This window comes from Pseudophryne corroboree, chromosome 11 (assembly GCF_028390025.1).
Source record: "Pseudophryne corroboree isolate aPseCor3 chromosome 11, aPseCor3.hap2, whole genome shotgun sequence".
In the NCBI taxonomy this organism is placed as follows: domain Eukaryota; kingdom Metazoa; phylum Chordata; class Amphibia; order Anura; family Myobatrachidae; genus Pseudophryne; species Pseudophryne corroboree.
In genome coordinates, this window is record NC_086454.1 from 336,607,259 (window position 1) to 336,895,616 (window position 288,358).

Here is a 288,358-nt window from a genome sequence, read left to right on the forward strand (position 1 = left end):
GCAGTCCTGGATTGGGTGCAGCCCACTAGTTTGAAGGCGCTTCAGCGTTTTCTGGACTTTGCGAATTTTTATAGACGATTTATCGCTGGATTTTCGTCTATAGTGGCGCCCTTGGTGGCACTCACTAAGAAAGGGGCGGATGTTGCTCACTGGTCTTGTGAGGCCAAAGCGGCTTTTGCCCGTCTCAAAAGGGCATTTATCTCGGCCAAGGTGCTGCGACACCCAGATCCAGAGCGTCCTTTTGTGGTGGAGGTGGATGCCTCTGAGATGGGTATTGGGGCAGTGCTCTCTCAGATGGGGGTGTCTGATAATCGCCTTCATCCCTGTGCTTACTTTTCCCGTAAATTTTCGCCTGCCGAGATGAATTATGACGTGGGTAACCGGGAATTGTTGGCTATTAAGGATGCACTCGAGGAGTGGAGACACTGGCTTGAGGGGGCTAAGTTTGTGGTCTCAATTCTCACCGACCATAAGAATTTGGCATATTTAGAGTCAGCGAAGCGCCTCAATGCCAGGCAGGCACGATGGGCTTTGTTTTTTGCTCGCTTTAATTTTTTGATAACATATCGCCCTGGGTCAAAAAACATCAAGGCTGATGCGCTCTCGCGGAGTTTTGCTCCAATCCAGGAGACCACCGAGGAGCCATTGCCCATTGTGTCCCCATCATGTATTAAAGTGGGCATTACCCAGGACCTCTTGTCATTAGTCCTTAGAGCACAGGAGCAGGCTCCTCCAGACCTTCCGGTAGGTCTTTTGTTTGTGCCTCCTAGGTTAAGACAGCGAGTGTTCCTGGAATTCCATGCCAAGAAGTCGGCAGGTCACCCGGGTATTGCCAGAACTCGGGAGTTGCTATCTAGGGCGGTGTGGTGGCCCTCGGTGGCTAGGGATGTGGATCAGTGGGTTCGGGCATGTGACATCTGTGCCCGAAATAAGACTCCTAGAGGGGTTCCTGTTGGCCCAGTACATCCACTCTCTATTCCATCTAAGCCATGGACCCACATTTCAATGGATTTTGTGGTGGACTTGCCCAAATCCTCGGGGATGACAGCCATCTGGGTTGTCGTTGACAGGTTTTCGAAGATGGCGCACTTCGTTCCATTGGTTGGGCTGCCATCGGCCAGACGCCTGTCTGAATTATTTATGCTGCATGTTGTGCGCCTCCACGGGTTGCCACTTGATGTGGTCTCTGACCGCGGATCCCAGTTTGTGGCCAAATTCTGGAGGGCATTTTGTTCCAATCTCCAGATTTCTGTCAGCTTGTCGTCAGGCTACCATCCGCAGTCTAATGGGCAGACTGAAAGGGTGAACCAGTCCTTGGAGCAGTTCCTCAGGTGTTATGTCTCCAAGTGTCAGACTGACTGGGTTGCTCATCTGTCCATGGCGGAGTTTGCCTATAACAACGCGGCTCACTCTGCTACAGGGATCTCTCCCTTCCTTTGTGTGTATGGGCATCATCCTAAGGCCAATTCTTTTGACCCCCTGGACTCCACGCCTGGTGGTTCCTCTGTGGTTTCGGTCCTTAGAGGTATTTGGAGGAAAGTGAAGAAAGCCCTTGTGTCTGTGTCATTAGTGACCAAAAGGGTTTTTGATAAGCGGAAGAGACCCTGCAGCTTCAAATTAGGAGACTTCGTCTGGTTGTCTACCAGGAATTTGAAGTTGAGACAGCCATCTCATAAGTTAGGCCCCCGGTTCATCGGTCCTTATAAGATCACTAGGGTTATCAATCCGGTGGCATTTCAGTTAGATCTACCCCGTTCTTTGGGTATCAATAAAACATTTTATTGTTCCCTTTTAAAACGGGCGATTAGTAATCATTCTTCCAGTGGAAGACCTTCCCCTCTTCTGATACGTGGCCAGAGGGAGTTTGTTGTTAAAAGGATTCTTGACTCCAAGATGGTTCGGGGTCGGCTGTCATTTTTGGTGCACTGGAATGGGTATGGCCCGGAGGAGCGGTCGTGGGTGCGCAGTTGTGATCTTCATGCCCCCAGACTGTTACGCTCTTTCTTCTCGCAGTTCCCCGTTAAACCCGGTGGTAGGGGTTCTTTGACCCCTCGTCAGAGGGGGGGTACTGTTAGGGTCTCCTGCTCTGTGCTGCCACGTCGTCATGGCAACCGGGAGACAAGTGCTAGCGGAGTAACCTGAGCGTAGTTGATACTCCGGTTCGGGTCTTTTGCTGTGCAGTGGTTACAGGCTCTGTGCACGGCAGGGGATCCGGTGCTGGTTTTTGTGCTCACAGTCTGTGAGGTCTGAGTGGGGCCTGGACAGCACCTGCTATATAAACCCTCTTCTCAGGTTAGGCAGATGCTGCTGAATCTTTGTTGGTTAGTCAGTTCCTGAAAGCTAGCTAGTACTGTGTAAACTTTGTATTTGTTTGTTGCTTACTGCAAATAGGCCTTGGGATTTGGTATTACACTCTGCCAATCCAGACCTAGCAGTAAGACTGGAGTCAGTCGTTTAACCTGCTGGGGTTCTTTTGCTACTCTGTGAACCTAGCAAGTTTGCGGCTGTATTCTCAGACCTGCCTGCCAAAATCCTTTCTCACTGTGCAAGGTGTTCTGGTGTCAGTTTAGTGGCAGTAAGCTGAACCAGTGCACTGCAAGTGAAGACTAGGATTGTGGAGACTCTCCTTGTGTCTATTATTCCATCTCTGACCAAGGAGTTTACTGCCACACCCGTTGGTAACCCTTTAGGGTTTTGCTGTTGCCCTTAGCAACAGCATTTCGGGTTCTCTACGTATTAAATCACAACATCTCGCTTCCATCTGAGCATTCCTAACACTAAGGAGACACCCAGTTTCTTAGCCTTTGGGCTTCTCTGTTCACTTTGTGTTTATTTTGTTACCCTATCACCTTCTGTGTATGTAATGTCATATTCCCCAGTCTGTCTGTGAGTTCATTTGTTTTGCATCCCTCTCCGTTCAGACACCAGTACATTCCTGCTGGCACTGGTGTGCATAACAGCATCGCAGTCCACCGTCATGCAGAAGGTTTTGAGGATGCAGAGCTTGAGCTCTGTTCCTGAGAACCGGCAGTTACTGGTTTGCATGGTTTACCTCTAGCACCTCTGGCGGTGGTAGAAGAACTTCTGGCCTTGCCCCTAAACTTGGCCGTCCGAAAGGACTGTAAATGGGACCTGCGTAAGCCTTCCTGGCTGGGGGAGCTGCAGAAGGAAGATATGTGGATTTACCCACAGTAGCTTTGGAGATCCATTTGTCTAGTTCACCTCCAAATAAGGCCACAGAGTCCTGTATATGTTGCAGGAGTAAAATAATCTCCCCTTGTGGCAAGGTACCTAACCCCTCAGTTAGGTTACCCGACCATTTGGCAATGGCTTTAGTAATCCACCCACATGCTATAGTGGGTCTCTGGGCCACCCCAGCAGCTGTATACAAGGATTTGAGTGTGGTCTCAATTTTACGATCAGCAGTGTCTTTTAGGGAGGCTGCACCCGGGACAGACAATACAATTTTTCGTGACAGCCTGGATACTGATGTATCCACTACCGGTGCATTTTCTCATTTTTTCCTATCCTCAGAAGGAAAAGGAAAAGATGATAGCAACCTTTTAGGGATTTGAAATTCTCTATAAGGATTAACCCACTGTTCTTCAAACAGGGTATTTAGTTCCTTTGACACAGGAAAAGTGGCTGAGGATTTCTTTTTTATATTAAAATAAGATTCCTCAGTCTCCTCTGTCACCTTATCAGGGATATGCAGAACATCTCTGATAGCCTCTATGAGAGCCTCTATTCCCTTTGACAGAGTAACCTCCCCCACCTCTGAGTCCACCTCCCCCTCCTCCACGTATGACCCCTAATCATCAGAGTCATACTGCAGGATATGTGCCAAAGTACGTTTTTGCGGACAAATGGCAGGGGACTGAGACGCTGGTTTGGGTACTGAGTCTTTTTTCATAAACTCAGTCATAGATTGTCTTAAGTATTGCGTCGCTTTCTCATTGCGGGACAATTTAGTAGAAATATTGGAAATCATTCCTCTAATGGAGTCCAGTCATGCTGGTTCTGCCCCGCTTGCCCGGGAAGGGACACTACACTGAGTACACACTAGTGAACCCCCTGGAGAAGAGGAACACTGTGCCTTACATGAAACAGTTCCGGTATGAATGGTCGACAGTCATTAGGTTGACCACTATTGGTCGACATTGGCATGGTCGACACATGAAAATGGTCGACACATGAAAAGGTCAACATGAGTTTTTAAACTTTTTTTTTGTGTCGTTTTTTGCGGAAAGTGACTGGGAACCCCAATTAGTGCACCGCTTCGCTCGCCATGCTTCGGGCAAGATTACCGTTCCAATCGTAGTCCACGTGGATCGTAAAGTATGGAAAAGTTCCCCAAAAGAGGAAAAAGTTAAAAAACTTGTGTCGACCTTTTCACGTGTCGAACATTTTCAGGTGTCGACCATATGTCCATGTCGACCATGTCAATGTCGACCAATAGTGGTCGACCTAATGACTGTCGACCATAACATGGTCGACCATCTGAATGGATACCCATTAAACACTCTTTGCCTGACATACTGTAACAGTGACAGCACACACACATAGGAAAAGGTTAAATGTACAATTAACCCACAAAGAGCCCTTCCAGGGAGACACAGAGAAAGTATGGAGCCAGCACACAGCAAGTTACTGCTAATGCCAAGTTTAGCCGGGTCGCAGACTAAGGGGGTAATTCCAAGTTGATCGCAGCAGGAATTTTTTTAGCAGGTGGGCAAAACCATGTGCACTGCAGGGGAGGCAGATATAACATGTGCAGAGATAGATAGATTTGGGTGTGGTGAGTTCAATCTGCAATCTAAATTGCAGTGTAAAAATAAAGCAGCCAGTATTTACCCTGCACAGAAACAATATAACCCACCCAAATCTAACTCTCTCTGCAAATGTTATATATGCCCCCCCCCCCTGCAGTGCACATGGTTTTGCCCAACTGCTAAAAAATTTCCTGCTGCGATCAACTTGGAATTACCCCCTAAGTACCTAGATTGAGGACTTAGTACACTAGAAAGCACTTTCCCCCTGCTATGACCCCCTGGTACCATTGAGGTAATCTGTCAGTCAGCATCTGTGTCAGCTGCAGAGGGAACATGGCTCTGGTGAGCTGCTGGATCCGCTCATAGTGAAGCCCCGCCCCTTCAATGGCACGCGGTCTTCCCGCTCTTCTTTATACTGGCTGAGAGGTAATTTAGTGCCTAAAATGGAGACAGCCCCTTTTTAAGTTTGCAATTCCAGTCTGGGTACTGTGTACACATATAGTGTACTGAGACTCAGTTCGCCCCCTCAGAAGCTGTGTGTCTGCACTGTGTACTGACTCTGGAGAACCAGCCGCCTCATGTAGAAGCCATGCGTCTCCATACCCTCATGCCGCCATAATGGCTAGCGACCCGCTAACCGGGACGCCGGCTTAGTACTCACCACTCTTCATTCTTCTGGCTCTGTTAGGGGTGGCGGCGTGCTGCGGGAATGTACGCTCGCCGTGGTGGGGCTTGTGAATAGTTCCCCCAGGAGCTCAGTGTCCTGTCAGCGGGAAACGGGACCATTAACCCTTCAAGAGGTTGGGCCGTCCCCCACTAAGTCCCACGAAGCAGGCAGGCTGGTGCCAATCAGCCCTTCATGAAAATAACAAACTCAGAAAATAAATGCAGAAAACTCTTCAGGAGCTTCCAGGGACGTGACCGGCTCCTCCGGGCACATTTTCTAAACTGAGTCTGGTAGGAGGGGCATAGAGGGAGGAGCCAGCCCACACTCTCAAACTCTTAAAGTGCCCATGGCTCCTATCATTTTCTCTGTACAGTGACCGGGATCCCAATTAGTGCACCGTTTTGGGCAAAGTACCTCGCTACGCTCGGCACAGGTTACTGTTCCCAATTGTAGTCCACGTGGATTGTAAAGTATGAAAAAGTTGGAAAAAAATTTGAAAAACTCATGTCGACCTACTCCATGTCTATCAATAGTGGTCGACCTAATGCCTGTCGACCTAACGACCGTATCCCTCTGGTATTACTGTGAATGCGGCCCTGCAATAAGCCCAAGCTCATACTATATCTTACCTGTATGTTCCATGGGCCTCTGTGCTACCTGTATGATCCAAGACCCTGAATTTACATGTATGTTCCCATGGACCGGCGTGTTACATGCATGTTCCATGGACCTGTGTGTTACATGTATGTTCTATGGCCACTGCATGTTACATGTATGTTCCATGGACCTGTGTGTTACATGTATGTTCCATGACACTGCATGTTACATGTATGTTCCATGGACCTATGTGTTACATGTATGTTCCATGCCACTGCATGTTACCTGTATGTTCCATGGACCTGTGTGTACAATCCCTACCTATGGGGGCTATGAGAGAGGGTTGAGGGATCACTTACCTCTTTGCAGCCTGCGAGGTCCCAGGTACTGTCAGGGTCCTGTGCTTGTATGGGGACAGAGGAGGCTTAACAGCGCCCTCATGTCCTGGGGCATCCGTGATGCTGCCAGAGTCCACGTCCTCGATGCTGACCGCAGGGTGAAGGTAGGACATCACATCTAGGGAGAGTGACAATTATACAAGGCTCCTATGTATATATAGATGGATGACACTGCAGACAGGGTGTAGAATAGCCCCAGGGGAACCCGAGCAGGAAAACATAACTAAGGCTACTGCACCATAACCTGGCCCCACAAATGCCACCAAAATTCAGTGCCACTAGGCCATGCCCCTTCATGGTGAATAAGAATGACAGGGGGAACTTGGAAGGTATTGTGGAGAAGAGAGTGCAAAGAATGGAACTGCACTGAATAGAGAATTACTAGCAATGCCATCATAGGTGGCCAAACAGTCTGCACCCCGGGGTGGGGGCCCTGCGGGAGAGAAAAAAGGGTGGGAAAAGTGATGGTATTTTCTCCCTCCATAGGACCCCCACCCCTGGGTGCAGCACGGCAGGTAAGTGACCCATACTAACATGACACACAGGAAGCGACCAGAATTATAGAAGGGGAGTAAAGCTTCTACCTAATGCTTGGGAGGGTGAGCCACTGTCGCCCTGGAAGGAGGGGTTCAGCACGCCGTCTGTGAGGCTCGGAGGGAGAGAAGGGACTCGGTAGTGGGGTACATTAGGAAGGTCATCTAAAGCTTCTGGAAAGGCAGCTTGTGAGCGGCGCCCATCTCCAGTCCTCGCAGGTGCCAGCCGCAACAGTTCTACGTCTGCATTTTGACGGGACATAATGGCAGGAGCTACAAGGCAAGCAGAGCGCTGGACCTGGAGCCTAAAGAGAAGGTGCATAGGGGAGAGGTTACACATTCCTCAGCCATCCATATGGTATTCACACCACCTCTGCCTCTCACTCCATCACTGGGCACCACCTCTGCCTCTCACTCCATCACTGGGCACCACGTGTCCCTCTAACTCCATCACTGGGCACCACCTCTGCCTCTCACTCCATCACTGGGCACCACGTGTCCCTCTAACTCCATCACTGGGCACCACCTCTGCCTCTCACTCCATCACTGGGCACCACGTCTGCCTCTCACTCCATCACTGGGCACCACGTCTGCCTCTCACTCCATCACTGGACACCACGTCTGCCTTTCACTCCATCACTGGGCACCACGTGTCCCTCTAACTCCATCACTGGGCACCACCTCTGCCTCTCACTCCATCACTGGGCACCACCTCTGCCTCTCACTCCATCACTGGACACCACCTCTGCCTCTCACTCCATCACTGGACACCACCTCTGCCTCTCACTCCATCACTGGGCACCACCTCTGCCTCTCACTCCATCACTGGGCACCACCTCTGCCTCTCACTCCATCACTGGGCACCACCTCTGCCTCTCACTCCATCACTGGGCACCACCTCTGCCTCTCACTCCATCACTGGGCACCACCTCTGCCTCTCACTCCATCACTGGGCACCACGTGTCCCTCTAACTCCATCACTGGGCACCACCTCTGCCTCTCACTCCATCACTGGGCACCACGTGTCCCTCTAACTCCATCACTGGGCACCACCTCTGTCTCTCACTCCATCACTGGGCACCACGTCTGCCTCTCACTCCATCACTGGGCACCACGTCTGCCTCTCACTCCATCACTGGACACCACGTCTGCCTTTCACTCCATCACTGGGCACCACGTGTCCCTCTAACTCCATCACTGGGCACCACCTCTGCCTCTCACTCCATCACTGGGCACCACCTCTGCCTCTCACTCCATCACTGGACACCACCTCTGCCTCTCACTCCATCACTGGGCACCACTTCTGCCTTTCACTCCATCACTGGGCACCACGTGTCCCTCTAACTCCATCACTGGGCACCACCTCTGCCTCTCACTCCATCACTGGGCACCACCTCTGCCTCTCACTCCATCACTGGGCACCACCTCTGCCTCTCACTCCATCACTGGGCACCACGTCTGCCTCTCACTCCATCACTGGACACCACCTCTGCCTCTCACTCCATCACTGGGCACCACTTCTGCCTTTCACTCCATCACTGGGCACCACGTGTCCCTCTAACTCCATCACTGGGCACCACCTCTGCCTCTAACTCCATCACTGGGCACCACCTCTGCCTCTCACTCCATCACTGGACACCACCTCTGCCTCTCACTCCATCACTGGGCACCACTTCTGCCTCTCACTCCATCACTGGGCACCACTTCTGCCTCTCACTCCATCACTGGGCACCACCTCTGCCTCTCACTCCATCACTGGGCACCACCTCTGCCTCTCACTCCATCACTGGGCACCACGACTGTCTCTCACTCCATCACTGGGCACCACGTCTCCCTCTAACTCCATTACTGGGCACCACGTCTCCCTCTAACTCCATCACTGGGCACCACGTCTGTCTCTCACTCCATCACTGGGCCCCACGTCTGCCTCTCACTCCATCACTGGGCACCACCTCTGCTCTCATTCCATCACTGGGCACTACCTCTGTCTCTCGCTCCATCACTGGGCACTACCTCTGTCTCTCGCTCCATCACTGGGCACCACCTCTGCCTCTCACTCCATCACTGGGCACCACGTGTCCCTCTAACTCCATCACTGGGCACCACCTCTGCCTCTCACTCCATTACTGGGCACCACGTCTGCCTCTCACTCCATCACTGGACACCACATCTGCCTCTCATTCCATCACTGGGCACCACGTCTCCCTCTAACTCCATCACTGGGCACCACCTCTGCCTCTCGCTCCATCACTGGGCACCACATCTCCCTCTAACTCCATCACTGGGCACCACGTCTGCCTTTCACTCCATCACAGGGCACCACCTCTGCCTCTAACTCCATCACTGGGCACCACCTCTGCCTCTCATTCCATCACTGGGCACCACCTCTGCCTCTCACTCCATCACTGGGCACCACCTCTGCCTCTCATTCCATCACAGGGCACAACGTCTGCCACTCACTACATCACTGGGCACCACCTCTGCTCTCTCTCCATCACTGGGCACCACCACTGCCTCTCACTCCATCACTGGGCACCACCTCTGCTTCTCGTTCCATCACTGGGCACCATGTCTGCCTCTCATTCCTTTACTGGGCACCACATCTGCCTCTCACTCCATCACTGGGCACCACCTCTGCCTCTCACTCAATCACTGGGCACCACCTCTGCCTCTCACTCCATCACAGGGCACCACCTCTGCCTCTCACTCCATCACTGGGCACCACGTCTGCCTCTCACTCCATCACTGGGCACCACCTCTGCCTCTCATTCCATCACTGGGCACCACCTCTGCAACTCACTCCATCACTGAGCACAACGTCTCTCTCTCACTCCATCACTGGGCACCATGTCTGCCTCTTATTCCATCACTGGGCACTACCTTTGCCTCTCGCTCCATCACTGGGCACCACCTCTGCCTCTCACTCCATCACTGGGCACCACGTGTCCCTCTAACTCCATCACTGGGCACCACCTCTGCCTCTCGCTCCATCACTGGGCACCATGTCTGCCTCTCATTCCTTTACTGGGCACCACATCTGCCTCTCACTCCATCACTGGGCACCACCTCTGCCTCTCACTCCATCACTGGGCACCACCTCTGACTCTCTCTCCATCACTGGGCACCACCTCTGCCTCTCACTCCATCACTGGGCACCACGTCTGCCTCTCACTCCATCACTGGGCACCATGTCTGCCTCTCATTCCTTTACTGGGCACCACATCTGCCTCTCACTCCATCACTGAGCACCACGTCTCCCTCTCACTCCATCACTGGGCACCACGTCTGCCTCTTATTCCATCACTGGGCACTACCTCTGCCTCTCGCTCCATCACTGGGCACCACCTCTGCCTCTCACTCCATCACTGGGCACCACCTCTGGCTCTCGCTTCATCACTGGGCATCCATGTCTGCCTCTCATTCCTTTACTGGGCACCACATCTGCCTCTCACTCCATCACTGGGCACCACCTCTGCCTCTCATTCCATCACTGGGCACCACCTCTGCAACTCACTCCATCACTGAGCACAACGTCTCCCTCTCACTCCATCACTGGGCACCATGTCTGCCTCTCGCTCCATCACTGGGCACCACCTCTGCCTCTCACTCCATCACTGGGCACCACGTCTGCCTCTTATTCCATCACTGGGCACTACCTCTGCCTCTCGCTCCATCACTGGGCACCACTTCTGCCTCTCACGTCATCACTGGGTACCACGTCTGCCTCTCCCTCCATCACTGGGCACCACGTCTGCCTCTAACTCCATCACTGGGCACAACGTCTGCCTCTCTCTCCATCACTGGGTACAACGTCTGCCTCTCTCTCCATCACTGGGCACAACGTCTGCCTCTCACTCCATCACTGGGCACCACGTCTGCCTCTCACTCCATCACTATGCACTACCTCTGCCTCTCATTCCATCACTGGGCACCACCTCTGGCTCTCGCTTCATCACTGGGCATCCATGTCTGCCTCTCATTCCTTTACTGGGCACCACATCTGCCTCTCACTCCATCACTGGGCACCACCTCTGCCTCTCACTCCATCACTGGACACCACCTCTGACTCTCTCTCCATCACTGGGCACCACCTCTGCCTCTCACTCCATCACTGGGCACCATGTCTGCCTCTCACTCCATCACTGGGCACCATGTCTGCCTCTCATTCCTTTACTGGGCACCACATCTGCCTCTCACTCCATCACTGGGCACCACCTCTGCCTCTCATTCCATCACTGGGCACCACGTCTGTCTCTCACTCCATCACTGGGCACCACCTCTGCCTCTCACTCCATCACTGGGCACCACCTCTACCTCTCACTCCATCACTGGGCACCACCTCTACCTCTCGCTCTATTAAAGGGCACCACGTCTGCCTCTCACTCCATCACTGGGCACCACGTCTGCCTCTCGCTCCATCACTGGGCACCACATCTGCCTCTCGCTCCATCACTGGGCACAACGTCTGCCTCTCACTCCACCACTGGGCACCACGTCTGCCTCTCACGTCATCACTGGGTACCACGTCTGCCTCTCCCTCCATCACTGGGCACCACGTCTGCCTCTAACTCCATCACTGGGCACAACGTCTGCCTCTCTCTCCATCACTGGGTACAACGTCTGCCTCTCTCTCCATCACTGGGCACAACGTCTGCCTCTCACTCCATCACTGGGCACCACGTCTGCCTCTCACTCCATCACTATGCACTACCTCTGCCTCTCACTCCATCACTGGGCACCACCTCTGCCTCTCACTCCATCACTGGGCACCACGTCTCCCTCTAACTCCATCACTGGGCACCACCTCTGCCTCTCACTCCATCACTGGGCACCACGTCTGCCTCTCACTCCATCACTGGACACCACCTCTGCCTCTCACTCCATCACTGGGCACCACTTCTGCCTTTCACTCCATCACTGGGCACCACGTGTCCCTCTAACTCCATCACTGGGCACCACCTCTGCCTCTCACTCCATCACTGGGCACCACCTCTGCCTCTCACTCCATCACTGGGCACCACCTCTGCCTCTCACTCCATCACTGGGCACCACCTCTGCCTCTCACGCCATCACTGGGCACCACCTCTGCCTCTCACTCCATCACTGGGCACCAGGTCTGCCTCTAACTCCATCACTGGGCACCACGTCTCCCTCTCACTCCATCACTGGGCACCACCTCTGCCTCTCACTCCATCACTGGGCACCACTTCTACCTTTCACTCCATCACTGGGCACCACATCTGCCTCTCACTCCATCACTGGGCACCACGTCTGTCTCTCACTCCATCACTGGGCACCACCACTGCCTCTCGCTCCATCACTGGGCACCACGTCTGTCTCTCACTCCATCACTGGGCACCACGTTTCCCTCTCACTCCATCACTGGGCACCACCACTGCCTCTCGCTCCATCACTGGGCACCACGTCTGCCTCTCACTCCATCACTGGGCACCACGTCTCCCTCTCACTCCATCACTGGGCACCAGCACTGCTTCTCACTCCATCACTGGGCACCACGTCTGCCTCTCACTCCATCACTGGGCACAACGTCTCTCTCTCACTCCATCACTGGGCACCACGTCTCCCTCTAAATCCATCACTGGGCACCACGTCTGCCTCTAACTCCATCACAGGGCACAACGTCTGCCTCTCTCTCCATCACTGGGCACAACGTCTGCCTCTCTCTCCATCACTGGGCACAACGTCTGCCTCTCACTCCATCACTGGGCACCACGTCTGCCTCTCACTCCATCACTATGCACTACCTCTGCCTCTCACTCCATCACTGGGCACCACCTCTGCCTCTCACTCCATCACTGGGCACCACGTCTCCCTCTAACTCCATCACTGGGCACCACCTCTGCCTCTCACTCCATCACTGGGCACCACGTCTGCCTCTCACTCCATCACTGGACACCACCTCTGCCTCTCACTCCATCACTGGGCACCACTTCTGCCTTTCACTCCATCACTGGGCACCACGTGTCCCTCTAACTCCATCACTGGGCACCACCTCTGCCTCTCACTCCATCACTGGGCACCACCTCTGCCTCTCACTCCATCACTGGGCACCACCTCTGCCTCTCACTCCATCACTGGGCACCACCTCTGCCTCTCACGCCATCACTGGGCACCACCTCTGCCTCTCACTCCATCACTGGGCACCAGGTCTGCCTCTAACTCCATCACTGGGCACCACGTCTCCCTCTCACTCCATCACTGGGCACCACCTCTGCCTCTCACTCCATCACTGGGCACCACTTCTACCTTTCACTCCATCACTGGGCACCACATCTGCCTCTCACTCCATCACTGGGCACCACGTCTGTCTCTCACTCCATCACTGGGCACCACCACTGCCTCTCGCTCCATCACTGGGCACCACGTCTGTCTCTCACTCCATCACTGGGCACCACGTTTCCCTCTCACTCCATCACTGGGCACCACCACTGCCTCTCGCTCCATCACTGGGCACCACGTCTGCCTCTCACTCCATCACTGGGCACCACGTCTCCCTCTCACTCCATCACTGGGCACCAGCACTGCTTCTCACTCCATCACTGGGCACCACGTCTGCCTCTCACTCCATCACTGGGCACAACGTCTCTCTCTCACTCCATCACTGGGCACCACGTCTCCCTCTAAATCCATCACTGGGCACCACGTCTGCCTCTAACTCCATCACAGGGCACAACGTCTGCCTCTCTCTCCATCACTGGGCACAACGTCTGCCTCTCTCTCCATCACTGGGCACAACGTCTGCCTCTCACTCCATCACTGGGCACCACGTCTGCCTCTCACTCCATCACTATGCACTACCTCTGCCTCTCACTCCATCACTGGGCACCACCTCTGCCTCTCACTCCATCACTGGGCACCACGTCTCCCTCTAACTCCATCACTGGGCACCACCTCTGCCTCTCACTCCAACACTGGGCACCACGTCTGCCTCTCACTCCATCACTGGACACCACCTCTGCCTCTCACTCCATCACTGGGCACCACTTCTGCCTTTCACTCCATCACTGGGCACCACGTGTCCCTCTAACTCCATCACTGGGCACCACCTCTGCCTCTCACTCCATCACTGGGCACCACCTCTGCCTCTCACTCCATCACTGGGCACCACCTCTGCCTCCCACTCCATCACTGGGCACCACCTCTGCCTCTCACTCCATCACTGGGCACCAGGTCTGCCTCTAACTCCATCACTGGGCACCACGTCTCCCTCTCACTCCATCACTGGGCACCACCTCTGCCTCTCACTCCATCACTGGGCACCACTTCTACCTCTCACTCCATCACTGGGCACCACATCTGCCTCTCACTCCATCACTGGGCACCACGTCTGTCTCTCACTCCATCACTGGGCACCACCACTGCCTCTCGCTCCATCACTGGGCACCACGTCTGTCTCTCACTCCATCACTGGGCACCACGTCTCCCTCTCACTCCATCACTGGGCACCAGCACTGCCTCTCACTCCATCACTGGGCACCACGTCTGCCTCTCACTCCATCACTGGGCACAACGTCTCTCTTTCACTCCATCACTGGGCACCACGTCTCCCTCTAAATCCATCACTGGGCACCACATCTGCCTCTCGCTCCATCACTGGGCACCACGTCTGCCTCTCACTCCATCACTGGGCACCACCTCTGCCTCTCACTCCATCACTGGGCACCACCTCTGCCTCTCACTCCATCACTGGGCACCACCTCTGCCTCCCACTCCATCACTGGGCACCACCTCTGCCTCTCACTCCATCACTGGGCACCAGGTCTGCCTCTAACTCCATCACTGGGCACCACGTCTCCCTCTCACTCCATCACTGGGCACCACCTCTGCCTCTCACTCCATCACTGGGCACCACTTCTACCTCTCACTCCATCACTGGGCACCACATCTGCCTCTCACTCCATCACTGGGCACCACGTCTGTCTCTCACTCCATCACTGGGCACCACCACTGCCTCTCGCTCCATCACTGGGCACCACGTCTGTCTCTCACTCCATCACTGGGCACCACGTCTCCCTCTCACTCCATCACTGGGCACCAGCACTGCCTCTCACTCCATCACTGGGCACCACGTCTGCCTCTCACTCCATCACTGGGCACAACGTCTCTCTTTCACTCCATCACTGGGCACCACGTCTCCCTCTAAATCCATCACTGGGCACCACATCTGCCTCTCGCTCCATCACTGGGCACCACGTCTGCCTCTCACTCCATCACTGGGCACCACCTCTGCCTCTCACTCCATCACTGGGCACCACGTCTCCCTCTCACTCCATCACTGGGCACCACGTCTGCCTCTCGCTCCATCACAGGGCACAACGTCTGCCTCTCACTACATCACTGGGCACCACCTCTGCCTTTCGCTCCATCACTGGGCACCACCTCTGCTTCTTGCTCCATCACTGGGCACCACGTCTGCCTCTCACTCCATCACTGGGCACCACGTGTCCCTCTAACTCCATCACTGGGCACCACCTCTGCCTCTCATTCCATCACTGGGCACCACCTCTGCCTCTCATTCCATCACTGGGCACCACCTCTGCCTCTCACTCCATCACGTCTCCCTCTCACTCCATCACTGGGCACCACGTCTGCCTCTCACTCCATCACTGGGCACCACGTCTGCCTCTCGCTCCATCACAGGGCACAACGTCTGCCACTCACTACATCACTGGGCACCACCTCTGCCTCTCGCTCCATCACTGGGCACCACCTCTGCCTCTCGCTCCATCACTGGGCACCACCTCTGCTTCTCGCTCCATCACTGGGCACCATGTCTGCCTCTCACTCCATCACTGGGTACCACCTCTGCCTCTCACTCAATCACTGGGCACCACCTCTGCCTCTCACTCCATCACTGGGCACCACCTCTGCCTCTCACTCCATCACTGGGCACCACGTCTGCCTCTCACTCCATCACTGGGCACCACCTCTGCCTCTCATTCCATCACTGGGCACCACCTCTGCCTCTCACTCCATCACTGAGCACAACTTCTCCCTCTCACTCCATCACTGGGCACCACGTCTGCCTCTTATTCCATCACTGGGCACCACGTCTGCCTCTTATTCCATCACTGGGCACCACGTCTGCCTCTCACTCCATCACTGGGCACCACGTCTGCCTCTTATTCCATCACTGGGCAACACGTCTGCCTCTTATTCCATCACTGGGCACCACGTCTGCTTCTCACTCCATCACTGGGCACTACCTCTGCCTCTCGCTCCATCACTGGGCACCACCTCTGCCTCTCACTCCATCACTGGGCACCACGTGTCCCTCTAACTCCATCACTGGGCACCACCTCTGCCTCTCGCTCCATCACTGGGCACCACGTCTGCCTCTAACTTCATCACTGGGCACCACCTCTGCCTCTCACTCCATCACTGGGCACCACCTCTGACTTTCTCTCCATCACTGGGCACCACCTCTGCCTCTCACTCCATCACTGGGCACCACCTCTGCCTCTCACTCCATCACTTGGCACCACCTCTGCCTCTCACTCTATCACTGGGCACCACGTCTGTATACCTTTATGTGTGTATAACTAAAGTGGGACCTGTTATATACATGCATACACATACATACATACATACATACATACACAGACGCCATCACTGAGCACAGACCTGTAGTTATAGTAAGGTCAGCCTAGCTACATACACATACATACATACATACGTACATACCCACACCGTGGTGTACGTACCAGTTTTTTCATATGAGAGAATGGCCGCTGCTTGCTCCAGCACCTGGGAATGACAATGTGCAGAGAGGAAGCGGAGTGTCAGTGTACTACTGCATACTGCTGGCCCAGCATTCCCCATACATGCAATTGTACACATTGCAGCATGGATGGTCCATAATACATCCAGTATCTGTGCACCTGCCAGCCCTGAGAACCTCCCATCAGAGGGGACCTGTAACTGATCACCGGGGGGGGTGAGACCTCTTATGATGAATTGTGGGTTAGTGCACCCACCCCCGAACACACACACACACACACACACACACACACACACACACACACACACACACACACACACACACACACTGCCCCATTCACCTGGAAGTGAGTGGAACACACATGTGTCTTACCCCTCGTGCAGTCCACAGGGTTTTATACATGTCCCTTGTATGCCATCAAACCCCTCCACAACATGCCCCAGATGTGCCACCAGCCCCCTCCACATGCCCCTTATGTGCCATCAGACCCCTTCTTTTGCCCCTTATGTGTCGTAAGACCTCTCCACATGCCCCTTATGTGCCGTCAGGCCCCTCCATATGTCCCTTATGTGCTGTCAGACACCTTCACATGCCCATGTTCCGTCAGACCCCTCCACATGCTCCTTATGTGCCATCATTGCCTTCCACATGCCCCTTATGCGCCGCCAGACCCTTCCACATGCCCCTTATGTGCCGTCAGACCCCTCCACATGCTCCTTATGTGCCATCATTGCCTTCCACATGCCCCTTATGCGCCGTCAGACCCTTCCACATGCCCCTTATGTGCCATCAGACCCCTCCACATGCCCATTATCTGCCATCAGACCCCTCCACATGCCCCTTATGTGCTGTCATTCCCCTTAATGCGCTACCAGACCGCTCCATATGCCACTTATGTGCCGTCAGATGCCTCCATATGCCCCTTATGTGCTGTCAGACCCCTCGACATTGCCCCTTATGTGCCGTCAGACCCTTCCACATGCCCCTTATGTGCCGTCAGACCCCTCCACATGCCCCTTGTCTGCCATCAGACCCCTCATGTGCCATCAGACCCCTCCACATGCCCCTTATGTGTTGTCATTACCCTCCACATGCCCCTTATGTGCCGCCAGCCTCCTCCACATGCCCCTTATGTGCTGTCATTCCCCTCAATGCTCTACTAGACTGCTCCACATGCCCCTTATGTGCCGTCAGACCCCTCCACATGCCCCTTATGTGCTGTCATTCCCCTCCATATGCCCCTTATGTGCTGTCATTCCCCTCAATGTGCCACCAAACCACTCCAAATGCCCCTTATGTGCCGTCAGATCCCTCCACGTGCCCCTTATGTGCCGTCAGACCTTTCCACGTGCCCCTTATGTGCCGTCAGATCCCTCCACATGCCCCTTATGTGCGGTCATTCCCCTTAATGTGCCACCAGACCACTCCATATGCCACTTATGTGCCATCAGATGCCTCCAATTGCCCCTTATGTGCTGTCAGACCCCTCCACATGCCCCTTATGTGCTGTCAGACCCCTCCACATGCCCCTTATGTGCCGTCAGACCCCTCCACATGCCCCTTATGTGCCGCCAGCCTCCTCCACATGCCCCTTATGTGCTGTCATTCCCCTTAATGTGCCACCAGACCACTCCATATGCCACGTATGTGCCATCAGATGCCTCCAATTGCCCCTTATGTGCCGTCAGACCCTCCACATGCCCCTTATGTGCCATCAGACCCCTCCACATGCCCCTTATGTGCCGTCATACCCCTCCATATGCCCTTTATGTGCCGTCAGACCCCTCCATATGCCCCTTTATAAGCAGGTTCCTATGAATGACATCCCCTGGCCTGTAATATTGCCCTGGTGTGGGTAACAGCAATCTGAGCATCCGCACAGTTTATAATAATTATTTTTTGCACACAGGGAGTAGTTATCCTTCTTGGCACCCCCACAGTGATCTGAGAGCAATGGCCAGGCCGCTCATTTGTCAGCTCACCATGAGGAATCGGAGGGCAAGTCAGATAACCATAGACAGGGGGTGCTGTATGTCTGACCACACATCATAACTTGTCTTATCACACAACCTTCAGATTCCTCTGGATTACTCTGTAACACCTGTACCCATATCCATGCAGAAGGGTGTTATCACTACCTCTATACACGGACTGCTTGCCTCCTCCACAGGTACTGCTGGTGCAAGAACTGAGGTGTCCAGAACATCAGGGGGGCACTCCAGGGTCACCTGGCTGAGATGGGAAAGAATATCCAAATTATTCATCTGCAAGTCTAATCAGCAGCACAACTGCGTCACTTCCACCGATAAGGTCCAATAGAACCAGACTCTATGGCAGCTATTATTACTTACCTACCAGGTGATCAGTAAATGAATCCTGTCTCACTACAAAATGAGGCACTAGTAACCTGTTACCTGTATGCCTCTGCCTCATCTGCTGGTGAGCTGTCATCTCTGTGCCTTAACCGTATCAACCAGTGATTTGTGTGCCTCTGCCTCATGTGCTAGGGACCCATCGTCTGTGTGCCTCTGCCTCATGTGCTGGTGACCCGTAATCTGTGTGCCTCTGCCTCATCTACTGGTGACCCGTCATCTGTGTGCCTCTGCCTCATCTATTGGTGACCCGTCATCTGTGTGCCTCTGCCTCATCTGCTGGTGACCCATCATCTGTGTGCCTTTGCCTCATCTGCTGGTGACCCATCATCTGTGTGCCTCTGCCTCACCTACCCATCATCTGTGTGCCTCTGCCTCATCTACCCATCATCTGTGTGCCTCTGCCTCATATACTGGTGATGACCCGTCATCTGTGTGCTTCTGCCTCACCTACTGGTTGTGATCCGTCATCTGTGTGCCTCTCTGCCTCATGTGCTGGTGACCCGTCATCTGTGTGCCTCTGCCTCATCTACCCGTCATCTGTGTGCCTCTGCCTCATCTACCCGTCATCTGTGTGCCTCTGCCTCATATACTGGTGATGACCCATCATCTGTGTGCCTCTGCCTCACCTACTGGTTGTGATCCGTCATCTGTGTGCCTCTCTGCCTCATGTGCTGGAGACCCGTCATCTGTGTGCCTCTGCCTCATCTACCCGTCATCTGTGTGCCTCTGCCTCATCTACCCGTCATCTGTGTGCCTCTGCCTCATATACTGGTGATGACCTGTCATCTGTGTGCCTCTGCCTCACCTACTGGTTGTGATCCGTCATCTGTGTGCCTCTCTGCCTCATGTGCTGGTGACCCGTCATCTGTGTGCCTCTGCCTCATCTACCCGTCATCTGTGTGTCTCTGCCTCATATACTGGTGATGACCCGTCATCTGTGTGTCTCTGCCTCACCTGCTGGTGATGACCCGTCATCTGTGTGTCTCTGCCTCACCTGCTGGTTGTGACCCGTCATCTGTGTGCCTCTGCCTCATGTGCTGGTGACCCGTTATCTGTGTGCCTCTGCCCCATATACTGATGACCAATAATCTGTGTGCCTCTGCCTCATCTGCTGGTGACCCATCATCCGTGTGCCTCTGCCTCATCTGCTGGTGACCCGTCATCTGTGTGCCTCTGCCTCATCTACTGGTGACCCGTCATCTGTGTGCCTCTGCCTCATCTACCCACCATCCTTGGGCCTCTGCCTCATCTACTGGTGACCCGTCATCTGTGTGCCTCTGCCTCATCTAACCATCATCTGTGTGCCTCTGCCTCATCTAGCCGTAATCCTTGGGCCTCTGCCTCATCTATTGGTGACCCATCATCTGTGTGCCTCTGCCTCACCTACTGGTTGTGACCCGTCAACTGTGTGCCTTTGCTTCATCTACTGGTGACCCATCATCTGTGTGCCTCTGTCTCATCTACTGGTGACCCATCATCTGTGTGCTTCTGCCTCATCTGCTGGTGACCCATGATCTGTGTGACCCTGCCTCATCTACCTGTCATCTGTAAGTCTCTGCCTCATCTACTGGTGACCCGTCATCTGTGTGCCTCTGCCTCATCTACTGGTTAGGTTACCCGTCATCTGTGTGCCTCTCCCTCATCTGTGTGCCTCTGCCTCATTTGCTGGTGACCCATGATCTGTGTGCCTCTGCCTCACCTACCCGTCATCTGTGTGCCTCTGCATCATTAACCCGTCATCTGTGTGCCTCTGCCTCAAATACTGGTGGTGACCCGTCATCTGTGTGCCTCTGCCTCATCTACCTGTCATCTGTGTGCCTCTGCCTCATGTGCTGGTGGCCCGTCATCTGTGTGCCTCTGCTTCATAAACTGGTGACCCGTCATCTGTGTGCCTCTGCCTCATCTACTGGTGACCTGTCATCTGTGTGCCTCTGCCTCATTTACTGGTGACCCGTCATCTGTGTGCCTCTGCCTCATCTACTGGTGAACCGTCATCTTGTGCCTCTGCCTCATCTACCCATAATCTGTGTGCCTCTGCCTCATCTACCCGTCATCTGTGTGCCTCTGCCTCATCTACTGGTGACCCGTCATCTGTGTGCCTCTGCCTCATCTACTGGTGGTGACCCGTCATCTGTGTGCCTCTGCCTCATCTACTGGTGACTCGTTATCTGTGTGCCTCTGCCCCATGTGCTGGTGGCCCATCATCTATGTACCTCTATCTCATCTACCCGTCATCTGTGTGCTTCTGCCTCATTTAACCTTCATCTGTGTGCCTCTGCCTCATCTGTCCATCATCTGTGTGCCTCTGCCTCATATACCCGTCATCTGTGTGCCTCTGCCTCATCTATTGGTGAACCGTCATCTCTGTGCCTCTGCCTCAAATACTGGTGACCCGTCATCTGTGTGCCTCTGCCTCATCTACCTGTCATCTGTGTGCCTCTGCCTCATCTACTGGTGACCCGTCATCTTTGTGCCTCTGCCTCATTTGCCTGTCATCTGTGTGCCTCTGCCTCACCTGCTGGGTCATGCCATGACATACAGGACACAATACATAACACTTACACTGTAATGATGGGAGATCAGCATAGTGAGTGCGTATGGCTGTCCCTCGTGGGTACACACTGCACATGTAGGAAGCTGTAGGCAGCGTGGTGCGGTGGGCACATTAGAGCCCCCAAGGTGGCACTTACCTGGCTTAGAGGGGACTGCACAGCACATGGTCCTGCCCGGGGCCTCCGGGGTCTCTCATGTCCGTCTGAGCGACTCCGGATTACTGCTAATCTCCAGGTAACATGTCACCAGGGATAGCTGAGCAGTTACTAGGGAAGTGGAGGGTTGCCAGGCAACCGTTACCAGGGACCTGAACGTCAGGAGATGCTGGGACTTACTGTGTGAGTTTGGTGTCGTCCTCGCTCTCGCTATGGTAACAGGACATCTGCAGCCTGATGGGGAGACAGACATTGTGTTATTATCCCAATTCCCTGCCAATCACATGTCTGCGCACTGATGAGAGCCCCTACCTGATTGGCTGCTGAGACTCAGAGGTGTCGCCCTACTCCACAGCTGTCCCTAAACTCCAGGGACAACTCCAGAGTCTGGGGGAAATGTATCAAAGCTTGGAGAGAGACTACCTATCGTCAGGTGCATTTCTAACTCTAGTACTTAATGTAAAATAAAGACATGACAGCTTAGTGACGACTCAGCAAATGGTCAGTCCTCTACAGAAACTTCATATTATATATATATATATATATATATATATATATATATATATACATAGGTGTAGTATGGTGTGCTGGCTGCCGGGCTCCCGGTGACCAGCATACCGGCGCCAGAATCCCGACCACTGGCATACCGACAGCTGGGCGAGCGCAAATGAGTCCCTTGCGGGCTCGCTGCTCTCGCCACGCTGCCGGCACGCTTTGCTATCTATTCTCCCTCCAGGGAAGTCGTGGACCCCCAAGAGGGAGAAAAGGCGTCGGTATGCCGGGTGTCGGGATTCCGGCGCCGGTATACTGTGCGCCGGGATCCCAACAGCCGGCAAACTGTAGTCTATATATATATATATATATATATATAGGCAGCAGCTGATCGGCATGAACCAGCTACTGACCTCAGTGCAACATTCGCCCTTCTCACACCCCTCATACCTCCCCACCGCACACTCCCTCCCCCCCCCCCCCATTCCCCGTCCCCTGGTGTCCTGGGTGTGTACACTCCCTCCTCCTCAACCTGAGCACTCTCTCCTCATGAAGTGCAGATAGATAAAGTAGCAGCCAAATCAGCTCCTGACTGCCATGTTACAGGCTGCTATGCACTGATTGGTTGGTGTTTTATCTCGCTCCAAGATTTGATAAATCTCCCCCTGTATTCCTGCTTTTTTTTTTAAATGACTGACTACAGGGAATGTATGTCTTGGTGCCTTTCCTTCAGTTATGAACACAATGGTGTCTGTAGGCCGGTATACCGTATATAGGACAACTGATATATAATACGGTCATTTGCTCCTGTTATAAGGTTATGTCCTCAGTACATGGAGGTGGGGATCCGGTCTATAGGTCAACAGTAACTAGGTCGACAGTAACTCGGTCGACAGGGTCTCTAAGTCGACAGGGTCCCTAGGTCGACATATTCCAGGTCGTCAGGTCAAAAGGTCAACAAGAGTTTTTTGCAATTTTTTTCTTTTTTTTGACCTTTTTCATACTTAACAATCCACGTGGACTACGATTGGGAGTAGAAACCTTGCCCAAAGCAGCGAGGGGACACGGTGCACTAATTGGGGTTCCCCGTCACTTTTACGAAGAATACGACATCAACATTTAAAAAAAAAACTCATGTTGACCTTTTGTATGTCGACCTGGAGTCCCTGTTGACCTAGTTACTGTCGACCTTCCATACCACACCCATGGATGTGTCCCTAGATATTAATTATAACCCACGTGTCCGGAATCTCCCCACACCCCGACATCTGTCACATTGCTACAGCTACACAGGGGATCAGTATGATTTACCTACAATCAAACGCCCGACAACAACTGACCGACGGTCAAAATACAGACAAGGTCAGAATACCGACATGGTCAAAATACCGACATTTAAAATGCCGACAGGTCAAAAAGTCGATACAAGGTTTTTTTTAAATTTGGTGTGTATGTCGACATAGTTCGACATGGACACCGTATAAGTGTGCCGCATCCCATCTAATGCAGCATCCGGCACACTATTATATTCCCCCTCCAGGTCCACTGGGATGGTAAAGTATGAACAAGTCGATTTCAATGAAAAAATCATGAAAAACTTGTCAATTTTTTTACCTGTCCACATTTTAAATGTCGGTATTTTGACTGTGTCAGTATTTTGACCATTGGTCAATGGTTGTCTGTATATTGACCGTCAGGATTTTGATTGTAGGTAAATTGACGGCATCCCCTACACAGAGGGTCTCATCTCTGCTACGTCTAAAGGGGTCTATGCGTCATACTCTGATTCATCTTCATCTTCATCTTCCTCCAGGATCCAGGAAAGTCGTCTGTGGAGAGAGTAACGGGTTGTAGTTAGTGGATATGTGACTTACACAGTTACATACAGACTCACTCTCCCTTTCTTGCTACGGGTACAGTACATAGTCACACTCTCTCTCTCTAGGGTACAGTACATAGAGTCACACTCTCTCTAGGGTACAGTGCATAGTCACACTCTCTCTAGGATACAGTACATAGAGTCACACTCTCTCTAGGGTACAGTACATAGAGTCACACTCTCTCTAGGGTACAGTACATAGAGTTACACTCTCTCGAGGATACAGCACATAGAGTCACACTCTCTCTAGGGTACAGTACATAGAGTCACACTCTCTCTCTAGGGTACAGCACATAGAGTCACACTCTCTCTAGGGTACAGTACATAGAGTCACACTCTCTGTAGGGTACAGTACATAGAGTTACACTCTCTCTAGGATACAGTACATAGAGTCACACTCTCTCTAGGGTACAGTACAAAGAGTCACACTCTCTAGGGTACAGCACATAGAGTCACACTCTCTCTAGGGTACAGTACATAGAGTCACAATCTCTCTAGGATACAGTACATAGAGTCACACTCTTTCTAGGGTACAGTACATAGAGTCACACTCTCTCTCTAGGATACAGTGCATAGAGTCACACTCTCTCTAGGGTACAGTACATAGAGTCACACTCTCTCTAGGGTACAGTACATAGAGTCACACTCTCTCTAGGGCACAGTACATATAGACGCATTCTCTCTCTCTATGAGTACAGTACATACAGACAATCTCTCTACTGGTACATTACATACAGACTCACTCTCTCTACTGGTACAGTGCATATATACTCTCTCTCTATGGGTACAGTACATACAGAGTCACGTTGTCTCTCTATACGGGTAGAGTACATACAGACTCTCTCTATGGGTACAGTATATACAGACTCACTCTCTCTATCTCTACAGGTACAATACATACAGAGTCTCTCCCTCTCTCTCTCTACAGGTACAGTACATACAGAGTCACACTGTCTCTCTCTCTCTACTGGTACAGTACATACAGAGTCACACTCTCTTTAGGGTACAGTAAATACAGACTCACTCTTTCTCTCTCTGGGGTACAGTACATAGAGTCACACACTCTCTCTCTCTCTGTGGTACAGTACATACAGACTCACACACACCGTCTCTCTCTATCTACGGGTACAGTACATACAGACTCTCTCTCTCTGGGGTACAGCACATAGAGTCACTCTCCCTCTCTCACTGGGGTACAGTACATAGAGTCACACAATCTCTCTCGCTTTGTGGTACAGTACACACAGAATCTCTCTGTATGGGTACAGTATATACAGACCCAGTCTCTCTCTGTGGTACAGTACATATAATCTCTCTCTCCCTCTCTTGGGTACAGTACATACAGAGCCAATCTCTCTCTCTCTCTCTCTCTCTCTGGGGTACAGTACATACAGAGTCAGGCAGTCTCTGGGTACAGTACATACATAGTCAGACACTCTCTGGGTACAGTACATACAGAGACACATACTCTCTGGGTACAGTACATACAAAGTCAGCCACTCTCTGTGTACAGTACATTCACAGACAGTCACGCAGTCACGCTACAGTACATATAATCTCTCTCTCCCTCTCTTGGGTACAGTACATACAGAGCCAATCTCTCTCTCTCTCTCTCTCTCTCTCTGGGGTACAGTAACTACAGAGTCAGACACTCTCTGGGTACAGTAAATACAGAGTCTGACACTCTCTGGGTACAATACAAACAGAGACAGACACTCTCTGGGTACAGTGCATGCAGAGTCAGTCAATCTCTGGGTACAGTAAATACAGAGTCAGACAGTCTCTGGGTACAGTACATACAGAGCCAGGCACACTCCGGGTACAGTACATAGTCAAACACTCTCTGGGTACAGTACATACACAGATAGACACTCTCTAGGTACAGTACATACAGAGATAGACACTCTCTGGGTACAGTGCATACAGAGTCAATCAATCCTGGGTACAGTAAATACAGAGTCAGACACTCTCTGGGTACAGTGCATACAGAGGCAGACACTCTCTGGGTACAGTAAATACAGGGTCAGACACTCTCTGGGTTGGTACAGTACAGATAGAGCCAGACACGCTCAGGGTACTGTACAGATAGAGTCAGAAACACTCCTGGGACAGTACAGATAGAGACAGACACACTCCAGGGACAGTACAGATAGAGTCAGACATGCTCCAGGGACAGTGCAGATAGAGACATCCAAGCTCTGGGGACAATACAAATAGAGTCAGACACTCTCTGGGTACAGTACATACAGAGGAAGGAACTCTCTGGGTACAGTATATACAGAGGCAGGCACTCTTGGGTACAGTACATACAAAGTCAGACACACTCTGGGGACAGTACAGATAGAGACAGACACGCTCCGGGGACAGTACAAACAGAGTCAGACACGCTCTGGGGACAGTACAGATAGAAATAGATATGCTCCAGGGACAGTAAAGATAGAGACAGACACACTCTAGGGACAGTACAGATAGAGTCAAACACGCTCCGGACACAGTACAGACACTCCCTGGGTACAGTATATACAGAGACACACACTCGCTGGGTACAGTACATACGGAGTCAGACACTCTCTAGGTACAGTACATTCACAGACAGTCTCGCTCTGGGGACAGTACAAACAGAGACAGACACACTCTGGGTACAGTGCATACAGAGTCAGTCAATCTCTGGGTACAGTAAATACAGAGTCAGACACTCTCTGGGTACAGTACATACAGAGTCAGACACACTCTGGGTACAGTACATACAGAGTCAGACACACTGGGTACAGTACATACAGAGTCAGACACTCTCTGGGTACAGTACATACACAGACAGACACTCTCTGGGTACAGTATATAGACAGACATGCTCTGGGGACAGTACAGATAGAGTGAGTCACTCTCATTGGACAGTAACTACGGAGTGAGACACTCTCTGGGTACAGTGAATACAGAGTCAGACACTCTCTGGGTACAGTAAAAACAGAGACAGACACTCTCTGGGTACAGTGCATACAGAGTCAGTCAATCTCTGGGTACAGTAAATACAGAGTCAGACAGTCTCTGGGTACAGAAAAAACTGAGTCAGACACTCTCTGGGTACAGTAAATACAGAGTCAGACACTCTCTGGGTACAGAAAAAACTGAGTCAGACACTCTCTGGGTACAGTAAATACAGAGTCAGACACTCTCTGGGTACAGTACATACAAAGTCAGACACGCTCCGGGGACAGTACAGAGTCAGACATGCTCAGGGGACTGTACAGATAGAGTCAGACATGCTTTGGGGACAGTATATATAGAGTCAGACACTCTCTGGGTACAGTAAATACAAAGTAAGACACACTCCGGGGACAGTACAGATAGAGTCAGACATGCTCCGGGGACAGTAAAAATAGAGTCAGACATGCTCCGGGGACAGTACAGATAGAGACACACACACTCCATTGACAGTACAGATAGAGTCAGACACGCTCCAGGGACAGTGCAGATAGAGACATCCACGCTGTGGAGACAGTACAGATAGAGTCAGACATGCTCAGGGACAGTACAGCTAGAGTCAGACACTCTCTGGGTACAGTACAGATAGAGTCAGACACTCTCTGTGTACAGTACATACAGAGGGAGGAACTCTCTGGGTACTGTACATACAGAGGCAGGCACTCTCTGGGTACAGTACATACAGAGTCAGACACACTCTGGGGACAGTACAGATAGAGACAGACACGCTCTGGGGACATTACAGATAGAGTCAGACATGCTCCGGGGACAGTACAAATAGACTCAGACACTCCCTGGGTACAATACCGATAGAGTCAGACACTCTCTGGGTACAGTACAGATAAAGTCAGAAACTCTCTGGGTAGAGTACATAAAGAGGCAGGCACTCTCTGGGTACAGTAAATACAAGGTCAGACACGCTCCGGGGACAGTACAAATAGAGTCAAACACGCTCCGAGGACAGCACAGATAGAGTCAGACATGCTCCAAGGACAGTACAAATAGAGTCAGACACGCTCGGGGGACAGCACAGAAAGAAAAAGACATGCTCCGGGGACAGTACAGATAGAGACAGACACACTCCGGGACAGTACTGATAGAGTCAGACATGCTCCGGGACAGTACAGCTAGAGTCAGACACACTCTGGGTACAGTACAGATAGAGTCAGACATGCACCGGCACAGTACAGAGAGAGTCAAACATGCTCCGGGGACAGTACAGATAGAGTCAGACACTCCCTGGGTACAGTACAGATAGACTCAGACACTCTCTGAGTACAGATTGAGTCAGAAACTCTCTGGGTAGAGTACATAAAGAGGCAGGCACTCTCTGGGTACAGTAAATACAAAGTCAGACACGTTCCGGGGACAGTACAGATAGAGTCAGACACTATCTGCGGACAGTACAGATAGAGTCAGATACTCTCTGGGTACAGTACATACAGAGTCATACACTCTCTGGGTACAGTACATACAGAGTCAGAGATGCTACGGGGACAGTACATACAGAGTCAGACACTCTACAGGAACAGTACAGATATAGTCAGACACTCTCAGGGAACAGTACAGATAGAGTCAGACACTCTCTGGGTACAGTACATATAGAGTCAGACACTCTCCAGGAACAGTACAGATATAGTCAGACACTCTCAGGGAACAGTACAGATAGAGTCAGACACTCTCTGGGTACAGTACATATAGAGTCAGACACTCTCCAGGAACAGTACAGATATAGTCAGACACTCTCAGGGAACAGTACAGATAGAGTCAGACACTCTCTGGGTACAGTACATACAGAGTCAGACACGCTCTGGGGACAGTACATACAGAGTCAGAAACTCTCAAGGGACAGTACATACAGAGTCAGACACTCTCTGGGTACAGTACATACAGACATATATAGTGGCAGATGCTCAATTAGTTTAGTGATATCATTCAGGTGCTTGAAAGGGAAGGGTTTTTTACTAAGCAGTAAAAAACACATTTTGTTTTCACCAGCACCCTGAATAATAGCAGTAACCAGATTTAAATCCCATACAATATCTTAGAATTCAGAGATCTTGGTTACATATATCTGCGCAAATGTATGTATAAGCCCCCAAGCCGCATCAAGGCCTCTCTGTATATATTGGGGGTCCCTAGCACTATATCTAGGTGCAGGGTGTTGCACCACAAAAATTAGCATAAGCTAGACAGCCCAGGGCAGCATACCAGTGAAAAACTATAATGTTAATAGATTAGTGTTAAGAAGCCAAAGCTATAGAAAAAGTGATACAAAAATGAGATGTAATTAAAATTAGAAATAGTGTTAAAGAAATTAGTATGTAATAAATGTCAATAAAGTGTAAGGGTATGCCACACGAAAGCCATCCAGCTCAGCCAATCCAGTGGCACCACATCCTACACCTCCACAACCCCAATCTGGGGCTATGATTAACCGGCTTGGGGGCTTCCATAGCTTCGGCTTCTTAACACTAATCTATTAACATTATAGTTTTTTCACTGGTATGCTGCCCTGGGCTGTCTGGCTTATGCTGATTTTTGGGGTGCCACGACCTGCACTCCCAATATATACAGAGAGGCTGTGATGCAGCTTGGGGACTTATACATACATTTGCGCAGATATATGTAACCAAGATCTCTGAATTCTAAGATATTGTATGGGATTTAAATCTGGTTACTGCTATTATTCAGGGTGCTGGGGAAAACAAGAATAGGACTTTAATTACCTACCAGTAAATCCTTTTCTCGTAGTCCATAGGGGATGCTGGGAATCCATTTAGTACCATGGGTTATAGACGGGTCCACTAGGAGCCTTGGGCACTATAGAAGTTTGATTGTGTGTGCTGGCTCCATCCTCTATGCCCCTCCTACCAGACTCAGTCTAGGAAACTGTGTCCGAGGAGATGGACATACTTTGAGAGAAGGAAATAGATAAGGAAAGTGGTGAGACTCCAAACCAGCACAACCAGAACAAGAGGAAAGCCATGCTAATCAAAACTTGCAAACAGGGACAGCAACAGCTGAACCAAACAACATTACTTAACCAAGTAACAGCGCAGGAAGAACGAAGCACCAGGCGGGCGCCCAGTATCCCCTATGGACTACGAGAAAAGGATTTACCGGTAGGTAATTAAAGTCCTAGGGGGTACTGGGAATCCATTTAGTACAATGGGGAAGTACCAAAGTTCCCAAACCGGGTGGGAGAGTTCTGAGGTTCTTGCAGAACTGATTGACCAAACTGAAGGTCCTCAGAGGCCAAAGTATCGAACTTGTAAAACTTAGCAAACGTGTTCGAACCTGACCAAGTAGCTGCTCGGCAGAGCTGTAAAGCCGAGACACCCCGGGCAGCTGCCCAAGAAGAACCCACCGACCTAGTAGAGTTGGTTTGAAAAGATTTCGGAATCGGCAGACCTGACGTGGAATACGCATGCTGGATAGTGAGCCTGATCCAGCGTGCATTGGACTGCTTCGAAGCAGGACACACAATTTTATTGGAATCATAAAGAACGAACAGCGAGTCCAATTTTCTGTGACGAGCTGTTCTCTTCACATAGACATTCAAAGCCCTTACGACAACCAAAGACTTTGAAGTAGCCGAGGCGCCCGTAATAGCCGGAACCACAATAGGTTGGTTGATGTGAAACGCAAACACCACCTTAGGAAGAAATTGCTGACGAGTCCTGAGTTCAGCTCTGTCCTCCTGGAAAATTAAGTAGGGGTTCTTGTGAGACAATGCCCCCAGCTCCAACACACGTCTTGCTGAAGCCAAGGCCAACAGTTTGACGGTCTTCCACGTAAGATACTTTGCGTTTACCTCCTGTAACGGTTCAAACCATTCCAATTGGAGGAACTGCAGCACCAAATTGAGATTCCAAGGTGCCGTGAGAGACAAAAAGGGAGGTTGGATGTGCAGAACACCTTTCAAGAACATCTGTTCCTCAGGGAGAGAAGCCAATTGTTTCTGAAAGAAAATAGACAAGGCCAAAATCTGTACTTTAATGGAGCCTAGGAGTAGCGCACATCCATTCCCGACTGCAGAAAAAGCAGGAAACGTCCCAGATGAAATTCCACCATAGAATATTGTCTGTTCTCAGACCAACAGACATATTTTTTCCAAATACAATGGTAATGTCTAGACGTTACCCCCTTTCTGGCTTGGATCTTAGTCGGAATGACCTTGTCAGGAATCCCTTTCCTGGCTAGAATCAGCCGTTCAACTTCCATGCCATTAAACGTAGCCATGGTAAGTCTTGATAGACGAACGGGCCCTGTTGCAGAAGATCCTCTCGAAGAGGCAGAGGCCACGGATCTTCGATCAGCATCTCGAGAAGATCCACATTCCAGGCCCTTCGTGGCCAGTCCGGAGCAATAAGGATTGCTTGAACCTTTTCTCTTTTTAGAATTCTTGGGATCAGAGGAATGGGAGGAAACAAGTACACCAGCTGGTAAACCCACGGAGTTGTCAGGGCGTCTACCGCCACTGCCTGTGGGTCCCTCGACCTGGAACAATACCACTTGAGCTTCTTGTTGAGTCGAGAGGCCATCATGTCGATTTGTGGATATCCCCACCGACGTGTCAACCACCGGAACACCTCAGGGTGGAGGCCCCATTCCCCTGGGTGCAGATCGTGTCTGCTGAGGAAGCCTGCTTCCCATTTGTCTACTCCCGGAATGAAGATCGCCGACAATGCCACGGCGTGTTTTTCCGCCCAGAGGAGAATTCTTGACACCTCTGACATTGCGGCCCTGCTTCTCGTACCGCCTTGTCAGTTTATGTACGTTACCGCCGTCACATTGTCTGACTGGACCTGAATGGCCTGATTCTGAAGAAGAGATGAGGCCTGCAGAAGGGCGTTGTATATAGCCCTGAGCTCCAGGATGTTTATTGGAAGGACGACTTCCTGACTTCACCATCTTCCTTGAAACTGCACCACCTGGGTGACTGCTCCCCAAACTTTGAGGCTTGCATCTGTGGTTAGGAGAATCCAATTTTGAATCCCGAACCTCTGACCCTCGACTACGTGAGAAGTCTGTAGCCACCACAGGAGGGAGATCCTGGCTTTTGGTGACAGACGAATCCTTCAGTGCATGTGTCCAGTATCATTCCCAGGAACTGAAGCCTCTCCATTGGTTCAAGGTGAGCTTTTGGCAGGTTCAGAATCCACCCATGATCCAGGAGTAGCCTGGTTGAGAGGGCAATGTTCTCCAACAGCCGTTTCCTGGACGGTGCCTTTATCAGAAAATTATCCAAGTACGGAACTATGTTCACTCCCTGTCTGTGTTGCAACCTCATCATCTCTGCCATCACTTTGGTGAACACCCTCGGTGCCATGGAGAGACCAAATGGCAGGGCCTGAAACTGGTAATGGCAATCCTGCAGTGCAAACCGTAGATAAGCCTGATGAGGTGGCCAGATAGGAATGTGAAGCTACGCATCCTTGACATCCAGAGATGCTAGGAATTCTCCCTCCTCCAGACATGAGATTACCACTCTCAGGGACTCCATCTTGAATTTGAACACTCGTAAGTACGGGTTCAAAAACTTAAGGTTCAGAATCGGTCTTACCGAACCATCTGGTTTCGGTACTACAAACAAGCTGGAATAGTATACCTTGTTTTGTAGATGAGGTGGAACTGGAACAATGACCTGGGTCTGTAACAGCTTTTGAATGGGGTCGTGTAAGTTTACGCTCACCTCTTGTGAAACTGGTAAGCCTGATTTGAAGAATGTGAGGTGGGAGCTTTTGAGACTCCAGCCTGTAGCCCTGGGATATAAGGTCTATGACCTAGGGATCCTGGCACGAACCTGTCCAGATGTGACTGAAGAATTTTAGCCGGGTTCCCACCTTCATGTCTTCCAGGCATCGCTGTCCACCGTCATGCGGAAGGTTTTGAGGAAGCAGAGCCTGAGCCATGTTCCTGTGAACCAGCAGTCGCCTGGGAATTTTAAATTTCCTATCAGGATTAACCCACGGTTCTTCAAACAGGGTCTTTAGTTCCTCTGACACAGGAAAAGTGTCTGAGGATTTTTTCTTAATATTAAAGTAAGATTCCTCACTCTCCTCTGTCACCGTATCAGGGATATTTAGAACTTCTCTGATAGCATCTATGAGAGTCTCTACACCCTGTGACAGAGTACCCTCCCCTACCTCTATGTCCACCTCACCTTCCTCCATTTCTGACCCATCATCATCAGAGTCAGAATGCAGAATATGGGCCAAGGTACGTTTTTTGAGGACAAATGGTAGAGGACTGAGACGCTGGTCTGAGTACTGAGTCCTTTTTTTTATAAACTCATCCATAGACTGCCTTAAGTATTGCGTCTCTTTCTCATTACGAGATAATTTTGAAGAAATGGTGGAAATCATTCCCCTAATGGAGTCCAGCCATGCTGGCTCCGTCCCACTAGCCTGAGAAGGGATACTACACTGAGTACACGCTAGTGAACCCCCTGGAGAAGAGGAACATTGTGCATTACATGAAACACACTATTTGCCTGACATACTGCAGTAGTGACAGCACACACACAGGAAAAGGTTAAATACACAATTAACCTACAAAGAGCCCTTCCAGAGAGACACAGTGAGAGTATGGAACCAGCACACTGAACCCCTTATAGCTAATACCAAGCTTAGCCGGGTCGCAGACTAAGTACCTAGATTAGGGACTTAGGCCCTGATTCCGAGTTGATCGCTCGCTAGCTGCTTTTAGCAGCAGTGCAAACGCTAAGCCGTCGCCCTCTGGGAGTGTATCTTAGCTTAGCAGAAGTGCGAACGAAAGATTAGCAGAACTGCACAGTAAAAATTTCATGCCGTTTCTGAGTAGCTCCAGACCTACTCCTATCATGCGATGACTGCAGTCTGTTTAGTTCCTGGTTTGACGTCACAAACACGCCCTGTGTTCGGCCAGCCACTCCTGCGTTTTTGCCTGGCACGCCTGCGTTTTTTAGCACACTCCCTGAAAACGCTGAGTTGCCGCCCAGAAACACCCACTTCCTGTCAATCATACTACGAACACTCGAGCGACTGAAAATCGTCGCTCGAGCTTCTGTAAAACTACAAACATTTGTGTGAAAGCACTTAGCGCATGCGCGCTGCGTACCATGCGCATGCGCATAAATGCCGTTTTTTCACCTGATCGCTGCGCTGTGAAAAATGTCAGCGAGCGATCAACTCAGAATGACCCCCTTAGTACACTAAAAATCCCCCCCCCCCTTCCCCACTGCTATGACCCCCTGGTACAGCTGAGGTAAACTGGAGGCTTTCCGGAGGAGCTGCGCGTCCCTGTCAGTCAGTGTCTGTGTCAGCTGCAGTAGGGAATATGGTGCTGGTGAGCTGCTGGCTCAGCTCATAGTGAAGCCCCGCCCCATCAATGGCGCATGGCCTTCCCGCTCTTCTTCTCTTCTTTATACTGGCTTGTGTGTCTGGGTGCATAAAATGGAGACAGACTCCTTTTATGGCTGTGTTGCAAGTCTGGGTACTGTGTACACAACAGTGCACTTAGTCAGGAGACTCAGTCCACCCCACGTAGAGGCCGTGCGTCTCCGTACCCTCATGCCGCCATAATGGCCATCGACCCGCTAACCGGGATGCTGGTTTAGTACTCCCCACTCTTCTTTCTTCTGGCTCTGTTAGGGGTGGCGGCGTGCTGCAGGAATGTACGCTTGCCGTGGTGGGGCTTGCGAATAGTTCCCTCAGGAGCTCAGTGTCCTGTCAGCGGGGAACGGGACCATTAACCCTTAGTGGGGTTGGGCCATTCTCCCACCCCACCCCCCCCTAAGTCCCACGAAGCAGGCAGGCTGGTGCCATCCAGTCCTGCCTGAAAATAACAAACTTACAAAATAAATGCAGAAAACTCTTCAGGAGCTACCAGCGACGTGACCGGCTCCTCCGCGCACATTTTCTTAACTGAGTCTGGTAGGAGGGGCATAGAGGGAGGATCCAGCACACACAATCAAACTTCTATAGTGCCCATGGCTCCTAGTGGACCTGTCTATACCCCATGGTACTAAATGGATTCCCAGTATCCCCTAGGACATAAGGGAAATGTGTCTTTTTCCTACAGTACATACAGAGTCAGACACGCTTCGGGGACAGTACCTACAGAGGCAGGCACTCACTGGGTACAGTACAGATAGAGTCAGACACGCTCTGGGGACAGTACATACAGAGGCAGGCACTCTCTGGGTACAGTACATACAGAGTCAGACATGCTCCGGGGACAGTACATACAGAGGCAGGCACTCTGGGTACAGTACATACAGAGGCAGGCACTCTCTGGGTACAGTACATACAGAGTCAGGCATGCTCCGGGGACAGTACATACAGAGGCAGGCACTCTCTGGGTACAGTACATACAGAGTCAGGCATGCTCCGGGGACAGTACATACAGAGGCAGGCACTCTCTGGGTACAGTACAGATGGAGTCAGACATGCTCTGGGGACAGTACATACAGAGGCAGGCACTCTCTGGGTACAGAACATACAGAGCCAGACACGCTCCGGGGACAGTACATACAGAGGCAGGCACTCTCTGGGTACAGTACATACAGAGCCAGACACGCTCCGGGGACAGTACATACAGAGGCAGGCACTCTCTGGGTACAATACAGATAGAGACATACACACTCCGGGGACAGTACAGATAGAGTCAGACATGCTCTGGGGACAGTACATACAGAGGCAGGCACTCTCTGGGTACAGTACAGATAGAGTCAGAAATGCTCTGGGGACAGTACCTACAGAGGCAGGCACTCTCTGGGTACAGTACATACAGAGCCAGACACGCTCACGGGGACAGTACATACAGAGGCAGGCACTCTCTGGGTACAGTACAGATAGAGTCAGACATGCTTCAGGGACAGTACATACAGAGGCAAGCACTCTCTGGGTACAGTACATACAGAGCCAGACATGCTCCGGGGACAGTACATACAGAGGCAGGCACTCTCTGGGTACAGTACAGATAGAGTCAGACATGCTCTGGGGACAGTACATACAGAGGCAGGCACTCTCTGGATACAGTACATACAGAGCCAGACACTCTCCGGGGACAGTACTACATACAGAGGCAGGCACTCTCTGGGTACAGTACATACAGAGCCAGACACGCTCCGGGGACAGTACATACAGAGGCAGGCACTCTCTGGGTACAGTACATACAGAGTCAGGCATGCTCCGGGGACAGTACTACATACAGAGGCAGGCACTCTCTGGGTACAGTACATACAGAGCCAGACATGCTCCGGGGACAGTACATACAGAGGCAGGCACTCTCTGGGTACAGTACAGATAGAGACAGACACGCTTCCGGGGACAGAACATACAGAGGCAGGCACTCTCTGGGGACAGTACAGATAGAGTCAGACACACTCCGGGGACAGTACAGATAGAGTCAGACACGCTCCGGGTACAGAACATACAGAGGCAGGCACTCTCTGGGGACAGTACAGATAGAGTCAGACACACTCCGGGGACAGTACAGATAGAGTCAGACACGCTCCGGGTACAGAACATAAAGAGGCAGGCACTCTCTGGGGACAGTACAGATAGAGTCAGATACACTCCGGGGACAGTACAGATAGAGTCAGACACGCTCCGGGTACAGAACATACAGAGGCAGGCACTCTCTGGGGACAGTACAGATAGAGTCAGACACACTCCGGGGACAGTACAGATAGAGTCAGACACGCTCCGGGTACAGAACATACAGAGGCAGGCACTCTCTGGGGACAGTACAGATAGAGTCAGACACACTCCGGGGACAGTACAGATAGAGTCAGACACGCTCCGGGTACAGAACATACAGAGGCAGGCACTCCCTGGGGACTGTATATACAATGACAGTCTATCTGCAGGGAGAGCCAGGACAAGCACAGGGATCCTAGTACTTACTCATTCTCGGATTCCAGAACTTCTTTCTCTGCACTGGAATAACAACACAGAGTGAATATGGAGGATCCTCGTGGTGTACGGAGATGAATTACAGCAAATAGAAGGTGCTGTAGTTTCTCAGTAAATAGAGACTGAGGGGCCCATTTATTATTAATTGCATTTGCAATGCGCGATATTAGCAGCACCCAAGATCACATTGCAGTATGCAATTAAATTGGCTGGATGTATAATTTTGCAGCCGCAGGGACAGTGACTCCGAAAGGACCCAGTTCCAGCTGTGTGCAGAGCATAGCGGCGGGGCTGTGACCGCCTTTTCAGCATTATAGTGTCTGGGGACTAGCGATATCTACATTCTTATCACAGAAACATCTTCAAAACTATATTAATGAAATGATAAGCAGTGAACCTATCAGTAGTGTCAGACAGTATAAGCAGCGCATCCATCATTAGTGTCAGACAGTATAAGCAACGCACCTATAAGTAGTGTCAGACAGTATAAGCAACGCACCTATCAGTAGTGTCAGACAGTATAAGCAACGCACCTATAAGTAGTGTCAGACAGTATAAGCAGTGCACCTATCAGTAGTGTCAGACAGTATAAGCAACGCACCTATCAGTAGTGTCAGACAGTATAAGCAACGCACCTATCAGTAGTGTCAGACAGTATAAGCAACGCACCTATAAGTAGTGTCAGACAGTATAAGCAACGCACCTATCAGTAGTGTCAGACAGTATAAGCAACGCACCTATAAGTAGTGTCAGACAGTATAAGCAACGCACCTATCAGTAGTGTCAGACAATATAAGGAGCTTGTCTATCAGTAGTGTCAAACAGTATAAGCAGTGCACCTATCAGTAGTGTCAGACAGTATAAGCAACGCACCTATAAGTAGTGTCAGACAGTAGAAGCAACGCACCTATCAGTAGTGTCAGACAGTAGAAGCAACGCACCTATCAGTAGTGTCAGACAGTATAAGCAGTGCACCTATCAGTAGTGTCAGACAATATAAGGAGCTTGTCTATCAGTAGCGTCAGACAGTATAAGCAGTGGTGCGCTATCAGTAGTGTCAGACAATATAAGGAGCTTGTCTATCAGTAGTGTCAGACAGTATAAGCAGTGGTGCGCTATCAGTAGTGTCAGACAGTAGAAGCAACACACCTATCAGTAGTGTCAGACAGTATAAGCAACGCACCTATCAGTAGTGTCAGACAATATAAGGAGCTTCTCTATCAGTAGTGTCAAACAGTATAAGCAGTGCACCTATCAGTAGTGTCAGACAGTATAAGCAACGCACCTATAAGTAGTGTCAGACAGTAGAAGCAACGCACCTATCAGTAGTGTCAGACAATATAAGGAGCTTGTCTATCAGTAGCGTCAGACAGTATAAGCAGTGGTGCGCTATCAGTAGTGTTAGACAATATAAGGAGCTTGTCTATCAGTAGTGTCAGACAGTATAAGCAGTGCACCTATCAGTAGTGTCAGACAGTATAAGCAACGCACCTATAAGTAGTGTCAGACAGTAGAAGCAACACACCTATCAGTAGTGTCAGACAGTATAAGCAACGCACCTATAAGTAGTGTCAGACAGTATAAGCAACGCACCTATCAGTAGTGTCAGACAATATAAGGAGCTTCTCTATCAGTAGTGTCAGACAGTATAAGCAGTGGTGCGCTATCAGTAGTGTCAGACAGTAGAAGCAACGCACCTATCAGTAGTGTCAGACAGTATAAGCAACGCACCTATCAGTAGTGTCAGACAGTAGAAGCAACGCACCTATCAGTAGTGTCAGACAGTATAAGCAACGCACCTATCAGTAGTGTCAGACAGTAGAAGCAACGCACCTATCAGTAGTGTCAGACAATATAAGCAGTGCCCAAAAAAAACAACAAGGCAAAACATTGCGCTCAGGTGGGGAGACCTGTACTGAAGAAATCTACCCGTGGGAGACCTGGAGGAGATCAGACTAACGGGGCCCCGTTTTTTCTGTATACCATCTATTTCTCTTTCAGCCTTCCTGGGTATAAATACCATTGTTTTTAATTGATGTCTTGTTTCATATTAAAAAAGTCTTTTTATACTCCAATATCTTCTCCGATATTTTTTTGGAGAAAAAGTGCGTGGCTGTAGATAAGGAGTGGATAAGAAAGACCTACCTTATACGTATGTGATACACCAACTAATTGTGAGTGCCATACGTAGGGGGCAACCCCGATACCTCTTCTTCACTTGGTGACGGAGTACCTTCCGCAGGGATTTTTGTTTCATATGCATATCATTCCTGTATCTGTGTAAGTGTTTGGGAAGGGGGAATCTCCCCGTTAAATTGAAATTACCCTATGGGATTTTGTGCAAAACGATATTTCAGCACTGGTTCATAAGATCATATGCTTGGTAATATATATTTGTGTAAGTTCACTGGAAAGGGGGATCTCCCCGATATATTACACACTTCCCTTTGGGGACTAACAACCAAAAAAAAAAAGGGATTATGGAAATTATCTGGAAGTAATACACGAGGATCTCGTTGTATTATTTGTTTTTTCTTGTATGTATGAGGATATCCTGTGAGAAATCGAAAAGAAAGAATTCCCAGACGCATCTCATTTAAGAAATTAAGGGAAGTGTATATTCATTTGTGAGCGCCTGAGCGCAATATTTTGTCTTGTTTTTTTGGGGCATATTGTTTGGTTCTGGGACTGTTTGTGATTCCATATTCAAAATATTTCTTAGGCTGCTTCATAGTAGCGCACAGAGGCACCTCAATACTATTGTTTTAGGCAATATAAGCAGTGCGTCTATCAGTAGTGTCAGACAGTATAAGCAGTGCACCTATCAGTAGTGTCAGACAGTATAAGCAGTGCACCTATCAGTAGTGTCAGACAGTATAAGCAGTGCACCTATCAGTAGTGTCAGACAGTATAAGTAGCGCATCTATCAGTAGTGTAAGACATTATAAGCAACGCACCTATCAGTAGTGTCAGACAGTATAAGCAACGCATCTATCAGTAGTGTCAGACAGTATAAGTAGCGCGTCTATCAGTAGTGTCAGATAGTATAAGCAACGTACCTATCAGTAGTGTCACATAGTATAAGTAGAGCGTCTATCAGTAGTGTCAGACAGTATAAGGTACTATCAGTAGTGTCACATAGTATAAGTAGAGCGTCTATCAGTAGTGTCAGACAGTATAAGGTACTATCAGTAGTGTCACATAGTATAAGTAGAGCGTCTATCAGTAGTGTCAGACAGTATAAGCAGCGCGTCTATCAGTAGTGTCAGACAGTATAAGCAGCACACCTATCAGTAGTGTCAGACAGTATAAGCAGCGCACCTGTCAGTAGTGTCAGACAGTATAAGTAGCGCGTCTATCAGTAGTGTAAGACATTATAAGCAACGCACCTATCAGTAGTGTCAGACAGTATAAGCAACGCATTTATCAGTAGTATCAGACAGTATAAGCAACGCACCTATCAGTAGTGTCAGACAGTATAAGCAACGCACCTATCAGTAGTGTCAGACAATATAAGGAGCTTGTCTATCAGTAGTGTCAGACAGTATAAGCAGTGGCGCGCTATCAGTAGTGTCAGACAGTAGAAGCAACGCACCTATCAGTAGTGTCAGACAATATAAGCAGTGCGTCTATCAGTAGTGTCAGACAGCATAAGCAGTGCACCTCTAGGTAGTGTTAGACAGTATAAGCAGTGCACCTATCAGTAGTGTTAGAGAGTATAAGAGGTGCACCTATGAGACAGTATAAGCAGCACACCTGTCAGCAGTGCCAAACAGTCTAAGCAGCACACCTATCAGCAGTGTCAGACAGTATAAGCAACGCACCTATCAGTAGTGTCAGACAGTATAAGCGGCGCGCCTATCAGTAGTGTCAGACAGTATAAGCAGTGTACCTATCAGTAGTGTCAGACAGTATAAGCAGCGCGTCTATCAGTAGTGTCAGACAGTATAAGCAGTGCGTCTATCAGCAGTGGCGTAAGTTTGTCCCAGTTGCCCGGAGGCGAGAAAAATATTGGTGCCCCTATATATATATTTCCTTTATAGGGGCAAATAGCTTCATCAGTAAGGTGTCTGCTTCCAGTGTATCTATAATAAAGAGGGTGTGATTTGTAAGGTGTAGTGACTAGTGGGGAAGTCGACTACGGAAGAGATACCGGCTGCTGTCATTTAACTTAATTGATTAATGTCGCTGAACACATGTAACAGGAGGAGAGGTGCCCCCCTTCAAAGCAAGAGCCCGACGGCAGCTGACTCCGTTGCCTCCCAGAGTTCTGCCTCTGTCTATCAGTAGTGTCAAACAGTATAAGCAGCGCACCTGTCAGTAGTGTCAGACAGTATAAGTAGCGCGTCTATCAGTAGTGTAAGACATTATAAGCAACGCACCTATCAGTAGTGTCAGACAGTATAAGCAACGCATTTATCAGTAGTATCAGACAGTATAAGCAACGCACCTATCAGTAGTGTCAGACAGTATAAGCAACACACCTATCAGTAGTGTCAGACAATATAAGGAGCTTCTCTATCAGTAGTGTCAGACAGTATAAGCAGTGGCGCGCTATCAGTAGTGTCAGACAGTAGAAGCAACGCACCTATCAGTAGTGTCAGACAGTATAAGTAGCGCGTCTATCAGTAGTGTAAGACATTATAAGCAACGCACCTATCAGTAGTGTCAGACAGTATAAGCAACGCATTTATCAGTAGTGTCAGACAGTATAAGCAGCGCGTCTATCAGTAGCGTCAGACAGTATAAGCAACGCACCTATCGGTAGTGTCAGACAGTATAAGCAACGCACCTATCAGTAGAGTCAGACAGTATAAGCAGTGCACGTATCAGACAGTAAAAGCAGCACAGCTATCAGCAGTGTCAGACGGCGTAAGTGGTGCACCTATCAGTAGTTTTAGACAGTATAAGCAGTGCACCTATGAGACAGTATAAACAGCACACCTGTCAGCAGTGTCAAACAGTCAAGCAGCACACCTATCAGTAGTGTCAGACAGTATAAGCAGTGCACCTATCAGCAGTGTCACACAGTATAAGCAGTGCACCTATCACTAGTGTTAGACAGTATAAACAGTGCACTTATCAGCAGTGACAGATGGCGTAAGTGGTGCACCTACCAGTGGTGTTAGACAGTATAAGTGGTGCACCTACCAGTGGTGTCAGACAGTATTAGCAGTGCACCTATCAGCGAAGTCAGAAGGTATAAGCGGTACACCTATAAGTAGTGTCAGATTGGATAAGTGATGCACCTATCAGCAGTGTCTGACAGTATAAGTGGTGCACTTATCAGTGGGGTCAGACTGTATAAGCGGTGCACCTATTAGTGGTGTCAGAAAGTATAATGTGGTGCACCTATCAGTGGTATCAGATGGTATAAATAGTGCAACTATCAGCGATATCAGACGGTATACATGGCGCATCTATCAGCGGTGTCAGACAGCATAAGTGATGCACCTATCAGCGGTGTCAGGCAGTATAAGCTGAGCACCTATCAGTAGAGTCAGACAGTATAAGCGGTGCACCTATCAGTAGTGTCATACGGGATAAGCAGTGTACCTATCAGTAGTGTCAGACAGTATAAGCAGCACACTTATCAAAAGTGTCAGACAGAAAAAGTGGCGCACCTATCAGCAGTTTCAGATAGTATAAGTGATGCACCTATCAGCAGTGTCAGGCAGTATAAGTGATGCACCTATCAGCGGTGTCAGGCAGTATAAGTGATGCACCTATCAGTAGAGTCAGACAGTATAAGCGGTGCACCTATAAGTAGTGTCATACGGGATAAGCGGTGCACCTATCAGTAGTGTCATATGGGATAAGCGGTGCACCTATCAGTAGTGTCATACAGTATAAGCAGCACACTTATCAAAAGTGTCAGACAGAAAAAGTGGCGCACCTATCAGCAGTATCAGATAGTATAAGTGATGCACCTATCAGCGGTGTCAGGCAGTATAAGTGATGCACCTATCAGCGGTGTCAGGCAGTATAAGCTGAGCACCTATCAGTAGAGTCAGACAGTATAAGCGGTGCACCTATAAGTAGTGTCATACGGGATAAGCGGTGCACCTATCAGTAGTGTCATATGGGATAAGCGGTGCACCTGTCAGTAGTGTCATACAGTATAAGCAGCACACTTATCAAAAATGTCAGACAGAAAAAGTGGCGCACCTATCAGCAGTATCAGATAGTATAAGTGATGCACCTATCAGCGGTGTCAGGCAGTATAAGTGATGCACCTATCAGCGGTGTCAGACGGTATAAGCAGCATACTTTTCAGTAGGTATACAGGAAGAAACATAAGTATATAGGTAGATATAAAGGTGGCAACAGGTAGGTATACAGGAATATATACAGGGTTTATACAGATAGATATACAGGAAGGTATATAGGAAAGGGAAAAAGGAAGATACAGAGATGGGTATAAAGGTAGGTATACAGGAAAAAATACAGGTGGGTATACAGGTAGGTATATAGGAAGGTACACAGGTGGGTATGCAGGTGTGCATACAGTAGGTATACAGCAGTGATGTGGGGTGAGGCAGAGCATTTGTTATCATACTAACGTATACACCACAGCTTTGACTATATAAAGTATATTAAAAAAAAAACCAAAGAATATATTCTAAATACTGTAATCATTATTGTAGTCAAACCTCTGGTGGAGAAAAAAGTCTATGACATGTGAGACACTGCCCCCCCTCCCCCCCGCCTACCTTCAGCGCACGCCTCTAATCAACCCTCACCACATTTCCAGCAGTATGTACTGCCGCCCCTGTGTATAATGCCCACATGTATATACTGCTGCACCTGTGTATAGTGCCCACATGTATATACTGCTGCACCTGTGTATAATGCCCACATGTATATACTGCTGCATCTGTGTATACTGCTGCACCTGTGTATAATGCCCACATGTATATACTGCTGCACATGTGTATAATGCCCACATGTATATAAAGCTGCACCTGTATACAATGCCCACATGTATATACTGCTGCACCTGTGTATAATGCCCACATGTTTATACTGCTGCACCTGTGTATAATGCCCATATGTATATACTGCTGCAACTGTGTCTAATGTCCACATGTAAATACCGCTGCACCTGTGTATAATGCCCACATGTATATACTGCTGCACCTGTGTATAATGCCCACATGTATATACTGCTGCACCTGTGTATAACGCCCACATGTATATACTGCTGCACCTGTGTATAACGCCCACATGTATATACTGCTGCACCTGTGTATAACACCCACATGTGTATATACTGCTGCCCCTGTGAATAATGCCCACATGTATATACCGCTGCACCTGTGTATAATGCCCACATATATATACCGCTGCACCTGTGTATAATGCCCACATGTATATACCGCTGCACCTGTGTATAAGACCCACATGTATATACCACTGCACCTGTGTATAATGCCCACATGTATATACTGCTGCATCTGTGTATAATGCTCACATGTATATACTGATGCGCTTGTGTATAATGCCCACATGTATATACTGCTGCACATGTGTATAATGCCCACATGTATATACTGCTGAATGTGTATAATGCCCACATGTATATACTGCTGCACCTGTGTATAATGCCCACATGTATATACCGCTGCACCTGTGTATAATGCCCACATGTATCTACTGCTGCACTTGTGTATAATGCCCACATGTATATATTGTTGCACCTGTGTATAATGCCTGCATGTATATACTACTGCACCTGTGTATAATGCCCACATGTACATACTGCTGCACCTGTGTATAATGCCCACAGATATATACACCGCTGCACCTGTGTATAATGCCCACATGTATATAATGCTCACATGAATATACAGCTGCACCTGTGTATAATGCCAACATGTATATACCGCTGCACCTGTGTATAATGTCCACATGTATATATCGCTGCACCTGTGTATAATGCCCACATGTATATACTGCTGCACCTGTGTATAATGCCCACATGTATATACTGCTGCACATGTGTATAATGCCCACATGTATATACTTCTGCACCTGTGTATAATGCCCACATGAATATACCACTTCACCTGTGTATAATGCCCATATGTATATACTGCTACACCTGTGTATAATGCTCACATGTATATACTGCTGCACCTGTGTATAATGCCCACATGTATATACCGCTGCATCTGTGTTTACTGCTGCACCTGTGTATAATGCCCACATGTATATACTGCTGCACCTGTGTATAATACCCACATGTATATAACGCTGCACCTGTATACAATGCCCATATGTATATACTGCTGCACATGTGTATAATGCCCACATGTATATACTGCTGAATGTGTATAATGCCCACATGTATATACTGCTGCACCTGTGTATAATGCCCACATGTATATACCGCTGCACCTGTGTATAACGCCCACATGTATATACTGCTGCACCTGTGTATAACACCCACATGTGTATATACTACTGCCCCTGTGAATAATGCCCACATGTATATACCGCTGCACCTGTGTATAATGCCCACATATATATACCGCTGCACCTGTGTATAATGCCCACATGTATATACCGCTGCACCTGTGTATAAGACCCACATGTATATACCACTGCACCTGTGTATAATGCCCACATGTATATACTGCTGCATCTGTGTATAATGCTCACATGTATATACTGATGCGCTTGTGTATAATGCCCACATGTATATACTGCTGCACATGTGTATAATGCCCACATGTATATACTGCTGAATGTGTATAATGCCCACATGTATATACTGCTGCACCTGTGTATAATGCCCACATGTATATACCGCTGCACCTGTGTATAATGCCCACATGTATCTACTGCTGCACTTGTGTATAATGCCCACATGTATATATTGTTGCACCTGTGTATAATGCCTGCATGTATATACTACTGCACCTGTGTATAATGCCCACATGTACATACTGCTGCACCTGTGTATAATGCCCACAGATATATACACCGCTGCACCTGTGTATAATGCCCACATGTATATAATGCTCACATGAATATACAGCTGCACCTGTGTATAATGCCAACATGTATATACCGCTGCACCTGTGTATAATGTCCACATGTATATATCGCTGCACCTGTGTATAATGCCCACATGTATATACTGCTGCACCTGTGTATAATGCCCACATGTATATACTGCTGCACATGTGTATAATGCCCACATGTATATACTTCTGCACCTGTGTATAATGCCCACATGAATATACCACTTCACCTGTGTATAATGCCCATATGTATATACTGCTGCACCTGTGTATAATGCTCACATGTATATACTGCTGCACCTGTGTATAATGCCCACATGTATATACCGCTGCATCTGTGTTTACTGCTGCACCTGTGTATAATGCCCACATGTATATACTGCTGCACCTGTGTATAATACCCACATGTATATAACGCTGCACCTGTATACAATGCCCATATGTATATACTGCTGCACATGTGTATAATGCCCACATGTATATACTGCTGAATGTGTATAATGCCCACATGTATATACTGCTGCACCTGTGTATAATGCCCACATGTATATACCGCTGCACCTGTGTATAATGCCCACATTTATATACCGCTGCACCTGTGTATAATGTCCACATGTATATACCGCTGCACATGTGTATAATGCCCACATGTATATACTGCTGAATGTGTATAATGCCCACATGTATATACTGCTGCACCTGTGTATAATGCCCACATGTATATACTGCTGCACCTGTGTATAATGCCCACATGTATATACTGCTGCACCTGTGTATAATGTCCACATGTATATACCGCTGCACCTGTGTATAATGCCCACATGTATATACTGCTGCACCTGTGTATAATACCCACATGTATATAATGCTGCACCTGTATACAATGCCCATATGTATATACTGCTGCATCTGTGTATAATGCTCACATGTATATACTGCTGCGCTTGTGTATAATGCCCACATGTATATACTGCTGCACATGTGTATAATGCCGACATGTATATACTGCTGAATGTGTATAATACCCACATGTATATACTGCTGCACCTGTGTATAATACCCACATGTATATACCGCTGCACCTGTGTATAATGCCCACATGTATATACAGCTGCACCTGTGTATAATGCCCACATGTATATACAGCTGCACCTGTGTATAAGACCCACGTGTATATACCGCTGCATCTGTGTATAATGCTCACATGTATATACTGCCGCGCTTGTGTATAATGCCCACATGTATATACTGCTGCACATGTGTATAATGCCCACATGTATATACTGCTGAATGTGTATAATGCCCACATGTATATACTGCTGCACCTGTGTATAATGCCCACATGTATATACTGCTGCACCTGTGTATAATGCCCACATGTATCTACTGTTGCACTTGTATATAATGTCCACATGTATATATTGCTGCATCTGTGTATAATGCCTGCATGTATATACTACTGCACCTGTGTATAATGCCCACATGTACATACTGCTGCACCTGTGTATAATGCCCACATGTATATAATGCTCACATGAATATACAGCTGCACCTGTGTATAATGCCCACATATATATACCGCTGCACCTGTGCATAATGTCCACATGTATATACCGCTGCACCTGTGTATAATGCCAACATGTATATACTGCTGGACCTGTGTATAATGCCCACATGTATATACTGCTGCACCTGTGTATAATGCCCACATGTATATACTTCTGCACCTGTGTATAATGCCCACATGTATATACCACTTCACCTGTGTATAATGCCCACATGTATATACCGCTTCACCTATGTATAATGCCCACATGTATATACTGCTGCACCTGTGTATAATGCCCACATGTATATACTGCTGCACCTGTGTATAATGCCCACATGTATATACTGCTGCACCTGTGTATAATGCCCACATGTATATATCGCTGCACCTGTGTATAATGCCCACATGTATATACCGTTGTCCCTGTGTATAATGCCCACATGTATATACCGCTGTCCCTGTGTATAATGTGCACATGAACCTTGGGCTCATATATTGTGTGTAACTCTGGTTCGAGCCAGTGCCTCCTGAGCCATGTACCTCACCGCACGTCGCTGGTATACAGGTAAATATACAGGTGGGTATACATACAGGTAGATTTACAGGTGGGTATAGAGGTAGATATACAGGTGGGTATACAGGTAAATATACAGATATAGAAGTAGATATAAAGGTAGGTATACAGGCTGAGCTAGGGATGGCCATTGGTGTGTTCACCATCCATGGTGAAACTGTGAGTGGTCATTGATGCAATGGGAGACCAACTATGCTATGGGAGAGAGACCATCGAAGGACTTACCCACCGATGGTCATCCTTGTTATTTCAGTGTCTGACCTGCGGGCCAATAATAGCCGTGAGGCGGGACTTCACGGGACTGCAGCATCTCTAGGAATCCTACATCTTATCTTATGTAGGAGTAACATCACTCTCCTCAGCCACACATACAGTGGCTGAAGCCTGCCCCCCTTACCAGGGCAATCTCACCAATAGCATTCCAAGGAGAAGATCTGTTTTTCATTTTTCTCCAATCAATATGAAGTTCTGATTGGTGAATATACAGTGTTTTAGAAAGTAGGAATAGAAGCAGAAAACAGAAGTCATCCCTCACCCTTTCCGTTCTTCGTGTCCTTCTAGGTTGAGGAAGGAGGATGGAATAGTCAGACATGTCCCATCCTCATCTGTGGTGGCTTCCATGAGTGCTTCTGCTTCCAGGTGAGTCTCCATCTCCTCAGTCACTAGGCTTTTATCTTCTAGCTCCTCCAGTGCTGCAATGAGACATAAGAGAGATGTAGTGGCCAAGCTGCTAGGATACAGAAGCTGCTGGGGCAGGAGAGCTGCTGGAATTGCGAAGATGCTGAGTTAGAGAAGCTGCTGGGAAACAGAAGCTGCTGGGGCAGGAGAGCTTCTGGGTTAGCGAAGATGCTGAGTTAAAGAAACTGCTGGGATACAGAAGCTGCTGGCATGGAGAAGATGCTGGGATAGGGGAGTTGCTGGGATGGGGAAGTTGCTGGGATGGGGTAGTTGCTGGGATGGGAAAGTTGCTGGGATAGGGGAGTTGCTGGGATAGGGGAGTTGCTGGGGTAGGGGAGTTGCTGGGGTAGGGGAGTTGCTGGGGTAGGGGAGTTGCTGAGATATGGTAGTTGCTGGAATATGGAAGTTGCTGGGATGGGGAAGTTGCTGGGATGGGGAAGTTGCTGGGATGGGGAAGTTGCTAGGATAGGGGAGTTGCTGGGATAGGGGAGTTGCTGGGATAGGAAATTTGCTGGGATGGGGAAGTTGCTGGGATAGGGGAGTTGCTGGAATGGGGAAGTTGCTGGGGTAGGGGGAGTTGCTGGGATAAGGGAGTTGCTGGGGTAGGGAAGTTGCTGGAATGGGGAAGCTGCTCGGATGGGGAAGCTGCTAAAATAGGGGAGTTGCTGGGATGGAAAAGCGGATATGTAGAGAAGTTGCTGGGATAGGGGAGTTGCTGGGATGGGAAAGCTGCTGGGATGGGGAAGCTGCTAAAATAGGGGAGTTGCTGGGATGGGAAAGCTGATGCTGTAGGGAAGTTGCTGGGATAGGGAAGTTGCTGGGATAGGTGAGTTTCTGGGATGGGGAAGCTGCTGGGATATGGGAATTGCTAGAATGGGGAAGCTGCTAAGATGCTGGGATAGGGGAGTTACTGAGATAGGGGTGTTGCTGTGATAGGGGAGTTGCTGGGATGGGGAAGTTGCTGAGATGGGGAAGCTGATGGGATAGGGGAAGTTGCTGGGATAGGGGAAGCTGCTGGGATAGGGTAGTTGCTGGGATGGGGAAGCTGCTGGGATGGGGAACTTGCTGAGATGGAGAAGCTGCTTGGATAGTGAAGTTGCTGGGATGGAGAAGTTGATGGGATAGGGGAGTTGCTGGGGTGGGGAAGTTGATAAGATGCTGGGATAGGGGAGTTGCTGGTATGGGGGAGTTGCTGGGATAGGAAAGTTGCTGGGAAGGGGAACGTTGCTGGGATGGGGAAGTTGCTGGGATAGGGGAGTTGCTGGGATAGGGGAAGTTGCTGGGATAGGGGAGTTGCTTTGGTAGGGGAGTTGTTAGGGTAGGGAAGTTGCTGCAATGGGGAAGCTGCTATGTAGGGAAGTTGCTGGGATAGTGGAGTTGCTAGGATGGAGAAGTTGCTCAGACAGGGAAGCTGCTGGGATATGGGAGTTGCTGGGATGGGGAAGCTGCTAAAATAGGGGAGTTGCTGGGATGGGAAAGCTGCTGATGTAGGGAAGTTGCTGGGATGGGGAAGCTGCTGGGATATAGGAGTTGCTGGGATGGGGAAGCTGCTAAGATGCTGGGATGGGGGAGTTGCTGGGATAGGGGAGTTGCTGGGACAGGAAAGTTGCTGGGATGGGGAAATTGCTGGGATGGGGAAGTTGCTGGGTTGGGGAAGTTGCTGGGATAGGGGAGTTGCTGGGATGGGGGAAGTTGCTGGGATAGGGAAGTTGCTGGGATGGGGAAGTTGCTGAGATGGGGATGTTGCTGGGATGGGGAAGCTGATGGGATAGGGGACTTGCTGGGATGGGTAAGTTGCTGGGATAGGGGAAGTTGCTGGGATAGGGGAAGCTGCTGGGATAGGGTAGCTGCTGGGATAGGGTAGTTGCTGGAACGGGGAAGTGGCTGGGATGGGGAAGCTGATGGGATAGGGTACTTGCTGGGATGGGAAGTTGCTGGGATGGGGAAGCTGATGGGATAGGGGAAGTTGCTGGGATAGGGGAAGTTGCTGGGATAGGGGAAGCTGCTGGGATAGGGTAGTTGCTGGGATGGGGAACTTGCTGGGATAGGGAACTTGCTGAGATGGAAAAGCTGCTGGGATAGGAAAGTGGTGGGATGCGGAAGTTGCTGGGATAGGGGAGTTGCTGGGATAGGGGCGTTTACTGGGATGGGGAACTTGCTGGGATTGGGGAAACTGCTGGGATGGGGAAATTGCTGGGATTGGGGAAACTGCTGGGATGGAAAGTTGCTGGGATTGGGGAAGCTGCTGAGATGGGGAGGTTGCTGGGATAGGGAAGCTGCTGGGATGTGGAAGTTGTTGGGATGGGGAAGTTGCTAGGATAGGGGAGTTGCTGGGATAGGGGAGTTGCTGGGATTGGGGAAGCTTCTGGGATGGAGAAGTCGCTGGGATGGGGAAGTTGCTGGGATGGGGTAGTTGCTGGGATAGGAGAGTTGCTGGGATGGGGAAGCTTCTTGGATGGGGAAGCTGCCTGGATGGGGGAGTTGCTGGGATGGGGAAGCTGCTTGGATGGAGGAGTTGCTAGGATATGAGAGCCCATCCCCACAATTACCTTGTAGCATACATACAGCCACAAATGAGAAACTGTTATCAGTGACATATTTAATTCAATGAGCTATAAGGGCTGGAAAACTGCACATTCATGGGGTTATTCGCAATTTAGTTTGGGGTTGCTGATCATTTCTGTCCACTTTGAGATTGTGAAAGTCAACGGTTAGCCAAGGCATCAGTAGAAAGCATTTTACAGCCCCCGGATAAGAAAACGAGTGAATGGATGAGACGGATGGCGGTCTTATAACCTATCCTGAGACTGTGTAAGTGGCATATCAGGGGGAATGGATGACACAGATGGCGGTCCTATATCCCATCCTGAGACTGTGTAAGCGGCATATCAGGGGGAGAATGGATGAGACAGATGGCGGTCCTATATCCCATCCTGAGACTGTGTAAGCGGCATATCAGGGGAGAATGGATGAGATAGATGGTGGTCCTATATCCCGTCCTGAGACTGTGTAAGCGGCTTATCAGGGGGAGAATGGATGAGACAGATGGCGGTCCTATATCCCATCCTGAGACTGTGTAAGTGGCATATCAGGGGAGAATGGATGAGATAGATGGTGGTCCTATATCCCGTCCTGAGACTGTGTAAGCGGCTTATCAGGGGGAGAATGGATGAGACGGATGGCGGTCTTATAACCTATCCTGAGACTGTGTAAGTGGCATATCAGGGGAGAATAGATGAGATAGATGGCAGTCCTATAGCCCATCCTGAGACTGTGTAAGCAGCATATCAGGGGGAGAATGGATGAGATAGATGGTGGTCCTATAGCCCATCCTGAGACTGTGTAAGCGGCATATGAGGGGAGAATGGATGAGATAGATGGCAGTCTTATAGCCCATACTGAGACTGTGTAAGCGGAATATCAGGGGGAGAATGGATGAGATAGATGGCGGTCCTATAGCCCATACTGAGACTGTGTAAGCGGAATATCAGGAGGAGAATGGATGAGATAGATGGCGGTCCTATAGCCCATCCTGAGACTGTGTAAGCAGCATATCAGGGGAGAATGGATGAGATAGATGGTGGTCCTATAGCCCATCCTGAGACTGTGTAAGTGGCATATCAGGGGGAGAATGGATGAAATAGATGGCGGTCCTATAGCCCATCCTGAGACTATGTAAGCGGCATATCAGGGGAGAGTGGATGAGATAGATGGTGGTCCTATAGCCCATCCTGAGACTGTGTAAGCAGCATATCAGGGAGAGAATGGATGAGATAGATGGCGGTCCTATAGCCCATCCTGAGACTGTGTAACTGGCATATCAGGGGAGAATGGATGAGATAGATGGCGGTCCTATAGCCCATCCTGAGACTGTGTAAGTGGCATATCAGGGGAGAATGGATGAGATAGATGGCGGTCCTATAGCCCATCCTGAGACTGTGTAAGCGGCATATCAGGGGGAAAATGGATGAGATAGATGGTGGTCCTACAGCCCATCCTGAGACTGTGTAAGCGGCATATCAGGGGGAAAATGGATGAGATAGATGGTGGTCCTATAGCCCATCCTGAGACTGTGTAAGCGGCATATCAGGGGGAAAATGGATGAGATAGATGGTGGTCCTATAGCCCATCCTGAGACTGTGTAAGTGGCATATCAGGGGGAGAATGGATGAGATAGATGGCGGTCCTATAGCCCATCCTGAGACTGTGTAAGCGGCATATCAGGGGAGAGTGGATGAGATAGATGGTGGTCCTATAGCCCATCCTGAGACTGTGTAAGCGGCATATCAGGGGGAAAATGGATGAGATAGATGGTGGTCCTATAGCCCATCCTGAGACTGTGTAAGCGGCATATCAGGGGGAGAATGGATGAGATAGATGGCGGTCCTATAGCCCATCCTGAGACTGTGTAAGCGGCATATCAGGGGAGAATGGATGAGATAGAGGCGGTCCTATAGCCCATCCTGAGACTGTGTAAGCAGCATATCAGGGGGAGAATGGATGAGATAGATGGTGGTCCTATAGCCCATCCTGAGACTGTGTAAGCGGCATATGAGGGGAGAATGGATGAGATAGATGGCAGTCTTATAGCCCATACTGAGACTGTGTAAGCGGAATATCAGGGGGAGAATGGATGAGATAGATGGCGGTCCTATAGCCCATACTGAGACTGTGTAAGCGGAATATCAGGGGGAGAATGGATGAGATAGATGGCGGTCCTATAGCCCATCCTGAGACTGTGTAAGCAGCATATCAGGGGAGAATGGATGAGATAGATAGCGGTCCTATAGCCCATCCTGAGACTGTGTAAGCGGCATATCAGGGGGAAAATGGATGAGATAGATGGTGGTCCTATAGCCCATCCTGAGACTGTGTAAGTGGCATATCAGGGGGAGAATGGATGAGATAGATGGCGGTCCTATAGCCCATCCTGAGACTGTGTAAGCGGCATATCAGGGGAGAGTGGATGAGATAGATGGTGGTCCTATAGCCCATCCTGAGACTGTGTAAGCGGCATATCAGGGGGAAAATGGATGAGATAGATGGCGGTCCTATAGCCCATCCTGAGACTGTGTAAGCGGCATATCAGGGGGAGAATGGATGAGATAGATGGCGATCCTATAGCCCATCCTGAGACTGTGTAAGCGGGTATCAGGGGGAGAATGGATGAGATAGATGGCGGTCCTATAGCCCATCCTGAGACTGTGTATGTGGCATATCAGGGGAGAATGGATGAGATAGATGGCAGTCCTATAGCCCATACTGAGACTGTGTAAGCGGAATATCAGGGGGAGAATGGATGAGATAGATGGCGGTCCTATAGCCCATCCTGAGACTGTGTAAGCAGCATATCAGGGGGAAAATGGATGAGATAGATGGTGGTCCTATAGCCCATCCTGAGACTGTGTAAGCGGCATATCAGGGGGAAAATGGATGAGATAGATGGTGGTCCTATAGCCCATCCTGAGACTGTGTAAGCGGCATATCAGGGGGAAAATGGATGAGATAGATGGTGGTCCTATAGCCCATCCTGAGACTGTGTAAGCGGCATATCAGGGGGAAAATGGATGAGATAGATGGCGGTCCTATAGCCCTTCCTGAGACTGTGTAAGCGGCATATCAGGGGGAAAATGGATGAGATAGATGGTGGTCCTATAGCCCATCCTGAGACTGTGTAAGCGGGTATCAGGGGGAGAATGGATGAGATAGATGGTGGTCCTATAGCCCTTCCTGAGACTGTGTAAGCGGCATATCAGGGGAGAATGGATGAGATAGATGGCGGTCCTATAGCCCATCCTGAGACTGTGTAAGCGGCATATCAGGGGGAAAATGGATGAGATAGATGGCGGTCCTATAGCCCATCCTGAGACTGTGTAAGCGGCATATCAGGGGGAAAATGGATGAGATAGATGGTGGTCCTATAGCCCATCCTGAGACTGTGTAAGCGGCATATCAGGGGAGAGTGGATGAGATAGATGGCGGTCCTATAGCCCATCCTGAGACTGTGTAAGGGGCATATCAGGGGGAGAATGGATGAGATAGATGGTGGTCCTATAGCCCATCCTGAGACTGTGTAAGCGGCATATCAGGGGGAGAATGGATGAGATAGATGGCGGTCCTATAGCCCATCCTGAGACTGTGTAAGCGGGTATCAGGGGGAGAATGGATGAGATAGATGGCGGTCCTATAGCCCATCCTGAGACTGTGTAAGCAGCATATCAGGGGGAAAATGAATGAGATAGATGGCGGTCCTATACACCACACTGAGAATGTGTAAGCGGCATATCAGGGGGAAAATGGATGAGATAGATGGTGGTCCTATAGCCCATCCTGAGACTGTGTAAGCGGCATATCAGGGGGAAAATGGATGAGATAGATGGCGGTCCTATAGCCCTTCCTGAGACTGTGTAAGCGGCATATCAGGGGGAAAATGGATGAGATAGATGGTGGTCCTATAGCCCATCCTGAGACTGTGTAAGCGGGTATCAGGGGGAGAATGGATGAGATAGATGGTGGTCCTATAGCCCTTCCTGAGACTGTGTAAGCGGCATATCAGGGGAGAATGGATGAGATAGATGGCGGTCCTATAGCCCATCCTGAGACTGTGTAAGCGGCATATCAGGGGGAAAATGGATGAGATAGATGGCGGTCCTATAGCCCATCCTGAGACTGTGTAAGCGGCATATCAGGGGGAAAATGGATGAGATAGATGGTGGTCCTATAGCCCATCCTGAGACTGTGTAAGCGGCATATCAGGGGAGAGTGGATGAGATAGATGGCGGTCCTATAGCCCATCCTGAGACTGTGTAAGCGGCATATCAGGGGGAGAATGGATGAGATAGATGGTGGTCCTATAGCCCATCCTGAGACTGTGTAAGCGGCATATCAGGGGGAGAATGGATGAAATAGATGGCGGTCCTATAGCCCATCCTGAGACTGTGTAAGCGGGTATCAGGGGGAGAATGGATGAGATAGATGGCGGTCCTATAGCCCATCCTGAGACTGTGCAAGCAGCATATCAGGGGGAAAATGAATGAGATAGATGGCGGTCCTATACACCACACTGAGAATGTGTAAGCGGCATATCAGGGGGATAATGGATGAGATAGATGGCGGTCCTATAGCCCACACTGAGACTGTGTAAGCGGCATATCAGGGGAGAATGGATGAGATAGATGGCGGTCCTATAGCCCACACTGAGACTGTGTAAGCGGCATATGAGGGGAGAATGGATGAGATAGATGGCGGTCCTATAGCCCATCCTCAGATTGTGTAAGCGGCATATCAGGGGGAGAATGGATGAGATAGATGGTGGTCCTATAGCCCATCCTGAGACTGTGTAAGCGTTATATTAGGGGGAGAATTGATGAGATAGATGGTGATCCTATAGCCCATCCTGAGACTGTGTAAGCGGCATATCAGGGGGAGAATGGATGAGATAGATGGCGGTCCTATAGCCCATCCTGAGACTGTGTAAGTGGCATATCAGGGGAGAATGGATGAGATAGATGGTGGTCCTATAGCCCATCCTGAGACTGTGTAAGTGGCATATCAGGGGAGAATGGATGAGATAGATGGCGGTCCTATAGCCCATCCTGAGACTGTGTAAGTGGCATATCAGGGGAGAATGGATGAGATAGATGGTGGTCCTATAGCCCATCCTGAGACTGTGTAAGTGGCATATCAGGGGAGAATGGATGAGATAGATGGCGGTCCTATAGCCCATCCTGAGACTGTGTAAGTGGCATATCAGGGGAGAATGGATGAGATAGATGGCGGTCCTATAGCCCATCCTGAGACTGTGTAAGTGGCATATCAGGGGAGAATGGATGAGATAGATGGCGATCCTATAGCCCATCCTGAGACTGTGTAAGCGGGTATCAGGGGGAGAATGGATGAGATAGATGGCGGTCCTATAGCCTATACTGAGACTGTGTAAGCGGCATATCAGGGGAGAATCGATGAGATAGATGGCGATCCTATAGCCCATCCTGAGACTGTGTAAGCGGCATATCAGGGGGAGAATGGAGGAGATAGATGGCGGTCCTATAGCCCATCCTGAGACTGTGTAAGCGGCATATCAGGGGGAAAATGGACGAGATAGATGGCGGTCCTATAGCCCATCCTGAGACTGTGTAAGCGGCATATCAGGGGGAAAATGGACGAGATAGATGGCGGTCCTATAGCCCATCCTGAGACTGTGTAAGCGGCATATCAGGGGAGAATGGATGAGATAGATGGCGGTCCTATATCCCATCCTAAGACTGTGTAAGCGGCATATCAGGGGGAATGGATGAGATAGATGGCAGTCCTACAGCCCATCCAGAGACTGTGTAAGCGGGTGTCAGGGGGAGAATGGATGAGATAGATGGCGGTCCTATAGCCCATCCTGAGACTGTGTACGCGGCATATCAGGGGGAATGGATGAGATAGATGGCAGTCCTACAGCCCATCCAGAGACTGTGTAAGCGGGTGTCAGGGGGAGAATGGATGAGATAGATGGCGGTCCTATAGCCCATCCTGAGACTGTGTAAGTGGCATATCAGGGGGAGAATGGCTGAGATAGATGGCGGTCCGATAGCCCATCCTGAGACTGTGTAAGCGGCATATCGGGAGAATGGATGAGATAGATGGCGGTCCTATAGCCCATCCAGATACTGTGTAAGCGGGTATCAGGGGGAGAATGGGTGAGATAGATGGCGGTCCTATAGCCCTTCCTGAGACTGTGTAAGTGGCATATCAGGGGAGAATGGATGAAATAGATGGCAGTCCTATAGCCTATACTGAGACTGTGTAAGCGGCATATCAGGGGAGAATCGATGAGATAGATGGCGGTCCTATAGCCCATCCTGAGACTGTGTAAGCGGCATATCAGGGGGAGAATGGAGGAGATAGATGGCAGTCTTATAACCTATCCTGAGACTGTGTAAGCGGCATATCAGGGGAGAATGGATGAGATAGATGGCTGTCCTTTAGCCCATCCTGAGACTGTGTAAGCGGGTATCAGGGGGAGAATGGATGAGATAGATGGCGGTCCTATAGCCCATCCTGAGACTGTGTAAGTGGCATATCAGGGGAGAATGGATGAAATAGATGGCGGTCCTATAGCCTATACTGAGACTGTGTAAGCGGCATATCAGGGGAGAATCGATGAGATAGATGGCGGTCCTATAGCCCATCCTGAGACTGTGTAAACGGCATATCGGGAGAATGGATGAGATAAATGGCGGTCCTATATCCCATCCTGAGACTGTGTAAGCGGGTATCAGGAGGAGAATGGATGAGATAGATGGTGGTCCTATAGCCCATCCTGAGACTGTGTAAGCAGCATATCAGGGAGAGAATGGATGAGATAGATGGTGGTCCTATAGCCCATCCTGAGACTGTGTAAGCAGCATATCAGGGAGAGAATGGATGAGATAGATGGCGGTCCTATAGCCCATCCTGAGACTGTGTAACTGGCATATCAGGGGAGAATGGATGAGATAGATGGCGGTCCTATAGCCCATCCTGAGACTGTGTAAGTGGCATATCAGGGGAGAATGGATGAGATAGATGGCGGTCCTATAGCCCATCCTGAGACTGTGTAAGTGGCATATCAGGGGAGAATGGATGAGATAGATGGTGGTCCTATAGCCCATCCTGAGACTGTGTAAGTGGCATATCAGGGGAGAATGGATGAGATAGATGGCGGTCCTATAGCCCATCCTGAGACTGTGTAAGCGGGTATCAGGGGGAGAATGGATGAGATAGATGGCGGTCCTATAGCCTATACTGAGACTGTGTAAGCGGCATATCAGGGGAGAATCGATGAGATAGATGGCGATCCTATAGCCTATCCTGAGACTGTGTAAGCGGCATATCAGGGGGAAAATGGAGGAGATAGATGGCGGTCCTATAGCCCATCCTGAGACTGTGTAAGCGGCATATCAGGGGGAAAATGGACGAGATAGATGGCGGTCCTATAGCCCATCCTGAGACTGTGTAAGCGGCATATCAGGGGAGAATGGATGAGATAGATGGCGGTCCTATAGCCCATCCTGAGACTGTGTAAGCGGCATATCAGGGGAGAATGGATGAGATAGATGGCGGTCCTATATCCCATCCTAAGACTGTGTAAGTGGCATATCAGGGGGAATGGATGAGATAGATGGCAGTCCTACAGCCCATCCAGAGACTGTGTAAGCGGGTATCAGGGGGAGAATGGATGAGATAGATGGCGGTCCTATAGCCCATCCTGAGACTGTGTACGCGGCATATCAGGGGAGAATGGATGAGATAGATGGCAGTCCTATGGCCCATCCAGAGACTGTGTAAGCGGGTATCAGGGGGAGAATGGCTGAGATAGATGGCGGTCCTATAGCCCATCCTGAGACTGTGTAAGCGGCATATCGGGAGAATGGATGAGATAGATGGCGGTCCTATAGCCCATCCAGATACTGTGTAAGCGGGTATCAGGGGGAGAATGGGTGAGATAGATGGCGGTCCTATAGCCCTTCCTGAGACTGTGTAAGTGGCATATCAGGGGAGAATGGATGAAATAGATGGCAGTCCTATAGCCTATACTGAGACTGTGTAAGCGGCATATCAGGGGAGAATCGATGAGATAGATGGCGGTCCTATAGCCCATCCTGAGACTGTGTAAGGGGCATATCAGGGGGAGAATGGAGGAGATAGATGGCAGTCTTATAACCTATCCTGAGACTGTGTAAGCGGCATATCAGGGGAGAATGGATGAGATAGATGGCTGTCCTTTAGCCCATCCTGAGACTGTGTAAGCGGGTATCAGGGGGAGAATGGATGAGATAGATGGCGGTCCTATAGCCCATCCTGAGACTGTGTAAGTGGCATATCAGGGGAGAATGGATGAAATAGATGGCGGTCCTATAGCCTATACTGAGACTGTGTAAGCGGCATATCAGGGGAGAATCGATGAGATAGATGGCGGTCCTATAGCCCATCCTGAGACTGTGTAAACGGCATATCGGGAGAATGGATGAGATAAATGGCGGTCCTATAGCCCATCCTGAGACTGTGTAAGCGGGTATCAGGGGGAGAATGGATGAGATAGATGGTGGTCCTATAGCCCATCCTGAGACTGTGTAAGCGGCATATCAGGGGAGAATGGATGAGATAGATAGCGGTCCTATATCCCATCCTGAGACTGTGTAAGCGGCATATCAGGGGAGAATGGATGAGATAGATAGCGGTCCTATATCCCATCCTGAGACTGTGTAAGTGGCATATCAGGGGAGAATGGATGAAATAGATGGCGGTCCTATAGCCTATACTGAGACTGTGTAAGCGGCATATCAGGGGAGAATCGATGAGATAGATGGCGGTCCTATAGCCCATCCTGAGACTGTGTAAACGGCATATCGGGAGAATGGATGAGATAAATGGCGGTCCTATAGCCCATCCTGAGACTGTGTAAGCGGGTATCAGGGGGAGAATGGATGAGATAGATGGTGGTCCTATAGCCCATCCTGAGACTGTGTAAGCGGCATATCAGGGGAGAATGGATGAGATAGATAGCGGTCCTATATCCCATCCTGAGACTGTGTAAGCGGCATATCAGGGGAGAATGGATGAGATAGATAGCGGTCCTATAGCCCATCCTGAGACTGTGTAAGCGGCATATCAGGGGAGAATGGATGAGATAGATGGTGGTCCTATAGCCCATCCTGAGACTGTGTAAGCGGGTATCAGGGGGAGAATGGATGAGATAGATGGCGGTCCTATATCCCATCCTGAGACTGTGTAAGCGGCATATCAGGGGAGAATGGATGAGATAGATAGCGGTCCTATAGCCCATCCTGAGACTGTGTAAGCGGGTATCAGGGGGAGAATGGATGAGATAGATGGCGGTCCTATAGCCCATCCTGAGACTGTGTAAGCGGCATATCAGGGGAGAATGGATGAAATAGATGGCGGTCCTATAGCCCATCCTGAGACTGTGTAAGTGGCATATCAGGGGGAGAATGGATGAAATAGATGGCGGTCCTATAGCCCATCCTGAGACTGTGTAAGCGGCATATCAGGGGAGAATGGATGAGATAGATAGCGGTCCTATAGCCCATCCTGAGACTGTGTAAGCGGCATATCAGGGGGAGAATGGATGAGATAGATGGCGGTCCTATAGCCCATCCTGAGACTGTGTAAGCGGCATATCAGGGGGAAAATGGATGAGATAGATAGCGGTCCTATAGCCCATCCTGAGACTGTGTAAGCGGGTATCAGGGGGAGAATGGATGAGATAGATGGTGGTCCTATAGCCCATCCTGAGACTGTGTAAGCGGCATATCAGGGGAGAATGGATGAGATAGATGGCGATCCTATAGCCCATCCTGAGACTGTGTAAGCGGGTATCAGGGGGAGAATGGATGAGATAGATGGCGGTCCTATAGCCCATCCTGAGACTGTGTAAGCGGCATATCAGGGGGAAAATGGATGAGATAGATGGTGGTCCTATAGCCCATCCTGAGACTGTGTAAGCGGGTATCAGGGGGAGAATGGATGAGATAGATGGCGGTCCTATAGCCCATCCTGAGACTGTGTAAGCGGCATATCAGGGGAGAATGGATGAGATAGATGGCGGTCCTATAGCCCATCCTGAGACTGTGTAAGCGGGTATCAGGGGGAGAATGGATGAGATAGATGGCGGTCCTATAGCCCATCCTGAGACTGTGTAGGCAGCATATTAGGGGAGAATGGATGAGATAGATGATAACCGTACACAATGTCAAAACGCAGTAAAGAAGGCAAGTAAGGTGATAGCGTGCATAAAAAGGGGAATTGAGACAAGGGACTCGGATGTAATCATGCCGCTGTATAAGGCATTGGTACGTCCGCACCTGGAATATTGTGTTCAGTTTTGGGCACCATTGTATAAAAAGGACATCAGTGAACTCGAAAGTGTTCAAAGGCGAGCTACTAAATTGATTAAAGTCCTAGAAGGACTGGACTATAAAGAAAGACTTAACAAATAATTGATTTTCCTAATTGCGCAAGATGGTGATGCAGCTATGAGAAAAAGAAGGGATTCTTCACAACAATCCCAATGGTAGAAATACAATACAAAGAAAAAATTTTCTCAAATAAGCGCAGACACATACATAGCCTCTTAGTCTTTTATCCTGCTTCAGTAGAGGAAAGGCTGACACAACACTTAGGCTCCGATATGTTGGGAGATTCTCCAGCAGCAATTATCTCTTTAAAAATGCCAAAGCCGTTTTATAAGATGTCATCAGAGTGGAAATGATGTTGGATCTCAAAAAGAAAGAGATTTCATAGTGCAATAATGCAAAAACCAGTTAAAAAACCAAAATATTTAATTGCACTCACAATATGGAAAACAGATAACAGCATATAACCATATCATATGGTAGACGTGATCACTAAGCCTGGGAATTCTGCAGCTAGCATGGAAACCTCTAAGTGGAACAGATCCGGACTATTCCACAGAAGGATAACATTTGCAGCTCACCCGACCAGTAACACTTGTAACAGCTCACACCGCCTAAAGCTTTTCGGACATCCAGGTCCTTCCTCAGAGGCATAGTGAGCAATCAAAATGAACATCTATATATACCACATACAATTAACAAAACACATAACAGGTGCATTTCAAATTTGGGAAGGAACGCAAATCCTTCTGGGGATTTCCCAGGCTTAGTGATCACGTCTACCATATGAGGCTGCAGAATTCCCAGGCTTAGTGATCACGTCTACCATATGATATGGTTATATGCTGTTATCTGTTTTCCATATTGTGAGTGCAATTAAATATTTTGGTTTTTTAACTGGTTTTTGCATTATTGCACTATGAAATCTCTTTCTTTTTGAGATCCAACATCATTTCCACTCTGATGACATCTTATAAAACGGCTTTGGCATTTTTAAAGAGATAATTGCTGCTGGAGAATCTCCCAACATATCGGAGCCTAAGTGTTGTGTCAGCCTTTCCTCTACTGAAGCAGGATAAAAGACTAAGAGGCTATGTATGTGTCTGCGCTTATTTGAGAAAAAATTTTCTTTGTATTGTATAAAGAAATACTTACTAGGCTGAATATGTATACACTAGAAAAGAGGCGCCTAAGAGGAGATATTATTAATATCTTCAAATAGTAAAGGGACATCACAAAGAGTTATCAGAGGAATTATTTATTAAAAGAACACAGTTTAGTACACGTGGGCACTCGCTGCGGCTGGAGGAGAGAAAGTTCCGAACGCAACGGAGGAAAGGGTTCTTCACTGTTAGGGCAATCAGCATGTGGAATTCCCTGCCAGGGAAAGTGGTAATGGCGGACTCTGTAATTTGATTTAAAAAAGGAATGGATAAATTTCTGAATGAAAAAATAAGAATTTACTCACCGGTAATTCTATTTCTCGTAGTCCGTAGTGGATGCTGGGTACTCCGTAAGGACCATGGGGTATAGACGGGCTCCGCAGGAGACTGGGCACTCTTAAAAGAAAGATTAGGTACTATATCTGGTGTGCACTGGCTCCTCCCTCTATGCCCCTCCTCCAGACCTCAGTTAGGGAAACTGTGCCCGGAAGAGCTGACATTACTAGGAAAGGATTTGGAATCCAGGGTAAGACTCATACCAGCCACACCAATCACACCGTACAACTCGTGATAACTATACCCAGTTAACAGTATGAACAATAACTGAGCCTCTCTCAACAGATGGCTCATACAATAACCCTTTAGTTAAGCAATAACTATATACATGTATTGCAGAGAGTCCGCACTTGGGACGGGCTCCCAGCATCCACTACGGACTACGAGAAATAGAATTACCGGTGAGTAAATTCTTATTTTCTCTGACGTCCTAGTGGATGCTGGGTACTCCGTAAGGACCATGGGGATTATACCAAAGCTCCCAAACGGGCGGGAGAGTGCGGATGACTCTGCAGCACCAAATGAGCAAACTCAAGGTCCTCCTCAGCCAGGGTATCAAACTTGTAGAATTTTTCAAAAGTGTTTGAACCCGACCAAGTAGCAGCTCGGCAAAGTTGTAAAGCCGAGACCCCTCGGGCAGCCGCCCAAGAAGAGCCCCCTTCCTCGTGGAATGGGCTTTTACTAATTTAGGATGCTGAAGTCCAGCCGCAAAATGTGCAAGCTGAATCGTGCTACAGATCCAGCGAGCAATAGTCTGCTTTGAAGCAGGAGCACCCAGCTTGTTGGGTGCATGCAGGATAAATAGCGAGTCAGTTTTTCTGACTCTAGCCGTCCTGGAAACATAAAGTTTCAGGGCCCGGACTATGTCCAGCAACTTGGAATCCTCCAAGTCCCTAGTAGCCGCAGGCACCACAATAGGTTGGTTCAAATGAAACGATGATACCACCTTAGGGAGAAATTGGGGACGAGTCCTCCATTCTGCCCTTTCCATATGGAAGATCAGATATGGGCTTTTACATGACAAAGCCGCCAATTCCGACACACGCCTAGTCCAAGCTAAGGCCAAAAGCATGACCACTTTCCACGTGAGACATTTTAGCTCCACGGTCTTAAGTGGCTCAAACCAGTGGGATTTTAGGAATCCAACAAACGTTAAGATCCCAAGGTGCCACTGGAGGCACAAAAGGGGCTGAATATGCAGCACCCCTGTAACAACGTCCGAACTTCAGGCAGTGAAGCCAGTTCTTTTTGAGAGAAAAAGGGATAGGGCCGAAATCTTGGCCTTTATGGATCCTAATTTTAGGCCCATAGTCACTCCTGACTGTAGGAAGTGCAGGAATCGACCCCCCTGGAATTCCTCTGTAGGGCCTTCCCGGCCACACACCAAGCAACCTATTTTCGCCATATACAGTGAAAAAGTCTTGCTGTCACGTCTTTCCTAGCCTTTATCAGCGTAGGAATAACTGCATCCGGAACGCCCTTTTCCGCTAGGATCCGGCGTTCAACCGCCATGCCGTCCAACGCAGCCGCGGTAAGTCTTGGATCAGACAGGGTCCCTGTTGCAACATGTCCTGACTGAGAAGGCAGAGGCCATGGGTCCTCTGAGAGCATTTCTTGCAGTTCCGGGTACCGAGTCCTTCTTGGCCAATCCGGAGCAAAGAATATTGTTCACACTCCTCCGTTTATTACAATTCTCAGCCCTTGGGTCTGAGAGGAAGAGGAGGGAATATATAGACCGACTGGAACACCCACAGTGTTACTAGTGCGACCACAGCTATCGCCTGAGAGTCCCTTGACCCAGCGTAAAACCTTTTTTATCTTTTTATTGAGGTGGGACGCCATGTAGTCCACCTGAGGCAGTTTCCATCAATTTGCAAAACTGCGTGAAGACTTCCTGATGAAGTCACCACTTTCCCGGGTAGAGGTCGTGTCCACTCCCGGAACGAACACTGCTGACAGTGCGCTTACTTGATTCTCCGTCCAGCGAAGAATTCTGGTGGCTTCTACCCTCGCCACCCTGCTCCTTGTGCCGCCCTGGCGGTTTACATGAGCCCTTGCGGTCTGACGGGATCAGAACCGGTTGGTCGCGAAGCAGGAACTCCGCTTGACTTAGGGCGTTGTATATGGCCCTTAGTTCCAGGATATTGATGTGAAGGCAAGTCTGTTGGCTTGACCACAAACCTTGGAATTTTCTTCCCTGTGTAACTGCCCCCCACCCTCGGAGGCTTGCATCCGTGGTCACCAGGACCCAGTCCTGAATGCCGAATCTGCGGCCCTCGAGAAGGTGAGCACTCCGCAGCCACCACAGGAGAGACACCCTGGCCCTGGGGGATAGGGTGATTAACCGATGCATCTGAAGATGTGATCCGGACCACTTGTCCAGTAAGTTCCATTGTCCTTGCATGGAACCAGCCGAAGGGGGTGGCCTCGTATGATGCCATCATCCTTCCCAGGACTCGAGTGCAGTGATGCACTGACACCTGTTTTGGTTTTCAATGGATTCCTGACCAGTGTCATGAGCTCCTGAGCTCTCTCTATCGGGAGATAAACCCTCTTCTGGTCTGTGTCTAGGATCATGCCTAGGCGAGGCAGATGAGCTGTAGGAACCAACTGCGACTTCGGAATATATAGAATCCAGTCGTGTTGCCGTTTCACTTCCAGAGAAGGTGATACGCTGTCCAGCAACTGCTCTCTTGATCTCGCTTTTATGAGGAGATCATCCAAGTATGTGATAATAGTGACACCTTGCTTCCGCAGGAGCACCATCACATCCGCCATTACCTTGGTGAAATTGGTAATGACAATCCCGTACCGCAATTCTGAGGTACGCCTGATGAGGTGGATAAATGGGGACACGAAGGTATGCATCCCTTATGTCCCGATTCATTTCAGGCTTGCAATGACCGCTCTTAGCGATTCCATCTTGAACCTGAACCTTTTCAGGTATATGTTCAGGGATTTTAATACAATATGGGTTTAACCGAACCGTCTGGTTTCGAGATTATAACATGGTCGAATAATAACACCCTCTTGTTGAAGGAGGGGACCCTTGACCACCACCTGTTGAAGATACAATTTACGAATTGCAGTTAACACTGGCTCCCTCTCTTGGGGGGAAGCCCGCTGGGTCCTCGGTGAGGGGGCATCTTCTCACAGTCCAGCCTGTATCCCTGCGATACAATTTCTATTGCCCAGGGATCTCACAGGGAGTGAACCCACTTGTGGCTGAACTTACGAAGGCGTGTCCCCACCGGGCCTAGCTCCGCCTGTGGAGCTCCAGCGACATGCGGTGGATTTTTGTAGAGGCCGGGGAGGATTCTGTTCCTGGGGACTAGCTGTGTTGTACAGCTTCTTTCCTCTGCCCCCGGCTCTGACAAGAAAGGACGCACCTCAGACTTTCTTGTTTCTTTTTTCGAAAAGCTGCATTTAATAATGTCGTGCTTTCCTAGGCTGTGCAGGAATATAAGGCAAAATATCAGAATCACCAGCTATAGCTGTGGAGACCAGGCCCGAGAACCTTTCTCCACACAATCCTCAGCCTTCCATATGCCTCTTAAGTCGGCATCATCTGTCCAATGTATATTCTACAGGACACGTCAAGCAGAAATCGACATAGCTTTTGTCTCTAGGACCCAGTATACTCATGTCCCTTTGGTCATGCTTTATAATTATATATCTATCACTTAAGACAGCATCTTAAAATATTTATATGCATACTAGGGTCTCAATCTCTGCTGCTAAGGTACCTGTCCACGCTGCCACAGCGCTATAAACCCATGCCGACACAATCGCCGGTCTGGGTAGTATACTAGAATGTGCACACTATCTGCAGGATCCCTGAGAATAGCTAGTGCAAACAGGACACCCAAGGGGAAGATTCTCAACACATCCTGGCCCTAGTGGGGAAAGGATACAGCCTGAGAATTCTCTTGTGGGAAGCTGCCGTCTCTTGTCTGGAGATTCCCGCTCTTTTTCCTCATGAGAGGAGGGAAATTTACCTCAGCATTCTTCCCCTTAACATGTTGTCAAAGTCAGAAAAATGTCTCTATGCACGTTGCCATATTTGCACCGCACACTGGTCCGTGCTGCGCATGCGTACGCTCTCCCGTGAAGGCGCATACCCGCAATAGCGTGCACTCGCAGGCGCGGTATGCGTATTTACGGTAGAGTTTATGTAGTCGTAGCGTGCGACTCATTCGTTACATATTTTCACAATTAATGTAGTTTATAGATCATGGTCCCTTTGATAGTTTCTGAAAGTTTGGTTAATATAGAAGGTCCCTGAGCTAAGGAATCCCTCTTTGTATCGTACGAAGGGTCTAACAGGAATCATACAGCAGTGTTTGGTACCCATCGGAAGAGTATTTAATTAGTAATATTCCGGTGTTGGTTTGGAGCGTATTAATCGCTCGTGCGAATAGTTATGGACATAAGAAGTTTATGTCCATTTCTACTATTTACTCATACTCAGGTATGCGGCGGGAAACCTAGTTCCCCACCCACCTGAGCTGTTTGAAATCGTCACAGCCCACCTGTATGAATCAACCTATGACCTTTTGTTGTGATACAGGGTCGAATTCCTTCATCCAATAGACAATGGGATTGTAGGGACTATGAGATTGCATTGTGTGTGGGGCATAAATAGGCAGGCCGACCACATCCAGCTCTCACTCTTCAACGGTTCTCATTGCTGAAAATCGGGTGCTGGATGTCCAGGCGCATGCGATCGTTTACCCTTGTGCGTAAGTTTCTCTCCGTAATCATTGTCTTTCTGTGAGCCAATTTCTCTCATCTCTCTCTCTCTCTCTCTCTTTCCCTTCTCTTTCTCTCGCATCTCCCCTAGACTAGTATTGTATTGTATTAGATAGTATTGTATTTTGGTTAGGAAGTCTTTGTTATATTGTAGTGTATCATTTGTACTGTTATCCCCTTTTTACAAGTATACTAAATATAATACAGTTAATAGGCTTTGGACCCTAAACCAGTATCTGTGTATTTCCTATAGTGTTAAGTGTTCACTTGAGCGTCGGTGACGCTCAAGCAGCTTTGTAGTTAGTCAGGTTACACAAGGTTGCACTTACACCCTGTATTCACATTAAGGTATTCCGTGTATTTCATTGGTATAAGGTTTAGACATAAAGGTATAGCGTTGTGAGCGTCTGCGCCGCTGGTGATCTCCTCGTGGTCTCGAGCGTCCGCTACGCCATAGCGAATCATTACTCTAGACATAGCCAATAACGTGTCCTGTGATCGCTGGGCCGTGAGCGAACGTGACGCTTGAGCGTCTCGCCTACGGCTGAGCGATCGTTACGCAACTAGCGTACCATTACGGTACTTCTTAAGTAAACAGCGTACAGTGTTCTTAGCTTCATAAAGGGTTGTTTATACGACAAGGGAATTTAGCATTGTCAATTGGGGACTCGTCCTATCCTTCTCATATCTGCACTAGGTAGATCAGCAGACATTATCCCCCCAGCAAAGGGTGGGAGGTTGTCTCGCAGTGCTGACGGGATAAGCGTCTGCTTCGCTTAGATAAAGAGTGCTGAAGGAATCCGGGAACCGGAAGTAAGAACAAAACGCTTGTGTCTTTTAAAACTGTTTTATTTCTCTTCTGTCTTGCGTATACACGCACGCATACATTTATCTGCATTTCTTTTTCAAATTTCGTATATCACTATTCCTGTTTGCCAAGTTTTATAGTTGATTAGAAAGTGCAAAAAGAGATTTGCTGTTATTTCATAGTAGAGGTAATAGTTAAAGTATAGACCAACACACGGCTTGTCTGGGAGATAAGACAGTCAGTGTGGTGTGCGGTAGATGATCAGGGATCACCTACATTGATAAAGGTAGAAATTGTGTTACGGTGGATCTTTGTTTTGCGTACACGTGTCCCTAACAAAAGACTTGCGTACGCAATCCAAACGGCAGACGCACGCAGCGTACATTACGCAACGTAGCGTCTGGTTACGCCCACGTAGCTCAAGTCACGAAAAGTTGAATTAGCGCAAAGGCGATAAGTAACGCACAGCGGTAAATAACGCGACGCGGTAAATAACGCAAATCTATTTTTGGAAAATCTGAAATTTAGTTTAACAGATCCTGCTCCTAATTAGTAACACTGTTGGACTGAAGACAATTTCTGCGCAGAAATAGATATAGAAACAAAAGTGTACATGTGTTGAGTGAGTGTGGTTTTGTATACAAAAGTTTATATAACTTTAAGGTGGAACCAAAAGGAAAGTCGGGTACTCGTCAAGGGACACACGTGTAAGTGACATATACGGTGGCTAGGGAGGCATCCCTGGTTAAATAATATTTGAGCATTAGAGTATAGCGGACCATAAGGTAACAGACCAGGAGGTCATTAACAGAAGGTAACAAGACCAGGAGGTCGTAAGGTACTAAAGAGGTCCGCTATAAAAGTCCAGTGGCACAACGCCTGGGGTGTTGGTGCAGAACCCATATAGGCCATAAGCTCTTGCTGAAGGAATCGCGGCCGGAAACATCGATTCCATTGATCTCTCAGTACATAACAAGTAGTGCTTGTGTACTGAACGATTGGACCACACATAATTGTGTGCAGTAGTTAGTAATCTGACCTAATACCATTAGAGTAAAGTGGTCACAAACGCTATCTGTACATTCTGACGTGATTTGTGTAATTTTTTATTTTTGGAAGGGAAGTTCGCTGGTCACTCAGGAACTATCTAACAACCCCACCTTTACTGGAAAGAGTAAGTGTCCTGCGGGTAACCCTCATATGTTCCAGTAAACTGAAGGTTCCATAGGGGCCCTGTATCGAGTACGCCAGCACCATATCGGTGTGATCAGGTCGTATTGGTCGAGGTGGGCGAGTGAGTGGGGTACTCGGTAAACCGCCACCGCCGGCCTACTGTGGAGTAATTTGGTTGTCTGTAAAGGCTTGCTGAAAACCTTGATACAGAAATCCAAGGAGGACTAAGCAACACCTGCAGACTATGGGGGCCAGTTGCTCAGGTAGGGGGCGATCAACCCTGGTTCAGGTTGATTCTGTGAACCGACCAGTTGGGTCGGCACGATATGTAATGTGTGAAAAATATGGAAGTCACACCGAATCTTTATGTGATGAATGGGAGAGAATGACTGTACAAGACAGGGACAAATTCCCAAGAATAGGTAGCTTCAGTCCAGACGTGTTACAAAATTTAAGGAGGAGGATATGTCTCGTAAAATCATCAAAGAGACGAATTCAGCATCATGATTACTTACAGTTATGGCACCAGGAAGGTGAGATACAGAGAGGTTTGGCTCTGGCGGCGGGATCTGGGGCAGTCAGGAAGCTGATAGCCACAGCTCCACCTCCACCATACATTGCAGGAGAGAAGTTGATTACGGAGAGAAACGCACTGGGTTGTAAAACACAAACTCTTAGTAACCCTGTAAATGTTAATGATGTTAACCAAATAACTCATGCAAGTATTAACCCGTGCAAGATGTACCCTGTTTTGAACCTTCCTCAGGAGTGTGATCAAGAAGAAGATTCGGCAACAATTTCAGCGCTCTCTCTAGCGGCCACCATATCAGAAACCACAGTAGGAACTGCACCACCCACGAGATTAGTGAAGGCCCCTAGCGGAGGGATAGGTGAGGTCGTGTCAACGGGTAAGTACGGCACCATGCACTACACTGAAACAATTGTACCACAAGTTGTAGAATCTACGCAGAATGAGGCTGTTAGAATTGCTCCTGTAAAGGTGATAGTAGTTCCCAATGGGAAAACAGATGCATCAGGAGCCACACCCGTCAGGAACATTGCCATGTATTGCCCGTTCACTAGAATGGAATTGAGGACCATAGTGTCTGAATTCCCAGACCCCAGAAAAGATTTAGTGGCAAGCCAAAAATACATCAGGGATCTAGGAAACACTTTAGAGCCCAATAATAAGGATTGGCAGATAGTGCTAAGAGCTTGCTTACCTTCCAATGTCGACTCAGTTAAATTCTTGGCTGATTGTGGACTAGATAAAGATGTACCGCTTACAGATGTGTACGACCAGGATAATGTAAAAAGGATAAATTTACAGCTAAAGGAGTATTTCCCAGCCGTTGTTAAATGGAATAAAATATTTTCCATTAAGCAAAAGGAGTCCGAAACGGCAGCAGAATATTTCCACCGGGCACTATCAGAAATGGCAAAATACACTGGTATAGAAGACATTAAGACCAACCCAAACCATCGAGAAGTAGCAGTATCTGTACTGATGGATGGTTTGAAAGAAACATTAAAAGCTAGGGTACAGACCACACAACCATGTTGGCGAGGTCTGTCAGTGTCCACCTTGAGAGAGGCTGCTGTTGATCACGACAAAAACATCACTAGACACAGGGAGTCGCAAAGTGATAAGTTGATGTCCGTAAGTATACAGGCGCTGACCACAAGGCAGCCTGCGTATGTACCACCGAATCCTGTGGGTAAGGCAAGTGTAATAACATGTTTTTCTTGTAACAGACCGGGACACTTTGCACGAGAATGTAGAACAAAGAATGTACAAAGATCTTTTCAACCCCCTAGACAACAACACAACACACGACATTGGGAGCAGGGTCCACAGAGGCGGAGTTTTGAGCCACATACAGGGGAAACAAAAAGATATCCCCCGAACAGAGACTGGCAGGCCTCTGGTAGTTCCCAGCTAACTCCCCCACAAGTAGTTGCTGCCAATGGGATTCAGGGAGGTCAGCATACCCAATAGGGGTGTGGCCACACCTGTAATCTGCAGCCAGTTAAATTGATTGCCAGTCTTGGAAGCGAACCAGAGATTGCAATAAATGTAGCTGGTAAAACTTTAAACTTTCTTGTAGACACAGGGGCGGCCAAGTCAGTGATAAATTCGACAGTGGGCATGAGAACCACTGGTAGGACAATTCCAGCCATGGGAGTAACAGGAGTAGTCCAGCACTACCCTGTTAGCAAACCAGCCGAGATTACAATAGGGCCTTTGCATACCAAGCATTCCTTTTTGCTGGCTGCATCGGCACCAACTAATCTCCTGGGGAGAGACCTACTATGTAAAATGGGTTGCGTCATTTATTGTACTCCTGAAGGTGTATTCTTGGACATTCCTGAGAATCACGCTCAGGAGGTACGAGACATGTTAGACTCCCCATCAAAATTAATGTCACATTCCATTATGACAAATAGGAACCCATCCCAAGTAGAAGAGATGACATCTCAGATACCAGAGTCACTTTGGACAAAAGATGGACAGGACACTGGATTAATGGCAAACGTAGCTCCAGTAGTTGTACAAGTAAAAGATGGTAGGATAGCTCCAAAAATCCCACAGTATCCTCTGAAGCCAGAGGTGGAGTTAGGAGTTTTCCCAGTAATAGAACGCTTGCTGCAACAGGGCATTCTGGTAAGAACGTCCAGCACAGCCAATAGTCCCATCTTCCCTGTTAAAAAGAGTGGGGGGAGGGGTTACAGGCTAGTGCAGGATCTAAGGGGGATTAACAAAATAGTTGAGAGTCAGTTCCCCGTAGTGCCTAATCCAGCTGTCATCCTAATGCAAATTCCTCCCACTGCCAAATTTTTCACTGTTATTGACCTCTGCTCCGCTTTCTTTTCGGTACCTCTGCACCCTGACAGCCAATATTTGTTTGCATTCACATACAGAGGAGTCCAATACACGTGGACTCGGTTACCCCAAGGTTTCATAGATAGTCCAAGTATATTTTCTCAGGCTTTGCATGATTGTTTACAGTCTTTCCAACCAGACAGTGGATCAGTATTGATACAGTATGTGGACGATTTATTACTGTGTTCAGATTCACTGGAAGCATCTCTGAAGGATACGAAACAGCTCCTGTTTCATCTTTCAGACACAGGTCACAAGGTTTCCAAAGACAAGTTACAATTATGCCAAACTAAGGTAAAATATTTGGGACACTGTCTAACACAAGGACTGAGACACCTGACCGCTGATAGAATCCAAGCCATTAGAGACATGACACTGCCACAAACCCAGCAACAGATCAGGACGTTTTTAGGAATGTGTGGGTATTGCCGTAATTGGATCCCAGGGTTTTCCATATTGGCGTTACCTTTGCAGGAAATGGTCTCTTCAAACAAACCTGATCGGATTTCGCATACAGACGAATCCGAAACAGCATTTGAGAGACTCAAACAGTGCCTAACGCAGGCACCAGCACTAGGTATGCCAGACTATGGGAAACCCTTTGAACTATACGGAACAGAAAGTGCTGGGTGCGCAGCAGGTGTACTAACCCAAAAACACGGTGACGCCAGCAGGCCAATTGCATACTACAGCGCCCAGCTAGACACGGTAGCGCGATCCCTCCCCACATGCTTGCGTAGCGTTGCGGCGATAGCATTGCTAGTGACAAAAAGCGAAGATGTCGTGCTAGGCCACAACCTCACAATCCATACACCGCATGCGGTATCTGCCTTATTGAATTCTGCCCAAACCAGACACGTCTCATCAGCAAGGTTTACAAGATGGGAATTGGCATTAATGGCCCCAGTAAACATCACCATAAGGAGATGCAGTGCATTAAATCCTGCAACATTTCTCCCAGGTGTGCCTGGTCAGACACAAAGGGTGGAAGGTGAGAGTGATGGGGAAGGAGGATTTAATGCAAAGGGAGATACACATGATTGTATGGAATATTTGACCCAAAATTTCACCGCAAGGCCTGACATCAGTGACAACCCACTGGAAGATGCAGAACTCACGTTCTACACGGACGGTAGTTGTCATAGACAGTCAGACTCGGGAGACTTGTGTACTGGATACGCAGTCGTAGATGACCAAGACACCATAGAAGCGGAACCGCTAGGCCCACCTCACTCAGCCCAGGTTGCTGAACTGGTCGCCCTAACCAGAGCATGTGAATTGGCTAAGGGTAAGTCAGCCAATATCTACACCGATTCTAGATACGCCTTCGGGGTAGTCCATGATTTCGGAGCCCTATGGCGGCTCAGAAATTTCATGACGGCGGCTGGTACACCGATAGCGCATGCAGCTCACATAAAAAGGCTTCTAACAGCGATACAGGAACCCGACAGAGTGGCTGTTATCAAATGTAAAGCACATACATATAGCCAAGACCCAATATCCCTTGGTAACAGCCGAGCAGACGAAGCCGCAAAGCTTGCAGCTGCTACCCCCATACAGACAGACACCACACAACTGATGGTATTTAATACCATCAACACACAAAAGTTGTGTGAGATGCAGAATTTGTGTTCCACACAGGAAAGAGCAGTCTGGAAGGCAAAGGGATATGGCCAGGAGTCCTCAGGGCTCTGGACGGATGGACATGGTAAACCAGTGGCCCCCAGGGCATACCTTCCATGTCTGGCTGAAGCAGCTCACGGGCTGACTCATCTAGGCAAGGAGGGGATGTGCAAATTGGTAAGAGCATACTGGTGCGCCCCAGGATTCTCCTCTCATGCGAGTAAAAGAGCAATGTCATGCCTTACCTGTCTGAGAAAGAATATTGGAAAAGCAATACCTACAGAACCATCCCATATCCCACCTGCCGGCGGCCCTTTCCAGGTAATACAAATTGACTTCATTCAATTACCCCCATGTCGAAATTTGAAATATGTACTTGTTTGTATAGATGTTTTCTCAAATTGGGTCGAAGCTTTCCCAGCAGCTACAAATACCGCTATGTTTACAGCTAAGAAAATTGTGCAGGAATTTGTATGTAGATATGGTATCCCTAGAATCATTGAAAGTGATAGGGGTACCCATTTTACAGGTGATGTCTTTCAAGGAATGTGTAAGTTGATGGGAATTGATAGCAAGCTGCACACTCCGTACCGTCCACAGGCGAGCGCGAAGGTCGAAAGAGTGAACAGCACTATTAAAAATAAATTGAGTAAAGTAATGGCAGAGACAGGATTGACGTGGCCAGAAGCTTTACCCATTGTTTTGTATAGCATCAGAACCACTCCCAGGTCCCCTCTTAATCTGTCTCCTTTTGAAATCTTGTTTGGTCGACAACCGCATGTCATGATTAACCCTCAGGATGATTTGAAATGTAACAATGAAGTAACTGTAAAGTACTTGATTAACATGAGTAAGCAGTTGAGGAATCAAAATGATAATCTGAAGTTGGTGATTCCTGATTTACCAGATAGTAATTGTCATGACATTGAACCTGGGGATTATGTAATGATACGAAATTTTCTACGCTCAGGTTGTCTTATTGATAGATGGGAAGGACCATACCAGGTCTTATTGACTAGCACCACAGCATTGAAGGTGGCTGAGAGAGAGACTTGGGTCCATTCATCCCACTGCAAAAAGGTTGCTGATCCAGAGAAGTCCCGTGATAAGGAACAGACGGTAGAGGTTGTATCACTGGAGTGTCTGTTCCAGGAGGACTGAGGCGGCACCTGAGCCTTGAAGACCGAAAGCAGTTGTCGACTCCCTTCTCCCTTTTATTGTTTTTCTCCACTTCCCATCCCCTCTTCCTTGAAATTTCTTTTTTCCCCCTTCTCATTCTTCTCTATTTCCTCCTCAAAGATGGACTTGCCCCAAGAGACTGTGATCCAGATTTTGATGTTAACCATGATGTTGACCAGAGCAGTCTGTTCCGGCGAGAGTACCATAGAGGTCGAGAGAGGTTCTGGAATGGGTTCCGACTATGATGATGGAGGCGTAGTTTTCCAAGATCAACCAAACCAACAAGCAAAGGCGAGTATCAGAAAACGATCCGATAGAAGAAATTGTGATGGATTGTTAGCTGAAGAAAATTGTATCTGTAGGCTCTGTGATAATCTGGTTGAAGATGGATGCATAAAGAAATGCCAATCCAGTTTTAATATCCATATAGACCGGCATCCATTGAGTGACTATCACTCTTTAGTGGGTAATGTGTTAAACCAAACAGATTGTTGGGTATGCTCTCAAGTACCTCAGGGTCATAGCAAATCAGGGCTAGTACCATTTCCTTTAACGTTAGGGGAGGTACTTGAGCTAAATGGTGGGAGACCGGTGGACCGGAGGTTTAATATCTCCAGCCCTCCTAGTTTGAAGCTCCACCAATACCATGTGGATAGGTCCCTCTTATGTTTCAACATCTTCAATCCCAGAAAACCGGGAAATTGGGAAGTGTCATGGAGCAACCATACCATGACCTTTTCACACAGAGCAGATAGAATGCCTACAGATACAGAGCTGGTACGCTACATAGCCAGTAGAGGAAAATCTTTCCGGTATCGATATACCTTAGGAAATAGGATTACTAGAGTTGGAGAGGTATCACCAGGATACTGTGCACATATCGTACAAACTGATACGTGCATTAGGCAGATGGAAGAATTAGGGTCAGGAGATTTCACCTGGAAGGTTTGTAACATGGTCATGTCCTTCTCCGTCCCATATGTTCTCCCCGATGATGCATATTTCATATGCGGGAGAAAGGCGTACAAGTGGCTTGCCCCAAACTCTGAAGGATTGTGTTATATTGGAAAAGTATTGCCTGAAGTGATGACTGTTACACATGACAAAATGAAGGACATACACCGTGGTGCCCAAGCTCCTTATACTCACACTCATTACGAGCACCGAGTTAAAAGACAACTGTCAGAAAGGTTAGAGCATCCGGCCTCTGATCTTATCCATGAATCCACCGGGATTCAGGTCCTGGTCGCGTTAGATTTCACTCGCACCGCTCGGGGAGTGATGAATTATAGATACATTTCCGCACTCGCCAATTTGTTAGATAATATCACTGAAATGTATGATGACACGTTTAGATACACTGGAAGAGAACTTCAAGCGTACAAAACAGAACTAGTTCAGCATAGGATGGTTCTTAATTATCTTACAGCAGTAACAGGCGGATATTGTGTTACATTGGCAACACAGTACGGCATAAAGTGTTGCACGTATATCACCAATAGCACCGAGGATCCGGTAGAGGTCATAGACCAAAAGATGGACGATATTCTCCAATTAAAGTGGGAATTTCGTCGAAAACACAATCTCACCCTTGCTGCTGTAGGTAATGAGCTGACTGGTTGGGTGTCATGGTTGAACCCGCGAAATTGGTTCTCCGGTTTGGGGGACTGGGCTCAAGGAGTCATAATGGATGTTGGAAAGTTTCTACTATGTATCTTGGGTGTCGTTATATCGATTGGATTGATATTTAGATGCGGGCAGGCTTTAATGAGGTGCAAACAAAGTACAAGAGTGATGAGCTTGAGGAGCGAGGAAACTGTAATTAACCTGGATTTGATTTATGACCCAATGATAGAAACCAGGATGTGATGAAAATGCGATTATACGGTCCGTTTCTTTCACCTGTTTTTCTGCTTTTCTCCAAGATACAAAGACCCCCTTGGACGAGGAAGTTGACGAGACGCTATACAGACAACAGACAAGCACCAAAGATGAAGTTTTGACCACTTGAGAAATGGACACTTGATGAACTTTGCCATGGATCCCCAGTTTCCCTAGTACTTTTAAACTCACGCTAGCCCAACATTTTTTGTAAATCTGATGGCTCAGACAAAGCTATTTGCTCATGCCCAAGGAGCAATACAGCGCAAAGAAGACGACTCTCAACAGATACCGAACACAACTTCGACGACAGATGTACATTTCCCTGACATAGAATATCATTGCATTTTCCATAAGTGTTCTTTATCTTCATCTCTACAACCCTCAGGTAATGACACACATAGACGATAGGGAATACAGGCACAGATATCAGCAACCACATACCTCCCCCATTCATGTATCATCAACTAAAATGTGCTCCCCATTTTGTTCAAAATCCGAAAAGAGCTCGGTAAAGTTTGACAGCCCATCCACAGACCTGTACCACAGGATAAGAAGGAATTCAAATGTATACTTCGCAATACCTCGAAGCTTGATTTACAACACGTACGGCACGATGATACATGACCCTCCAAACATGGACTCATACACACATGCTTCTACTTTCTCACTAGGTCATACCCTCTTCACACCTACTCCTCTCTTCTTCCTTACCCCACCATGGAAATCAACTAACCCCTGACTTGCATTTTTCTCCTTAAATGTTTTGTGGCAGTTATTATTGACTGCCAAAGGGTGGACTGTCAAAGTCAGAAAAATGTCTCTATGCACGTTGCCATATTTGCACCGCACACTGGTCCGTGCTGCGCATGCGTACGCTCTCCCGTGAAGGCGCATACCCGCAATAGCGTGCACTCGCAGGCGCGGTATGCGTATTTACGGTAGAGTTTATGTAGTCGTAGCGTGCGACTCATTCGTTACATATTTTCACAATTAATGTAGTTTATAGATCATGGTCCCTTTGATAGTTTCTGAAAGTTTGGTTAATATAGAAGGTCCCTGAGCTAAGGAATCCCTCTTTGTATCGTACGAAGGGTCTAACAGGAATCATACAGCAGTGTTTGGTACCCATCGGAAGAGTATTTAATTAGTAATATTCCGGTGTTGGTTTGGAGCGTATTAATCGCTCGTGCGAATAGTTATGGACATAAGAAGTTTATGTCCATTTCTACTATTTACTCATACTCAGGTATGCGGCGGGAAACCTAGTTCCCCACCCACCTGAGCTGTTTGAAATCGTCACAGCCCACCTGTATGAATCAACCTATGACCTTTTGTTGTGATACAGGGTCGAATTCCTTCATCCAATAGACAATGGGATTGTAGGGACTATGAGATTGCATTGTGTGTGGGGCATAAATAGGCAGGCCGACCACATCCAGCTCTCACTCTTCAACGGTTCTCATTGCTGAAAATCGGGTGCTGGATGTCCAGGCGCATGCGATCGTTTACCCTTGTGCGTAAGTTTCTCTCCGTAATCATTGTCTTTCTGTGAGCCAATTTCTCTCATCTCTCTCTCTCTCTCTCTCTTTCCCTTCTCTTTCTCTCGCATCTCCCCTAGACTAGTATTGTATTGTATTAGATAGTATTGTATTTTGGTTAGGAAGTCTTTGTTATATTGTAGTGTATCATTTGTACTGTTATCCCCTTTTTACAAGTATACTAAATATAATACAGTTAATAGGCTTTGGACCCTTAACCAGTATCTGTGTATTTCCTATAGTGTTAAGTGTTCACTTGAGCGTCGGTGACGCTCAAGCAGCTTTGTAGTTAGTCAGGTTACACAAGGTTGCACTTACACCCTGTATTCACATTAAGGTATTCCGTGTATTTCATTGGTATAAGGTTTAGACATAAAGGTATAGCGTTGTGAGCGTCTGCGCCGCTGGTGATCTCCTCGTGGTCTCGAGCGTCCGCTACGCCATAGCGAATCATTACTCTAGACATAGCCAATAACGTGTCCTGTGATCGCTGGGCCGTGAGCGAACGTGACGCTTGAGCGTCTCGCCTACGGCTGAGCAATCGTTACGCAACTAGCGTACCATTACGGTACTTCTTAAGTAAACAGCGTACAGTGTTCTTAGCTTCATAAAGGGTTGTTTATACGACAAGGGAATTTAGCATTGTCAATGTGTACTATCGTGTCAGGGACAGATGAGTCATCAGTGATATGCAAATCATCTTTTATTGCAATAATCATATATTGAATATCTTTTAGCCCTCTTGGCTGTAACTTTGCATTATCGTAGTCGACAGTGGAGTTAAACTCCGTGTCGATACTTTGTTATTTTGGATAGTGAACATAGAGAGACTCTGAAGGACTCTGTGACATAGGGACAGACCAGGGTAGATTTCCTTTCTGTTCCCTAACCTTTTGTGCAATAATTTTACCTCAGCACTTACACATATCCAAACAGGTGTCGGCGTTGTCGACGGAGACACCCTCCCACACACATATCCGCTCTATCACCTCCTTAGAGGAGCCTTTTACCTCAGACATGTCGACACACGCGTACCGACACACCACACACACAGGGGATGCTCTATTTGAAGACAGTTCCCCCACCAGGCCCTTTGGAGAGACAGAGAGAGAGTATGCCAGCACACACCACAGCGCTATATAATACAGGGATGTACACTATACTGAGTGATTTTTCCCCTATAGCAGCTTATATACACAGTTTTGCGCCTAAATTTATGTGCCCCCCCTCTCTTTTTTACCCTTTGTGTACCAGGATACTGCAGGGGAGAGCCTGGGGAGCTTCCTTCCAACTGAGCTGTGAAGAGAAAATGGCGCCGGTGTGCTGAGGAAGAAGGCCCGGCCCCCTCAGCGGCGGGCTTCTGTCCTTTTATGTACTGTAATGGCGGGGGTTAATGCACATATACAGTTTATCAGACTGTATTATGTGCTTTTCGCCAAGTAAGGTAATCTAATTGCTGCCCAGGGCGCCCCCCCCCCCCCCAGCGCCCTGCACCCATCAGTGACCGGAGTGTGTGGTGTGCTAAGGGAGCAATGGCGCACAGCTGCAGTGCTGTGCGCTACCTTAATGAAGACCGGAGTCTTCAGCCGCCGATTTTTAACTTCTCTTCGTTCTTCTGGCTCTGCAAGGGGGACGGCGGCGCGGCTCCGGGACCGGACGACCGAGGACTGGGCCTGTGTTCGATCCCTCTGGAGCTAATGGTGTCCAGTAGCCTTAGAAGCCCAAGCTAGCTGCAAGCAGGTAGGTTCGCTTCTCTTCCCTCAGTCCCACGTAGCAGTGAGTCTGTTGCCAGCAGATCTCACTGAAAATAAAAAACCTAACAAATACTTTCTTTTCTAGGAAGCTCAGGAGAGCCCCTAGGGTGCATCCAGCTCTGGCCGGGCACAGATACTAACAGAGGTCTGGAGGAGGGGCATAGAGGGAGGAGCCAGTGCACACCAGATATAGTACCTAATCTTTCTTTTAAGAGTGCCCAGTCTCCTGCGGAGCCCGTCTATACCCCATGGTCCTTACGGAGTACCCAGCATCCACTAGGACGTCAGAGAAAGCTATAATACTTAAAATATCAACGTGGCTAATCCGGGGGTAACATGAGTTATAGTAGCTAACTAGTCATAAAACATTATTTAGCAAGTATGTAGAATCATCACAACTTAAACACGATGGGCAATTTGCCTCTATTCAACCTCAAATACTATGTTACTATGTTACTATGGTGATCCTATAGCCCATCCTGAGATTGTGTAAGTGGCATATGAGGCGGAGAATGGATGAGATAGATGGCGGTCCTATAGCCCATCCTGAGATTGTGTAAGTGACATATCAGGGAGAGAATGGATGAGATAGATGGTGGTCCTATATCCCATCCTGAGACTATGTAAGCGGCATATTTGGGGAAAATGGATGAGACAGATGGCGGTCCTATAGCCCATACTGAGATTGTGTAAATGGAATATCAGGGGGAAATGGATTAGATAGATGGCGGTACTATAGTACATCCTGAGACTGTGTAAATGGCATATCAGGGCAGAATGGATGACTAATGGTCCCGCAGATGATCCGATGCTGCATCTTCCGGGGCTCCTCCAGTTGAGTGGGCTGACAATCTAGAAATATTTGAATGCATGACCGACAGTGGTGCTATTATTATGTAATGTAGGAACTCCAGAGCGAAGACGCCTTGACGTGACTGGTGGCTTACAATATGTTTGCAAATGTATGTAATGGAGTCCTCTGCATTTTATTATCATCATGTAGGATGTGTGTCTCTTCTGCTGTCCCATTGCAGTGTGCTGGGGAATGTGTGTGATCTTTCCTTGTCTAGATTAACCCCTCCCTTACATGCATCTGTGATGGCCATACATTGATCGCGCAACTTCCATTCCAAGTATCACAGAACTGCAGACTCTTTCTTTCCTTGTGACACCTGGAAGACATTAATAACTGCAGGAACCTCTCACACATTGCAGGAGAGTCATATCAAACATATAACCATGGACACTAGGGTTGTAGAAGAGTCAGCATGTGTTTTCTAGCATTAGTTGCTTGGACATTGATGTGGGCTTTTTATTGTTTCCACCACACAAATCCCACTGAATCTGCATCCTGCAATAGTAGTCACAGTGGGATTCTCTGGCCTTATCAAGTGTGATCAATCCCCCCCTTACAGATACTATATTTCATACAGCAGACCCACATGGTGAGAAGTGCCCCATCACCCTGATCAGATTCTGGTCAAACTCTGGACCTGTGCAAATTCACCATCACAGCAAGTAGGTTCCTGAGCTGCAAATACCATTTTATGACATCACAACTGCTCATTGGATGGCACATGCTCCCCTGCATGTTTTATACATGTAGTGCTGAACCCACGCCTCTTCCAGCCAGATGCAATCTAGTATGACTCTGCTCATTGCAGACCACAAAATGCCCATCATTATGCCACCATCCCCCATTCCTGACTGTTACCTGGACCTGTGAGGTCAGACATGAGTATTGCATTTATGACAACACTCCCCACAGAGACAACAAATAGTCAAGTGATGGTACAGTAGATACATATATGTTATTTACTAATAATTTATTTTCTCCATAGCTGCCATACCTTTTCTTTCTTGTAGCTCTTCTATTCGGTGAGGTGGAGCAGTGTCCAGAATAATCTCCTGCTCCGCTTTATATATACTAGATACATAACTGAGGTCAGAGGACACTACTCTGCTCTGATGAATCCTCTGTCCGTGGTTCTCCTGACCCAGCTCCTCATCTGGCTGGGCTTTTATTTCTGTCTCCTCTCCACCATGGACCAGCTTCTCCTCACATGTTCTTTTTATTTGTCCATCTTGCTCAGTGACCTTTCCTCCCTCATCCTCATGAATCAGGTCATCGTTGTCCATCTGGGCCCTCTCTTCTGGATACTCATGTTGCCTGTCTTGCTCATCATTCTCCATCTGGGCCCTCCCTTCTGGATACTCATGTTGCCTGTCTTGCTCATCATTCTCCATCTGGGTCCTCCCTTCTGGATACTCATGTTGCCTGTCTAGCTCATCATTCTCCATCTGGGTCCCCTCTTCCAAATACTCATGTTGCCTGTTTTGCTCATCATTCTCCATCTGGGTCCCCTCTTCCAAATACTCATGTTGCCTGTCTAGCTCATCATTCTCCATCTGGGTCCCCTCTTCCAAATACTCATGTTGTCTGTCTTGCTCATCATTCTCCATCTGGGCCCTCCCTTCTGGATACTCATGTTGCCTGTCTTGCTCATCATTCCCCATCTGGGACCTCCCTTCCAGATACTCATGTTGCCTGTCTAGCTCATCGTTCTCCATCTGGGCCCGCTCTTCTGAATACTCGTGTTGCCTGTCTATCTCTTCTTGTTGAACCTCTTTTTCCATAGGTGGTGTAGTCTGAGTTTGCCGTTCCTCAGTTTGCACCATCACCTCCCCATCATACGAGGTCTGTGTCTGCTCCTCAGGATGGCATATTGTGTCTTCTGTTTGCGTCTGTCTTTCCTCAGTTTGAAGCTTCCTGCCCTCTTGTTGTGGATCTAGTTCTACACTAGACTGAATCTGATTAGTTACTTCATTTGTTCCAAGTTCCATTTGCAGCAATAAGTGAGAACTTAGATGATGTATTAAATCCTCATTTGGGGGGTTTTGTCCATGAGTGCCATGTGGGGGCAATGGCTCTACTGATGGGGTTTGTATGTCCCCTGGAATTGCTATGTCCTCCTGGATAGGCAGCTCTCCTGTGAGATGACACTTAGTCATGTCTTGTTGCTGGAGGCCTGTCCCTACTTGCACACTGCTTCTAACCTCTTCATTTGATGGACGTAGGTCATGGTCTTCATTCTGTGTCATGCCGTCCGTCTTTACCTGCCTGTGTGTATCATCAGCTAGGTGAGTTACAATATCTCCTGCTAGTGGGGTTTTTAGCTCCTCAGCTGCATGTTGTATTACATTTGGTAGCTGTTGACATACTTTCTCCTCTTCTACCAGGTTATCAGAATATTCATATGGTTTGAGTTGTATCTGGGCAACTACATCTAATTCATGTTGAGTCATGTGAGCTGGATGGATTATTTTGCTTTCTTCTCCTATCTGACTCATTTCTTCCTCGTTTTGAATCTGTAATTTATCTGGTTCCACACACTGTGTGCCCTGATCTTCTGGTTCCTCAGTTAGTTGTGTTGGTGGATTCTCTCTTTGGGTGTTTATCTCACCCTCCTCTCTTTTCTCTGCATCTAGCTGACTTTGCTCTTCGGGTTGTCTTTCTAATTCCTCCTTCTTCACCTGAGTTTGGGTTTGTCCCATATCATCTTGTAGATTCTCACCCATGGAGTGTTGAGCTCTTTTTTGTCCAGCATGTATAATTGGATAAGTATTTATCTCACTCTCTGGATCACTCTGTGTTTCTTGATCCCAATGCCTTGTGTTGCCCCCCATTGTTTTTTCTCCAAAACATGGAACTTCTGCTTCTTCTACAGTAAACGTCACTTTCTCATCATATTCTGTAGCCTGAACATTGCTCATTTTTTGCCCTTCCTCTTCTTTAATCCTTTCCCCCACTTCCCTAACTTCAATTCTTTCCCTCAGTTCTTCATTTGTTTCCCCCACTTCTTCATTCATTTTTCCAAATTCTTCATATGTTTCCCCAACTTCTTCAGGTGTTCCCTCCTCTCTATGTAATTCCCATTCATTCTCTCTCTCGCAGGTCTTGAGGTGTTCATTTGAAACATTCCTACCACTCCCAATTTGGAAATTTCTCTGGTGTTCGGGCATGTCCAGCTCAGAGTCACAGCCCTCCATGGGATCATCTGGAGGCCTCTGCCCAGTGATCTCACATATTATTTGCTGCTCCTCCTTTGCCCCCTGTTCCAGGTTTGTCTCCATAAACTCATTGGTGACTTGTTGCCCCTCAGTTGGGGATGAAATCCATGAACTCCAGCCTCCCTCTTCCACACTCTCTGTTTTCTTGGAGCCTCTGCTCAGCTTCTCAGGGGCCTGGTAGGAACATCTCCCTGGAAGGGGGGAGCATGGTACGGTGTTACCATCGTGTCTATACGCCAGTTATAGCGGTATTAGTATATACTCACAACAGATGGGATTGTCAGCGGTAGGGGCTGAGATACACAGTATGGTGACTGCAATGTATGTGTACACCACATCCAGCCCATCTATTATACAACCGACCCTAGATTACACCAGCTACATGTGTATTATAGCCCAATAAATGGTGTGAACTAACACTGCTTTCCCTGTTTACATAATGAAAGGCTTTGAGTGAGAGTGGTGGCTGGGGAGGTGGTGGTGGGGGCAAGTCATGAGGAACGTTATTATTGGGGGGCTTATGGGACCTAGGAGTGATGGAGCAGTGAGTATATGAGACAGTATGGCAACACCTTAGGGGGATAGCAGAGATTGGTCAGCTGTAATATTTACCGTGGACAGATTTGGAGAATGAGGGACTTGGAGATGAGTCTCACTTTGAGGCTTACTCACTATAAGTGATAGAGTAAGTGCTATGTGACATAGAGAACGGACGTGGACTCCACCAGGCAGTCCCCTCCACCACTCTCATGGCATTAACACAGCTGCCCAGCCTGCAGTGCCGCATGTGCCTGCTGATAAGTGCTGGAGACTTGCAGCAAGGTCAGGGGGATGGACACTTTCATTACATCATATTTCTGTATCTCATCCCGCACATCACACACTTGGCTTCTCTGCAACCCTAGATAAAGACCAACCTAAAATGTCTTCCCAATGCATTGCGTTTTTAGTTTAGTAAGTCTAAAAGTCTGGCTAATGCTAACATTATCCACAGCTTCAGCAAGATGTATGGAGGGAAGCTGCAGCTCTCAAAGTTTCTGCACTGAAGAAAATGAGGCCCAAATGTATCACGGTGTAATTATCTACTAGCCAGGGGCCTATAAGCGTTTACAACTCAGAGAGAGTTCCAGTGATAGAAGGTGGAGGCTGTTAGCTCATAGACTCTCTGTTCCTCATACATCGTATATGTGTAATATGATGTAACATGATGTCATTGTACATGTGCCTTTATCAGTGACTTCCAGGCACTGTGCTGACATCCAGCAGAAGGGGACTACCTACCTCCACTTGTCTGCTCCGCTGGTGCTGCCTGTGAGCTGGGTTCCTCCAAGTCCTCCACAATCAGAGTCTCTTGTTCCTCGGTCGGGGGTAAGATACAGACTGCAGAAACACAATGCACCCAGTGACACGGTCTCATTGCCACACACAGGTACCCGGGTCACATCCCCCAATACACAGATACTATACATGCCACTGCACTACACAGGGCACTGGCTAATAGATAGTTACAAGGTCAACAGTCAATGTGACGACACTTGTGGTCGACACATATTTTAGGTTTTATTTTTTAGGTTTTTACAACTTTTGCTGCATTTTACTATCCATGTCATAACCTGTTACCTTTAGTAACAGTGTTGATACTTCTCTCTTTGAGGCCTATGTGAGTGTTCATCCTTCTCTCTCTGAGGCCTGTGTGAGTGTTCATACTTCTCTCTCTGAAACTTGTGTGAGTGTTCATCCTTCTCTCTCTGAGGCCTGTGTGAGCGTTCGTCCTTCTCTCTCTGAGGCATGTGTGAGTGTTCATACTTCTCTCTCTGAGGCCTGTGTGAGTGTTCGTCCCTCTCTCTAAGGTATGTGTTAGTGTTCATCCTGCTCTCTGAGAGGTGTGTTATAGTGTTCATCCTTCTCTCTGAGGCCTGTGTGAGTGTTCCTACTTCTCTCTCTGAGGCCTGTGTGAGTGTTCATCCTTCTCTCTCTGAGGCCTGTGTGTGTTCATCCTTCTCTCCCTGAGACCTGTGTTAGTGTTCATCTTCTCTGAGGCCTGTGTGAGAGTTCATCCTTCTCTCTCTGAGGCCTGTGAGAGTGTTCCTCCTTCTCTCTCTGAGGCCTGTGTGAGTGTTCATCCTTCTCTCTCTGAGGCCTGTGTGAGTGTTCATCCTTCTCTCTCTGAGGCGTGTGTGAGTGTTCCTACGTCTCTCTCTGATGCCTGTGTGAGTGTTCCTACTACTCTCTCTGAAGCCTATGTGAGTGTTCGTCCAACTCTTTGAGGCCTGTGTGAGTGTTCCTACTTCTCTCTCTGGGGCCTATGTGAGTGTTCATCCTTCTCTCTCTGAGGCCTGTGTGGGTATTCCTCCTTCTCTGAAGCCTGTATGAGTGTTCATCCTTCTCTCTCTGAGGCCTGTGTGAGTGTTCAGCCTTCTCTCTCTGAGGCCTATGTTGGTGTTTATCCTTCTCCCTGAGACCTGTGTGAGTGTTCCTCCTTCTCTCTCTGAGGCCTGTGTGAGTGTTCCTCCTCTCTCTGAGATCTGTGTGAGTGTTGATCCTTCTCTTTCTGAGGCCTGTGTGAGTGTTCCTCATTCTCTCTCTGCGGCCTGTGTGAGTGTTCCTCCTTCTCTCTCTGAGGCCTGTGTGAGTGTTCCTCCTTCTCTCTCTCTGAGACCTGTGTGAGTATTCATCCTTCTCTCTCTGAGGGCTGTGTGAGTGTTGATCATTCTCTCTCTGAGGCCTATCTAAGTGTTCATCCTTCTCTCTCTGAGGCCTGTGTGAGTGTTCATCCTTTTTTCTCTAAGGCCTGTGTTAGTGTTCATCCTTTTCTCTCTAAGGCCTGTGTTAGTGTTCATCCTTTTCTCTCTCTGAGGCCTGTGTTAGTGTTCATCCTTCTCCCTGAGGCCTGTGAGAGTGTTCCTACTTCTCGCTCTGAGGTTTGTGTGAGTGTTTCCACGTCTCTTTCTGAGGCCTGTGTGAGTGTTTCTACTTCTCTCTCTGAGGCCTGTGTGAGTGTTCGTCCATCTCTTTGAGGCCTGTGTGAGTGTTTCTACGTCTCTTTCTGAGGCCTGTGTGAGTGTTTCTACTTCTCTCTGAGGCCTGTGTGAGGCCTATGTGAGTACTCATCCATCTCTTTGAGGCCTGTGTGAGTGTTCCTACTTCTCACTCTGAGGCCTGTTTGAGTGTTCATCCTTCTCTCTCTGGGGCCTGTGTTAGTGTTCATCCTTCTCTCTCTGAGGCCTGTGTGGGTGTTCCTCCTTCTCTGAAGCCTGTGTGAGTGTTCATCCTTCTCTCTCTGTGGCCTGTGTGAGTGTTCAGCCTTCTCTCTCTGAGGCCTGTGTGAGTGTTCATCCTTCTCCCTCTGAGACCTGTGTGAGTGTTCATCTTTCTCTCCCTGAGGCCTGTTTGCGTGTTCATCCTTCTCTTTCTGAGGCCTGTGTGAGTGTTCATACTTCTCTCTCTAAGACCTGTGTGAGTGATCATCCTTCTCTCTCTGAAGCCTTTGTGAGTGTTCACCCTTCTCTCTCTGAGACCTGTGTGAGTGTTAATCCTTCTCTCTCTGAGACCTGTGTGAGCGTTCATCCTTCTCTGAGGCCTGTGTGAGTGTTCATCCTTCTCTGAGGCCTGTGTGAGTGTTCATCCTTCTCTGAGGCCTGTGTGAGTGTTCTTACCTCTCTAAGGCTTGCATGAGTGTTGATCCTTCTTTCTCTGAGGCTTGTGTGAGTGTTCGTCCTTCTCTCTTTGAGACCTGTGCGATTGTTCCTCCTCTCCCTGAGGCCTGTGTGAGTGTTCATCCTTCTCTCTCTGAGGCCTGTGTGAGTGTTGTGTTCTTCATTCTCTCTCTGAGGCCTGTGTGAGTGTTGTGTTCTTCATTCTCTCTCTGAGGCCTGTGTGAGTGTTCCTACTTCTCTCTCCGAGGCCTGTGTGAGTGTTCCTACTTCTCTCTCTGAGGCCTGTGTGAGTGTTCATCCTTCTCTCTGAGGCCTGTGTGAGTATTCCTACTTCTCTCTCTGAGTCCTGTGTGAGTGTTCCCACTTGTCTCTCTGAGGCCTGTGTGAGTGTTCTTCCTTCTCTCTCTGAGGCATGTGTGAGTGTTTATACTTCTCTCTGAGGCCTGTGTGAGTGTTGTGCTCGTCCTTCTCTCTCTGACGCCTGTGTGATTGTTGGTATCCGTTCACATGGTCGACCATGTTATGGTCGACAGTCATTAGGTCGACCACTATTGGTCGACATTGACATGGTCGACATGGACACATGGTCGACACATGAAAATGGTCGAAACGTGAAAGGTCGACACATGAAAAGGTCGACATGAGTTTTTTAACTTTTTTTTCTTTTGGGGAACTTTTCCATACTTTACGATCCACGTGGACTACGATTGGAACGGTAATCTGTGCCGAGCAAAGCGGTAGCGGAGCGAATGCACCATGCGAGGGGACGCAGTGCACTAATTGGGGTTCCCAGTCACTTTACGCAAAAAAACGACACAAAAAAAAGTTAAAAAACTCATGTCGACCTTTTCATGTGTCGACCATTTTCATGTGTCGACCATGCGTCCATGTCGACCATGTCAATGTCGACCAATAGTGGTCAACCTAATGACTGTCGACCATAACATGGTCGACCATTCATACCGGAACCGTGATTGTTCATCCTTCTCTCTCTGAGGCCTGTGTGTGCTCAACCTTCTCTCTCCGAGACCTGTGTGAGTGTTCATCCTTCTCTCTCTCTGAGACCTGTGTGAGTGTTCATCCTTCTCTGAGGCCTGTGTGAGTGTTCCTCCTTCGGTCTCTGAGGCCTGTGTGAGTGTTCCTCCTCTCTCTGAGGCCTGTGTGAGTGTTCCCATTTCTCTCTCTGAGGCATGTGTGAGTGTTCCTACTTCTCTCTCTGAGGCTTGTGTGAGTGTTGATCCTTCTCTCTCTGAGGCCTGTGTGAGTGTTCCTCCTTCTCTCTCTGAGGCCTGTGTGAGTGTTCCTACTTCTCTCTCTGAGGCTTGTATGAGTGTTGATCTTTCTCTCTTGAGGCTTGTGTGATGGTTGATCCTTCTCTCTCTGAGGCCTGTGTGAGTGTTTATACTTCTCTCTCTGAGGCCTGTGTGAGTGTTTATACTTCTCTCTCTGAGGCCTGTGTGAGTGTTCATCCTTCTCTCTCTGAGGCCGAGTGAGTGTTCATCCTTCTCTCTCTGAGGCATGTGTGAGTGTTTATCCTTCTGTCTCTGAGGCCTGTGTGAGTGTTGTGCTCGTCCTTCTCTCTCTGACGCCTGTGTGATTGTTCCTCCTTCTTTCTCTGAGGCCTGTGTGAGTGTTCAACCTTCTCTCTCTGAGACCTGTGTGAGTGTTCATTCTCTCTATGAGGCCTGTGTGAGTGTTCATCCTTCCCTGAGGCCTGTGTGAGTGTTCCTCCTTCTCTCTCCGAGGCCTGTGTGAGTGTTCCTACTTCTCTCTCTGAGGCCTGTGTGAGTGTTCTTCCTTCTCTCTCTGAGGCCTGTGTGAGTGTTCATCCTTCTCTCTCTGAGGCCTGTGTGAGTGTTCATCCTTCTCTCTCTGAGGCCTGTGTAAGTGTTCCTACTTCTCTCTCTGAGGCCTGTGTGAGTGTTCAGCCTCTCTCTGAGGCCTGTGTGATTGTTCCTCCTTCTTTCTCTGAGGCCTGTGTGAGTGTTCATTCTCTCTATGAAGCCTGTGTGAGTGTTCATCCTTCCCTGAGGCCTGTGTGAGTGTTCCTCCTTCTCTCTCCGAGGCCTGTGTGAGTGTTCCTACTTCTCTCTCTGAGGCCTGTGTGAGTGTTCTTCCTTCTCTCTCTGAGGCCTGTGTGAGTGTTCATCCTTCTCTCTCTGAGGCCTGTGTGAGTGTTCATCCTTCTCTCTCTGAGGCCTGTGTAAGTGTTCCTACTTCTCTCTCTGAGGCCTGTGTGAGTGTTCATCCTCTCTCTGAGGCCTGTGTGAGTGTTCATCCTTCTCTCTCTGAGGTCTGTGTGAGTGTTCCTACTTCTCTCTCTGAGGCCTGTGTGAGTGTTCATCCTCTCTCTGAGGCCTGTGTGAGTGTTCATCCTTCTCTCTCTGAGGCCTGTGTGAGTGTTGTGCTCGTCCTCTCTCTGACGCCTGTGTGATTGTTCATACTTCTCTCTCTGAGGCCTGTGTGAGTGTTCAACCTTCTCTCTCTGAGACCTGTGTGAGTGTTCATCCTTCTCTGAGGCCTGTGTGAGTTTTCATCCTTCCCTGAGGCCTGTGTGTGTGTTCATCCTTCTCTCTCTGAGACCTGTGTGAGTGTTCCTCCTTCACTCTCTGAGGCCTGTGTGAGTGTTCCTACCTCTCTCTCTGAGGCTTGTATGAGTGTTGATCTTTCTCTCTCTGAGGCATGTGTGAGTGTTGATCCTTCTCTCTCTCTGAGGCTTGAGTGTTGATCCTTCTCTCTCTGAGGCCTGTGTGAGTGTTCCTCCTTCGGTCTCTGAGGCCTGTGTGAGTGTTCATCCTTCTCTCTGAGGCCTGTGTGAGTGACCCTAACACTAACCCCATGAAATACAGACAGATACATGACCGACCACGGCATCCCGACAATGAGGATTCCGACACCGGGCAGGGGAAAGTATTTTACTCATCTCCAGCCCCCTAACCCTCGGGGGTGGTCGGGGATGGGGGGTAACTACGGCTTACCACTCTGTAGTGCCTAGTCCTACAAACCACATGGCTCGATGTACAGTAATAACCTAACTTCCCCGTTAACCAGATTTGTCCAATAAGAAAGAGTAAGAGGTACACAGAAGCAGTAACAATCCATCATATCTTTAAGGTAAGTTCTGATCTTTAAGGTAAGTTCCTGAACATGAGGGTCTGAGATGATTGACACATGTGGAAAAGATACAGATCAGCCTAGGAGCGGAATCATTCTCACCAGCAAAGAGCTACTGTATAACTGTATAGGACTATAGCTAACTTTCTTCTGATTGCTTAAGGCCAGGCTTTCCTAGTCTAAATGATGTCTTAAGCAGGGGCGGTGCTAGGATGTTGGCGCCCAAAGCAAACTATAAATTTGCGCCCTCCCATACTTAATAAAGAGATAGAGAATAGGGGTGTGGTCTTACTAATAAGTGGTGTGGCCACACAATAGTACCCCTTATACACATTATGCCACACAGTAGTGCCACTTATACACAATGCCCCCCAAAATGCCCCTAACACACAATGACCAAAGTAGTGCTCCTTATACACATAATGACCACAGTAGTAGTGCCGCTTATACATAATGCCCACAGTAGTGCCGCTTATACATAATGCCCACAGTAGTGCCGCTTATACATAATGCTCACAGTATGCCGTTTATTCACATAATTCCCACAGTAGTAGTGCCGCTTATACACATAATGCCCCCAGTAGTAGCGCTGTTTATACATAATGCCCATAGTAGTATTGCCGCTTATACACAGAATGCCCTTAGTAGTAGTGCCTCTTATACACATAATGCCCACAGTAGTAGTAGTGCCATTTATACATATAATGCCCACAGTAGTAGTGCCTCTTATACACATAATGCCCACAGTAGTAGTGGACCTTATACACATAATGCCCACAGTAGTAATACTGTTTATACAAATAATGCCCACAGTAGTAGTGCTCCTTACACATAATTCCCCCAGTAGTAGTGCCACTTATACACATAATGCCCACAGTAGTAGTAGTGCCATTTATACATATAATGCCCACAGTAGTAGTGCCACTTATACACATTATGCCCGCAGTAGTAGTAGTGCCATTTATACATATAATGCCCACAGTAGTAGTGCCTCTTATACACATAATGCCCACAGTAGTAGTGGACCTTATACACATAATGCCCACAGTAGTAATACTGTTTATACAAATAATGCCCACAGTAGTGGTGCTCCTTACACATAATTCCCCCAGTAGTAGTGCCACTTATACACATAATGCCCACAGTAGTAGTGCCCCTTACAAATAATGCCAACAGGATCTGACACTGGAGAGCAGCGCCTAGTGGACTAGAGACAAGAGCCTTGCTTCATGCTGCTGGCGCCACTGCCTGTATTGTTGCCTGTCATACAGGTGCAGCGGGGAGGAGAGAGGAGGGAGCTCACACCGGAAGAGCAGCTTCATGCTGCCGGCGTCGTGGCAACAACAGTAGACTGCAGCAGGGTAGCAGAGTTGTGAGAGTGGCTCTATCCAGCCCAGCCCCTCCCTGCTTTGCATACTCTGCGGAGCGTGTTGCACCAGCTCTGGTCATAAGCAAAAATGTGAAACCTATAACAGTCATTATAATGGTTATCAGAATTCTGGCCAAAATTATCACTTGAAAACTCAAATCTGCTGTTGCTGCTTTTTGACAGGTTGTCAAGATATTGGCAGGAAAAGTCAGGTATTCACAACCTCTTTGTAAAATAGCAGCAACAGTGTGTTTCCCAGTTCTCAACAGGCAATTACTGACCCAAGCCATCTTTAAATATCAGCAGGAGTCCTAATGACCACAATTAAGATAAATGACTAATGTAAAAGCTCTCTCATAAGAACGAAGCAGTCCCTTCAAGGTAACAAGTGTCTCTATTCCTGCACTGGGCGGCCTGTTATTCCTCCTGGTTATCTCTCACTGGTAATGACAATAGTAAGGTCTATACTCAGAAGGAAAATGACACAATGAGATTTATGTTTCTTGTCTTCATACAATTCCTGGTCTCCAGTGGACGTGCGTGTGGCAGGGAGCACGATTGTGTTGTCGACATCTGGGAATAGTACAACACAGCACACTACACACTGACACACACACTATACACTGATACACACACACACACACACACTATACACTGACACACTACACGCTGACACACACACTCTATACACTGACACACACACATACTATACACTGACACACACTACACACTGACACACACACACACTATACACTGACACACACACTATTCACTGAAACACTATACACTGACACACACATACTATACACTGACACATTACACATTGACACACACTATACACTGACACACTATGCACTGACACACACACACACTATACACTGACACACTATGTACTGCCACATATACACTATACACTGACACACACTACACTCTATGCACTGACACACACACTATACACTGACACACACAAACACACTACACACTGACACACACTATACACTGACTATACACTGGTGCAGCAGTGCTTTGGGGAAGGATGGCTAGAGGGTTGGAGGAGTTTAGAAAGATCTGTCTGGGGGGAGGGGTTAGAAAGATCTAATGAGACTACCAGAGAGGGTAGAAAGTAGGGGTGGTCTTCAGTATGCCGACTGTCGGGATCCCGGCGCACAGTATACAGACGCTGGAATCCTGACAGCCGGCATACAGACACTTTTTCTCCCTCGTGGGGGTCCACGACCCCCCTGGAGGGAGAATAAAATACCATGCCCGCAGCGTGGCGAGTGTAGCGAGCCTGCAAGGGGCTCATTTGCGCTCGCCACACTGTCGGTATGCCGGCGGTCGGGCTCCCGGCGCCGGTATGCTGGTCGCCGGGAGCCCGCCCGCCGGCGTACCATACTACACCCGAAAGTAGGACCCTACAAAGTATAATGGGGGTGGAGAGGGGGGAAGGAGAAAAATAGTCAGCAATGGTAATTTAAGTGAAACCCAAGTAACTAAGGAAACAATTAAATATACAGAACGGGGAATTACTAAACTAAAGTGTATGCTTGCAAGAAGCCTAAAAAGTAAAATGGGGGAATTAGAAACGATAGCATTAAACGATCAATATGATATCACAGGCATTACGGAAACATGGTGGGAAGACCCTCACGACTGGGCAGCAAATTTGGAGGGATATACTCTCTTCAGGAGAGACAGGATTAACAAAAAGGGAGGAGGTGTTTGCCTTTATGTTAAGCCCTATTTAAATGAGGTTATTTACGAGGGGACTGGAGACAATGTGAAGTCACTATGGGTTGAGATTTTAAGTGGGGCAAAAACAATAAAAAGCTACTTATAGGGACATGCTACAAACCACCAGATATTAGTGTGAGTGTAGAATTACAACTCTTGCAGGAAATCGAAAAAGCTGCAGGAGTGGGGGATGTTGTAATCATTGGGGACTTTAATTACCCGGATATAAATTGGATTACCGAATCAGCAAAAACAGCTAGGTGTAAAAGGTTCTTAAACATGCTAAAAGATCACTACTTGTCTCAAGTAATCGAGAAACATGCTAAAAGATCACTACTTGTCTCAAGTAATCGAGAAACCAACTAGAGTTAGGACCGTACTGGATCTAGTACTAATGAACAATATGGAGATTATATCAAACACTAAAGTAGGGGAAACCTTGGGAAATAGTGATCATAATTGTGGCCGGAGAGACTAGCCAGCCACACGTGTAATGGCGTCTGCGGCACTGAAGGGGTTAACCCTCGTGCCCGGCGCCATGTTGCGGACAATAGGCGCTTGGCGTCCCTGTTAAATGTACTTACGGCGCTGGGCACGGACTGTTTAAAAGTTTGTTTAATGATGTGTTTTACTTTTAACATGTCATATGTAGTGCTCTGTGCACCATTGCAGGAATGCATGTTTAACTGTATCTATTTTATATTCAAGACAGGCTCAGTGTATATTTAAAGGGAAACACGTGTTTAAATGAAATATATTTAAAGGAAAAATGCAGTTACTATAGTTGTCTGAATAAGCATCTCTTATCCTCTGGAAATAGGAAGTGGCATGCTAATGGCCCTGTTTTATCAGAGAGGTGTGAAGGACAATACCTTTTGATGTGTAAGTTCCTTAGAGAGAGATGCTAATCACTGGGTCTATGGGCTTGGAATCTGTTTGATGTAGGTGATTTAATGGGTATACGATCCCTGAATGGCAGATACAGGAAGGAAGACTGTTTGTTTGTATTGAAGCCATTCCTGTTGTAATCTCAAACACTGGGATTGCCTGGAGATGTGAATGACCAGAAACATCTGAATTTTGAAGCTATGTGATAAATTTATCAATAGTGAATGTTAATCTGATACCAAACGTTGTCTGGGTGACAGGAAGGAGGATATTGTTTTATTGCATTTATATCCTTGTAAAATGTAATTTATTGGTATTTTGTAAAATAACCTGATTGGTTGGAGAAGACAGGGAGGGCTTACCCCCCTGTGGTACTGTGTGGAAAACTGACATAAAAAGGAGACCTGCGTGCCTCCAGAGTTGTTATTATTCCATCTTATTCTGCTGAAAACATCTGATTGTATGCTGTTACCCCTAGCAATAGGGAGGAGCCTTTTTAAAGGTTATTGAGCAATAAACATCTTTGCCTCAAGAAGACTGCTTCATCTTGTGACCAACAGGGTTAGGCCAAACCTAGCCCCGTCCTCCGGCTGTCCAGGGAAGCACCTAGCGTCTCCAAGCTCCGCCTTCCGCCAGCTACCGGTAGAGGCCTAGCAAGTGGCTAGTGGGGATTCGTCAGCTCCACACAGCTGTGGTAAGGCAGTGCGTCGGCACATACAGAGCAGAACCGTGGTTCCAAACGCCACGGCAGGTTAGGAGTTTGGTGGTGGCAGCGAGAACCCACCCACAGCGCAGTGGGTGGAGTCAGTAACAGGCAGTTACTGACGGTAAGCGGGAAACCCCTATGTGGTCAGGCCTTGTGCGGCTTGACCTTCCATTCTGTGCGCAGCCAACGGGACGCGAAAGCGGCGAGTGCTTTCGTACGGTACCGTCCTGTCACAGAAATTGGTGGCATAGTGGTGGGATATTCCCAGGCGGCTTTTCATCACCCGATTGGAGAAGCCGAGTTACTCAGGAGAGGAGTAACTGCAGCGCAGGAGAACGCACAAGATGGCGGAATTCAGCGGAATGTCCAAGGGCGATCTGGAGATCGTGTGCCAGGAGAAGGGTGTGGATATCCCTTCCAACGCGTACAGAAGCGTCATGAAGGCGGCGCTCAGGAGCGTGGAGGAGTCTCATCGGGCGGAGGTGGAAAGCACTGACGGCGTCAGCATGCAGAGGACGGCCCAACAGTGGACCTTCGTAAGGAACCGGTGAGAACCACAAGCCCCGCCCTCTCTCACAGCAGCAATGTTTCCCAGCAATCCCTAGCAGGGCCAGGATCCCAACGTCCCAGGGGGGGCGGCCCGGATACCCTAGCAGATCGGCTAGCGGAATTGGGGGAAAGGGCAACGGAGCAAGAGCGCTTGATCATCATCCAGATGTGGCGTGATGAGCGGGCACCACAGGCTGTGGTACCCCGGGAGCCGTTGTCAGCTGTTGTACACAGATCGGGACGCATTCAGTTTGCCAAGTTTGCAGACAGTGATGGGGACATTGATGGACATTTGCAAGTTTTTGAAAGGACTTGTAAACTACACGATTTACCCAAGTCGGAGTGGGTGAGACACCTTGTGCCCACTCTGCATGGAGAGGCCTTGGAGGCCTATCGAGGAGTGGCCACGGAGGACTGTGGGAACTACGACAAAGTCGCGAAGGCCCTCCTCCAGCGATTCTTCATCACTCCAGAGTCTTACAGGAAGAAGTTCAGAGACTTGCCCAAGAATCCTAGCAGCACCCATGAGCAGTTCGCCACCCAGCTGCGGCAGTACGTGGTGAAGTGGGTGAAGGATTCAGAAGCCACTACATGGGACGCACTGATCGACCTGATCTGCAGGGAGCAGTTCTACCGCAGGTGCGCCCAAGAAGTGAAGGAGTGGGTGCTAGATCGGGAGCCACCCAGCTTAAAAATGGCTGCCCAATTAGCCGACAAATATGTGGCAATTCGGCCACAGGGGCAGAAGCGCCCAGCCAGCAGCCAGCTCCAAAAGACTGCACCACCAAGGGGACCCCCCTCTTCAACTCATCACCCCCAAAGACCAGCATCTTCCAACCCGGGTGCTCTTGGCCAGCAACCGCACCGCAGCGTCCCTGCAACTGATCAGAGATCATCGGTGCCACGACTGGAGAAGAAGTGCTACGGCTGTGGGAAAATCGGACATCTGAGGATGAACTGTCCTGCATCCCAAGCACCCCAGACTCGTGCCCCAAATCCGAGTGCTGGAGCCCGGCTTGCTTGTTGTTGCCATATGGGTAATTGTCTGCACTTAGTATAATATTAGGCTAATAGATGTTGTCTGAATCAAAATATAATTCATTATAAATAGGCGATGTTACCATAGTGGACAGTATACTGGATATATATATTGTAAGGTATAACTTAAATAGGTTTGAATGTATTAGTCTTATGTTTTGAGAATTTAGTAGCATGTATTTCTGTGTGTTTTACTGCAAGATTATGGGTCATTATGTAAGAGACAGGTTTTCTCTGTGTAAGCCATATAGCCAGAATACACAATACATTGAGCATTACACAAATTCATCCCTTCCATGCCATTATTCATATCTGTATTAATCAAAGGATTAATGTCTGATCTGCGCTATACCAAGTACAATTAAATCAAAGTTTACATGATATGTAGATATATGTATACTGTATACTTGATTCACACACAGCAAATAAATAATTATAACTTGGTGGATAAAGTCAATAGGTCACCTAGCTCAGGCCTCATAATATGCAAACAGTTACTGGTATGAACAGGGTGCATTGGAATTCACAATCAAAGATATCAAACCCACTATAAACAGGTCACAATCATTTATGCTAACACCCTAGGGCCTAGGCGAAATAGATCGTTTACACATCCATACAAAGGTAGATCTCTGATGGATAAAGAAATACCAAATTTTATGATCCCAAATTCCCTACATGCTCACCACCGTGGGACGGAGTTAGCAGAGAACGTTTTATTACACTTTGGAATCTGTCAAAACCTATAATTATGTACTTCATTGGAAACTGTGGGGATATACTAGTTTTGAATTGGTAGAATATAGGATAAAAAGCAGCAGACTTTTTAGTTAGGAGTTAGAGGGAGGAAAAAAGGAGGAAGGAGAAGGAAGGAAGTCAGTCAGGAGGAGAAGTCATGGAGAACATGCAGAAGGAATGATTCTTGGGATGGCAATCTTTAACTTGCAAGTATAAATATGATAGTAATTGAAACTGTTTGTGAAACTTATGTCATGTTGTTTTATGTTATGTAACGAAGGAAGCATAGCATAGCTTAATATAATAATTAGTATATATATCACTACTGTGTATATCTTATTCTGTACGATTTGATCTGCCTGTAAATAAAGAATCATATAAAAAGAGCGGTAATATTCAAGCTTGAACTCTCTTTAAGGAATCTTAACTTCATAAATTAATAAGTCATATGTATAAGGACTGCATATATGTATCAGCCAATTAGTTTGTAGGCCTGACATAATATATTTGCAGATATATGTGATAAACACATATTAATTAATATATATCCATATATTAAATACCATATATGATATATTAAATATTAATATTCATAAATATGATTCCATAAATCAATATTGGCGACCACGAAGGGACTTGTTATTACTGAATCTGATTATCTGATTTATAATATTTATGAGGAGTAGCAAATGCTATAAGCTGGCTACCAAATCTGCAGAATCACGGTGGGGATGTATCTATGAAAATTTATTACCATTGTGTAATGTCAATTTTGTATTCTGTATAACCTAGGATAAATGTGTTAGTGCAATATACGTTATTCTAACTAACATAATATCTATTAGGAAGCAGCACCAATGGCTATAAGCCTGCTGGCAAAGTACAAGATCACAGTGGAATAGGTTACAAATGAGAATAAAGAATTTAAAGGCCTAGAATAGAAAATGTGCACAGTGGAAATAAGTATTTCCAAATAAATGTATAAATGTACCAGGTATTAGAGTTTAACCTTAAGACACCGGTCAATCTTAAGGAGAGGATACCTTCAGTACTAAAAACAAAGAATATATAAATTTAGCATTGTAATGTTAAATATGCAAAAAGTTGCAGCAGCATTAGGAAAAATGCGCAGAACTGCGGCTTTAGAAGCCAAACAGAAATGTAAAGAAGAATCAGGTTCGCGTCTTCGTAAGGCGTGCCTGACCATTAATGCAAAAATGCATTCATTATTTAAGTCCCTTAAACAGAAAAATAAACAGAAAAAGTTTGGGGCAGAAGCAAAAAGCCTGGCAGATTGTAAGCAAACTGTCATGACCTCTCAGGAGGAGATAAAAGAAAGTACAAGGGAGAACATTGTAGATGTAGGCGAGACTCAGGACAGCATTGTCCATGTGCAGCACACAGAGTCTGCTATGGTCACACAGACCACCAGCAGAACAGCCTCTTTGGTAAAGGAAGAAAGTAGCAATGTGCAGGATGTGTCTATCATCAGACAGCACATTAATGTAAAGGAGGTAGCAGCAATAGGAGATGTCCCCTATACTGTGTCTAGTAAGGGGGAAGATCGGTGTAATTCAGATTATGAGTATTCTGCTGAATACACTCTCAGAGTTCCCAATGTAAATGAAGAATTTGTTATGCCCTTAGGCAAAGGTGAATTGTCAGCAGACTTAAACACTGATAGCTGCAGTACAGTGCACACAGGGGTGGAGAAGTTCTCCATGGTGAAAAATCCAATGGTAACCAGAGTTGAAAACCCTGAAATGTATTCACCTGGGAACATGTTTAAAGGGAAAATCCATGAAATTAATTCAGGAATGCATGTTTACAAACAAAGTTCCCAAACTTTTGTAACCCCCACACAACACTCAGAGAAATCTAGTGATGGTGCAAATGTTTGCAGGCTCTCAGAGAGACCGCATGCAGAATGTCATTCTGCAAACCACACACCAATTAACAATGACACAAAGTATCACCAGGATGAAAATGTTTTTATGCACTGGTGCCATAACCATTTTATTAAAGGTGTGGACAAACAGAAGGCCCTGGGACCTGCAATACATATTTGGCAAAGTCTAACAAGTTTCTCTCCCCACAAAAGTAGGTTTTTTCAGAAGCTCCAAGATTCTTCCAAACTAAGGAGCCACACCAAGCAGCAAACACTATGGTTGGAGACAGTCTGGGACCAGGCTGCGTCACAAGGGAGTATGGTCACAAGTGAATACGGTAGTATCATTCCTTTACTTGTTAGATCCAATGTAGCCATTGTTTGCTTTGATGTTCAAACAGCCACAGTTTCCAAATTAAACCTGCATCATATCTGCAGCGACAATTGTGCTGTCATTGACACACAATGTGACAGGAAAGATTGGCACAGGCCAGAAACAATTGTTTGTTTGTTATTCAATCTTTAAAGACATATTTGTAAATTCTGTGCCTGATAACATGCAGCAGACAGGACAGAATGCATAGCAAGCTATGTTAAGTCACTATAAATATCTGTGATATTCATTGTATGTCTTTTTGTTTGATTCATAGTAATCCTGGCAACCTGTATACAGAATGGTGCAAGACTCCAAAAAGACTCCAATTTACAAGCGAAAAGGTCTTCATTAACCCTTTCATCGCTGCTATCCAGCAAAATCTACATGGCATCCCTAAAGACTGATATATGGACAAATCCTCAAGGAGTTTTCCAGTTTCACAAGAAAGGGGAAGGTTTTCATTAACCCTTTCATCACAAGTAATCATTACTTGTCTTTCAAACTACATGTACACCCCCACAACAGTGTACAGCACATCTCATCACTGTGATTATACAGAACTGTGTCATCCCTTCATATACCTTAATCAAATATATATGTAAACATTTGTCTGATATATATATATATATATATATATATATATATATATTTTATATCATTGTATTATATACCCTGTAAATATTTTATGTTTTTTTTTATATTACACAGTAGATACTACCTATGCTTCCTTCGTAAAAGCTTCAAAAGTAATTAAATATCTAATACTGGATGGAATTAGATTTAGTCAAAGCCATTCCTAAATGATATTTAATATCCGTTTGAAGCAAAATTGTATTCATTTATTGTATTGATAGGATGTTACTATATACACATCAAAAGCATTTTAAATAATTATTAGCCAAAATATAGGATAGAAAACGCCTTTATATGGGTTAAACTGGTATAGGGTTATTTAAGATTGAGATGTATAAATAGGTTCAAGGTAGAATAAGGAGACTTAAGACTGCATGGTAATTTATTCAGTGAGGAAATACAGAACAGAGTAGGTGTACTACTCACAGCCATTTGTGGTACTATTGCCCGAAGACAATTAAGACCTACTATTAACAAGCAAAGAAAGAAAGAAAGAAAGAAAGAAAGAAAGAAAGAAAGAAAGAAAGAAAGAAAGAAAGAAAGAAAGAAAGAAAGAAAGAAAGAAAGAAAGACTGTTTCATATATGCCTGTTCTATTCAAAATCACAACCTGTTTGTGCAAAAGCAATATGGACACTTGTCACAACTGCGGCATTGGAAAAACATTTAAAGGACGCACAAGGCTAAAGACCATTACTGAGGGTCGTCACAAGTACTGAATGTTCAAGACACAGCACTCGACGTACACAGCCCTCTGCCTCAAACAGCGAAATGGCAAGCAAAGGAGCAGCTGCTATGAAGAATTCTACTTCAACTGGCTGCATAATGCAAACGCAAGGCGTCTCCAATTGCAAGCAAACCACGCAGATGACAGTCTTATCCCAGTAAATTGCTACAGCCAAGAACAGCAAAAATGTCCAAACGTACTGATCCAGATACAGAAAAAAGGTCTACAATTGGGCTATGGTATTCCAAATGTCTGTAGAAATTAGTTTTCCTCATGAATACTGAATAAAAACCTCAGTCTGGTCTGCTTTAGTTAAAAGTAAAAGTAGAATAAGGTTAGGTAAGCTAAGAATTTTTAGAGATTTTTAAAATCACAATGGTTATTATTATTACACTTATGGTTTATATTATGGTTACAACAAAAGTTATGTTTTGAAGAAATATTTTGAAATGTATTTGGAAGCAATTACGCTAGTTTAATGTGTGGCCAATCAAAATAATTTCTCATGGCCACAAGGGGGCGACTGTTGCCATATGGGTAATTGTCTGCACTTAGTATAATATTAGGCTAATAGATGTTGTCTGAATCAAAATATAATTCATTATAAATAGGCGATGTTACCATAGTGGACAGTATACTGGATATATATATTGTAAGGTATAACTTAAATAGGTTTGAATGTATTAGTCTTATGTTTTGAGAATTTAGTAGCATGTATTTCTGTGTGTTTTACTGCAAGATTATGGGTCATTATGTAAGAGACAGGTTTTCTCTGTGTAAGCCATATAGCCAGAATACACAATACATTGAGCATTACACAAATTCATCCCTTCCATGCCATTATTCATATCTGTATTAATCAAAGGATTAATGTCTGATCTGCGCTATACCAAGTACAATTAAATCAAAGTTTACATGATATGTAGATATATGTATACTGTATACTTGATTCACACACAGCAAATAAATAATTATAACTTGGTGGATAAAGTCAATAGGTCACCTAGCTCAGGCCTCATAATATGCAAACAGTTACTGGTATGAACAGGGTGCATTGGAATTCACAATCAAAGATATCAAACCCACTATAAACAGGTCACAATCATTTATGCTAACACCCTAGGGCCTAGGCGAAATAGATCGTTTACACATCCATACAAAGGTAGATCTCTGATGGATAAAGAAATACCAAATTTTATGATCCCAAATTCCCTACATGCTCACCACCGTGGGACGGAGTTAGCAGAGAACGTTTTATTACACTTTGGAATCTGTCAAAACCTATAATTATGTACTTCATTGGAAACTGTGGGGATATACTAGTTTTGAATTGGTAGAATATAGGATAAAAAGCAGCAGACTTTTTAGTTAGGAGTTAGAGGGAGGAAAAAAGGAGGAAGGAGAAGGAGAAGGAAGGAAGTCAGTCAGGAGGAGAAGTCATGGAGAACATGCAGAAGGAATGATTCTTGGGATGGCAATCTTTAACTTGCAAGTATAAATATGATAGTAATTGAAACTGTTTGTGAAACTTATGTCATGTTGTTTTATGTTATGTAACGAAGGAAGCATAGCATAGCTTAATATAATAATTAGTATATATATCACTACTGTGTATATCTTATTCTGTACGATTTGATCTGCCTGTAAATAAAGAATCATATAAAAAGAGCGGTAATATTCAAGCTTGAACTCTCTTTAAGGAATCTTAACTTCATAAATTAATAAGTCATATGTATAAGGACTGCATATATGTATCAGCCAATTAGTTTGTAGGCCTGACATAATATATTTGCAGATATATGTGATAAACACATATTAATTAAAATATATCCATATATTAAATACCATATATGATATATTAAATATTAATATTCATAAATATGATTCCATAAATCAATATTGTTTGACGAGAGGAGATGAGATTACAGAGACTGTTCCCCCTCCAGTCAGTCCGATGGAGTGTGGCGAGAGACAGGTGCACTCTGCGGAGAGAGTCACCTGCATGGCCAAACAGCCCCTACACAACATGAGGAGGCACCTGCAGCCAGTCCACGTGGGACCCCTGCAGGGAGAAGGCCTAAGAGACTCTGGGGCCTCAATCACTGTGGTGAGCCCCCACCTTATAGATCCTGCTGCAGTATTGCAGGGTCGCACTGCCACGGTCACCCTGGCAGAAGGAACAGAGAAAGCGGTTCCCATGGCAAGAGTCTACCTGGACTGGGGAGCTGGACCAGAGTTGCAAGAAGTTGCCGTCATGGATGGTCTCCCAACTGATGTGGTCCTAGGAAATGATCTGGGTGGTGGGATCGTCACTACGTTTGTTGGCGCCATTCCCCGGAGTCATGTTCCAAAACCACCGTTGACATCAGCTACTCCAGCACAGCCCAGCCCAGAGGAAAAGACTACAGCTGCTAGACAACTGCCAGCACAGCCAACCACAGCATCAACCAGCCCAGAGGAAAAGATTACAGCGGCTAGATCAGCACATCGACCCCGCATGCCTTTTGCCTCTGGTATGCCTACGTCCCCTAGCAATGCAGAGGATGTCGGTTCCAGCTCGTTTGATCCTGTGGGGGTGCCCAATGATGCTCCTGACCCCAGTGGTTTGCCAACTCCGGCGGTGAGTATGAGAAACCACTGCCTTTCCCATGACTGACCCCTACCAGACTGACCCTAGTAGTCCCCACCTAGATCCCCCTGTAGTGTGTCCCAATTTAGGAGAGATTGAGGGCCACAGGCAGGAGTTTAGGGAGGCTCAACTCTCTGACCCATCCCCGAAAGGCATGAGGCGCCACTCTGGCAGCGGCCTTGACAGGGTTGGGGCAGGAAGTTTGACCTGGCGGGAAGGGTTAAGGTACAGGGTAGACAGGAAAGTGGGAGGGGATAGACCAGATAGGGAATGTGTCCAACTGGTCCCCCCAGGGAACGTTCCTGCGCAACCGGTGTCGGTTGCCAGCGAAAACCCCTTTGGACAGTAGCCCGGAGACAGACCGTACCCTGAAGTGCCTGACACAGTGCTTACCCTGGTCTGGAATGTCGGATGACGCCCAGACCAACTGTAAGGCTGGTGCCATGCGTTGGCAGCTGGGGCACTCCAGCGGTTGTGTTGTCTCTGGGCCTCTGCCCATAGGAGAACCCTTGCAGCAAGATGCTGTGGACATAGCAGGGCCCTTGCCTGTGCACAGTAGATCGGGGAAGACACGCAGCCTCCCTGTAGTGGATGCCACACAGGATCCAGAGGCTGGTGGTCTGGCCGCCATCACTGTGGCACAGGTAGCGGACGAGGAGGGAAGAGTAGGCCTAGGTGACAGGGTAGGTTTCCCGAGTCATAGGTCGACAGAAGAGGATTGGAGGGCAGGTCTGACAGTTCGGGCAGACAGTTGCCAGATAGGTATGACGGAGGTGCAGTGCCTGGGGCACCATGTGGGAAGAGACAGGGGTAGGCCCAAACCAGAGGGGGTGGAGGCAACCAGAGGCTGTCCCCGACCCACATTCCCCGGACCGGTACTGACCTTAGAACCTGTAAGGCCCTACGGACACGTTGTCATTGACTTTAGTCCTGTAGTGAACCCCTTGACAGAGATGGCTAGGAAGGGCATTCCCAAGTCAGTGGACTTTGCACCCGCTTGCGAGTTGGCATTCCAGTCATTGAAGGAGGCTCGGGTACCCGCTCCAGTGCTGATGGCGCACATTCTTGACCAGGACTGTGTGTTACGAACTATTGCGCCACTGCACGGACTGGGAGCCGTACCGAGCCAGAAAGAGCCATATGGGCAGGAGCACCCTGTGGCCTGGTTGAGCAGTATACTGCTATTGTGGGAGGTAGGGTATGCCACAATTGGGACACCTTGGGTGGCACTTGTTTGTAACCGGCCCCCCACCGTGGTGACTTACCACCTACCTGTTAGGTGGCTGCAACCTACCTTGGGGAAATTGGACAGACTTTTGTGGTGGAGCCTTGAACTTGGACTTCAGGTGGACTATTTGAACATTGTGCACCCACGAAGAGAGGCCCACTGCACTATGGATGAACTGTCTAGGCCGGAGCCTACACCCCCTAGGTAGCGTCCCCTTCAACACAAGGGACTACGGGACCAGGACCCAAATCGTTGGGACATGGGTCCCTGGTTGACCCGCTTGAATGGGGGGGGAGGAATGTGGCCGGAGAGACTAGCCAGCCACACGTGTAATGGCGTCTGCGGCACTAAAGGGGTTAACCCTCGTGCCCGGCGCCATGTTGCGGACAATAGGCGCTTGGCGTCCCTGTTAAATGTACTTACGGCGCTGGGCACGGACTGTTTAAAAGTTTGTTTAATGATGTGTTTTACTTTTAACATGTCATATGTAGTGCTCTGTGCACCATTGCAGGAATGCCTGTTTAACTGTATCTATTTTATATTCAAGACAGGCTCAGTGTATATTTAAAGGGAAACACGTGTTTAAATGAAATGTATTTAAAGGAAAAATGCAGTTACTATAGTTGTCTGAATAAGCATCTCTTATCCTCTGGAAATAGGAAGTGGCATGCTAATGGCCCTGTTTTATCAGAGAGGTGTGAAGGACAATACCTTTTGATGTGTAAGTTCCTTAGAGAGAGATGCTAATCACTGGGTCTATGGGCTTGGAATCTGTTTGATGTAGGTGATTTAATGGGTATATGATCCCTGAATGGCAGATACAGGAAGGAAGACTGTTTGTTTGTATTGAAGCCGTTCCTGTTGTAATCTCAAACACTGGGATTGCCTGGAGATGTGAATGACCAGAAACATCTGAATTTTGAAGCTATGTGATAAATTTATCAATAGTGAATGTTAATCTGATACCAAACGTTGTCTGGGTGACAGGAAGGAGGATATTGTTTTATTGCACTTATATCCTTGTAAAATGTAATTTATTGGTATTTTGTAAAATAACCTGATTGGTTGGAGAAGACAGGGAGGGCTTACCCCCCTGTGGTACTGTGTGGAAAACTGACATAAAAAGGAGACCTGCGTGCCTCCAGAGTTGTTATTATTCCATCTTATTCTGCTGAAAACATCTGATTGTATGCTGTTACCCCTAGCAATAGGGAGGAGCCTTTTTAAAGGTTATTGAGCAATAAACATCTTTGCCTCAAGAAGACTGCTTCATCTTGTGACCAACAGGGTTAGGCCAAACCTAGCCCCGTCCTCCGGCTGTCCAGGGAAGCACCTAGCGTCTCCAAGCTCCGCCTTCCGCCAGCTACCGGTAGAGGCCTAGCAAGTGGCTAGTGGGGATTCGTCAGCACCACGCAGCTGTGGTAAGGCAGTGCGTCGGCACATACAGAGCAGAACCGTGGTTCCAAACGCCACGGCAGGTTAGGAGTTTGGTGGTGGCAGCGAGAACCCGCCCACAGCGCAGTGGGTGGAGTCAGTAACAGGCGGTTACTGACGGTAAGCGGGAATCCCCTATGTGGTCAGGCCTCGTGCGGCTTGACCTTCCATTCTGTGCGCAGCCAACGGGACGCGAAAGCGGCCAGTGCTTTCGTACGGTACCGTCCTGTCACAATAATATGATCAAATTCGATATCGGTTTTCAAAAACAATATAAGGGTCTAATTAAGACTTTTAACTTTAGAAAAGCTAATTTCATATTGCTGAAACAAGCAGTAAAGGACATTGATTGAGAAATTCTGTTTTGTGGTAAGAATACGGCTGAAATGTGGGATTCTTTTAAAATTTTGCTTGATAAGTACACTAATATGTTCATTCCCAAGGGCAGCAAACGCAGGAGTGTTAAATCCAAACCGATGTGGCTTAACAAGAAGATTAAGGAACAAATGGATACAAAGAGGCATGCTTTCAAAGCATTTAAGTCTGACAGGAAGGCAGAATCATTCCAGTTCTACAAGGAATGTAACAAAAAATGCAAAAAAGAAATCAGAGCAGCTAAAATAGAAAAGGAAACACAAATCGTCAAGGAGAGAAAAACAAACCCTAAAAAGTTTTTTAAGTATATAAACTGTAAAAGGGTAAATAAGGAGACTATAGGACCATTAAAGGGTAAGTCGGGTGTCTTCACTACTGCTGGCAAAGACCAAGCAGATTTCTTGAACACATTTTTTTCTTCAGTGTTCACGAGAGAGGACCTGTTGGTGGGAGTAGTGCATAACATAAGCAAAGATAACTTTCCGTTGCTAGGTACTTGGTTAAACGAGGAAGTAGTCCGGAAGAATCTAAGTAAAATTAAGATAAACAAATCTCCTGGACCAGTTGGACTTCACCCAAGGGTTTTTATGGAACTTAGCTCAGAATTAGCAAGGCCCTTATATTTGATTTTATGTGATTCAATTACATCAGGAAAGATACCGAAGGACTGGCGTATAGCAGAGGTAGTCCCAATATTTAAAAAGGGATTTAAAACTCATCCCGGTAACCGTAGGCCGGTAAGTTTGACATCTATAGTGGGGAAATTATTGGAAGGTATAATAAGGGATAGCATACAAGAGTACTTGGATACCTCCAAGGTTATTAATAGGAATCAACATGGTTTTGTGAGGGACAGGTCATGTCAAACTAACTTAATTAGCTTCTATGAGAAAGTGAGCGAAAATATTGATCAGGGAAAGGCAGTGGATGTAGTCTATTAAGGCTTTGCTAAAGCCCTCTACACAGTGCCACACATGAGACTAATTCTCAAATTAAGAGAGCTTGGTTTAGGAAACATTATTTGTACTTGGGTACACAATTGGCTGGATAACAGGGAACAGCGAGTGGTGGTTAATGGGATGTTGCCTCAGTGCTCAGTTGAATACCGCAGGGTTCAGTACTCTGGCCATTGCTGTTTAACATATTTATTAATGACCTAGGAGTGGGCCTAGAAAGCACAGTGTCAGTTTTCGCAGATATTAAACTGTGTATAGTAATTAATTCAGACATGGATGTTGAGTCTCTACGGAATGACTTATTTAAACTGGAAGTTTGGGCAGACAAATGGAGAATGAGGTTCAATATAGAAAAATGGAAAGTTATGCACCTTGGGGCTAAAAACTATGCGGCAGCCTAGAAATTGAATGGGGAATTTGTAGGGGAAACAGTAGTGGAAAAAGATTTGGGTGTGCTCATTGATAATAGACTTACAGATCCCAATGTCAAAGTGCAGCAACAAAAGCAAATAAGGTGTTAGGAGGCATAAAATGGGGAATGGAGACAAGGGATGAGAGTGTAATCCTGCCACTGTATAAATCATTGGTACGGCCGCACCTGGAATATTGTGTGCAGTTCTGGGCACCGCACTATAACAAAGATATCTTGGAACTAGAAAGGGTTCAGAGGCGAGCCACCAAACTGATCAAGGGGTTAGAGGCACTGGACTATGAGGAAAGGCTTTCTAGGTTAGATATGTTTACACTCGAAAAGAGGCATCTAAGAGGAGACATTATTAATACTTACAAATATATAAAGGGACAATACAAGGATCAATCAGGCGATTTGTTTATCGAAAAGGCTCTGCACAGGACACGTGGGCACCCTCTGAGGTTGGAGGAGAGAAAGTTTCAAACCGAACAAAGAAAAGGGTTCTTCACAGTAAGGGCAGTCAAAATTTTGAATTCTTTGCCAGAGAAGATAGTAATGGTGGACTCCGTTAATATGTTTAAAAATGGTTTAGATAAATTCCTAGCTGAATGAAATATCCAAGGTTATAGCAATTGAAGGAAGAGAATGCTAGAAAAAGCATGAATTATAGTGTTATTTAGACATATAAACATAACCTAATCTGGGTCATTGTAGTTAACTAATTATATACTGAGTAATGTAAGAATTATAAACAGGTTGAACTCGATAGACATTTTGTCTTTTTTCAACCTCATCTACTATGTTACTATGACACCCACACACTACACACTGGCACACACACACTATACACTGTCACACACATACTATACACTGACACACACTATACGCTGACATACACACTATACACTGACACACACTATACACTGACACACATTCTATACACTGACACACACACTATGCACAAACACACTACATACTCACACACTATATGCTGACATATACACCGACACACACACACACCATACACTGAGACACACACTATACACTGACACACACACTGGCATACATGCACACACTATACACTGACACACACTATGCACTGACAAACACACACACACACACACACACACACACACAGACACTATACACTGACACACACACTATGCACTAACACACACATTACACTCTGGCACACATGCACACACTATACACTGACACACACTATACACTGGCACACACATACACTACACACTAGCACACACTATACACTGACACACTACACACACTATGCACTGACACACACACTACACAATATACACTGACACACACAATCACACACTGCACACTGACACACACACACACACACACTATATACTGACACACACTATACACTGACACACACACATACTGACGGACATTATGCAGTCTGTACTTTTCATGGCAGACAGAAAGGTGCAGAGCAGTGAGTGTGGAAGTACAGCACTGGTATACCGGGGGCAGCGAGAGCACACAGGATACAGACATTTCCTAGCTGTGGCTTGCTGAGTAAACGCCTGCATTCACCGCAGAATACTGGGGGAGGCCTGGGCTCCATGCAACAGACATGGGGGGTAATTCTGAGTTGATCGCAGCAGGAACTTTGTTAGCAGTTGGGCAAAACCATGTGCACTGCAGGGGAGGCAGATGTAACATGTGCAGAGAGAGTTAGATATGGGTGGGTTATTTTGTTTCTGTGCAGGGTAAATACTGGCTGCTTTATTTTTACACTGCAATTTAGATTTCAGTTTGAACACACCCCACCCAAATCTAACTCTCTCTGCACATGTTATATCTGCCTCCCTGCAGTGCACATAGGCCCTCATTCCGAGTTGGTCGCTCGGTAAAAATCTTCGCATCGCAGCGATTTTCCGCTTAATGCGCATGCGCAATGTTCGCTCTGCGACTGCGCCAAGTAAATTTGCTATGCACTTAGGAATTTTACTCACGGCTTTTTCATCGTTCTGGCGATCGTAATGTGATTGACAGGAAATGGGTGTTACTGGGCGGAAACTGGCCATTTTATGGGCGTGTGGGAAAAAACGCTACCGTTTCCGGAAAAAACGCAGAAGTGGCCGGAGAAATGGAGGAGTGTCTGGGCGAACGCTGGGTGTGTTTGTGACGTCAAACCAGGAACGACAAGCAGTGAAATGATCGCAGATGCCGAGTAAGTCTGAAGCTACTCAGAAACTGCTACGAGGTGTGTAATCGCAATATTGCGAATACATCGTTCGCATTTTTAAGATGCTAAGATTCACTCCCAGTAGGCGGCGGCTTAGCATGAGCAACTCTGCTAAAATCTGCTTGCGAGCGATCAACTCGGAATGAGGGCCATGGTTTTGTCCAACTGCTAACAAAGGGGGTAATTCCAAGTTGATCGCAGCAGGGGGGGGGGGGGGGGGGCAGATATAACGTGCAGAGAGAGTTAGATTTGGGTGGGTTATTTTATTTCTGTGCAGGGTAAATAGTGGCTGCTTTATTTTTACACTGCAAATTAGATTGCAGATTGAACACACCACACCCACATCTAATTCTCTCTGCATATGTTATATCTGCCTCCCCTGCAGTGCACATGGTTTTGCCCAGTTGCTAACTAAATTCCTGCTGCGATCAACTCAGAATTACCCCCATGATGCCTTACCATAAGTGCTCCCTGTGATGGTGTGCAATGCTCTGTGGCCTATATTACATATACAGACTCTGGGCCTAATTCAGACCTGATCGCTAGGCTGCGTTTTTGAACAGCCTGTGATCAGGTCTGAACTGCGCATGCGTATGCACCTCGGTCCACAGCGACGGGGATCGGCGGGCAGCGACGGGATATGCGAGAAAAGTGGTAGCACGGGTGACTGACAGGAAGAGGCCGTTTGTGTGTGGCAACTGACCGTTTTTAAGGAGTGTCCGGAGAAACGCAGGTGGGACCAGGCGTTTGGAGGGAGGGTTTCTGACGTCAGCTCCGCCCCCGATCATCGCACTGGAAGAGTAAAGGGCCCCATACACTTACGCAACATGTCCGTCTGACATGTCGCTGGCGATCGCCCCGGCAGCCTCCCGGGGGGCAGGATCGCCCAAGATACATTGTATGCTGTCCTTTTGCATACGATGTATCTTGGGTGATCCTGGGCGATCCCAGCCACGCCTGCGGGGTCGGACAGGATTGAATGTGCAGCACATTCAATCTGGAGGATCCGATCCGATGCTCACGGGAACGCGCATCGGATCGGAAACACCTCCAAAATGCCCGATTTCATCAATATATTGGGCCGAATGCCCGAAATCAGGCATTATCGTCCTAGTGTATGGGGCCCTTAAGTCCTGGGCTGTGCAGAGACTGCACAAACTTCTGCTTGTGCATCTCTCCTGCACATGCGGTCGCTCCCCTGCACAGCGATTTCCCCCTCCCCCTGTGGGCGGCGACTACCTGATCGCAGGGATGTAAAAACCGCACCCTGGCGATCAGGTCTGAATTAGGCCCTCTGAGACATCAGGAGATCACTGCACTCAGTGTACAGGATAATACATAGCGTGTGCTGGACTGTAACACACAGAACATCAGATAAAGGTCAGAAGATCCCATCTGCTTCCAACTTATTGTCACAGGGTTCTACGATATCCAATATCCTCAGCTTCTGCCACCCTGGTACTGCTACACACTGCTCCCCGCACCTTCTCACTGTCAGTCCTACAGTCCTTCTGTCAGTCCCAAATAATCACCAGGAATTTTCATAACCTACTTATTACAAAGGGCCCAGTTATCATTCCCGGTACTTATTACAACGGGTCCCGTCATCATTCCCAGTACTTATTACAACGGGTCCCGTCATCATTCCCAGTACTTATTACAATGGGTCCTGTCATCATTCCCAGTACTTATTACGATGGGTCCTGTCATCATTCCCAGTACTTATTACAAGGGGTCCTGTCATCATTCCCAGTACTTATTACAACGGGTCCTGTCATCATTCCCAGTACTTATTACAATGGGTCCTGTCATCATTCCCAGTACTTATTACAACGGGTCCCGTCATCATTCCCAGTACTTATTACAACGGGTCCTGTCATCATTCCCAGTACTTATTACAACGGGTCCTGTCATCATTCCCAGTACTTATTACACTGGGTCCTGTCATCATTCCCAGTACTTATTACACTGGGTCCTGTCATCATTCCCAGTACTTATTACAATGGGTCCTGTCATCATTCCCAGTACTTATTACAACGGGTCCTGTCATCATTCCCAGTACTTATTACACTGGGTCCTGTCATCATTCCCAGTACTTATTACAACGGGTCCTGTCATCATTCCCAGTACTTATTACACTGGGTCCTGCCATCATTCCCAGTACTTATTACAACGGGTCCTGTCATCATCCCCAGTACTTATTACAACGGGTCCCGTCATCATTCCCAGTACTTATTACAACGGGTCCTGTCATCATTCCCAGTACTTATTACAACAGGTCCCGTCATCATTCCCAGTACTTATTACACTGGGTCCTGTCATCATTCCCAGTACTTATTACAACGGGTCCCGTCATCATTCCCAGTACTTATTACAACGGGTCCTGTCATCATTCCCAGTACTTATTACAACAGGTCCCGTCATCATTCCCAGTACTTATTACACTGGGTCCTGTCATCATTCCCAGTACTTATTACAACGGGTCCCGTCATCATTCCCAGTACTTATTACAATGGGTCCCGTCATCATTCCTGGTACTTATTACAATGGGTCCTGTTATCATTCCCGGTACTTATTACAATGGCTCCTGTCATCATTCCCGGTACTTATTACAATGGGTCCCGTCCTCATTCCCAGTACTTACTACAATGGGTCCAGTTATCATTCCCGGGACTTATTACACTGGGTCCTGTCATCATTCCCAGTACTTATTACAACGGGTCCTGTCATCATTCCCAGTACTTATTACAATGGGTCCCGTCATCATTCCCAGTACTTATTACAATGGGTCCTGTCATCATTCCCAGTACTTCATTACAACGGGTCCCGTCATCATTCCCAGTACTTATTACAATGGGTCCCGTCATCATTCCTGGTACTTATTACAATGGGTCCTGTTATCATTCCCGGTACTTATTACAATGGGTCCAGTTATCATTCCCAGGACTTATTACAATGGCTCCTGTCATCATTCCCGGTACTTATTACAATGGGTCCCGTCCTCATTCCCAGTACTTACTACAATGGGTCCAGTTATCATTCCCGGGACTTATTACAACGGGTCCTGTCATCATTCCCGGTACTTATTACAATAAGTCCAGTCATCATTCCCGGTACATAATGCAACAGGTTCCGTCATCATTCCCGGTACTAATTACAATGGGCCCAGTTATCATTCCCGGTACTTCTTGCAACGGGTCCCGTCATCATTCCCGGTACTTATTACAATGGCTCCTGTCATCATTCCCGGTACTTATTACAATGGGTCCCGTCCTCATTCCCAGTACTTACTACAATGGGTCCAGTTATCATTCCCGGGACTTATTACAATGGCTCCTGTCATCATTCCCGGTACTTATTACAATGGGTCCCGTCCTCATTCCCAGTACTTACTACAATGGGTCCAGTTATCATTCCCGGGACTTATTACAACGGGTCCTGTCATCATTCCTGGTACTTATTACAACGGGTCCAGTCATCATTCCCGGTACATAATGCAACAGGTTCCGTCATCATTCCCGGTACTAATTACAACGGGCCCAGTTATCATTCCCGGTACTTATTGCAATGGGTCCAGTCATCATTCCCAGTACTTATTACAATGGGTCCCGTCATCATTCCCAGTACTTATTACAATGGGTCCCGTCATCATCCCCGGTAATTATTACAATAGGTCCAGTCATCATTCCCAGTACTTATTACAATGGGTCCTGTCATCATTCCCGTTAGTTATTACAATGGGTTCCGTCATCATTCCCGATAATTATTACAATGGGTCCAGTGATCATTCCCGGTACTTATTACAATGGGTCCCGTCCTCATTCCCAGTACTAACTACAATGGGTCCAGTTATCATTCCCGGGACTTATTACAACGGGTCCTGTCATCATTCCCGGTACTTATTACAACGGGTCAAGTCATCATTGCCGGTACTTAATGCAACAGGTTCCGTCATCATTCCCGGTACTAATTACAACGGGCCCAGTTATCATTCCCGGTACTTATTACAATGGGTCCCGTCATCATTCCTGGTAGTTATTACAATGGGTCCTGTTATCATTCCCAGTACTTATTACAATGTACCCCGTTATCATTCCCGGTACTTATTACAATGGGTCCCGTCATCATTCCCAGTACTTATTACAATGGGTCCCGTTCTCATTCCCAGTACTTATTGCAATGGGTCCCGTCATCATTCCCAGTACTTATTACACTGGGTCCCGTCATCATTCCCGGTAGTTATTACAATGGGTCCCGTCATCATTCCCGGTAATTATTACAATGGGTCCCGTCATCATTCCCGGTACTTATTACAATGGGTCCCGTCATCATTCCCGGTAGTTATTACAATGGGTCCCGTCATCATTCCCGGTAATTATTACAATGGGTATCGTCATCATTCCCATTACTTATTACAATGGGTCCCGTCATCTTTCCCGGTAGTTATTACAATGGGTCCCGTCATCATTCCCGGTAATTATTACAATGGGTCCCGTCATCATTCCCGGTACTTATTAAAATGGGTCCCGTCATCATTCCCAGTACTGATTACAATGGGTCCCGTCATCATTCCCGGTACTTATTACAATGGGCCCCGTCATCATTCCCGGTAGTTGGGTCCCGTCATCATTCCCGGTAATTATTACAATGGGTCTCGTCATCATTCCCGTTACTTATTACAATGGATCCCATTATTCCTAGTACTAAGGGGGTCATTCCGAGTTGATCGCTCGCTGGCTAGTTTTAGCATCCGTGCAAATGCTAAGCCGCCGCCCACTGGGAGTGTATTTTAGCTTAGCAGATGTGCAAATGGTTGTATCGCAGAGCGGCTACAAATTTTTTTTGTGTAGTTTCAGAGTAGCTCAATACCTACTCAGCGCTTGCGATCACTTCAGACTGTTCAGTTCCTGTTTTGACGTCACAAACACGCCCAGCGTTCGCCCAGCCACGCCTGCGTTTATCCTGGCACGCTTGCGTTTTTCCGAACACTCCCTGAAAACGGTCAGTTGACACCCAGAAACGCCCACTTCATGTCAATCACTCTGCGGCCAGCGGTGCGACTGAAAAGCTTCGCTAGACCCTGTGTGAAACTACATCGTTCGTTGTAATAGCACGCCGCGCGTGCGCATTGCGCCGCATACGCATGCACAGAAGTGCCAGTGTTTTGCCTCATCGCTGCACAGCGAACCAATGCAGCTAGTGATCAACTCGGAATGACCACCCACATTACTTCTTACGATGGGTCCCGTCATCATTCCCGGTAATTATTACAATGGTTCCCGTCATCATTCCCAGTACTTATTACAATGGGTCCCGTCATCATTCCCGGTACTGATTATCACTGTAAAGTGCTGAGTACATGCCGCTGCCGCTATATAAATGCTAATGAATAAATAATGGGTTGTGCCACCAGAGCCGGTACTTGCTACAATGGTTTTATTAATAGTCCCGGTGCTTATTACTGTTGATCTGGTTATCAGTCTTGGTTGTTATTACAGGGTATTACAGAGGACAACAGACGGGGAGGCGCCTGGGGCTGGGGACCGAGGACAGGGCTCCAGTGACTTCTTTTTTCCATTTGTTTCAGGGGTTATTTAAACCCCCCTCCCCTCTGAAACAAAGGAGAAGAGAAAACAATTAATATAGAAAGTGCAGCCTCTGCCCTCTAAGCCAGAGTGACACAAGTGTCATACATGTACTGTGTCACTCGGCTGCTGGATCGCCACACACATGGCAACACACCAGTTCTATTACACTGTACATCTATCATTCTATAAACTGCACCTCACCATCATATCATAGATCCCTCCTCCCACATGTCACCTGTCTGTCAGTGTCCCCTCCTCCCACATGTCACCTGTCTGTCAGTGTCCCCTCCTCCCACATGTCACCTGTCTGTCAGTGTCCCTTCCTCCCACAGGTCATCTGTCTGTCAGTGTCCCCTACTCCCACATGTCATCTGTCTGTCAGTGTCCCTTCCTCCCACATGTCACCTGTCTGTCAGTGTCCCCTCCTCCCACATGTCACCTGTCTGTCAGTGTCCCCTACTCCCACATGTCACCTGTCTGTCAGTGTCCCCTCCTCCCACGTGTCACCTGTCTGTCAGTGTCCCCTCCTCCCACGTGTCACCTGTCTGTCAGTGTCCCCTCCTCCCACATGTCACCTGTCTGTCAGTGTCCCCTCCTCCCACATGTCACCTGTCTGTCAGTGTCCCCTCCTCCCACATGTCACCTGTCTGTCACTGTCCCCTCCTCCCACATGTCACCTGTCTGTCAGTGTCCCTTCCTCCCACATGTCACCTGTCTGTCAGTGTCCCCTACTCCCACATGTCACCTGTCTGTCAGTGTCCCCTCCTCCCACACTTCACCGGCCTGTCAGTGTCCCCTAATCTACTATATCACCGGTTTGTCAGTGTCCCCTCCTCTAATATATCACCAGTCTGTCAGTGTGCCCTCCGCCCACATACCACCAGTATGTCAGTGTCCCCTTCTCCCACATACCACCAGCATGTCAGTGTCCCCTCCTCTAATATATCACCAGTCTGTCAGTGTGCCCTCCGCCCACATACCACCAGTATGTCAGTGTCCCCTCCTCTAATATATCACCAGTCTGTCAGTGTGCTCTCCGCCCACATACCACCAGTATGTCAGTGTCCCCTCCTCCCACATACCACCAGCATGTCAGTGTCCCCTCCTCCCACATGTCACCTGTCTGTCAGTGTCCCCTACTCCCACATGTCACCTGTCTGTCAGTGTCCCCTCCTCCCACATGTCACCTGTCTGTCAGTGTCCCCTCCTCCCACATGTCACCTGTCTGTCAGTGTCCCCTCTTCCCTCATTTCACCGGCCTGTCAGTGTCCCCTCCTCTAATATAGCACCGGTCTGTCAGTGTCCCCTCCTCTAATATATCACCGGTCTGTCAGTGTCCCCTCCTCTAATATATCACCAATCTGTTAGTGTCCCCTTCTCTAATATATCACCAGTATGTCAGTGTCCCCTCCTCCCACATACCACCAGTATGTCAGTGTCCCCCCCTCCCACATACCACCAGTATGTCAGTGTCCCCTCCTCTAATATATCACCTGTCTGTCAGTGTACCCTCATCTAATATATCACGGGTCTGTCAGTGTCCCCTCCTCCCACATGTCACCTGTCTGTCAGTGTCCCCTCCTCCCACATTGAGTTTCAAGTTAAAGAGACTCCCGCACCAGATTATAAATAAATGATCCTTTGTAGGGAATATTTATAATATAACATATTGTGTTGACCAAACAAATATTTCAACACAAGTGTATTGAAGTGGTGCTGCTTGTTGATATAAATATATAGATTTGAAGAAGAAGAAGAAAAGCAAATCAACTTTTAATAGCAGCACTCATTCCCTAAATTCTTTTTTAATTAGAAATACAATCTATTCAGATATTCTATTAATAATAATGTAAACTACGAAAAAGATTCTCAATACCCACATGTGATATAAGTGCCTTTATTATTACCACATATGATGTATTATATGTCCCCTTATTATAAAGGGGACAAGTAGAGTGAAATATTAAAACAATAGAGACAGAATAACGTGTAAGTAAAAATAAATTACATTTATGTGTATAAAGATATAATTAAAAGAAAATGCTGGTACGCTGTCTTGATTTATGAGTCAATAAATACCTGTGATTCAAGGAATTATTAAATAATTTATTTCATTTTTTGAAACAACCACTGACTCCTTTTAGCCAGTGATGTTTATACAGGGTTACAGAATGTATCAGTGTTGTAACATTCCTGATGAATTCTCACTTCTGTAGATCACAATGCAACATTTGTTGCTATATAGTAATGTGATAAGAATGTTAGGAACAACACTGCAAATATCCGGATGATAGTTTATCTGTCTGTTTATTTATAAACATTAGGCTCTTATTGCCTTCAATAATGCCGGTATATGATTACACGCTGACAAATAGTTCTTTGATATTGGGTGTTATAAATTGCCCCTGTTGGAATGTATGCTCACTAGCCACTACTCCTTAATTGATATCCTGCTATTACAGCAATATCCTTGATGAAACTTGCAATTTCGCACAGTACTATCTTAAAAATACGCCTGCTTAAGCACCTCTTTATTAGATTATATAAGAAGGAGACATAGAATCTATATATGCATATTGATACTACTGCAGATAATGCGGTCTTAAATATACAGCTAATCCAGACAGATATGATTCACGAGTTGGTAATTCCATCCTTTCATAACCACTGTTTAATATGATCCCAGTGATGTGTGCTCACAATAAATAGAGCATACCACATTTTTCAGAGGTATAAATGGCTTATTTTGATCTCTCATATATTGATGTAACAATTCCAGGACCTGTTGTTGCCTCAGTATCTAGCTGGTATTGCAATGCGGCACAGGCACACATTGATAATTAACACTTTGATGTATATTGTGAAGCTTTTTACAAACAAGCTTGATTTATTCACAACCTTCTTAATTGATGTCCTGCAATCACAGCAGTATCCTTAATAAAAACTGCAAATTCGCACAGTACTAGCTTGAAAGTGAACCTGATTTAGCACCTCTTTATTGGATTATATAGGAAGGAGACGTAGGATTTATATATGCATTTTGATACTACTGCAGATAATGCTGTCTTGAATAAACAGCTAATCCAAACACATATAATTCCCAGATTGGCAATTACATCCTTACACAACCACTGTTTGTTATTATCCCAGTGATGTGTGCTCACAATAAATCGAGCATGCCAAAATTTTCAGAGGTGTTAATAGCTTGTTTGAATCTCTCATATGTGGATGTAACAATTCAAGCCCCTGTTGCTGCCTAAATGTCTGGCTGGTATTGCCATGCAGCACAGGCACACGTTAACAGTTAACACTTTGGTATATATTGTGAAGTTTGGGGGTCATTCCGAGTTGTTCGCTCGCAAGCTGCTTTTAGCAGCTTTGCACACGCTAAGCCGCCGCCTACTGGGAGTGAATCTTAGCTTATCAAAATTGCGAACGAAAGATTAGCAGAATTGCGAATAGACACTTCTTAGCAGTTTCTGAGTAGCTCCAGACTTACTCCTACACTGCGATCAGTTCAGTCAGTTTCGTTCCTGGTTTGACGTCACAAACACACCCAGCGTTCGCCCAGACACTCCTCCGTTTCTCCAGCCACTCCCTTGTTTTTCCCAGAAACGGTAGCGTTTTTTCGCACACACCCATAAAACGGCCAATTTCCGCCCAGAAACACCCACTTCCTGTCAATCACATTACGATCACCAGAACGAAGAAAAAACCTCGTAATGCCGTGAGTAAAATACCTAACTGCATAGCAAATTTACTTGGCGCAGTCGCACTGCGGACATTGCGCATGCGCATTAGCGACTAATCGCTCCGTTGCGAGAAAAAAATAACGAGCGAACAACTCGGAATGACCCCCTTTATTACAAACAAGCTTAATTTATTCACAACCTCAAATAGCTCTCCTTACTCATAAGAGAGCCATCATATTCAATATGTCTCTCATATACATGATGTCTCGCAGGTGGCTAGCACTTGGAGGAAACCCTCCTATCTTTTGTATACACTATGCCAGCATGTGTCTTTTAATCTAAGTAGTAACCCTTACTAATAATTTTGATATACACAGGATATTAATACATGTTAATTTTAGTACTGACAGCGCACAGCAAAGCCGATGCGCATTTCACTTTATTAAGCTTCATCAGGGCTTATAATATTGAGTGCCCGCCTCAGGAAGCATATTTATTGTTGCTCATAGCCAATCCGAGGAGAGCAAAATTGGATAGACCAATCCTTTTATCCAGACAGGGAATTCAAATCCCTGTCCGTTATGTCAATCAAGTCTGTGAGCGGCGGCTGCTAATTACAGGCAGCTGCAGCGCATCTCCCCTTCTCACTGGTTAGCGCTTACTGAGCGGCTCAGCAATAGCCGCTAATTACAGCCACCCGCGGCACTGATCCTCTCCCCACCTCTTAATGAATAGGCTGACTTGTTCCTATGCAGATAAAAACTCCCTGGAATCTGATGAATGGCTAATTTGTCAAATCCCATTATTATAGGAAACGACAAGCAGTCTTATAATTATAATAAATTCAGTTTCTAAATATTAGACTGAATATTCTATAAGGTATTGCTACATCTTAACATGCATTGATGTGTAATAATGATAAAATTCTCAATTATATACAAATGGTATACCTATATACATTAAATTAACTCTCATGTTACATTTGTACCTATTTGTAAGGGAATCAAAGGGGTAAAACATATTCGGATGCTTATAGTTATATATTATGAAAGTTGTTATACTGAATAATCAGATAGTGATCAATTGTGAATAATTAAGTAAGCTATAAAAAATACGCTTAAAAATAGTGACAATGTGTGCAAATAATTTGTTACAAATAAAATTAGTGAAAAACCAAACTGTGTTGTGCTTATGTTGTCTACATGAATTAGAAAGTGAATAATAATGAATGTGACGAAATAAATTCGGTGATCATGCAACATGATTTTGTGTGTGTAGTGTCTACATAATTAAATATAGTGTAATCGTGATTTTTTTGTTTTGATATATTTAGTGGATTACTACAATGAACTATATGACCACATAAATTTTATTGTTATATGGTCATGTGCAAATAAGTGTATCCAATTATTCAATATTTTACTTATAAAAAGCCAGTTATAAGTGTGACGCTGTTATTATTATACAGTCATGTATGAACTAGTGTGTTCTGTCATTCAATTTATATTTTATGACAATCAGTTATAAATGTAACAACAATACATTTGATATCTATAATAAAGTGGCCATATAGTGATCCCAATACCCATGTAATATAATTGTTCCTTTAAAAGTGATGTTCCTTACTTATTAGTATTCTGTAATGTATATACAGATTTGTTAAGTATGTTTTATGTTTTTCATCCAGTAGGTGGGAATATGATATTTCATTTTATTATTATTTCCAATGACTCCAATTTTTTGGAGACCTCGGATAAATCCATACCCTTGAATGTTACCATTCTGGATCCTTCTATTGGCAGATCTAATATCCATTAGCTATTTTATTTTTATGGGTAACCAATAGATGTATCTTAATTATATGGCCGCCATTTATTTAGCCCCTTAGTGTCTCATTTTCCTCATATTTATAGCTGGTATCACTAAGGACCATCCATCAATTAAAACTGGACTGTCAATTTTTTGGATTTATAGTAATTTGCCTCTCCTTGTATGGACTCCAAGTAAATATATGTAAACTACAGGTAAATAAATGAACTTCTAATGAATATATGTTAGGTGTACCGACAAACTTACACCAGTTTGCTTCTCCTTGTGTGGACTCCAGGTAAGTACATATAGGCTACAGATAGGTAAGTAACCTTCAAATAAATATATATTAAGGGAATATAAACCACAGGTAAGTGCATACATTTCAGGTACATATACATTAGGTGTACAAACACTATTGTTCGTGTAGAAACCATTTTCTCAGGTAAAAAAGCTTCACAATATACATCAAAGTGTTAATTATCAATGTGTGCCTGTGCCGCATTGCAATACCAGCTAGATACTGAGGCAACAACAGGTCCTGGAATTGTTACATCAATATATGAGAGATCAAAATAAGCCATTTATACCTCTAAAAAATGTGGTATGCTCTATTTATTGTGAGCACACATCACTGGGATCATATTAAACAGTGGTTATGAAAGGATGGAATTACCAACTCGTGAATCATATCTGTCTGGATTAGCTGTATATTTAAGACCGCATTATCTGCAGTAGTATCAATATGCATATATAGATTCTATGTCTCCTTCTTATATAATCTAATAAAGAGGTGCTTAAGCAGGCGTATTTTTAAGATAGTACTGTGCGAAATTGCAAGTTTCATCAAGGATATTGCTGTAATAGCAGGAGATCAATTAAGGAGTAGTGGCTAGTGAGCATACATTCCAACAGGGGCAATTTATAATACCCAATATCAAAGAACTATTTGTCAGCGTGTAATCATATACCGGCATTATTGAAGGCAATAAGAGCCTAATGTTTATAAATAAACAGACAGATAAACTATCATCCGGATATTTGCAGTGTTGTTCCTAACATTGTTATCACATTACTATATAGCAACAAATGTTGCATTGTGATCTACAGAAGTGAGAATTCATCAGGAATGTTACAACACTGATACATTCTGTAACCCTGTATAAACATCACTGGCTAAAAGGAGTCACTGGTTGTTTCAAAAAATTAAATAAATTATTTAATAATTCCTTGAATCACAGGTATTTATTGACTCATAAATCAAGACAGCGTACCAGCATTTTCTTTTAAATATATCTTTATACACATAAATGTAATTTATTTTTTCTTACACGTTATTCTGTCTCTATTGTTTTAATATTTCACTCTACTTGTCCCCTTTATAATAAGGGGACATATAGTACATCATATGTGGTAATAATAAAGGCACTTATATCACATGTGGGTATTGAGAATCTTTTTCGTAGTTTACATTATTATTAATAAAATATCTGAATAGATTGTATTTCTAATTAAAAAAGAATTTAGGGAATGAGTGCTGCTATTAAAAGTTGATTTGCTTTTCTTCTTCTTCTTCAAACCCTCCTCCCACATGTCACCTGTCTGTCAGTGTCCCCTCCTCCCACATGTCACCTGTTTGTCAGTGTCCCCTACTCCCAAATGTCACCTGTTTGTCAGTGTCCCCTACTCCCAAATGTCACCTGTCTGTCAGTGTCCCTTACTCCCAAATGTCACCTGTCTGTCAGTGTCCCCTCCTCCCACATGTCACCTGTCTGTCAGTGTCCTCTCCTCCCACATGTCACCTGTCTGTCAGTGTCCCCTCCTCCCACATGTCACCTGTTTGTCAGTGTCCCCTCCTCCCACATGTCACCTGTCTGTCAGTGTCCCCTCCTCCCACATGTCACCTGTTTGTCAGTGTCCCCTCCTCCCACATGTCACCTGTCTGTCAGTGTCCCCTCTTCCCTCATTTCACCGGCCTGTCAGTGTCCCCTCCTCTAATATATCACCGGTCTGTCAGTGTCCCCTCCTCTAATATATCACCAGTCTGTCAGCGTCCCCTCCTCTAATATATCACCAATCTGTCAGTGTCCCGTCCTCTAATATATCACCAGTATGTCAGTGTCCCCTCCACCCACATACCACCAGTATGTCAGTGTCCCCTCCACCCACATACCACCAGTATGTCAGTGTCCCCTCCTCTAATATATCACCTGTTTGTCAGTGTCCCCTACTCCCAAATGTCACCTGACTGTCAGTGTCCCCTACTCCCAAATGTCACCTGTCTGTCAGTGTCCCTTACTCCCAAATGTCACCTGTCTGTCAGTGTCCCCTCCTCCCACATGTCACCTGTCTGTCAGTGTCCCCTCCTCCCACATGTCACCTGTCTGTCAGTGTCCCCTCCTCCCACATGTCACCTGTTTGTCAGTGTCCCCTCCTCCCACATGTCACCTGTTTGTCAGTGTCCCCTCCTCCCACATGTCACCTGTTTGTCAGTGTCCCCTCCTCCCACATGTCACCTGTCTGTCAGTGTCCCCTCTTCCCTCATTTCACCGGCCTGTTAGTGTCCCCTCCTCTAATATATCACCGGTCTGTCAGTGTCCCCTCCTCTAATATATCACCAGTCTGTCAGCGTCCCCTCCTCTAATATATCACCAATCTGTCAGTGTCCCGTCCTCTAATATATCACCAGTATGTCAGTGTCCCCTCCACCCACATACCACCAGTATGTCAGTGTCCCCTCCACCCACATACCACCAGTATGTCAGTGTCCCCTCCTCTAATATATCACCTGTCAGTGTACCCTCATCTAATATATCACCGGTCTGTCAGTGTCCCCTCCCCCCACATGTGACCTGTCTGTCAGTGTCCCCTCCTCCCACATGTCACCGGCCTGTCAGTGTCCCTTCCTCCCACATGTCACCGGCCTGTCAGTGTCCCCTCCTCTAATATATCACCGGTCTGTCAGTGTTCCCTCCTCTACTATATCACCAGTCTGTCAGTGTCCCCTCCTACCATATATTACCGGTCTGTCAGTGTCCCCTCCTCCCATATATCACCGGTATGTTGGTGTCCCCTCCTTTCACATAGGAACCCTCCCTGGTGGTGCCTAAACCTAACCGCCCTTACACGCAGCATGAAAGTAACCCTCGCAGCCTTACCCCCCCTTCCCCCTTCACGGCCTGACCCTAAGGAGCCCCAGGATATTAACGGTCGGGAGCTATAGCTGGGATTTCAGAGCTGCTATTTTAATCCATGCCAGGAACCCGGCGTCAGCATTCCAACCAGTGTCAGTATTCTGGTGTCGCCATTCCAACTGCCAACATCCCGAACATCAGTATGCTTACCGGATCCCTTTTGAACCAATATGAATACATTTTATTTGAGGGCACTGCTGGTATGATAGGGGCACTGCTGGTTTTGTTACATGGGCACTGTTGGTATGATAGGGGCACTACTGGTTTAGTTACATGGGCACTGCTGGTATGATAGGGGCACTGCTTGTTTAGTTACATGGGCACTGCTGGTATGATAGGGGCACTGCTTGTTTAGTTACATGGGCACTGCTGGTATGATAGGGACACTACTGGTTTAGTCTCAAGGGCACCGCTGGTATGATAGGGGCACTACTGGTTTAGTTACATGGGCACTGCTGGTATTCTAGGGGCACTACTAGCTTAGTCTCATGGGCACTGCTGGTATCATAGGGGCACTACTGGTTTAGTTACATGGGCACTGTTGGTATGATAGGGGCACTACTGGCTTAGTCTCATGGGCACTGCTGGTATGATAGGTGCACTGCTGGTTTAGTTACATGGGCACTGTTGGTATGATAGGTGCACTAATGGCTTAGTCTCATGGGCACTGCTGGTATGATAGGGGCACTACTGGTTTAGTCTCATGGGCACTGCTGGTATGATAGGAGCACTACTGGCTTAGTCTCATGGGCACTGCTGGTATGATAGAGGCACTACTGGCTTAGTCTCATGGGCACTGTTGGTATGATAGGGGCACTACTGGTTTAGTTACATGGGTACTGCTGGTATGATAGGGGCACTACTGGTTTAGTTACATGGGCACTGTTGGTATGATAGGGGCACTACTGGCTTAGTCTCATGGGCACTGCTGGTATGATAGGGGCACTGTTCGTATGATAGGGGCACTACTGGTTTAGTCTCATGGAACTGCTGGTATGATAGGGGCACTACTGGTTTACTCTCATGGGCACTGCTGGTATGATAGGGGCACTACTGGCTTAGTCTCATGGGCACTGTTGGTATGATAGGGGCACTACTGGTTTAGTTACATGGGCACTGCTGGTATTCTAGGGGCACTACTGGCTTAGTCTCATGGGCACTGCTGGTATGATAGGGCACTACTGGTTTAGTTACATGGGCACTGCTAGTATGATAGGGGCACTACTGGTTTAGTTACATGGGCACTGTTGGTATGATAGGGGCCCTACTGGCTTAGTGTCATGGGCACTGCTGGTATGATAGGCGCACTACTGGCTTAATCTCATGGGCACTGCTGGTATGATAGAGGCACTACTGGTTTAGTTACATGGGCACTGCTGGTATGATAGGAGCACTACTGGCTTAGTCTCATCGGCACTGCTGGTATGATAGGGGCACTACTGGTTTAGTTTCATGGGTACTGCTGGTATGATAGGGGCACTACTGGTTTAGTTACATGGGCACTGTTGGTATGATAGGGGCACTACTGGCTTAGTCTTATAGGCACTGCTGGTATTCTAGGGGCACTACTAGCTTAGTCTCATGGGCACTACTGGTTTAGTTACATGGGCACTGCTGGTTTAGTTACATGGGCACTGTTGGTATGATAGGTGCACTAATGGCTTAGTCTCATGGGCACTGCTGGTATGATAGGGGCACTACTGGTTTAGTTACATGGGTACTGCTGGTATGATAGGGGCACTACTGGCTTAGTCTCATGGGCACTGCTGGTATGATGGGGGCACTACTGGTTTAGTTACATGGGTACTGCTGGTATGATAGGGGCACTACTGGCTTAGTCTCATGGGCACTGCTGGTATGATAGGGGCACTGCTGGTTTTGTTATATGGGCACTGTTGGAATGATAGGGGCACTACTGGTTTAGTCTCATGGAACTGCTGGTATGATAGGGGCACTACTGGTTTACTCTCATGGGCACTGCTGGTATGATAGGGGCACTACTGGCTTAGTCTCATGGAACTGCTGGTATGATAGGGGCACTACTGGTTTAGTTACATGGGCACTGCTGGTATGATAGGGGCACTACTGGTTTAGTTACATGGGCACTGCTGGTATGATAGGGGCACTGCTGGTTTATTTACATGGGCACTGTTGGTAAGATAGGGGCCCTACTGGCTTAGTGTCATGGGCACTGCTGGTATGATAGGCACACTACTGGCTTAATCTCATGGGCACTGTTGGTATGATAGGGGCACTGCTGGTATTATAGGGGTACTACTGGTTTAGTTACATGGGCACTGCTGGTATGATAGAGGCATTGCTGGTTTTGTTACATGGGCACTGCTGGTATTATAGGGGCACTACTGGTTTAGTTACATGGGCATTGCCGGTATGATAGGGGCACTACTGGTTTAGTTACATGGGCACTGCTGGTATGATAGGGGCACTACTGGTTTAGTTACATGGGCACTGCTGGTATGATAGGGGCACCATTGGATTAGTCACATAGGTACAGTAGGCATAAAATGGGCACATATGCGCTATTATCTTCATACAGTCCATCCAGCTACCCCATACTGACTCTGGAGTAAGCAGCGTATCGTATATAGGGCCTCATTCATGTTTGTACGCAATGGGCGATGTTCACACAAATGAGTGATTATTCGGCAGACTGCGCATGTGCCGCTCGGAGGTACCTTGGTGCGTGCACCTGCCGTTACTACAGCCATGGCCAGTGTGTGTGACCACAGACTCACTCAGGGTGAGCCCATGTTCCCCAGCCCATATTCCTCGTTACAGCATCAGTGCTGTATACAGTGTGCGCAGTTGCTGGGGCCTGTGTGTTGCTCTCCCGCCCACTCACCTGTCGCATACTGTGTACACCTTGCTGTCCTGCCCACTCACCTGTCGCATACTGTGTACACCTTGCTGTCCCGCCCACTCACCTGTCGCATACTGTGTACACCTTGCTGTCCTGCCCACTCACCTGTCGCACAGTGTGTACACCTTGCCGTGTGTGTTGCTGTCCCGCCCACTCACCTGTCGCACACTGTGTGTACACCTTGCCGTGTGTGTTGCTGTCCCGCCCACTCACCTGTCGCACACTGTGTGTACACCTTGTCGTGTGTGTTGCTGTCCCGCCCACTCACCTGTCGCATACTGTGTACACCTTGCTGTCCTGCCCACTCACCTGTCGCACAGTGTGTACACCTTGCCGTGTGTGTTGCTGTCCCGCCCACTCACCTGTTGCATACTGTGTGTACACCTTGCTGTCCCGCCCACTCACCTGTCGCAGTGTGTACACCTTGCTGTGTGTGTTGCTGTCCCGCCCACTCACCTGTCGCACACTGTGTGTACACCTTGCCGTGTGTGTTGCTGTCCCGCCCACTCACCTGTCGCATACTGTGTACACCTTGCTGTCCCGTCCACTCACCTGTCGCACAGTGTGTACACCTTGCCGTGTGTGTTGCTGTCCCGCCCACTCACCTGTTGCATACTGTGTGTACACCTTGCTGTCCCGCCCACTCACCTGTCGCACAGTGTGTACACCTTGCTGTGTGTGTTGCTGTCCCGCCCACTCACCTGTCGCACACTGTGTGTACACCTTGCCGTGTGTGTTGCTGTCCCGCCCACTCACCTGTCGCATACTGTGTACACCTTGCTGTCCCGCCCACTCACCTGTCGCACAGTGTGTACACCTTGCCGTGTGTGTTGCTGTCCCGCCCACTCACCTGTTGCATACTGTGTGTACACCTTGCTGTCCCGCCCACTCACCTGTCGCACAGTGTGTACACCTTGCTGTGTGTGTTGCTGTCCCGCTCTCTCACCTGTCGCACACTGTGTGTACACCTTGCCGTGTGTGTTGCTCTCCCGCCCACTCACCTGTCGCACACTGTGTGTACACCTTGCCGTGTGTGTTGCTGTCCCGCCCACTCACCTGTCGCGTGTTGTAGTCACATGTGCTCACTTAGTACACACTGCATAATCTCACACTGTTAGTTCATCATGGAGCATGCACTCACCAAGTCATATGATACAAGTGATGTCATTACCCCCCATATATAACGGATCACATCAGTAATAACCATGTACAAGAGACGGCATCACTGCTCAGCAAATAGTAATATCAGACTCTGCGGCGCCTGTCACCCCTATTACATGAGCTTAATGGGCCGGACACAACTAATGTGACACTGGGGCCTGATATAGACAGAAGCCTAATCCCATCATCCCTACGGCTGACGCTGCAATACGACACATAGGATTACTGGACAGGACTTACTTTCCTCCACCTGGCTGACGTCCTGTGATTCCTGCCGGAGAGAAGAGAACCGTGACTAATGGCGGACACACACACACACACACACAGACCAGGCCACACACCCCAAACTCATTCTCCAGGTGCCCAGGTGCTTAACCGCACACACCCCAAACTCATTCTCTAGGTGTTGAGCAAGAGAGGCGAGAATTGTGTGGGGTGCTGGCTGCCCCCCTTTCCTTTCACCTGTATTCCCAGGTACAGCCACCTGCAGCTGCGGAGGGGGTACTGCAGGTGGCTGTGTGGTAATGGTAGAGATACAACCAGGACAATGGCGGTGCTACCAGTCAGCTGTATATATATATATATACTGGTGTATATGTGTATCAGGTAACCACATGGGGGAGACTACAGGCAGAGTAGGTCAGGAACGGGGCTTCTCAGATATTCTCCTGTACCCCATGTGGGGAAATAGGGAGGCGTGATCAGTAACAATGGGGGTTTGTGTGCACAGTGCTGTGTATACAGGATGCTGGCGGTATACCTGCTTTGCTGCAGTTACTGGCTGTGGAATGACTTTCTCCAGGTTAGACGTGATCCAGCTCAAAACCCTGCAAGAGAAGCGCGTGTTATACCTGTGTCCTAAATGCTGTGCGTAAAGAGCATCAGGGCATGTATCAGTGTTACATTACACCCTCCAACCCCTGATCCCAGGTCCTGTGCCTCCTTTCCCCCCATTCAACCCCTGATCCCAGGTCCTGTGCCTCCTTCCCCCCATCCAACCCCTGATCACAGGTCCTGTGCCTCCTTCCCCCATCCAACCCCTGATCACAGGTCCTGTGCCTCCTTCCCCCATCCAACCCCTGATCACAGGTCCTGTGCCTCCTTCCCCCCATCCAACCCCTGATCACAGGTCCTGTGCCTCCTTCCCCCATCCAACCCCTGATCACAGGTCCTGTGCCTCCTTCCCCCATCCAACCCCTGATCACAGGTCCTGTGCCTCCTCCCCCCATCCACCTCCTGATTTTGGGTAAAATGACCCCTGTGAAATGGGTTGCATGCACTGGAGACCCCAGTAACTCATTGCCATACAGAACATAACGGCTACTTACCCGATAGCGTCAGTGCTGAGGCCGGCACAGGGGAGGAGAGAGGGCGCATGTTATACAGGTGCACACTAAATAACTATAGCACAATGCTGTAACTGAGAGATAAGCATCATCTGCTGGCGCAGCCTCATCTTACCGCACCCCGCGCAGCCTCATCTCACCACCCCCCGCGCAACCTCATCTCACCACCCCCGCGCAGCCTCATCTCACCACCCCCGCACAGCCTCATCTCACCGCACCCCATGCAGCCTCATCTCACCGCACCCCATGCAGCCTCATCTTACCACCCCCGCGCAGCCTCATCTCACCGCACCCCATGCAGCCTCATCTCACCGCACCCCATGCAGCCTCATCTCACCGCACCCCATGCAGCCTCATCTCACCGCACCCCATGCAGCCTCATCTCACTGCACCCCATGCAGCCTCATCTCACCGCACCCCATGCAGCCTCATCTCACCGCACCCCATGCAGCCTCATCTTACCGCACCCCATGCAGCCTCATCTCACCACCCCCGCACAGCCTCATCTCATCACCCCCACGCAGCCTCATCTCGCCGCACCCCGCGCAGCCTCACCCCGCCGCACCCCGCGCAGCCTCACCTTACTGCATCCTGACTCATTGTTACACAGACAGGAGTGTGTGTGCTGCATCCTGACTCAATGTTACACAGACAGGTGCGTGCACGCGGCATCCTAACTCAATGTTACACAGACACAGCTTTTAGCAGCATTGCACACGCTAGGCCGCCGCCCTCTGGGAGTGTATCTTAGATTAGCAGAATTGCTACTAAATATTTTCTTGCAGTTTCTGAGTAGCTCCAGACCTACTCCTAGATTGCGATCAGCTCGGTCCGATTAGTTCCTGGTTTGACGTCACAAACACGCCCTGCGTTCGGCCAGCCACTCCCCCGTTTCTCCAGACACTCCCGCGTTTTTCCCTGACACGCCTGCGTTTTTTAGCACACTCTCAGAAAACGCTCAGTTACCACCCAGAAACGCCCCTTTCCTGTCAATCATTCACCGATCAGCAGTGCGACTGAAAAGTGGCGCACGAACACCAGCAAATCTATTAAGTTTTGTGTTAAATAACTTAGCGCATGCGCTCTGCGTACCATGCGCATGTGCATTTAGCAACAAATCGCAGCACAGCGAAAATCGGCAACGAGCGAACAACTCAGAATGACCACCATTGTTACACAGACAGGTGTATGCACGCGGCATCCTAACTCATTGTTACATAGACAGGTGTGTGCACGCGGCATCCTAACTCATTGTTACATAGACAGGTGTGTGCACGTTGCATCCTGACTCATTGTTACATAGACAGGTGCGTGCACGCGGCATCCTAACTCTATGTTACACAGACAGGTGTGTGCACGCTGCATCCTGACTCATTGTTACACAGACAGGTGTGTGCACGCTGCATCCTGCCTCATTGTTACACAGACAGGTGTGTGCACGCTGCATCCTGCCTCATTGTTACATAGACAGGTGCGTGCACGCGGCATCCTAACTCTATGTTACACAGACAGGTGTGTGCACGCTGCATCCTGACTCATTGTTACACAGACAGGTGTGTGCACGCTGCATCCTGCCTCATTGTTACATAGACAGGTGCGTGCACGCGGCATCCTAACTCTATGTTACACAGACAGGTGTGTGCACGCTGCATCCTGACTCATTGTTACACAGACAGGTGTATGCACGCGGCATCCTAACTCATTGTTACATAGACAGGTGCGTGCACGCGGCATCCTAACTCTATGTTACACAGACAGGTGTGTGCACGTTGCATCCTGACTCATTGTTACATAGACAGGTGTATGCACGCGGCATCCTAACTCATTGTTACATAGACAGGTGCGTGCACGCGGCATCCTAACTCTATGTTACACAGACAGGTGTGTGCACACTGCATCCTGACTCATTGTTACACAGACAGGTGTGTGCACGCTGCATCCTGACTCATTGTTACACAGACAGGTGTGTGCACGCTGCATCCTGCCTCATTGTTACACAGACAGGTGTGTGCACGCTGCATCCTGACTCATTGTTACACAGACAGGTGTGTGCACGCTGCATCCTGCCTCATTGTTACACAGACAGGTGTGTGCACGCTGCATCCTGACTCATTGTTACACAGACAGGTGTGTGCACGCTGCATTCTGACTCATTGTTACACAGACAGGTGTGTGCACGCTGCATCCTGCCTCATTGTTACACAGACAGGTGTGTGCACGCTGCATCCTGACTCATTGTTACACAGACAGGTGTGTGCGTGCTGCATCCTGACTCATTGTTACACAGACAGGTGTATGCTCGCTGCATTCTGACTCATTGTTACACAAACAGGTGTGTGCACGCTGCATCCTGACTCATTGTTACACAGACAGGTGTGTGCACGCTGCATCCTGCCTCATTGTTACACAGACAGGTGTGTGCACGCTGCATCCTGACTCATTGGTACACAGACAGGTGTGTGTACGCTGCATCCTGCCTCATTGTTACACAGACAGGTGTGTGCACGCTGCATCCTGCCTCATTGTTACACAGACAGGTGTGTGCACGCTGCATCCTGCCTCATTGTTACACAGACAGGTGTGTGCACGCTGCATCCTGACTCATTGTTACACAGACAGGTGTGTGCGTGCTGCATCCTGACTCATTGTTACACAGACAGGTGTATGCTTGCTGCATTCTGACTCATTGTTACACAAACAGGTGTGTGCACGCTGCATCCTGACTCATTGTTACACAGACAGGTGTGTGCGTGCTGCATCCTGACTCATTGTTACACAGACAGGTGTGTGCACGCTGCATCCTGACTCATTGTTACACAGACAAGTGTGTGCGTGCTGCATCCTGACTCATTGTTACACAGACAGGTGTGTGCTCGCTGCATTCTGACTCATTGTTACAGACAGGTGTGTGCACGCTGCATCCTGACTCATTGTTACACAGACAGGTGTGTGCACGCTGCATCCTGACTCATTGTTACACAGACAGGTGTGTGCGTGCTGCATCCTGACTCATTGTTACACAGGTGTGTGCACGCTGCATCCTGACTCATTGTTAGAGACAGGGGTGTGCTTGCTGCATTCTGACTCATTGTTACACAAACAGGTGTGTGCACGCTGCATCCTGACTCATTGTTACACAGACAGGTGCGTGCACGCTGCATCCTGACTCATTGTTACACAGACAGGTGTGTGCGTGCTGCATCCTGACTCATTGTTACACAGACAGGTGTGTGCGTGCTGCATCCTGACTCATTGTTACACAGACAGGTGTGTGCGTGCTGCATCCTGACTCATTGCTACACAGGTGTGTGCACGCTGCATCCTGACTCATTGTTACACAGACAGGTGTGTGCACGCTGCATCCTGACTCATTGTTACACAGACAGGTGTGTGCACGCTGCATCCTGACTCATTGTTACACAGACAGGTGTGTGCACGCTGCATCCTGACTCATTGTTACACAGACAGGTGTGCGCACGCTGCATCCTGACTCATTGTTACACAGACAGGTGTGTGCATGCTGCATCTTGACTCATTGGTGCACAGGTGTGTGCTCGCTGCATCCTGACTCATTGTTACATAGACGGTGTGTGCACGCTGCCTCCTGACTCATTGTTACACAGGGGGGCAGAGATCCTGTGCGGAGACCCAGGTAGCTGCTCACCTGCTCTTAGAGTCTTTTCCGGTCACTGGAAAAAAAGGAAGCTCATGTTAGAGATTTCCTGTGGTGTGCGCACAGACAATCCCCCCAACTCCCCACAGACGGACACCTCACCTGCTGGGGGCTGCACCTCCTCTTTTGGATTTTCCTCCTGTCACAGATACAGATGTAATGAAATCAGTATGTAGGTTGTGTGCCCATAACACGTCCCAATGTACAGTCATGGTGGCCAGTACTAGGTGCCAGCGGCCGGTCATTCACAGCAACAGTACTGGGAGAGGCCCAGTAACCAGTACAAGGATCTGCGCTTCTACAGTATGGACAACGCACAGTACCCCTGCCCCGGTCTATATGTAATCCTCAATATCTGCTCAGTCTATTAGCACAGAGAATGCACAGTACCACTTCCATTGCTGTCCATGCCGAGTGTAATTCTTGAGATCTGCTCTTAGTCTCTTTGTACGAACAGTGCGGCATTTCTATCAGAGATACGTGCAGCCAGAGCTGGGAAGTACTGAGCATTGTCATTAGCATCTTCTGCACCAGGGACGTACAGTCACAGTAGGCAGAGCCCAGGGACATGCAGGCAGGGAAGGTAGAGCCCAGGGACATGCCGTCAGGGAAGGTAGAGCCCAGGGACGTGCAGTCACAGTAGGCAGAGGCAGAGCCCAGGGACATGCAGGCAGGGAAGGTAGAGCCCAGGGACGTGCAGTCACAGTAGGCAGAGGCAGAGCCCAGGGACATGCAGTCAGGGAAGGCAGAGCCCAGGTACGTGCAGTCAGGGAAGGCAGAGCCCAGGGACGTGCAGTCAGGGGAGGCAGAGCCCAGGGACGTGCAGTCAGGGGAGGCAGAGCCCAGGGACGTGCAGTCAGGGAAGGCAGAGCCCAGGGACGTGCAGTCAGGGAAGGCAGAGCCCAGGGACGTGCAGTCAGGGAAGGCAGAGCCCAGGGACGTGCAGTCAGGGAAGGCAGAGCCCAGGGACGTGAAGTCAGGGAAGGCAGAGCCCAGGGACGTGCAGTCAGGGTAGGCAGAGCCCAGGGACGTGCAGTCAGGGAAGGCAGAGCCCAGGGACGTGCAGTCAGGGAAGGCAGAGCCCAGGGACGTGCAGTCAGGGAAGGCAGAGCCCAGGGACGTGCAGTCAGGGGAGGCAGAGCCCAGGGACGTGCAGTCAGGGGAGGCAGAGCCCAGGGACGTGCAGTCAGGGAAGGCAGAGCCCAGCGACGTGCAGTCAGGGGAGGCAGAGCCCAGGGACGTGCAGTCAGGGGAGGCAGAGCCCAGGGACGTGCAGTCACAGTAGGCAGAGGTAGAGCCCAGGGACGTGCAGTCAGGGTAGGCAGAGCCCAGGGACGTGCAGTCAGGGAAGGCAGAGCCCAGGGACCAGCAGTCAGGGGAGGCAGAGCCCAGGGACGTGCAGTCAGGGGAGCTAGAGCCCAGGGACGTGCAGTCAGGGGAGGCAGAGCCCAGGGACGTGCAGTCAGGGAAGACAGAGCCCAAGGACGTGCAGTCAGGGAAGGCAGAGCCCAGGGACGTGCAGTCAGGGAAGGCAGAGCCCAGGGACGTGCAGTTAGGGGAGGCAGAGCCCAGGGACGTGCAGTCAGAGGACACAGAGCCCAGGGACGTGCAGTCACAGTAGGCAGAGGTAGAGCCCAGGGACGTGCAGTCAAGGTAGGCAGGAGAGGTAGAGCCCAGGGACGTGCAGTCAGGGAAGGCAGAGCCCAGGGACGTGCAGTCAGGGGAGGCAGAGCCCAGGGACGTGCAGTCAGGGGAGGCAGAGCCCAGGGACGTGCAGTCAGGGGAGGCAGAGCCCAGGGACGTGCAGTCAGGGGACACAGAGTCCAGGGATGTGCAGTCACAGTAGGCAGAGGTAGAGCCCAGGGACGTGCAGTCAGGGTAGGCAGGGGAGGCAGAGCCCAGGGACGTGCAGTCAGGGAAGGCAGAGCCCAGGGACGTGCAGTCAGGGGAGGCAGTGCCCAGGGACGTGCAGTCAGGGGAGGCAGAGCCCAGGGACGTGCAGTCAGGGGACACAGAGTCCAGGGATGTGCAGTCACAGTAGGCAGAGGTAGAGCCCAGGGACGTGCAGTTAGGGTAGGCAGAGCCCAGGGACGTGCAGTCAGGGAAGGCAGAGCCCAGGGACGTGCAGTCAGGGGAGCTAGAACCCGGGGACGTGCAGTCAGGGGAGGCAGAGCCCAGGGACGTGCAGTCAGGGGACACAGAGTCCAGGGATGTGCAGTCACAGTAGGCAGAGGTAGAGCCCAGGGACGTGCAGTCAGGGTAGGCAGGGAAGGCAGAGCCCAGGAACGTACAGTCAGGGGAGGCAGAGCCCAGGGACGTGCAGTCAGGGGAGGCAGAGGCAGAGCCCAGGGACGTGCAGTCAGGGGACACAGAGCCCAGGGACGTGCAGTCACAGTAGGCAGAGGTAGAGCCCAGGGACGTGCAGTCAAGGTAGGCAGGAGAGGCAGAGCCCAGGGACGTGCAGTCAGGGAAGGCAGAGCCCAGGGACGTGCAGTCAGGGGAGGCAGAGCCCAGGGACGTGCAGTCAGGGGAGGCAGAGCCCAGGGACGTGCAGTCAGGGAAGGCAGAGCCCAGGAACGTACAGTCAGGGGAGGCAGAGCCCAGGGACGTGCAGTCAGGGGAGGCAGAGGCAGAGCCCAGGGACGTGCAGTCAGGGGACACAGAGCCCAGGGACGTGCAGTCACAGTAGGCAGAGGTAGAGCCCAGGGACGTGCAGTCAAGGTAGGCAGGAGAGGCAGAGCCCAGGGACGTGCAGTCAGGGAAGGCAGAGCCCAGGGACGTGCAGTCAGGGGAGGCAGAGCCCAGGGACGTGCAGTCAGGGGAGGCAGAGCCCAGGGACGTGCAGTCAGGGGACACAGAATCCAGGGATGTGCAGTCACAGTAGGCAGAGGTAGAGCCCAGGGACGTGCAGTCAGGGTAGGCAGGGGAGGCAGAGCCCAGGGACGTGCAGGCAGGGAAGGCAGAGCCCAGGGACGTGCAGTCAGGGGAGGCAGTGCCCAGGGACGTGCAGTCAGGGGAGGCAGAGCCCAGGGACGTGCAGTCAGGGGACACAGAGTCCAGGGATGTGCAGTCACAGTAGGCAGAGGTAGAGCCCAGGGACGTGCAGTCAGGGTAGGCAGAGCCCAGGGACGTGCAGTCAGAGCCCAGGGACCAGCAGTCAGGGGAGGCAGAGCCCAGGGACGTGCAGTCAGGGGAGGCAGAGCCCAGGGAGGTGCAGTCAGGGGAGGCAGAGCCCAGGGACGTGCAGTCAGGGAAGACAGAGCCCAAGGACGTGCAGTCAGGAAAGGCAGAGCCCAGGGACGTGCAGTCAGGGGAGGCAGAGCCCAGGGACGTGCAGTTAGGGGAGGCAGAGCCCAGGGACGTGCAGTCAGAGGACACAGAGCCCAGGGACGTGCAGTCACAGTAGGCAGAGGTAGAGCCCAGGGACGTGCAGTCAAGGTAGGCAGGAGAGGCAGAGCCCAGGGACGTGCAGTCAGGGAAGGCAGAGCCCAGGGACGTGCAGTCAGGGGAGGCAGAGCCCAGGGACGTGCAGTCAGGGGAGGCAGAGCCCAGGGACGTGCAGTCAGGGGAGGCAGAGCCCAGGGACGTGCAGTCAGGGGAGGCAGAGCCCAGGGACGTGCAGTCAGGGGAGGCAGAGGTAGAGCCCAGGGACGTGCAGTCAGGGTAGGCAGGGGAGGCAGAGCCCAGGGACGTGCAGTCAGGGAAGGCAGAGCCCAGGGACGTGCAGTCAGGGGACACAGAGTCCAGGGATGTGCAGTCACAGTAGGCAGAGGTAGAGCCCAGGGACGTGCAGTCAGGGTAGGCAGGGGAGGCAGAGCCCAGGGACGTGCAGTCAGGGAAGGCAGAGCCCAGGGACGTGCAGTCAGGGGAGGCAGTGCCCAGGGACGTGCAGTCAGGGGAGGCAGAGCCCAGGGACGTGCAGTCAGGGGACACAGAGTCCAGGGATGTGCAGTCACAGTAGGCAGAGGTAGAGCCCAGGGACGTGCAGTTAGGGGAGGCAGAGCCCAGGGACGTGCAGTCAGGGAAGGCAGAGCCCAGGGACGTGCAGTCAGGGGAGCTAGAGCCCGGGGACGTGCAGTCAGGGGAGGCAGAGCCCAGGGACGTGCAGTCAGGGGACACAGAGTCCAGGGATGTGCAGTCACAGTAGGCAGAGGTAGAGCCCAGGGACGTGCAGTCAGGGTAGGCAGGGAAGGCAGAGCCCAGGAACGTACAGTCAGGGGAGGCATAGCCCAGGGATGTGCAGTCAGGGGAGGCAGAGCCCAGGGACATGCAGTCAGGGGACACAGAGCCCAGGGACGTGCAGTCACAGTAGGCAGAGGTAGAGCCCAGGGACGTGCAGTCAAGGTAGGCAGGAGAGGCAGAGCCCAGGGACGTGCAGTCAGGGGAGGCAGAGCCCAGGGACGTGCAGTCAGGGGAGGTAGAGCCCAGGGACGTGCAGTCAGGGAAGGCAGAGCCCAGGGACGTGCAGTCAGGGGACACAGAGTCCAGGGATGTGCAGTCACAGTAGGCAGAGGTAGAGCCCAGGGACGTGCAGTCAGGGTAGGCAGGGGAGGCAGAGCCCAGGGACGTGCAGTCAGGGAAGGCAGAGCCCAGGGACGTGCAGTCAGGGGAGGCAGTGCCCAGGGACGTGCAGTCAGGGGAGGCAGAGCCCAGGGACGTGCAGTCAGGGGACACAGAGTCCAGGGATGTGCAGTGACAGTAGGCAGAGGTAGAGCCCAGGGACGTGCAGTTAGGGTAGGCAGGGGAGGCAGAGCCCAGGGACGTGCAGTCAGGGAAGGCAGAGCCCAGGGACGTGCAGTCAGGGGAGGCAGAGGCAGAGCCCAGGGACGTGCATTCAGAGTAGGCAGAGCCCAGGGATGTGCAGTCAGGGTAGGCAGAGTCCAGGGACGCGCAGTCACAGTAGGCAGAGGCAGAGCCCATGGACGCGCAGTCACAGTAGGCAGAGGCAGAGCCTAGGGACGCGCAGTCGGAGGAGGCAGAGGCAGAGCCCAGGGACGCGCAGTCAGGGTAGGTAGAGGCAGAGCCCAGGGACGTGCAGTCAGGGTAGGTAGAGGCAGAACCCAGGGACGTGCAGTCAAGGTAGGCAGAGCCCAGGGACGTGCAGTCAAGGTAGGCAGGGGTGGCAGAGCCCAGGGACGTGCAGTCAGGGTAGACAGTGCCCGGGGACGTGCAGTCAGGGTAGGCAGAGCCCGGGGACATGCAGTCAGGGTAGGTAGGGGTGACAGAGCCCAGGGACGTGCAGTCAGGGTAGGCAGGGGTGGCAGAGCCCGGGGACGTGCAGTCAGGGTAGGCAGGGGTGGCAGAGCCCGGGGACGTGCAGTCAGGGTAGGCAGGGGTGACAGAGCCCGGGGACATGGAGTCAGGGTAGGCAGAGCCCAGGTACGTGCAGTCAGTGTAAGGAGGGGTGGCAGAGCCCAGGGACGCACACTCCCCTCCGACACACCGGGGTTCCACGCACACTACCCTCCGACACACCTGGGTTCCACACACCACACACTCCCCTCCGACACACCTGGGTTCCACGCACACTCCCCTCCGACACACCGGGGTTCCACGCACACTCCCCTCCGACACACCGGGGTTCCACGCACACTCCCCTCCGACACACCGGGGTTTCACACACACTCCCCTCCGACACACCGGGGTTCCACGCACACTCCCCTCCGACACACCGGGGTTCCACGCACACTCCCCTCTGACACACCGGAGTTCTATGCACACTCCCCTCCGACACACCGGGGTTCCACGCACACTCCCCTCCGACACACCGGGGTTCCACGCACACTCCTCTCCGACACACCGGGGTTCCACGCACACTCCCCTCCGACACACCGGGGTTCCACCCACACTCCTTTCCGACACACCGGGGTTCCACGCACACTCCCCTCCGACACACCGGGATTCCACGCACACTCCACTCCGATACACCGGGATTCCACGCACACTCTCCTCCGATACACCGGGGTTCCACGCACACTCCTCTCCGACACACCAGAGTTCCACACACACTCCCCTCCGACACACTGGGGTTCCACGCACACTCCCCTCCGACACACTGGGGTTCCACGAACACTCTCCTCTGACACACCGGGGTTCCACGCACACTCCCCTCCGACACACTGGGGTTCCACGCACACTCACCTCCGACACACCGGGATTCCACACACGCTCACCTCCAACACACCGGGGTTCCGTGTACGCTACTCATTGACTCACAGAGGATCAACACACTTTCCCCTCTGACAAACTGGGGGTTCCATGCATACTCCCTTCTGACACAGCAGAGGACGAGGCACGCTCCCCTACGACACACTGGGGGTCCACGCACGCTCCCCTCAGACACACCGGTATTCTACACACGCTCACCTCCGACACACCGGGGTTTCACGCACGCTCCCTTCTGACACATCGAGATTCCACACACACTCACCTCCGAAACACAGAGATTTCACGCACACTAACCTCTGACACACCGGGATTCCACACATGCTCACCTCCGACACATCGGGATTCCACGCACACTCCCCTCTGACACACCGGAGTTCTATGCACACTCCCCTCCGACACACCGGGGTTCCACGCACACTCCCCTCCGACACACCGGGGTTCCGCGCACACTCCTCTCCGACACACCGGGGTTCCACGCACACTCCCCTCCGACACACCGGGGTTCCACCCACACTCCTTTCCGACACACCGGGGTTCCACGCACACTCCCCTCCGACACACCGGGATTCCACGCACACTCCACTCCGATACACCGGGATTCCACGCACACTCTCCTCCGATACACCGGGGTTCCACGCACACTCCTCTCCGACACACCAGAGTTCCACACACACTCCCCTCCGACACACTGGGGTTCCACGCACACTCCCCTCCGACACACTGGGGTTCCACGAACACTCTCCTCTGACACACCGGGGTTCCACGCACACTCCCCTCCGACACACTGGGGTTCCACGCACACTCACCTCCGACACACCGGGATTCCACACACGCTCACCTCCAACACACCGGGGTTCCGTGTACGCTACTCATTGACTCACAGAGGATCAACACACTTTCCCCTCTGACAAACTGGGGGTTCCATGCATACTCCCTTCTGACACAGCAGAGGACGAGGCACGCTCCCCTACGACACACTGGGGGTCCACGCACGCTCCCCTCAGACACACCGGTATTCTACACACGCTCACCTCCGACACACCGGGGTTTCACGCACGCTCCCTTCTGACACATCGAGATTCCACACACACTCACCTCCGAAACGCAGAGATTTCACGCACACTAACCTCTGACACACCGGGATTCCACACATGCTCACCTCCGACACATCGGGATTCCACACACGCTCACCTCTGACACACCGGGATTCCACGCACACTCACCTTCGACACACTGAGGTTCCGTGTATGCTCCCCGTTAACTCACAGAGGGTCAACACTCTCCCCTCCTATACACTGGGGGTTCCACGCACACTCCCCTCTGACACAGCGGAGGTCCAGGCACGCTCCCCTCCAACACAACGGGATTCCACGCACGCTCCCCTTAGATACACCAGGGGTTCCACACAAGCTCACCTCCAACACACCGGGGTTCCGTGCATGCTCCCAGTTGACTCATAGAGGGTCAACACACTCTCCACTCCGACACACTGGTGATTTCACGTACGCTCCCCTCAGACACACCGGGGGTCCACGCACGCTCAACCCTCCCCCCGAAACCAACGGGGGTGTCCATACCTCCAATTTTATAGGAATTACAGCAGGGGTCTCCGGCTGTGGCACCACTTTTTCCAGGCCTTGCTTCAGCCAATTCAACACCCCAACGCCGGGCCTGTACAGAAACATGACCACAAAGACACAATGCGCATACGAAAATTACTAAACGCAGATCATGTTTTCAAAATCTCTCCAAATCAGAATAAGAATAGAAATGTCAGGCCCTTTTGCAACTGTGATTAGTTAAGTAAATCCTGACAACATGGCTTGTTTGGCTGATATACTGTAGTCCACACATATCTCGCATGTTTTCTCTTCCTTCACTTTCCCATCCTCCTGACCCCAGGCCAACAAAGAACCTTTGCAATCTAGTGGACCATTATGTAATAGATAGCGCCTATCCTGGTGTATCAATGCCTGATTCGCTATAGAGTGTAAGCCTGCGAGCAGGGCCCTCCTACCTCTATGTCTGTCTGTTATTACCCAGTTTTGTTCTAATACTGTTAAAATTGGAAAGCGTAGTTGAATATGCTGTGCTATATAAGAGAAGTTATGGTAGACGTACCTTTGTTAACTCTCTTTCTTTGAGGTCCAGGGATAACATCGGGGTTTGTAGGTGGTGGAATCAGGTCCGGGCACCAAACAGTTAAGCGTTAAGATTTCTCAGGATGCCTCGATCCTTCCCCCTTATAACCCCACCTCCATGCTCAGGCAGGTCAGTTTTGTTAACAAGCCCAAAGCAGGAAGAGGATAGGAGAGAAGAAAGATATGGTACACATAAAGACACACTCTCGCAGATAAGAGAAGGGAAGCAGTGACTAAAGCCGCAAACCCATATAGGCCAGGTGCATCAGGGTGTGCACCCTGTGGACCTCAAAGAAAGATAGTTAACAAAGGTAAGTCTACCATAACTCTCCTTTTCTTCTTCGGGTTCCATAGGGCTCGGGTTGGGTATGGGTGACCGGCGGTTGGGATACAGCCGGTCCCCATACCGACGCCGGGGTCCCTGTGTTTAGATTGCCACACGGGTGGCATGCGCAAGGAAGCCCATTGCAGGCTCGATGGCTCGCTGCACTCACTACAGGTTCTATTACCACTCTATGGGTGTCGTGGACACCCACGAATAGGAATAATCCCTGTTAATCGGCATACCGACTGTTGGGCTTTCCACCGGGGCGGGATTCCGGTGTCGGTATAGTGACTGGCGGTCTCCCGACCACCGGTCACATAACCGCATCTCTAGGGCACCACAGGGATAACATCTGGGATGTCCTAAAGCAGTACTTCAAGGGTGCGGATGCTCCTGAGTGGATAGAAGAATCTGGCGTCCAAATGAAGCATCCTGGGAGGCAAATGTATCAAAGGCGTAAAACCTAAGAAAGGTGTGGATGGAAGACCACTTAGCCGCCTTAAACAATTGTTCAGCGGATGTACCTGGGCACGCCACCCATGAAGGTCCCACAGACCAAATAGAATGAGCAGAGATTGAAGCTGGTACTGGAAGGTCAGCTTGAGAGTGTGCTTGTGCGATAGCCATTCGAATCCAGGCCAGAGTCTGTTTGTTAGCTGGCCAACCATGTGTGTGAAAACCATAAAGGATGAAGAGGGAATCCGATTTCCTAATAGAACTGGTCAGATCAACATAAAGACGGAGCGCTCAGACCATATTCAAAGAAACTTCTCCTGTCAAGAGATTTGGTGAAACAAAGTCCGGAACTACAATTTCTTCATTAAGGTGAAAATGGGAGACCATTTTAGGGAGGTAACCTGGCTGAGTATGGAGGACAGCCCTGTCCAGATGAAAGAACCGGAAAGGAGGGTGACAGGAGAGCGCTCCCAAGTCTGACACCCATCTGCCAGATGCAATGGCTAGAAGGAATAAGGTCTTTGCAGATTCACTGACTCCAGAGGTTCAAACGAAGGCTGCTGAAGAGCGTCTAGAACCACAGACAAGTCCCACAAGGCCACCGGAGAGACATAGGGAGGTTGGACCCGGATAATGCCCTGCAGAAAGGTGCGAACATCCGGTAATGGAGCAATCCTGCGTTGAAATCATACAGACAAAGCTTTAAGGGAAGCTAGATGAAGGCCGAGGCTAAATCCATGCTGCAGGAAGGCACGTATTCTTCATATCTTGAAGACAGTAGGGTCATAGCACTTGGTAGTGCACCACTGGAAGTAAGTATGCCACACCCTATATGGGCTGAGGCCAGTTTTCATGCCTTAAGCATGGTCTGTACAACAGAATGAAAAAGCCTTTTGCCCTCAATATGGAACATTCAAGAGCCACACTGCCAAAGACCGTCAATCCTAGGTCCGGGTGTAGACATGGTCCCTGAGATAGTAGGTCCTGTCACAGAGGAAGAAGGAGAGGGACTCCCATTGAGGGACACTGCAGGTCGTAAAACCAATGACATCTGGGCCATGCTGGGGCCACTATGAGGAGGTTGCCTCCCTTCTGTTTGAATTTCTACAGAACCCTTGGCAGAAGGGATACAGGAGGGAAGACGTACATTAGATGGAAGGTCCATTTGACAGAGAGTGTGTCCATAAACTCTGCTTGTAAATCCGGTGACTAAGATCCGTATACCAGAACCTTGTGGTTGTGGTGCGAGGCCATGAGGTCCACGTCTCGCAGACCCCATTTATCCACTAGAAGTTGAAACACTTCTGGGTGTAGGGAACATTCACCTGCGTGAATGTCTTGATGACTGAGAAAGTCTGCTTCCCAGTTGAGAGTCCCTGGTATGAATACGGCCAAGATGGCTGGAAGATGACATTCGGCCCACTTGAGAATTCGAGCCACTTCCTGCATGGCCATCTGACTGCGAGTGCTGTCCTGGTGATTGAGATAAGCCACTGCCATGGCATTGTCCAACTGAACTTAGCCTTGAAGGAAACTGTGTGCCAGAGTTAATGCCTTGTAAACTGCATGCAGTTCCAGGACATTTATTGGTAACTGAAACTTTGCCCTGGTCCAACGACCTTGAAATGACTGCAGCTCAGTCACAGCCCCCAACCGTGGAGGCTAGTATCCGTGGTGAGGAGTAACTAGTTCGGGATCCAAAAGGGCCTCCCCTTGTCTAGGTGGGATGCCTTGAGCCACCATGTGAGGGATAGTCGAACTTCCAGAGGAAGAGTGATTATTTGTGATCTGATCAGATATGGAGAGGATCAGATGATGTAGAGGGCAAAAATTAATACTCTACTATGTTCAAGATCGAGGCCATCAGTCCGAGAACTTGCACGGCCGAGTGAATGAACACTCTGCTAGGCTGAAGCAATTTACGGACTCAGTCCTGCAGTTTAGAGATTTTGTCCTATGACACAAAGAGCTGCTGACTTTGAGAGTCCAATAGAGCTCCCAGGTGTAACATCTGCTGAGATGACGTGAGGGAGGACTTTGTCCAATTGATGAGCCATCCATGCTGTTGTAGAAAGTCCATCATAATTTGAAGATATCGTTGCAAGACATCTTGTGAGGTAGCCATGAGCAGTAAATTGTTCAGATAAGGAGGCATGCTGCCTCCCTGATGACACAGCAATGCTGCCATGACTGCAATAACCTTGGTGAAAATTCTGTGCGGCATAGTCATCCAAAAAGGCAGCGCCTGGATTTGATAATATTGGTTGCATATAGCAAAATGTAGGGATTGTTGCAGCGAAGGAGCAATCGGAATATGCAGATGCGCATCCTATATGTCCAGGGATGCCATAAAATCCCCCGGCTTCATTGCTAGGACAATGGAGTGAAGAGTTTCCATGCAAAACCTGGGGACCTTTAAAAATCAGTTGAGAGATGTGAGGTTGAGGATGGGTTGGTGAGATCCGTTGGCTTTGGTACGAGGAACAGGGAGGAATAATAGCCCTTTCCGTATTGAGATTGAGGAACCAGTACGATCACCCCTGATTACAGGAGGGATAGAACTACCTTTGGTAGTATCAGAGCCTTTTCCAGATCTGAGAGAAGGCTTGTGCAAAAGAATTGTTGATGGGGGCATCCTTTGAAAGAGATGGTGTAAATGTTAGAGACCTCTTCTTGCACTCAGGCATCTGAAGTGGTCAGGTTCCAGACATGCGCACAGTGAAGAAGTTGGCCTCCCACCCTGGGGTCCCCCAGGGGGAGGCCACCCCTGTCAAGCTGCGAGTTTGTCAGGTTTGGCTGAAGGCTGTCGAGCATCCCAGGCTTGCTCGGCCTTAGGTCTAGTAGCCTTCGTGGTGGCCGTTTGTCTGGGAAACGTCTGTCCTTTTGCTTTTCCTTGGGGGTGAAAGGAACGAAAATTGGACATTCTAGAACGTGGAGCTGGAGCTGAAGGTAGGAAGGCAGTCTTGGCAGCAGCTAGGAAAGCAACAATCTTGTCCAATTCTGTGCCAAAGAAAATTTCGCCAGTCAAAGAAAGAAATTCCACTGTTTTCTTGGAATCCATGTCAGCCTTCCAGGAGTGGAGACAAATAATACGGCATGCAAGTACTGCAGTAGCCACTCCCAGCCAATAACCCAGCATCGGAAAGCGCCTCACCTATGTGAGAGGCTGCATCCCTGATAAGACACATCAGAACATTTCCTCCTCCACTGCCTGTGACCATTGCTCAATGGCTTTAGCTGCCCATTGAAGGCCTGTTCACAGCACCTGTCAGGGAGTAGATGGACTTGAGACAAGTTTCAATTAGCCTATCTGTAGTTTCTTCTAGTGAAGAAACTGATGTGACAAGTAAGGTGGACATCTTAACCAGACGTGTCACATGAGAATCCACAGGAGCGGGAGTCTCCCACTTTGAACAGTCTTCTGCTGGAATAAGATAGCGAGATGCCAGGTGCTTAGGTAGTGGGAACATTTTACCTGGTGTATTCCAGGGTTCCCACCTGATTTCCATAAGACGATCAGAAATTTAAGTACCTATTGATGCAACAGGACCAGGCTCATCATCCTCTAGCTGAAGGATATGCTCAAAAGCGTCTATTAAAGCTGATACATCTACAGAAGTGTGCCATTCCTCCTCATACCCCTTTCACCCCGCCAGTTTGTACCCCAGGTTATTGCACATGAGCGCACATAACACGGGTGGCTGTGCAGTCTGAAATGGCCCAGGGGAAATATCCCGGTATTTCAACCCTGGTCGCTGTGCGGTGTGAACGGTTTGCCGTATCGATGTGACCCGTTTCCCGTTCACATGGACGGGCAGCACTTGGAGATCATCTGATCTCCAAGCGCCACCTCCGCGCTCGTCACCAACCCGGCAATATGCCGGGCTGGGGATGCCACTGTGAAATGGGCCAAGGTGGGTCACACCTGGGTTGCAATGTGTACGACTCCTGGGTGCAACCCGCCATTTGCGGTCTGAAATGGGTATCAGTAACAGAGAGATTACTATCCTCGCCTTCCTCAGCAAAAGAATCATGTGAATCAGAAATAGCAGTGGATTGAGAGGAAGGTGCAGTCCTCCTAGTGGACCCAGAGGATAAGGGCTTAGTGCCCCATAACATTTGCTGCAAAGCCATAGAGGTCCGAGCTGGGCTTTGAGCCATATTGGAAAGGGTGTCCACCCATGGTGGGTTCACAGCTGGGACTATATTAGCTGGGACTGGGATCGGAGAGCCCATAGGGGGCACTGCCAGACGGTCAACTAAAGTACCCAGTAACTGAGAAAAGAAAGCCCAAGGCGGCTCCTGTCCAGGGGCTGGAGGGGTTGGCTGGCTAAGGAATGTATAACAGGAAACACAGAGCCCATCTAGCACAATGTCTTGTGAAGATATCCCAGCAGAGCCCAGTCTGCATGAAATGAATACTGGGGTTTCAGATTGTTTGCGGCCCGTTGCTTGGTTAGACATAACTGCAAATAGTGGAGGCGCACGCACACTATTATGGCAACAGGCAGTGTGTAAGAATTGTAGTATGTGACGGACTTCAGCAGTGTGAGCTGAAGAAACAAACAGCCTGGAACACCTGGTCTTAGGGTATTGACAATGCTAAATTCCTTTGTCGTATAAACAACCCTTATGAAGCTAAGAACACTGTACGCTGCTTACTTAAGAAATACCGTAATGATACGCTATTTGCGTAACGATCGCTCAGCCGTAGGCGAGACGCTCAAGCGTCACGTTCGCTCACGGCCCAGTGATCACAGGACACGTTATTGGTTATGTCTAGGGGAAAGATTCGCTGTAACGTAGCATACGCTCGAGACCACGAGGAGGTCACCAGCGGTGCAGGCGCTCACAGCACAATACCTTTATATTTAAACCTTTTAACAATGTAATGCGCTATATATCTTAATGTGAATACAGGGTGTAAGTGCAACCTTGTGTAACCTGACTAACTACAAAGCTGATTGAGCGTCACCGACGCTCAAGTGAACACTTAACACTATAGAAAATACACAGATACTTGTTTAGGGTTCCAAAGCCTATTATCTGTATTATATCTAGTATACTTGTAAAAGAGTAACACAGTACAAATGATACACTACAATATAACAAAGACTTCCTAACCAAACACCTAACTAAGGGATAAACTACAATGCTATCCTGGTTTAACACAATACAATACAATACTATAAAGTTTAGTCTAGGGGAGATATGAGAGAAAAGAGAGAATAGAGAGAGAGAAATAGACACAGAGAGAGAGAGAGAGAGAGAGAGAGAGAGAGAGAGAGAGACTTGCTCACAGAAAGACAATGATTACGGAGAGAACTTACGCACAAAGGGTATGATCGCCTGCGCCTCGATATCCAGCTCCCGATTATCAGCAGATAACCGTTGATGAGAGAGTGAGAGCTGGATGTGGTCGGTCTGCCTATTTATGCCCCACACACAATGCAATCTCCTAGTCCCTACAATCCTACAGTTTATTGGACACAGGAATTCGGCCCTGTACTGTAACCAAAGGTCATAGGTTGATTCATACAGGTGGGCTGTGCTGATTTCCAACAGCTCAGGTGGGTGGGGAACTGGGTTTCCCGCCGCATACCTGAGTATGTGCAAATCATAGAAATGGACATAAACTTCTTATGTCCATAACTATTCGCACGAGCGATTAATACGCTCCAAACCAACACCGGAATATTGCTAATTAAATACTCTTCCGATGGGTACCAAACACTGCTGTATGACTCCTGTTAGACCCTTCGTGCAATACAAAGAGGGATTCCTCCGCTCAGGGACATTCTATCTAAACCAAACTTACAGAAACTATTGAGGGGAACATGATCTATAAACTACATTAATTGTGAACTTTTGTAACGAATGAGTCGCACGCTACGATCACATAAACTCTACCGTAAATGCGCATACTGCGCGTGCGAGTGCACGCTATTGCGGGTATGCGCTTCCACGGGAGAGCGTACGCATGCGCAGCACGGACCAGTGTGCGGTGCAAATATGGCAGTGTGCACTAAGACATTTTTCTGACTTTGACAGTCCACCCTTTGGCAGTCAATAATAACTGCCACAAAATATTTAAGGAGAAAAATGTAAGTCAGGGGTTAATTGATTTCCATGGTGGGGAAAGGAAGAAGAATGGAGTAGGTGTGAAGAGGGTATGACCTAGTGAGAAAGTAGAAGCATGTGTGTATGAGTCCATGTTTGGAGGGTCATGTATCATCGTGCCGTACGTGTGGTAAATCAAGCTTCGAGGTATTGCGAAGTATACATTTGAATTCCTTCTTATCCTGTGGTACAGGTCTGTGGATGGGCTGTCAAACTCTACCGAGCTCATTTCGGCTGTGGTTGTAACACAATGGGGATGCACATTTTAGTTGATGATACATGAATTGGGGGGGGTATGTGGTTGCTGCTATCTGTGCCTGTATTCCCTATCGACTATGTGTGTTATTGCCTGAGGGTTGCAGAGATGAAGATAAAGAACACTTCCGAAAAATGCAATGATATTCTATGTCAGGGTAATGTACGTTCGTCGATTGAGGTCTTGATTGGTGTCGGTTGATTGGAGTCTTCTTCTTTGTGCTTTTGCTCATAAATCGTGAGTAAAACATACAGCGTCCATGGATTTACAAAAAATGTTGGGCTAGCGTGGTTTTAAAGTTCCTAGGGAAACTGGGGTACCCATGGCATTGTCCATCAAAATCTTGTTTATCAGGTCGTCTGCTCTTCTTCTTTCCATCTTTCCGTTGTCGGCCCCTTGGCTCATCAAATCCTTCGTCTACGTGGGTCTTTGTACCTCGGAGGAAAACATAGAAATGGGTGAAAGGCGGACCGTATACTCATTACATCATTACGTCATGGTTTCTAGCATTGGGTCATAAATCAAATCCAGGTTAATTACAGCTTCCTCACTCCTTAAGCTCATCACTTTCGTACTTTGCTTGCACCTCATCAAAGCCTGCCCGCATCTAAATATCAATCCAATAGATATAACGACACCCAAAATACATAGGAGAAACTTTCCAACATCCATTATGACTCCTTGAGCCCAGTCTCCTAAACCGGAGAACCAATTTCGCGGGTTCAACCATGACACCCAACCAGTCAGCTCATTACCTACAGCAGCAAGGGTGAGATTGTGTTTTCGACGAAATTCCCACTTTAATTGCAGAATATCGTCCATCTTTTGGTCTATGACCTCTACCGGATCCTCGGTGCTATTTGTGATATACGTGCAACACTTTATGCCGTACTGTGTTGCCAATGTAACACAATATCCGCCTGTTACTGCTGTAAGATAATTAAGAACCATCCTATGCTGAACTAGTTCTGTTTTATAAGCTTGGAGTTCCCTTCCAGTGTATCTAAACGTGTCATCATACATTTCAGTGATATTATCTAACAAATTGGCGAGTGCGGAAATGTATCTATAATTCATCACACCTCGAGCGGTGCGAGTGAAATCTAACGCTACCAGAACCTGAATCCCGGTGGATTCATGGATAAGATCAGAGGCCGGATGCTCTAACCTTTCTGACAGTTGTCTTTTAACAAGGTGCTCGTAGTGAGTGTGAGTATAAGGAGTTTGGGCACCACGGAGTATGTCCTTCATTTTGTCATGTGTAACAGTCATTACTTCAGGCAATACTTTTCCAATATAACACAATCCTTCAGAGTTTGGGGCAAGCCACTTGTACGCCTTTCTCCCGCATATGAAATATGCATCATCGGGGAGAACATAAGGGACGGAGAAGGACATGACCATGTTACAAACCTTCCAGGTGAAATCTCCTGACCCTAATTCTTCCATCTGTCTAATGCACGTATCGGTTTGTACGATATGTGCACAGTATCCTGGTGATACCTCTCCAACTTTAGTAATCCTATTTCCTAAGGTATATCGATACCGGAAAGATTTTCCTCTACTGGCTATGTGGCGTACGAGCTCTGTATCTGTAGGCATTCTATCTGCTCTGTGTGAAAAGGTCATGGTAAGGTTGCTCCATGACACTTCCCAATTTCCCGGTTTTCTGGGATTGGAGATGTTAAAACATAAGAGGGACCTATCCACATGGTATTGGTGGAGCTTCAAACTAGGAGGGCTGGAGATATTAAACCTCCGGTCCACCGGTCTCCCACCACTTAGCTCAAGTACCTCCCCTAACGTTAAAGGAAATGGTACTAGCCCTGATTTGCTGTGACCCTGAGGTACTTGAGAGCATACCCAACAATCTGTTTGGTTCAACACGTTACCCACTAGAGAGTGATAGTCACTCAATGGATGCCGGTCCATATGGATATTAAAACTAGATTGACATTTCTTTATGCATCCATCTTCAACCATTGTCACAGAGCCTACAGATACAGTTTTTCTTTTTGAACTAACAATCCTTCAAAGAAAATGTTTACAGATAACATGGTTGTTAGATCGTGCCCGGTACTCGCCTTTGCTTGGTGATTGGGTTGCTATTGGAAATTTACACCTCCGTCTCAGTCATCAGGACCTTTCTGGATCCTTTCTCGACCTCACTGGTACTCTCACCGAAACAGACTGCTCTGGTCAACATCATGGTTAACGGGAAAATCCATATCACAGTCTCTTGGGGCAAGTCCATCTTACAGGAGGAGAAAAGAAGAAATTTGTAAAGGGGGTATAAGAAAACAGTTTGAGGGGGAGAGAACTTGTTACGATAATAAGTTCTCTCGTCTTGTTGTTCTTCTTGTTCTGCTGTCCTCTCAAAGGTGCTGTCTCTCAGTCTTCCAAACGAACATTCTGGTGATGCAATATTCCTTCCTAACCGGCGATCTTTCTGTAAGGAGAAAAAATCTGGCATTACCATTGGTCCAACTGAGGGATGACATACCATCTTTAAACCATGGAAACATGAGTGGGAAGAGAGAGACAACAAAAAAACAAAAGAGATAGAGAACAATTCATGTGCATATATACATTACATAACTCGACAATAACCACCAATGAGAAAAGAGAAACAAAACATTTTTAAACATTGTCAACATTAAGAAAACATTGTTAGCATTAGAAAAACATTGTCAGACTTATTAGGCTGTCGTATCTACGTGTCTAATGGTTTCCTTGAGCAGTCCCTCCCCACCAGCACTTGCATTATTCCACTGTCTGTATCTGGCCAGAATACATTGTGGTGGATAGGTCATGCTGGGGTTTGGTAGACTTCTGCAAGGACCAAGCGAATATGCAATGTTTGAATTCTTACCAATAATCGTCAGAGATGGGGATAGAGAGAGAAAGAAAAAACATCTTTCACAAATACATTTACAACGTTTAACCTGGTCATTCCCGTGTCTTCAGTGAATGACCTCCCACTTCATTAACCGTTACCTCAGGCTTGCCTCCATTCCTAATAATCACCTTTCCTAACTATATATTATGGGTGTGGCCCAAAATTCTTCCTATATGATCCCTGCTTGTAATTTGGTGTGTCATAACTTTTGCTCATTTTCATGTCTAGGGGGTCTAACTTTATGTGGGTTATTGCAGTTCTCTTTTGCACAGATCACAACTCCTTAAGTTCCTCCATGTGCCAATGGCCTGGGGTTTTGGTTGATTTGATGCCTCCTCAAACGTTTGGATGCTCATCACCCTCAACCGCTTTCCCTGTACCTACCTGGTTCCTTGGATACCATGATTATGTCGTTGTCTAGGGAGTTGATATGCCTTCTGTGAATCTTTGATCATACAGTTAGATCTTTCCTAGGATCTGGGTAATCAGACATGATTGATCTCAATTCTGTCCGGGACCAGGGATGGCGCATTGCACTGTCCTTGACGGGAATGATTCCCTGATCGTCAGTCTTCCCATTGGGGACTGAGATCACCCTGGCCAGATTGAGCTCAGTTCCATCATCTTGTGTTGGCCTTACAATATGGGGTACATCTGTTTGTGCGTGATATGAAACATTGTACGTACCTGTGGACACGACCTCACCTGACCCTCCGTTAGGGGGTTCGATTATTGCCTTTACCCATTTGGTCGTGTCCACCTGGATGGCTTCTGTGATGGTTGTTGGAAGAGGTGCTGACATCGTTCTGGGCTCACTGTCTTGTTTGTATTCCTGAGGGAGGTTTGACATGGGGTGCAACTGGCACAGGTTAATAGTTGTACATTCAACAGTATTACAATAATCATTGTTACATTTATTACACTTATTCTTATAATCTATATTACAGTTGCTAAGAGCGTTTTTATTGTTCCACCCTTGTGCTTTTCTCTCCGCAATCAACTCCTCTCCCGATGCCATGTCTCTCCTCTCAAGATAAGAGTCAGAAAAGTCAATAGACTCTCTTTGTAATTCACTTTCCTGTTGCCATAACTGTAAATATTCATAATGTTTATTTTGTCTCTTCGTTAGTTCAACGAGACTTATCCTCCTCCTTAAATTTTGTAACACCTCTGGACTGAAGCTACCTATTCTTGGGAACTTGTCCCTGTCTTGTACAGTCATTCTTTGCCATTCATCACATAAAACCTCTGTGTGACTACCGTATTTTTCACACATAATGTATCTTGCCGACCCAACTGGTCGGTCCTCCGAATCAACCTGAACCTGGGTTGATCGCCCCCTACCGGAACAAATGGCCCCCATAATCTGTAGGCGTTGCTTATTCCTCCTTGGATCTTTTATCTCAAGGTTTTCAGCGAACCCTTACAAACAAACCAAGATGTCCTTGGGCAGGCCGGCGGTGGTGGTTTATCAAGTACCCCACTTACTTCTCGCCCACGTTGGCCTATGCCGCAATCACTGTAAACCAGAGCTGTGGTACCCAACCCAGGGCCCCTGTGAACCTTTAGTTTACTGGAACATATGAGGGTTACCCGCAGGACACTTACTCTTTCCAGTAAAGTTGGGGTTGTTAGATAGTTCCTGAGTGACCAGCGAACTTCCCTTCCAAAAATAAAAAATTACACAAATCACGTCAGAATGTACAAATAGCGTTTGTGACCACTTTACTCTAATGGTATTAGGTCAGGTTACTAACTACTGCACACAATTACGTGCGGTCCAATCGTTCAGTTCACGAACACTACTTGTCATGTACTGAAAGATCAATGGAATCGATGTTTTCGGCTGCGATTCCTTCAACCAGAGCTTGTATGGCCTATATGGGTTCTGCACCAACACCCCAGGCGTTGTGCCACTGGACTTTTATAGCGGACCTCTTTGTCTATTTACCTGTTACCTTACGACCTCCTGGTCTGTTTACCTTATGACCTCCTGGTCTTGTTACCTTATGACCTCCTGGTCTTGATACCTTATGGTCCGCTATACTCTAATGCTCAAATATTATTTTAACCAGGGATGCCTCCCTAGCCACCGTATATGTCACTTACACGTATGTTCCTCGACGAGTACCCGACTTTCCATTTGGTTCCGCCTTTAAAATTTTACAAACTTTTGTATACAAAACACACTCACTCAACACATGTACACTTTTGTTTCTATATCTATTTCTGCGCAGAAATTGTCTTCAGGCCAAAAGTGTTACCAATTAGGAGCAGGATCTGTTAAACTAAATTTCAGATTTTCCAAAAATAGATTTGCGTTATTTACCGCGTCGCGTTATCTACCGCTGTGCGTTACTTATCGCCTTTGCGCTAATTATCGCTTTGCGCTAATTCAACTTTTCGTGACTTGAGCTACGTGGGCGTAACCAGACGCTACGTTGCGTAATGAACGCTGCGTGCGTCTGCCTTTTGGATTGCGTACGCTAGTCTTTGTTAGCGACACGTGTACGCAATGCAAAGGATCCACCGTAACACAATATATTTATTTATCAATGTAGATGATCCCTGATCATCTACCGCAATCCACACTGACTGCCTTGTTTTCCAGACAACCCGTGTGTTGTTCTATACTTTAACTATTACCTCTACTATTAAATAACAGCAAATCTCCTTTTAGCCCTTTCTATCAACTATAAAATTTGGCAAACAGGAATAGTGATATACGAAAAAATGAAATAGAAATGCAGATATATGCGTGCGTACGCAAGACAAAAGAAAAATAAACAGTTTTAAAAGACACAAGCGTTTTGTTCTTACTTCCGGTTACCGGATTCCTTCAGCACTCTTTACCTAAGCGAAGCAGACGCTTATCCCGTCAGCAACTGCGAGACAACCTCCCACCCTTTTGCTGGGGGATAACGTCTGCTGATCTACCTAGTGCAGATGTGAAAAGGACCGGACGAGCCCGCAATTGACAATGCTAAATTCCTTTGTCGTATAAACAACCCTTATGAAGCTAAGAACACTGTACGCTGCTTACTTAAGAAATACCGTAATGATACGCTATTTGCGTAACGATCGCTCAGCCGTAGGCGAGACGCTCAAGCGTCACGTTCGCTCACGGCCCAGTGATCACAGGACACGTTATTGGTTATGTCTAGGGGAAAGATTCGCTGTAACGTAGCATACGCTCGAGACCACGAGGAGGTCACCAGCGGTGCAGGCGCTCACAGCACAATACCTTTATATTTAAACCTTTTAACAATGTAATGCGCTATATATCTTAATGTGAATACAGGGTGTAAGTGCAACCTTGTGTAACCTGACTAACTACAAAGCTGATTGAGCGTCACCGACGCTCAAGTGAACACTTAACACTATAGAAAATACACAGATACTTGTTTAGGGTTCCAAAGCCTATTATCTGTATTATATCTAGTATACTTGTAAAAGAGTAACACAGTACAAATGATACACTACAATATAACAAAGACTTCCTAACCAAACACCTAACTAAGGGATAAACTACAATGCTATCCTGGTTTAACACAATACAATACAATACTATAAAGTTTAGTCTAGGGGAGATATGAGAGAAAAGAGAGAATAGAGAGAGAGAAATAGACACAGAGAGAGAGAGAGAGAGAGAGAGAGAGACTTGCTCACAGAAAGACAATGATTACAGAGAGAACTTACGCACAAAGGGTATGATCGCCTGCGCCTCGATATCCAGCTCCCGATTATCAGCAGATAACCGTTGATGAGAGAGTGAGAGCTGGATGTGGTCGGTCTGCCTATTTATGCCCCACACACAATGCAATCTCCTAGTCCCTACAATCCTACAGTTTATTGGACACAGGAATTCGGCCCTGTACTGTAACCAAAGGTCATAGGTTGATTCATACAGGTGGGCTGTGCTGATTTCCAACAGCTCAGGTGGGTGGGGAACTGGGTTTCCCGCCGCATACCTGAGTATGTGCAAATCATAGAAATGGACATAAACTTCTTATGTCCATAACTATTCGCACGAGCGATTAATACGCTCCAAACCAACACCGGAATATTGCTAATTAAATACTCTTCCGATGGGTACCAAACACTGCTGTATGACTCCTGTTAGACCCTTCGTGCAATACAAAGAGGGATTCCTCCGCTCAGGGACATTCTATCTAAACCAAACTTACAGAAACTATTGAGGGGAACATGATCTATAAACTACATTAATTGTGAACTTTTGTAACGAATGAGTCGCACGCTACGATCACATAAACTCTACCGTAAATGCGCATACTGCGCGTGCGAGTGCACGCTATTGCGGGTATGCGCTTCCACGGGAGAGCGTACGCATGCGCAGCACGGACCAGTGTGCGGTGCAAATATGGCAGTGTGCACTAAGACATTTTTCTGACTTTGACAGTATAGAGAGAGAAAAGAAGAGCTAGGTATATTTAGTACAGCTGAGCAGAAAGAATCAGACAGCAGGATTAGCACAAGTCACATACAATGCAGAAATATACAATTGTAACTGCAATAAGCACTGAAATCAACCACTCAGCTAGATATAAGCAGGCAGGATACAAGTGCATTACAACCTGGCTGCTTGGAGACGGTTTACAGGGAGACTGGACCCAGCATTCCCAGAGACCTGGCTTGCTGCATGTGGAAATGGCTACCTGAGGTCTCAGAAGGTTGAGGAGGGCGGGGAGGAGCAGCTCAAAAGCGGTAAGAACGCGGTGGACTGGTGCCCAGAGCTGGGGGAGGAGCTACAGGCTGAGCGCTGCCTTCCCTATGCTGGCATTAACCCCCAAGTACTGTTGGTCCCATTAAAATAGTGCAGAACACATAAACCTGTGCCAATGTCTTGGTGGTATAGTACCTGGTCGGTGTCAGTCCTGGGGTGTTCCAAAGCTGAGCGGTGCTAGTGGTGCTGCTTGGTCCCCGCCGGGATTTCCTGTCTAACAGCGTCTCGCTGTGCAGGAGTTTCGGAGTGACGGAGTCTATCGGACTCGCATCGCTCCAGACTCAAATAAAGATGAAAAAAATTAAATTAAAAATTAAAAAAAAGAGAAAGCTGGTCTGTATAGAGGTGCCTCCAGCTGCTGCTGGCACCAACACAAAACTGACCTGCCTGAGCATGGAGGCGGGGTTATAGGGGGGAGGACCGAGGCATCCTGAGATTGCTGAAAGCTTAACTGTTTGGTGCCCGGACCTGATCATAGGCAAACGCAGGGGGGGTTTCTGGTTGCCCGTAAACCCCCCTTCTCTTGGCAAGTGGCTCAAATATGACAATAGCCATGGTATGTAATGAGATTACTAGAGCTGCCACACATCATGCAGTTTAAGGTACAGAGCAGAGCTGCTGCACGTGCCCAGTGGTAGCAGCTTCTTCTACCAAGTTTGCTGTGAATGTGGATCTCTGTCCTCAATCAGTGCACTGGACCAGAGAGTAGCTACCAGGAAGAAGAGACAGGAGCCTTGCCATGAGGTGGGAGAATGTGTGCTTAGAAAGTACAGTACTGGTTCTGTTATGTTTGTGTATTTATTATGGTATATTTAACATTTTCAGGACCATTTATATTATGTACATGTTTGATACAGCCTATACTATAGACCATCTATAGTGTTAAATATTAATACTGTCTTCCATACAGTATCCAGTGTATAAAAAGACCAATGTTTACATTAATGTCCAGGTCGTTACTAGGATCATCTACTGCTTCCCCAGACTCCCGCACTTGCTCCAATGTGCCGCAGAGTGGGAGATTGTGGAGCATATTTGGAAACCCCCCTCTAGAAATCCTGCGTTTGCCACTGCTGATTCCACCACCTACAACCCCTGAAGTTATCCCTGTGGACCCTATGGAATCCAAAGAATAAACTGTTAACAATAATAATGCTAATAATAATATAGGATGCTGGATGGTAAAGTGGTAAGTGCAATGTGTGTGACTATGTATATATATGTAATCTATTATTCAACATGAGACTAGGCAGTGCATGTTGTTCAGAGGAAAGGTAGGCGGTGTATGAGAGGGATACCGCTCACTGATTGCCAGTTCTTCTGCCCAGCCACCACAATCCGTGATGCATAGAAACAGTGGCCAGCAATGTGGGGAAATGGTAACAATAAATAAGAGGCTATCCTAGTGTGATGGGAACCCAGGGGTAACTGCCTATCCCTGGTAAGCTGGAGGGGAAAGGGGGTAATAAGCAATGCTGCTTCTCACACTGTGCTTTCTTCCCAACCCATGTGACTCTATTCCAGTAAGAGCCTGCTACACACTACCTGTGCCTCTTTTCCAGTAAGAGCCTGCTACACAGCCCCTGTGCCTCTTTTCCAGTAATAGCCTGCTACACACCTCCTGTGCCTCTTTTCCAGTAATAGCCTGCTACACACACCCCTGTGCCTCTTTTTCAGTAAGAGCCTGCTACACACCGCCTGTGCCTCTTTTCCAGTAACAGCCTGCTACACACACCCCTGTGCCTCTTTTCCAGTAACAGCCTGCTAAACACCTCCTGTACCTCTTTTCCAGTAAGAGCCTGCTACACACCTCCTGTGCCTCTTTTCCAGTAATGGCCTGCTACACACACCCCTGTGCCTCTTTTCCAGTAAGAGTCTACTACACACCTTCTGTGCCTCTTTTCCAGTAATAGCCTGCTACACACTCCCTGTGCCTCTTTTCCAGTATTAGCTTGCTTCACACTCCCTGTGCCTCTTTTTCAGTAATAGCCTGCTACACACCTCCTGTGCCTCTTTTCCAGTAATAGCCTGCTACACACTCCCTGTGCCTCTTTTTCAGTAATAGCCTGCTACACACTCACTGTGCCTCTTTTCCAGTAATAGCCTGCTACACATCTCCTGTGCCTCTTTTCCAGTAATAGCCTGCTACACACTCCCTGTGCCTCTTTTCCGGTAATAGCCTGCTAGCCTGCTACACACCTCCTGTGCCTCTTTTCCATTAATAGCCTGCTACACACTCCCTGTGCCTCTTTTCCAGTAATAGCGTGCTACACACTCCCTGTGCCTCTTTTCCAGTAATAGCCTGCTACACACTCCCTGTGCCTCTTTTCCAGTAATAGCCTGCTAGCCTGCTACACACCTCCTGTGCCTCTTTTCCGGTAATAGCCTGCTACACACTCCCTGTGCCTCTTTTCCAGTAATAGCGTGCTACACACTCCCTGTGCCTCTTTTCCAGTAATAGCCTGCTACACACCTCCTGTGCCTCTTTTCCAGTAATAGCCTGCTACACACTCCTTGTGCCTCTTTTCCAGTAATAGCCTGCTACACACTCCTTGTGCCTCTTTTCCAGTAATAGCCTGCTACACACTCCCTGTGCCTCTTTTCCAGTAATAGCTTGCTACACACCTCCTGTGCCTCTTTTCCAGTAATAGCCTGCTACACAGCCCCTCTGCCTCTTTTCCAGTAAGAGCCTGCTACATTTTCCAAGTTGTTCCGTGTATGAAGCAGCATACATGAACTGGCATCATATAATGCATTTATTCATCACTGCAAAACAGCAGCTTTTGTTATGGAGTAATGAGTAACCATAGGCTTGGCGTGGGCAGAACAGGAGGCTTGGCACGGCTAGCGTGAACAGCACAGGAGGCTTGGCATGGCCAGCGTGGACAGCACAGGAAGCTTGGCATGGGCAGCGCAGGAGGCTTATCATGGCCAGCGTGGGCAGCACAGGAGGCTTGGCACGGCCAGCGTGGGTAGAACAGGAGGCTTGGCACGGCTAGCGTGGACAGCACAGGAGGCTTGGCACGGCCAGCGTGGACAGCACAGGAAGCTTGGCATGGGCAGCGCAGGAGGCTATCATGGCCAGCGTGGGCAGCACAGGAGGCTTTGCACGGCCAGCGTGGGCAGAACAGGAGGCTTGGCACGGCTAGCGTGGATAGCACAGGAAGCTTGGCATGGGCAGCGCAGGAGGCTTATCATGGCCAGCGTGGGCAGCGCAGGAGGCTTGGCATGGCCAGCGTGGGCAGCAAAGTTTGGCACGGTCAGCATGGGAAGCACAGTTGGAAACTTTGGGGTAACTCTGTCCCTGTTTAGCATCTGGAGAAGACCAGAGACCTCTGGCGAATGTGGATGAAGCCACTGAGATCTATGTACACTGTGTCACATGTTCTGTTACGTGTAAATAGCATGTACACCGTGTCCCATGTTCGTTTATGTGTACCTGGCATGAATACTGTGTCACATGTTCTGTTATGTGTACCTAGCATGTACACCATGTCGCATGTTCTGTTATGTGTACCTGGAATGTATACTGTGTCATATGTTCTTTTACATGTACCTGGCGTGTACACTTTGTCACATGTTCTGTTACATGTAGCAAGCATGTGCAGAAGCTGGAAAGACATGTTCATATCATACCCTCGATCTGGAGCGCCAGTCTCTGCTTCGGATGTGGCCACTGGCAGTACCTCCACTGCGGCAGGTGGGGTCGCTGCTACCGGGGCTGGCACAGGGCTGTGTACCACATGTACGGGGGAGGCTGGAGGAATATTCACTTCTGCCATGTGAGAGGAAAAGGCATCAAATATGTACATTTACTCTGCTCCACCCTGTACCCATCACACCGCACCCAACCTCCCGCCACACCCCAATCTCCCGCCGCAACATACCCCCAATCTCACACCACCACACCACACCCTTATCTCCTGCCACACCGCACCGCCAATCTCCCACTGTCACACTACACCCCCTATCACCTGCCACACCACACCCCTAATCTCCCACTGCCACACCGCACCCCCAATCTCCCACTGTCACACTGTACCCCCTATCACCTGCCACACCACACCCCTAATCTCCCACTGCCACACCGCACCCCCAATCTCCCACCACCAAACCGCACCACCAATCTCTCACCGCCACACCACACCCACTATCTCCTGCCACACCGCACCCCCAATCTCCCACCGGCACACTGCACCCCCAATCTGCCACGCCACACCGCACCCTAATCTCCCACCGCCACACCACACCCACTATCTCCTGCCACACCACACTTGCAATCTCCCACCACGACGCTGCACCTCCAATCTCACACCACACCCCCAATCCTCACCACATCGCACCCCTATCTCCTGCCACACCGCACCCCCAATCTCCCACTGCCACACCCCCAATCTCCCACCGCCACATTACACCCACTATCTCCTGCCACACCCCCTGTCTCCTACCACCACACCGCACCCCCAATCTCCCACCATCACAACGCACCCCCTAACTCCTGCCACACCGCACCCCCAATCTCCCACTGCCATACGCACCCTCAATCTCCAACCGCCACGCCGTACCCACTATCTGTTGCCACACCGCACCCCCAATCTCCCACCTCCACACCCCCTATCTCCTGCCACACTGCACCCCCTATTTCTCTGACGTCCTAGTGGATGCTGGGAACTCCGTAAGGACCATGGGGAATAGACGGGCTCCGCAGGAGACTGGGCACTCTAAAAGAAAGATTAGGTACTATCTGGTGTGCACTGGCTCCTCCCACTATGCCCCTCCTCCAGACCTCAGTTAGATTTCTGTGTTCGGCCGAGCTGGATGCACACTAGGGGCTCTCCTGAGCTCCTAGAAAGAAAGTTTATTTTAGGTTTTTTATTTTACAGTGAGACCTGCTGGCAACAGGCTCACTGCATCGAGGGACTAAGGGGAGAAGAAGCGAACCTACCTGCTTGCAGCTAGCTTGGGCTTCTTAGGCTACTGGACACCATGAGCTCCAGAGGGATCGACCGCATGGAACTGGCCTTGGTGTTCGTTCCCGGAGCCGCGCCGCCGTCCCCCTTACAGAGCCAGAAGCAAGAAGAGGTCCGGAAAATCGGCGGCAGAAGACTTCGGTCTTCACCAAGGTAGCGCACAGCACTGCAGCTGTGCGCCATTGTTCCTCATGCACACTTCACACTCCGGTCACTGAGGGTGCAGGGCGCTGGGGGGGGCGCCCTGAGGGCAATATATGACACCTTGGCTGGCAAATCTACATCATATATAGTCCTAGAGGCTATATAGATGTAAAATTACCCCTGCCAGTATTCCAGAAAAAGCGGGAGAAAGTCAGTTGAAAAAGGGGCGGGGCTTCTCCCTCAGCACACTGGCGCCATTTTCTCTTTACAGTGCAGCTGGAAGACAGCTCCCCAGGCTCTCCCCTGTAGTTTTCAGGCTCAAAGGGTTAAAAAGAGAGGGGGGGCACAAAATTTAGGCGCAATATTGTATATACAAGCAGCTATTGGGAAAAATTTACTCAATATAGTGTTAATCCCAAAATTATATAGCGCTCTGGTGTGTGCTGGCATACTCTCTCTCTGTCTCCCCAAAGGGCTGTGTGGGGTCCTGTCCTCAGTCAGAGCATTCCCTCTGTGTGTGTGCGGTGTGTCGGTACGGCTGTGTCGACACGTTTGATGAGGAGGCTTATGTGATGGCAGAGCAGATGCCGATAAATGTGATGTCGCCCCCTGTGGGGCCGACACCAGAGTGGATGGATAGGTGGTAGGTATAAACCGACAGTGTCAACTCCTTACATAAAAGGCTGGATGACGTAACAGCTATGGGACAGCCGGCTTCTCAGCCCGCGCCTGCCCAGGCGTCTCAAAGGCCATCAGGGGCTCAAAAACGCCCGCTCCCTCAGATGGCAGACACAGATGTCGACACAGAGTCTGACTCCGGTGTCGACGAGGTTGAGACATATACACAATCCACTAGGAACATCCGTTACATGATCCCGGCAATAAAAAATGTGTTACACATTTCTGACATTAACCCAAGTACCACTAAAAAAGGGTTTTATGTTTGGGGAGAAAAAGCAGGCAGTGTTTTGTTCCCCCATCAAATGAGTGAATGAAGTGTGAAAAAGCGTGGGTTCCCCCGATAAGAAACTGGTAATTTCTAAAAAGTTACTGATGGCGTACCCTTTCCCGCCAGAGGATAAGTTACGCTGGGAGATATCCCCTAGGGTGGATAAGGCGCTCACACGTTTGTCAAAAAAGGTGGCACTGCCGTCTTAGGATACGGCCACTTTGAAGGTACCTGCTGATAAAAAGCAGGAGGCTATCCTGAAGTCTGTATTTACACACTCAGGTACTAGACTGAGACCTGCAGATAGTGCTGCTGCAGCGTGGTCTGTAACCCTGTCAAACAGGGATACTATTTTGCGAACATAAGACGTCGTCTTATATATGAGGGATGCACAGAGGGATATTTTGCCGGCTGGCATCCAGAATTAATGCAATGTCCATTCTGTCAGGAGGGTATTAGAGACCCGACACTGGACAGGTGATGCTGACTTTAAAATGCACATAGAGCCTTATAAGGGTGAGGAATTGTTTGGGGATGGTCTCTTGGACCTCGTATCCACAGCAACAGCTGGGAAGAAACATTTTTACCTCAGGTTTCCTCACAGCCTAAGAAAGCACTGTATTATCAGGTACAGTCCTTTCGGCTTCAGAAAAGCAAGCGGGTCAAAGGCGCTTCCTTTCTGCACAGAGACGAGGGAAGAGGGAAAAAGCTGCACCAGTCAGCCAGTTCCCAGAATCAAAATTTTCCCCCCGCTTCCTCTGAGTCCACCGCATGACGCGGGGGCTCCACAGGCGTAGCCAGGTACGGTGGGGGGCCGCCTCAAAAATTTCAGCGATCAGTGGGCTCGCTCACAGGTGGATCCCTGGATCCTTCAAGTAGTATCTCAGGGGTACAAGCTGGAATTCGAGGCGTCTCCCCCCCGCCGTTTCCTCAAATCTGCCTTGCCGACAACTCCCTCAGGCAGGGAGGCTGTGCTAGAGGCAATTCACAAGCTGTATTCCCAGCAGGTGATAGTCAAGGTGCCCCTACTTCAACAAGGACGGGGTTACTATTCCACACTGTTTGTGGTACCGAAACCACACGGTTCGGTGAGACCCATTTTAAATTTGAAATCCTTGAACACATACATAAAAAAATTCAAGTTCAAGATGGAATCGCTCAGGGCGGTTATTGCAAGCCTGGAGGAGGGGGATTACATGGTATCCCTGAACATCAAGGATGATTACCTACATGTCCCCATTTACCATCCTCACCAGGAGTACCTCAGATTTGTGGTACAGGATTGCCATTACCAATTACAAACACTGCCGTTTGGACTGTCCACGGCACCGAGGGTCTTTACCAAGGTAATGGCAGAAATGATGATACTCCTTCGAAAAAAGGGAGTTTTAATTATCCCGTACTTGGACGATCTCCTTATAAAGGCGAGGTCCAAGGAGCAGTTGTTGGTCGGAGTAGCACTATCTCGGGAAGTGCTACAACAGCATGGATGGATTCTATACATTCCAAAGTCACAGCTGGTTCCTACCACACGCCTACTGTTCCTGGGGATGGTTCTGGACACAGAACAGAAAAAAGTGTTTCTCCCGCAGGAGAAAGCCAAGGAGCTGTCATCTCTAGTCAGAGACCTCCTGAAACCAAAATAGGTATCGGTGCATCACTGCACACGAGTCCTGGGAAAAATGGTAGCTTCTTACGAAGCAAAATTCCATTCGGCAGGTTCCATGCAAGAACCTTTCAGTGGGACCTCTTGGACAAGTGGTCGGGATCGCATCTTCAGATGCATCGGCTGATAACCCTGTCTCCAAGGACCAGGGTATCTCTACTGTGGTGGCTGCAGAGTGCTCATCTTCAAGAGGGCCGCAGATTCGGCATACAGGACTGGGTCCTGGTAACCACGGATGCCAGCCTTCGAGGCTGGGGGGCATTCACACAGGGAAGAAATTTCCAAGGACTTTGGTCAAGTCAGGAGTTGTCCCTACACATAAATATTCTGGAACTGAGGGCCATTTACAATGCCCTAAGTCTGGCAAGGCCTCTGCTTCAAAACCAGCCTGTACTGATCCAATCAGACAACATCACGGCAGTCGCCCATGTAAACCGACAGGGCGGCACAAGAAGCAGGATGGCGATGGCAGAAGCCACAAGGATTCTCCGATGGGCGGAAAATCACGTCTTAGCACTGTCAGCAGTGTTCATTCCGGGAGTGGACAACTGGGAAGCAGACTTCCTCAGCAGACACGACCTACACCCGGGAGAGTGGGGACTTCATCCAGAAGTCTTCCAACTGTTGGTAAACCGTTGGGAAAGGCCACAGGTGGACATGATGGCGTCCCGCCTAAACAAAAAACTAGATATTGCGCCAGGTCAAGGGACCCTCAGGCAATAGCTGTGGACGCTCTAGTGACACCGTGGGTGTACCAGTCGGTTTATGTATTCCCTCCTCTGCCTCTCATACCAAAGGTACTGAGAATAATAAGAAAACGAGGAGTAAGAACGATACTCGTGGTTCCGGATGGGCCAAGAAGAGCTTGGTACCCAGAACTTCAAGAAATGATATCAGAGGACCCATTGCCTCTACCGCTCAGACAGGATCTGCTACAGCAGGGGCCCTGACTGTTCCAAGACTTACCGTGGCTGCGTTTGACGGCATGGCGGTTGAATTCCGGATCCTAAAGGAAAAGGGCATTCCGGAAGAAGTCATTCCTACGCTGATAAAAGCCAGGAGAGAAGTAACCGCAAACCATTATCACCGTATTTGTCGAAAATATGTTGCGTGGTGTGAGGCCAGGAAGGCCCCAACAGAGGAATTTCAGCTGGGTCGTTTTCTGCACTTCCTACAGTCAGGGGTGACTATGGGCCTAAAATTGGGTTCCATTAAGGTCCAGATTTCGGCTCTGTCGATTTTCTTCCAGAAAGAACTGGCTTCACTGCCTGGAGTTCAGACATTTGTAAAGGGAGTGCTACATATTTAGCCCCCTTTTGTGCCTCCTGTGGCACCTTGGGATCTCAACGTGATGTTGAGTTTCTTAAAATCACATTGGTTTGAGCCACTTAAAACTGTGGATTTGAAATATCTCACGTGGAAAGTGGTCATGTTATTGGCCTTGGCTTCGGCCAGGCGTGTGTCAGAATTGGCGGCTTTGTCATGTAAAAGCCCTTATCTGATTTTCCATATGGATAGGGCAGAATTGAGGACTCGTCCCCAGTTTCTCCCTAAGGTGGTATCAGCTTTTCACTTGAACCAACCTATTGTAGTGCCCAGTGGCGTAACTAGAAATTTTTCTCCCCCAAGCCAAAAAATCCTTCGGCGCCCCCCCCCCCCCCCCCATACACCCCGTAATTGGCACTAGTAAAGGTAGAAAAATGCGCGCGCCGCAGGCGCGCGCTGGCAAAAAGGGTGTGTGGCCTTGTCGAAATGGGCGTGGAATTGCAGGAAAAGACTACCTTATACCCCAGTTTTGTAACCTGCACGCCCAGACGTTGGCCACCACAGGAAAGAAAAATAATCCTGATTCATGCCCCTTACATTATTTGTCATTTTTCCTCCTTATAGTAATGCCCAGTATACATTATTCCACATACTGCAATGGCCCTTAGACATTATTCCACACACAATCAGTGATCGCGCTGAGCCAAAAAAAAAGTGGGTCCCAGGGACCCTTCACTTTTAAAAATTGGGGTCCTACCGGTCGTTTTCTGGGTCCCATCGGAATGAAGGTTCTTATTCATTTTAATCTTGTTTGGACACTACAAAAGTGTTGCAAGATGGGTGGGATGGGGGTGACAATGCTGCTGGGCTCTGTAGCATGCAGGACACCCTGCACCAGAGCTGTAACTAGACATTTTGGTGCCCTTAGGCAGAAAGTGAATTGGTATTAGACCACTTAGACCATAAAGAACAGGTAGTGCGCGCCGTAGGCGCGCCGCAAAATTTCAGGGGCGTGGCTTCATAGGGAAGGGGCGTGACCACATAATAGTGTCAATTCACATTACACCACATAGTAGTGGCGCTTATACACATTGCACCAGGTAGAACCTCCTATGCACACTGATCCAGGTAGATCACGTCATACACTTTGCTCCAGGTACAGCACGTCATACACTTTGCACCAGGTACAGCACGTCATACACTTTGCACCAGGTACAGCACGTCATACACTTTGCACCAGGTAGAGCACGTTATCATACACATTGCCGCTAGGTAGAGCACGTTATCATACACAGTGCGCCAGGTAGAACACGTTATACACACTGCGCCAGGTAGAGCACGTTATCATACACATTGCGCCAGGTAGAGCATGTTATCATACACATTGCCGCTAGGTAGAGCAAGTTATCATACACATTGCATCAGGTAGAGCATGTTATCATACACATTGCCGCTAGGTAGAGCAAGTTATCATACACATTGCCGCTAGGTAGAGCAAGTTTATCATACACATTGCGTCAGGTAGAACACGTTATTATACACAATGCGCCTGGTAGAGCACGTTATTATACACAATGCGCCTGGTAGAGCACGTTATCAGCCACATTGCGCCAGGTAGAACACGTTATTATACACAATGCGCCTGGTAGAGCACGTTATTATACACAATGCGCCTGGTAGAGCACGTTATTATACACAATGCGCCTGGTAGAGCACGTTATCAGCCACATTGCGCCAGGTAGAACACGTTATTATACACAATGCGCCTGGTAGAGCACATTATAATACACATTGCACTAGGTAGAACACGTTATTATACACAATGCGCCAGGTAGAGCACGTTATTATACACATTGCACTAGGTAGAGCACGTTATCATACACATTGCGCCAGGTAGAACACGTTATCATACACATTGCGCCAGGTAGAACACGTTATCATACACATTGCGCCAGGTAGAACACGTTATCATACACATTGCGCCAGGTAGAACACGTTATCATACACATTGCGCCTGGTAGAACACGTTATTATACACATTGCGCCTGGTAGAACACGTTATTATACACAATGCGCCAGGTAGAACACGTTATCATACACATTGCGCCAGGTAGAACACGTTATCATACACATTGCGCCAGGTAGAACACGTTATCATACACATTGCGCCAGGTAGAGCACGTTATCATACACATTGCGCCTGGTAGAACACGTTATTATACACAATGCGCCTGGTAGAGCACGTTATTATACACATTGCACTAGGTAGAGCACGTTATCATACACATTGCGCCTGGTAGAGCACGTTATTATACACATTGCACCAGGTAGAGCACGTTATCATACACATTGCGCCAGGTAGAACACATTATCATACACATTGCGCCAGGTAGAACACGTTATCATACACATTGCGCCAGGTAGAACACGTTATCATACACATTGCGCCAGGTAGAGCACGTTATCATACACATTGCGCCAGGTAGAACACGTTATTATACACATTGCGCCAGGTAGAACACGTTATTATACACAATGCGCCTGGTAGAGCACGTTATTATACACAATGCGCCTGGTAGAGCACTGAGGCACATTGCAGTAACCACTCACTTATCACCTCCAGTTGCACGAAGGGGCCGTTTGACACAAGTGGTACCGCCCCCAGCAGCAACTCACTGACACTCACCATTTTTTCTGACAGCACAGTGCAGTGAGTGCACTGGCACAAGTAGCCAGCCTGCGCCTGTAGTAGCCGCAGCCTGGAGGAGCTCTATGTGAAATCGCAAGCAGAGGCTGTTCTCTGGCAAGAAGGAGCTCGTCCAATCGCTTCCCCTGACGGGCTGGCCACTGCTAAATATACCGATAATCAGTTCCAACTGTGTCAAAGTAGTGGAGCCCCAGGTGCAATGGGAAAGTCAGTGTCACTGCACAGTTGTACTGATTACTGGTATATTTAGCAGTGGCCAGCCCGTCAGGGGAAGCGATCGGAGGAGCTCCTTCTTGCCAGCCTCTGCTTGCGATTTTACAGATAGCTCCTTCATGCTGCGGCGCCGGCTGGCTACTTGTGCCAGTGCACTCACTGCACTGTGCTGTCAGAAAAATGGTGTCAGTGAGGCCCTGACACTCTGAGCGGCCTCACATTGCACACACGGAGCTTGCAGCCCCCGGACATCCCGCATCTGCACCAGCTACTCCAGGTGAAGTGGGGCAATGCAGCACTGTCTACTGCATACCAACAGCGGGAGCTGCGCAGCCCGGCCGGCTCCTGCTGGAAGGTAGTTGTCGGGTCTCGGTGGGGCGTTGAGCGGGTTCCGGGTAGGGGGGTGGCGGCGGGCAGATCCGGAGCTGTACTCCCAGTCGCAGAGGAGGGTGCTGGCGGCAGATCGGCAGTGGAGCCGGATGAGCGGGGCCAGTCTGTCAGCCCTGCAGCACAGATTCATGTGCTGGCGGGGAGCAGGATTCAAAGCGGGAGATGCTGCAGGCTGTGATTGGATGGAGACTACAGGAGGTGATTGGCCGAGGAAACAGCCAGTCACCTCCTGCATTCCGCTGACAGGCTTAACACATGCAAACACATATTCAGATGAGCGCGTCCTGTGGGACCCGCTCATCTTCTAAATGTGAGTCCCGGGCGGCTGTTTCTGGGTAAAATACGCGCCATAGCGCGTTTTTGCGATCACTGACAATAATGCACATGACACAATATGCACACACCGTAATGCCCCCTACACATTATGCCACACACCGTAATGCCCCCGACACATTATGCCACACACCGTAATGCCCCCGACACATTATGCCACACACCGTAATGCCTGTGACACATTATGACAGGAATCGCAATGCCCGTTATACATTATGCTACACACTGCAATGCCCCTGATACGTTATAGCACAAACAATGTCTGTGACACAGTATGACACACAACACAATGATCCTGAGACATTATACCACATACCACAATGCCCGTGACATAGTCTACAACACACCGTAATGCCAGATACATTATGACACACATTGCAATGTCCGTGATACATTATGCCACACACCGTAATGCCCATTACACATTAAGTTCTACAGTAAGGCTTCCAATTACTTTTAAATTACCTGCTCGTTGCCAGGGGTTTCATGCTCTTGGTTCCATGCACGGTGCCAGGATGTCATGCTCGTTGCCAGGGGTTTCATGCACTGGGTGTCATGCTCGTTGCTAGGGGGTAGTGCTTGTTGCTAGGGCCGTGCTCCCAGTGCCACATATGCTCCCAGTGCCAGATATTCCCCCACAGTGCCAGGTATATGCACCCAGTGCCAGATATTCCCCCACAGTGCCAGGTATATGCACCCAGTGCCAGATATTCCCCCACAGTGCCTGCTTCCCCCCCAGTGCCAGGTATATGCCCCCAGTGCCGGGTATATGCCCCCCCAGTGCCAGGTATATTCCCCCAGTGCCAGGTATATGCCCCCCCAGTGCCAGGTATATGCCCCCAGTGCCAGATATTCTCCCACAGTGCCAGATATTCCCCCCAGGTGCCAGGTATATGCCCCCAGTGCCAGGTACATGCCCCCCCAGTGCCAGTTATATGCCCCCAGTGCCAGGTATATGCCCCCAGTGCCAGATATTCCCCCCCAGTGCCTGCTTCCCCCCCAGTGCCAGGTATATGCCCCCAGTGCCGGGTATATGCCCCCCCAGTGCCAGGTATATGCCCCCAGTGCCGGGTATATGCCCCCCCAGTGCCAGGTATATGCCCCCCCAGTGCCAGGTACATGCCCCCAGTGCCAGATATTCCCCCCCAGTGCCTGCTTCCCCCCCAGTGCCAGGTATATGCCTCCAGTGCCGGGTATATGCCCCCCCCCCCCCAGTGCCAGGTATATGCCCCCCCCAGTGCCAGGTACATGCCCCCAGTGCCGGGTATATGCCCCCCCAGTGCCAGGTATATGCCCCCAGTGCCAGGTACATGCCCTCAGTGCCGGGTATATGTCCCCAGTGCCAGATCTGCCCCCCCAGTGCCAGGTATATGTCCCCAGTGCCGGGTATATGCCCCAGTGCCTGCTCCCCCGGCCCCCCCCTATGTGTTGGAGGGACACGAGCGCATCGCGCGTCTCTCCTGTGTCCCTCCTGGCTCTCCCCCGGCTGGTCTAATAACGGAAGTGCCGTTCGTGAGCCAATCAGAGCTCACGAACGGCACATGCTTCCTTAGACCAGCCGGGGGAGAGCCAGGAGGGACACAGGAGAGACGCGCGATGCGCTCGTGTCCCTCCAACACATAGGGGGGGGGGGGCGGGGGAGCAGGCACCGCAGGGAGGGAGAGCCGGAGAGGAGATCGCAGATTGACATGCGGACGCTCGTCCGCATGTCAATCTGTTCTAAATCAGTGGCGCCCCCGCAGCCCCTCGCCCCCAAGCCACCGCGAGGACTGCGGGGGCAGTAGTTACGCCACTGGTAGTGCCTGCGGCTACTAGGGACTTGGAAGATTCCAAGTTACTGGACGTAGTCAGGGCCTTAAAAATTTATATTTCCAGGACGGCTGGAGTCAGGAAAACTGACTCGCTTTTTATCCTGTAGGCACCCAACAAAATAGGTGCTCCTGCTTCTAAGCAGACTATTGCTCGCTGAATTTGTAGCACAATTCAGCTGGAGCATTCTGCGGCTGGATTGCCGCATCCTAAATCAGTAAAAGCCCATTCCACGAGGAAAGTGGGCTCATCTTGGGCGGCTGCCCGAGGGGTCTCGGCTTTACAATTTTGCCGAGCTGCAACTTGGTCAGGGGCAAACACGTTTGCTAAATTCTACAAAATTGATACCCTGGCTGAGGAGGACCTTGAGTTCTCTCATTCGGTGCTGCAGAGTCATCCGCACTCTCCCGCCCGTTTGGGAGCTTTGGTATAATCCCCATGGTCCTTACGGAGTTCCCAGCATCCACTAGGACGTCAGAGAAAATAAGATTTTACTCACCGGTAAATCTATTTCTCGTAGTCCGTAGTGGATGCTGGGCGCCCATCCCAAGTGCGGATTGTCTGCAATACTTGTATGTAGTTATTGCCTAACTAAGGGTTATTGTTGAGCCATCTGTTGAGAGGCTCAGTTATATTTCATACTGTTAACTGGGTGTAGTATCACGAGTTATACGGTGTGATTGGTGTGGCTGGTATGAGTCTTACCCGGGATTCAAAATCCTTCCTTATTGCGTCAGCTCTTCCGGGCACAGTATCCTAACTGAGGTCTGGAGGAGGGGCATAGTGGGAGGAGCCAGTGCACACCAGATAGTACCTAATCTTTCTTTTAGAGTGCCCAGTCTCCTGCGGAGCCCGTCTATTCCCCATGGTCCTTACGGAGTTCCCAGCATCCACTACGGACTACGAGAAATAGATTTACCGGTGAGTAAAATCTTATTTTCCTGCCACACCGCACCCCCAATCTCCCACCGCCACACCGTACCCCCATCTCCTGCCACACAGCACCCCCAATCTCCCACTGCCACACCGCACCCCCAATCTCCTGCCAAACCGCATTCTACCTGCTGCTACACCGCACCACCAATCTCCCACCGCCACACCACACCCCCGCTCTCCCGCCACACCGGACAACCAATCTCCCACCACCGCACTGCGCACCCAATCTCCCGCCACACCGCACCCCCAATCTCACACCACCACACCGCAAACCCAATCTCCCGTCACACTGCACCCCCAATCTCCCACCATACCGCACCCCCAATTTCCCACTGCCACACCGCACATCCAAATTTCCACCACACCGCACCCCCAATATCCCACCGCCACAACGCACCCCCAATCTCCCGCCACACCGACACTTAATCTCCCACCACACCACATCGCACCCCAATCTCCCACCACACCCCCAATCTCCCACCACACCACACCCATTCCCTCGCCACATCTTCTACACTATATATATCCCAACGTGACCTCACCTTCCACACCATATATATCCAACCATGACCTCACCCTCTATACCAGGGGTCTTCAACCCGTGGCCCGTGGGCCACAGGTTGCCCGCTGCTATGGTTTCCATGGCCCGCCGACGCGCCCGCCCGCAGCGCACATATGAACACAAAAAAAAAAAAAACTGTCACTGGTTGCCTGTGAAGAAGGGGAGTAGCTCCTCTTAGGCTGGTCAGTGGTCTGGTCACCCTTACTGTGTCTCCCTCCCTGTGTCTCCCTCCGCCTGCAGTGTTGAATAGGTGGGTGAGAGCGGCGGGGACCCGGCTGGGGGGGGTGCGGCAAGTTACCATTGAGAGCAGGGGGCAGTGCGGGAACCCGGCGGGTGGGAGCGGAGGGGGTGCGGCAGCATGTATGCAGCCTGAGCATGGCTGTGGGCGGCGGGGACCCGGCGCGGGGGGGGGGGGGGGGGGGGGGGCTGCGGCAGGAGAATAAAAGTGTATAAGTGTTGAGGGCAGGGGGCAGTGCAGGAACCCGGCGTGCGGGAGCGGCGGGGACGGGGGTGCGGCAGCCTGAGCATGGCAGTGAATAAATTAGTATTGAGGGCAGGGGGCGTGGCGGGGGACCCAGCAGGGGGTGTATTAAGTATTAAGAGCAGAGATGGCAGGGAGCATGCTTTGACAATGCTGCTGTCTGTCTGTGATGGGGAGGAGGGAGGGTATGATAGCACCTAAGTCTTGACATAGGCGCTATCATACCCTCCCTCCCCCCATCACAGACAGACAGCAGCAATATTGTGAAAGCATGCCCACATTATACCCACCAGTCCAGTGATACTGCCGTATGAGTCCAGTTCAGTGATACAGCCGTATAAGTCCAGTGGTAGTGCCATATAAGTCCAGTGGTACTGCCGTATAAGTCCAGTCCATTGATACAGCCGTATAAGTTCAGTGGTACAGCCGTATAAGTCCAGTGGTACTGCCGTATAAGTCCAGTCCAGTGATATAGCCGAATAAGTCCAGTGGTACAGCCATACAAGTCCAGTCCTATTCTGGACTATATATGGATTATAGGCCCTATGTGGTGGTGGAGCTGGGGAGAGAATGATAATGGCAGATTTAATGTCTGTATGGGGGTGGGGTTGGGAATAATGGGGGCTGTGATTCCTGTATATGTGGTGGGTGCTGGGGTGGGAATGACAATGGCAGATGTAATGTCTGTGTATGGGGGTGGGGATGGGAATAATGGGGGCTGTGATTTCTGAGATGTGTTTCTACCACCTATGATACATTGTGTGTGTGTATATATATATTTAAAAAAAGGCCAGCAAACATCCATTTATCATGCAAAAGTATTTTAGTAGCACAAAAGTACATTTATATGTGCATAAAAACAGGCATAGACCGGTAGATAGAATATTCAAAATGTAGAAGGGGTACTTAGCCACAAGTGTCATCATAAGAAAGGTCCGATCATAATGCCAAACAGATTCACAGCACACCCGACAGCTGTTTCGGTGTTACTCCTACACCTTACTTACTCACTCACCCATGACTAAGGTGTAGGAGTAACACCATCGATGGGTCTGGTGAATATTGACAATGTTATCAGTCTGGCAAAAAGTGTTCAGTTAATCTCGGTTGGTATTTCTCTGTATTAACTACTGCTATCTATGCTCTTTTTATTATTTCTGTAACTATTTTCATTGGTGTTTTGTTTATATTATAGCCCCCACCTATATTGTCCCCAGCGATTGTCAGCCGTCAGAGCGGAACTCCGTGGCTGGTCTCTCGAACGCGGAAGTTGGATCCCTGGTGGAACGCATGCTATGCGTTTTCCCTGGTTACCAGCTCTGTAATGACAGAGACACGTGATGTTTCCAGCTGTACAGGCAGGTGACGCAAGCAGGAATCAAGGTGGCGGGTAAGTCAGTGTGCGGGGGGTATTTAAATTGGATTTGTGTGTGTGTCTGTTGTGGTCTGTATTGAGGTCCTGAGGAAGGGGGAGACCCTGAAAACGTTAGGTTAGACCTACATCTTGAAATACAGCGTTTTTATCTGCTGCATGTCTCCTTGAGTGCCTCATTTTGGATATATATATATATATATATATATTGTCCCATCTATAGAATGTATTCTGTGGCTGTACCCATGCTATATGCCCCAGTAACCTATCAGGATTATTTTATATATGCTTACATTTCTTTATTGATTGTTTTTAGCTTGACATAAAGCTACACGCCAGAAGCCTCCATACCAAAGAACTAGTGTTGAGTTGGATTTTGTTTCATGCTTCAAAATGGCAGCTTCCATTGTGAGCTGGTGACAGGGGAATTTTAAAGGCAAGCTCACAGGGATCTGAGGAGTACTTCTCATACAAATCTGTCCTACAAGCACACACGGGCTGGAGTGTATACTTCATTGAGTCTTTATTACTTATTTTTTCTATAGTCAGCTATAAATAGAAGCAGATTTTATTCTACAGTCACTCAGTCGTGAACAGTGGGATCATTGTTTAGGTTCATCTGCTTTGCCATGGCGTCTACAAGTAAAAAGCATAAAACAAGTGAATGTTCCCGGCTTTTTAATCAAAGGTGGACCAATTTGTACTTTTTTGTGGAGATTGACGATAAGCCAGTGTGTTTAGTTTGTCGTGAGTCATTGTCAGTATTAAAAGAATACAATATAAAGCGACACTATGAGACAAAACATGCGTCCAAGTTCAATCACCTTCAAGGGCAACCTCGTGTGGATAAAGTGAACGATCTCCAAAAAGATCTAAAACGCCAGCAGGGTACTTTTAAAAGGCATATGGAAGAGAGTGAAGCGTGCGTCAAAGCAAGTTATGTAATAGCTGAAAAAATTGCTAAAAAAACAAAAGCCTTCTTGGACGGTGAGTTCGTAAAAGAGTGTCTCATCGCTGCTGGGGAAATTCTCTATCCAAAGAATAACGAACTGTTTAAAAAATTGAGTTTGTCTGGTGTAACTGTAGCACGACGTGTCGAAGAACTTGCCAATGACATTGAAGGAACTTTAAAAAAACGGCTGTACGCATTTAAGTCATATTCACTTGCTTTAGATGAGAGCACAGATGTGAAGGATACAGCACAACTGGCTATCTTTGTCCGTGGCATTGATCAACACTTCAATGTGACAGAAGAGCTGCTAGCGCTTGTACCTATGAAGGGAACGACGAAAGGCACTGATATTCTGGAAGCCACCAAGAAAACACTCCAGCGTTTCGACTTCAGCTTATCCAACCTTGTGGGAGTGGTAACTGATGGTGCCCCTGCTATGGTGGGAAGGAATGAAGGGTTTGTTGCACTTTTAAAAAAAGAACCGGAACTAGAAGGAAAAGATCTCATCCAGTACCACTGTTTAATCCACCAGGAGAATTTGTGTGCGAAAACGATTGGATTTGAGAATGTAATGAAAGTTATTGTGTCTGTAGTCAACTTTATTAGGGCACGAGGATTGAATCATCGTCAATTCCAAGAATTTTTGACACAAGAGTGCCAAGCGGATCACGGCGACGTGGTTTATTATAGTGAGGTGCGTTGGTTGAGCAGAGGGAAGGTACTTAAGAGAGTCTTTGACTTTAGAAGTGAAATAGAAGAGTTCATGCAAACCAAGGGGAAGCCGATTGCAGAATTTAATGATCCAAAGTGGATTTCAGATTTTGCCTTTGTGACCGACATCTCCTTGCATATGAATGACCTAAATACGCGGCTACAATCCAAGGATCAGCTGGTGCACACTCTGTTTGATCACATTAAAACTTTTGTAGAAAAGCTCAAACTTTGGGAGGCACAACTCACGAAAAAAGACTTTACACATTTTAAGCTTCTCGGTGAGTCCAACTGTTTGTCTCCTGGTGATTACGCTACAAAATTAAGCATGATGCGAAGTGAGTTTGAAGACAGATTTAGTGATTTCCGTAATCAACAGTCTTTTTTCGATTTATTTTCTATGCCTTTTACTGTCAATGCTGCCAATATGCCAGGCTCAGTACAAATGGAGCTGCTTGATCTCCAAAACAACTCATCTTTGCGAGAAAAATTCTTCAATGTGCCCTTGTTTACGTTTTACAAAGACTACATTTCTCAGGACACATTCCCTTATCTCTGGCAGCACGCTTTGAAGATGTGTGCTTTGTTAGGAAGCACATACTTATGTGAGCAATTCTTCTCAAGGATGAAGAACGCAAAGTCCAAGACAAGAACTCAGCTTACAGACCAACATCTTGAGAATACTCTGCGCATAGCGACTTCTAACATTGATGCCAACATCGACAAGCTGGCCAAGCAAAAACAATGCCAAGTTTCCCACTGATATGAACTTATTATAATAACAAAGGTAAAGTAGACCATGTTTCATTCATTAAATTACAATAATTATCTTTTGAAGTCTTTTTTATGGTCTTATGAGTCTAGAAAAGGTCTCATTACAATCATAAATTAAAATTTAGATTCTAAATACCGCAGTATAGCTTAGTGGCCCTCGGCTTCGTTTCATTTTTTTATGTGGCCCACACTGTCTTAAAGGTTGAAGACCCCTGCTCTATACCATATACATCCCAATGTGACTTCTCCTTCTACACCATACAACCATGACCACACCCCCAATCTCCCGCCACCACACCGACACCTAATCTCCTGCCACACCGCACCAGACCTGCCGCCACATCGCACCCCAATCTCCCACCACACCGCACCCCCAATCTCCCACAACGGCGCACCCGATATTGTCACATTGCTCCCCGATATCCCGTCATGCAGCGCCCAATCTCTTGCCACATCGCACCCCGTCTCCCGCCACGTCTCCTGCAACATCGCACCTCGTCTTCCCCACATCCGACATCCGATCTCTCGCCACATTGCACCTGATATCCCGTTGCACCGCACCCAATCACCCGCCACATCGCATCCCATCTCCCGCCATACCCGATCTCTTGACACATTGCACCCGATATCCCCTCACACCGCAACTGATCTCCCGCCTCAGAACCCTTCTCTTTCCACATCAGACCCCATCTACTGCCACACCACACCCATTCCCTCACCACATCTTCTACACTATATACATCCCACCGTGACCTCACCTTCTACACCATATATATCCAACCATGACCTCACCCTCTATGCCATATACATCCCACCGTGACCTGACTTTCTAAACTACAATATCCAACCATGACCTCACCCTCTATACCATATACGTCCCACCGTGACCTCCCCTCCTACACCACATATATCCAACCATGACCTCACCCTCTATACCATATACATCCCACTGCGACCTCACCTTTTACACCATATATATCTAACTATAACCTCACCCTCTATACCATATACATCCCACCATGACCTCACCTTCTACACCATATATATCCAACCATGGCCTCACCCTCTACACCATATATATCCCATCGTGATCTCACCCTTTATACCATATACATCCAACCATGACATCACCTTCTACACCATATCTATCCGACCATGACCCCACCCTCTATATCATATACACATATATATCCCACCGTGACCTCACATTCTACATCATATATAGCCAACCATGACCTCACCTTCTATACATCCCACCGTGACCTCACCTTCTACACCATATATATCCAACCATGACCTCACCCTCTATACCATACACATCTCACCGTGACCTCACTTTCTACACCATATATATGTCCAACCATGACCTCACACTCTATACTATATACATCCCACTGTGACTTCACCTTCTACATTATATATATATCCAACCATGACCTCATCCTCTATACCAGGGGTCTTCAACCTTTAAGACAGTGTGGGCCACATAAAAAAAATGAAACGAAGCCGAGGGCCACTAAGCTATACTGCGGTATTTAGAATCTAAATTTTAATTTATGATTGTAATGAGACCTTTTCTAGACTCATAAGACCATAAAAAAGACTTCAAAAGATAATTATTGTAATTTAATGAATGAAACATGGTCTACTTTACCTTTGTTATTATAATAAGTTCATATCAGTGGGAAACTTGGCATTGTTTTTGCTTGGCCAGCTTGTCGATGTTGGCATCAATGTTAGAAGTCGCTATGCGCAGAGTATTCTCAAGATGTTGGTCTGTAAGCTGAGTTCTTGTCTTGGACTTTGCGTTCTTCATCCTTGAGAAGAATTGCTCACATAAGTATGTGCTTCCTAACAAAGCACACATCTTCAAAGCGTGCTGCCAGAGATAAGGGAATGTGTCCTGAGAAATGTAGTCTTTGTAAAACGTAAACAAGGGCACATTGAAGAATTTTTCTCGCAAAGATGAGTTGTTTTGGAGATCAAGCAGCTCCATTTGTACTGAGCCTGGCATATTGGCAGCATTGACAGTAAAAGGCATAGAAAATAAATCGAAAAAAGACTGTTGATTACGGAAATCACTAAATCTGTCTTCAAACTCACTTCGCATCATGCTTAATTTTGTAGCGTAATCACCAGGAGACAAACAGTTGGACTCACCGAGAAGCTTAAAATGTGTAAAGTCTTTTTTCGTGAGTTGTGCCTCCCAAAGTTTGAGCTTTTCTACAAAAGTTTTAATGTGATCAAACAGAGTGTGCACCAGCTGATCCTTGGATTGTAGCCGCGTATTTAGGTCATTCATATGCAAGGAGATGTCGGTCACAAAGGCAAAATCTGAAATCCACTTTGGATCATTAAATTCTGCAATCGGCTTCCCCTTGGTTTGCATGAACTCTTCTATTTCACTTCTTAAGTCAAAGACTCTCTTAAGTACCTTCCCTCTGCTCAACCAACGCACCTCACTATAATAAACCACGTCGCCGTGATCCGCTTGGCACTCTTGTGTCAAAAATTCTTGGAATTGACGATGATTCAATCCTCGTGCCCTAATAAAGTTGACTACAGACACAATAACTTTCATTACATTCTCAAATCCAATCGTTTTCGCACACAAATTCTCCTGGTGGATTAAACAGTGGTACTGGATGAGATCTTTTCCTTCTAGTTCCGGTTCTTTTTTTAAAAGTGCAACAAACCCTTCATTCCTTCCCACCATAATAGCAGGGGCACCATCAGTTACCACTCCCACAAGGTTGGATAAGCTGAAGTCGAAACGCTGGAGTGTTTTCTTGGTGGCTTCCAGAATATCAGTGCCTTTCGTCGTTCCCTTCATAGGTACAAGCGCTAGCAGCTCTTCTGTCACATTGAAGTGTTGATCAATGCCACGGACAAAGATAGCCAGTTGTGCTGTATCCTTCACATCTGTGCTCTCATCTAAAGCAAGTGAATATGACTTAAATGCGTACAGCCGTTTTTTTAAAGTTCCTTCAATGTCATTGGCAAGTTCTTCGACACGTCGTGCTACAGTTACACCAGACAAACTCAATTTTTTAAACAGTTCGTTATTCTTTGGATAGAGAATTTCCCCAGCAGCGATGAGACACTCTTTTACGAACTCACCGTCCAAGAAGGCTTTTGTTTTTTTAGCAATTTTTTCAGCTATTACATAACTTGCTTTGACGCACGCTTCACTCTCTTCCATATGCCTTTTAAAAGTACCCTGCTGGCGTTTTAGATCTTTTTGGAGATCGTTCACTTTATCCACACGAGGTTGCCCTTGAAGGTGATTGAACTTGGACGCATGTTTTGTCTCATAGTGTCGCTTTATATTGTATTCTTTTAATACTGACAATGACTCACGACAAACTAAACACACTGGCTTATCGTCAATCTCCACAAAAAAGTACAAATTGGTCCACCTTTGATTAAAAAGCCGGGAACATTCACTTGTTTTATGCTTTTTACTTGTAGACGCCATGGCAAAGCAGATGAACCTAAACAATGATCCCACTGTTCACGACTGAGTGACTGTAGAATAAAATCTGCTTCTATTTATAGCTGACTATAGAAAAAATAAGTAATAAAGACTCAATGAAGTATACACTCCAGCCCGTGTGTGCTTGTAGGACAGATTTGTATGAGAAGTACTCCTCAGATCCCTGTGAGCTTGCCTTTAAAATTCCCCTGTCACCAGCTCACAATGGAAGCTGCCATTTTGAAGCATGAAACAAAATCCAACTCAACACTAGTTCTTTGGTATGGAGGCTTCTGGCGTGTAGCTTTATGTCAAGCTAAAAACAATCAATAAAGAAATGTAAGCATATATAAAATAATCCTGATAGGTTACTGGGGCATATAGCATGGGTACAGCCACAGAATACATTCTATAGATGGGACAATATATATATATATATATATATATATATCCAAAATGAGGCACTCAAGGAGACATGCAGCAGATAAAAACGCTGTATTTCAAGATGTAGGTCTAACCTAACGTTTTCAGGGTCTCCCCCTTCCTCAGGACCTCAATACAGACCACAACAGACACACACACAAATCCAATTTAAATACCCCCCGCACACTGACTTACCCGCCACCTTGATTCCTGCTTGCGTCACCTGCCTGTACAGCTGGAAACATCACGTGTCTCTGTCATTACAGAGCTGGTAACCAGGGAAAACGCATAGCATGCGTTCCACCAGGGATCCAACTTCCGCGTTCGAGAGACCAGCCACGGAGTTCCGCTCTGACGGCTGACAATCGCTGGGGACAATATAGGTGGGGGCTATAATATAAACAAAACACCAATGAAAATAGTTACAGAAATAATAAAAAGAGCATAGATAGCAGTAGTTAATACAGAGAAATACCAACCGAGATTAACTGAACACTTTTTGCCAGACTGATAACATTGTCAATATTCACCAGACCCATCGATGGTGTTACTCCTACACCTTAGTCATGGGTGAGTGAGTAAGTAAGGTGCAGGAGTAACACCGAAACAGCTGTCGGGTGTGCTGTGAATCTGTTTGGCATTATGATCGGACCTTTCTTATGATGACACTTGTGGCTAAGTACCCCTTCTACATTTTGAATATTCTATCTACCGGTCTATGCCTGTTTTTATGCACATATAAATGTACTTTTGTGCTACTAAAATACTTTTGCATGATAAATGGATGTTTGCTGGCCTTTTTTTAAATATATATATACACACACACAATGTATCATAGGTGGTAGAAACACATCTCAGAAATCACAGCCCCCATTATTCCCATCCCCACCCCCATACATAGACATTACATCTGCCATTGTCATTCCCACCCCAGCACCCACCACATAAACAGGAATCACAGCCCCCATTATTCCCAACCCCACCCCCATACAGACATTAAATCTGCCATTATCATTCTCTCCCCAGCTCCACCACCACATAGGGCCTATAATCCATATATAGTCCAGAATAGGACTGGACTTATATGGCTGTACCACTGGACTTATTCGGCTATATCACTGGACTGGACTTATACGGCAGTACCACTGGACTTATACGGCTGTACCACTGAACTTATACGGCTGTATCAATGGACTGGACTTATACGGCAGTACCACTGGACTTATATGGCACTACCACTGGACTTATACGGCTGTATCACTGAACTGGACTCATACGGCAGTATCACTGGACTGGTGGGTATAATGTGGGCATGCTTTCACAATATTGCTGCTGTCTGTCTGTGATGGGGGGAGGGAGGGTATGATAGCGCCTATGTCAAGACATAGGTGCTATCATACCCTCCCTCCTCCCCATCACAGACAGACAGCAGCATTGTCAAAGCATGCTCCCTGCCATCTCTGCTCTTAATACTTAATACACCCCCTGCTGGGTCCCCCGCCACGCCCCCTGCCCTCAATACTAATTTATTCACTGCCATGCTCAGGCTGCCGCACCCCCGTCCCCGCCGCTCCCGCACGCCGGGTTCCTGCACTGCCCCCTGCCCTCAACACTTATACACTTTTATTCTCCTGCCGCAGCCCCCCCCCCCCCCCCCCCGCGCCGGGTCCCCGCCGCACACAGCCATGCTCAGGCTGCATACATGCTGCCGCACCCCCTCCGCTCCCGCCCGCCGGGTTCCCGCACTGCCCCCTGCTCTCAATGGTAACTTGCCGCACCCCCCCCAGCCGGGTCCCCGCCGCTCTCACCCACCTATTCAACACTGCAGGCGGAGGGAGACACAGGGAGGGAGACACAGTAAGGGTGACCAGACCACTGACCAGCCTAAGAGGAGCTACTCCCCTTCTTCACAGGCAACCAGTGACAGTGCGGGGGAGTCACATGACTCCGGGAAAGGGAAAAAAAAATTTTTTTTTGTGTTCATATGTGCGCTGCGGGCGGGCGCGTCGGCGGGCCATGGAAACCATAGCAGCGGGCCACCTGTGGCCCGCGGGCCACGGGTTGAAGACCCCTGCTCTATACCATATACATCCCACCGTGATCTCTCTTCTACACCATATATATTCAACCATGACCTCACCTTCTATACTATATACTGTACATCCCACCGTGACCTCACCTTCTACACCATATATATCCAACCATGACCTCACCCTCTATACCATATACATCCCAACGTGATCTCACTTTCTACACCATATATATCCAACCATGACCTCACCCTCTATACCATATACATCCCAATGTGACTTCTCCTTCTACACCATATATGTCCAACCATAACCTCACCCTCTATACCATATACATCCCACCGTGACCTCATCTTCTACACCATATATATCCAACCATGACCTCACCATCTGTACCATATACATCCTACCGTGACCTCACCTTCTACACCATATATATCCAACCATGACCTCACCTTCTATACCATATACATCCAACCGTGACCTCGCCTTCTACACCATATATATCAAACCATGACCTCACCCTCTATACCAAATACATCCCACCATGACCTCACCTTCTACACCATATATATCCAACCACGACCTCACCCTCTATACCATATATAGCCAACCATGACCTCACCCTCTATATAATATACATCCCACCGTTACCTCACCTTCTACACCATATATATACAAACATGACCTCACCCTCTATACCAGACATTCCCAACTTCGGTCCTCAAGGCACACTAACAGTCCTGGTTTTAGTGATCTCCAGGCTTGAACACAGGTGACTTAATTAGTACCTCAGATATTTTGATTTAACCATCTGTGCTGAAGCCTGGATATCACTAAAACCTGCACTGTTGGTGTGCCTTGAGGACCGTGGTTGGGAATGCCTGCTCTATACCATATACATCCCACTGTGACCTCACCTTCTACACCATATATATCCAACCATGACCTCACCCTCTATACCATATACCGTGACCTCACCTTCTACACCATATATATCCAACCATGACCTCACCCTCTATACCATATACTGTACATCCCACTGTGACCTCACCTTCTACACCATATATATCCAACCATGACCTCACCCTCTATACCATATACATCCCACCGTGACCTCACCTTCTACACCATATATATCCAACCATGACCTCACCCTCTATACCATATACTGTTCATCCCATTGTGACCTCACCTTCTACACCATATATATCCAACCATGACCTCACCCTCTATACCATATACATCCCACCGTGACCTCACCTTCTACACCATATATATCTATATCCAACCATGACATCACCTTCTACACTATATACATCACACCGTGACCTCACCTTGGATCTTCTCTGTCTTCTCTTCTACCTGTGCTTTCTGGGAAGATAGAATTGTGAGTTATTTGCAGTATCCCCCCTACAATGGCTGACTGTAACTCCTGCAATGAACAGCGCTAAGTAATGTGCTGCTGAGCTACTAGAGGAAAAAAATAATTTCTGAAAAGCAATAAATGCAGATCCACACTCCTCTCTATTGTATCCTTCTTATTATAAGTACCCTCTTCACAGTCTGAGAATGACTGTCTGTATTACCCGTCTCCTGAGAGTGAGGGGACACCGGGACTGTCTGTATTACCCGTCTCCTGAGAGTGAGGGGACACCGGGACTGTCAGTATTACCCGTCTCCCGAGAGTGGGGGGACACTGGGACTGTCTGTATTACCTGTGTCCTGAGAGTGAGGGGACACCGGGACTGTCTGTATTACCCGTCTACTGAGAGTGAGGGGACACAGGGACTGTCTGTATTACATGTGTCCTGAGAGTGAGGAGACACCAGGACTGTGTGTATTACATGTGTCCTGAGAGTGAGGTGACACCGGGACTGTCTGTATTACCTGTGTCCTGAGAGTGAGGGGACACCAGGACTGTCTGTATTACATGTGTCCTGAGAGTGAGGGGACACCGGGACTGTCTGTATTACCCATGTCCTGAGAGTGAGGAGACACCAGGACTATCTGTATTACATGTGTCCTGAGAGTGAGGAGACACCGGGACTGTCTGTATTACATGTGTCCTGAGAGTGAGGTGACACCGGGACTGTCTGTATTACATGTGTCCTGAGAGTGAGGAGACACCAGGACTATCTGTATTACCCATGTCCTGAGAGTGAGGAGACACCGGGACTGTCTGTATTACATGTGTCCTGAGAGTGAGGTGACACCGGGACTGTCTGTATTACATGTGTCCTGAGAGTGAGGGGACACCGGGACTGTCTGTATTACATGTGTTCTGAGAGTGAGGTGACACCGGGACTGTCTGTATTACATGTGTCCTGAGAGTGAGGTGACACCGGGACTGTCTGTATTACATGTGTCCTGAGAGTGAGGGGACACCGGGACTGTCTGTATTACATGTGTCCTGAGAGTGAGGAGACACCGGGACTGTCTGTATTACATGTGTCCTGAGAGAGAGGTGACACCGGGACTGTCTGTATTACATGTGTCCTGAGAGTGAGAGGACACCGGGACTGTCTGTATTACCCATGTCCTGAGAGTGAGGAGACACCGGGACTGTCTGTATTACATGTGTCCTGAGAGTGAGGTGACACCGGGACTGTCTGTATTACACGTGTCCTGAGAGTGAGGGGACACCGGGACTGTCTGTATTACATGTGTCCTGAGAGTGAGGAGACACCGGGACTGTCTGTATTACATGTGTCCTGAGAGTGAGGAGACACTGGGACTGTCTGTATTACAAGTGTCCTGAGAGTGAGGAGACACCGGGACTATCTGTATTACCCATGTCCTGAGAGTGAGGAGACACCGGGACTGTCTGTATTACATGTGTCCTGAGAGTGAGGAAACACCGGGACTGTCTATATTACCTGTGTCCTGAGAGTGAGGGGACACCGGGACTGTCTGTATTACATGTGTCCTGAGAGTGAGGAGACACCGGGACTGTCTGTATTACCTGTGTCCTGAGAGTGAGGAGACACCGGGAATGTCTCTATTACATGTGTCCTGAGAGTGAGGAGACACCGGGACTGTCTGTATTACACGTGTCCTGAGAGTGAGGGGACACCGGGAATGTCTGTATTACATGTCCCTGAGAGTGAGGAGACACCGGGACTGTCTGTATTACCCATGTCCTGAGAGTGAGGGGACACTGGGACTGTCTGTATTACCCGTGTCCTGAGAGTGAGGAGACACCAGGACTGTCTGTATTACCCATGTCCTGAGAGTGAGGAGACACCGGGACTGTCTGTATTACACGTGTCCTGAGAGTGAGGAGACACCGGGAATGTCTGTATTACATGTCCCTGAGAGTGAGGAGACACCGGGACTGTCTGTATTACATGTGTCCTGAAAGTGAGGGGACACCGGGACTGTCTGTATTACATGTGTTCTGAGAGTGAGGTGACACCGGGACTGTCTGTATTACATGTGTCCTGAAAGTGAGGGGACACCGGGACTGTCTGTATTACATGTGTTCTGAGAGTGAGGTGACACCGGGACTGTCTGTACTACATGTGTCCTGAAAGTGAGGGGACACCGGGACTGTCTGTATTACATGTGTTCTGAGAGTGAGGTGACACCGGGACTGTCTGTATTACACGTGTCCTGCGAGTGAGGGAACACTGGGACTGTCTGTATTACACGTGTCCTGAGAGTGAGGGGCACCTAGACTGTCTGTATTACCCGTGACCCTGGAGTGAGGGGACACTGGGACTGTATTACACGTGTCCTGAGAGTGTGGGGACACCGGGACTGTCTGTATTACATGTGTCCTCAGAGTGAGGGGACCCTGGGACTGTCTGTATTACATGTGTTCTGGGAGTGAGGAGACACCGGGACTGTCTGTATTACATGTGTCCTGAGAGTGTGGGGACACCGGGACTGTCTGTATTACACGTGTTCTGGGAGTGAGGAGACACCGGGACTGTCTGTATTACATGTGTCCTGAGAGTGAGGTGACCCCGGGACTGTCTGTATTACATGTGTTCTGAGAGTGAGGTGACACCAGGACTGTCTGTATTACATGTGTCCTGAGAGTGAGGGGACACTGGGACTGTCTGCATTACATGTGCTCTGAGAGTGAGGTGACACCGGGACTGTCTGTATTACATGTGTTCTGAGAGTGAGGAGACACCAGGACTGTCTGTATTACCCATGTCCTGAGAGTGAGGAGACACCGGGACTGTCTGTATTACACGTGTCCTGAGAGTGAGGAGACACCGGGAATGTCTGTATTACATGTCCCTGAGAGTGAGGAGACACCGGGACTGTCTGTATTACATGTGTCCTGAAAGTGAGGGGACACCGGGACTGTCTGTATTACATGTGTTCTGAGAGTGAGGTGACACCGGGACTGTCTGTATTACATGTGTCCTGAAAGTGAGGGGACACCGGGACTGTCTGTATTACATGTGTTCTGAGAGTGAGGTGACACCGGGACTGTCTGTACTACATGTGTCCTGAAAGTGAGGGGACACCGGGACTGTCTGTATTACATGTGTTCTGAGAGTGAGGTGACACCGGGACTGTCTGTATTACACGTGTCCTGCGAGTGAGGGAACACTGGGACTGTCTGTATTACAAGTGTCCTGAGAGTGAGGGGCACCTAGACTGTCTGTATTACCCGTGACCCTGGAGTGAGGGGACACTGGGACTGTATTACACGTGTCCTGAGAGTGTGGGGACACCGGGACTGTCTGTATTACATGTGTCCTCAGAGTGAGGGGACCCTGGGACTGTCTGTATTACATGTGTTCTGGGAGTGAGGAGACACCGGGACTGTCTGTATTACATGTGTCCTGAGAGTGTGGGGACACCGGGACTGTCTGTATTACACGTGTTCTGGGAGTGAGGAGACACCGGGGCTGTCTGTATTACATGTGTCCTGAGAGTGAGGGGACCCCGGGACTGTCTGTATTACATGTGTTCTGAGAGTGAGGTGACACCAGGACTGTCTGTATTACATGTGTCCTGAGAGTGAGGGGACACTGGGACTGTCTGCATTACATGTGCTCTGAGAGTGAGGTGACACCGGGACTGTCTGTATTACATGTGTTCTGAGAGTGAGGTGACACCGGGACTGTCTGTATTACACGTGTCCTGCGAGTGAGGGAACACTGGGACTGTCTGTATTACACGTGTCCTGAGAGTGAGGGGCACCTAGACTGTCTGTATTACCCGTGACCCTGGAGTGAGGGGACACTGGGACTGTATTACACGTGTCCTGAGAGTGTGGGGACACCGGGGCTGTCTGTATTACATGTGTCCTGAGAGTGAGGGGACCCCGGGACTGTCTGTATTACATGTGTTCTGAGAGTGAGGTGACACCAGGACTGTCTGTATTACATGTGTCCTGAGAGTGAGGGGACACTGGGACTGTCTGCATTACATGTGCTCTGAGAGTGAGGTGACACCGGGACTGTCTGTATTACATGTGTTCTGAGAGTGAGGGGACACTGGGACTATCTGTATTACACGTGTCCTGAGAGTGAGGGGACACTGGGACTGTCTGCATTACAAGTGTTCTGAGAGTGAGGGGACCCTGGGACTGTCTGTATTACATGTGTCCTGAGAGTGAGGGGACACCGGGACTGTCTGTATTACATGTGTCCTGAGAGTGAGGGGACACCGGGACTGTCTGTATTACATGTGTTCTGAGAGTGAGGTGACACCGGGACTGTCTGTATTACATTTGTCCTGAAAGTGAGGGGACCCCGGGACTGTCTGTATTACATGTGTTGTGAGAGTGAGGTGACACCGGGACTGTCTGTATTACATGTGTCCTGCGAGTGAGGGAACACTGGTACTGTCTGTATTACACGTGTCCTGAGAGTGAGGGGCACCTAGACTGTCTGTATTACCCGTGACCCTGGAGTGAGGGGACACTGGGACTGTATTACACGTGTCCTGAGAGTGTGGGGACACCGGGACTGTCTGTATTACATGTGTCCTCAGAGTGAGGGGACCCTGGGACTGTCTGTATTACATGTGTTCTGGGAGTGAGGAGACACCGGGACTGTCTGTATTACATGTGTCCTGAGAGTGAGGGGCACCTAGACTGTCTGTATTACCCGTGACCCTGGAGTGAGGGGACACTGGGACTGTATTACACGTGTCCTGAGAGTGTGGGGACACCGGGACTGTCTGTATTACATGTGTCCTCAGAGTGAGGGGACCCCGGGACTGTCTGTATTACATGTGTTCTGGGAGTGAGGAGACACCGGGACTGTCTGTATTACATGTGTCCTGAGAGTGAGGGGACCCCGGGACTGTCTGTATTACATGTGTCCTGAGAGTGAGGAGACACCGGGACTGTCTGTATTACATGTGTTCTGAGAGTGAGGGGACACTGGGACTGTCTGTGTTACACGTGTCCTGAGAGTGAGGGGACACTGGGACTGTCTGCATTACAAGTGTTCTGAGAGTGAGGGGACCCTGGGACTGTCTGTATTACATGTACTCTGAGAGTGAGGGGACACCGGGACTGTCTGTATTACATGTGTCCTGAGAGTGAGGAGACACCGGGACTGTCTGTATTACATGTGTTCTGAGAGTGAGGGGACACTGGGACTGTCTGTATTACACGTGTCCTGAGAGTGAGGGGACACTGGGACTGTCTGCATTACAAGTGTTCTGAGAGTGAGGGGACCCTCGGACTGTCTGTATTACATGTGTCCTGAGAGTGAGGGGACACCGGGACTGTCTGTATTACATGTGTTCTGAGAGTGAGGTGACACCGGGACTGTCTGTATTACATGTGTCCTGAGAGTGAGGGGACACCGGGACTGTCTGTATTACATGTGTCCTGAGAGTGAGGGGACCCCGGGACTGTCTGTATTACATGTGTTCTGAGAGTGAGGTGACACCAGGACTGTCTGTATTACATGTGTCCTGAGAGTGAGGAGACACTGGGACTGTCTGTATTACACGTGTCCTGAGAGTGAGGGGACACTGGGACTGTCTGCATTACAAGTGTTCTGAGAGTGAGGGGACCCTGGGACTGTCTGTATTACATGTGTCCTGAGAGTGAGGGGACACCGGGACTGTCTGTATTACATGTGTTCTGAGAGTGAGGTGACACTGGGACTGTCTGTATTACACGTGTCCTGAGAGTGAGGAGACACCGGGAATGTCTGTATTACATGTGTTCTGAAAGTGAGGTGACACCGGGACTGTCTGTATTACATGTGTCCTGAGAATGAGGGGACACCGGGACTGTCTGTATTACATGTGTTCTGAGAGTGAGGTGACACCGGGACTGTCTGTATTTCATGTGTCCTGAGAGTGAGGGGACATCAGGACTGTCTGTATTACATGTGTTCTGAGAGTGAGGGGACACCGGGACTGTCTGTATTACATGTGTCCTGCAAGTGAGGGGACACCGGGACTGTCTGTATTACATGTGTCCTGAGATGAGAGGACACCGGGACTGTCTGTATTACATGTGTTCTGAAAGTGAGGTGACACCGGGACTGTCTGTATTACATGTGTCCTGAGAGAGAGGGGACACTGAGACTGTCTGTATTACATGTGTACTGAGAGTGAGGAGACACCAGGACTGTCTGTATTACATGTGTCCTGAGAGTGAGGGGACCCCGGGACTGTCTGTATTACATGTGTTCTGAGAGTGAGGTGACACCGGGACTGTGTGTATTACATGTGTTCTGAGAGTGAGGAGACACCGGGACTGACTGTATTACACGTGTCCTGAGAGTGAGTGGACACTGGGACTGTCTGTATTACATGTGTCCTGAGAGTGAGGTGACACCGGGACTGTCTGTATTACATGTGTCCTGAGAGTGAGGGGACCCCGAGACTGTGTGTATTACATGTGTTCTGAGAGTGAGGGAATTCCGGGAATGTCTGTATTACATGTGTCCTGAGAGTGAGATGACACCGTTACTATGTGTATTATGTGTCCTGAGAGTGAGGGGACACCGGGACTGTCTGTATTACATGTGTTCTGAGAGTGAGGGGACACCGGGACTGTCTGCATTACAAGTGTTCTGAAAATGAGGAGACACCGGAACTGTCTGTATAACATGTGTCCTGAGAGTGAGGTGACACCGTGACTATGTGTATTATGTGTCCTGAGAGTGAGGGGACACTGGGACTGTCTGTATTACATGTGTTCTGAGAGTGAGGTGACACCGGGACGGTGTGTATTACACGTGTTCTGAGAGTGAGGTGACACCGGGACTGTGTGTATTACATGTGTCCTGTATGCCCATATTCGCACGAGGGACTACAGCTGGTGCTTTCATAAGGCCTTCTCCAAGCATACATGTAATAATAGTTGTCTCCTGCTGCGCAGCATTATCAGAACCAACATATAGAGAGACACTGACCTGTTCCACAACCACAGCACTGGGTTCAGACATTTTCCTCTGGCTCCAGGATGGCTGAGGGACTACCTTCTCCAAGCCCTGAGATAACCATGAAAGGACTCCCAGAGCAGGACCACTGGGAAAGATCAATGTTAGAAACAGCTCAATATGTGACTATACCACATTCCCAAAATAAGCAATCGGTTACAGGAAGAGGACAGGTGATAGGTGGCTGGACACAGGTAGAGGAAAGGTAATAGGTGGCTGGACACAGGTAGAGGACAGGTGATAGGTGGCTAAGCACAGGTAGAGGACAGGTGATAGGTGGCTGGACACAGGTAGAGGACAGGTGATAGGTGGCTGGACACAGGTAGAGGAGGTGATAGGTAGCAGGACACAGGTAGAGGGTAGGTGAAAGGTGGCTGGACACAGGTAGAGGGTAGGTGAAAGGTGGCTGGACACAGGTAGAGGACAGGTGATAGGTGGCTGGACACAGGTAGAGGACAGGTGATAGGTGGCTGGACACAGGCAGAGAGTAGGTGAAAGGTGGCTGGACACAGGTAGAGGACAGGTGATAGGTGGCTGGACACAGGTAGAGGACAGGTGATAGGTGGCTGGACACAGGTAGAGGACAGGTGATAGGTGGCTGGACACAGGAAGAGGACAGGTGATAGGTGGCTGGACACAGGCAGAGAGTAGGTGAAAGGTGGCTGGACACAGGTAGAGGACAGGTGATAGGTGGCTGGACACAGGTAGAGGACAGGTGATAGGTGGCTGGACACAGGTAGAGGACAGGTGATAGGTGGCTGGACACAGGTAGAGGACAGGTGATAGGTGGCTGGACACAGGTAGAGGACAGGTGATAGGTGGCTGGACACAGGTAGAGGACAGGTGATAGGTGGCTGGACACAGGAAGAGGACAGGTGATAGGTGGCTGGACACAGGCAGAGGGTAGGTGAAAGGTGGCTGGACACAGGTAGAGGACAGGTGATAGGTGGCTGGACACAGGTAGAGGACAGGTGATAGGTGGCTGGACACAGGTAGAGGACAGGTGATAGGTGGCTGGACTTACGTAGAGGACAGGTGATAGGTGGCTGGACCCACGTAGAGGACAGGTGAAAGGTGGCTGGACACAGGTAGAGGACAGGTGATAGGTGGCTGGACACAGGTAGAGGACAGGTGATAGGTGGCTGGACACAGGTAGAGGACAGGTGATAGGTGGCTGGACCCACGTAGAGGACGGGTGATAGGTGGCTAGACACAGGTAGAGGACAGGTGGTAGGTTGCTGGAAACAGGTAGAGGACAGGTGGTAGGTGGCTGGAAACAGGCAGAGGACAGGTGATAGGTGGCTGGACACAGGCAGAGGGTAGGTGAAAGGTGGCTGGACACAGGTAGAGGACAGGTGATAGGTGGCTGGACACAGGTAGAGGACAGGTGATAGGTGGCTGGACTTACGTAGAGGACAGGTGATAGGTGGCTGGACACAGGTAGAGGACAGGTGAAAGGTAGCAGGACACAGGTAGAGGACAGGTGATAGGTGGCTGGACACAGGTAGAGGACAGGTGAAAGGTAGCAGGACACAGGTAGAGGACAGGTGATAGGTGGCTGGACCCACGTAGAGGACAGGTGATAGGTGGCTGGACACAGGTAAAGGAAAGGTGATAGGTGGCTAGACCCACGTAGAGGACAGGTGATAGGTGGCTGGACACAGGTAGAGGACAGGTGATAGGTGGCTGGACACAGGTAGAGGACATGTGATAGGTGGCTGGACACAGGCAGTGGGTAGGTGAAAGGTGGCTGGACACAGGTAGAGGACAGGTGATAGGTGGCTGGAGACAGAGGACAGGTGATAGGTGGCTGGACCTACGTAGAGGACAGGTGATAGGTGGCCAGACACAGGTAGAGGACAGGTGATAGGTGGCTGGACACAGGTAGATGACAGGTGATAGGTGGTTGGACACAGGTAGATGACAGGTGATAGGTGGCTGAACACAGGCAGAGGACAGGTGATAGGTGGCTGGACACAGGTAGAGGACAGGTGATAGGTGGCTGGACACAGGTAGAGGACAGGTGATAGGTGGCTGGACACAGGTAGAGGACATGTGATAGGTGGCTGGACACAGGCAGAGGGTAGGTGAAAGGTGGCTGGACACAGGTAGAGGACATGTGATAGGTGGCTGGAGACAGAGGACAGGTGATAGGTGGCTGGACCTACGTAGAGAACAGGTGATAGGTGGCCGGACACAGGTAGAGGACAGGTGATAGGTGGCTGGACACAGGTAGATGACAGGTGATAGGTGGTTGGACACAGGTAGAGGACAGGTGATAGGTAGCAGGACACAGGTAGAGGGTAGGTGATAGGTGGCTGGACACAGGCAGAGGGTAGGTGAAAGGTGGCTGGACACAGGTAGAGGACAGGTGATAGGTGGCTGGACACAGGTAGAGGACAGGTGATATGTGGCTGGACAAAGGCAGAGAGTAGGTGAAAGGTGGCTGGACACAGGTAGAGGACAGGTGATAGGTGGCTGGACACAGGTAGAGGACATGTGATAGGTGGCTGGACACAGGTAGAGGACAGGTGATAGGTGGCTAAGCACAGGTAGAGGACAGGTGATAGGTGGCTGGACACAGGTAGAGGACAGGTGATAGGTGGCTGGACACAGGTAGAGTAGGTGATAGGTAGCAGGACACAGGTAGAGGGTAGGTGAAAGGTGGCTGGACACAGGCAGAGGGTAGGTGAAAGGTGGCTGGACACAGGTAGAGGACAGGTGATAGGTGGCTGGACACAGGTAGAGGACAGGTGATAAGTGGCTGGACACAGGCAGAGAGTAGGTGAAAGGTGGCTGGACACAGGTAGAGGACAGGTGATAGGTGGCTGGACACAGGTAGAGGACAGGTGATAGGTGGCTGGACACAGGTAGAGGACAGGTGATAGGTGGCTGGACACAGGTAGAGGACAGGTGATAGGTGGCTGGACACAGGTAGAGGACAGGTGATAGGTGGCTGGACACAGGTAGAGGACAGGTGATAGGTGGCTGGACACAGGTAGAGGACAGGTGATAGGTGGCTGGACACAGGAAGAGGACAGGTGATAGGTGGCTGGACACAGGCAGAGGGTAGGTGAAAGGTGGCTGGACACAGGTAGAGGACAGGTGATAGGTGGCTGGACACAGGTAGAGGACAGGTGATAGGTGGCTGGACACAGGTAGAGGACAGGTGATAGGTGGCTGGACTTACGTAGAGGACAGGTGATAGGTGGCTGGACCCACGTAGAGGACAGGTGAAAGGTGGCTGGACACAGGTAGAGGACAGGTGATAGGTGGCTGGACACAGGTAGAGGACAGGTGATAGGTGGCTGGACACAGGTAGAGGACAGGTGATAGGTGGCTGGACCCACGTAGAGGACGGGTGATAGGTGGCTAGACACAGGTAGAGGACAGGTGGTAGGTTGCTGGAAACAGGTAGAGGACAGGTGGTAGGTGGCTGGAAACAGGCAGAGGACAGGTGATAGGTGGCTGGACACAGGCAGAGGGTAGGTGAAAGGTGGCTGGACACAGGTAGAGGACAGGTGATAGGTGGCTGGACACAGGTAGAGGACAGGTGATAGGTGGCTGGACTTACGTAGAGGACAGGTGATAGGTGGCTGGACCCAGGTAGATGACAGGTGATAGGTGGCTGGACACAGGTAGAGGACAGGTGAAAGGTAGCAGGACACAGGTAGAGGACAGGTGATAGGTGGCTGGACCCACGTAGAGGACAGGTGATAGGTGGCTGGACACAGGTAAAGGAAAGGTGATAGGTGGCTAGACCCACGTAGAGGACAGGTGATAGGTGGCTGGACACAGGTAGAGGACAGGTGATAGGTGGCTGAACACAGGTAGAGGACATGTGATAGGTGGCTGGACACAGGCAGTGGGTAGGTGAAAGGTGGCTGGACACAGGTAGAGGACAGGTGATAGGTGGCTGGAGACAGAGGACAGGTGATAGGTGGCTGGACCTACGTAGAGAACAGGTGATAGGTGGCCGGACACAGGTAGAGGACAGGTGATAGGTGGCTGGACACAGGTAGATGACAGGTGATAGGTGGTTGGACACAGGTAGATGACAGGTGATAGGTGGCTGGACACAGGCAGAGGACAGGTGATAGGTGGCTGGACACGGGTAGAGGACAGGTGATAGGTGGCTGGACACAGGTAGAGGACAGGTGATAGGTGGCTGGACACAGGTAGAGGACATGTGATAGGTGGCTGGACACAGGCAGAGGGTAGGTGAAAGGTGGCTGGACACAGGTAGAGGACATGTGATAGGTGGCTGGAGACAGAGGACAGGTGATAGGTGGCTGGACCTACGTAGAGAACAGGTGATAGGTGGCCGGACACAGGTAGAGGACAGGTGATAGGTAGCTGGACACAGGTAGATGACAGGTGATAGGTGGTTGGACACAGGTAGAGGACAGGTGATAGGTAGCAGGACACAGGTAGAGGGTAGGTGATAGGTGGCTGGACACAGGTAGAGGGTAGGTGAAAGGTGGCTGGACACAGGTAGAGGACAGGTGATAGGTGGCTGGACACAGGTAGAGGACAGGTGATATGTGGCTGGACAAAGGCAGAGAGTAGGTGAAAGGTGGCTGGACACAGGTAGAGGACAGGTGATAGGTGGCTGGACACAGGTAGAGGACATGTGATAGGTGGCTGGACACAGGTAGAGGACAGGTGATAGGTGGTGGCTGGACACAGGTAGAGGACAGGTGATAGGTGGCTGGACACAGGAAGAGGACAGGTGATAGGTGGCTGGACACAGGCAGAGGGTAGGTGAAAGGTGGCTGGACACAGGTAGAGGACAGGTGATAGGTGGCTGGACACAGGTAGAGGACAGGTGATAGGTGGCTGGACACAGGTAGAGGACAGGTGATAGGTGGCTAGACTTACGTAGAGGACAGGTGATAGGTGGCTGGACCCACGTAGAGGACAGGTGAAAGGTGGCTGGACACAGGTAGAGGACAGGTGATAGGTGGCTGGACACAGGTAGAGGACAGGTGATAGGTGGCTGGACACAGGTAGAGGACAGGTGATAGGTGGCTGGACACAGGTAGAGGACAGGTGATAGGTGGCTGGACACAGGTAGAGGACAGGTGATAGGTGGCTGGACACAGGAAGAGGACAGGTGATAGGTGGCTGGACACAGGCAGAGGGTAGGTGAAAGGTGGCTGGACACAGGTAGAGGACAGGTGATAGGTGGCTGGACACAGGTAGAGGACAGGTGATAGGTGGCTGGACTTACGTAGAGGACAGGTGATAGGTGGCTGGACCCACGTAGAGGACAGGTAAAAGGTGGCTGGACACAGGTAGAGGACAGGTGATAGGTGGCTGGACACAGGTAGAGGACAGGTGATAGGTGGCTGGACACAGGTAGAGGACAGGTGATAGGTGGCTGGACCCACGTAGAGGACGGGTGATAGATGGCTAGACACAGGTAGAGGACAGGTGGTAGGTTGCTGGAAACCGGTAGAGGACAGGTGGTAGGTGGCTGGACACAGGCAGAGGGTAGGTGAAAGGTGGCTGGACACAGGTAGAGGACAGGTGATAGGTGGCTGGACACAGGTAGAGGACAGGTGATAGGTGGCTGGACTTACGTAGAGGACAGGTGATAGGTGGCTGGACCCAGGTAGATGACAGGTGATAGGTGGCTGGACACAGGTAGAGGACAGGTGAAAGGTAGCAGGACACAGGTAGAGGACAGGTGATAGGTGGCTGAACCCACGTAGAGGACAGGTGATAGGTGGCTGGACACAGGTAAAGGAAAGGTGATAAGTGGCTAGACCCACGTAGAGGACAGGTGATAGGTGGCTGGACACAGGTAGATGACAGGTGATAGGTGGCTGGACACAGGCAGAGGACAGGTGATAGGTGGCTGGATACAGGTAGAGGACAGGTGATAGGTGGCTGGACACAGGTAGAGGACAGGTGATAGGTGGCTGGACACAGGTAGAGGACATGTGATAGGTGGCTGGACACAGGCAGTGGGTAGGTGAAAGGTGGCTGGACACAGGTAGAGGACAGGTGATAGGTGGCTGGAGACAGAGGACAGGTGATAGGTGGCTGGACCTACGTAGAGGACAGGTGATAGGTGGCCGGACACAGGTAGAGGACAGGTGATAGGTGGCTGGACACAGGTAGATGACAGGTGATAGGTGGTTGGACACAGGTAGAGGACAGGTGATAGGTAGCAGGACACAGGTAGAGGGTAGGTGATAGGTGGCTGGACACAGGCAGAGGGTAGGTGACTGGTGGCTGGACACAGGTAGAGGACAAGTGATAGGTGGCTGGACACAGGTAGAGGACAGGTGATAGGTGGTTGGGCACAGGTAGAGGACAGGTGATAGGTGGCTGGACCCACGTAGAGGACGGGTGATAGATGGCTGGACACAGGAAGAGGACAGGTGATAGGTGGCTGGACACAGGCAGAGGGTAGGTGAAAGGTGGCTGGACACAGGTAGAGGACAGGTGATAGGTGGCTGGACACAGGTAGAGGACAGGTGATAGGTGGCTGGACTTACATAGAGGACAGGTGATAGGTGGCTGGACCCACGTAGAGGACAGGTGAAAGGTGGCTGGACACAGGTAGAGGACAGGTGATAGGTGGCTGGACACAGGTAGAGGACAGGTGATAGGTGGCTGGACACAGGTAGAGGACAGGTGATAGGTGGCTGGACCCACGTAGAGGACGGGTGATAGATGGCTAGACACAGGTAGAGGACAGGTGGTAGGTGGCTGGAAACAGGTAGAGAACAGGTGGTAGGTGGCTGGAAACAGGCAGAGGACAGGTGATAGGTGGCTGGACACAGGCAGAGGGTAGGTGAAAGGTGGCTGGACACAGGTAGAGGACAGGTGATAGGTGGCTGGACACAGGTAGAGGACAGGTGATAGGTGGCTGGACTTACGTAGAGGACAGGTGATAGGTGGCTGGACCCACGTAGAGGACAGGTGAGAGGTGGCTGGACACAGGTAGATGACAGGTGATAGGTGGCTGGACACAGGTAGAGGACAGGTGAAAGGTAGCAGGACACAGGTAGAGGACAGGTGATAGATGGCTGGACCCACGTAGAGGACAGGTAATAGGTGGCTGGACACAGGTAAAGGAAATGTGATAGGTGGCTAGACCCACGTAGAGGACAGGTGATAGGTGGCTGGACACAGGTAGATGACAGGTTATAGGTGGCTGGACACAGGCAGAGGACAGGTGATAGGTGGCTGGACCCAGGTAGAGGACAGGTGATAGGTGGCTGGACACAGGTAGAGGACAGGTGATAGGTGGCTGGACACAGGTAGAGGACATGTGATAGGTGGCTGGACACAGGCAGAGGGTAGGTGAAAGGTGGCTGGACACAGGTAGAGGACAGGTGATAGGTGGCTGGACCTACGTAGAGGACAGGTGATAGGTGGCCGGACACAGGTAGAGGACAGGTGATAGGTGGCTGGACACAGGTAGAGGACAGGTGATAGGTGGCTGGACACAGGTAGAGGACAGGTGATAGGTAGCAGGACACAGGTAGAGGGTAGGTGATAGGTGGCTGGACACAGGCAGAGGGTATGTGACTGGTGGCTGGACACAGGTAGAGGACAAGTGATAGGTGGCTGGACACAGGTAGAGGACAGGTGATAGGTGGTTGGGGACAGGTAGAGGACAGGTGATAGGTGGCTGGACCCACGTAGAGGACGGGTGATAGATGGCTAGACACAGGTAGAGGACAGGTGGTAGGTGGCTGGAAACAGGTAGAGGACAGGTGGTAGGTGGCTGGAAACAGGCAGAGGACAGGTGGTAGGTGGCTGAAAACAGGTAGAGGACAGGTGATAGGTGGCTGGATAGAGGTAGAGGACAGGTGGTAGGTGGCTGGAAACAGGTAGAGGACAGGTGATAGGTGGCTGGACACAGGTAGAGGGTAGGTGGCTGGACACAGGTAGAGCATCACAGCCCCTGCAACCTGCCACCCATAGTATCACAGCTCCTGCATCCTGCCACTCAGAATCTGAGAATAAATTACATACAATGATTAAATAAACAAAATTAAAAAAAAGTTAGACAAAAAGACACCCTCTGTCAGGGGGCCCCTCGACCAGAGCACACTGACATCACTAGATCTCCCTCTTGTGCAGCAGCAGAACCAGGATGCCAGAATGCAAGCAGGACAGTATGCAGTGCAGGCAGAGACACAGGAGTATTAGGTTTCATGAGCTACCGATGGAGGGTGGAGAGAGCTGTGAGTGATACAGGGATCCCAGCTTCTCCTCCTACCCGCCTGGGAGTCTGAGGCCTGTGTAACCTGTTATCTAATGAGAGCATTCGGGTTTAGAGATAAAAACACACAGAGTCCTCCTGAGTCCTGTCCCAGTTTGTAAGTAGTACAAAGATGAATTATAGATTTTATTTTTCTCTGTATATTTTAAGGTTGTATAAGTTGTCTTTGTTTCACTACAAGAAAACTTTATAAAATAGTCGTTTCTCAATTAGGTGGAGCTATAAACAGTACCCAGGCATTATATATATATATATATATATATATATATATATATAATGCCCTCACTCGTTGACTGACTCATCACTAATTCTCTCACTTCACGATATGTTAGGAAGATGAAATGTAACAAAGGAATTCTGCAGGTGAGAAATAGGAAAACTACATATTTAGAACTGTAATAAACAATGAAAAGGGGGTTGACATAATGACGTCATTACAAATGCGTGGCTTGCGTTGCGGGTACAATAACGCCCAAACAGACAATCGGATCAAAATTTGGATTGTGCCTCCAGTGTGTAGAATTTTATAAAGTACAAAAATAGTCCTGTCACTTTTTACCGTATCTGCTACGGGCGTTCCCCGGGTAACGCAAGAACCATGGATTAACATTTACTTACATTAAGACGTCTCACATTTACATCTCCATAGATTTACCAAATTACTAACGCTCAACCGAGAAAGTCAGAAACTCCGTGCGAAGACCGGGTAGAACAGCGAGTCAATTATTATTATTAAGAAATTAAATTCTTATAATTATTATTAAACTATTAGTTTAAATCTATTATACACCATTGGTTTATACACAATCCACACCTCCCACCATGGCCCGCTCTAGAAGGGACACAGTGCTCTCTACCTGGACTTACCTCTTAAGTTATGATTGGTGTCACCTGTGCTGAAACACCTTTCTTATCAATTAAATAGTTCATCACAGGTGACGCCAATCATACATAAGAAGGGCGTCCGGGTACAGAGCAGTTTGTCCCTCCTGGAATGGGTCATTTTGGGAGGCATACACAATCTAATATAAACCCCCCCCCCACCTTCCCCCAGATGCCCCAGGCTTAATTGCCCCGGGCCAAGGGTTATTCCAGCCCTGCTTGCCTCCTTGCTTGTGTTGGGCTGTAAACTCCATTCTATCAGAAGCTCCTCCGCAGCGCAGAACGCAGGACACTTACATGGCAGCCATTCTTCTCACACATACTAAGCCAGTATTACACACTGAGCGCACACTCTGTGACACACCTACGCTTACCATACTGTCCCTTTACACCGGGACACACATAGATTACACAGGTTCTGTGGCTGATTACACCACGTGACATGCAGGGATACAGCCACAGGGGTGTAGTATGAATTGCCGGCGCTTGATATCCCGGCGCCAGGATCCCTACCACCGCGCTCGCCACGCTGCAAGGACGGTGGTACGCTATGCGCGCCATGGTATTTATTCTACTTCCAGGGGTGTCGTGGACACCCCAAGAGGAAAGTTAGTTGTCGGTATACCAGCTGTTGGGATTCCGGCGTCAGTATGCTGAGCGCCGGGATCCCGACAGCTGGTATATCAAGTAGCACCCCAGCCACAGAGCCGGTGTGCTTCATGAGCGTCCGGTGTATAGGGACAGTATGGTAAGCCCAGCAATGTATATAGCGTGATGGGTGTATAACCGGGGATACAGGGCTCACCTGTCCGTCTGCTCCGTGGCTCCATTCTCCGTTCTTTTTTCCACTAAAGAGAAAACAAATTTTAATCACCATAAACCTACAAGACAATTACAGTGGTGTAAGAGCGAGGCGTCGGCTGTAATCCTAGGTGACGGTATGTCCCGATGTATTCCTGCTGGTACATACAGTATATACTGATTGTCTGTGTAACAGCCCCCATACATCTGCCCCCCAATACCCCCATGTGACCATACATCTGCCCCCAATTCCCTGATGTAACCATGCATCTGCCCCCCCAATTCCCCCATGTGACCATACATCTGCCCCCCCAATACCGCGATGTGACCATACATCTGCCCCCCAATACCGTGATGTGACCATACATCTGCCCCCCCAATTCCCCCATGTGACCATACATCTGCCCCCCAATACCGCGATGTGACCATACATCTGCCCCCCCCAATTCCCCCATGTGACCATACATCTGCCCCCCAATACCGCGATGTGACCATACATCAGCCCCCGATTCCCAGATGTGACCATACATCTGCCCCACAATTCCTTGATGTAACCATGCATCTGCCCCCACAAATCCCCGATGTGACCATACATCTGCCCCTCAATGTGACCATACATCTGCTCCCCCACTTCCACGATGTGACCATACAGCTGCCCCCCAATTCCCCGTTGTGACCATACATCTGACCCCAATGTGACCATACATCTGCCCCCCAATTCCCCGATGTGACCATACATCTGCCCCCTAATGTGACCATACATCTGCCGCCCAATTCCCCAATGTGACCATACATCTGACCCCAATATGACCATACATCTGCCCCCCAATTCCCCGATGTGACCATACATCTGCCCCCCAATGTGACCATACATCTGCCCCCCAATTAACCGATGTGACCATACATCGGCCCCCCAATGTGACCATACATCTGCCCCCCAATTCCCCGACATGCCCATACATCTGCCCCCCAATTCCCTGATGTGATCATACATCTGCCCCCCAATTCCCCGATGTGACAATACATCTGCCCCCCCACTTCCCCCATGTAACCATACATCTGCCTCCCAATTCCCTGATGTAACCATGCATGTGCCCCCACAATTCTCCGATGTGACCGTACATCTGCCCCCCATTTCCCTCATGTGACCGTACATCTGCTGTCCCCCTCCCCCCAATTGCCCGAGTGACTGTACATCTGCCCCCCCCCTTCAATTGCCCGAGTGACTGTACATCTGCCCCCCCACCACACACAATTTCATGACCATGCATCGTCCTTACCTGTCTCACTCACCAGCTGACGCTTCTGTAACAGGAGGAAGAGAACAGTGATTATATGGAAGGCAACAAATGGTAGCAGCTACATACTCACTGATACAGAGATATTATATAGTGGCAGGAGCAGGGTCAGGCTGCTGTCACACTGATACAGGAAGCCACAGGCTGAGAGTTCTATAGTGGTAGGAGCAGGGTCTCCAGCAGCACAGAGTAGGGAAGTCAGGCTCCTGTCACACTGATACAGGAAGCCACAGGCTGAGAGTTATATAGTGGCAGGAGCAGGGTCCCCAGCAGCACAGAGTAGTGATGTCAGGCTGCTGTCACACTGATACAGGAAGCCACAGGCTGAGAGTTATATAGTGGCAGGAGCAGGGTCCCCAGCAGCACAGAGTAGGGATGTCAGGCTGCTGTCACACTGATACAGGAAGCCACAGGCTGAGAGTTATATAGTGGGAGGAGCAGGGTCCCCAGCAGCACAGAGTAGGGATGTCAGGCTCCTGTCACACTGATACAGGAAGCGACAGGCTGAGAGTTATATAGTGGTAGGAGCAGTGTCCCCAGCAGCACAGAGTAGGGATGTCAGGCTGCTGTCACACTGATACAGGAAGCCACAGGCTGAGAGTTATATAGTGGTAGGAGCAGGGTCCCCAGCAGCACAGAGTAGTGATGTCACGCTGCTGTCACACTGATACAGGAAGCCACAGACTGAGAGTTATATAGTGGGAGGAGCAGGGTCCCCAGCAGCACAGAGTAGGGATGTCAGGCTCCTGTCACACTGATACAGGAAGCGACAGGCTGAGAGTTATATAGTGGTAGGAGCAGGGTCCCCAGCAGCACAGAGTAGTGATGTCAGGCTGCTGTCACACTGATACAGGAAGCCACAGGCTGAGAGTTATATAGTGGTAGGAGCAGGGTCCCCAGCAGCACAGAGTAGGGATGTCAGGCTGCTGTCACACTGATACAGGAAGCTACAGGCTGAGAGTTATATAGTGGAAGGAGCAGGGTCCCCAGCAGCACAGAGTAGGGATGTCAGGCTGCTGTCACACTGATACAGGAAGCCACAGGCTGAGAGTTATATAGTGGTAGGAGCAGGGTCCCCAGCAGCACAGAGTAGGGATGTCAGGCTGCTGTCACACTGATACAGGAAGCTACAGGCTGAGAGTTATATAGTGGAAGGAGCAGGGTCCCCAGCAGTACAGAGTAGGGATGTCAGGCTGCTGTCACACTGATACATGAAGCCACAGGCTGAGAGTTATATAGTGGTAGGAGCAGGGTCCCCAGCAGCACAGAGTAGTGATGTCAGGCTGCTGTCACACTGATACAGGAAGCCACAGACTGAGAGTTATATAGTGGTAGGAGCAGGGTCCCCAGCAGCACAGAGTAGGGATGTCAGGCTCCTGTCACACTGATACAGGAAGCGACAGGCTGAGAGTTATATAGTGGTAGGAGCAGGGTCCCCAGCAGCACAGAGTAGTGATGTCACGCTGCTGTCACACTGATACAGGAAGCCACAGACTGAGAGTTATATAGTGGTAGGAGCAGGGTCCTCAGCAGTACAGAGTAGTGATGTCAGGCTGCTGCACACTGATACAGGAAGATACAGACTGAGAGTTATATAGTGGTAGGAGCAGGGTCCCCAGCAGCACAGAGTAGGGATGTCAGGCTGCTGTCACACTGATACAGGAAGCCACAGGCTGAGAGTTATATAGTGGTAGGAGCAGGGTCCCCAGCAGCACAGAGTAGGGATGTCAGGCTGCTGTCACACTGATACAGGAAGCTACAGGCTGAGAGTTATATAGTGGCAGGAGCAGGGTCCCCAGCAGCACAGAGTAGGGATGTCAGGCTGCTGTCACACTGATACAGGAAGCCACAGGCTGAGAGTTATATAGTGGTAGGAGCAGGGTCCCCAGCAGCACAGAGTAGTGATGTCAGGCTGCTGTCACACTGATACAGGAAGCCACAGACTGAGAGTTATATAGTGGTAGGAGCAGGGTCCCCAGCAGCACAGAGTAGTGATGTCAGGCTGCTGTCACACTGATACAGGAAGATACAGACTGAGAGTTATATAGTGACAGGAGCAGGGTCCCCAGCAGCACAGAGTAGGGATGTCAGGCTGCTGTCACACTGATACAGGAAGCCACAGACTGAGAGTTATATAGTGGTAGGAGCAGGGTCCCCAGCAGCACAGAGTAGGGATGTCAGGCTGCTGTCACACTGATACATGAAGCCACAGGCTGAGAGTTATATAGTGGTAGGAGCAGGGTCCCCAGCAGCACAGAGTAGTGATGTCAGGCTGCTGTCACACTGATACAGGAAGCCACAGACTGAGAGTTATATAGTGGTAGGAGCAGGGTCCCCAGCAGCACAGAGTAGGGATGTCAGGCTGCTGTCACACTGATACATGAAGCCACAGGCTGAGAGTTATATAGTGGTAGGAGCAGGGTCCCCAGCAGCACAGAGTAGTGATGTCAGGCTCCTGTCACACTGATACAGGAAGCCACAGGCTGAGAGTTATATAGTGGTAGGAGCAGGGTCCCCAGCAGCACATAGTAGGGATGTCAGGCTGCTGTCACACTGATACAGGAAGCCACAGACTGAGAGTTATATAGTGGAAGGAGCAGGGTCCTCAGCAGCACAGAGTAGTGATGTCAGGCTGCTGTCACACTGATACCGGAGGCCACAGGCTGAGAGTTATATAGTGGCAGGAGCAGGATCCCCAGCAGCACAGAGTAGGGATGTCAGGCTCCTGTCACACTGATACAGGAAGCCACAGGCTGAGAGTTATATAGTGGTAGGAGCAGGGTCCCCAGCAGCACAGAGTAGTGATATCAGGCTGCTGTCACACTGATACAGGAAGCCACAGGCTGAGAGTTATATAGTGGTAGGAGCAGGGTCCCCAGCAGCACAGAGTAGTGATATCAGGCTGCTGTCACACTAATACAGGAAGCCACAGGCTGAGAGTTATATAGCGGTAGGAGCAGGGTCCCCAGCAGCACAGAGTAGTGATGTCAGGCTGCTGTCACACTGATACAGGAAGATACAGACTGAGAGTTATATAGTGACAGGAGCAGGGTCCCCAGCAGCACAGAGTAGGGATGTCAGGCTGCTGTCACACTGATACAGGAAGCCACAGACTGAGAGTTATATAGTGGTAGGAGCAGGGTCCCCAGCAGCACAGAGTAGGGATGTCAGGCTGCTGTCACACTGATACATGAAGCCACAGGCTGAGAGTTATATAGTGGTAGGAGCAGGGTCCCCAGCAGCACAGAGTAGTGATGTCAGGCTGCTGTCACACTGATACAGGAAGCCACAGACTGAGAGTTATATAGTGGTAGGAGCAGGGTCCCCAGCAGCACAGAGTAGGGATGTCAGGCTGCTGTCACACTGATACATGAAGCCACAGGCTGAGAGTTATATAGTGGTAGGAGCAGGGTCCCCAGCAGCACAGAGTAGTGATGTCAGGCTCCTGTCACACTGATACAGGAAGCCACAGGCTGAGAGTTATATAGTGGTAGGAGCAGGGTCCCCAGCAGCACATAGTAGGGATGTCAGGCTGCTGTCACACTGATACAGGAAGCCACAGACTGAGAGTTATATAGTGGAAGGAGCAGGGTCCTCAGCAGCACAGAGTAGTGATGTCAGGCTGCTGTCACACTGATACCGGAGGCCACAGGCTGAGAGTTATATAGTGGCAGGAGCAGGATCCCCAGCAGCACAGAGTAGGGATGTCAGGCTCCTGTCACACTGATACAGGAAGCCACAGGCTGAGAGTTATATAGTGGTAGGAGCAGGGTCCCCAGCAGCACAGAGTAGTGATATCAGGCTGCTGTCACACTGATACAGGAAGCCACAGGCTGAGAGTTATATAGTGGTAGGAGCAGGGTCCCCAGCAGCACAGAGTAGTGATATCAGGCTGCTGTCACACTAATACAGGAAGCCACAGGCTGAGAGTTATATAGCGGTAGGAGCAGGGTCACCAGCAGCACAGAGTTGGGATGTCAGGCTGCTGTCACACTGATACAGGAAGCCACAGGCTGAGAGTTATATAGTGGCAGGAGCAGGGTCCCCAGCAGCACAGAGTAGGGATGTCAGGCTGCTGTCACACTGATACAGGAAGCCACAGGCTGAGAGTTATATAGTGGTAGGAGCAGGGTCCCCAGCAGCACAGAGTAGGGATGTCAGGCTGCTGTCACACTGATACAGGAAGCCACAGGCTGAGAGTTATATAGTGGTAGGAGCAGGGTCCCCAGCAGCACAGAGTAGGGATGTCAGGCTGCTGTCACACTGATACAGAAAGCCACAGGCTGAGAGTTATATAGTGGCAGGAGCAGGATCCCCAGCAGCACAGAGTAGGGATGTCAGGCTGCTGTCACACTGATACAGGAAGCCACAGACTGAGAGTTATATAGTGACAGGAGCAGGGTCCCCAGCAGCACAGAGTTGGGATGTCAGGCTGCTGTCACACTAATACAGGAAGCCACAGGCTGAGAGTTATATAGTGGTAGGAGCAGGGTCACCAGCAGCACAGAGTTGGGATGTAAGGCTCTTGTGCCACTGTAGCTGGAGACCCAACCCACGTGGGAAAAATGGCCACCACAGCACTGAAAATAAGAATTTACTCACCGGTAATTCTATTTCTCGTAGTCCGTAGTGGATGCTGGGAACTCCGTAAGGACCATGGGGAATAGCGGGCTCCGAAGGAGGCTGGGCACTCTAGAAAGATCTTAGACTACCTGGTGTGCACTGGCTCCTCCCACTATGACCCTCCTCCAAGCCTCAGTTAGGTACTGTGCCCGGACGAGCGTACACAATAAGGAAGGATTTTGAATCCCGGGTAAGACTCATACCAGCCACACCAATCACACCGTACAACTCGTGATATGAAACACAGTTAACAGTATGAACCAATAGAGCCTCTCAACAGATGGCTCAACAATAACCCGATTTAGTTAACAATAACTATGTACAAGTATTGCAGACAATCCGCACTTGGGATGGGCGCCCAGCATCCACTACGGACTACGAGAAATAGAATTACCGGTGAGTAAATTCTTATTTTCTCTGACGTCCTAGTGGATGCTGGGAACTCCGTAAGGACCATGGGGATTATACCAAAGCTCCCAAACGGGCGGGAGAGTGCGGATGACTCTGCAGCACCGAATGAGAGAACTCCAGGTCCTCCTCAGCCAGGGTATCAAATTTATAGAATTTTGCAAACGTGTTTGCCCCTGACCAAGTAGCAGCTCGGCAAAGTTGTAAAGCCGAGACCCCTCGGGCAGCCGCCCAAGATGAGCCCACCTTCCTTGTGGAATGGGCATTGACAGATTTTGGCTGTGGCAGGCCTGCCACAGTATGTGCAAGCTGAATTGTACTACAAATCCAACGAGCAATAGTCTGCTTAGAAGCAGGAGCACCCAGCTTGTTGGGTGCATACAGGATAAACAGCGAGTCAGATTTTCTGACTCTAGCCGTTCTGGAAACATATATTTTCAGTGCCCTGACAACGTCTAGCAACTTGGAGTCCTCCAAGTCCCTAGTAGCCGCAGGCACCACAATAGGCTGGTTCAGGTGAAACGCTGACACCACCTTTGGGAGAAACTGGGGACGAGTCCTCAATTCTGCCCTATCCATAAATTCTGATTCTCGCCTGGCAGAAGCCAAGGCCAATAACATAACCACCTTCCACGTGAGATATTTCAGATCCACGGTTTTTAGTGGTTCAAACCAATGTGATTTTAAGAAACTCAACACCACGTTGAGATCCCAAGGTGCCACGGGGGGCACAAACGGGGGCTGAATATGCAGCACTCCTTTAACAAATGTCTGTACTTCAGGTACTGAAGCTAGTTCTTTTTGAAAGAAAATTGACAGAGCCGAGATCTGTACCTTAATGGAGCCCAGTTTTAGGCCCATATTCACTCCTGCTTGCAGGAAATGCAGAAATCGACCTAGTTGAAATTCCTCCGTTGGGGCCTTTTCGGCCTCACACCATGCAACATACCTCCGCCATATGCGGTGATAATGAGTTGCTGTGACCTCTTTCCTGGCTTTAATAAGCGTAGGAATGACTTCCTCCGGAATGCCCTTTTCCTTCAGGATCCGGCGTTCAACCGCCATGCCGTCAAACGCAGCCGCGGTAAGTCTTGGAACAGACAGGGGCCCTGCTGCAGCAGGTCCTGTCTGAGCGGCAGAGACCACGGGTCCTCTGAGATCATCTCTTGAAGTTCCGGGTACCACGCTCTTCTCGGCCAATCCGGAACCACGAGAATTGTGTTTACTCCTCGCTTTCTTATTATTCTCAATACCTTTGGTATGAGAGGTAGAGGAGGGAACACATAAACTGACCGGTACACCCACGGTGTCACTAGAGCGTCCACAGCTATCGCCTGAGGGTCTCTTGACCTGGCGCAATACTTCTCTAGTTTTTTGTTTAGGCGGGACGCCATCATGTCCACCTGTGGACGACCCCATTGATTTACAATCATTTGGAAGACTTCTGGATGAAGTCCCCACTCTCCCGGGTGGAGGTCGTGCCTGCTGAGAAAGTCTGCTTCCCAGTTGTCCACTCCCGGGATGAACACTGCTGACAGTGCTAGTACATGATTCTCCGCCCATCGGAGAATTTTTGTGGCTTCTGCCATCGCCGTCCTGCTTCTTGTGCCGCCCTGTCGATTCACATGGGCGACTGCCGTGATGTTGTCTGACTGGATCAGCACCGGCTGGTGTAGGAGCAGGGATTTTGCTTGACTTAGGGCATTGTAAATGGCCCTTAGTTCCAGAATATTTATGTGAAGGGCAGTCTCCTGACTTGACCATAGTCCTTGGAAATTTCTTCCCTTTGTGACTGCCCCCCAGCCTCGTAGGCTGGCATCCGTGGTCACCAGGACCCAGTCCTGTATGCCGAATCTGCGGCCCTCCAGAAGATGAGCACTGTGCAGCCACCACAGAAGAGACACCCTGGTTCGTGGAGACAGGGTTATTAAACGATGCATCTGAAGATGCGATCCGGACCACTTGTCCAACAGGTCCCACTGAAAAATTCTGGCATGGAACCTGCCGAATGGAATTGCTTCGTAAGAAGCTACCATCTTTCCCAGGACCCGCGTGCAGTGATGCACCGATACCTGTTTTGGTTTTAGGAGGTCTCTGACTAGAGAAGACAACTCCCTGGCTTTCTCCTCCGGGAGAAACACTTTTTTCTGGGCCGTGTCCAGAATCATTCCCAGGAACATTAGATGTGTCGTGGGGACCAGCTGTGACTGGGATATTCAGAATCCAGCCGTGCTGGCTCAGCACTTCCTGAGATAGTGCTACTCCCACTAACAACTGTTCCTTGGATCGTGCCTTTATTAGGAGATCGTCCAAGTATGGGATAATTAAAAACTCCCTTTTTTCGAAGGAGTATCATCATTTCCACCATAACCTTGGTAAATACCCTCGGTGCCGTGGAGAGTCCAAACGGCAGCGTCTGGAATTGGTAATGGCAATCCTGTACCCAGAGCCGGCGCTACCATTAGGCAGCTTTAGGCAGCTGCCTAAGGGCGCCGGCACCTGAGCGGGCGGCTCTGAGGCTGCTGGCATCATAAGGGTGTCTCTTAAAGAGACATCCTTATTTTACTTATCACTGGCGGCGGCTGTGGTTTGCATAACCAGCGGCCGCCGCTCCCGCACTTCCGAACTGCTGTCTTGCTGAGTCTGCAGACATGTCACAGCCTGACATGTCTGGTGCAGCCAGCAGCAGCGGTGCCCTCCGTCCGCCCCCTTTCCTTCTCTGCACAGTCCCCCGGGACCAGCCTCCAATGTTCTCCTTCCCCTCCCGAGGCTTCGCCTCCTCCCTCAGGCTCCGCCCCTTTTCGAGCCTTCATTCTGACTGTCTTGAGCCTGCAGTGCTATACTATAGTCTTCTGCAGTTCTACAGTATGGGGGGACCATGATGATGACTGACAGGAGACTACAGGACCTCCTTCAAGCAGAGGTAAGTATCTTATGGTGATATATATATATATATTTCATTCATTTATTTTTATTGAGGCATTTGCATGTAATCTGGGGTCTATTAATATAATCTGGGGAGGCGGGTATTGCAGCAATATCATGTGGGGTGGGGGTGTAGTACTATTATGGAGTCATGCATTAATGTTTTATTTTGGTATATTGATGTTATTTATGGGTGACTTAAATTTATGTGTATGTGTGTGTGGGAGGGGGGGAGGGGAGGCTGCACTAATATTTTGTGGGAACTCATTAAGAGGATGTATTGATGATTAACATGTACTGTAGATAGGGCTGTAAGGGGTCTATTCAAGTAGCAGAAAAAAGCCCAGTTTTGCATTAAACAGGGCTTTTCTCTGCCTTGTGCAATCCACACAGTGGGTTACCGGGGAGCAGTCCCCGACTTCCCCAGCGGCATTCCCGCTCTGTGCCTGAATCGCATCACCATACTTTTGTATGGTGAGTGCGATTCATGAAGGAGTGGAAAGCTCTGCTTTCTGCTTCTCCATGGAGTTCAGGTTCACCATCTCAGGATGGTGTAACCTGAAATGTGGTGCAGAGACGGCATGGAAGCTCAGTGCTTCCCTGCTCTCTGTCCGCACTCGATGCTGGCTCAGCCTCCCGACCTCCAAGAAGCCACTGCTGCCTGCCAGGAGGTCAACAGGTGGCGCATGCGCATGGGGACCCACCGGCTGGCTCCGCGCATTGGAGAGGGGACTGCCTGCAGAAGCCGTCACCGCTGGACCCCCGGATTTCGCAGCGCTTCAACGGAAGGGTGAGTATACATGAATTGCTACTTATTACAGCTGTACATCGGATCGAAGCCATGCGATGTATAGTGATAAGTAACAATTCAGTTTTCATTTTCTTAATGAATAGACCCCTTAGTCCCAGGTGCAGCACAGAGGAGCCAGGATATAGGTGATGGGATGGGTGGTAAGCGGCATAGAGGAGCCGGGATACACATAATGGGATGGGTGGTAAGTGGCACAGAAGAGCCGGGATACAGGTGACGGGATGGGGAGAAAGCGGCACAGGGGAGCCGGGATACAGATGACAGAATGGGGGGAAGCTGTAAATAGGAGCCAGGACACAGGTGACACTATGGGAGGAGGTGGCACAGAGAAGCCGGGATACAGGTGACAGGGTAGAGGGGAGTGACACAGAGGTGCAGATTTGCAGGTGACAGGTTGGGGGGAAGCGGCACAGAGGAGACGGAACACAAGTGACAGGATGGGAGAAAACGGCACAAACAAGACAGGAAACGGATGATGGTATAGGGGAAGCAGCACAAAGGAGCAAGGATACAGGTGGCGGAATGGGAGAAAGCGAGAAAGTGATACAGAAGAGTTTGGAAATGGATGATGGGATGGGGGAAGTGGCACAGAGGAGTCAGGATACAGATGATAGGATGGGAGAAAGTGGCACAGTAGCCTCGACACAGGTGACGGGATGGGGGGAGGTGGTACAGAGGAGCTGGGATACAGGTGATGGGATTGGGACAAGGGTTACAGGTAATGGGATTGGGCTAAGTGGGACAGGAGACCCAGGACACAGGTGACGGGAAGGGGGAAGCGGTACAGAGGAGCTAGGATACAGCTGAAACCGTGGCACAGGTGACGGGATGGGTGACAGGACAAATTTTGCCTAGGGTGCCCAGAAACCTTGCACCGGCCCTGCCTGTACCACAAATCTGAGGTACTCCTGGTGAGAATTGTAAATGGGGACATGCAGGTAAGCATCCTTGATGTCCAGGGATACCATGTAATCCCCCTCGTCCAGGCTTGCAATAACCGCCCTGAGCGATTCCATCTTGAACTTGAATTTTTTTATGTATGTGTTCAAGGATTTCAAATTTAAAATAGGTCTCACCGAACCGTCCGGTTTCGGCACCACAAATAGTGTGGAATAGTAACCCCGGCCTTGTTGAAGTAGGGGTACCTTGATTATCACCTGCTGGGAATACAGCTTGTGAATCGCTGCTAGCACCGCCTCCCTGTCTGAGGGAGCAATCGGCAAGGCGGATTTTAGGAAACGGCGGGGTGGAGTCGCCTCGAATTCCAGCCTGTATCCCTGAGATACTATTTGAAGGATCCAGGGATCCACCTGTGAGCGAGCCCACTGATCGCTGAAATTCCTGAGGCGGGCCCCCACCGTACCTGGCTCCGCCTGTGGAGCCCCACCGTCATGCGGCGGACTTGGAAGAGGAAGCGGGGGAGGACTTTTGTTCCTGGGAACCTGCTGTTTGCTGCAGCCTTTTTCCCCTGCCTCTGCCTCTTGACAGAAAAGACCCTCCTTTTCCCCGCTTGTTTTTCTGGGACCGAAAGGACTGAACCTGATAAAATGGCGCCTTCTTAGGCTGTGAGGGGACATGAGGTAAAAATGCTGACTTCCCAGACGTTGCTGTGGAAACTAGGTCGGAGAGACCATCCCCAAATAATTCCTCCCCCTTATAAGGCAAAACTTCCATGTGCCTTTTGGAATCTGCATCTCCAGTCCACTGGCGAGTCCATAAGCATCTCCTAGCAGAGATGGATAATGCACTTACTTTAGATGCCAGCCGGCAGATTTCCCTCTGTGCATCTCTCATGTATAAGACTGAGTCTTTGATATGGTCAATTGTTAACAGGATCGTGTCTCTGTCTAGTGTGTCAATATTTTCTGACAGGTTATCTGACCATGCAGCGGCAGCACTGCACATCCATGCTGACGCAATTGCTGGTCTGAGTATAATGCCTGAGTGTGTATATACAGACTTCAGGATGGCCTCCTGCTTTCTATCAGCAGGTTCCTTAAGGGCGGCCGTATCCTGGGACGGTAGTGCCACCTTTTTAGACAAACGTGTGAGCGCTTTATCCACCCTCGGGGGTGTTTCCCAACGTAACCTATCCTCTGGCGGGAAAGGGAACGCCATTAGTAGCTTCTTAGGAATTACCAATTTCTTATCAGGGGAAGCCCACGCTTCTTCACACACTTCATTTAATTCATCTGACGGGGGAAAGACTACAGGTAGTTTTTTCTCCCCAAACATAATACCCTTTTTTGTGGTACCTGGATGTAAATCAGAAATATTTAACACCTCTTTCATTGCCTCAATCATGCAGTGAATGGCCTTAACGGGCATTAAATTTGACTAATCGTCGTCGACACTGGTGTCAGTATCCGTGTCGACATCTACTTGTGCCACCTGAGATAGCGGGCGTTTCAGAGCCCCTGATGACTTTTGAGACACCTGGACAGGCACGAGCTGAAGACTCGGCTGTCCCACAGTCGGCATGTCGTCAAATTTTTTATGTAAGGAGTCTATACGTGCACTCATTTCCTGCCATAATACCATCCACTCAGGTGTCTGACCCCCAGGGGGTGACATCCCTGCTAAAGGCATCTGCTCCCCCTCCACATCATTATCCTCCTCAAACATGTCGACACAGCCGTACCGACACACTCCACACACACAGGGAATGCTCAAACAGAGGACAGGACCCACAAAAGCCCTTTGGGGGGACAGAGTAAGAGTATGCCAGCACACACCAGAGCGCTATATATATATAGGGACTAACTGAGTTATGTCCCTAATAGCTGCTTTTCAAATATAATATACTGTATACAGTGCCAATTTTAATGCCCCCCCTCTCTTTTCCCTCTTACTGTACTGTAGAATTGCAGGGAAGAGCCAGGGAGCTTCCTTCCAGCGGAGCTGTGAGGGAAAAATGGCGCCAGTGTGCTGAGGAGATAGGCTCCGCCCCTTTTTCGCGGCGTATTCTCCCGCTTTTTATGGGATTCTGGCAGGGGTATTTACCTCATATATAGCCCCAGGGGCTATATATTGAGGTATTTTAGCCAGCCAAGGTGTTTTTATTGCTGCCTCAGGGCGCCCCCCCCCAGCGCCCTGCACCCTCAGTGACCGGAGTGTGAAGTGTGTATGAGGAGCAATGGCGCACAGCTGCAGTGCTGTGCGCTACCTTGGTGAAGACAGGATGTCTTCGTGCCGCCGATTTTCCGGACCATCTTCTTGCTTCTGGCTCTGTAAGGGGGACGGCGGCGCGGCTCCGGGACCGAACATCAAGGCTGGGCCTGCGGTCGATCCCTCTGGAGCTAATGGTGTCCAGTAGCCTAAGAAGCCCAATCCGGCTGCAAGCAGGCGAGTTCGCTTCTTCTCCCCTTAGTCCCTTGCTGCAGTGAGCCTGTTGCCAGCAGGTCTCACTGAAAATAACAATTCTAAGACTATAACTTTCTAAGAGCTCAGGAGAGCCCCTAGTGTGCATCCAACCTCGGCCGGGCACGAAATCTAACTGAGGCTTGGAGGAGGGTCATAGTGGGAGGAGCCAGTGCACACCAGGTAGTCTAAGATCTTTCTAGAGTGCCCAGCCTCCTTCGGAGCCCGCTATTCCCCATGGTCCTTACGGAGTTCCCAGCATCCACTAGGACGTCAGAGAAAGGAGTTACTGATGGTAGGTGCCAATTTAGAATGTTTGTACCTCCACTCCTGAGAGCGGACAAGCACACTGCCCCATATGCTCTGTATTGGGGGAGTGTGCACAGAGGTGCCTACTGGGGAATGGGGACAGCCTGCTCCCAGTATGTTGCTAGTTAGTCCTCAATGTGTTACACCAGTGGACTGTGTCTAGACAGCAGCTGGGGACCGGGAGTTTAGCTCCCGACAGCCAAGCACTACAGAACGGCAGCTGGGTGCTGCAACTAGGACTGAGTCCAGCGGCTGCAGCAATCCATGCTTTAACCCCCACTGCAGAGAGGAGGAGAGCCCAGCAGTTCAAGGCCGCAGGGCTGTATTAGTAAGGTTCAGCGCTGCGCACAGAATAAAAACAAATGTATAAATGTTTAAAATAAACAGTAGAAATGGATTTTAAACGGTATGTGCAGCACTGAGCCGGGAAAGCAGATCCTGAGCTGCAGAGCTGTGGTGTGTAAAGCTTGGTGCAGGGCACAAGGTGTAGAGTAGCTTGGTGCAGGGCACAAGCTGTAGAGTAGCTTGGTGCAGGGCACAAGGTGCAGAGTAGCTTGGTGCAGGGCACAAGGTGCAGAGTAGCTTGGTGCAGGGCACAAGGTGTAGAGTAGCTTGGTGCAGGGCACAAGCTGTAGAGTAGCTTGGTGCAGGGCACAAGGTGTAGAGTAGCTTGGTGCAGGGCACAAGGTGTAGAGTAGCTTGGTGCAGGGCACAAGGTGTAGAGTAGCTTGGTGCAGGGCACAAGGTGTAGAGTAGCTTGGTGCAGGGCACAAGGTGTAGAGTAGCTTGGTGCAGGGCACAAGGTGTAGAGTAGCTTGGTGCAGGGCACAAGGTGTAGAGTAGCTTGGTGCAGGGCACAAGGTGCAGAGTAGCTTGGTGCAGGGCACAAGGTGCAGAGTAGCTTGGTGCAGGGCACAAGGTGTAGAGTAGCTTGGTGCAGGGCACAAGGTGTAGAGTAGCTTGGTGCAGGGCACAAGGTGTAGAGTAGCTTGGTGCAGGGCACAAGGTGTAGAGTAGCTTGGTGCAGGGCACAAGGTGTAGAGTAGCTTGGTGCAGGGCACAAGGTGTAGAGTAGCTTGGTGCAGGGCACAAGGTGTAGAGTAGCTTGGTGCAGGGCACAAGGTGTAGAGTAGCTATTTACCTTTTTTCCTGGTGGTCTAGGGGGAATCTAGAGCACTCTGCGGGCTGCTGGGTCCCCCTGACTTGTGGGGACAGGAGACTCTGCCTGCAGATCTTGTACAGTATACTCATCTCTGGAGCTCAGAATCAGCTATAGATGGTAGGCTAGATCCCTTAACAGAGTCCTGGAAGTAAGTTTTAGAAATAACTTTCTACTCCTCTTGACGTGACAGCACATGGACGGCAACCATCACTCCAGGTGACCACTCCCTAGTTTCCATTAGGGAAAACATTAAAGATGACCATGCCACGTACATGCCAGACACATGCAGTTAACATGATTGAGTAAAAACCACTTTGTGGACTTGCCCATTGTGTTATTGGATATTGCAACAGAATCATCCGTCCATCTCTGAGAATTTCTCCCACTGCACTATGGGTAGCAGGTCACAGGGCGCTGCAAGTAACCTCATCCAGCCACCTCTGAGAATATCTCCCACTGCACTATGAGTAGCAGGTCACACGGCGCTGCAAGTAACCTCATCCAATCATCTCTGAGAATATCTCCCACTGCACTATGGGTAGCAGGTCACCGGGCGCTGCAAGTAACCTCATCCAATCATCTATGAGAATATCTCCCACTGCACTATGGGTAGCAGGTCACAGGGCGCTGCAAGTAACCTCATCCGACCACCTCTGAGAATATCTCCCACTGCACTATGAGCAGCAGGTCACACGGCGCTGCAAGTAACCTCATCCAATCATCTCTGAGAATATCTCCCACTGCACTATATGAAGCAGGTGACCGGGCACTACAAGCAACCTCATGCGGCCATCTCTGAGACTATCTCCCACTGCACTATGAGTAACAGGTCACAGGGCACTGCAAGTAACCTCATCCGGCCATCTTTGAGAATATCTCCCACTGGACTATGAGTAGCAGGTCAATTGGCGCTGTAAGTAACCTCATCCGGCCATCTCTGAGAATATCTCCCACTGCATTATGGGTAGCAGGTTACTGTGCGCTGCAAGTAACCTCATCCGGCTACATCTGAGAATATCTCCCACTGCACTATGGGTAGCAGGTCACCGTGTGCTGCAAGTAACCTCACTAGGCCATCTCTGAGAATATCTCCCACTGCACTATGTGTAGCAGGTCAGCTGGCGCTGCAAGTAACCTTATCCGGCCATCTCTGAGAATATCTCCCACTGCACTATGGGTAGCAGGTCAGCTGGAGCTGCAAGTAACCTCATCCGGCCATCTCTGAGAATATCTCCCACTGCACTATGGGGGCAATTCCTAGTTGATCGCTCGCTAGCTGTTTTTAGCAGCCGTGCAAACGTATAGTCGCCGCCCACAGGGGAGTGTATTTTTGCTTTGCAGGAGTGTGAACGCCTGTGCAGCAGAGCGCCTGCAAACACATTTTGTGCAAAACAAAACCAGCCCTGTAGTTACTTATCCTGTGTGATGATTGCTGCAACGAGTGACACGGTAATGACGTCAGATACCCGCCCAGCAAACGGCCGGCCACGCCTGCGTTTTTCCAAACATTCCCAGAAAACGGTCAGTTGACACCCAGAAACTCTCACTTCCTGTCAATCTCCTTGCATTCGGCTGTGCGTTTGGAATCGTCGCTAGAACCTGTGCAAAACCACAAAGGACTTTGTACCCGCACGACGCGTGTGCGCATTGCGGTGCATACGCATGCGCAGATTAGCCATTTTATTTTACTGATCGCTACGCAGCGAACAACGGTAGCTAGCGATCAACTCGGAATGACCCCCTATGTGTAGCAGGTTACCTGGTGCTGCAAGTAACTTAATCCGACCATCTCTGAGAATATCTCCCACTGCACTATGGGTAGCAGGTTACCTGGTGCTGCAAGTGACCTTACCCAGCCATCACTGAGAATATCTCCCACTGCACTGTGAGTAGCAGGATACCTGGTGCTGCAAGTAACCTCATCCGGCCATCTCTGAGAATATCTCCCACTGCACTATGGGTAGCAGGTTACCGGGTGCTGCAAGTAACCTCATCCGGCCATCACTGAGAATATCTCCCACTGCACTTTGTGGGTAATTCTGACCTGATCGCACGCTGCCGTTCTTCACAGCGCAGCGATCAGGTCAGAAGTGCGCATGCGGCGACGCTGACAGGCAGAGGCGGTTGCTGGGCGGGACGGGGCGGCATTTGGCCTGCCGTTTTGTGGCCGCGGTCCGGCCAACGCAGGCTTATCCGGAACGTGTGTGGAGCAGGCCGCAGCGGCTGCGTGACATCACACACAGCCGCTGCGACCCGGGCAGCGACGAGTAGCTCCCGGCTAGCACGCAAAAGCTGCGCTGGCCGGGAGCTACTCCTGAAGTGCAAAAGCATCGCCGCTGTGCGATGTTCTTATACTGCTGCGGGAAGGGGGGGCAGCCTGACATGTGGGGCGGACTAGCCCTGTGCTGGGCGTCCCCCCGCATGTCAGTGTGCCGGATCGTAGCCCTGCAAAATTTAGCAGGGCTACGATCAGGTCTGAATTAGGTTCTATTTGTAGCAGGTCACCGGGTGCTGCAAGTAACCTCATCCAACCATCTCTGAGAATGGGATGCAGTCAGTTTACCTCCAATCAAAATCCCGACATTCAAAATCCCGACACCAATTGACCGATGGTCAAAATCCCGACAAGGTCAAAATCCCGACATGGACAAAATACCGACATTTAAAATACCGACAGGTCAAAATACCGACATGAGTTTTTCATGATTTTTTTCATTGAAACCGACTTCTTCATACTTTACCATCCCAGTGGACCTGGAGGGGGAATATAATAGTGTGCCGAGCGCAGCGAGCCATGCGAGGGGACGCAGTACACTTTATATGGTGTCCATGTTGACTTATGTCGACATACACACACAAAACAACAAGAAAATGTGTGTCGGTATTTTGACCTGTCGGCATTTTACATGTCGGTATTTTGACCTTGTCGGTATTTTAAATGTCGGTATTTTGTCCATGTCGGTATTTTGACCTTGTCGGGATTTTGACCATCGGTCAATTGGTGTCGGGATTTTGAACGTCGGGATTTTGACTGGAGGTATTTCATACCGATCCCCTGAGAATATCTCCCACTGCACTATGGGTAGCAGGTCACTGGGTGCTGCAAGTAACCTCATCCAACCATCTCTGAGAATATCTCCCACTGCACTATGGGTAGCAGGTCACTGGGTGCTGCAAGTAACCTCATCCGACCATCTCTAAGAATATCTCCCACTGTACTATGGGTAGCAGGTTACCAGGCGCTGCAAGTAACTTCATCCAATCATCTCTGAGAATATCTCCCACTGCACTATGGGTAGCAGGTTACCAGGCGCTGCAATGCTGTCCTGCACAGAAGAACTAGAATTTCAAACGCATTGACTAAACTCGTCCAAAGATTCCTCTTGTAAACGTGACCGATAACAGTGCGATTAGTTTCCATATATATAATAATAACTATAATATAATTATATATATAATATAATAATATATATAATATAATTTAGATGGAAAGCAAAACAATTTATGTTAGAATGGCCAGTACAGCTACACGCAGGAGTAAGCGCACAGAGAGTAGACGCGTGATGTGATTGGGGGTCAGGGGAGAGTGTTACCTGTTCCACCACGGGCTCTGTGCTGTCCTTGCTGGTCCTCTGAAGGGTCGGACTCTCCATGGGCTGAGGGACAACTTTCCCCAAGCCCTGCGCCAGCCAGCCGAGAACTCCCCCTGTGCTGCAAGACAACAGGTGCGGCCCCGTTACTGAGGGTGACTAGGACAAGCAGCTTATCGTGCAGCAATTACAGACGTACGCACCTTTTATCAGACGCCGACCCTGATCCTTGTGGTGAGGAATCCGCAGCGGAGACAAAAGCAGAGAAGTGTTGGGACAACTGAATAATCCAGAGGACAATCCCCATAACAAAGTGTTACTTAACCCCTTCCCTGCCAATAACATACAATCCTTTACTTAACCCCTTCCCTGACAATAACCTACAGACCTTTACTTAACCCTTTCCCTGCCGATACCCTACAGACCTTTACTTAACCCTTTCCCTGGCAATAACATACAAACCTTTACTTAACCCCTTCCCTGCCAATAACCTACAGACCTTTACTTAACCCTTTCCCTGCCGATAACCTAGACCTTTACTTAACCCCTTCCCTGCCGATACCCTACAGACCTTTACTTAACCCCTTCCCTGCCAATAACATACAAACCTTTACTTAAGCCTTTCCCTGCCAATAACCTACAGACCTTTACTTAACCCCTTCCTTGCTGATACCCTACAGACCTTTACTTAACCCCTTCCCTGCCAATAACATACAGACCTTTACTTAACCCCTTCCCTGCCAATAACCTACAAACCTTTACGTAACCCCTTCTCTGCCAATAACCTACAGAGCTTTACTTAACCCCTTCCCTGCCAACAACCTACAGACCTTTACTTAACCCATTCCCTGCCAATAACCTACAAACCTTTACTTAACCCCTTCCCTGCCAACAACTTACAGACTTATTTAACCCTTTCCCTGCCAATAACCTAGAAAGCTTTACGTAACCCCTACTCTGCCAATAACCTACAGAGCTTTACTTAACCCCATCCCTGCCAAAAACCTACAGACCTTTACTTAACCCCTTCCCTGTCGATAACCTACAGACCTTTACTTAACCCCTTCCCTGCCGATACCCTACAGACCTTTACTTAACCCCTTCCCTGCCAATAACCTACAGAGCTTTACTTAACCCCATCCCTGCCAATAACATACAGAGCTTTACTTAACCCCTTCCCTGCCAATAACCTACAGACCTTTTGAGGCCAGGGACCACATGTGTACTGGCGGCCGTGGCACTGAAGCGGTTAACCCTCAGGTGCCCAGCGCCATTTTAATGGACGAATTGGTGCTTGATGCCATGTTCTGTAACTGCATGTTTAATGATGTGTTTTAACATGTCATATGTAGTGCTCTGTGCACAGTTGTAGGATTGCATGTTTAAATGTATTTATATTTAAGATGTGGTCACATGTATTTTAAAGGGAAAAATGCACTTACTATATATGACTGAATAAGGATCCCCTATCTTCTGTGACCAGGAAATGGGATGCTAATTGCCCTCTCCCAGCAGATCTGGTGAATAACGAAAACTTTTTGATGTTTGAAAGGGCAGAAAAGGTAATGGCTGGGAGTGTGAGTTCCTTAGACAAAGGCGTTAATCACAGGGGGGCATACCTCCCAACACTGCTTGCAGGGGAAGAGAGACATCTGCGTGGTGAAGCCGCACCCAATTTGTGAAAGGGGCGTGGCTTGATGAAAAGGGGGTGTGGCTTCACTGTGAGCCACACCCCCATTTTCGTCACTGAGGGGGCATGCTCTCTGAGCTGCTGACATGCCCCCTCTCCCTCTGTCACCTGTGAATAGACGCTGTGCGCATGCGTACAGCGTCTATTCACCGCTGCTATGCTAAGCAGGGCAGCGAGAGACAGAGCCTCCCAACTGCCCCTCCCCACCGCGGGGCACTGCGGCCCGCAGGTGGGACAGTCCCGCAAAAATCTGAACAGTTTGGAGGTTTCCTTATTCCATATGTAAAGTGTTATGGGGATTGGTATGGGTTTGGAACCTGTATTTATTTATGTAGCTGGTTTGCTAGATTTATATACGAATCCTGAGTATATGCAGGAAGGATGAGGAACGTTTGTTTGCAAAATCAAATACAAACCGTATTTTGAAGCTATGTGATAAATGTATCAAATGCAAATTGTAAACTGCCAGGTGGTAATGAATGGAGTTTAAATGACACCAAACTTTGTGTGTGACAGGAATGAGGAAATTGCTTCATGCACTTATATCCTTTTAAAATGTAATTTATTTCTTTATATTTTGTAAGCTATCCTGATTGAATGGAAAGGACTCAGGGGGGACTACACCCTGAGATGCAGTGTATAAAAAGAGGAGGCCTGTAAGCCTCCAGGTGTATTATACCATTTTCATTCTGCTGTGAACATCTTGCTGTATTGCTGTTTCCCCTAGCAATAGGGAAGAGTTCTCTTTAGAACTATTGCAAATAAACATAATTTGCCTCAAGAGGACCGCTTCATCTTGTGACCTGCAGGGCTAGGCGAAACCTAGCTCCGTTTTCCGGCTGTCCAGGGTACACCCAGCATCTCCAAGCTCCGCCTCGCGCCAGCTACCGTGCAGAGGCCTAGTCAAGCGACTAGTGGGGATTCATCAACACCACACAGGTGTGGTAAGACAGCGTGTCTACACATACAGAGCAGAACTGTGGTTCCAGACACCACGGTAGGGAGGAGTCTAGTGGTGGCAGCGTAGTACCCGCCCACTGCGTAGTGGGTGAAGTCAATAACAGGCGGTTACTGACGGTAAGCAGGAATCCCCTATTTGGCCAGGTCCCGTGTGACCTATATCTCCATTCTGTGACTGGGGGCGGGACGCGGAGCGGAGAGAGCTTTCTTACGGAACTCTCTGGTCACACCTTTACTTAACCCCTTCCCTGCCAATAACCTACAGATCTTAGCAGTGATAATCTGGTGCAATGAGAATCATAGCCGGGACATAACTATACCAGGCTATACGTTAGAAAGGACATTAGTAGGAGAGGTCATGATCATGGGAGACTTTAGTTGATGTATACTGGGAGGGTTATTTCCACATTCCACTAGAAGTAAGGACAATGTGAATGCAGGGAGAATTCCTCCAGCAATTAGTGAGGACGCCCACTCGGAAAGACGCAATATTAGACATAATACAGACGGCGATAAAGTAAATGTGGGTGAGAACCTGGGATCCAGTGACCCTCAGGCAGTATGGTTTACTAGAAGGTCGAGTCACATTATTATGACCACCTCCTGATGTCGGCAGCGTGTAGCCCATGAAGTAAGTCACGTGTCGTGCGCTGGCTTGGTGGGTATATAAGGTGTGCGATAGGCCGTCTGCACACATATCACACGTTGCTGTCATGGGTAAAATAGGCAATTTATCAGAGTTGCAAAAAGGGCTGATTATCGGCTTTCGCGCAAAGGGCGGCAGTGTCTCTGACACAGCGCAGTGTGTGAGCTGTCTGCGTGCTGCTGCGGTGAAGGTGCATCATAACTGGACAAATGGCGCTATTGCGAATAACCGACATGGAAACTGCAGAGCCCCATGTGCCACTGATGTGAGAGGTGAACGTCGGCTATGAAGGTGCGTGAGAGCCGACCGACACGCTACAGTGGAGCAGCGCACCATCACAGTGAGCCTGGGAGATACCAGACGTGTGTCTAACATGACAGTTCAGTGCGTCTAGCGTGTCAGGGAGATGGCTGCTATGTCGGGGAGTCAGAGAGATTGCTGCTCTATCAGGGAGTCAGGGAGATGGCTGCTGTGTCAGGGAGTCAGAGAGATCGCTGCTCTATCAGGGAGTCAGGGAAATTGCTGCTCTATCAGGGAGTCAGAGAGATCGCTGCTCTATCAGGGAGATGGCTGCTATGTCAGGGAGATGGCTGCTATGTCAGGGGGTCAGAGAGATGGCTGCTATGTCAGGGAGTCAGAGAGATCGCTGCTCTATCAGGGAGTCAGGGAGATGGCTGCTGTGTCAGGGAGTCAGAGAGATCGCTGCTCTATCAGGGAGTCAGGGAGATGGCTGCTATGTCAGGGAGTCAGAGAGATCGCTGCTCTATCAGGGAGATGGCTGCTCTATCAGGGAGATGGCTGCTATGTCAGGGAGATGGCTGCTATGTCAGGGGGTCAGAGAGATGGCTGCTATGTCAGGGAGTCAGAGAGATCGCTGCTCTATCAGGGAGTCAGGGAGATGGCTGCTATGTCAGGGAGTCAGGGAAATTGCTGCTCTATCAGGGAGTCAGAGAGATCGCTGCTCTATCAGGGAGATGGCTGTTATGTCAGGGAGTCAGGGAGATTACTTCTATGTCAGGGAGTCAGAGAGATTGCTGCTCTATCAGGGAGTCAGGGTAATTGCTGCTATGTCAGGGAGTAAGAGAGATCGCTGCTCTATCAGGAAGTCAGGGAGATGACTGCTATGTCAGGGAGTCAGGGAGATTGCTGCTATGTCAGGGAGTCAGGGAAATTGCTGTTATGTCAGGGAGTCAGAGAGATCGCTGCTATGTCAGGCAGTCAGAGAGATCGCTGCTCTATCAGGGGGTCAGGGAAATTGCTGCTATGTCAGGGAGATCACTGCTATATCAGGGAATCAGGGAAACTGCTGCTATATCAGGGAGTCAGGGAGATGGCTGCTATGTCAGGGAGATTGCTGCAATGTCAGGGAGTCAGAGAGATCGCTGATATATCAGGGAGTCAGGGAAATCGCTGCTATGTCAGAGAGTCAGGGAAATTGCTGCTATGTTAGAGGGTCAGGGAGATCGCTGCTATATCAGGGAATCAGGGAAACTGCTGCTATATCAGGGAGTCGGGGAGATCGCTGCTATGTCAGGGAGGTATCTGCTATGTCAGGGAGTCAGGGAGGTAGCTGCTATGTCAGGGAGTCACAGGAGGTTGCTTTTATGTCAGGGAGGTTGCTGCTTTGTCAGAGAGGTAGCTGCTATGTCAGGGAGTCAAGGAGATCACTGCTATATCAGAGAGTTTGCTTCTACTGTATGTCTGGGAATCAGGGAGGTAGCTGCTATATCAGGGAGTAAGGGGAACTGCTACTATGTCAGGAAGATCGCTGCTATGTCAGGGAGTCAGGGAGGTAGCTGCTTTGTCAGAGAGTCAGGGAGGTAGCTGCTATGTCAGGGAGTCACAGGAGGTTGCTTTTATGTCAGGGAGGTTGCTGCTTTGTCAGAGAGTCAGGGAGGTAGCTGCTATGTCAGAGAGTCAGGGAGGTAGCTGCTATGTCAGAGAGTTAGAGAGGTAGCTGCTATGTCAGGGAGTCAGAGAGGTAGCTGCTATGTCAGGGAGTCAGGAAAATTGCTAAAACAGGGAGAGTTTGAAACTATGGGAGGTATACCACAAAACTTACCCGGGAAGACTAAGGGGTCTATGCATGAAGCAGTGAAAAGAGTGGAGAAGTTGCACATGGCAACCAATCAGCAGAGAAGTAACATTTATAATTTGCATACTATACAATTATACAGAGCAGCTGATTGATTGCCATGGGCAACTTCTCCACAGGCTCACTTCTCTACTCTCTTCACTGCTTCATGAATAGACCCCTTTAAAACCTTACTATGTATAGTGTGGGACAGAGAAGGGATAGAGACTGTCACATATATCAGGGGTATCACCACGGTACAGGGGGGAGACATTCATCACAGGGAGAGAAGTATTAGACCACGAGGACATGAGAGAGACTGTCACATATATCAGGGGTATCACCACGGTACTGGGGGGAGACATTCATCACAGGGAGAGAAGTATTAGACCACGAGGACATGAGAGAGACTGTCACATATATCAGGGGTATCACCACGGTACAGGGGGGAGACATTCATCACAGGGAGAGAAGTATTAGACCACGAGGACATGAGAGAGACTGTCACATGTATCAGGGGTATCACCACGGTACAGGGGGGAGACATTCCTCACAGGGAGAGAAGTATTAGACCACGAGGACATGAGAGAGACTGTCACATATATCAGGGGTATCACCACGGTACTGGGGGGAGACATTAATCACAGGGAGAGAAGTATTAGACCACGAGGACATGAGAGAGACTGTCACATATATCAGGGGTATCACCACGGTACAGGGGGGAGACATTCATCACAGGGAGAGAAGTATTAGACCACGAGGACATGAGAGAGACTGTCACATATATCAGGGGTATCACCACGGTACAGGGGGGAGACATTCATCACAGGGAGAGAAGTATTAGACCACGAGGACATGAGAGAGACTGTCACATATATCAGGGGTATCACCATGGTACAGGGGGAGACATTCATCACAGGGAGAGAAGTATTGGACCACGAGGACATGAGAGAGACTGTCACATATATCAGGGGTATCACCACGGTACTGGGGGAGACATTCATCACAGGGAGGGAAGTATTAGACCACGTGGACATGAGAGAGACTGTCACATATATCAGGGGTATCACCACGGTACTGGGGGAGACATTCCTCACAGGGAGAGAAGTATTAGACCACGAGGACATGAGAGAGACTGAACATATATCAGGGGTATCACCACGGTACAGGGGGAGACATTCCTCACAGGGAGAGAAGTATTAGACCACAAGGAAATGAGAGAGACTGTCACATATATCAGGGGTATCACCACGGTACTGGGGGAGACATTCCTCACAGGGAGAGAAGTATTAGACCCCGAGGACATGAGAGAGATTGTCATATATATCAGGGGTATCACCACGGTACAGGGGGAGACATTACTCACAGGGAGAGAAGTATTAGACCACGAGGACATGAGACAGACTGTCACATATATCAGGGGTATCACCGCGGTACTGGGGGGAGACATTGCTCACAGGGAGAGAAGTATTAGACCACGAGGACATGAGAGAGACTGTCACATATATCAGGGGTATCACCACGGTACTGGGGGAGACATTACTCACAGGGAGAGAAGTATTAGACCACGAGGACATGAGACAGACTGTCACATATATCAGGGGTATAACCGCGGTACATGAGGAGACATTACTCACAGGGAGAGAAGTATTAGACCACGAGGACATGAGAGAGACTGTCACATATATCAGGGGTATCACCACGGTACAGGGGGGAGACATTCATCACAGGGAGGGAAGTATTAGACCACGAGGACATGAGAGAGACTGTCACATATATCAGGGGTATTACCACGGTACAGGGGAAAGACATTTATCACAGGGAGAGAAGTATTAGACCACGAGGACATGAGAGAGACTGTCACATATATCAGGGGTATCACCACGGTACAGGGGGGAGACATTCCTGACAGGGAGAGAAGTATTAGACCACGAGGACATGAGAGAGACTGTCACATATATCAGGGGTATCACCACGCTACAGGGGGGAGACATTGCTTACGGGGGAGAGGTATTAGGACACGAGGACATGAGAGAGACTGTCACATATATCAGGGGTATCACCACGGTACAGGGGGGAGACATTCCTCACAGGGAGAGAAGTATTAGAACACGAGGACATGAGAGAGACTGTCACATATATCAGGGGTATCACCACGGTACAGGAGGGGGAGACATTTCTCACAGGGAGAGAAGTATTAGACCACGAGGACATGAGAGAGACTGTCACATATATCAGGGGTATCACCACGGTACAGGAGGGGGAGACATTCCTCACAGGGAGAGAAGTATTAGACCACGAGGACATGAGAGAGACTGTCACATATATCAGGGGTATCACCACGGTACTGGGGGAGACATTCCTCACAGGGAGAGAAGTATTAGACCACGAGGACATGAGAGAGACTGTCACATATATCAGGGGTATCACCACGGTACAGGGGGGAGACATTCCTGACAGGGAGAGAAGTATTAGACCACGAGGACATGATAGAGACTGTTACATATATCAGCATACCCTCCAACAATTTACACATAAAAATCGGTACACATTTGAAAAGGCCATGGGTACAGTGGCGTGGCCACACTCCTTTTCCATACTTGCAATAGAAGTTTGGAGAGACAAAAATCGGTACAGACCATAAAAAAAAGGTACATTTGGAGGGTATGTATCAGGGGTATCACCACGGTAAATAAATTGTTTAAAAATCGTACAATGTGATTTCCTAGTTTTTTTTTTCTTTCAGATTCTGTCTCTCACAGTTGAAGTGTACCTATGATGGAAATTACAGACCTCTCATCTTTTTAAGTGGGTCAACTTGCACAATCGGTGGCTGTCCAAATACTTTTTTGCCCCACTGTATATACAGGTTGAGTATACCATATCCAAATATTCAGAAATACGGAATATTCCGAAATACGGACTTTTTTGAGTGAGAGTGAGATAGTGAAACCTTTGTTTTTTGATGGCTCAATGTACACAAACTTTGTTTAATACACAAAGTTATTAAAATATTGTATTAAATGACCTTCAGGCTGTGTGTATAAGGTGTATATGAAACATAAATGAATTGTGTGAATGTAGACACACTTTGTTTAATGCACAAAGTTATAAAAAATATTGTCTAAAATGACCTTCAGGCTGTGTGTATAAGGTGTATATGTAACATAAATGCATTCTGTGCTTAGATTTAAGTCCCATCACCATGATATCTCATTATGGTATGCAATTATTCCAAAATACGGAAAAATACCATATCCAAAATACCTCTGGTCCCAAGCATTTTGGATAAGGGAGACTCATCCTGTATATATTTACATTCTATATATATATATATATATATATATATATATATATATACACATACACACACACATTTTATATATACAGGTTGAGTATCCCATATCCAAATATTCCGAAATACGGAATATTCCGAAATACAGACTTTTTTGGGTGAAAGTGAGATAATGATACCTTTGTTTTTTGATGGTTCAATGTACACAAACTTTGTTTAATACACAAAGTTATTAAAAATATTGTATTAAATGACCTTCAGGCTGTGTGTATAAGGTGTATATGAAACATAAATGAATTGTGTGAATGTAGACACACTTTGTTTAATGCACAAAGTTATAAAAAATATTGGCTAAAATTACCTTCAGGCTGTGTGTATAAGGTGTATATGTAACATAAATGCATTCTGTGCTTAGACTTAGGTCCCATCACCATGATATCTCATTATGGTATGCAATTATTCCAAAATACGGAAAAATCCCATATCCAAAATACCTCTGGTCCCAAGCATTTTGGATAAGGGATACTCAACCTGTATATATATATATATATATATATATATAGCTGGATGGAATAGGCGGCACTCGGCAGGCTGATAATAAGCGTGGTTACTTTATTGGCAACGGGCCGACATGTTTCGGACGGAGAGGCTTCTCCGAAACATGTCGGCCCGTTGCCAATAAAGTAACCACGCTTATTATCAGCCTGCCGAGTGCCGCCTATTCCATCCAGCTTTATTATGGGAAGCACTTTCTCATGAGGAGGGCACCGCAGCATTCCACGTTTTTTAATTTGAGTGCCGGACACCACATTGGACTATATATATATATATATATATATATAAAATGTGTGTGTGTGTGTGTGTGTGTGTGTATATATATATATATATCCCTGAAGAACGGCACTGGCAGCATGTATAAGATGCAAAAAAGCTGTATTAGTAGGTAGACGTTTCGGGGCTCATGCCCCGTCCTCAGTACGGAGGACGGGGCGTGAGCCCCGAAACGTCTACCTACTAATACAGATTTTTTTGCATCTTATACATGCTGCCAGTGCCGTTCTTCAGGGATATTAGTTTGTTTACATATTCAGGCACGGAGCGAAGCTGACTGATTGCATTTGAGTGCCAGCTGGTATGGATTTTATATATATATATATATATATATATATATATGGCTAGTATGGCCTCACAGCAATAATCATAAATTAATTTAATAATGCACGCACCCAGCTATATAATTATTAATTAAACAGTGTGCGCCTGCGGCCCCACTCTATACACTCAGTCAGCCAGGATGGACTCTGTCCCTCTGAGTCTGGCCAACGCCGCGTCCCCGCCCGTCTGACGTCATGACGACAGACGCAACGCCCGTGCGTGTGACGCGTGACATCACACGCAAGTCAAGGAGCGGAGGGGAGGGAGAAAGTTGTTACAGGCGCAGTTCGAGCTCTCTCAGTGACTGACAGCTGCGGCTTTGAGCTGCGAGCGGCCAGGTGGAGGTTCCGGCGGAGTCGAGCTGCGGCGCCCTCTACTGTCTTGGGCGCCTGGAGCTCGAGCTCCACCGGAACCGCCCTCCCTATGCCCCTGGGTATTACTGCGATGTATGAGGGAGACATTCATCGGAAGGGTAGCGTCAGAACACGAGGACATGCACTGATATGGAGGGGGGGAGGTTCAGGGGAAATTTGAAGATAAAATTACCTCACAGAAAAAGAGTAGTGGATAAGTGGAATGGCCTCCTGTCAGAGGTGGTAGAGGATAAGACAATAGAGCAGGCCTGGCCAACCTGTGGCTCTCCAGATGCTGTGAAACTACACATCCCAGCATGCCCTGCCACAGTTGTAGCATTCCCTAATAGCAAAAATAGCAAAACTGTGGCTGGAGAGCCACATGTTGGCCAGGCCTGCAATAGAGCAATATATAGATGCAGGGGATAGACATAAGGATATCCTTACACAGAACTAAGGATCACATAGGGTTTAAAGTTACCAAAAGGAATAAAAGGAGCAGACCAGATGGGGCGAGTGGTTCTTATCTGCCGTCACATTCTATGTTTCTATGTAACCCACGCACAGCCAATAACCTACAGACCCGTACAGAACCCTGTGTTAGTGTATTACCTGTAGGGCGGTCCTTCTCTTCCCCCGGACAGGTCACATTCTGAAACAAAATACAGACGTATATGCCGACATTAGGGAACGTGCAGTGTCCTCCCATCACCTATATATCTATATGTATCCAGCCAGGAAAAGCTTTCTCCAGTCTCCGTATCACTGCATTCATGCCGTTACTTGTGCAGGCATCGCGACCATCGGGCTTACCGGTAGCCCCCCTGCATACGCAGCATGGCGTCACGCGCCCCCCCCTAAAAGGGTCCGGACACACCTGGACCACATTCCCCTAACGCAGCGTTGCCGCACACTAATGTCAATAACAGTGCGAGTGGATCATGACAGGATGCAATCGCACTGAGACGCGCAATGCAAACGCTGTGCATGCACACACGCCAATAATCCATCTGTGTAAACACAGCTTTGCGTTGGTTACTGAATGAGGACCTATATGTGTAAGATGCATAGTACCACTTCTCTTGCTAAGCACAGTTGCAGTAATGAGTTATAGGTGCAACACGCACAGTACTACTTTTCTTACTGTGTACAGTCACATTCATATTTTACATGTGTAATTACATACTTCTCTTGCTGTGTACAGTCCCATTAATGTATTACACGTGCAATTACATATGCACAGTACCACTTCTCTTGCCGTGTACAGTCCCATTAATGTATTACACGTGTAATTACATATGCACAGTACCACTTCTCTTGCCGTGTACAGTCCCATTAATGTATTACACGTGCAATTACATATGCACAGTACCACTTCTCTTGCCGTGTACAGTCCCATTAATGTATTACACGTGCAATTACATATGCACAGTACCACTTCTCTTGCCGTGTACAGTCCCATTAATGTATTACACGTGTAATGACATATGCACAGTACCACTTCTCTTGCCGTGTACAGTCCCATTAATGTATTACACGTGCAATTACATATGCACAGTACCACTTCTCTTGCCGTGTACAGTCCCATTAATGTATTACACGTGCAATTACATAAGCACAGTACCACTTCTCTTGCTGTGTACAGTCCCAGTAATATATTACATGTGTAATTACATATGCACAATACCACTTCTCTTGCTATGTACAGTCCCATTAATGTATTACATGTGTAATTACATATGCACAGTACCACTTATCTTGCTGTGTACAGTCCCAGTAATACATTACGTGTGTAATTACATATGCACAGTGCCACTTCTCTTGCTGTGTACAGTCCCAGTAATATATTACATGTGTAATTACATATGCACAGTGCCACTTCTCTTACTGTGTAGTCCCAGTAATAGATTACATGTGTAATTACATATGCACAGTGCCACTTCTCTTGCTGTGTACAGTCCCAGTAATATATTACATGTGTAATTATATATGCACAGTACCACTTCTCTTGCTGGGTACAGTCCCATTAATGTATTACATGTGTCATTTCATATGCACAGTGCCACTTCTCTTGCTGCGTACAGTCCCATTAATGTATTACATGTGTAATTACATATGCACAGTACCACTTATCTTGCTGTGTACAGTCCCAGTAATATATTACATGTGTAATTACATATGCACAGTACCACTTATCTTGCTGTGTACAGTCCCAGTAATATATTACATGTGTAATTACATATGCACAGTACCACTTATCTTGCTGTGTACAGTCCCAGTAATATATTACATGTGTAATTACATATGCACAGTACCACTTATCTTGCTGTGTACAGTCCCAGTAATATATCACATGTGTAATTACATATGCACAGTACCACTTCTCTTGCTAAGCTTAGTTGCAGTAATGTATTAAGGGCCTAATTCAGTACAGATCTCTAAATTGTAAAAATGCAAATCGTCCTATTATTGGCAGACCGTGCATGCGCTGCGAGCGAACTGCGCGTGCGTGAAGACCAAAGTGTGATCGCTCTGCAATTGCAGGCCCTTTGAAATGCGACCACAAAGTGATTGACAGGAAGTGACCGTTTGCGGGTGACAACATGGCGCTTGGGAGGAACTGCAGGGGCGTCATGGCCATTTTCAGGGCGTGCATCTGACGTCAGCTGCGATCGCTGTGATGAAAAACATGGAGCCCGGTGCGACTGCAATTGCATTATTTTGTGTAGGCATGGGTTAGCCGCACCTGTCAATGGTACTGGTTTCTGTGTAAGCATCGCAGTTATAGGATGCGTCGCTGGCCGTCTTTTCCCTTTCTGGGCGGATCTTCACCTGCGATTTTTAGCCGTAGCAGTTTTGAGACAATCGCTATCTCAGCCTCAGTAGTGATCCATAGTGAATTAGGCCCTATATGTGTAAGCTGCACAGTACCACTTCCATTGCCTTCCATTGCTGTGTACAGGCCCAGTAAGGTAGTACATGTGGAAGCTGCATAGTACCACTTCTATTGCTGTGTACAGGCCCAGTGATGTATTACATGTGGAAGCTGCACAGTACCACTTCTATTGCTGTGTACAGGCCCAGTGATGTATTACATGTGGAAGCTGCACAGTACCACTTCTATTGCTGTGTACAGGCCCAGTAATGTATTACATGTGGAAGCTGCACAGTACCACTTCTATTGCTGTGTACAGAACCAGTAATGTATTACATATGGAAGCTGTACAGTACCACTTCTCATGCTGTGTACAGGCCCAGTAATGTATTACATGTGGAAGCTGTACAGTACCACTTCTATTGTGGTGTACAGGCCCAGTAATATATTACATGTGTAAGCTGTACAGTACCACTTCTATTGCTGTGTACAGGCCCAGTAATGTATTACATGTGGAAGCTGCACAGTACTACTTCTATTGCTATGTACAGGCCCAGTAATATATTACATGTGGAAGCTGCACAGTACCACTTCTGTTGCTGTGTACAGGCCCAGTAATGTATTACATGTGGAAGCTGCACAGTACCACTTCTCATGCTGTGTACAGGCCCAGTAATATATTACATGTGTAAGCTGTACAGTACCACTTCTATTGTGGTGTACAGGACCAGTAATATATTACATGTGTAAGCTGTACAGTACCACTTCTATTGTGGTGTACAGGCCCAGTAATGTATTACATGTGTAAGCTGTACAGTACCACTTCTATTGCTGTGTGCAGGCCCAGTAATATATTACATGTGGAAGCTGCACAGTACCACTTCTATTGCTGTGTACAGGCCCAGTAATACATTACATGTGGAAGCTGCACAGTACCACTTCTATTGCTGTGTACAGGCCCAGTAATGTATTACATGTGTAAGCTGTACAGTACCACTTATCATGCTGTGTACAGGCCCAGTAATTTATTACATGTGGAAGCTGTACAGTACCACTTCTATTGTGGTGTACAGGCCCAGTAATATATTACATGTGTAAGCTGTACAGTACTACTTCTATTGCTGTGTACAGGCCCAGTAATGTATTACATGTGGAAGCTGTACAGTACCACTTCTGTTGCTGTGTACAGGCCCAGTAATGTATTACATGTGTAAGCTGTACAGTACCACTTCTATTGTGGTGTACAGGCCCAGTAATATATTACATGTGGAAGCTGTACAGTACCACTTCTATTGCTGTGTACAGGCCCAGTAATGTATTACATGTGGAAGCTGCACAGTACTACTTCTATTGCTATGTACAGGCCCAGTAATATATTACATGTGAAAGCTGCACAGTACCACTTCTGTTGCTGTGTACAGGCCCAGTAATTTATTACATGTGTAAGCTGCACAGTACCACTTCTCATGCTGTGTACAGGCCCAGTAATATATTACATGTGTAAGCTGTACAGTACCACTTATATTGCTGTGTACAGACCCAGTAATGTATTACATGTGTAAGCTGTACAGTACCACTTCTATTGCTGTGTACAGGCCCAGTAATATATTACATGTGGAAGCTGCACAGTACCACTTCTATTGCTGTGTACAGGCCCAGTAATGTATTACATGTGGAAGCTGTACAGTACCACTTCTATTGCTGTGTACAGGCCCAGTAATGTATTACATGTGGAAGCTGCACAGTACTACTTCTATTGCTGTGTACAGGCCCAGTAATATATTACATGTGGAAGCTGCACAGTACCACTTCTATTGCTGTGTACAGGCCCAGTAATGTATTACATGTGTAAGCTGTACAGTACCACTTCTATTGCTGTGTACAGGCCCAGTAATGTATTACATGTGTAAGTTGTACAGTACCACTTCTATTGCTGTGTACAGGACCAGTAATGTATTACATATGGAAGCTGTACAGTACCACTTCTCATGCTGTGTACAGGCCCAGTAATGTATTACATGTGTAAGCTGTACAGTACCACTTCTATTGTGGTGTACAGGCCCAGTAATATATTACATGTGGAAGCTGTACAGTACCACTTCTATTGCTGTGTACAGGCCCAGTAATGTATTACATGTGGAAGCTGCACAGTACCACTTCTATTGTGGTGTACAGGCCCAGTAATGTATTACATGTGTAAGCTGTACAGTACTACTTCTATTGCTATGTACAGGCCCAGTAATATATTACATGTGGAAGCTGCACAGTACCACTTCTGTTGCTGTGTACAGGCCCAGTAATGTATTACATGTGTAAGCTGCACAGTACCACTTCTATTGCTGTGTACAGGCCCAGTAATGTATTACATGAGGAAGCTGCACAGTACCACTTCTATTGCTGTGTACAGGCCCAGTAATGTATTACATATGTAAGCTGCACAGTACCACATCTATTGCTGTGTACAGGCCCAGTAATGTATTACATGTGGAAGCTGCACAGTACCACTTCTATTGTGGTGTACAGGCCCAGTAATGTATTACATGTGGAAGCTGCACAGTACTACTTCTATTGCTGTGTACAGGACCAGTAATGTATTACATGTGGAAGCTGCACAGTACTACTTCTATTGCTGTGTACAGGACCAGTAATGTATTACATATGGAAGCTGTATAGTACCACTTCTCATGCTCTATACAGGCCCAGTAATGTATTACATATGTGAGCTGCACAGTACCACTTCTATTGCTGTGTACAGACCCAGTGATGTATTACATATGGAAGCCGCACAGTACCACTTCTCATGATGTGTACAGGCCCAGTAATGTATTACATGTGTAAGCTGCACAGTACCACTTCTATTGCTGTGTACATGCCCAGTAATATATTACATGTGGAAGCTGCACAGTACCACTTCTATTGCTGTGTACAGGCCCAGTAATATATTACAGGTGGAAGCTGCACAGTACCACTTCTGTTGCTGTGTACAGGCCCAGTAATATATTACAGGTGGAAGCTGCACAGTACCACATCTATTGCTATATAAAGGCCCAGTAATGTATTACATGTATAAGCTGTACAGTACCACTTCTCATGCTGTGTACAGGCCCAGTAATGTATTACATGTGTAATCTGTACAGTACCACTTCTCATGCTGTGTACAGGCCCAGTAATGTATTACATGTGGAAGCTGTACAGTACCACTTCTGTTGCTGTGTACAGGCCCAGTAATGTATTACATGTGGAAGCTGCACAGTACCACTTCTATTGCTGTGTACAGGCTCAGTAATATATTACATGTGTAACCTGTACAGTACCACGTATATTGCTGTGTACAGGCCCAGTAATGTATTACATGTGTAAGCTGTACAGTACCACTTATCATGCTGTGTACAGGCCCAGTAATGTATTACATGTGTAAGCTGTACAGTACCACTTCTATTGCTGTGTACAGGCTCAGTAATATATTACATGTGTAACCTGTACAGTACCACGTATATTGCTGTGTACAGGCCCAGTAATGTATTACATGTGTAAGCTGTACAGTACCACTTATCATGCTGTGTACAGGCCCAGTAATGTATTACATGTGTAAGCTGTACAGTACCACTTCTATTGTGGTGTACAGGCCCAGTAATATATTACATGTGTAAGCTGTACAGTACCACTTATATTGCTGTGTACAGGCCCAGTAATGTATTACATGTGGAAGCTGCACAGTACTACTTCTATTGCTATGTACAGGCCCAGTAATATATTACATGTGGAAGCTGCACAGTACCACTTCTGTTGCTGTGTACAGGCCCAGTAATGTATTACATGTGGAAGCTGCACAGTACCACTTCTCATGCTGTGTACAGGCCCAGTAATATATTACATGTGTAAGCTGTACAGTACCACTTCTATTGTGGTGTACAGGACCAGTAATATATTACATGTGTAAGCTGTACAGTACCACTTCTATTGTGGTGTACAGGCCCAGTAATGTATTACATGTGTAAGCTGTACAGTACCACTTCTATTGCTGTGTACAGGCCCAGTAATGTATTACATGTGTAAGCTGTACAGTACCACTTCTATTGCTGTGTACAGGCTCAGTAATATATTACATGTGTAACCTGTACAGTACCACGTATATTGCTGTGTACAGGCCCAGTAATGTATTACATGTGTAAGCTGTACAGTACCACTTATCATGCTGTGTACAGGCCCAGTAATGTATTACATGTGTAAGCTGTACAGTACCACTTCTCATGCTGTGTACAGAACCAGTAATGTATTACATATGGAAGCTGTACAGTACCACTTTTTATGCTGTGTACAGGCCCAGTAATGTATTACATGTGTAAGCTGTACAGTACCACTTCTATTGTGGTGTACAGGCCCAGTAATATATTACATGTGTAAGCTGTACAGTACCACTTATATTGCTGTGTACAGGCCCAGTAATGTATTACATGTGGAAGCTGCACAGTACTACTTCTATTGCTATGTACAGGCCCAGTAATGTATTACATGTGGAAGCTGCACAGTACCACTTCTCATGCTGTGTACAGGCCCAGTAATATATTACATGTGTAAGCTGTACAGTACCACTTCTATTGTGGTGTACAGGACCAGTAATATATTACATGTGTAAGCTGTACAGTACCACTTCTATTGTGGTGTACAGGCCCAGTAATGTATTACATGTGTAAGCTGTACAGTACCACTTCTATTGCTGTGTACAGGCCCAGTAATATATTACATGTGGAAGCTGCACAGTACCACTTCTATTGCTGTGTACAGGCCCAGTAATACATTACATGTGGAAGCTCCACAGTACCACTTCTATTGCTGTGTACAGGCCCAGTAATGTATTACATGTGGAAGCTGTACAGTACCTCTTCTATTGCTGTGTACAGGCCCAGTAATGTATTACATGTGGAAGCTGCACAGTACTACTTCTATTGCTGTGTACAGGCCCAGTAATATATTACATGTGGAAGCTGCACAGTACCACTTCTATTGCTGTGTACAGGCCCAGTAATGTATTACATATGGAAGCTGTACAGTACCACTTATCATGCTGTGTACAGGCCTAGTAATGTATTACATGTGTAAGCTGTACAGTACCACTTCTATTGTGGTGTGTACAGGCCTAGTAATGTATTACATGTGTAAGCTGTACAGTACCACTTCTATTGTGGTGTACAGGCCCAGTGATGTATTACATGTGTAAGCTGTACAGTACCACTTCTATTGCTGTGTACAGGCCCAGTAATGTATTACATGTGGAAGCTGCACAGTACCACTTCTATTGTGGTGTACAGGCCCAGTAATGTATTACATGTGGAAGTTGCACAGTACCACTTCTGTTGCTGTGTACAGGCCCAGTAATGTATTACATGTGTAAGCTGAACAGTACCACTTCTCATGCTGTGTACAGGCCCAGTAATGTATTACATGTGTAAGCTGTACAGTACTACTTCTATTGCTGTGTACAGGCCCAGTAATATATTACATGTGGAAGCTGTACAGTACCACTTCTATTGCTGTGTACAGGCCCAGTAATGTATTACACGTGTAAGCTGTACAGTACCACTTCTATTGCTGTGTACAGGCCCAGTAATATATTACATGTGGAAGCTGCACAGTACCACTTCTATTGATGTGTACAGACCCAGTAATGTATTACATGTGGAAGCTGTACAGTACCACTTCTATTGCTGTGTACAGGCCCAGTAATGTATTACATGTGGAAGCTGCACAGTACTACTTCTATTGCTGTGTACAGGCCCAGTAATGTATTACATGTGGAAGCTGCACAGTACCACTTCTATTGTGGTGTACAGGCCCAGTAATGTATTACATGTGTGAGCTGCACAGTACCACTTCTCATGCTGTGTACAGGCCCAGTAATGTATTACATGTGGAAGCTGTACAGTACCACTTCTATTGCTGTGTACAGGCCCAGTAATGTATTACATGTGGAAGCTGTACAGTACCACTTCTATTGTGGTGTACAGGCCCAGTAATGTAGTACATGTGTAAGCTGTACAGTACTACTTCTATTGCTGTGTACAGGCCCAGTAATGTATTACATGTGGAAGCTGTACAGTACCACTTCTATTGTGGTGTACAGGCCCAGTAATGTATTACATGTGGAAGCTGCACAGTACCACTTCTGTTGCTGTGTACAGGCCCAGTAATATATTACAGGTGGAAGCTGCACAGTACCACTTCTATTGCTATATAAAGGCCCAGTAATGTATTACATGTGTAAGCTGTACAGTACCACTTCTCATGCTGTGTACAGGCCCAGTAATGTATTACATGTGGAAGCTGTACAGTACCACTTCTATTGTTGTGTACAGGCCCAGTAATGTATTACATGCGTAAGCTGTACAGTACCACTTCTCATGCTGTGTACAGGCCCAGTAATATATTACATGTGGAAGCTGTACAGTACTACTTCTCATGCTGTGTACAGGCCCAGTGGTGTATTACATATGTGAACTGCACAGTACCACTTATCTTGCTGTGTACAGGCCCAGTGATGTAATACATGTGTAAGCTGCACAGTACCACTTCTCATGCTGTGTACAGGCCCAGTGATGTATTACATGTGTGAACTGCACAGTACCACTTCTCATGCTGTGTACAGGCCCAGTGATGTATTACATGTGTGAGCTGCACATTACCACTTCTATTGCTGTGTACAGACCCAGCTACATACCTTTCTGCCCACCTACCCTATAATCCCCAGCACTCACCTGGGCACACTTGGATGAAGCTAGTATGGGGGTTGCTGGCCCGGCATCCTGACCCTCATGAGTAGGGGTCCCCGGGGGCTGAGGAATCGCCTTCTCTATCCAGCTGAACATGTTGGATCCTATAGAGAAAAGCACAGAGCAGATGTGGCCATCAGGGAGGGAGATTGAGGGTATCAGACATCCCGGCCTGACCCAGCTGCCCCCATATCTCCAGAACCGTACCTGACGCCAAGGCGAGTGCCCCTCTCCACACTCCCTGCAGGCACTGAGGCTCACTCTCAGCAGGCGGAGCGTCCTTGACTTAATCTGCCTGGTGCTGAGCCAGCCGATTACCTCCTGATCCCGTTACCTGGCTCACACTAACAGGATTCTCCCTGCCCCTAATATGTGCCGACGTCACTCCGGCTAATGTGCCTGCTGCTGACTGCGCAGAGACCCCAGACTCATCACACAGAGCACTCCCCAGACTCCTTACACAGAGCGCACCCCATCACTGGCTGTGACCCCAGACTCATCACACAGAGCGCTCCCCATCACTGGCTGTGACCCCAGACTCATCACACAGAGCACTCCCCAAACTCCTTACACAAAGCACTCCCCAAACTCCTTACACAGAGCGCACCTCGTCACTGGCTGTGACCCCAGACTCCTTACACAGAGCGCACCCCATCACTAGCTGTGACCCCAGACTCCTTACACAGAGTGCTCCCCAGACTCCTTACACAGAGCGCACCCCATCACTGGCTGTGACCCCAGACTCCTTACACAGAGCGCTCCCCAGACTCCTCACACAGAGCGCACCCCATCACTGGCTGTGACCCCAGATTCCTTACACAGAGCGCTCCCCAGACTCCTTACACAGAGCGCACCCCATCACTGGCTGTGACCCCAGACTCCTTACATGGAGCGCTCCCCAGACTCCTTACACAGAGCGCACCCCATCACTGGCTGTGACCCCAGACTCCTTACATAGTGCGCTCCCCAGACTCCGTACACAGAGCGCACCCCATCACTGGCTGTGACCCCAGACTCCTTACACAGAGCACACCCCATCACTGGCTGTGACCCCAGACTCATCACACAGAGCGCTCCCCAGACTCCTTACACAGAGCGCTCCCCATCACTGGCTGTGACCCCAGACTCCTTACATAGAGCGCTCCCCATCACTGGCTGTGACCCCAGACTCCTTACATAGAGCACACCCCATCACTAGCTGTGACCCCAGACTCCTTACACAAAGCGCTCCCCAGACTCCTTACACAGAGCGCTCCCCATCACTGGCTGTGACCCCAGACTCCTTACACAGAGCGCACCCCATCACTGGCTGTGACCCCAGACTCCTTACATAGAGTGCTCCCCATCACTGGCTGTGACCCCAGACTCCTTACACAGAGCGCTCCCCAGACTCCTTACACAGAGCGCACCCCATCACTGGCTGTGACCCCAGACTCATTACACAGAGCGCTCCCCAGACTCCTTACACAGAGCGCACCCCATCACTGGCTGTGACCCCAGACTCCTTACACAGAGCGCATCCCATCACTGGCTGTGACCCCAGACTCCTTACATGGAGCGCTCCCCAGACTCCTTACACGGGTGTGGTTCGTTTTATCGACAGTGTCTAGGTCGACAATATTTAGGTCGACCACTATAGGTCGACAGTCACTAGGTCGACATGGATGGAATGTCGACAGGGTTTCTAGGTCGACAGGTCTAAAGGTCGACATGAGGAATTTTTTTTTTTTTTTGTGTCGTTTTCTTCGTAGAGTGACCGGGATCCCAAATTAGTGCACCGCGTCCCCTCGCATGGCTCGCTTCGCTCGCCATGCTTCGGGCATGGTGCCTTCGCTCCGCTACCGCTTCGCTCGGCACACTTTACCGTTCCAATCGTAGTCCACGTGGATCGTTAAGTATGAAAAAATAAAAAATACAAATAAAAATGTGAAAAACTCATGTCGACCTTTAGACCTGTCGACCTAGCACATGTCGACCTAGAAACCCTGTCGACCTTCCATCCATGTCGACCTAGTGACTGTCGACCTAAACATTGTCGACCTAGACACTGTCGATCTTCAGACCGGATCCCTCCTTACACAGTGCACACCCCATCACTAGCTGTGACCCCAGACTCCTTACACAAAGCGCTCCCCAGACTCCTTACACAGAGCGCACCCCATCGCTGGCTGTGACCCCAGACTCCTTATACAGAGCGCTCCCCAGACTCCTTACACAGAGCGCACCCCATCACTGGCTGTGACCCCAGACTCCTTATACAAAGCGCTCCCCAGACTCCTTCCACAGAGCGCTCCCCATCACTGGCTGTGACCCCAGACTCCTTACACAGAGTGCACCCCATCACTGGCTGTGACTCCAGACTCCTTACATAGAGCGCTCCCCATCACTGGCTGTGACCCCAGACTCCTTACACAGAGCACTCCCCAAACTTCTTACACAGAGCGCATCCCATCACTGGCTGTGACCCCAGACTCCTTACATAGAGCGCTTTCCAGACTCCTTACACAGAGCACACCCCATCACTAGCTGTGACCCCAGACTCCTTACACAAAGCGCTCCCCAGACTCCTTACACAGAGCGCACCCCATCACTGGCTGTGACCCCAGACTCCTTACACAGAGCGCTCCCCAGAATCCTTACACAGAGCGCACCCCATCACTGGCTGTGACCCCAGACTCCTTACACAGAGCGCTCCCCAGACTTCTTACACAGAGCGCACCCCATCACTGGCTGTGACCCCAGACTCCTTACACAGAGCGCTCCCCAGACTCCTTACACAGAGCGCTCCACATCACTGGCTGTGACCCCAGACTCCTTACACAGAGTGCACCCCATCACTGGCTGTGACCCCAGACTCCTTACATAGAGCGCTCCCCATCACTGGCTGTGACCCCAGACTCCTTACACAGAGCACTCCCCAAACTCCTTACACAGAACGCATCCCATCACTGGCTGTGACCCCAGACTCCTTACATAGAGCGCTTCCCAGACTCCTTACACAGAGCACACCCCATCACTAGCTGTGACCCCAGACTCCTTACACAAAGCGCTCCCCAGACTCCTTACACAGAGCGCACCCCATCGCTGGCTGTGACCCCAGACTCCTTACAGAGCGCTCCCCAGACTCCTTACACAGAGCGCACCCCATCACTGGCTGTGACCCTAGACTCCTTACACAGAGCGCTCCCCAGACTCCTTACACAGAGCGCTCCCCATCACTGGCTGTGACCCCAGACTCCTTACACAGAGTGCACCCCATCACTGGCTGTGACCCCAGACTCCTTACATAGAGCGCTCCCCATCACTGGCTGTGACCCCAGACTCCTTACACAGAGCACTCCCCAAACTTCTTACACAGAGCGCATCCCATCACTGGCTGTGACCCCAGACTCCTTACATAGAGCGCTCCCCAGACTCCTTACACAGAGCACACCCCATCACTAGCTGTGACCCCAGACTCCTTACACAAAGCGCTTCCCAGACTCCTTACACAGAGCGCACCCCATCACTGGCTGTGACCCCAGACTCCTTACACAGAGCGCTCCCCAGACTCCTTACACAGAGCGCACCCCATCACTGGCTGTGACCCCAGACTCCTTACACAGAACGCTCCCCAGACTCCTTACACAGAGCGCACCCCATCACTGGCTGTGACCCCAGACTCCTTACACAGAGCGCTCCCCAGACTCCTTACGCAGAGCGCACCCCATCACTGGCTGTGACCCCAGACTCATCACACAGAGCGCATCCCATCACTGGCTGTGACCCCAGACTCATTTCACAGAGAGCACCCCATCACTGGCTGTGACCACAGACTCATCACACAGAGCGCTCCCCAGACTCCTTACACAAAGCATTCCCCAGACTCCTTACACAGAGCACAATCCATCACTGGCTGTGACCCCAGACTCATCACACAGAGCGCTCCCCAGACACCTTACACAGTGTGCACCCCATCACTGGCTGTGACCCCAGACTCATTTCACAGAGAGCACCCCATCACTGGCTGTGACCACAGACTCATCACACAGAGCGCTCCCCAGACTCCTTACACAAAGCATTCCCCAGACTCCTTACACAGAGCACAATCCATCACTGGCTGTGACCCCAGACTCATCACACAGAGCGCTCCCCAGACACCTTACACAGTGTGCACCCCATCACTGGCTGTGACCCCAGACTCCTTATACAAAGCGCTCCCCAGACTCCTTCCACAGAGCGCTCCCCATCACTGGCTGTGACCCCAGACTCCTTACACAGAGTGCACCCCATCACTGGCTGTGACCCCAGACTCCTTACATAGAGCGCTCCCCATCACTGGCTGTGACCCCAGACTCCTTACACAGAGCACTCCCCAAACTTCTTACACAGAGCGCATCCCATCACTGGCTGTGACCCCAGACTCCTTACATAGAGCGCTTTCCAGACTCCTTACACAGAGCACACCCCATCACTAGCTGTGACCCCAGACTCCTTACACAAAGCGCTCCCCAGACTCCTTACACAGAGCGCACCCCATCACTGGCTGTGACCCCAGACTCCTTACACAGAGCGCTCCCCAGACTCCTTACACAGAGCGCACCCCATCACTGGCTGTGACCCCAGACTCCTTACACAGAGCGCTCCCCAGACTTCTTACACAGAGCGCACCCCATCACTGGCTGTGACCCCAGACTCCTTACACAGAGCGCTCCCCAGACTCCTTACACAGAGCGCTCCACATCACTGGCTGTGACCCCAGACTCCTTACACAGAGTGCACCCCATCACTGGCTGTGACCCCAGACTCCTTACATAGAGCGCTCCCCATCACTGGCTGTGACCCCAGACTCCTTACACAGAGCACTCCCCAAACTCCTTACACAGAACGCATCCCATCACTGGCTGTGACCCCAGACTCCTTACATAGAGCGCTTCCCAGACTCCTTACACAGAGCACACCCCATCACTAGCTGTGACCCCAGACTCCTTACACAAAGCGCTCCCCAGACTCCTTACACAGAGCGCACCCCATCGCTGGCTGTGACCCCAGACTCCTTACAGAGCGCTCCCCAGACTCCTTACACAGAGCGCACCCCATCACTGGCTGTGACCCTAGACTCCTTACACAGAGCGCTCCCCAGACTCCTTACACAGAGCGCTCCCCATCACTGGCTGTGACCCCAGACTCCTTACACAGAGTGCACCCCATCACTGGCTGTGACCCCAGACTCCTTACATAGAGCGCTCCCCATCACTGGCTGTGACCCCAGACTCCTTACACAGAGCACTCCCCAAACTTCTTACACAGAGCGCATCCCATCACTGGCTGTGACCCCAGACTCCTTACATAGAGCGCTCCCCAGACTCCTTACACAGAGCACACCCCATCACTAGCTGTGACCCCAGACTCCTTACACAAAGCGCTTCCCAGACTCCTTACACAGAGCGCACCCCATCACTGGCTGTGACCCCAGACTCCTTACACAGAGCGCTCCCCAGACTCCTTACACAGAGCGCACCCCATCACTGGCTGTGACCCCAGACTCCTTACACAGAGCGCTCCCCAGACTCCTTACGCAGAGCGCACCCCATCACTGGCTGTGACCCCAGACTCATCACACAGAGCGCATCCCATCACTGGCTGTGACCCCAGACTCATTTCACAGAGAGCACCCCATCACTGGCTGTGACCACAGACTCATCACACAGAGCGCTCCCCAGACTCCTTACACAAAGCATTCCCCAGACTCCTTACACAGAGCACAATCCATCACTGGCTGTGACCCCAGACTCATCACACAGAGCGCTCCCCAGACACCTTACACAGTGTGCACCCCATCACTGGCTGTGACCCCAGACTCCTTACACAGAAGGCACCCCATCACTGGCTGTGACCCCAGACTCCTTACACAGAGCGCAACCCATCACTGGCTGTGACCCCAGACTCCTTACACAAAGCGCTCCCCAGACACCTTACACAGTGCGCTCCCCATCACTGGCTGTGACCCCAGACTCCTTACACAGAGCGCTCCCCATCACTGGCTGTGACCCCAGACTCCTTACACAGAGCACTCCCCAAACTCCTTACACAGAGCGCATCCCATCACTGGCTGTGACCCCAGACTCATCACACAGAGCACTCCCCAAACTCCTTACACAGTGCACACCCCATCACTAGCTGTGACCCCAGACTCCTTACACAAAGCGCTCCCCAGACTCCTTACACAGAGCGCTCCCCAGACTCCTTACACAAAGCGCTCCCCAGACACCTTACACAGTGCGCTCCCCATCACTGGCTGTGACCCCAGACTCCTTACACAGAGCGCTCCCCATCACTGGCTGTGACCCCAGACTCCTTACATAGAGCGCTCCCCAAACTCCTTACACAGAGCGCATCCCATCACTGGCTGCGACCCAGGACTCCTTACACAGAGCACTCCCCAAACTCCTTACACAGAGCACACCCCATCACTAGCTGTGACCCCAGACTCCTTACACAAAGCGCTCCCCAGACTCCTTACACAGAGCGCACCCCATCACTGGCTGTGACCCCAGACTCCTTACACAGAGCGCTCCCCAGACTCCTTACACAGAGCACACCCCATCACTGGCTGTGACCCCAGACTCCTTACACAGAGCGCTCCCCAGACTCCTTACACAGAGCGCTCCCCATCACTGGCTGTGACCCCAGACTCCTTACATAGAGTGCTCCCCATCACTGGCTGTGACCCCAGACTCCTTACACAGAGAGCTCCCCAGACTCCTTACACAGAGCGCACCCCATCACTGGCTGTGACCCCAGACTCCTTACACAGAGTGCATCCCATCACTGGCTGTGACCCCAGACTCCTTACACAGAGCGCACCTCATCACTGGCTTTGACCCCAGACTCCTTACACAGAGCGCACCTCATCACTGGCTTTGACCCCAGACTCATCACACAGAGCGCTCACCAGACTCATCACAGAGAGCACTCCCCAGACTCCTTACACACAGCACACCCCAGGCTCCTTACATACAGCACATCCCAGACTCCTTACACAGAGAGCACCCCAGACTCCATACACAGAGCGCACCCGACTCCTTACACACAGCACACCCCAGACTCCTTACATACAGCACACCCCAGACTCCTTACATACAGCGCACCCCAGACTCCTTACATACAGCGCACCCCAGACTCCTTACATACAGCGCACCCCAGACTCCTTACATACAGCGCACCCCAGACTCCTTACATACAGCGCACCCCAGACTCCTTACATACAGCGCACCCCAGACTCCTTACATGCAGCGCACCCCAGACTCCTTACATACAGCGCACCCCAGACTCCTTACACAGAGCGCACCTCAGACTCCTTACACAGAGCGCACCCCAGACTCCTTACACAGAGCGCACCCCAGACTCATCACACAGTGCACCCCATACTCATCACACACAGTGCACCCCAGACTCATCACACAGAGCGCTCCCCAGACTCATCACACAGAGCGCTCCCCAGACTCCTTACACACAGCACACCCCAGACTCCTTACATACAGCACATCCCAGACTCCTTACACAGAGCGCACCCGACTCCTTACACACAGCACACCCCAGACTCCTTACATACAGCACACCCCAGACTCCTTACATACAGCGCACCCCATACTCCTTACTTACAGCGCACCCAGACTCCTTACATACAGCGCACCCCAGACTCCTTACATTCAGCGCACCCCAGACTCCTTACACACAGCACACCCCAGACTCCTTACATACAGCACATCCCAGACTCCTTACACAGAGAGCACCCCAGACTCCTTACACAGAGCGCACCCGACTCCTTACACACAGCACACCCCAGACTCCTTACACACAGCACACCCCAGACTCCTTACATACAGCACACCCCAGACTCCTTACATACAGCGCACCACAGACTCCTTACATACAGCGCACCCCAGACTCCTTACATACAGCGCACCCCAGACTCCTTACATACAGCGCACCCCAGACTCCTTACATACAGCGCACCCCAGACTCCTTACATACAGCGCACCCCAGACTCCTTACACAGAGTGCACCCCAGACTCCTTACACAGAGTGCACCCCAGACTCCTTACACAGAGTGCACCCCAGACTCCTTACACAGAGTGCACCCCAGACTCCTTACACAGAGTGCACCCCAGACTCCTTACACAGAGTGCACCCCAGACTCCTTACACAGAGCGCACCCCAGACTCCTTACACAGAGCGCACCCCAGACTCCTTACACAGAGCGCACCCCAGACTCCTTACACAGAGCGCACCCCAGACTCATCACACACAGTGCACCCCAGACTCATCACACAGAGCGCACCCCATCACTGGCTGTGACTGCAGACTCCTTACACTGCGCACCCAATCACTGGCTGTGACCCCAGACTCCTTACACAGAGCGCACCCCATCACTAGCTGTGACCCCAGACTCCTTACACAGAGTGCTCCCCATCACTGGCTGTGACCCCAGACTCATTACACAGCGCACACCCCATCACTGGCTGTGACCCCAGACTCCTTACACAGAGTGCACCCCAGACTCATCATACACAGCGTGCACCCCAGACTCCTTACACATAGCACACCCCAGACTCATCATACACAGAGTGCACCCCATCACTGGCTGTGACCCCAGACTCCTTACACAGAGTGCACCTCATCACTGGCTGTGACCCCAGACTCCTCACACAGAGCGCTTCCCAGACTCATCATACACAGAGCGCACCCCAGACTCATCACAGAGAGCGCTCCCCAGACTCATCATACACAGAGCGCACCCCAGACTTATCATACACAGAGCACCCCCCCATCACTGGCTGTGACCCCAGACTCCGTACACTGCGCACCCATCACTGGCTGTGACCCCAGGCTCCTTACACAGCGCACACCCCATCACTGGCTATAACCCCAGATTCCTTACATAGAGTGCACCCCAGACTCCTTACACAGAGCGCACCCCATCACTGGCTGTGACCCCAGATTCCTTACACAGAGTGCACCCCATCACAGGCTGTGACCCCCAGACTCCTTAAACAGAGCGCACCCTATCACTGGCTGTGACCCCAGACTCCTTACACAGAGTGCACCCCATCACTGGCTGTGACCCCAGACTCATCACACAGAGCGCTCCCCAGACTCATCATACACAGAGCGCACCCCAGACTCATCATACACAGAGCGCACCCCATCACTGGCTGTGACCCCAGATTCCTTACACAGAGTGCACCCCATCACTGGCTGTGACCCCCAGACTCCTTAGACAGAGCGCACCCCATCACTGGCTGTGCTCCAGACACCTTACACACAGCGCACCCCAGACTCATTACACAGAGCGCACACCATGACTGGCTATGACTCCGGACTCCTTACACAGAGTGCACCCCATCACTGGCTGTGACCCCAGACTCCTTACACAGAGCGCTCCCCAGACTTCTTACACAGAGCGCACCCCAGACTCCATACACAGCGCACACCCCATCACTGGCTATAACCCAAACTCCTTACACAGAGTGCACCCCAGACTCCTTACACAGAGCGCACCCCATCACTGGCTGTGACCCCAGACACCTTACACAGAGCGCACCCCATCACTGGTTGTGACCCCAGACTCATCACACAGAGCGCTCCCCAGACTCCTCACACAACGCACCCCATCACTGGCTGTGACGACAGACTTCTTACATAGAGCGCACCCCATCACTGGCTGTGACCCCAGACTCCTTACACAGAGGAAGTGCAGGGACAGCAGTATAGAGAGGCAGGTGAATACAGTATGGAGAGGCAGGCACAGAAGGTGAATGCGGGGACAGCAGTATGGAAAGGCAGGTGCAGCAGGTAAGTGCAGTATAGAGAGGCAGGTGCAGCAGGTAAGTGCAGGGACAGCAGTATGGAGAGGCAGGTGCAGCAGGTAAGTGCAGGGACAGCAGTATGGAAAGGCAGGTGCAGCAGGTAAGTGCAGTATAGAGAGGCAGGTGCAGCAGGTAAGTGCAGGGACAGCAGTATGGAGAGGCAGGTGCAGCAGATGAGTGCAGTATAGGGAGGCAGGTGCAGCAGGTAAGTACAGGGACAGCAGTATTGAGAGGCAGGTGCAGCAGGTAAGTACAGGGACAGCAGTATTGAGAGGCAGGTGCAGCAGGTAAGTACAGGGACAGCAGTATTGAGAGGCAGGTGCAGCAGGTAAGTACAGGGACAGCAGTATTGAGAGGCAGGTGCAGCAGGTAAGTACAGGGACAGCAGTATTGAGAGGCAGGTGCAGCAGGTAAGTACAGGGACAGCAGTATGGGGAGGCAGGTGCAGCAGGTAAGTGCAGGGACAGCAGTATGGGGAGGCAGGTGCAGGGACAGCAGTATGGGGAGGCAGGTGCAGCAGGTAAGTACAGGGACAGCAGTATTGAGAGGCAGGTGCAGCAGGTAAGTGCAGGGACAGCAGTATTGAGAGGCAGGTGCAGCAGGTAAGTACAAGGACAGCAGTATGGGGAGGCAGGTGCAGCAGGTAAGTGCAGAGACAGCAGTATGGGGAGGCAGGTGCAGCAGGTAAGTGCAGGGACAGCAGTATTGAAAGGCAGGTGCAGCAGGTAAGTGCAGGGACAGCAGTATTGAGAGGCAGGTGCAGCAGGTAAGTACAAGGACAGCAGTATGGGGAGGCAGGTGCAGCAGGTAAGTGCAGGGACAGCAGTATGGGGAGGCAGGTGCAGCAGGTAAGTGCAGGGACAGCAGTATGGGGAGGCAGGTGCAGCAGGTAAGTGCAGGGACAGCAGTATTGAGAGGCAGGTGCAGCAGGTAAGTACAGGGACAGCAGTATTGAGAGGCAGGTGCAGCAGGTAAGTACAGGGACAGCAGTATTGAGAGGCAGGTGCAGCAGGTAAGTGCAGGGACAGCAGTATTGAGAGGCAGGTGCAGCAGGTAAGTGCAGGGACAGCAGTATTGAGAGGCAGATGCAGCAGGTAAGTACAGGGACAGCAGTATGGGGAGGCAGGTGCAGCAGGTAAGTGCAGGGACAGCAGTATGGGGAGGCAGGTGCAGCAGGTAAGTGCAGGGACAGCAGTATGGGGAGGCAGGTGCAGCAGGTAAGTACAGGGACAGCAGTATTGAGAGGCAGGTGCAGCAGGTAAGTGCAGGGACAGCAGTATTGAGAGGCAGGTGCAGCAGGTAAGTACAAGGACAGCAGTATGGGGAGGCAGGTGCAACAGGTAAGTGCAGGGACAGCAGTATGGGGAGGCAGGTGCAGCAGGTAAGTGCAGGGACAGCAGTATTGAGAGGCAGGTGCAGCAGGTAAGTGCAGGGACAGCAGTATGAGGAGGCAGGTGCAGCAGGTAAGTACAGGGACAGCAGTATGAGGAGGCAGGTGCAGCAGGTAAGTGCAGGGACAGCAGTATTGAGAGGCAGGTGCAGCAGGTAAGTACAAGGACAGCAGTATGGGGAGGCAGGTGCAGCAGGTAAGTGCAGGGACAGCAGTATGGGGAGGCAGGTGCAGCAGGTAAGTGCAGGGACAGCAGTATGGGGAGGCAGGTGCAGCAGGTAAGTGCAGGGACAGCAGTATTGAGAGGCAGGTGCAGCAGGTAAGTACAAGGACAGCAGTATGGGGAGGCAGGTGCAGCAGGTAAGTGCAGGGACAGCAGTATGAGGAGGCAGGTAAGTGCAGGGACAGCAATATGGGGAGGCAGGTGCAGCAGGTAAGTGCAGGGACAGCAGTATGGGGAGGCATGTGCAGCAGGTAAGTGCAGGGACAGCAGTATGGGGAGGCAGGTGCAGCAGGTAAGTGTAGGGACAGCAGTATGGGGAGGCAGGTGCAGCAGGTAAGTACAGGGACAGCAGTATGGGGAGGCAGGTGCAGCAGGTAAGTGCAGGGACAGCAGTATGGGGAGGTAGGTGCAGCAGGTAAGTGCAGGGACAGCAGTATGGAGAGGCAGGTGCAGCAGGTAAGTGCAGGGACAGCAGTATTGAGAGGCAGGTGCAGCAGGTAAGTGCAGGGACAGCAGTATGGAGAGGTAGGTGCTGCAGGTAAGTGCAGGGACAGCAGTATGGGGAGGTAGGTGCAGCAGGTAAGTGCAGGGACAGCAGTATTGAGAGGCAGGTGCAGCAGGTAAGTACAGGGACAGCAGTATGGGGAGGCAGGTGCAGCAGGTAAGTACAGGGACAGCAGTATGGGGAGGCAGGTGCAGCAGGTAAGTGCAGGGACAGCAGTATTGAGAGGCAGGTGCAGCAGGTAAGTACAGGGACAGCAGTATGGGGAGGCAGGTGCAGCAGGTAAGTGCATGGACAGCAGTATGGGGAGGTAGGTGCAGCAGGTAAGTGCAGGGACAGCAGTATGGGGAGGTAGGTGCAGCAGGTAAGTGCAGGGACAGCAGTATTGAGAGGCAGGTGCAGCAGGTAAGTACAGGGACAGCAGTATGGGGAGGCAGGTGCAGCAGGTAAGTGCAGGGACAGCAGTATATGGAGGCAGGTGCAGCAGGTAAGTGCAGGGACAGCAGTATGGGGAGGCAGGTGCAGCAGGTAAGTGCAGGGACAGCAGTATGGGGAGGTAGGTGCAGCAGGTAAGTGCAGGGACAGCAGTATGGAGAGGCAGGTGCAGCAGGTAAGTACAGGGACAGCAGTATGGGGAGGCAGGTGCAGCAGGTAAGTGCAGGGACAGCAGGTAAGGGCAGGGACAGCAGTATGGGGAGGTAGGTGCAGCAGGTAAGTGCAGGGACAGCAGTATTGAGAGGCAGGTGCAGCAGGTAAGTGCAGGGACAGCAGTATGGGGAGGTAGGTGCAGCAGGTAAGTGCAGGGACAGCAGTATGGGGAGGTAGGTGCAGCAGGTAAGTGCAGGGACAGCAGTATGAGGAGGCAGGTACAGCAGGTAAGTACAGGGACAGCAGTATGGGGAGGCAGGTGCAGCAGGTAAGTGCAGGGACAGCAGTATGGGGAGGTAGGTGCAGCAGGTAAGTGCAGGGACAGCAGTATGGGGAGGCAGGTGCAGCAGGTAAGTGCAGGGACAGCAGTATGGGGAGGTAGGTGCAGCAGGTAAGTGCAGGGACAGCAGTATGGGGAGGTAGGTGCAGCAGGTAAGTGCAGGGACAGCAGTATGGGGAGGTAGGTACAGCAGGTAAGTGCAGTGACAGCAGTATTGAGAGGCAGGCATGTATCTGGTGCATGCGCTGGATAGTAGGAACACTGAGTCTGTATCCCCAGCAACAGCTGCCAGGAGACACCACAAACACAGAGCCCAGTGGCCACATGCACAGACTCCTACAGCAGGTGAGATTACCCAACATCTATATACTGCTTCCTATATACCTGCAGAGGAATAGACACATGCATAATACGGACACGCTACATACCTGCAGAGGTACAGACACATGACATGCATAATACTGACATGCTACATACCTGCAGAGCTACAGACACATGCATAATACTGACATGCTACAGACACATGCATAATACTGACACGCTACATACCTGCAGAGCTACAGACACCTGCATAATACTGACATGCTACATACCTGCAGAGGTACAGACACATGACATGCATAATTCTGACATGCTACATACCTGCAGAGGTACAGACACATGCATAATACTGACATGCTACATACCTGCAGAGCTACAGACACCTGCATAATACTGACATGCTACATACCTGCAGAGGTACAGACACATGCATAATACTGACATGCTACATACCTGCAGAGGTACAGATACATGCATAATACTGACATGCTACATACCTGCAGAGCTACAGACACCTGCATAATACTGACATGCTACATACCTGCAGAGGTACAGACACATGCATAATACTGACATGCTACATACCTGCAGAGGTACAGACACATGACATGCATAATACTGACATACTACATACCTGCAGAGGTACAGACACATGACATGCATAATACTGACATGCTACATACCTGCAGAGGTACAGATACATGCATAATACTGACATGCTACATACCTGCAGAGCTACAGACACCTGCATAATACTGACATGCTACATACCTGCAGAGGTACAGACACATGCATAATACTGACATGCTACATACCTGCAGAGGTACAGACACATGACATGCATAATACTGACATACTACATACCTGCAGAGGTACAGACACATGCATAATACTGACACGCTACATACCTGCAGAGGTACAGGCACATGCATAATACTGACACGCTACATACCTGCAGAGGTACAGACACATGCATAATACTGACATGCTACATACCTGCAGAGGTACAGACACATGCATTATACTGACACGCTACATACCTGCAGAGGTACAGACACATGCATAATACTGACACGCTACATACCTGCAGAGGTACAGACACATGCATAATACTGACATGCTACATACCTGCAGAGGTACAGACACATGCATAATACTGACATGCTACATACCTGCAGAGATACAGACACATGCATAATACTGACACGCTACATACCTGCAGAGGTACAGACACATGCATAATACTGACATGCTACATACCTGCAGAGGTACAGACACATGCATAATACTGACACACTACATACCTGCAGAGGTACAGACACATGCATAATACTGACACGCTACATACCTGCAGAGGTACAGACACATGCATAATACTGACACGCTACATACCTGCAGAGGTACAGACACATGCATAATACTGACATGCTACATACCTGCAGAGGTACAGATACATGCATAATACTGACACGCTACATACCTGCAGAGATACAGACACATGCATAATACTGACACGCTACATACCTGCAGAGGTACAGACACATGCATAATACTGACACGCTACATACCTGCAGAGATATAGTTTGGCCACTGACCTCTGGCCACACACAGGGACCACTGACCTCTGGCCACATACAGAGACCACAGACCACATACAGGGACCACTGACCTCATACAGGGAGCACTGACTTCTGCCCACATAAAGGGACCACTGACCTCTGGCCACATTCAGGGACCACTGACCTCTGGCCACATACAGGGAGCACTGACCTCTGGCCACATACAGGGACCACTGACCTCTGGCCACATACAGGGACCACTGACCTCTGGCCACATACAGGGACCACTGACCTCTGGCCACATACAGGGACCACTGACCTCTGGCCACATACAGGGACCACTGACCTCTGGCCACATACAGGGACCACTGACCTCTGGTCACATACAGGGAGCACTGACCTCTGGTCACATACAGGGACCACTGACCTCTGGTCACATACAGGGACCACTGACCTCTGGTCGCATACAGGGACCACTGACCTCTTGGCACATACAGGGACCTCTGACCTCTTTGCACATACAGGGAGCACTGACCTCTGCCCACAAACAGGGAGCACTGACCCCTGGACACATACAGGCACAACTGACCTCTGGCCACAAACAGAGAGCACTGACCTCTGGGCACACACAGGACCACTGACCTCTGGGCACACACAGGACCACTGACCTCTGGGCACATATAGGGACCACTGACCTCTGGGTACATATAGGGACCACTGACCTCTGGGCACATATAGGGACCACTGACCTCTGGGCACCTACAGGGAGCACTGACCTCTGGGCACCTACAGGGAGCACTAACCTCTGGGCACCTACAGGGAGCACTGACCTCTGGGCACCTACAGGGAGCACTGACCTCTGGGCACCTACAGGGAGCACTGACCTCTGGGCACCTACAGGGAGCATAACCTCTGGGCACCTACAGGGACCACTGACCTCTGGGCACCTACAGGGACCACTGACCTCTGTCTGCATACAGGGACCACTGACCTCTGTCTGCATACAGGGACCACTGACCTCTGGTCGCATACTGGGACCACTGACCTCTGGCCGCATACTGGGACCACTGACCTCTGGCCGCATACTGGGACCACTGACCTCTGGCCGCATACTGGGACCACTGACCTCTGGCCGCATACAGGGACCACTGACCTCTGGCCGCATACAGGGACCACTGACCTCTGGCCGCATACAGGGACCACTGACCTCTGGCCGCATACAGGGACCTCTGTCCGCATACAGGGACCACTGACCTCTGTCCGCATACATGGACCACTGACCTCTGTCCACATACAGGGACCACTGACCTCTGGCGACATGCAGGGACCACTGACCTCTGGTGACATACAGGGACCACTGACCTCTGGCCACATACAGGGACCACTGACCTATTGGCAGATACAGGGACCACTGACCTCTGGCTACATACAGGACCACTTAACTCTGGCCACATACAGGACCACTGACCTCTGGCCACCTACATGGACCACTGACCTCTGGCCACCTACAGGGACCACTAACTTCTGGGCACCTACAGGAACCACTGACTTCTGGCCGCATAAAGGGATCATTGACCTCTGGACACATATGGGAACCACTGACCTCTGGGCACAGTATACAGGTTGAGTATCCCATATCCAAATATTCCGAAATACAGAATATTCCGAAATACGGATTTTTTTGAGTGAGAGTGAGATAGTGAAACCTTTGTTTTCTGATGGCTCAATGTACACAAACTTTGTTTAATACACAACATTATTCAAAATATTGTATTAAATGACCTTCAGGTTGTGTATATAAGGTGTATATGAATTATGAAACATAAATGATTTGTGTGTATGTACACAAACTTTGCACAAAGTTATTAAGCATGTTGGCTAAAATGACCTTCAGGCTGTGTGTATATGAAACATAAATGCATTCTGTGCTTAGACTTGGGTCCCATCACCATGATATCTCATTATGGTATGCAATTATTCCAAAACACGGAAAAATCCCATATCCAAAATACTTCTGGTCCCGAGCATTTTGGATAAGGGATACTCAACCTGTATACTCATTGGCCACATTATTCCTTTAGCTACCTACCTCAGGTCCCTGCTCTTCCACTTACCTGCATGACCCACTCATTTCTGCTAGTGTCACCCAGTCACTGGTGACGGAGACCAATGACCTCTGGGCACCTACATGGACCACTGGCTACCTACCTCAGGTCCCTGCTCTTCCATGTCTCCCCCTAATACCTGTGACCCAGCTACCTACCTCAGGTCCCTGCTCTCCCATGTCTCCCCCCTAATACCTGTGACCCAGCTACTAACTCAAATTCTTCCTCTCCCATGTCTCCCTCTAATACCTGTGCCCAGCTACCCACCACAGGTCCCTGCTCTCCCACCCACCTTATACCTGTGACCCAGCTACCTACCTCAGGTTCCTGCTCTCCCATGTCTTCTCCCTTATACCTGTGACCCAGCTACCTACCTCAGGTTCGTGCTCTCCCATGTCTTCTCCCTTATACCTGTGACCCAGCTACCTATCTCAGGTCCTTCCTCTCCTATGTCTTCTCCCTTATACCTGTGACCCAGCTACCAACCTCAGGTCCCTGCTCTCCCACCTACCTCTTATCTGTGACCCAGCTACCTACCTCAGGTTCCTGCTCTCCCATGTCTCCCCCCTAATACCTGTGACCCAGCTACTAACTCAAATTCTTCCTCTCCCATGTCTCCCTCTAATACCTGTGACCAGCTACCCACCTCAGGTCCCTGCTCTCCCACCCACCTTATACCTGTGACCCAGCTACCTACCTCAGGTCCTTCCTCTCCTATGTCTTCTCCCTTATACCTGTGACCCAGCTACCTACCTCAGGTCCTTCCTCTCCTATGTCTTCTCCCTTATACCTGTGACCCAGCTACCAACCTCAGGTCCCTGCTCTCCCACCTACCTCTTATCTGTGACCCAGCTACCTACCTCAGGTTCCTGCTCTCCCATGTCTCCCCCCTAATACCTGTGACCCAGCTACTAACTCAAATTCTTCCTCTCCCATGTCTCCCTCTAATACCTGTGACCAGCTACCCACCTCAGGTCCCTGCTCTCCCACCCACCTTATACCTGTGACCCAGCTACCTACCTCAGGTCCTTCCTCTCCTATGTCTTCTCCCTTATACCTGTGACCCAGCTACCTACCTCAGGTCCTTCCTCTCCTATGTCTTCTCCCTTATACCTGTGACCCAGCTACCAACCTCAGGTCCCTGCTCTCCCACCTACCTCTTATCTGTGACCCATCCACCTACCTCAGGTTCTTCCTCTCCCGTGTCTCCCCCTTATACCTGTGACCCAGCTACCTACCTCAGGTCCTTGCTGTCCCATGTCTCTCCCCTTATACCCATGACCCAGCTACCTACCTCTGGTCCCTGCTCTCCCACCTACCTTTCATCTGTGACCCAGCCACCTACCTCAGGTTCTTCTCCCATGTCTCCCCCTTATACCTGTGACCCAGCTACCTACCTCAGGTCCCTGCTGTCCCACCTACCTTATACCTGTGACCCAGCTACCTATCTCAAGTCCCTTCTCTGCACTAGCCCCTCCCCCTGCCTGCGCAGCCAGCCCCCGCCTCACCATGTACACCAGGATCCTGATCTCTTGTTCTGTAATTTTATGTTAATGTGTTGGAACATGTCAGGACTTACCTGCATGGCCCACTCATTATTGCTAGTGTCACCCTGTCACTGCTGACCCATGGATACGGCCAGCTCGGGGGACATGTGTGGGCTACATGCAGAGGCACCTGGTGCTCCCTCTGCATGCACAGATAATAAATGTACCCCCCTTACAGTGCAGCATGGGTTGGCCAGGTGTGTAGCATTGCTCCTCGCTCAGAACCAGGCCCTTTATACCTCCGCAGGATGCTGTGCCGCTCAGATGGCTGCTGCAGGTCACCGGTGTACAAGCTGGCCGGGGTGAAACACACGCTGTACCACCCTCGCCTGCCATCCTTACGTAGAATGGAAATGGACACCGTGGGGCACAAGCTGAGCGACAGTCACTCGAGGACCAGCACCCCCTGCAGGCAAGGTGAGTGACTGCCTCCTCTGCTCCAGCAACCACAGACCACAGGCTAATGGGACTTTCTATCTCTGACCTCTGCAGAAATCTTCAGTGACCCCAGAGCCACCAACTGTGACCTCCCGCAACATCATCTGCCATCACTTGTGAGTCCATCACATGCCATATCCTGCCATATATTCTCCCAGGGACGTAACTAGGTGTGTGCGGAGGGGGCACCGCACACAGCGCTGCAGGATAGGGGGAGCTGTTGGCGGCACTTGTCAATTATCTGTTTTAATTACTTTCACTTGCAGCAACCCCCCTTTTTGAAGGCCAGCATCTCCTGACCTCCCCTATCTCCTACCCCCACCCCTTCTGTTGCTAATACCTATACAACATTCATGAAGTCAACTTGATATTTATTTGTTATTCGGTCACACTGTCCTTTATTACATTTCAAGATGCTGATATACCCGGGATTCAAACCCACTGCCTGTGGCACTGCAGTCAGACACTGTATTCATTGAGCTATCTTCCCTAGCATAGAAACTTAGAAAGCTAGATAATTCTAGCTTTTTGAAGCTTAATTAAATGTGGGAAGGGGCATCATAGCATGGGCTTTCTCTGGGATCAATGTTGTCATGAACCCTCCCCATGAGGCATGCGCCTTATGTCCCTATTTGGGGGCGCCAATTCTCTCTCTCTCTGGCACAGGGCACCAAAAAAGCTAGTTACGGCTCTGTATTCTCCACATCCTTCATTATAACTATGGTCCTCTCTGTCCTCAGGAGGCCACAGACACCGGGAGACAGATCACACAGCGGTACAGGATAGAGAAGGTGGCACCACAGCCCCCTGGCATAGCCCAGGAGGAAAGGCTGAGCCGCACCCATCCTGCCAATGACTGGCATAGATATGTTCCTTATGGAGAGTGCCGGCTGCAGGATCTACAGAGCTATGGTGAGAACCAGACGCCGTGGCTGCTCATTCATCCCTCAGCGGGGAGACAGCGCGGGCGTCATCGTCTGTATATCACAGGTCAGCTGCAGAGCATTGCTCCGCCCCATTTACCCGCAACAGGTACATAGTGATATACTCTGCAGATGATTACATTACTGACCTGCAGAGCATCTACCTTCCGACAGGTACATAGTGATATAGTCTGCAGATTATTACGTTAGTGACATGCAGAGCATTGCTCCGCCCCATCTACCCGCAACAGGTACATAGTGATATACTCTGCAGATGATAACATTACTGACCTGCAGAGCATTGCTCTGCCCCATCTACCTTCCGACAGGTACATAGTGATATAGTCTGCAGATTATTACGTTAGTGACATGCAGAGCATTGCTCTGCCCCATCTACCCCCCGACAGGTACATCGTGATATGCTCTGCAGATTATTACATTACTGACCTCTATAGTGATCTGCAGAACATTGCTCAGTCCCATCTACCCCCGACAGGTACAGTGAGATACTCTGCCGAATTTTACATTTCAGTACTGATCTGCAGAGCATTGCTCTGTCCCATCTATCCCGACAGGTATGTAGTGATATATTCTGCAGATTATTACATTACTGACCTCTCTAGTGACCTGCAGAACATTGCTCTGTCCCATATACCCCCCGACAGGTACATAGTGATATACTCTGCAGATTATTACATTACTGGACTCTCTAGTGACCTGCAGAACATTGCTCTGTCCCATCTATCCCCAGACAGGTACATAGTGATATACTCTGCAGATGATTACATTACTGACCTGCAGAACATTGCTCTGTCCCATCTACCCCCTAAAAGGGACATAGTCATATATTCTGCAGATTATTACATTACTGACCTCTCTAGTGACCTGCAGAACATTACTCTGTCCCATCTATACCCCGACAGGTACAAATTTATATACTCTGCAGATCATTACAATACTGACCTGCAGAACATTGCTCTGTCCCATCTATCCCCTAGGGAATTAGGAGCATAGGGGGTAAATCAGATCTGCTCGCTGGGCTGCGTTTTTTGCTGCCCTGCGATCAGATAGTCGCCGCCTGCAGGGAGAGGGAAAAACCTTGTGCAGGTGTGTGATCGCTACGTTAGCAGAGCTGCACAAGTCTCTGCTCAGCCCAGGACTAAGTCATCCGTTGCGACTGAATCCTCCTGATCAGGGCCGGAGCTGACGTCAGGCACCCTCCCCCAAAACACCTGAGCCCGCCTGCGTTTTTCCGAACACTCCCGGAGAACGGTTAGTTGCCACACACAAACGGCCTCTTCCTGTCAATCTCCTTGCGAACACCTGTGTGACTAGATCCTTCGCAACATCCCGTCACAGGGTGCCGACCCCCGTAGCAGCCGTCCATTGCTCAGACGCATGCGCAGTTCAGATCTGATCGCGTGCCAGCAGCAATCAGATCTGTATTACCCCTATAGTGATGTATTCTGCAGATTATTACATCACTGACCTCTGCAGAACATTGACCAGTGCATTTTGATATATAGTGCAGAGCATCTCGTACTTTTTATAATGATCTGAATCCCAAATTCTCCCGTTCTTACTGTGACTAATGCTGACATTGGGCGACATGATACATGATGTAATCTCTGTTATGTACAGCTTTAGGGTACAGCGGTTATGCCGTGCGTTTCCGGACTCCCCAAGTCACTCATCCCTGGAAGGTAAGAGAGAAACCATATATCATATAATAGGATTTTAGTACCTACCGGTAAATCCTTTTCTCCTAGTCCGTAGAGGATGCTGGGGACTCCAAAAAGACCATGGGGTATAGACGGATCCGCAGGAGCTTGGGCACACTATAAAGACTTAAACTGGGTGTGAACTGGCTCCTCCCTCTATGCCCCTCCCCCAGACCTCAGTTAGAAAACTGTGCCCAGGAGAGACGGACATTTCGAGGAAAGAATTTATAATTTAAACACAGTGAGTGTTATACCAGCTCACACCACAAATATACCGCGAGACATGGCCTTCAACAGAATACCAGCCCACGGTATGAAAAACATACAGCCATATGCTGAGAGAATATGTAACACAACCGGTGTGTCAACCCAACCAATAACAAGAAACCACATGCCAAGGCCTGAACAACGTCAGCAATAGCCTGACAGAGAAGAATCACCACAAAGCGCAATCAAAATCAATAACTGCAGACACAGTACGCACTGGGACGGGCGCCCAGCATCCTCTACGAACTAGGAGAAAAGGATTTACCGGTAGGTACTAAAATCCTATTTTCTCTTACGTCCTAGAGGATGCTGGGGACTCCAAAAGGACCATGGGGTCTATACCAAAGCATCCAATCGGGCGGGAGAGTGCGTATGACTCTGCAGCACCGACTGAGCAAACGCTAGGTCCTCATCAGCCAGGGTATCAAACTTGTAGAATTTAGCAAAAGTGTTTGACCCCGACCAAGTCGCCGCTCGGCAAAGTTGTAATGCCGAGACGCCTCGGGCAGCAGCCCAAGAAGAGCCCACCTTCCTAGTGGAATGGGTCTTAACCGAATTTGGTACCGGCAATCCAGCCGTAGAGTGAGCCTGCTGAATCGTATAACAGATCCAGCGAGCAATAGTCTGCTTCGAAACAGGAGCGCCAATCTTATTGGCTGCATATAGGACAAACAGAGCCTCTGTTTTCCTAATTCTAGCCGTCCTGGCTACATACATTTTTAAGGTACTGACTACGTCCAGGGATCTGGAATCCTCCAGGTCACTTGTAGCCACAGGCACCACAATAGGTTGATTCATATGGAACAAAGAAACCACTTTAGGCAAAAATTGCGGACGTGTCCTCAATTCAGTTCGATCCACATGAAAAATCAAGTAGGGGCACTTGTGTGACAAAGCAGCCAATTCTGACACTCGCCTTGCTGATGCTAAGGCCAACAACATGACCACCTTCCAGGTAAGAAATTTCAACTCAACCTTGTTAAGCGGTTCAAACCAGTGTGATTTTAGCAACTGCAACACCACGTTCAGGTCCCATGGTGCCACTGGAGGCACAAAAGGGGGCTGGATGTGCAGCACTCCCTTTACAAATGTCTGGACTTCTGGAAGAGAAGCCAATTCCTTCTGAAAGAAAATCGAGAGGGCCGAAATCTGTACCTTAACAGAGCCTAATTTCAGGCCCATCTCCACTCCTGTCTGTAGGAAGTGGAGAAGACGACCCAGATGAAAATCTTCCGTAGGTGCATTCTTGGTCTCACACCAAGACACATACTTTTGCCAGATACGGTGATAATGTTTTACCGTCACCTCCTTCCTAGCTTTTATTAAAGTAGGGATGACCTCTTCAGGAATCCCCTTTTTCGCTAGGATTCGGCGTTCAACCGCCATGCCGTCAAACGTAACCGCGGTAAGTCTTGAAATACACAGGGCCCCTGCTGCAACAGGTCTTCCCTCAGAGGAAGAGGCCAGGGATCTCCTGTGAGCATCTCTTGTAGATCCGAGTACCAGGCCCTTCGAGGCCAGTCTGGGACAACGAGTATCGTCTGTACTCTTCTTCGTCTTATGATCCTCAACACTTTTGTGATGAGAGGAAGAGGAGGAAACACGTAGACCGATTTGAACACCCACAGTGTTACCAGAGTGTCTACTGCTACTGCCTGAGGGTCCCGAGACCTGGCGCAATACCTCCGAAGTTTTTTGTTGAGGCGTGACGCCATCATGTCTATTTGAGGAGTTCCCCAAAGACGTGTTATGTCTGCAAAGACTTCTTGATGAAGTCCCCACTCTCCTGGATGGAGATCGTGTCTGCTTCCCAGTTGTCCACTCCCGGAATGAAGACAGCCGACAGAGCGCTAACATGATTTTCCGCCCAGCGAAGGATCCTTGTGGCTTCCGCCATCGCGACTCTGCTTCTTGTCCCGCCTTGATGGTTCACATGAGCCACTGCTGTGACATTGTCTGATTGAATCAGAACCGGTAAGTTTCGAAGAAAACTCTCCGCTTGTCGAAGGCCGTTGTAAATGACCCTGAGTTTCAACACATTGATGTGTAGACAGGACTCCTGGTCTGACCAAAGACCCTGAAAATTTTTTCCCTGTGTGACCGCTCCCCATCCTCGGAGGCTCGCGTCCGTGGTAACCAGGATCCAATCCTGAATTCCGAACCTGCGACCCTCCAGGAGGTGAGCACTTTGCAACCACCACAGGAGGGACACTCTGGTCCCTGGGGACAGAGTTATTTTCCGATGTAAGTGCAGATGGGACCCGGACCACTTGTCCAGAAGGTCCCATTGAAAAGTCCTTGCATGAAACCTTCCGAAGGGAATGGCCTCGTAGGCCGCCACCATTTTCCCCAGAACTCGAGTGCATTGGTGAACTGACACCCTTTTCGGTTTTAGCAGGTCTCTGACCATGTTCTGGATGTCTTGGGCTTTCTCTATTGGGAGGAAGACCTTCATTTGTTCCGTATCCAGTATCATACCTAGGAACGGTAGTCGAGTTGTCGGAATCAACTGTGACTTCGGTAGATTTAGAATCCAACCGTGTTGCTGGAGCACTCTCAGAGAGAGCGCCACATTGCAATTTCTCCCTTGATCTCGCTTTTATCAGGAGATCGTCCAAGTATGGGATAATTGTGACTCCATGCTTGCGCAGGAGCACCATCATTTCCGCCATTATCTTGGTGAAAATTCCGCCATTATCTTGGTGAAAATTCTCGGGGCCGTGGAGAGTCCAAACGGCAACGTCTGAAATTGGTAATGACAATCCTGTACAGCGAATCTCAGGTATTCCTGATGGGGGGCATATATGGAGACATGAAGGTACGCATCCTTTATGTCCAGAGACACCATACACTCCACCTCCTCCATGTTGGCTATTATCGCTCTGAGGGATTCCATTTTGAATTTGAATCTTTTTATGTACAGGTTTAGGGATTTCAGATTCAAAATAGGTCTGACCGAACCGTCCGGTTTCGGGACCACAAATAGGGTTGAGTAGTAACCTCTTCCCTGCTGGTGCAGGGGAACCTTGATTATCACTTGCTGTATACACAGCGTTTGAATTGCAGCTAACACTACATCCCTTTCCGATGTGGAAGCTGGTAGGGCCGATTTGGGCACCTCCTCGAATTCCAATTTGTAACCCTGGGAATCTATTTCCAACACCGAGGGATTCAGGTCCGAACTGACCCAGGCCTGACTGAAAAGTCGAAGACGTGCCCCCACCAGTGCGGACTCCCTCAGGGGAGCCCCAGCGTCATGCTGTGGGTTTTGGAGCAGCCGGGGAGGACTTTTGTTCCTGGGCACCTGCAACAGCAGGTGCTCTCTTGCCTCTGCCCTTACCTCTGGCGAGGAAAGAGGATCCCCGACCTCTTTTGGACTTGTGCGACCGAAAGGACTGCATCTGATAGGGTGTTACTTTCTTTTGCTGTTGGGGAATATATGGTAAAAAATTAGATTTACCTGCTGTAGCTGTGGAAACCAGGTCCGTCAGCCCATCCCCAAAAATACATCCCCCTTATAGGGTAGTACTTCCATATGTTTCTTGGAATCCGCATCACCCGTCCATTGGCGAGTCCATAAGGATCTTCTCGCTGAGACAGACATGGCATTGGCCCTAGAAGCTAGCAATCCAATGTCCCTTTGAGCATCCCTCATAAATAAGACTGCGTCTTTAATATGGGCTAGAGTTAGGAATATAGTATCCTTATCCATATTATCAAATTGATCTGTCAGCTCATCTGTCCAAGCTGCAATTGCGCTACACACCCATGCCGACGCAATTGTCGGTCTTAGCACAGCACCCGTATGAGAATAAATACACTTTAAGGTAGTTTCTTGCCTGCGATCTGCAGGGTCCTTAAGGGCCGCTGTGTCAGGAGACGGTAGCGCCACTTTCTTGGACAAGCGCGTCAGGGCCTTGTCCACAGTGGGGGGTGATTCCCAAATCTCCCTGTCCTGCTTAGGGAAAGGGTATGCCATATAAATTCTTTTGGGGATCTGCGGTCTCTTATCCGGAGTCTCCCAAGCTTTTCCAAAGAAATCATTTAATTCATGAGATGTGGGAAAGTTAATAATCTGTTTCTTTTCCTTAAACATTTGTACCCTTGTGTCGAGGACCAAGGGTTCATCCACAATATGCAACACATCCCTTATTGCCACAATCATACACTGAATGGTTTTAGTCACCCTAGGGTGCAATTTTACTTCGTCATAGTCGACACTGGAATCAGAATCCATGTCGGTAGTAGTGTCTTGTGTTAAGGGACGCTTTTGAGACCCCGACGGGCCCTGTGAGTCAGTCCAATTTGAGGATTGACCCCCTGATGTCCCCCCTAAATCAGCCTTATCAAGCCTTTTATGTAAAGATGCCACATGTCCATCCAATCTGGAGTCGGCACAACCGACGGGGACACACCACTCATTTCCTCCACCTCCTCCTTGGAGAAGCCTTCCGCCTCAGACATGTCGACACACACGTACCGACACCCCACACACACAGGGATTAACCTATAAGGGGACAAAACCCCAACCAGGTTCTAAGGAGAGACAGAGAAAGAGTATGCCAGCACACACCAGCGCTTAAAAACACTGGAAAAAATGTCCAGATAGCGCTTTTTTATATATAATATACCAATTCCCACTCACTGCGTCGCTAATGTGCCCCCCTCCTCTTTTTTCCAGCCTGTGAGTTCAGCAGGGGAGAGACCAGGGAGCTAGCGTTTTCCTCATGCAGCTTCTGTGGAGAAAATGGCGCTGGTTAGTGCTGAGGATCAAGCCCCGCCCACCCGACGGCGGGCTTCGGTCCCAGTGATTTTTCAATAAAATGGCGGGGGATCATAGATTTACTGCCTCTGCAGTCTAATCCAACTGTATTTGTGCCAAAATGTGAGGTTTATTGCTGCCCAGGGCACCCCCCCCCCTGCGCCCTTCAGTGCTGCTCTGTGTGTGTGTGACTGGGAGCAATGGCGCGCAGCGGTACTCATGAAGATCTGATGTCTTCTGCCGCCTAAGATGTCTTCTGCCTTCTCTATCCGGCTTCTATCTTCGGCATCTGTGAGGAGGACGGCGGCGCGGCTCCGGGACGAACCCCAGGTGAGACCTGTGTTCCGACTCCCTCTGGAGCTAATGGTGTCCAGTAACCTTAGAAGCAGTGCCCAACTTGATAAGCCAGCTCTGCTTCTCTCTCCTCGGTCCCACGATGCAGGGAGCCTGTTGCCAACAGGACTCCCTGAAAATAAAAAACCTAACAAAATTCTTTTTCCATAGAAAACTCTGGAGAGCTCTCTGCAGTGCACCCATTCTCCTCTGGGCACAAGATCTAACTGAGGTCTGGAGGAGGGGCATAGAGGGAGGAGCCAGTGCACACCCATAGTCAAAGTTCTTTTTAGGTGCCCTATCTCCTGCGGAGCCCGTCTATACCCCCTGGTCCTTACGGAGTCCCCAGCATCCTCTAGGACGTAAGAGAAAATAAGATTTTACTCACCGATAAATCTATTTCTCGTAGTCCGTAGTGGATGCTGGGGACTCCGTAAGGACCATGGGGATTAGCGGCTCCGCAGGAGACTGGGCACAACTAAAGAAAGCTTTAGGACTACCTGGTGTGCACTGGCTCCTCCCACTAAGACCCTCCTCCAGACCTCAGTTAGGATACTGTGCCCGGAAGAGCTGACACAATAAGGAAGGATTTTGAATCCCGGTTAAGACTCATACCAGCCACACCAATCACACCGTATAACTCGTGATACTATACCCAGTTAACAGTATAATAACAACTGAGCCTCTCAACAGATGGCTCAACAATAACCCTTTAGTTAGGCAATAACTATATACAAGTATTGCAGACAATCCGCACTTGGGATGGGCGCCCAGCATCCACTACGGACTACGAGAAATAGATTTACCGGTGAGTAAAATCTTATTTTCTCTAACGTCCTAAGTGGATGCTGGGGACTCCGTAAGGACCATGGGGATTATACCAAAGCTCCCAGACGGTCCTCCTCAGCTAGGGTATCAAACTTGTAGACTCTTGCAAGAGTGTTTGAACCCGACCAAGTAACAGCTCGGCAAATTTGTAAAGCCGAGACCCCTCGGGCAGCCGCCCAAGAAGAGCCCACTTTCCTCGTGGAATGGGCTTTCACAGATTTAGGGTGCGGCAGTCCAGCCGCAGAATGTGCAAGTTGAATCGTGCTACAGATCCAGCGAGCAATAGTCTGCTTAGAAGCAGGAGCACCCAGATTGTTGGGTGCATACAGGATAAATAGCGAGTCAGTTTTCCTGACTCCAGCCGTCCTGGAAACATATACTTTTCAGGGCCCTGACTACGTCCAGAAACTTGGAATCCTCCAAGTCCCAAGTAGCCGCAGGCACCACAATAGGTTGGTTCACATGAAAAACTGCTACCACCTTAGGAAGGAATTGGGAACGAGTCCTCAATTCCGCCTTATCCATATAAAATACAGATAAGGGCTTTTGCATTACAAAGCCGCCAATTCTGATACACGCCTGGCCGACGCCAAGGTCCACAGCATGACCACTTTCCACGTGAGGTATTGTAGCTCCACGGATGTAAGTGGCTCAACTCAATGCGACTTCAGGAAATCCAACACTACGTTGAGATCCCACGGTGCCACTGGAGGCACAAACGGGGGCTGACTATGCAGCACTCCCTTAACAAAAGTCTGAACTTCAGGCAGTGAAGCCAGTTCTATTTAGGAAGAAAATCGATAGAGCCGAAATCTGGACCTTAATGGAACCCAATTTTAGGCACATAGTCACCTCTGACTTGTAGGAAGTGCAGAAATCGACCTAGCTGAAATTCCTCCTTTGGGGCCTTACTGGCCTCACAGCACGCAACATATTTCCGCCATATGCGGTGATAATGGTTTGCGTTCACTTCTTTCCTAGCTTTAAATAGCGTAGGGATAACTTCCTCCGGAATGCCCTTTTCCTTCAGGATCCGGCGTTCAACCGCCATGCCGTCAAACACAGCCGCGGTACATCTTGGAACAGACAGGCCCCCTGCTGCAGCAGGTCCTGTCTGAGCGGCAGAGGCCATGGGTCCTCTGAGATCATTTCTTGGAGTTCTGGGTACCAAGCTCTTCGTGGCCACCCGGAACAATGAGTATAGTTCTTACTCCTCTCCTTCTTATTATTCTCATTACCCTGGGTATGAGAGGCAGAGAAGGGAACACATACACCGACTGGTACACCCACGGTGTTACCAGAGCGTCCACAGCTATCGCCTGAGGGTCCCTTGACCTGGCGCAATATCTTTGTAGCTTTTGTTAAGGCGGGACGCCATCCTGTCCACCCATGGCCTTTCCCAATGGTGTACAATAATTTGGAAGACTTCTGGATGAAGTCCCCACTCTCCCGGGTGGAGGTCGTGTCTGCTGAGAAAGTCTGCTTCTCAGTTGTCCACTCCGGGAATGAACACTGCTGACAGTGCTAACACATGATTTTCCGCCCATCGGAGAATCCTTGTGGCTTCTGCCATCGCCATCCTGCTTCTTGTGCCGCCCTGTCGGTTAACATGAGCGGCCGCCGTGATGTTGTCTGACTGGATCAGCACCGGCCGGTGTTGAAGCAGGGATCTAGCCTGACTTAGGGCATTGTAAATGGCCCATAGTTCCAGAACATTTATGTGTAGGGAAGTCTCCTGACTTTTCCATAGGCTTTGGAAGTTTCTTCCCTGTGTGACTGCCCCCCAGCCTTGAAGGCTGGCATCCGTGGTCACCAGGACCCAGTCCTGTATGCCGAATCTGCGACCCCCTAGAAGATGAGCACTCTGCAGTCACCACCACAGCGACACCCTGGCCCTTGGAGACAGGGTTATCCGCCGATGCATCTGAGGATGCGACCCGGACCACTTGTCCAACAGATCCCACTGGAAGATCCTTGCATGGGACCTGGCGAATGGAAATTCTTCGAAAGAAGCTACCATCTTTCCCAAGGCTCGCGTGCATTGATGCACCGACACCTGTATTTGTATTAGGAGGTCTCCGTCTAGAGACGCCAACTCCTTGGACTTCTCCTCCGGGAGAAACCCTTTTTATCCTGTTCTGTGTCCAGAACCATACCCAGGAACAGTAGACGCGTCGTAGGAACCAGCTGCGACTTTGGAATATTCAGAATCCAGCCGTGCTGTTGTAGCACTTCCCGAGATAGTGCTACTCCGACGAACAACTGCTCCCTGGACCTCGCCTTCATAAGGAGATCGTCCAAGTACGGGATAAGTACTTCGGCCATTACCTTGGTAAATACCCTCGGTGCCGGGGACAGACCAACGGCAACGTCTGGAATTGGTAATGACAACCTGTACCACAATTTTGAGGTACACCTGGTGAAGAGGGTAAATAGGGACATGCAGGTAAGCATCCTTGATGTCCAGTGATACCCTGAAATTTTCCAGGCTTGCAATAATCGCCCTGAGCGATTCCATTTTTAACTTGAACCTTCGTATATAAGTGTTCAAGGATTTCAATTTTAGAATGGGTCTCACCGAACCGTCTGGTTTCGGTACCACAACAATTTGGAATAGTAACCCCGGCCTTGTTGAAGGAGGGGTACCTTGATTTCACCTGCTGGAAGTACAGCTTGTGAATTGTCACCAGTACTACCTTTTTCTGAGGGCAGCAGGCAAGGCTGATGTGAGGCAACGGTGAGGGGGAGTCGCCTCGAACTACTACTTGCAGAACCTAGGGATCCACCTGTGGGCAAGCCCACTGGTCCCTGCAGTTCCCGAGACGCGCCCCCACCGCACCTGTCTCCACCTGTGGAGCCCCAGCGTCATGCGGTGGACTCAGAGGAAGCGAGGGAAGATATTTGATCCTGGGAACTGGCTGACTGGTGCAGCTTTTTCCTTCTTCCCTTGTCTCTGTGCAGATAGGAGGCGCCTTTGACCCGCTTGCTTTTCTGAAGCCGAAAGGACTGTACCTGAAAATACGGTGCTTTCTTAGGCTTTTGTGAGGAAACCTGTGGTAAAAAATTTTTCTTCCCAGCTGTTGCTGTGGATACGAGGTCCCAGAGACCATCCCCAAACAATTCCTCACCCTTATAAGGCAGAATCTCCATGTGCCTTTTAAAGGCAGCATCACCTGTCCACTGCCGGGTTTCTAATACCCTCCTGGCAGAATGGACATTGCATTAATTCTGGATGCCAGCCGGCAAATATCCCTCTGTGCATCCTTTATATATAAGACAACGTCTTAAATATGCTCAATGTTAGCAAAATATTATCCCTGTCTTAGCGTATTAATATTATCTGACAGGGTATCAGACCACGCTGCAGCAGCACTATTTATGCTGAAGCAATTGCAGGTTTCAGTATATAACCTGAGTGTGTAAATACAGACTTCAGGATCGCCTCCTGCTTTTTATCAGCAGGTTCCTTCAAGGTGGCCGTATCCTAAGACGGCAGTGCCACCTTTTGACATACGTGTGAGCGCCTTATCCACCCTAAGGGATATCTCCCAACGTGACCTATCCTCTGGCGGGAAAGGGTACGCCATCAGTAACTTTTTAGAAATTACCAGTTTCTTATCGGGGGAAACCACGCTTCTTTACACACTTCATTCATTCATCTGATGGGGGAACAAAACACTGGCTGCTTTTTCTCCCCAAAAATAAAACCCCTTTTATATGGTACTTGGGTTCATGTCAGAAAATGCGTAACACATTTTTCATTGCCAAAATCATGTAACGGATGTTCCTAGTGGATTGTGTATATGTCTCAACCTCGTCGACACTGGAGTCAGACTCCGTGTCGACATCTGTGTCTGCCATCTGAGGTAACGGGCGTTTTTTGAGCCCCTGATGGCCTTTGAGACGCCTGGGCAGGCGCGGGCTGAGAAGCCGGCTGTCCCACAGCTGTTACGTCATCCAGCCTTTTATGTAAGGAGTTGACACTGTCGGTTAATACCTTCCACCTATCCATCCACTCTGGTGTCGGCCCCACAGGGGGCGACATCGCATTTATCGGCCTCTGCTCCGCCTCCACGTAACCTTCCTCATCCAACATGTCGACACAGCCGTACCGACACACCGCACACACACAGGGAATGCTCTGACTGAGGACAGGACCCCACAAAGTCCTTTGGGGAGACCGAGAGAGAGTATGCCAGCACACACCAGAGCGCTATATAATGCAGGGATTACACTATAACTGAGTGATTTTTCCCCAAATAGCTGCTTGTATACATATATTGCGCCTAAATTTAGTGCCCCCCCTCTCTTTTTAATCCTTTGAGCCTGAAAACTACAGGGGAGAGCCTGGGGAGCTGTCTTCCAGCTGCACTGTGAAGAGAAAATGGCGCCAGTGTGCTGAGGGAGAAGCCCCGCCCCTTTTTCGGCGGACTTTCTCCCGCTTTTTCTGGAATACTGGCAGGGGTAATTTTACATCTATATAGCCTCTAGGACTATATATGATGTAGATTTGCCAGCCAAGGTGTCATATATTGCCCTCAGAGCGCCCCCCCCAGCGCCCTGCACCCATCAGTGACCGGAGTGTGAGGTGTACATGAGGAGCAATGGCGCACAGCTGCAGTGCTGTGCGCTACCTTGGTGAAGACCGAAGTCTTCTGCCGCCGATTTTCCGGACTCTTCATGCTTCTGGCTCTGTAAGGGGGACGGCGGCGCGGCTCCTGGAACGAACACCAAGGTCGGGTCCTGCGGTCGATCCCTCTGGAGCGAATGGTGTCCAGTAGCCTAAGAAGCCCAAACTACCACCTGTTAGGTAGGTTCGCTTCTTCTCCCCTTAGTCCCTCGCTGCAGTGAGTCTGTTGCCAGCAGATCTCACTGTAAAACAAAAAACCTAAATATACTTTCTTTCTAGGAGCTCAGGAGAGCCCCTAGTGTGCATCCAGCTCAGCCGGGCACAAGAATCTAACTGAGGTCTGGAGGAGGGTCTTAGTGGGAGGAGCCAGTGCACACCAGGTAGTCCTAAAGCTTTCTTTAGCTGTGCCCAGTCTCCTGCGGAGCCGCTAATCCCCATGGTCCTTACGGAGTCCCCAGCATCCACTTAGGACGTTAGAGAAATGTATTTTAACCGTTTAAAAAGACTGCATCCCTCAAAGGAATGCGTCACTAACTGTTGCCAGGGAATCTAACTCCCGAAGTTAGACTTACCTGGAATATCCACCGAGATTGGCTGAACGGATGCATCCCCCCAATCAGCGGTACACCATTCCAGAGAAAAACTCCAGTAACTCACGGAGTCAGCCTCAGCAATCCCCCGGCCACACTACCTGTATACATACGACAGCCTGCCACAAATTTATAGAGAGGATCCAACATAAGGAACCACCCTTCTCTCTTTAGGGTAAATCTATTTAATGACCTACCGAACACAAACACTCCCTCATGTGTCTGCAATGCAAAAAGCCCACAGCATAGAAAAATAATCATATCACTTAGCTTTCCTGTATACGATCCATTGAGACAGGGCCCCGTGTCGACCAGTCGTTGGCTTTCACCATATTCCATCCGTGGCGGAAAGAGAATAACCCTTCAGACTTCCGGAGAGGGTGTGAGTCACAGTCGACCTAGAGCTTTATCAACAGAGCGACCAGCACATGAGAAGGAATACTATTACACCAGTATTCATCAGAAACATCATATGAATATATATATTGCAATACACATATAGCCACATATCCAAAATATATATATAAAATATACATATAATTGGATTGTCCCGAGCCTTCTGGTCCCCAGTGACATTAATGTGGTCTGAACGTGTATGACCATGTACTGAAAAGCCCCAGTTGTGGATCTACCAGGAAACATTATAGTCGACAGAGAACCCCAATATTCGTCGACAGCAGGGATTAGTAACCAGGGAAAATTACCGTCTTGCGACCCCAAGGGGTCCGAGGGAAGTAACGTACAACTTTATATACACAGGTATAAGTCATATACAGCATGTCCAGTTACCCCCGGTGACAACAGTTGGTGCTGACAGGGTCACCCACATACCATTGTGTCCCCCATAAACATATACTTCTTATTTGTAGCAAGTACCCACGTGCATCGGCGATGCCGACAGTGAACCCATATGTGTTTATAACCGAACACTCACGCCTGTCGACACAAGTGTACTAAACTGGGTATTTTTGACAGGGAGCACACAAAAACTACACACAAGAATGATTGCATGCCCAATCCTAAGTCAACTAGTGTTATATACGAGTATATAACACTAAAACACAGTGCCCCCCCCCCTTGTTTGTGCAATACATACATCTTGGCGGGGACAGGGAAAAAAATGGCGCTGACCCTGTTTGTGTGAGAGCTGAGCCCCGCCCCCTCGGCGCGCTATAGCTCCTTATATCCCAGATATACAGGTCTGGCACCATATATAGTGTAAACACACTATATCATATGAAACTAATGCTGCTCAGGGCGCCCCGTACCCAAGCAAGCCCTTCAGCGTGTGGGCGCACCGGCGCGCAGCGCGCCCGCAGGCAGCAAATGGTGGGGGTAACGGCCACGGCGTCCGGGGAACGTTTGCACCTCTTCTCCCCGCTCAGTAACTGCCGCTCAGGGCGCTCCCCCCCCCCCCCAGCGCCCTCCACCCATGGAAGCCGGCGGCGCTGGAGGAAGTGGCGCGTAGTGTGCTAGAAGCCGACGGCGGGGTCCGGGACACGGAGCCCCGGCCCCTCACTACCATACAGCGCTAATAGAAATAAAAACCTGTACCTTGCTGCCCAGGGCGCTTCCCCCCCCCCCCGGCGCCCTGCACCCGTGTAAGCCGGCGGCGGGAGATCAAAGGCGCGCAGCGCGCTGTTGCTGGCGAGGGTATGAGACATGGTGCCAAGGCACCGAAAAAAACTTTCACTGCCAGCCCTTTCCAGAAAACAGTAACTTGCTGCCCAGGGCGCTCCCTCCCCAGCGCCCTGCACCCTGAGAGTGCTGTTGTGTGTGGGAACATGGAGCGCAGCGCTACCGCTGTACCTCCGTTACTGAAGTCTTCTGCAGTCTGAAGTCTTCTGTTCTTCACATACTCACCTGGCTTCTTTCTTCTGGCTTCTGTGAGGGGGGAACAAGCAGCTATGCGCACCAAGTGATCGAACCTTCTGGAGCTAATGGTGTCCAGTAGCTGAGAAGCAGAGCCTTTGAACTAAGAAGAAGTAGGTCTGCTTCTCTCCCCTCACTCCCACGCTGCAGGAAGCCTGTAGCCAGCAGGTCTACCTGAAAATAAAAAACCTAACAAAGTCTTTCAGAGAAACTCAGGAGAGCTCCCCCAGTGTGTGTCCCATCACTCCTGGGCACAAAGTCTAAGGGTGCATACACACGGTGAGATTCGGACTTATCCGATTCTCACCGTGCGACAGGGGGCCGGGTCGGCACTTAGCCAGTATCGCAAGCACATAATAACTGTGCTTGCGATGCTGGCTATGTGCGATTTCAATCCTGACTATCTCTTCTATAGAGATAGTCAGGATTGACTTGCCTGCACAGCCTATTTTTTCTTCCGATGCCGACCGCGCGGGGCCGCGCATCGGCATCGGATCGGGATCGCAAGGTGACTGTCACCTTGCGATCTGCACTATATTTTCTTCCGATTCTGACTATATAGTCAGAATCGGAAGAAAATATCTTACCGTGTGTACACACCTTTACTGAGGTCTGGGGGAGGGGCATAGAGGGAGGAGCCAGTTCACACCCAGTTTAAGTCTTTATAGTGTGCCCAAGCTCCTGCGGATCCATCTATACCCCACGTTCCTTTTGGAGTCCCCAGCATCCTCTAGGACGTAAGAGAAATCTAGATACACGTTACTCCATCCACTCTTCTGTACTACTATAACCCCGAAACATCCTGCACTATCATCATTGGGGGTAATTCCAAGTTGATCGCAGCAGGACATTTTTTAGCAGTTGGGCAAAACCATGTGCACTGCAGGGGAGGCAGATATAACATGTGCAGAGAGAGTTAGATTTGGGTGTGGTGTGTTCAATCTGCAATCTAAATTGCAGTGTAAAAATAAAGCAGCCAGTATTTACCCTGCACAGAAACAAAATAACCCACCCAAATCTTACTCTCTCTACACATGTTATATCTGCCTCCCCTGCAGTGCACATGGTTTTGCCCAATTGCTATAAAAAATCCTGCTGCGATCAACTTGGAATTACCCCCAATGTGCACTGCAGGGGAGGCAGATATAACATGTGCAGAGAGAGTTAGATTTGGGTGGGGTGTGTTCAATCTGCAATCTAATTTGCAGTGTAAAAATAAAGCAGCCAGTATTTACCCTGCACAGAAACAAAATAACCCACCCAAATCTAACTCTCTCTGCACATGTTATATCTGCCTCCCCTGCAGTGCACATGGTTTTGCCCAATTGCTAACTAAGGCCCTCATTCCGAGTTGTTCGCTCGTTATTTTTTTTCCGCACCGGAGCGATTAGTCGCTAATGCGCATGCGCAATGTTCGCACCGCGCCTGCGCCAAGTAAATTTGCTAAGAAGTTTGGTATTTTACTCACGGCTTAACGGAGAAATTTCTTCGTTCTGGTGATCGGAGTGTAATTGACAGGAAGTGGGTGTTTCTGGGCGGAAACTGGACGTTTTATGGGTGTGTGCGAAAAAACGCAACCGTTTCTGGGAAAAACGCGGGAGTGTCTGGAGAAACGGGGGAGTGTCTGGGCGAACGCTGGGTGTGTTTGTGACGTCAAACCAGGAACGAAACTGACTGAACTGATCGCAGTGTAGGAGTAAGTCTCGAGCTACTCAGAAACTGCAAAGAAATTTCTATTCGCAAATCTGCTAATCTTGCGTTCGCAATTCTGCAAAGCTTAGATACACTCCCAGAGGGTGGCGGCTTAGCGTGTGCAATGCTGCTAAAAGCAGCTAGCGAGCGAACAACTCGGAATGAGGGCCTAAGGGGGGAATTCCAAGTTGATCGCAAGCAGGATTTTTGATAGCAATTGGGCAAAACCATGTGAACTGCAGGGGAGGCAGATATAACATGTGCAGAAACAGTTAGATTTGGGTGGGTTATTTTATTTCTGCGCAGGGTAAATACTGGCTGCTTTATTTTTACACTGCAAATTAGATTGCAGATTGAACACACCACCACACCCAAATCTAACTCTCTCTGCACATGTTATATCTGCCTCCCCTGCAGTGCACATGGTTTTGCCCAATTGCTAACAAAAATCCTGCTGCGATCAACTTGGAATTACCCCCATTATCCATTCATTTCACAGGAATAACCCCCAGGGCAATACTAACCCATTCATGCCATAGATATCCCCCCCATCCGTGCTAGAGGTCTCCCAATACCAATATTACCCCCCATCCGTGTCATAGAGGTCCCCCAATACCAATATTACCCCCCATCCGTGTCATAGAGGTCCCCCAATACCAATATTACCCCCCATCCGTGTCATAGAGGTCCCCCAATACCAATATTACCCCCCATCCGTGTTATAGAGGTCCCCCAATACCAATATTACCCCCCATCCGTGTCATAGAGGTCCCCCAATACCAATATTACCCCCCATCCGTGTCATAGAGGTCCCCCAATACCAATATTACCCCCCATCCGTGTCATAGAGGTCCCCCAATACCAATATTACCCCCCATCTGTGTCATAGAGGTCCCCCAATACCAATATTACCCCCCCATCCGTGTCAGAGGTCCCCAATACCAATATTACCCCCCATCCGTTTCATAGAGGTCTCCCAATACCAATATTACCCCCCCATCCGTGTCAGAGGTCCCCAATACCAATATTACCCCCCATCCGTGTCATAGAGGTCCCCCAATACCAATATTACCCCCCATCCGTGTCATAGAGGTCTCCCAATACCAATATTACCCCCATCCGTGTCATAGAGGTCCCCCAATACCAATATTACCCCCCATCCGTGTCATAGAGGTCCCCCAATACCAATATTATCCCCCCCATCCGTGTCAGAGGTCCCCAATACCAATATTACCCCCCATCCGTGTCATAGAGGTCTCCCAATACCAATATTACCCCCCCATCCGTGTCATAGAGGTCCCCCAATACCAATATTACCCCCCATCCGTGTCACAGAGGTCTCCCAATACCAATATTACCCCCATCCGTGTCATAGAGGTCCCCCAATACCAATATTACCCCCCATCCGTGTCATAGAGGTCTCCCAATACCAATATTACCCCCCATCCGATTCAGAGGTCCCCAATACCAATATTACCCCCCATCCGTGTCATAGAGGTCTCCCAATACCAATATTACCCCCATCCGTGTAATAGAGGTCCCCCAATACCAATATTACCCCCCATCCGTGTCATAGAGGTCCCCCAATACAAATATTACCCCCCATCCGTGTCATAGAGGTCCCCAATACCAATATTATCCCCCATCCATGCCATAGAGGTCCCCACTACCAATATTACCCCCCATCCGTGTCATAGAGGTCCCCAAATACCAATATTACACCATCCATGTCATAGAGGTCCCCCAATACCAATATTACACCATCTATGTCATAGAGGTCCCCCAATACCAATATTACCCCCATCTATGTCATAGAGGTCCCCAATACCAATATTACACCATCCATGTCATAGAGGTCCCCAATACCAATATTACACCATCCATGTCATAGAGGTCCCCAATACCAATATTACACCATCCATGTCATAGAGGTCCCCAATACCAATATTACACCATCTATGTCATAGAGGTCCCCCAATACCAATATTACTCCCCATCTATGTCTAGAGGTCCCCCAATACCAAAATTACCCCCCATCCGTGTCATAGAGGTCCCCAATACCAATATTACACCATCCATGTCATAGAGGTCCCCCAATACCAATATTACACCATCCATGTCATAGAGGTCCCCAATACCAATATTACACCATCCATGTCATAGAGGTCCCCCAATACCAGTATTACACCACCCATGTCTTAGAGGTCCCCCAATACCAGTATTACACCATCCATGTCATAGAGGTCCCCCAATACCAATATTACACCATCCATGTCATAGAGGTCCCCAATACCAATATTACACCATCCATGTCATAGAGGTCCCCCAATACCAATATTACACCATCCATGTCATAGAGGTCCCCCAACATCAATATTACACCATCCATGTCACAGAGGTCCCCCAATACCAATATTACACCATCCATGTCATAGAGGTCCCCCAATACCAATATTACACCATCCATGTCATAGAGGTCCCCCAACATCAATATTACACCATCCATGTCATAGAGGTCCCCCAATACCAATATTACACCATCCATGTCATAGAGGTCCCCCAATACCAATATTACACCATCTATGTCATAGAGGTCCCCAATACCAATATTACACCATCCATGTCATAGAGGTCCCCCAATACCAGTATTACACCACCCATGTCTTAGAGGTCCCCCAATACCAGTATTACACCATCCATGTCATAGAGGTCCCCCAATACCAATATTACACCATCCATATCATAGAGGTCCCCAATACCAATATTACACCATGTCATAGAGGTCCCCCAATACCAGTATTACACCACCCATGTCTTAGAGGTCCCCCAATACCAGTATTACACCATCCATGTCATAGAGGTCCCCCAATACCAATATTACACCATCCATGTCATAGAGGTCCCCAATACCAATATTACACCATCCATGTCATAGAGGTCCCCTAATATCAATATTACACCATCCATGTCATAGAGGTCCCCAATACCAATATTACACCATCCATGTCATAGAGGTACCCCAATACCAATATTACACCATCCATGTCATAGAGGTCCCCAATACCAATATTACACCATCCATGTCACAGAGGTACCCCAATAACAATATTACACCATCCATGTCACAGAGGTCCCCCAATACCAATATTACACCATCCATGTCACAGAGGTCCCCCAATACCAATATTACACCATCCATGTCATAGAGGTCCCCCAACATCAATATTATACCATCCATGTCATAGAGGTCCCCCAATACCAATATTACACCATCCATGTCATAGAGGTCCCCCAATATCAATATTACACCATCCATGTCATAGAGGTCCACCAATACCAATATTACACCATCCATGTCATAGAGGTCCACCAATACCAATATTACACCATCCATGTCATAGAGGTACCCCAATACCAATATTACACCATCCATGTCATAGAGGTCCCCCAATACCAATATTATACCATCCATGTCATAGAGGTACCCCAATACCAATATTACACCATCCATGTCATAGAGGTCCCCAATACCAATATTACACCATCCATGTCACAGAGGTACCCCAATACCAATATTACACCATCCATGTCACAGAGGTCCCCCAATACCAATATTACACCATCCATGTCATAGAGGTCCCCAAATACCAATATTACACCATCCGTGTCATAGGGGTCCCCCAATACCAATATTACACCATCCATGTCATAGAGGTCCCCCAATACCAATATTACACCATCCATGTCATAGAGGTCCCCCAACATCAATATTACACCATCCATGTCATAGAGGTCCCCCAATACCAATATTACACCATCCATGTCATAGAGGTCCCCAAATACCAATATTACACCATCCGTGTCATAGGGGTCCCCCAATACCAATATTACACCATCTATGTCATAGAGGTCCACCAATAATAAGAATTTACTTACCGATAATTCTATTTCTCGTAGTCCGTAGTGGATGCTGGGGACTCCGTAAGGACCATGGGGAATAGCGGCTCCGCAGGAGACTGGGCACATCTAAGGAAAGCTTTAGGACTATCTGGTGTGCACTGGCTCCTCCCCCTATGACCCTCCTCCAAGCCTCAGTTAGGATACTGTGCCCGGACGAGCGTACACAATAAGGAAGGATTTTGAATCCCGGGTAAGACTCATACCAGCCACACCAATCACACTGTACAACTTGTGATCTGAACCCAGTTAACAGCATGATAACAGAGGAGCCTCTAGAAAAGATGGCTCACTACAGCAATAACCCGATTTTTTGGTAACAATAACTATGTACCAGTATTGCAGACAATCCGCACTTGGGATGGGCGCCCAGCATCCACTACGGACTACGAGAAATAGAATTATCGGTAAGTAAATTCTTATTTTCTCTAACGTCCTAAGTGGATGCTGGGGACTCCGTAAGGACCATGGGGATTATACCAAAGCTCCCAAACGGGCGGGAGAGTGCGGATGACTCTGCAGCACCAATTGAGAGAACTCCAGGTCCTCCTCAGCCAGGGTATCAATTTTGTAGAATTTTACAAACGTATTTGCTCCTGACCAAGTAGCTGCTCTGCAAAGTTGTAAAGCCGAGACCCCTCGGGCAGCCGCCCAAGATGAGCCCACCTTCCTTGTGGAGTGGGCATTTACAGATTTTTGGCTGTGGCAGGCCTGCCACAGAATGTGCAAGCTGAATTGTACTACAAATCCAACGAGCAATAGTCTGCTTAGAAGCAGGAGCACCCAGCTTGTTGGGTGCATACAGGATAAACAGCGAGTCAGATTTTCTGACTCTAGCCGTCCTGGAAACATATATTTTCAGGGCCCTGACAACGTCTAGCAACTTGGAGTCCTCCAAGTCCCTAGTAGCCGCAGGCACCACAATAGGTTGGTTCAGGTGAAACGCTGAAACCACCTTAGGGAGAAACTGAGGACGAGTCCTCAATTCCGCCCTGTCCGAATGGAAAATCAGATAAGGGCTTTTACAGGATAAAGCCGCCAATTCTGACACACGCCTGGCCCAGGCCAGGGCCAACAGCATGACCACTTTCCATGTGAGATATTTTAACTCCACAGATTTAAGTGGTTCAAACCAATGTGACTTTTGGAACCCAAAAAACTACATTGAGATCCCAAAGTGCCACTGGAGGCACAAAAGGAGGCTGTATATGCAGTACCCCTTTTACAAACGTCTGAACTTCAGGGACTGAAGCTAGTTCTTTTTGGAAGAAAATTGACAGGGCCGAAATTTGAACCTTAATGGACCCCAATTTCAGGCCCATAGACACTCCTGTTTGCAGGAAATGTAGGAATCGACCCAGTTGAATTTCCTCCGTCGGGCCTTACTGGCCTCGCACCACGCAACATATTTTCGCCAAATGCGGTGATAATGTTTTGCGGTTACATCCTTCCTGGCTTTGATCAGGATAGGGATGACTTCATCCGGAATGCCTTTTTTCCTTCAGGATCCGGCGTTCAACCGCCATGCCGTCAAACGCAGCCGCGGTAAGTCTTGGAACAGACAGGGTCCTTGTTGGAGCAGGTCCCTTCTTAGAGGTAGAGGCCACGGATCCTCCGTGAGCATCTCTTGAAGTTCCGGTTACCAAGTCCTTCTTGGCCAATCCGGAGCCACGAATATAGTGCTTACTCCTCTCCATCTTATCAATCTCAGTACCTTGGGTATGAGAGGCAGAGGAGGGAACACATACACTGACTGGTACACCCACGGTGTTACCAGAGCGTCTACAGCTATTGCCTGAGGGTCCCTTGACCTGGCGCAATACCTGTCGAGTTTTTCCCAACGGTTTATAATCATGTGGAAGACTTCTGGGTGAAGTCCCCACTCTCCCGGGTGGAGGTCGTGCTGAGGAAGTCTGCTTTCCAGTTGTCCACTCCCGGAATGAATACTGCTGACAGTGCTATCACATGATTTTCCGCCCAGCGAAGAATCCTTGCAGCTTCTGCCATTGCCCTCCTGCTTCTTGTGCCACCCTGTCTGTTTACGTGGGTGACTGCCGTGATGTTGTCCGACTGGATCAACACCGGCTGACCTTGAAGCAGAGGTCTTGCTAAGCTTAGAGCATTGTAAATGGCCCTTAGCTTCAGGATATTTATGTGAAGTGATGTCTCCAGGCTTGACCATAAGCCCTGGATATTCCTTCCCTGTGTGACTGCTCCCCAGCCTCGCAGGCTGGCATCCGTGGTCACCAGGACCCAGTCCTGAATGCCGAATCTGCGGCCCTCTAGAAGATGAGCACTCTGCAACCACCACAGGAGGGACACCCTTGTCCTTGGTGACAGGGTTATCCGCTGATGCATCTGAAGATGCGACCCGGACCATTTGTCCAGCAGGTCCCACTGGAAAGTTTTTGCGTGGAATCTGCCGAATGGGATTGCTTCGTAGGAAGCCACCATTTTACCCAGAACCCTTGTGCATTGATGCACTGAGACTTGGCTCGGTTTTAGGAGGTTCCTGACTAGCTCGGATAACTCCCTGTCTTTCCCCTCCGGGAGAAACACCTTTTTCTGGACTGTGTCCAGGATCATCCCTAGGAACCGAAGACAAGTCGTCGGAACCAGCTGCGATTTTGGAATATTGAGAATCCAATCGTGCTGCCGCAACACTACCTGAGATAGTGCTACAACGACCTCCAACTGTTCCCTGGATCTTACCCTTATCAGGGAATCGTCCAAGTAAGGGATAACTAAAATTCCCTTCCTTCGAAGGAATATCATCATTTCGGCCATTACCTTGGTAAAGACCCGGGGTGCCGTGGACCATCCATACGGCAGCGTCTGAACTGATAGTGACAGTTCTGTACCATAAACCTGAGGTACCCTTGGTGAGAAGGGTAAATTTTGACATGAAGGTAAGCATCCTTGATGTCCCGAGACATCATGTAGTCCCCTTCTTCCAGGTTCGCAATCACTGCTCTGAGTGACTCAATCTTGAATTTGAACCTCTGTATGTAAGTGTTCAAAGATTTTAGATTTAGAATCGGTCTCACCGAGCCGTCCGGCTTCGGTACCACAACAGTGTGGAATAATACCCCGTTCCCTGTTGCAGGAGGGGTACCTTGATTATCACCTGCTGGGAATATAGCTTGTGAATGGCTTCCAAAACTGTCTCCCTGTCAGAAGGAGACATCGGTAAAGCCGACTTTAGGAAAACGGCGAGGGGGAGACGTCTCGAATTCTAATTTGTACCCCTGAGATATCACCTGAAGGATCCAGGGGTCTACTTGCGAGTGAGCCCACTGCGCGCTGAAATTCATTGAGACGGGCCCCCCACCGTGCCTGATTCTGCTTGTAAAGCCCCAGCGTCATACTGAGGGCTTGGCAGAGGCGGGAGAGGGTTTCTGTTCCTGGGAACTGGCTGATTTCTGCAGCCTTTTTCCTCTCCCTCTGTCACGGGGCAGAAATGAGGAACATTTTGCCCGCTTGTCCACGAAAAGACTGCGCCTAATAATACGGCGTCTTCTCATGTTGAGAGGCGACCTGGGGTACAAACGTGGATTTCCCAGCTGTTGCCGTGGCCACCAGGTCTGAAAGACCGACCCCAAATAACTCCTCCCCTTATTAAGGCAATACTTCCAAATGCCGTTTGGAATACGCATCACCTGACCACTGACGTGTCCATAACCCTCTACTGGTAGAAATGGACAACGCACTTAGACTTGATGCCAGTCGGCAAATATTCCGCTGTGCATCACGCATATATAGAAATGCATCTTTTAAATGCTCTATAGGCAAAAATATACTGTCCCTATCTAGGGTATCAATATTTTCAGTCAGGGAATCCGACCACGCCAACCCAGCACTGCACATCCAGGCTGAGGCGATTGCTGGTCGCAGTATAACACCAGTATGTGTGTAAATACATTTTAGGATACCCTCCTGCTTTCTATCAGCAGGATCCTTAAGGGCGGCCATCTCAGGAGAGGGTAGAGCCCTTACAAGCGTGTGAGCGCTTTATCCACCCTAGGGGGTGTTTCCCAACGCACCCTAACCTCTGGCGGGAAAGGATATAATGCCAATAACATTTTAGAAATTATCAGTTGTTATCGGGGGAAAACCACGCATCATCACACACCTCATTTAATTTCTCAGATTCAGGAAAACTACAGGTAGTTTTTCCTCACCGAACATAATACCCCTTTTTGGTGGTACTCGTATTATCAGAAATGTGTAAAACATTTTTCATTGCCTCAATCATGTAACGTGTGGCCCTACTGGAAGTCACATTTGTCTCTTCACCGTCGACACTGGAGTCAGTATCCGTGTCGGCGTCTATATCTGCCATCTGAGGTAACGGGCGCTTTAGAGCCCCTGACGGCCTATGAGACGTCTGGACAGGCACAAGCTGAGTAGCCGGCTGTCTCATGTCAACCACTGTCTTTTATACAGAGCTGACACTGTCACGTAATTCCTTCCAACAGTTCATCCACTCAGGTGTCGACCCCCTAGGGGGTGACATCACTATTACAGGCAATCTGCTCCGTCTCCACATCATTTTTCTCCTCATACATGTCGACACAAACGTACCGACATACAGCACACACACAGGGAATGCTCTGATAGAGGACAGGACCCCACTAGCCCTTTGGGGAGACAGAGGGAGAGTTTGCCAGCACACACCAAAGCGCTATATATATACAGGGATAACCTTATATAAGTGTTTTTCCCCTTATAGCTGCTGTATTGTTAATACTGCGCCTAATTAGTGCCCCCCTCTCTTTTTTAACCCTTTCTGTAGTGTAGTGACTGCAGGGGAGAGCCAGGGGAGCTTCCCTCCAACTGAGCTGTGAGGGAAAATGGCGCCAGTGTGCTGAGGAGATAGGCTCCGCCCCTTTTTCGTGGACTTTTCTCCTGCTTTTCTATGGATTCTGGCAGGGGTTAAAATTCATCCATATAGCCCTGGGGGCTATATGTGATGTATTTTCGCCAGCCAAGGTGTTTTTATTGCTGCTCAGGGCGCCCCCCCCTAGCGCCCTGCACCCTCAGTGACCGAAGTGTGCTGAGGAGCAATGGCGCACAGCTGCAGTGCTGTGCGCTACCTTGGTGAAGACAGGACGTCTTCTGCCGCCGATTTTCCGGACCTCTTCTGTCTTCTGGCTCTGTAAGGGGGCCGGCGGCGCGGCTCTGGGACCCATCCATGGCTGGGCCTGTGATCGTCCCTCTGGAGCTAATGTCCAGTAGCCTAAGAAGCCCAATCCACTCTGCACGCAGGTGAGTTCGTTTCTTCTCCCCTTAGTCCCTCGATGCAGTGAGCCTGTTGCCAGCAGGTCTCACTGAAAATAAAAAACCTAAACTAAAACTTTCACTAAGAAGCTCAGGAGAGCCCCTAGTGTGCACCCTTCTCGTTCGGGCACAGAGATCTAACTGAGGCTTGGAGGAGGGTCATAGGGGGAGGAGCCAGTGCACACCAGATAGTCCTAAAGCTTTCCTTAGATGTGCCCAGTCTCCTGCGGAGCCGCTATTCCCCATGGTCCTTACGGAGTCCCCAGCATCCACTTAGGACGTTAGAGAAATCATTATTACACCCATCCATGTCATAGATGTCCCCCAATACCAATATTACACCATCCATGCCATAGGGGACCCCAATATCAATATTACCCCCATATAGCCAAAGGTCTCCCAATACCAATATTACACCATCCATGTCATAGAGGTCCACCAATACCAATATTACACCATCCATGTCATAGAGGTCCACCAATACCAATATTACACCATCCATGTCATAGAGGTCTCCCAATACCAATATTATACCATCCATGTCATAGAGGTACCCCAATACCAATATTACACCGTCCATGTCCTAGAGGTCCCTCAATACCAATATTACACCATCCATGTCATAGGGGTCCCCCAATATCAATATTACCCCCCATACATGCCAGAGGTCCCCCAATACCAATATTACACCATCCATGTCATAGAGGTCCCCCAATATCAATATTACTCGATCCCACCAATACCAATAGGGTAGTGGACAAGTGGAATAGCCATTGTTGAGGTAACAATGTGGTTTTAAAGGAGAGTTATGGTAGACTTACCATGGTTAACTCTCTATCTGCGAGGTACACTGGGTTCCACAGGGAATATATCGGGGGTGTAGAGCGGGATCTTGGATCCAGTAGCACCATCAGGCAAAGCTTTGACTGTCCCAGGATACATTGGGGCCTCCTCTATAACCCCACCTCTAGGCACTGAGAGCTCAGTTTTGTTAACCAGTTCAATGCAGGAGCAGGTAAAAGAGAAGGCAGATGTTAGTCACATAGAACCACAATCTCACAACAGGAGAGGGTACCAGTGGCTAATGCCATGCAACCCAAAGAAGCTAGGTGCGTCAGGGTGGGCGCCCTGTGGAACCCAGTGTACCTCGCAGAAAGAGAGAGTTAACCATGGTAAGTCTACCATAACTCTCCTTTTCTGCAGTGGGGTTCACTGTGCTCCACAGGGAATACATCGGGGATGTCCTAAAGCAGTTCCTCAAGGGAGGGGACGTGCCTTAGCAGGTAATAGAACCTTGCGCCTAAGGAAGCATCCTGGGAGGCGGAAGTATCAAAGGCATAGTACCTAATGAACGTGTTCACTGAGGACCACGTAGCCGCCTTGCACAATTGTTCTGGGAACACGATACGGCAGGCAGCCCAAGAAGGTCCAACAGACTGAGTAGAATGGGCTTAACTGCAGCAGGACCTGGGAGTTCAGCCTGCGCATAGGCTTGTGCAATCACCATTCTAATCCATCTGGCCAAGGTTTGCTTATTCGCAGGCCAGCCACGTTTGTGAAAACCAAACCAAACAAAAAGGGAATCTGACCTCTTAATAGAGGCAGTCCTCTCCACATAGATACGGAGAGCCCTAGCCACATCCAAAGAACGTTCTTTGGGACACAAATCCGCAGAGACAAAGGCCAGAACCACAATCTCTTGGATAAGGTGAAAAGATGACACCATCTTAGGCAAATAACCTTACGGACATGTGGGGCGGACTAGCCCTGTGCTGGGCGTCCCCCCGCAT

General features: G+C 49.0%; 3 protein-coding genes across 6 annotated transcripts in view; 2 read left to right on the forward strand and 1 right to left on the reverse strand.

The window, feature by feature from the left end:
* Positions 1-7,159: 7,159 nt before the first annotated feature.
* LOC134969699 (myb-like protein X) lies at positions 7,160-242,199 on the reverse strand. Of its 2 annotated transcripts, XM_063945819.1 has the most exons (25): positions 241,057-242,199; positions 240,835-240,953; positions 231,820-231,859; positions 221,238-221,262; positions 221,038-221,155; positions 203,829-203,853; positions 202,553-202,595; positions 192,591-192,705; positions 185,571-185,607; positions 161,707-161,845; positions 142,707-142,800; positions 135,064-135,100; positions 134,953-134,977; positions 131,271-131,285; positions 130,703-130,769; positions 130,183-130,213; positions 86,232-86,330; positions 82,730-85,141; positions 48,738-48,894; positions 37,042-37,074; positions 24,066-24,113; positions 21,973-22,026; positions 18,848-18,941; positions 16,693-16,735; positions 7,160-7,272 (listed from the first exon to the last, which is right to left on the reverse strand). In XM_063945819.1, exons 2-25 carry the CDS (start codon positions 240,943-240,945, stop codon positions 7,241-7,243), a joined length of 3,894 nt encoding a protein of 1,297 aa, XP_063801889.1. In that variant the 5' UTR covers positions 240,946-240,953; positions 241,057-242,199; the 3' UTR covers positions 7,160-7,240. The 2 variants fall into 2 exon arrangements, with proteins under 2 accessions (XP_063801889.1, XP_063801890.1); XM_063945820.1 differs by lacking the exon at positions 131,271-131,285 and having other exon boundaries at positions 240,835-242,199.
* On the forward strand, positions 175,697-178,209 carry LOC134969908 (general transcription factor II-I repeat domain-containing protein 2-like). The gene is made up of 3 exons (XM_063946081.1): positions 175,697-175,886; positions 176,185-178,030; positions 178,156-178,209. Exons 2-3 carry the CDS (start codon positions 176,498-176,500, stop codon positions 178,207-178,209), a joined length of 1,587 nt encoding a protein of 528 aa, XP_063802151.1. The 5' UTR covers positions 175,697-175,886; positions 176,185-176,497.
* Positions 242,200-254,007: 11,808 nt separating the features above from the next.
* SPMIP8 (sperm microtubule inner protein 8) overlaps positions 254,008-288,358 on the forward strand; it is a 44,290-nt gene continuing 9,939 nt past the window's right edge. Inside the window, exons 1-5 of one of the 3 annotated variants that reach the window (XM_063945824.1) lie at positions 254,008-254,088; positions 259,523-259,692; positions 259,768-259,829; positions 260,454-260,625; positions 262,278-262,339. In XM_063945824.1, coding sequence (XP_063801894.1) covers positions 259,524-259,692; positions 259,768-259,829; positions 260,454-260,625; positions 262,278-262,339 — 465 coding nt within the window. In that variant the 5' untranslated portion in view covers positions 254,008-254,088; position 259,523. Of the gene's footprint in view, positions 254,089-257,104; positions 257,246-259,522; positions 259,693-259,767; positions 259,830-260,453; positions 260,626-262,277; positions 262,340-288,358 lie in introns of those variants that run through there. The other 2 variants (XM_063945822.1, XM_063945823.1) reach the window with 2 other exon arrangements.

Coding starts and splice junctions, on each gene's coding strand:
- LOC134969908 (XM_063946081.1), top strand. CDS start 176,498: ATGGCGTCTACAAGTAAAAAGCATAAAACAAGTGAATGTTCCCGGCTT. Junction 178,031..178,155: donor TGCGAGAAAAATTCTTCAAT/GTGCCCTTGTTT, acceptor ATTCTTCTCAAG/GATGAAGAACGCAAAGTCCA.
- LOC134969699 (XM_063945819.1), bottom strand. CDS start 240,945: ATGTTCAGCTGGATAGAGAAGGCGATTCCTCAGCCCCCGGGGACCCCT. Junction 185,608..192,590: donor GTGCTGTGGTTGTGGAACAG/GTCAGTGTCTCT, acceptor CTATCTTCCCAG/AAAGCACAGGTAGAAGAGAA. Junction 16,736..18,847: donor CAAGCAGTCCGTGTATAGAG/GTAGTGATAACA, acceptor TGTCATTCCCAG/GTGCTGGAGCAAGCAGCGGC.